The sequence below is a fragment of the Zootoca vivipara genome, chromosome 6 (assembly GCF_963506605.1).
Source record: "Zootoca vivipara chromosome 6, rZooViv1.1, whole genome shotgun sequence".
Classification (NCBI taxonomy): Eukaryota; Metazoa; Chordata; class Lepidosauria; order Squamata; family Lacertidae; genus Zootoca; species Zootoca vivipara.
The window spans coordinates 34,414,250-34,702,607 of record NC_083281.1 but is presented as its reverse complement, the minus strand read 5'-3'; the positions used below and the strand labels follow the sequence as shown (position 1 = coordinate 34,702,607).

Below are 288,358 nucleotides of genomic sequence, written 5' to 3'. Positions count from 1 at the left end.
CGTGTGTTATATTATGAAGCAAAGATTTGACAAGGTAGCACAAGATAAACAGCTTATAGCAGAGCAGTCGGGTGGGGGAAAGGTTTCACTATCTATTACTGTACATCCAAGCCACTGAGTAGATAGATAAAGCCTATCAATCATCTTGACATTATTTAAATATTGCTGATAAATTGAATGATGACTCTGATATAAAAGAGCACTTAGCTTAGCCCTCAAGAAAGGATGTAGAATTATTCAGTGTGGCATCTTTTGTTATAATCATTTTTATGTTTTCATCATTTTGCTTCTCGTTTATTGCATTTTTAATCTATTTTAAAAACTTTTTAAAGACTACCCAGATACAGTAATCATATATTGAAAGGTGGTATAAAATCATAGAAAGAACTGATGTACTAAACCTGCAACCTCTCTTTTATGCATAGTAAGGGACCCAGGTGGCGCTGTGGGTTAAACCACTGAGCCTAGGGCTTGCTGATCAGAAGGTCGGCGGTTCGAATCCCTGTGACGGGGTGAGCTCCCGTTGCTTGGTCCCAGCTCCTGCCAACCTAGCAGTTCGAAAGCATGTCAAAATGCAAGTAGATAAATAGGAACCGCTACAACGGGAAGGTAAACGACGTTTCCATGTGCTGCTCTGGTTTGCCAGAAGCGGCTTTGTCATGCTGGCCACATGACCTGGAAGCTATACGCCGGCTCCCTTGGCCAATAATGCGAGATGAGCGCGCAACCCCAGAGTGGGTCAGGGGTCCCTTTACCTTTACCTTACCTAAGGTTTAGATAGCGAGTTCAGGTTTCACAAAAAGCCCTTCTGCCAGGCAATTTTCACACAATTCAGATGCTCACTGCTTGGACGCAGTGTTAGAAACTGAGATATGAAACCTAGGAGCTAAAGGCACCTTAAACCTAGGTTATGGGCCCAACAACAGAATGCCTAGGTGCACTTTTTAATAACCAGAATACCAAGCTGAAAATGAATGAACTGCAACTAAAATATTATGTTCATTTTTCACATGGTCTAGCCCTCCCCCTGCCCACCCCCCTAATATTCTTAAGAGGGTCTCTTCTCCAGTCTTCAGAGATTAGTTGGAAGTAGGGAGGCAGAAAAGGTCCTCCTTTCCTTCCATTCTGCAGTTTTAATCTGAAATCTTAGGCACAGAACTGCACCCAGACCCCAGAAGTTGCTCATATTAATTAAATTCCCTGTCACAAAATGCACCTAGAACAATGGGAGTTTCAAACACTGTGTGTTCGTCACAATTCCAAGCAATGCAAAGGCAGACTATGGTAATGAGTGGAAAATGTAGTTCTCCAAAAACTTGGACTTTAAAAAAGTTTCTAGTCCTTATGGCTTATGCAATTGTATGGTTTAAAGTGTATAGACCAAATGCCAGCAAAATCTCACCAGTCGTACAGGTGGCAGAAAAACATTTCCAGTGGTTATTAGGGCTTGCTCCTGATTTTTGCAGGATACTTATGCAAAATAGATTATTTTGCAAATTTACAACATAAAATTTAACTTGTTGCATAGAATTTGATTTTTTAAAGCCACCAACTATAGGGAACCATTCCCATTATCTTATTCATCGTTATTATTTGTTCAATAGCAAACATATGAGATTATCTTGCTGCATTTTTGCATTTGGTTTTTGGATTTAGAGCCAATGTTATAAGGGCCTTCTGTCTACAATAAACAAGAGAGGGAAGAAATATCTTTCCCAGCTACAGTATTTGCAATGCAGAGGTCTGGCACCTTGCTAAGTATGTATCTTCTCACTGCTTGGTTCTGATGGGAATTGTCAGTTTTGATTTGGGCAAATTAAGCCTTGGGGATCAAAAGAATAAAAAGTGTTTACAAGGCTGGCTCCTGCAATTCATTCCTATTTACATTTATTTTTAAAAGAAGTTTCTTCCCTTGGCGCATTCAAGCCATTCATGTAGAAGTCAGATGAGGAAAACATACACAAAACTTTTTCCGTGGCAGTAAACTTTAACCAGCTGGTTGCCAATAAATCAGGTTCCAGAAAGTGAAAGATTTGAGGTATACATTCTCTTTGGTTTTATCTCTTTAGCCTTGCCCTGGGATCATTTTCTTTTCATAACTGTAGGGTAGCTATGAATGCCCCCCATCCCCCCTCACACACCCTCAAAAAGAGGGGGGGAGCTTCCCTTGCTTTAAAATTGTATATGTCAATTTGTAGATGCAAAATATAGAAACAATTGCTGTCATTTAAATGGAAATACAGTGGTGCCTCGCTTAACAAACGCCCCGTAAGACAAATTTTTCGCTTAAAGAAAGGATTTTTCTAGTGGAGGTTGCCTCGCTAGACAAATTCGTTTTACGAAAAATTCGTCTAGCGAATCACGGTTTCCCATAGGAATGCATTGAAATTCAATTAATGCGTTCCTATGGGCAAAAAAAAAAATTCAAAAAAATTCAATGCATTCCCATGGGATTCGCTAGACAAATTTTTCGTTATAAGAATAGACCCGTGGAACGAATTAAATTCGTCTAGCGAGGCACCACTGTATAATCCATCTCATCATAGTAGGAAAGACTATGATCAGGTGAATGATACCTAGGAACTGATCCCCTGCACTAACTGTTGATGGGTAGTTTCAAGGCCCTTCCTGCTCTTGCTTTCAAATCTCTAAATACATTGGAAAAGGTCAACAGAGGTTATCTACCAGTAAGTAATTTTCTAAACTTTCTCATATAATATTCCTAAAAATTAATCAGGAACCAGGGCAAACCAATCCATCTTGATCTCTCCAGTTTAAATTCTTCAAATACCTGTTGTTGTTTTTACTGAACAACATAATGTTCTCTGTTCTTTCCAATTCTTCATTCATTAGTGTCATGGTCTTGACACAGCCCATAAATTTAAGGTTTCCCATTGAGACATTCAATTTGCTTTCTTTTAATAACTGTTGATGCCTCTAAAATATATGGCAATGCTGGATTCTCGTATTATATTGCGATGGGGACACTCCTGAATCAAGTGAAGACATGAGTGTTTGTTATATAACTTGGTTACTGCCAATGAACACCTGAGGTTTCTGAAGCTATCAAGGATGCTTGTGCAATAGCTGGAAGAAGTTTTCTTGCTATTTTTGTTAAACTCAGAGCCATTTGAGGTGGGTGGGTTGAGGCAGAGACTCAAAGTAGGCGCAGTTTGATTTGTGGGGGATTATATTACTTTTAAAATTACAATTGTGGATGTAGCGTTCCTGACCTCCCAACCATGGTTAGAGTGGCAGCTTCGCCAGAGGGTTGCTTACACACTCCATTCCCTTTTCATAGCCAGACACGGTTATGGCTTTACATCTCTACAACTGATCACTTTAACCATGGTTAACTCTAGCCAGGGTCTGCATTGCCCACAGGGATACCTGCCTGTCTCTCATACTGATTTAGGGGGAATCTGGCTGATCGAGTATGTCTTTTTCATAGTTCAGTAAGGAGGGTGCATTCGTATTATTAAGCAGCTATTCCACAGCAGTATTTTGTGCATCTGTAAAAGCTCAATAATAATTCAACGTTTGCCTGCCCCCCAAAAAAGAGCAAGGTTTGCAAACCACCTTTTGACCCTCACTTTAACTGTTAAGATTCTGAGGCAAAGCTAACCATGGTTAGTGTAAACAGGGACAAAACAGCTTAATTAGTTGCTCTTGGTTTTCTGACTTGAATTTGGCTTCAAAAAAATTAATGCCTTTGAACAAGTGACATCACTGACATAAACCTCCAGTGTGGCAAAACTCTCTCTCACTCTGGCACTGTCTAACCTCAAGAAGAACATCTGAGCAAGCCGTTATACTAATTATTAAAGCATACCCAACTTAGAATCAGTCCGTGGTATTCATGAAGCACAGCATATTGAGAGCCTTCAAAATCTCATAAGGGTGTAATCATGTGCATTTAGGCTGCTTAAGTCTCATACGCAAAGTATTATTATTAAGCCACTCCATGAGATATTACCACACTTGAGATGGTAATTATGATCTAAAGATGGGTTCCAGCTCCTTCACTCAATATTTTATTAGGGTGAACTTCCAGAGAGAAACATGCCTACATTTTAAGACACTGAACTGCTATCAATACATGTGATTTCACACTAAGGAAGGAAGTTGTATTTATAAATATAAATTTCATTCAGTGCTCCAGCCCTACACGCCTCAAGCATAATTAACTTACGGAACTTGCTACCACAAGATGGTCCTTTACTCAGATGGCTTTAAGATTTATGTTTGACAGCCAGTCATGGCTATATATCCAGCAGGCAACTCTATAGCACTTGCCCTGGCTTGAAATACCACAGAACAGTTATCGCCTTCACACCAAGCTTGTGGGTTCCCCCAAGGGCATGTGACTGGCTTGTTGGAAAGCAGGTGCTGGAGCAGATTGAGCTTTTTGTCTGGTGGTACCCCAGAGAAAGCTGGACCACAGATTAACCAAGGATCCAGGAAGGCCTTGTTGCCCAAACAAGGCACAAGCCCCTTTATTCTCCATCCTGCAGAGAAGGAGCCAATGGCCAATCTGGGTAGCCGGAGTCAGCCCAGGGGCTGAAGGTACTTCACTGAGAAGGCTGCCACCTATATGGTCGCCATACAGGCTTGAGTAGTTCACCACATGGGAGAGGTGCACATGGATCCAGCAGTTTGCCAACCCAATCAGCACCGTCCAGAAAGAAGTGCGGTGATTTGGTGGAAAAGAGTGCCATGATCAGTCATTCCAGCAGTCCTACTATTCATACACACAATGCCAACACCCAGAGCAGTGTGGGAATCACTGCATGCCCCAAAGACTTTGATGCTATCGCTTATTTTGCATGCATATGCAAAGGAAAGAGTGCCTCTGGTTACTTTGATAGTACTGGGGCATCACCCAAGTAACATGTTCCATCAGCGCAAGGATTTATGCTTGCGCAAGGCATCTCCACATCTGCTCTGAACTCCAGAACAGTTTTAGGGAGGGCACAGGGGAAAGGGGGAAGAGTCCTCCTGTTGGACAAGCCTGAAGCCTTGCACTATCAGAACAAATGACTTAGTATGACACTGGATACAACCTATTATTTTGTCAGTGATAAACGTCCTTAACCGAAAGTTTTGCCTTCATCTCACATTCATATGGAATGCAGAAATGCTTGATCTGGGCATTCAGAGCCAAACTACATGTTATGGACAGGTAAATGTTGCTTTTTAAACAAATTTTTAAAAAAGAATCTTATGGAAAGTTCAGTGTTTTGTTTTTAAAGCAGAAAGCAGTTACTTGTGGGTGTAAAATCAGAAGCAGGGGGAGGGGAGTTGAAGGGGGGCACTTAACACCTGGTCATTTTTCCTCTCAAAATCACCTCCAAAAAGCTATTCCTTTCTTCAGCTCCTGAGAGTAGGGATATCATGGAGTCACCTTAAGGTCGGGGCAATTTTGAAAGGCACAATTAAAATTCCCTTCCCCAATCACCTTTCCAATGCAATCTCGAGTTGTTGCTTTTGGTTTTTTATTTCTTTAAGTCAGGGGGAACTTGCACAGAACTCCACTTAATACATAGTTTTGCCTAAGCAACTAACATATTTTGGGTCCAACTTATTTATCTACTTATATTAAATTTGTGTATCGTCCTTCATTCGAAGATCTCAGGGCAGTTCACAAAATTAAAAACAAACAAACAAACCTAATTTCAGAGATTTTAGAGAGTACCGGTATATAAGAAAATTTTAGTTTAAAAATTGCTGGGAAAGGAGTGTATCAGTTGTATGCTGCGGTTAACTCTTAAGAAATTTATCTCTCAATGCTTTGGACTTGCTACTCGGGGGGGGGGGATCACTTGCAACAAGGTGACCCAATGGACTTAGTCCCAATCCTCTATGCCTTTGCTATACAGTACAGTAAACCCATGAATTAAGCAGAGGTTATGTTCCAAGGATCACACCTAAAGCTAAAAAGATGTACGGTCAAAACTTATTGGGTTCAATGACAGCTGGAGCTTGCCCAAGTCATTTTCACAAGAACTCTGCCCCCTTTTTTATTTGAGCAAAGCTGAATGTGCACAAGTTAAATGCAAGTTGCAGGCTTACTCTCCTTTGTATAAAACTGAAGGATCTGAAGTTGTGCATGAGTGATTTTTATTTTCATCATCATAAAATAACAGTTAACAACATTAATTTGCAATACAGGACTGGATGCAAAGAATTACGATGGGAAGGGAAATAACCACTAGTGCTATTCTGCAAATGCTTAGGAGTTCAACACAGGGCTGTAAAAGGCAGGGGTGTTCTAGTCCAGCAGTTCTCCAGCTTTTAACTGTGCAAGAGGTTGTACAGGCAGGTTCTCATCTTTGAATTTACAGTACTTTCATTTTCTTGCACAATGCTCTGCTGTGAGGTGCAAAACAGCCATTCCATGTGCAGCACAGCACCCACTGGATCCAATCCACGGAGGACATTATCTGGTTACCTTCTGCATATTAGTTCCCACAAACAAAAGTGTTACTAGCGCACATGCATTTACACTATCCTGCCTCCCAACACACCCCTACACTAGCCATTTTTTATATACCAGCCGGGGTCTGAAAGTGGGAGGGAGGAAGCAATGAAAAGCTGAACTACTCTTCCGAATTATAGGAACTTCCCCTCCCTGGGTCACTTGAAAGGAAATTCTAGCTCACCAGAGGTGAGGGGTAATTTACATGCCTAGTGGAAATATCTGTTATACTGAGCTACAGTTGTTAAGAAAATTCAGGAGAAGCAGCAGCAAAGAACACTAAGAGGGCTGGAAACAAAAAATTAACGGTGTTCATTGGTTAAGAAACATAAGATGGCCAGGAATATTTGGGGAGCTAAAAGATGAAGGTTTACTTCCAGGGTGTACGTTACGCCAGGGTTCAATTGTGTTGAGCTTATATCTCAAGAGAGCAAACGTTGCAGTAGAAAAGCCAGGATGTCATTGCAGGAAGCCGCCCAACAGAGCAGATGACATTTCTGCAACGCAACCACCCCACGTTACAAAAATAGCACATTGTGTAAACGGACCCATGTGAGGCTTGTCGTGGATCAGGTACATCTAATAAGCTCCTTGATAGCACATGGCTCAACCCATAACACAGCGGTCAGGCAGTCTGTCCGAGTGCACAGAATCTGCAAGCAGATCACTTTTTCAATCATCATAATTAATACAAAAAGGTTTAAAGCTAAGATCGTTTGGCAGCCAACCTTGCTTGCCTAAATTATAGAGCTACGTTCTCCCCCGCCCTGTTCCCAAAGCACTGGTTGGAGTTAGGTGGCAATTAAGAGCCAGGTCAATGAAGCCGGTGGCTGCACACCAACCCAATCAGCCAGTCCTGACCTAGACGGATTACAAAACCCAAGGGTTGCAAACAGAAAACCGGGGGGGGGGCGCACCCTCTGCAATGACTCAGTCATTACAGCAGTCCCAGCTAAGAAGAGCTGCATCAGCTGCTGATATTACATCACACACAGCTTAGCGTAGGGAGGGAGGGAGGGAGGGAGGGAGGGAGGGAGGGAGGGAGGGAGGGAGGGAGGGAGGGAGAAAGTCTGGAGTGGAAGAAAGTGTACCCAGAGGCTGCATTATGTTAAAGACACCTCACAGTTTACAGTAGTAATATGTTAAGGGCATCGCCAGCCTTCGCCGGCCAGGGGCCTTCCAGAAGTTTTGTACTACAACTCCCATCAGCCCCAGTCAGCATGGGCATACCCCCAAGGTGCAGTCATGGCAGAGCAAGCCATGAAACTCAGGTAAATACCAAAAGCAGCCATTTAATAGATTGCACATTAACACAACACACACATGCACGGTGAAAAAGAAAACGCACTCGGACAAAGGCCTTTGAGACAAGCCAGGTCTTAAGTACCTAAAATTATAAAGTATCCTTACTTATTAGTAGACAGGGCCTTTCATTCCTTTTAAAAAGTCTATTGACTAGGAATTTGGGTTTGAAGGTCCTGGCAGCCCTAACCTGGCCAAGCCAAAGTCTAGCTTCGCTTCCAAGCACTGGGGATGGGAGTGTGAGGCCAATGACTCCACCTCCAGTATATATTTAAAGCATACCACTTTCCCCTTCATGGATCAATGCGTTGTCATGGCAAAGGGGCTTGAATAACTCAGAGAAGCTATGAGCTATGCCATGCAGGGCCACCCAAGATGGACAGGTCATAGTGGAGAGTTTTGACTAAACGTGATCCACCTGGAGAAGAAACTGGCAAGCCACTCCAGTATCCCTGCCAAGAAAACTCCATGGACAAAGACAACAAGCATATAAAAGTTATGACGCTGGAAGATGAGCCCCTCAGGTCGGAAGGCATCCAACTGAGAAGAGAAGACTCCCTGGAAAAGACCCTGATGTTGGGAAAGATTGAGGGCACTAGGAGGAGAAGAAGAAGAAGAAGAAGAAGAAGAAGAAGAAGAAGAAGAAGAAGAAGAAGAAGAAGAAGAAGAAGAAGAAGAAGAAGAAGAAGAAGAGTTTGGATTTGATATCCCGCTTTATCACTACCCTAAGGAGTCTCAAAGCGGCTAACAGTCTCCTTTCCCCTCCTCCCCCACAACAAACACCCTGTGAGGTGGGTGGGGCTGAGAGACTTCAGAGAAGTGTGACTAGCCCAAGGTCACCCAGCAGCTGCATGTGGAGGAGGGGAGACATAAACCCGGTTCCCCAGATTACGAGTCTACCGCTCTTAACCACTACACCACACTGGCTCTCCAGAAGGGGACGACAGAGGACGAGATGGTTGGACAGTGTTCTCGAAGCTACGAACATGAGTCTGACCAAACTGCGGGCGGCAGTGGAAGACAGGAGTGCCTGGCGTGCTCTGGTCCATGGGGTCACGAAGAGTCGGACACGACTAAACAACAACATACCACTTTAAACAGCCATGACTTCCCCTGCAAAGAATTATGGGAATTGTAGTCTGTTAAGGGTGCTGAGAGTTGTTAGGAGACAGCTGTTCGTTTCACAGATCTACAATTTCCAGAGTTCCCTGTGAAGTAGGATTGACTGCTGAACTGCTCTGAGAACTGTAGGTCTGTGAGGGGGGAAAGCACCATTAACAAACTACACTCTCCATACATTTACATTCATTGCTCTGCCCCCTTTGACTTATTACTGCACTCCCACCCCTGCATTAAAAGTCACGCTTCTCCAGCTTGCCATCGCCAATTAATTATTTCCACACTGGATTTTTCCCCTCAGGAATCCTTCTGCACTGCTAAAGATCTCTGGGGCACGATCCAGGGTTTACATAGGGAGCCGGCAAAGCACAACTAAAAGGAAACAAAATATTTTGACAAGGTGATGGTGGGGGTATCCCACTCAGCCAGAAGAATATGAAGACGCTTGACAGAAGGTCCAACACCAGTCATGAACATTCATCACCCAAGATCCTTTGCGCCTGATACTTGGACTCTTGACAAAATGTCAAGGAACAGATGGCTTGTGCCTTGCAACTGTCATCACAAATCCAGAACCCGGTGATAATTAAATCTGTCTCCAGAAGAAGGATGCTTGGCCTAGCTCACTAAAGGTCAACCACAATTTTAGCTAGAACCCACAACCAGGGGTGAAGAACTTGCAGTGTGCCAGATGTCCCAGGCTGAGCTAAGGGTGATGGGATTTGTAGTCCAAAACATATGGGAGAGCACCAAGCAGTGACTGCTGGTGCCTATTGAGGCTGGTGGGATGGAAGGCAGGGAGACTAACAGCAGGTGGGGTCAAAGCCAATGGCAGACAGAGTCAGAACCAATTATAATTTTGTTCTACAAGGGCAACACTGAGGCTAAGGAGGAGGAAGCTAATAGTCAGGGCTGGTTTTAAGTAAGATGGCAGGAAGGTGGGACTGTGCCCCAAGGAGCTTGGTGGAGCTGTGCCCCTTTGACCCTGTTGCACTATCATCCACGGACACCAAATTGGCATGTATTTCTATTGGGGTTTTCCATTCAATTTTTTAATCTTCTCCCTATTCAGATAATGCAGAATTTGCACAAACATTGCCAGAGAGCAGACTGAAAAGAAGAGGGGAGGAGTTTTTGTCTGGATCAGGATATAGCCAGGTTCCAGGATCACTAGGTAACTGATTTCAGAACATATAATGAATAGTTCTCTACATTAATGACAACACAGGTGTAATTTCAGTGTTAAAGAGAGGACAGTCAGCCAAATAAATTAATGAGGGGCCAAGTGATGGCTGGAAACAGGGACAGTGTGTTACTTTCCCCCAGTAAAGAGGTACAAACTTTTCCATGATTTAACAATACATCCATTTTTCACCTGGGGATAATACATAAATAGAGTGTTAAATAGGAACGAAGGGTAACCAAAAAAAGTCATCGTGCAGAACAGACTGTACCCCTTTATTTTAACATTTTGGGCAGGAGGCTGCAGTAAAAGCTGCACCCTGGAAGACCATTTAGGTCACTACAGAGCAAAGCAATTGGAATGAATGCATTTTGGAACAACACATCTAGTTTGGACACAGAGTGCTGTCATACTTCAGGGGCAGCCTACAACTCCCAACAGCCCCAAGCATTTTGTTTAGGCTGGCTGAGACTGATGGGGGTTGTAGTTTAATAACATCCAGGGGACTTTATAAAGCATGCCCACATACTGTCAGGTTTTCATTGTAAGCATCATTACACACCCTCAGGATTTGGGATAGCAGCATGCTTTTAAAAAGAAGAAAGCTTAGTGAGCATCATTCTTGCCTTACCAATGCCCCATCATGTAAGCAAACAAGTTTGTTTGGGACATTAACACACGAGCCCCCCACAAGAGCACAGGTGGGGCAGACAATCAGATAAAAGTGCAAGGCAAGCAGCACAAGACTGAACCACAGAGGCAGACAAGTATCCTGTTATTTCCATCTCATCTGCAATTGTCTGTCTCAGTACTACAATGAGATGTAAGAGTGGTGCCAATTAAACACCCAGATCATCAGACAAAGAGGTGGATGTGCTGGAAAATGTAGCTCAAGCCCCCTTTCTTCTCCCACATCATTAAAAGTGGAGGTGCATCAGTCCAGCAACCAGTTAAAGCAAGCCACACTTATCTGGGAGACATACCAATTTCAGAACTAAATTGTTAGGCTCAACATTGCAATCGAGAGTTATGGGCTAAGGCTGCAAAACACTCCTGGGTAATTATCCTCCCCATGTTGGTCTGACCTTACATTAGATGTCTGGAAACTGGCTGGAACAAAAGCGGCTGTTAGAGAGGTGTCTGCATTAGGGGAGGAGAAGAACTTGGTCCAGTCCATATTTTTAAATGAACCAACCACCCAAAGTCTAATACACTGATGGGAAAATTCAAACTTTGCACTTTTTCAACCAAAATTAGGAAAGCCGCAGATTCCCCATCCTTGCTCTAGGGCAGCTCAGGGACTCCCCCAAGGAAAGAGGCCTGGTGTCAGGTACTGATGTGCCCTCCTAAAGTATCTTAAGCTGCATCAGTATGAACAAAGGCAATGTAATATAAGATATTTCTGACCATAATCTGCTCCTGCCATGTAGAGCCACTATGGTACAGTGGAAAGCATGTCAGGCTAACTGGAGAGAACCAAGTTCAGACCCCTGGTCAGTCATGGAGCTCTCACTAAATGATGTTAAGTTTGGTTGAGGGAGACTGGCCTACCTCTCAGGATTGCTGTGGAGATGAAAGACCCATGTACATAGCCTTGATCTCCTTAGAGGAACAGCCTCATAAATGAAATGAATAAGTATGGCCTTTTAAGCACTTTTTTAAAAAATTAAGGCAGCTGTTTTATTCTTTTTCAGCACATACAGTATAAAACAGCCTTGCCCAACCTGGTGCCCTCTAGAAAATGTTAAGGAGTACAATTCTCATCAGCCCTGACTGCTGACCTAGCTGCCTGGGGCCGATGCGAGTTGAGAGAGTCCAACAGCACTTGGAGGGCACCAGCTTGGGGAAGGCTGATATGAAACATAGAGTAACAGAAGGGAACAGAGACTTGCCTGAAGGTTCACTGTCTGAAATAGGCATGTAAGGAAAAGGGGGTAAGGAAGGCAATGGATGAGATACCGTGAATCAAAACAACTCCGTGAATTAGAGAAGGTTGCATGAAGTCAGAGGTGATGCTTCCAAAGTCATGGAAAAGCCTCTGGATGAAAAGAAGAAAAAAACCACGTTCCAGGGACAATATACTATTGCAAAAGAAAGATGATGTCCTGTGGAGGCTGGGAGGAACTGGTCCACTCTTCCAGCCCCGCCCTACCTAGTGCTCTGCACATGTTCTGCACTACAACTGTTGGGTGGTCCTGGTCTCCTTTGGCAGGAAGGGCAGGATACCAATGTAATAAATAAATAAATTCCCATCGTCCCTGACCACTGGCCTGCTGAAGGCATACTTGGCTGTCTCCCTTAGTAAGGATCCTCATTTGTCATATTGATCTGTAATCCCTCTGTAGAAACATGTACAGAGGATGGGTTTCTGCAAAGCTTGCTGTTTAGTAGAGGAGGGCGCTTTTAGTTTTAAACAGCTTGAGAATAAAGATGAAAACTGTCAATTATTAGTAGTATTAACATTATCATTAATTAAATGTGTATGCTGCCCTTCATCCAAATGTCACAGGGCAGTTCACAACATAACAATACAAATTGAGAACACAAAATACAAAACAAAAACAAACCAATAGCTGCCCTCCCACAAACACATTTAAAAGGACATAGAATGTTAATCAGCTCCCAAGGTCTGGTGAAAACAAAAAGGTTTTGCCTGATGCCTAAAGGTTTGCAATGAAGGTGCCAGATGAGCTTCCCTGGGAACAGCTTTCCACAAACTGGGAGCCACCACAGAAAAGGCCCTTTCTCGTGTTGCCACCCTATGGACCTCTCGCAGAGGAGGTGCACAAAGAAGGGCCTCAGGTAACAATTGCAAGGTCCACATCAGTTCATAAAAAGAAGAGGTAGTCCTTGAGATATTGTGATCCTGAGCCATTTAAAGGCGCCTGTGGCCCTCCAGATGCTTCTGAACTACAACTCCCATCACCCCCAACCAACCATTGGCAACCCTGGCTAAAGCTGTTGGGAGTTGGAGTCCAAGAACATCTGGAGGGCCATGGGTTATACTGCCCTCTCTTGTGCCTTGAGATTTGTGCATTCATTACGATACTACAGGAATCTAAGCTGCATAACAACATATCATATCTCAGTGAGAAGGAAGTGTTTAATACTTCTAGGAAATGAGGCTGGGGTTTCCACCCAATGATGTAACTTCTGCTGACACATTTTTCACATTTGTGGCATTCCAATTTAATATGAATTTCCATGGAATACTTGCATTTAAGCACCAGGAAGAAACATCCCTCTTCTCCCAGACCTTTGACTAATTAAACAATCTATGGCCTTTTAAACTGTTTAGGGGGAAATTGTTTTGCTTGTTACTATGTTATGCATTTTTGTGTTTCTATATTCTAACCCGTCCTGTGATCCTTGGATGAAGAGTGGTATAGAAATTTAATAATAATAATAATAATAATTATTATTTTATGACTGAAGAGTGAAGACAGATTCTTAAATGGAACCGATTTCCATTAAAATAGTGTATGAAAGTGTTGCAAATAGTTCAAAAGTAACAAACTGTTCTTAAACAGCAAAGATGGGAAACCTGGTGGTTTCCAGATGTTGCTAGACAAAAACTCCCATCATCCTGGAGCACGGACCATGCTGTCTGGGCCTGATGGGAGTTGGAGTCCAGCAACATCTGGAGGTCAGCATGTTCCTCATCTAGCATATGTATCTTCATGCAAATTCAGACTTCCTGCCAGCTTTCTCCTTGCACTGTCTTTGCTTCCTGTAAGCATAAAGTCCAATCATTTTTTTAGAACTTGAGTATTACACCATCCACAAAACACAGGAAGTGGCCAGCCACATCCACATAGGCTTGCACATGGGTACTTGTTTGACCAGCATTCCCATATCATCGTTCCGTCCTCCACAAGCTTCTGCATATACATACACACCCCATCTCCTCTCCTTTTCCTTGTGCATTACCTGCCAAATCAGTGAGACACCTGACAATATGCATTAGTGAAACAACTGCAGGGGGAACGTTCCATAAGTCATGTGCAGGAAACAACATACCCAAAGGAAGCCACCTACTTGTTGGGGAGCACAAGTAGGGAGATGTCCTGGCCCGTCCAGAGGAGTAGGAGGAGGGAAGAAGAGGCCATGGATCAGAGCCCTCCTGCTCAAGCCCCCAACTTTGAGCCAGGTGCCTCCGTTCAGACTCTTCCTCCGAAAGCCACACAGGGCTCCTCTTGGCTCAAGATGAGAAGACAGGGCCATCCAATGCCGGAGAGGACACTTCTCCACCAGATGAGTGGGGAGAGAGCTGCACATCACAGATTGAGCTCTCAGGGGAGGAGGAAAGAGGAAGGGACAGGAGCAGACCCAGGTCCTTCCAAGAGATAGGAGTTTCCCACATCAGGCCAGGAGTTCTCAGTGGGGCAGGCATTGTGCACAAGTTAGCTGGACTTACCCTGCTTCTGTTTAAAACTGATGGGTAGGCAGGGCCAATTGTAGACAGCTTCCCTATGCGGTCTCCATTTGCAGGTCCTGATCCTGGAACTCAGATTCCTGGCCTTGTACCTGAGCTGCATTTAAGGCACCTTGCAGCCCTTGGTTTGATCCTTGCCACATCTCTGGGGCCGGGTGTCTGGACTAAGTCCTCCTCTTCCCTTATTGCAGAGTTTGCACTGTCTTGTCTGCTGGCGTAAAGCTTGGCTTCTTTACATAAAGGAAAGGGCACTTGTTATGATCAGCACTGCTTTGCGGGCTTCCCATATGTATCTAGCTGGTCAGGGTGAGAACAGGATGCTGGACCAGATGAGACTCTGGCCTGATCCAGCAGGGCTCTTCTCATGTGCGAGGTCAGGGGAAGCAACACAATCATCACTACTCGAATTTTCACCTGCAGGTACTTTCTGCACTGCATACCTCTCAGCCAAAAGCATCTGTCTCCTTTTCAGCACTCACCGTACATTTTATCATCAAACAGCCTAACCTAAATCAAGGCATTTGGATGCATGAGATCCCAGGCTATGTTAAGAGAGCCAATCCTGCCACTGGTACCCAATTTCCCAAGAGGCAAACATGCAACTCCATGACCCTAGTTCTTCATGCAAGTTTTTACATTAACAAGGAGGCAGATAATAGCTCACAAAGGAACAAATAATAAAAGCAAGCACACCTCTCTCCATCCCTTTTCCTATCACTTCCTCAGTGAAACAGAGGTAATCTCTGCTACAGTCTGGGATGGAGCATAGAAATCATCCCAGCTTGGAGGTGAGCTGGTTTGACCTCTATTCAGAAGGCAGCTTTAGAGCCTGTGATACAGTACTGTATAGGCCTCTTTCACATGCAGAGATAAGCCATAGTTAATGGCTTATTATTGGGATCAAGCAGCATGATCGCTCCTAGTTCACTCCTCCCAAGGTGTGAGCATGAGCAACAAGCCATGAAGTGTTAGCTTCTCATTAGGTCTGAACCTGGGAACAAACCACAATAATTTGTCCTTGGCTTGCTGATCAGTTCAGTCAGAAGACACAAACCGTGATCCTGGTTTGCATATAATGAGACGAGGCTTTGAGGCTTGCTGCTTATGCCAGGGAACGAGCTAAGCAGGAGCGATCAGGCAGCGTGCACTAGCAAACCTCTCAACCCTGAAAAGCTATTAACTGCAGCAAAGTGTTGCATGTAAATTGGGGCCACACATGCGGGATAGGGACGCTTGGGCCAGGGGGCAAAATGCAAAGATCCAGACCTCTCTATTTGGCCCTTGTGGTCACTGGCATGAGGCCCCCATAAAGTTGACCAGAAAAGAATGTAACCCTCAGGCAGAAAAAATATTCCCTACTGCTTCCCTAAATGGGGGCAGGGCTGTGCAATTGTGGAAAAATCCTTTGCTGCATCCATTTAGGATACTACTTGCTAACTTAGTCCCTGACTCTAGGAATGTCAGCCTTGGCTTCAGAAGAAAAAAGAAGGAAGACGTAACAGAAAGCTGTCTGTGTATGATCTCTTTCACCTGGAGTTTCCAAGAGCACTGTCGAGCATCAAGCAGAGGGGGTGGACCAGATGGCCTACAAACCCACATCCAATATTTGAGCAACTTCCCCTTTGTCAACAGATTGTCTTCAGGGACTTGGATCTACCATGAACACAATCATTGTTACTGTCATCAATGGAATACAGTGGTACCTCTACTTACAAATAACTCTACTTACGAATGTTTCTACTTACGAATGAAGCTCCGTCCGCCATCTTGGATGCGGTTTAGATAGGATTTTTTCTACTTACAAATTTTTAGATAGGGTTGCTTCGACTTACGGTACGATTTTTTCCTCCCAATGCATTCCTATGGGATTCTACTTACAATTTTTTTCGACTTACGAATGTGCATTCAGAACGCATTAAATTCGTAAGTAGAGGTACCACTGTATAGGAAGAAAAGAAAGCTACCTTATGCAAAATAAGATCACTGGAGATGCAAGGGATCTCTTAGAGCATCCACTTTGCATGCAGATGGTTCCAACACTGAGCTACAGACCTTCCACAGTAAAGTTAACAATTCAAACCCTTTGGAATGGCTTTTACCTGAAAACCGAGGACCAAGGAACCTGTTCATTTTTAATCAGCATTTGAAATTTGCCAGGTACCAGGTCAATTTTGCACTAGAGACTAAGTGAATACGCCCAGGCACCTGACATCTCCACCATCTGGAGGTGGATGACTGGGGGATCCTTGGATCTTGCCTGTTTTCACACATTAACAACACATCCTGTAGAATTCCGTGATATTTTATCTGCACAGTCAGAATGAATTTCTGGAACCAAAAAGTCAAATAGAAAAATATGACATTTGAGCTGTCTGGCCCCAAAATGGCAACAAGACATTCTGTTTTGGCGATTGTAACCTCGGTTTAAAGAGCCATTTGGCGCCCAGCTTATATACCGTATCTGAGTTTCTAACACTGCTTATATTGCATGTGACTACAATGGGCCAGATAATACACAACACATACCACAAGGGAGTTCTATCCAGAAGGAGAACATGGGAACTTCCCTTCTTTAGTATGCAGACGTGACCCTGAAGAGTATTAGACACTTTTCTCCTAAGCAAGCATCACATGTGATCATGTGTCATGTACATAAAGAGCATCACAAGAGGAGTACACCACTCCACAAACACCTAAGCATTCTGCATAGCCTCTGGTTAAGTCACATAAGTGTCTCAGGATGGCCTCAACAGTATGAAGGAAGTAGCAATTTCAGGGAAATGCAGCCCTGCAATGCTTCAGATCAGTGGTACCCATTAGGGCAAGCCTTGGGGGAAGAAGTCATGGGTCCCACTCACAATAATGAGCAGGAGGGTCCCCAAGCCCAGTGAGACTGACCTACCACCTTCTGCAGTAAATGAAGCAATACACATTACCACCTAGGAAGAAAAGTCCACACACCCACCCAGTAAGATCTTAAATTCAGAATCTAAAATTACCTGTCCAGGGGCAGATCTACTATGAAACAAACAAAGCTTTTCAGGGCTCCCGATTCCCACAGGGATCCCAGAAACGGCTTTAGGCCACATTGCTTTAAAAGCATGACTCGAATTGATTAATTTGTTGTTGTATATATTTCAACAATCCCAAAGTTTGAGAGTTAGCAGCACAGACTTTGTAAACAACCGCACTGAAGAAAGTAAACAGTGGTTGCCCAGACCCTGATGCTGGTTGCGAAGGGGGCCTCATAACAGTTGAAGCTTCAAGGCCCCCAAAATGTAGGTCCACCACTGCACCTGGCAGTACTGGTTCTGCAAAAAATACAAAATGCAGACCCATCATCATATACAAACACACACCAGCCAACCAGACACATTACATACCCAGTTTCATGAGGCAGGCGAGCAGGATCCATAGCGCAATCTCGAAGGGGATCCTTACATGCGTGTAGTCGATGCCCAGGACAGGAAACGCCTTCTGATGCGTGTGTTTCCCGGGAGCCGAAGTGTTCTTGGGGTGCTTGGACTCAGGATGGGTGTCTTGGGACACCGGTGGAGCAGTGGTGATGCTCTCGACCGCAGCTTTCAGCTCCGGGGAGTAAACTTGCTGAGTGACCCCAGGGCTCGCGCTGCCGGAGCTCTGGAGCACCGGCAGCAGCCCCAGGAGGGCCGCTGCGCAGAACAGGAAGGGCAAAGCCCGGCAAGAGCAAGGAGCCCCCAGGAACCTCGCCCCCATTGGGCCTCCTGATCTCTCCCACTCCAAGCGAAAAAGATAAAATGAAACACACCCAGGAGGATCTGCTGGCCTTAGCAGGCTGCCGCCGCTGCTTCTTTGAAGGAAGGGGGGAAATGTCAGAGGACACAGCTTCTAGGGATATGCTTCATTGGAGGAGGAGGAAGCGGGAGCCCAAGAAATAAAACAAGGCCACCGAAGGATCCCGTGTCCAGATGGAAAACCTAAACGGAGACTGGTGCGGTAAAGCTCTCATAATAAGGTCAGGGGGCGCTTTCTTTCACCTGCGTTCTTCTCCTGTTAGGGATGGACGAGGGTGGGGTGGGAGAAAGAGCCTGCGGCTTTTCGGGGGGGGGGAGTCCCAAAAATCTTGCGCCTGGGGTGCCCTCTAGAAAAGAGAGGCAAGGTCTGAGAGGGCGGCTCCGGGAAGCGAGGAAGGAGCAGGCGGCAGCCGACAGCAAGAGCCCCCCCGAGAGGGAAAACGGGACGAGATGCCCAGGCGAGAGACAGGAGGAGGAAGAGGGCGGCGGCGGCGGCAGCTGCAAGCAGGGACCCAGACAAGGAGGCAGCCGGGAGCGCGAGAGAGCGCAGCCGGAGCCGGCGGGCGAGGAGGAGCCTCTGGCGTGGGGAAGCCGGAGGGCGGGCAGGCAGACAGGCCGGGCGGTTGCGGCGGGGCAGAGTATCCGCCGGTGGGAGCTGGGAAGGAGGAGGAAGCGATGCGTGTTCCGGCTCCTCGTGTACTGCAGCGCGGCAGCTCCGCCCGGCCTGGCTCCTCCTTCCCCGGCGCGCGCTGAGCTCCCGCTGTGCTGCTCTCACGCCGTCTCTTCCAGCTCAGCCAGAGCCGAGACAAGGACACGGAGAAGGAGGAGGAAGAGGACGAGGAGGCGGGGCCTCGGCACCCACGGCAGCCTCCTCCGGACGGGAGCAGCACTACACGGCGGGGAGCCCACCCACCTCCTTGGTCGGGGCCAGCCAGGGGCGGAAGGAGAGGCGGGCGAGAGTAGGGCGCCTCAGCTCTGGAGAGGCTTCGCGCCGCCTCGGGCGAGCTCCTTTTCCTCTCCTGCCTCTGTTCTCGCCTTCCTAGAAGAAGAAGAGCTGGCCAGTCTATAGGAAGCTCCTCGTGGGCAGAGACCCGGCTCCCGGTCTCCTCATGCGCAAGGGCGGCGTACGACGTGGTGGCATTACGCTCCCGGCGTCTCTCCAGGAAAAGAGCCGACAAAAAGTGGCTTAGGGCATTTTTCCTAAGAGTGGCTACCTATCGCTACAGTTGCATCAAGAGCATAGCAAATAAAACCCGTTAGATGGCAAAAATGGTTCAGGGATAAGGCTATAGAGAGTATCCAAAAGAGGACCTTGCTACGATATCGTTAAAATAGCACAGGTGCACCGTGCACACTGCATTTTAAAAGCAGCAGCAGCAGCAAACGGACAGATGAAAAACTGCAAGGCAGCCAGAATAAAACCAATCATAAAAAGCCAGATAGTATATGCTGGTTTTTCAAAGCCAGCCTAAAAATGGCAGGGGAGAGGTTTGATATAGATATCTACAAGGAAAGAGTTCCACATTAGCCATGCGACACCAAGAAAGTCCTGTTCCGAGTACCCATTGGTTCTGATCTTAACTCATGAAAGGTCAGATAAAACGTTTTCTAAAGCTGATCTTAGGACTGATAGGTTTGTGAGGGCATGCCTCAGATTACCTGGCTCTAGGCTATTTAGAGCTTTAAGATCCCATCTGCACTATGCTTTTAAAGTCACATACGACAAGGACCAATGCCTTGTCGTGGCGAAGGGGCTTGAATAACTCAGAGAAGCTATGAGCTATGCCATGCAGGGCCACCCAAGATGGACAGGTCATAGTGGAGAGTTTTGACCAAACGTGATCCACCTGGAGAAGGAACTGGCAAGCCACTCCAGTATCCCTGCCAAGAAAACTCCATGGACAAAGACAACAGGCATATAAAAGTTATGACGCTGGAAGATGAGCCCCTCAGGTCGGAAGGCATCCAACATGCTACTGAGGAAGAGTGGAGGACAAGTACAAGTAGATTCAGAGCTGATGAAGCGGCTGGGCCAAAGCCGAAAGGTCGCTCAGTTGCGGATATGCCTGGAAGTGAAAGGAAAGTCCAATGCTGTGAAGAAAAATATTGCATAGGAACCTGGAATGTAAGAACCATGGATAATGGTAAGCTGGATGTGGTTAAAAAAAATGAGATGGCAAGAATAAATATTGACATCCTGGGCATCAGTGAACTAAAATGGAAGGGAATGGGCGAATTCAGTTCAGATGACTATCATATCTACCGTACTACTGTGGGCAAGAATCCCGTAGAAAAAATGGAGTGGCCCTCATAGTCAACAAAAGAGTGGCAAAAGCTGTAATGGGATGCAATCTCAAAAATGACAGAATGATCTCAATACGAATCCAAGGCAGACCTTTTAACATCACAGTAATCCAAGTTTATGCACCAACTACTGGTGCTGAAGAAAGTGAAACTGACCAATTCTATGAAGACTTACAACACCTTCTAGAAATGACACCAAAGAAGGATGTTCTTCTCATTACAGGGGATTGGAATGCTAAAGTAGGGAATTGAGATAAAAGGAACAAGTGGCAAGTTTGGCCTTGGAGTTCAAAATGAAGCAGGGCAAAGGCTAATAGAGTTCTGTCAAGAGAACAAGCTGGTCATCACAAACACTCTCTTCCAACAACACAAGAGACAACTCTACACATGAATATCACCAAATGGGCAACATCGAAATCAGATTGATTATATTCTCTGTAGCCAAAGATGGAGAAGCTCTATACCAGTGATGGGCAACCTTTTGAGCTTGGTGTGTCAAAATTCGCCAAAAAACTGAGCATAACTCGGGTGGTGTGTCACTTCGAGAAAAAACCCATAATTTTGCGATATTTATAGTTTAAATAACAAAAATGTATAATTGTAATATATAACTGTATTTAATAAACCAAAAACTAATTATTTAACCAAACCAAAGCAAAAAACCCTTATTTATCACAAAGTGCCCAGAGTTGTTGAGCTTTTTGGGGGGAGCTGCTGACCAAAGTTTTGGAGGTTTTTTGGGGGGTGCAAAAGTTGCTTTGCTTTTGGGGGGGGATGCCCCAAAGCTGCTGCGCTTTTTTGGGGGGAAAGAGAACAGAAATAAATGACGAATAATGGAACTAACACACAGCACCGACATAGTCTGCCAAAGCACAAAAAAAAAACAGCACAGAACGGGTTAAAAAAAGAACGCTGTTACACCCAATCATAGTCTGCCAAAGCACCAGAAAAAACAGCACAGAAAGGGTTTAAAAACCAATCTCTGGCTACCAGCAACAACAACAACAAGGGACCCGGGTTTTAACAGCGGAGACAAGCTGTAGCAGAGACAAGCTGTAGGAGGAGTGGGAGAACAAATGGGGGGGGGGGAAACAACAGCAACAGCGCGAATGGGCCGATGGGGCACGTGCCAGCAGTGAGGGCTCTGTGTGTCACATCTGACACGCGTGTCATAGGTTCGCCATCACTGCTCTATACAGTCAGCAAAAACAAGACCTGGAGCTGACTGTAACTCAGATCATCAGCTTCTTATAGCAAAATTCCAGCTTAAACTGAAGAAAGTAGGAAAAACCACTGGGCCAGTGAGATACAATCTAAATCAAATCCCTTATGAATACACAGTGGAAGTGAGGAACAGGTTTAAGGATTTAGATTTGGTGGACAGAGTGCCTGAAGAACTATGGATGGAGGCTCGTAACATTATACAGGAGGCAGCAACGAAAACCATCCCAAGGAAAAGGAAATGCAAGAAAGCAAAATGGCTGTCCAACGAGGCCTTACAAATAGCGGGGGAGAGGAGGCAAGCAAAATGAAAGGGAGATAGAGAAAGATACAGGAAACTGAAAGCAGATTTCCAAAAAATAACAAGGAGAGACAAGAGGGCCTTCTTAAATGAGCAATGCAAAGAAATAGAGGAAAACAATAGAATGGGGAAAACCAGAGATCTGTTCAAGAAAACTGGAGATATGAAAGGAACATTTCATACAAAGATTACCATAATAAAGGACAAAAGTGGTAAGGACCTAACAGAAGCAGAAGACATCAAGAAGAGGTGGCAAGAATAAACAGAGGAATTATACCAGAAAGATATGGAGGCCTCGTACACCCCAAGTAGTGTGGTTGCTGACCTTGAGCCAGACATCCTGGAGAGTGAAGTCAAATGGGCCTTAGAAAGCACTGCTAATAACAAGGCCAGTGGAAGTGATGATATTCCAGCTGAACTACGGTATTTAAAATTTTAAAAGATGATGCTGTTAAGGTGCTACACCCAATATGCCAGCAAGTTTGGAAAACTCAGCAATGGCCAGAGGATTGGAGAAGATCAGTCTACACCCCAATTCCAAAGAAGGGCAGTGCCAAAGAATGCTCCAACTACCGCACAATTGCGCTCATTTCACACGCTAGCAAGGTTATGCTTAAAATTCTACAAGGCAGGCTTAGGCAGTATGTGGACCGAGAACTCCCAGAAGTGCAAACTGGATTTCGAAGGGGCAGAGGAACCAGAGACCAAATAGCAAACATGTGCTGGATTATGGAGAAAGCTAGAGAGTTCCAGAAAAACGTCTACTTCTGCTTCATTGACTATGCAAAAGCCTTTGACTGTGTCGACCACAGCAAACTATGGCAAGTTCTTAAAGAAATGGGAGTGCCTGATCACCTCATCTGTCTCCTGAGAAATCTCTATGTGGGACAAGAAGCTACAGTTAGAACTGGATATGGAACAACTGATTGGTTCAAAATTGGGAAAGGAGTACGACAAGGTTGCATATTGTCTCCCTGCTTATTTAACTTATATGCAGAATTCATCATGCGAAAGGCTGGACTAGATGAATCCCAAGCCGGAATTAAGATTGCTGGAAGAAATATCAACAACCTCAGGTATGCAGATGACACAACCTTGATGGCAGAAAGTGAGGAGGAATTAAATAACCTTTTAAATGAGGGTGAAAGAGGAGAGCGCGAAATATGGTCTGAAGCTCAACATCAAAAAAACCAAGATCATGGCCACTGGTCCCATCACCTCCTGGCAAATAGAAGGGGAAGAAATTGAGGCAGTGAGAGATTTTACTTTCTTGGGCTCCTTGATCACTGCAAATGGTGACAGCAGTCATGAAATTAAAAGACGCCTGCTTCTTGGGAGAAAAGCAATGACAAACCTAGACAGCATCTTAAAAAGCAGAGACATCACCTTGCCTACAAAGGTCCGTATAGTTAAAGCTATGGTTTTCCCAGTAGTGATGTATGGAAGTGAGAGCTGGACCATAAAGAAGGCTGATCGCCGAAGAATTGATGCTTTTGAATTATGCTGCTGGAGGAGACTCTTGAGAGTCCCATGGACTGCAAGAAGATCAAACCTATCCATTCTTAAGGAAATCAGCCCTGAGTGCTCACTGGAAGGACAGATCGTGAAGCTGAGGCTCCAATACTTTGGCCACCTCATGAGAAGAGAAGACTCCCTGGAAAAGACCCTGATTTGGGGAAAGATTGAGGGCACAAGGAGAAGGGGACGACAGATGAGATGGTTGGACAGTGTTCTCGAAGCTACGAACATGAGTTTGACGAAACTGCGGGAGGCAGTGGAAGACAGGAGTGCCTGGCGTGCTATGGTCCATGGGGTCACGAAGAGTTGGACACGACTAAACGACTAAACAACAACAACCACATTAAACAATTAACAGAGTGGTTTAGCAGTTAATCTCTGCAGCCCCCATGAAGCATGACTGTTCAAAGTGGTAGGATATTGCTTTAAATGTTGCTTACAATGGGACCTTAGGTTGAGCCACGAAACAAATTGGCAATCAATGAAATTGATGTGGGATTGGTTCAATATGTGCTAACCATCTTGTTCCTCCAAGCATCTTGGCAGCTACATTTCATTTGTACAGTGGAACCTTGGTTTAAGAACAGTTTAGTTTATGAACAACTTGGATTAAGAACGTTGCAAACCCGGAAGTAGGTGTTTTGGTTTGTGAACTTTGCCTTGGAATAAGAACATGTTTCGCTTCCTGTTGAGTGTGTTCCATTTGCAAATTGAGCCCCCTGCTGCTATGGGAAAGCGTGCCTTTGTTTAAGAATGCTTTGGTTTAAGAACAGACCTCCAGAACGGATTAAGTTTGTAAACCAAGGTACCACTGTACTACCGGTACTCCCAGGACCATTGTTAGAGAGTGGACAAGGAACTCCAAGATCTGGGTCTGTTGTCCTGGGTCCCAGATCTTCTGTCCTTACCCCATTTTTTAATATCTTAAAAATAAAACCTTTGCTTTATTTTGTCTACATTCACAAAATCTCTATGCCACCTTTCCTCCTAAATAATCTCAGGCCAATATCATGCACAAGCCCATGCCCTGGGCACCCACCCGGTACAAATGCATATTACTGGAAATAACGTACAAAAATGCATTGTATTAGGGAAAATTGATTTGCAACAAATTGCATATTAGATAGAACTACTTTTACACATGTGTGTATTTGGAGAAATTCACACTAAAATGCCAATTAATTTTCATGAGGACTTTTTAAAAAAATGGTAAAAACAATGTGGAGAACTGAACTTAAGATTGGGAAAATTAAAAACTGAGAGAAATCAAAACTGACAGATTTCCCCATTCCTGTTTGAGAATTAGCTGTCCTTTAAAGCACATTCTTTCCTCATATAATTCTGGTGCTGTGATTTGTTAAGGGTTATGTGCACTGTGCTTCTGTGAGGGGTAAACTACAATGTCCAGAATTCTTTGAGGGAAATAATATGTTCAACATGTGCTTTAGCGGTGTAGCGTGAACACAGCCTTTACCCTGTTTCTCATATTTTAAGACATACCCATAAAATAAGCCATAGCAGGATTTTTAAGCATTCAAGGAATATAAGCCATACCCCGAAAATAAGACATAGTGATAGGCGCAGTAGCAATGTCGGCTGCGGCAGGAGGAGGAGGAAAAAATAAGACATCCCTTGAAAATAAGCCATAGTGTGTTTTTTTGAGGAAAAAATAAATATAAGACATGTCTTATAATATGAGAAACACGGTAATTGTCAAAACTGTTAATGCAGTTTAAGAGCTTTCTTTTAATGCCAGTGTGGTGTAGTGGTTAAGAGCGGTAGACTCATAATCTGGGGAACCGGGTTTGCGTCTCCACTCCTCCACATGCTGGGAGTCACACTTCTCTGAAGTCTCTCAGCCCCACCCACCTCACAGTTTGTTGTGGGGGAGGAAGGGAAAGGAGAATGTTAGCCGCTTTGAGACTCCTTCGGGTAGTGATAAAGCGGGATATCAAATCCAAACTCCTCTTCTTCTTCTTCTTCGTCTTCGTTTTCTCCTCAATCCTGGTAATGTAAGTCCACTAGAACTTAGTTCTGCCTTCTCAGACAGCAGAGGGCAAATTGTTGTTCCCTTCCTTTCAGTTAATACAATAGCAGAACCACCACCCCTTTCCTTATGTCTTTGATTCCCCACCTAACAACCTCATAGGAGTGCAGGAGGAGATGTGAAATGTAAATATTTGGGAGGCAATTTGTACATTGTAGGTACATCGCCAACCCTCTATGGACAAACACTGTCATCTGTAGCTTCAACTTAAAGGTAAAGGGACCCCTAACCATTAGATCCAGTTGTGACCGACTCTGAGGTTGCGGCACTCATCTCGCGTTATTGGCTGAGGGAGCCAGCGTACAGCTTCCAGGTCATGTGGCCAGCATGACAAAGCCGCTTCTGGTGAACCAGAGCAGCACACGGAAACACTGTTTACTTTCCCGCTGTAAGGTAAAAGGTAAAGGGACCCCTGACCATTAGGTCCAGTCGTGTCCGACTCTGGGGTTGCGCGCTCATCTCGCATTATTGGCCGAGGGAGCCGGCGTATAGCTTCCGGTCATGTGGCCAGCATGACAAAGCCACTTCTGGCAAACCAGAGCAGCACATGGAAACGCTGTTTACCTTCCCGCTGTAGCGGTTCCTATTTATCTACTTGCATTTTGACGTGCTTTCGAACTGCTAGGTTGGCAGGAGCTGGGACCGAGCAACGGGAGCTCACCCCGTCACAGGGATTCGAACCGCTGACCTTCTGATCAGCAAGCCCTAGGCTCAGTGGTTTAACCACAGCGCCACCTGGGTCCCTATACCCCGTTGCGGGGATTCAAACCGCCGACCTTCTGATCGGCAAGCCCTAGGCTTAGTGGTTTAACCCACAGCGCCATTACACCAGTGCAAAACAGTATATGAAACCACATTAAGTTAGTTTAGCTATGTGGATGCCAGTTTCCCTACCAGCACACTGACTTACTAAAGAAGATTACTGTAGGTTTGTAGACTCAATTCAGCCCAAGTAGCATCTTGGATTCAAATACTGTATCTTGATTTAAGTGGACTTTGATGGCATAACAGCTAGTTTGGTTCAAACTGAGGTCAGCAACTAGTAGCCCTGGGTCAGATTTGCCCATCCCAAATATGGAATTTGGCCCATCACTGAAGCTAGAGAGGAATGTGGATGAGCAGCATCTGCAAGCAATGAAACCTGGAAGCAGGCCATTTTGAGAGGTAATGAGGCCTTGCCCCCCACTTCTTTATCAAAGTTCCTCCATGGCAATGCTTTGCTGATGATCAACTAAACCAGCCTGACTGGTAGTGATGAATGCACACTTCTGTCTCTTGCTTGAGAGAACATGCAGCAAGTCATGGCACCATGTATTTTCCATGCAGAAGGAAGGTCCCAAGTTCAAGCCCCACTGTCTCCAGTAAAATATATCTAATAACAAGTGGTGAGAAAGACCTCTGCCTAAGATCCTGGAGAGCTGCTACCAGTCAAAGTAAACAGCACTGAGCTAGATGGACAAACAGCCGAACCACTAGGCATAAGGCGGCATTCAGCTCTGGTAAGGTCACAAGGATGGGCATTCACCCATGCTTAGCATTCCCACTCCATACTCTGTTCCAAGGAAATTGAACAGGGCCTAAAAAGATTCTCAGCTTGCACACCCCATGTCTTCTTAGTTAAGGGGCCCACTGAGGGCTTCCAAAACCCTACACCCAACCAGGAGAGACTGGCATATCAGGGTAAATTCTGTTGTTAAGCTGGGCTCATATAGCGCTGAATAATTTGTTGCTTATGCCTGCCTTTACTCTAAGCGTGTGTAGGATTACAACCATCTTGAATCATTCACCAAGCCAAACAAATTGTACAGTAGCATGCAACCTTTGGAGTTTTCAACAGCTTTGTCCCTATTTAAACGGGCATTAATAATAATAACACTTTATAGCACTGGGCAAAGTACTTTGCAATAACTCTCTGCTTCAGGCTCTCGATAAATCTACAGTGCATTCATTTGCACACATACAGATGTATACACACACACACATCTCAGCATGTGGTTGGTTGCCTGCGGTCAGTCAGAACTTTCCCCAGGGTGTTAGGCTAAGTCTCTATTAAATGCTGGCATTGTCATGGAACTTACCACAATAAATTACTGCTTTGATCTACTTTGCATGAAAAAGGAATTCTGTGTGGCATTTAGGGCATAGCATTTCCAGGTGAAAAAAGATTTTTAAACTGGGAATCCAATACAGTGGTGCTGTCAGGAGGAAGGACTTTAAGGGGGTTGGGCTGTAGCTCAGCGGCAGAGAACATGCTTTGCATGCAGAAGGTCCCAGGTTCCATCCCTAGCATCTCCAGATAGGGCTGGGAAATGAATTCCTCTCCAAAAAAACCTGGAGAGCTGCTTCCAGTGACAACAGTGCTGAGCTAGATGGACTAAGGGTTTGACTTTCTATGCAGGCAGATTATTATGTTCCTAAATCCAGGGCCACATTCAGCAGAATGAGCAGGAGGGGCTCCCAACATGGCAAGGCACTTGGAAGTAAGGGAAGTACTACACATTACAATCTAAAGCAGGGGCAGGCAACCTAAGGCCCATGGGCCGGATGTGGCCCAATCGCCTTCTCAATCCAGCCCGCGGATTTTACATGAGTAGAATGTGTCCTTTTATTTAAAATGCATCTCTGGGTTATTTGTGGGGCACAGGAATTTGTTCCCCCCACCAAAAAAAAAATAGTCCGGCCCACCACATGGTCTGAGGGATGTTGGACCAGCCCCCAGCTGAAAAGGTTGCTGACCCCTGATCTAAAGGGTGGGGGGGTGTCATAAAACCATTAAATCCAGAATAAAAAAATCTAGCTCGGCGCTTGAGGCTGGTTGTGCTTATGCCTTAGAGGACTGGCATTGACCAGGTATGTAATGGACATGTCTAACCTCATGTCTAGCTTTTTATTTTTATACAAACTACTTAAATTAATATCAGATTTGTGGGGGAGGTGATGGATTTTCACTGAGAATATAGCATATTAGGTTTTATAAACGCTATTTTCCATTGCTGTAGTCCGGATAAAAATTGCACATCCCCAGCCACCAGGAGCCCCCCACCCCGTCCCACTGGGGCCTGTGGGATGGGGTTATTGAGACCACAGGTGTGTGTGTGTGTTAAACTGCCCCGTACACTGCTAGAGTGGCTCCCCTGCCCCCCAAAGAAGGACACAACTTTGCATAACATCTGCATACTCTGATTTATATGGACAGATGCAAAATTATAAATTATTTCAATAGAAATGCATCTCATCGTAATGGAGAAAACAGGTCATCTGTGTGGCTGCTGAGTTTTGTTGTCCAGGAGCTGATGATGGGCAACCCCCAAGGCACTTGCTCGCCCTCCTTATCATAAAACTGTATTGGAAGTGACCACCAGGGTAATCTAGTCAAACCCTTTTAATACAGGAGTCTTTTGCCCAATGTGGGGCTCAGACCCATTGACCCTGAGATCAAGTCTCATGCTCTACTGAATGAGCTATCCCAGAGCCCTGCTTGTGTGTGTGTGTGTGTGTGTGTGTGTGTGTGTATCTGATGAACTAGACAGCCCTTTGCAGAGGTCTCCTGTAAAGTAGGTCACAGGGACACCCTGCACACTACAGTCCTCTCCCCTCTTACCTCTGGTTTTAATTTTTCAAAAGGCACTGTAGTGGTTTGCAGTGATGAATATGATGTCACATCTAGTATGCCCTGCAGAGGACCTTAAGGTCCATAAATAGTAACACCTTAGAGGTCCCGGGCCCAAAGGAAATCAGATTAGCCTCAACTAGAACCCAGGGCCTTCTCAACACTGGCTCCGACCTGTGGACCGCTCTGTCTCCTGAGACCAGGGCCTGCGGGACCTGATTTCTTTCTGCAGGGCCTGTAAGACAGAGTTGTTCTGCCTGGCATTTGGCCTGGAGCCAACCTGATCCCCTTCCCCGTTTTCCCTTTTCCTTCCGGATGAGGCTGCATTTTTAATTTTAATGTATTTAGTCTTGGACTTAAGTTGTATTTTAATCAGTTGTTTTATAGCTAGTGTTGGCCGCTCTGAGCCCGGCCTTGGCTGGGGAGGGCGGGGTGTAAAAAAAATAAAATATTATTATTAGTTTGACCCTAAACAGATCTTATTTATTTCATTTAACAAAATTTACACACTGCTTGATTGTAAGAAAACCTTCAGGCGGGTTACAAAAATATAAAATAAAACATTAACATTCTTGATTTAAAAAAACAAACAAATTAAAAGCAGTCAAAACAAAATAAAAAATTCCTTCCAGCAGCACCTTAGAGACCAACTAAGATTGTCATAGGTACAAGCTTTCGTGTGCATGCACACTTCTTCAGATACCACACGAAAGCTCATACCTATGACGAACTTAGTTGGTCTCTAAGGTGCTGCTGGAAGGAATTTTTAAATTTTGTTTCGACTACTTCAGACCAACACGGCTACCTACCTGTAACTGCAATTAAAAGCAGGTGTTTTAAAACATTCAAAAGATGGATAAAATTGTTGCTAACACACACACACACTCTCTCTCTCTCTCCTGTATGTCTGGATAGGCTTGCCTAAACAAATATGTCTTATGCAGGCACTGCAAATACAGTAATGTAAATAATGTGGTGAAGGTGCCTTACTGAATGTCAATATGCAGGGAGTTCCAAACTCTAACTGCTGCCACACTAAAAGATTGATTTGTTTCAATTGCAAGGCAAGTATTATGGTATGTGGCATTTGTAACAGTTGAGGGTGCATATACAAATAGTAACACCTTGAATTTGACCCAGTAGCAATTGAGCAACGTGTGCAAATCTCTGAGCAGAGGTGTTACAGCCTTAAGGGGTCTCCTGTGAGTAATCATGCACTAACTGAGGCCTGCAAATCAAGTGCAATGAAAGGCAAACATAGAGCGCATTGTGATGTCACAGCGGCTAGCCAAGAGATGCCCATGGTACTTGCAGAATGGGTTTTTGTTTTTGACAATATTGTGAAAAAAATTCAGTCCTGGTTTGCAAGGTAAGAACTAACAGAACTAGGAGGGTACGAAGGAACCATTTACAAATGCTGCCACCCTGTGGATAAAAAACAATTTGTGTTGTTCAATTTAGAAGTGTCACAGAATTGGATGTACAGGAAGAAAATGGGTTTTCACCAGTAATGTTAAGATTGCAATCCTAGAAGCACTTCCATGTGCATAGATGGCACTGAATTTGATTGGGCTACCTTCTGAAAAAGCATCCATACAGTAAGGTTACAAGCCTCTTGAACCCACTTGCACAGAAGTATATTCCACTAAATCTAGTGGGGTTGGATTTTAAATAAATTCATTCAGATCCAGGCTAGAAGAGTGTTTTGTGGCAGTGGGGTCTCACTGGAAAACATATGTTAATGCAGGATAAGTGGTGATAAAATACTATTATTAAACCAAACAGATTCTAGTTTTATGGACTTGAGTCCACCTCATTCTAGACCTGACTAGTGTCCATCTGGTCAGACTAAGGGCATATCCACACCATACATTTAAAGCATGTGGCTTTCCCCCCAAAGAATTATGTGAGCTGTAGTTTAACGGTGCTAGCAACTGGAGCTCTATAAGGATGGAATTGGTTCCCAGGATTCTTTGTAGAAGTCATATCCTTTAAATGTGCTTTGAATCAGGACCATAGCTAGGGGGTGATGAGGTGGGCCCCCACCATGGGCGCAGGTAAGGGGTGTGTGTGCAAAATCGGCTAAAAAATATGTCCATAAATATGTCTATAAATAAAAATATTATTGTCTCATAAGAAAAGGTTTTAAATAGAGGGTGAATTGAAGGGGGGGTTTGGAGGAGAGGCAGAAAGAAGAGCTAATTTGTCAGTGGCTAGGGGGCACAATCTGGACAGTTCTGCCAGGTGTGGAATATCACCTAGCTACGGCTCTGCTTTGAATGTACACTATGGTGTGGATCTGCCCTATATTTCTGACGTTCAAAACATCAGAGGGGTAATTGTGATGGCCTGTTGCAGCTTAAATAGGGATTCTCGAGGAAACTTAAATGCTAACAAATAAATGGCATAAGCAATCATGGACTAGAGAGTCCACTTATTTAGATGCATGTGATGCAGTGGATTGCCCACATAAACTTATGCTGCAATACATTTCTTAATCTTTAAGATGCTTTGATTCTATTTCTGACTCATTTGGTGTGCTGCAGTCTTACACATCAATCTTATGCATGTTTACTCAGAAGTAAGCTCTATTGAAGTCAAGGGGCTTTGCTGCTAGGACAATAAGGTAAGTCAAACCTTTGCTAAGTGCAAGCAAGATACAGTACTTCGAAAAGCACTGGGGAGGAGCCAAGTGGCTGCACTTCTTTCTGGGAGACAATAGTTTTATAAGGTCCTGGTAAGCCATAGTTTGGTTTACCATGTCATGAGAATGAGGCCTAAATCTACAGCAGAAAGCAGTAAGGGTTCAAAGGCTAAAAAAGTCTTGTGAGGCTAAAAATAAACATCTCAAGCTCTTTTGTTTGCTCTCTTCTAGTTCTTGAGCTGGAGGGAGAGGCAAATCTTCCATCTTCTCTGCTAGGTCAATTTAAAAGCCAGATACTGTCAGTGTCCAAGATTAATGTTACTGATTTTTATGAGGCAAATGTAGATAGATATATTGTCAAAAGAACTAGTTCTGGATATTATTTTGGCAGCTTGAATAGTAATTCAAGCCCCAAATGTTATATTGGATAATTAGTAACACTCATTCTACAATATAGCTACAGTGGAGAAATTTATGCATTATTTGAGATTTTAACAGGGATTAGAATCTCCAGATACGTTTTATGATTTGGCATTCCTTCATTACATATACAGTGGAAGGATCATTTTCAAGACAAGCCTTGCCACAAGCCTGGTAAATCTGGAACTATACTTGCCAATTAAATAACACTAATAATATTCTTTCATGCAAAAACAACTTTTATTCTCACTTTTTTCTTGCATGACATGGACTTTATGTAACTGTACTCATTCTATGTGACTATTTTATCATTTTGCTTTTAACCTTTTAAATTTTCATTTGTTGCTACTATTGCTCTCTCTGTCTCTTATAAAAGGAGATTTTTAAAAATAAAAATAAAAAAAGACAATTCCTACGCCTTTTTTTAAAGCATTTCCTGCGGACACCTACAATTTCCTAGTGAACACCACGGCTCTAAACTTTCACACTGCCGTCCGACGCATGTCTACTCAAAAGTAAACACAACAGAGTTCAACAGAACATATAGCACTACAAGAAAAAGAAAAAGAGAAAAGAAACATTAGTCGCGAAGCTCCCCCAGGCGGCTTTCACAGAGAAGGCGGGTTTCTGCCCTGAAGAATTCCTCCTCCTCCCGCTTGCCGCTGGCCTACCGTAGGAAGGAGAGCCCATTTCCCTCTTTCGCAAACTTCAACTCCCAGCATCCCCTCTGCCCCCTAGTACGCCGGCCCCTCCCCCTCCCCTTTACGTTACTCCAAGTGCGCAGATTGGCCTGAGCCTCCAACCAGTCAGCGGCCTCCCCTTTGGCCATTCCGGCCGTCACTCCCAGCACGGCCAATTGGACGTTTAACGTCAAGGGAGGACGTGCTATTCCCGAAGCGCTCTTACGCCGTTCGCGCCGTGGAGGGGCCGGCGCAGGGATAGGGGCTGGTGGCGCAGTTAGCGTCGCGCAGGCGCTCTGCGGTCCGAGTCGGAGGAGAAAGGGGAGGGGGGCGGTGGGAGAAGGAGGTGGCGTTAGCTGGAGCCCCAGACAGCTGGAGGGGATAAACAGAGGAGGGGGCCGCGGAGGGCTCGGGTCCCAGCCAGGCCGGGGCTGCGAAGCCTGGCGAGCGGCTCAGGCTGCCACCCAGCTACTCACCTCCCGGAGGGGCCCCTGCCCTGGCTCGGGGTTCGGGCCGTCCCCCTGCATGGAAGTTCAGGGGCTTCGTCCACTGGCTGCTGCGGCTGCTGAGCCTGCCTTGAGGAGGCCTGACAGGTAACTCCCGTGAACCCCCTCCTTCCTTCCCCTGAGAGATATGGGCTCCCCCTCCCCACTTCTTTTACTCGAAAGGTAGATGCTCCCCCTCCAAGTGACACATGATCTGCCCCCTTGCACTTCCTTGATTCCGTAATAACCTATTGCCCCATAGTCTGTTTAAACAAAAACAAAAAACCCCGCTTTCCCTCCCCCCTTCCCACGTGAATTTACAGGGGGCACAAAATGGACCGCAGCATTTTGGATTTCGAATAAGCATGTAGCTCCTCTAGCTGCTTTTGCAACCTCTCACTGTGTTCCAGGGAAGTTGGTGCACAGCTCACTCCAGGTTTCTTTCCCTCACCTCCTTGAGGTTTCTCTCTTACTCTCTCTTCCTAGCAAATTCCAGGGTTAGTCTTTCACACAGCAACGAACTCCCTCCTCCCCTTCATAAAGAGGTGGTGTGCTTTGTGGCCCCAGCGGATTCACTGTGGCGGAAGCTTTTAAGGAAGGTAGGAAGTTGCCTTCATGGAGAGTCCATCTAGCTCAGTATTATCTACGCTGACTGGCAGTGGCTCTCCAGGGTTTCGAATGGGTCTTTCCTGGCCCTCTGTGGAGATGCTGCATATTGTGAGCTGAGGACCTTCAAGGAACACCGGAAGCTGCATAACACCGAATCAGTCCCATCTGGCTCAGAAGTGTCCACCCCTTACCTGCAGCAGCTCGCCAGGATTTCAGTTAGGGCTTTCTTCCAGACCTACCTGGAGATGCTGAGGGTTCTGCAGGCAAAGGATGTGCTCTGCCAGGGAGTTTTCACCCAAATTTTAATAGAGTAAGGCCCACTTTGTTAGCAGAATTAAAAGTCTAACACTAGGAGTTATCGCAAGACTTTAATAGGTAATGTGTTGAGGCAAACATCTCAGATCAGTTCGCATAGAACAACTGTCCCTATTGTGATTGTGAGCAGGAAGGAGGTTTGGAAAAAGAACAATCTGTGTGCTCTGTGCGGACACAGACACACAAACGCCAGCCCTCCTCTCATTGCTAGTACTGTACTCTACTGTATTGCCTGTCTTTGTATCTTATGTTTACTGCCTTGCTACTGTTTCTTTCCTGTCTTGCCTCTTCTGTCAGGAAATTGTCCTTCCCAAATTTGATAAGTACTGTAATCTCTTAAATTCTACAGTAGTTTTAATATTATTCATAGTCGTAACCCCAACAGTTGTGAACCCTTGGTTGTTCCCATCCCACTTTTTTATGCATGGGGAAGTGAGGTAGAAGTGAATGTTGTGCTCAGGGCCTCCTTGCATTTTCTTAGCTGTGGAGGAGATGTGTGCTAACGTCTGACTTCCCAAATACCTTTCCTTGATGCTCATTTCCCTGCTGCCTGGCCAATGATATCTTGCACCCTGCATCCCCTTCCTAAAGTATGCTCCTTGAGTGCATAATTTTAAACTGGGTTGGTTTTGGTTGCCAATTGGTATCCAAAGTAGGTTTATTTCGCTCATGTAATTCTCGGCTCTTGAAAATCACTGTGCCCTGCTTTCTGCTGTGAGTGTGGGCATTTGTACAAAGCAGAGTGCAGTATTTCTTTTTATCGACATGCTTCCATGTAGACTGCATGGGGGGATTAAACCTGTGCTTTCTTTTTATTGTAATGGTAAACATTAAAAAATAGGAATGAAATCATGTCACACATGTGTCTCTGACAGCATCAGAAAAGAGGTGGAACAAGCTCAAACATTAACCTGTAAAACCAATCTAGATTCAATGTTTTTTGTGTTGAATGAGTATATCTAGCAAGTGTGAGGCTTAATGGCCAACCTGTGCTAAAGGAAGTTGGGAAACATCATTTGGCTTAATACTGACTGACAGCCTATATGGGAATGTGTTCAACTACTGGTGGATGAATCACATGACTGAATATGAAGATGGAAAGGTGCTTATAGGTATCATCTTGCTGTGAATTCAGATCTTTCTTCAGCATGCCTGTGATAAGTTGCATTAGAAGATCCATGGAGCTCACTACAGCACAAGTATAGTTGCCAATCATGGTTGGCTTGATGGTATGATTGACAGATTTATTTTACTACTGTATTTGGAGTATGTTTATTCCATCTTTTGGGGTCAAAAACTCTTCAAAAGTAGTTCATGTTTAGAAGCATAACAATGATTTAAAACATAAAAGGTAGCCATCTAACATGTTGCATAAATAAAATAGTGCCAGTTAAATTGTGAATTGGCAGCCTTGTTTAGTTAAAAATAGATATAAATTATCAAGGCCTAAAGAATAATTTAAAAATAGCCAGAGAAGGAGCCAATCATACATCCATTGGAAGGAATTCCCTAGTAACAGGGCCACTACTGAACAGTCTCTGTATCTTGTGACAACCAACCAAATAGATTTAAATAGTGGGCCTATAAGCAGTTTTCACCACACTGCAGACAATTGAGGAGGATGAGTGACAGTATAAGTGGAGGAACAGGACTGTACAGGTGAAACTCGGAAAATTAGAATATTGTCAAAAAGTGCATTTATTTCAGTAATGCAACTTAAAAGGTGAAACCAATATCAGATAGATGCATGACATGCAAAGCAAGATATGTCAAGCCTTTATTTGTTGTAATTGTAATTATTTGTCGTTAGGCAGGTCAATTATAAATGGAATGTAATTAATGAAATGTAATAGCGATGTTTAAGGGACCCAGGTGGCGCTGTGGGTTAAACCACAGAGTCTAGGGCTTGCTGATCAGAAGGTCGGCGGTTCGAATCCCTGCAACGGGGTGAGCTCCCGTTGCTCGGTCCCAGCTCCTGCCCACCTAGCAGTTCGAAAGCACGTCAAAAATGCAAGTAGATAAATAGGGACCGCTCCGGCGGGAAGGTAAACGGCGTTTCCGTGCGCTGCTCTGGTTCACCAGAAGCAGCTTTGTCATGCTGGCCACATGACCCGGAAGCTGTCTGCGGACAAACGCTGGCTCCCTCGGCCTATAGAGCGAGATGAGCGCCGCAACCCCAGAGTCGGACACGACTGGACCTGATGGTCAGGGGCCCCTTTACCTTTAATAGTGATGTTTATTTTTGTATTATTATAACTATTTGTTTTATTACTGTGGAATTTCCAAAAGAAAGCATTTGTAAAAATTAAAAGAAAAATAAAAAATAATAAGTTGCATTACTGAAAGAAATGCACTTTTCGATGATATTCAAATTTTCCGAGTTTCACCTGTAGACACAGTGATTGCATTCTGTCCTACTTGCAGCCTGATTCCATGCAGACTATTCAGAAGTAACTTCTGCTCTGCCAGGTAAGTGTGTGTAGGATTGTAGCCTTTTAAAGGGACAGGCAGCATTTTAATGTGGCAGTGTAGCAATCCTAGTCAGGCATCCAGTTTCCCATGCCACATGCTCAGTCTGTTTCGGGAAACACATCTGCATGGATTGAGAAGAAAGCCTCCAAAAGTGGGTGGGTGAGTTGACCCTTTACTTGGACCCTCCTCATGTAATTGGAGCAGTGTGTCTTGACCAACTATCTTTCTTTTCCCTTTCAAAAGTGAGAGCTCATTTGGGCTATTAGGCGTCTTTTGAGTGGTTAGCACAGTTTCTTGCTGCAGAGGCTGACAGCCAGACATAATTATATCAATATGGGACAGAATGGCTATCAAGTTCTGTCCAGGGTGGATAAAAATCAATGATTTTTTTAAAAAAATCAAAAAAATCGGATTTTTTTTATTTAAATCGGATTTTTTTGATTTAAATCGATTTTTTTGATTTAAATTGGATTTTTTTTAATAAAATGCTTTTTGAGGAAAACATATTACCATCCAAAGGTTATTCCATCATGAAATAAAGATTAGTTTTTTAATTTTGTAGTATAAGGTTGTATATGTTTAATTTTGGGGGTAAATAAATTCCATTAATCCATTCACAATGTCATGCTCTTCCAGAGGTTTTTGTAAGATTATTGGGCAGTTTCTCTGCCTACAAGATATTATCACAGGTGCTTGGTTTACTTTTGCAGTTCTCAAAACTGAATTTGACTCAACAGAGATCACATGCCTCTTCTTCACAGCAAAAATGTTATAACATGAACAGAGTTGAGAAAAAGACCTTAATCCTATTGTTCTACAAACCTATGAATACAGAAACAACCCCTTCAGTGCTAAGTTTCAAGAAGTTCAGTGAATAGAATAGAAACAATATTTTTCTGATTGTTTGGAGTGGACAGTATTTAAGTTTTTCATGTGTAGGCTTGGCTGACAGTCTAAGTTTCTTAAAATATATATATTTTGTTTTTGTTTAGCCAAATTAGTTAACAAACATGGATGTTTGTTTAAGCAAATAACATTTGCTGAAATGTTATTGTTTCAGTTGAATAAATCTATTTAAATTGTTATTATTAAGGTAATGATTATTTTTCTCCTTCCTAAGTACAACAGTAAAGTTGTCCAAATATGAATGATTAACCTATTAAACTGGGGATAAAAAAACTAATATGAAAAGTTGTTATTCTAGAAATCTTCATCTACTTGCATATTAAAGTTATACCAGCAAGAATTAGTCTTTATGATTTAAATCAACTATGATTTAAATCAAGCCTTACTGACTAGTGATTTAAATCGTGATTTAAATTGTGATTTAAATCAGTTTGATTTAAATCAAATCCACCCTGGTTCTGTCCCATGTCACCAAGCCTGCCATGCGTTTCTCTGAGGGTGGACTCCACTGAGCACAGATTGCAGTGCTTGCTGAATCCCATCCTGAAGAGGCATCCAAGTCTTCAGCTGTTCCTCTGTGGAAAGATGGTGTCCTAACTTCTTCATTCCTTGCTACCATTAAACAAGCCCCTTGGGGTTTCTGTGCATGATCAGTTATCTTAAGTGAGCACTGCAGCTTGTTTGTTTGCATGTGTGATGCATGGCTCAGCCCAAAGCTCAAGCGCACTTTTAAAAAAATGAGGAAAAACCTATCTTGATATATAGGCTGCTTTTCCTTGCTTCAGTGGTCTGTTGCATTGCTCACATTCCTTCCTACAGTTTTGCCTCCCGCTAACAGATTATAGGTAGTGGAGTGAGGATCACAATTCACAGCAAGTATGTAGCTAGCTGGTCAAGATAAGCGATGACTAATACACATATATAATGCTAGTGGGGTGGGGGAACAAAATTTATTGAATTAGAAATTTTATATTTATTAAATTTATATCCGGCTCTTTCCAAAGGAACCCAGTACAGCAAACACATCAGTGATAAAGCAATATGATTAAAAATGAACATTTAAACATGTAAAAAGATCTAAAATCAATCAAATATTTATAAACAGTTAAACATCTAGAAACAGTTTAAAACAATCCTTATCCTCTTGGCTAATAATTTCAAGGTTGCCAGGAACGGATTCTTTCAGCTATCAAATGCCTGGGTAAACAGGAATGCTTTTAAATTTCCTCCTGAAACTAAACAGTGAGCGAGGCAGACCTCACCAGACCTCCCATAAATAGGTTTATGCCACGCACGTAGCACACAGTAGTTGCACCACCAACAGGGCCTCCCCTGCCAATCATAGGGCCTGAGATGGTTAATCCAAAAATCTCCACGCCTTCCACACAAAATACTAATTATCAGTTATATACAGATAAATCCAGCAGGATTTAAAAACCATTTTACGCACCTGACTTATGTCTAGATAGGTTTTCTGTACTTAAAAAAAGAATGGTCGGTATATAGAACAGCATAATTAAGGTGCCTGTCTATTATTAATAGTCGGGGTGTTCCAAAGCGTAGGTGCTGTCATGCTGAAAGATCGACTCCTCATGGATGTGGAGCAAATGTTATATAGCACTTGTGAAATTTACACAGATAGAAGTGACACATATGGGGCAAGGCAATCCCTCAAGTCAACTGGCCTCAAGCTGCTATGGGCCTTATATACTAATAGTAAAACCTTGAACTGGGTGCAGTAGCAAAATGGTAGCCAGTGCAGATGGTAGCCAGTTGCCTGGACTACCTCAGCTGTCGCAGCTTTCGTAAACCTCAAGCTTCATAGGTGGCATGCCAGTGGGTGCAGGTTGCTGGGGAGCAAGAGCAGAAAGGGGATGTTGCCTTCCTGCCCTGCTTCACTAGCTTCCTGAAGCACCTGGTTGGTCACTGTGGGGGAACAGGTTGCTTGAACTAGATGGCCTTTGGTTGGATCCAGCAGGGCTCTTCTTATCTCCAAATGTGAGTGATGGATTCAGGCGGCTGATGGGAGAGAGGGGAGATCGTAGTGGTAGGGCTAAAGGGAGAGGTGGTGGGAACTAATGACCTTGCTTGAAAGGGGGAAGGTGGTGTAGGAGCTGAGCCACAAGGTGTTGTCATAGCCGTGTGTTTAGATGGCTTTAAAATAGGGTTAGGAAAGGCAGCGATATGGAGGTCATGTTATCATTGACTACTAGCCCTAACAGCCAAATGGAATTTCCAGGTTTAGGGTTGTCTTCCAAATGCCATTTGCTGAGGGTGGTGAGTGAAAGCAGGAGAGGACCGTAGCCCCCACATCTTGATTTTCTGTACAAATAATAAAAAATTATTTTTTTGACCACAGGTAATTTCAATGCCTTCTGTATGGACACGAACTCTACTGGAATGCTCGGATGCACAGCAACACCTCCACTAGCTTGCTTTCGTCAGCCCTATTGTGAGAAGATGGCAAAAGCAAACATTACTAGAGACCTCATCCACAGGCAGCTCAAGGTACCTCTTGTGCTAAAGGGAGGGAGGAAGATAATGAACTTGAAAGGCAGTTGGGGTAGTTTGGTGTGGTATCAGAAAACATACTTTTAATGTTTTAAGCTCAGATCAGATGTCATGGCCAAACCATGGTTTGGCTGTCAGTGGTGCTGGCTCTAGGTTCTTTTGAGGGAGGTGGAAGATGGGCAAAATTCCCTCTGAAGGCTTTCCTTGCTGAGTGGCTGTAGCACCTCTGCCCTGGCACTGCCCAGTCACTTGCCGTCACCCTCTGGAGACAGTTGGCACAACTGCCCAGAGAGAGAGTGTGTTTGTGCTCTGTCTTACCACTCTCGTTGCTCCTAGCCCACTTGGAGAAGGCTAGCAATTTATGTATTTTACTTCATAGCCCAACTGTCATCTGTACAGATAACTAGGTGGAATACAAAACATAAATAAAACAAGCAGATGCACAACAATAAAATACAAATTGAAACAGACAAATGCAACTAAAAACAACCATTCACTTAAAATGTCTCGGGGAAAATAACCTGACAGAATAATGACAGCTGTACTTGTGAGAAGAGGGCATTCTGCAATTATGGTATGACCCTAAGGTCCGCGAATAATAACAGCCTAAGGGTCCTGGGCCCTAAATAAGCCAGATTATCCTCCACCAGGGCCAGGGCCTTTTCAGTGATGGCTCCGACCTGGTGGAATGCTCTGTCCCATGAGACTAGGGCCCTGCAGGACTTGATCTCCTTCCCGCAGGGCCTGTAAGACAGAGCTATTCCGCCTGGCCTTCAATTTACCCTGATCCCCCATTCCTTTTTCCCTTCCCTTTTTTTTATGAAGAAACCTTTCTGGGTCGCCACATTTAAATACGGTACTTCTCTGGTCTCCTTGTTGGCCTTAGCAGGACTAACTTGGCTAGTTAGCCCTGGCGATGCTATATTTGTTGTACTTCATGTTTTTTTAAAGCTGTTTTTAAGTCGTTTTTAATCAAAGTTTTATATTTGTTGTTAGCTGCCCTGAGCCCGGTTTCTGGACCAGGAAGGGTGGGGTATAAATAAATTATTATTATTATTATTATTATTATTATTAGAGCACCACCACAGAAGGCTCATTTATCTAATTTATTTTGCATTATTGTATGTTGCTTTTTGTCAAATATGCACAAGGTGGGTTACATCAAAACAAATATTTATTCATTTATTAAAATTTATATACTGATTGGTTGCAAGACAAACAAACCCTCAAACCTCTTATATCTGTAGGACTTCCAAAAGCAGTCAAAGTGCAATTAAAATTGATAACAAGCAATATTAAATGCAAACAGACTAGAAGCTACCGGGTGGGGGAGACACTTGAAATTAAACTAAACATGGCCTCTGAAAGCTTGCAGGGAACAAATAAGTCTTCACTATGTGCCAGAATCCCATCAGTGTCATGGCCACCCATCCATCTCACCTTGCTAAATATGGAGCTTTCCCCAGTTTGTGAAACAAGGAGAAGAACCTCCTCAGAAGATCTCAAAGCAACAGCAAAGAGAAGAAGCAAGGGGCTTCCCATCATTCCACAGCTCGGCTGCCACATTTGAAAAACTCCTCTCCTTCACAGCTACCCTCCATACCCTGGATTGTGGGGGCACTTGGGAAAGGGCCTCTGTGGATTATCGTAATGCTTTGCCTTGCGTTGGAACGGTATAGAGTTAGATTTAAGAGCTCACATATTGATTCCTGATGTAGTAAGGCATGATATCCATTTGCTCTTTATAGGAGAAGGGTGCCCTCAGCTTTGAACGGCACTATCATGTCACTGACCCCTTCATCCAGCGCCTGGGCTTGGAGGCAGAGCTGCAGGTAAGATGCAACTGCTGGAGGAGCTGAAGTACAGCTCCTCCTCTTACAATGACAGCCGCTGAACGCCAACGAAAATCCAGTTTCCCTCAAGGATCGGTGTGCCTCTTCTGAAACGTTTTGCAATTATTTAATATATTGTGTTGGCGAAGAACCACATGGATTTGTGATGCCCTTCAAGTGCCACCATTTTTAATCTTTTCCAGGGATGGGGAATCTGTTGTCCTCCAGGTGTTGTTGGACTCCAGCTGCTGCCATCCCTGACCATTGCTCATGCTGGCTGGGATGATGGGAGCTGGAGCCCAAGAGTGCTTGGAGAGGTTGCCCATCCTTGGTCTACTTGGATTTCCCCCTTCCAAGAGCTAGGTCTTTGCCTAAAAGAATTGAGCACCTACTTATGTGTTTGTGATATGCAAATCTCAGCTAGATCTAAAGCATCAGTACCTTTGAGTGTCAGCCAAGCAGTCTAATCCTATGTGAGGTTACCAAGTTGTAAGGCTCAGTTCATTAGAAAGTGACATTATGAACCTACTTCCCTCAAATGTCCATGATTCGTGGCTATTTTTTTAAGGTAAAAAGACCTCATGGCCACCTTGTCTCTTATTCTCCTTATTTTACTGAACTAAGGCTTTTTAAACAGGAGCATGGGCCTTTACAGACAGCAAGTTCCTTGGCAGGAGGTGGCAATTCAGTAGCTGCCCCACACTGGTTGGCGCTAGATAACTTGTCCGAACTTGATGTATCTGCATCACAACCCAATTTCAGTCATGTTGAATCCCTAAAATATCAGAGGTGGACATGATTTTTAAAGGGCATTGAGACAAGTCAGAGGGTGTTGTTGAGCCTCCCCCTGCCCAGTACACTTCCCTGTCTGAAACCTCCTACCTAGCTGCCTTTCTTCTGGTGGGGCTCCGTTGGGAAGAAGGCCTTTCATAGGACAAGGAGAGTTTGGCACCCTTTCCTTTCTATTGGAAACCATAGAATTATAGAACTGTAGAGTTGGAAGGGACTCCAAGGGTCATCTAGTCCAACCGCCTGCAATGCAGGAATCTCAGCTAAAGCATCCATGACAGATGGCCAAATGTTCTTTACATTGCCCCTTCATTTTATAAGGATTCAGCTGTGGCTGTGCTGACACATGGGCTGTCTGTTGTCACCTCTAGCATTGAGTGTCAGTTGCTCTAGACTAGAGCAGTCTTCTCCAACCTCCAGTTATTGTTGGACTCCAACTCGCCACCAGCCCCAGCTAGCATGGCCAACGATAAGGGGTTAGGGAAATGGGACTTGAGGATTCCTTTCTCTCTCCTCTCTTGGGAGTTATAGTCCAACAAGAACTGGAGGGTGCCAGAGGTTAGAGAAAGATATTCTGGAGTTAGTGGGGGCTGCTTTGCATTTCCTGCAACTTACTCTTGTTAGTTGTGGTGTGGGAAGATTGTTTTCATGAAGTATGTGCAAGCAAGCACATTATGAGTAGTAAAGGGAGTGACATGGGACAACTCTCACTATACATCCAAAAGAGGGTCTGAGAACTTAAAACTACAAGGGGAAATGGACATGTCCAAATAGTGTGATATTTTATTTTATCCCTGTCTTGGAATCCTGTAAAATCTCAAATTTTTATAACTCTCTGCATCACCTTGTATAACTCTTTCAGGGTCATACTGGCTGTGTCAACTGCCTTGAATGGAATGAAAAGGGAAAGTAAGTATGTCTTAAAATTTAAAGGATAACTGTAGCATGTATCCAGTGGAGGGAACTCTGTAAAATGTGATGAGCAACTGAGTTTACAATGGGGCTGCTTTCCATTTTGCTCTTTTGCTTAGCCAAATGGAGCCTTTGTCTTCCCACTTCCAGCAGCAATTTTTCATTCGTTTTTAATGTGCAGATTAAGCACATTCATGCTGTGGCTAGCAGCTGTCAAATTGAGAAGCCATTGCCTTTATGCCCTGCTTGTGAGCTTCTGAAGACATCTGGTTGGCTGCTATTTGAAATTAAATGCTGGACTGGATGAGACGTTGGCTTAATCCAGCAAGGCAAATTTTACTTTTTTATTTCATGCAATACAATGTCGTGACATTCAGAAAGGATTAAATTGGGAGTGGAGAATCTGTAGATCTCCAGAACTGCTTTCAGAATTTTTTTTACACTCAAGCGGTGTATAAAATTTATGATTTAAAAAAAGAAGATGAAATAAGCAACATCCTGTACATTCCCAACTCCTATCAAGCCCAGCCAGCATGGCCAAAGATTGAGGAGGATGGGAATGGCAATCCAACAACACCTGTTCTTCATGCCTGGATTAAATGCTGGGAGATGGGAGTTATGTCTACCATAACATACTGTAAGCCATATAAAGGCAGGCTGCACAGTACAACTTGGAGACTTTCTGGAATAGAACTTATGGACATGAGAGGCCGGAAGTACTTTCTTACCTGTAAGCCAAGTCCTTGTATTGTGGGGAAAGTACAGTAGGGAAGAATGGACAACTCCATTAAATGTCTATGGAAAGCTTATCTGGCCAAGGGAACAGTTTAAATCAAAAGGCATTAGTTGGAGGTGTGGGGCACTTTCCACAAATTGTCAGCTGGTGATTTGCCATTATCTTGTCCTGTTTCTGTCAATTATCACGCTGATAGTGGAGTCAGTTGCTTCTCCTTCTAATTCCTTGCTGTGCTCCACAAACCTAAATAGATTCTAGAGTGTCCTAGGCTGCACTTGCACCTGAGGTCTTCCTGCAAATGAATGTGGAACAATATGGGAGATCAGAGTTGTTTTCATGGGCAGCAAAGCTCGTAACACTTTGTCTCCTTTGACTTCTCAGTTTGCTGGCCTCTGGCTCTGATGACCAGCACACGATAGTGTGGGACCCGCTGCACCATAAGAAGCTCCTCTCCATGCATACAGGGCATACAGCAAACATATTCTCAGTCAAGGTGAGTGGGTTTTGGACAAAGTGGTGAAAGGGTGAGCAGAGGGGAAATGGCCTCTTTAAGCAGTATGCATTTACGAATGGGTCATGCAACAACATGTCACAGTGAGGAGTGTTGCTGTTCAGGATTCCAACCATTCCATTCTATTGTCCCCTGCACTCAACATTTTTGCAATGTTTCTTGCCTACACTTATTCCACAGTAGGCCAATTTTAGGGTCGCCCCCCTCCCTTTAAGGATTTTATTGTTGTTGTTTTTAGTTTTTGCTCTTCTGCAAACCTTATGGTTCCTCTAAGCCAGGCATCCCCAAACTTTGGCCCTCCAGATGTTTTAGACTACAATTCCCATCTTCCCCAACCACTGGTCCTGTTAGCTAGGGATCATGGGAGTTGTAGGCCAAAACATCTGGAGGGCCGCAGTTTGGGGATGCCTGCTCTAAGCCTTCTGTGGGGAGACTTCAACCATCCAGATGTTACTAAACTGCAGTTCCCATCAGCCCCAGCAAGCAAGGCTCAAAACCTCTTGTACTTCTCTGGCTACACAAGCAATGGCACTCCCAATCTGAATATTTGAAACAGAGGAGAACTTTTAAATCTTCAGCATTGGGAAGCAGACTGGACACTGCTGTGGCAAATCCATTGTGCAGTGTCTCAGGCTCAGGGACAGCCCAAGGCATTTTGAGGCAAATAATTCAAATGATGCCTGACTGGTGTTGCTTTTCCACAACTGTTGCCCATTTCAATAGCACTTGTCCCAGAGAACCTCCCAGTTGGTTGTGCCCTGTGGGTCAAATAATCCATATTCCTCATGGTAGGGCTCTCTCTGCTTCAACTATTTTTACATGGCCCAGACTTGGACTGTTTTTGGATGGTCAGTGTTGTTACTTCCTCATTCCCCAGTCAACATACCAGTGGTGTGAAATAGCTGTCATCAGCACAAACTTCTGGCATGCCTATAATGTCCTGCATGGGTTTTCTCTCGTAGCTCATTGCATACACACTAGCTGCTGTGTTTATGGTGACAGACTCATGTGACTGGTTCATCCAGTCCACATTCAGCTGAGGCTAAAGAGGGAAAAGGGGGCTGCACAGATTGAAAAGCGAAGCTTGCAGTTGTGTGACTCTGTTGCTGACATCAGAATGAATGTACAAACACCAGCTCCACGCAGATAATGATAGTTGCAAGCACAAGCCCCAAGTTGTGATGTGTTCCTGTATATGCTGAATGATGTGTGGTAGCTACAAATCTCTGGGTGAATTGGGCAATGTATTGTGCATACTTATCACACTTCTCTGGGATGCTCCAGTTCAGCATAAAGCATGTGCTGTGCAAACATAGCTGTCTGAATAGGTGGATTTCCTTTGTCACCATTTTTATCTCTCAGTCTTCCATTTCTGTTCTTTTATATTTTAGCATAAGGCTACTTATAAAATTATTATAAAACTAGCTGGCCCTGCCACGTGTTGCTGTGGCTCAGTCTGTTAAATGGAGGCTCAGAGTCCTCCTTCAGACTCCCCTCACCTTCAGAATCCCCCTGTTTCATGCATGTTCTGTTTACACAGGCATATCCCTGTGATTCCCCCCACCATGTCCCGACCCATTACGTATCACCACCCCTCCTCCCCTGGCTCATCCCTGTGACTGGTCCCACCGTGTCCTGACCTATCCTGTCTCCTCCTCCCCCCAACCCCCACCCAGGCGACTCAGTACCTCCATTTGGACTAGTCTGTAAAGGCTTCGGCCTAGTATGTAAACAGGAGCCAAGGTGCTGTTGAGAGGGAAGGTTTTATAGGTGCAGTACTAGTGTAGCCGTGGCTAGAGGGCGCTGGTTTGCAACCTGGTTCTTTTCCCAGCATGCACTTTCATCTGATTTGTGAGTTCTGGAACACGTGGTTTTTGGGGTTTTATCTGGCCCAGGTGCGACATCTGTCTACGCAAACGGTATGGGCTTGCTCTCATATTGGCATGCGGCATTGTGTCAAAATTTGAACGCAATCGGTCAAGCGGTTTTGTTGAAAAGTGGATACTAATGGACATTCCCAGTTTACATATATATATATATATATATATATATATATATATATATATATATATATATATATATGTAGATTATCACTCAGTAGGGCAGACAAAATAACCCACAGTTTGACCAAAAGTAACAATCATTTATTTATTTCATAAAATTTATATACTGCTTGATGGTTTTTTTGAAAAAAACCCACCACCACAAGACCCCTCAAAACAATTTGCAAAAAGTAGAAAATATATGTGATTGTTCCAGTCCACATCAAGACACTCTTTATTGTATGCAACTAGTGTGTCCTGCATGGTGATGTAGTTACTCATACACATTTCTCAAATATATATAGTGGGTGCCAGATTAGCATTGTAGCAGCTCAACATATACAGATATGTGGTTCTTCCTGGCTAGATCAGGGTGTATCTCTAAGGCTGGACTGGGGAAGCTGTGGTCTTCTGGATGTTAAGAACATAAGAAAAGCTTGCTGGATCAGGCCAATGGCTCATCTGGTCCAGCATCTGATTCTCACAGCTTTCACCCAGATGCCTGCGGGACCTGAGCACAAGAGCAACCCCCCCAAAAAAAAATTTTTTCCAGCAGCTGCTATTCAGAAGCATTGCTGCCTCCCGACTATGGAGACAGAGTATAGCCTCCATCACTTCTAGCAACCATTGAAAGATTTATCCACCTTTGAGTTTGAGTTTGAGGCCTGGGGCCAAATGGCCCTCCTGCTTTCCCTGCCTCCCCAATTGGCCCTGAATTGTGAGGGGTTGAGATTTGAGATTATACCAGTCCTATCACCATGGAGTACCTGCCTTCCTGGCCATTTGCACATTGAACTTGACATGAGCATATGCACCAACACACACACACACACACAGAGAGAGAGAGAGAGAGAGAGAGCCTAATGTGCTTAATTCTCCTTGCACCCCCCGTCAACACACGAGTGTACATGTATGTACTTTATGTGCCCTGGAAACATTTGCATGCAGGGCTTGGGTTTCCTCCTCTTGTATTTGTCCTAAAAGCACACTTAGGAAATACTAGAAATTTCACTGGAGGTGGGCACTTACCAGTTATGGGATGTATCCAGTGTTCTTTGTCTACTAGGGTAAATGCTTTTGTGTTAGCAGCAGAAATTCATTGCTCAACAGATTGTTGTACAATAAACTGTACAAGGTTACCAGCAACCTGCTTGTGCATTACCTTGTGCAACAACATTCCCCTGGTGCAAAACACTTTGCCAGCGGAACAAGCAGACCACTAAGTGATTTTAATTTAGTGCTACATTGGATACAACCCAAAGCCAATCAAATGGGGCTGCTCAGTGGCACTATCCTAAGCAGACAATAGGATGCCTGTTTGTTGTGAGGGGAAAGTGTTGTGGTTGTGTTGGAAGACCCATGCTTTGAAAATCTTGCTTTATTTCTCCACAGTTCTTGCCACATGCAGAGGATCGGATACTTATAACTGGGGCTGCCGATTCCAAGGTGCATGTCCACGACTTGACTGTTAAAGAAACCATCCATATGTTTGGGGATCACAAAAACAGAGTCAAGCGTATTGCCACAGCTCCCATGTGGCCCAACACCTTCTGGAGTGCAGCTGAGGATGGGCTGATTAGGTACAAGTGCTTTCTTATCTGAAGAGCAACGGCTCTTCCTGCCAAAGGCAGTGAATTTTGTGAGGATGCTAAGAACTCTTTGTTGGATATTACTGCAGTTCCCAGGCTTGTGTTGTGTGCTGTGAGAGCCAGAACTGTTTGAAGCCAAATTCAGTATAAGGTGCAATGCTGCCTTATACTGTGCTGATCATTGGCCCATTAAGCCCAGTACTGTCTGCTCTGTCTGGCAGCAACTCTACATAGTCTTTGGCAGAGACTTCACATTGGCCTGCTACTCTAAACCTTTAACTGGAAATGCCAGAAATTGCACCTGTGACCTTTTTGCATGCAAAATGTGTTTCTGCCAATTAGCCTTCATCAAAGAGAACCCACACAAGCAAAAGCTAGGTAGGAAGAGGTAGAACAACAAAGCATTGGCGCCATAATTCCCTACTTTCCATGGTGGCTCAGTGTGTGATGCCTATCAGTGGCTTCTTCTGTTCTGTATGTACCTGTTAACACTCTTTCATTTGTTCATTTTTTTAGACAGTATGACCTGCGAGAGAACAGCAAACACTCAGAGGTCCTGATTGACCTGACGGAATACTGTGGGCAGCTTGTGGAGGCAAAGTGTCTCACTGTCAACCCCCAGGACAACAACTACCTGGCAGTGGGAGCCAGCGGGCCGTTTGTACGGATCTATGATATACGCATGATCCACAATCACAGGTAATGGTTGCTAATTCTTGGAGCTTGGTGGGGTTTAAGTCTTCAGGCAGAAGGGACAATAATGTAAAACCCAGAAGAAAGCCTTGTGCCAATTCACATGAACTGTAGAGGGGGCTGCAAACTATTAGTACGCTACAGGTTCCTTAGCGTTAGCTGTGCTAGTTTTGTAGCAGCAGACCATCAGTCATATTGCTGTGGACTACAGGCCAGCATTTATTTTAAGCTTAGGCATAGAGTGTACTCAGCCATGAGATGGAGTGCTTGACTGCCTCACCATAAAGGTGGACATAATGCACTTTGAACATGACAGTGCATCCAGGGTCACATGAGTCATTTCTGTTGCCCAAACCTTGGAAATTGTTCAGCTGTGAGTGGATATATGTGGCTGTTGTAGAGAAGTAGACTCTCAAAAAGTATTCAGGTTAGTTTATTGCAACAAAAGAGAGGGACCCGTATCAGCTTTTAAAAGGTGGCATGATGTAGCACACAGTTTCGTTTCAGAGAGCTGGATTCCTGTACAGTGTGATGTGGACAGTAAAGGTGATGAATATGTTAATGTATGTGCATGCATAGAAAACTATGTGTTGGGGAGGGTGGGGACCAGCTTTATAAAGTGAGATAAAGGGGTACATCTTGATCCTTACTTTTGCTGTAATTGAAAATTCTACGCTTGAATGCTAAAGCTATCAGTAGTATGACATCATACCAAAGACTTGCAGGAGAGCACTGGCTTGTATGTGCTGGAAGCTATTAGGTCTTGTTCCTGATTGAAAGTAAACCTATGGCATTTTATTTTGTGTTAACTACATTTGCTTGCCTTTTTTCTTCTTCTTCTTCCCTCCACTCTCTCTCTAATTGTCTCCACAGTTGAAATCTAAATTGTGAACTCTTTGGGACAGTGATTTTTCTTTGTTTTGCTGATGTTAACTTGGTAAAGTGCCATGTTTATAGCAGCAGGAGTCTGTAAATAAAACTTTTTTAAAAATGGTCAAACTTTAACATTGTCTGTTGCACTACACATGAAGGATTATTCCTTGTGGTAAGACGCAATCTGTATACCTAATTTACACCAAGTGATAATGCCTCCCGAATTCAGCAGCCTCCTGTTCCATCAGTCCTCTTCTCCCATCTCTTTAAGCACATAGAACTAAAAGACTGTCCCAGTATCCTCCCCAACTCTGTTCCCTGATAGTTTCTTTGTGTTTTGCCTTTTTATTTTAACAGCTTTGGTACTTTTCTTCCAAAGTAAAGCAGTGGTTTTAACATTGCCCTCAAAACCAGCATCATCAAAATTAAACTCTTCCTCTCTTTTGGCTAGAAAAACAATGAAACAGAATCCCACAGCTGGAGTCCATACATTTTGTGACCGGCAGAAACCCCTTCCAGATGGTGCAGCACAGTACTATGTAGCAGGTAAGACAGTTTTGTGTGTTGTGCCTAATCTGGGGTCTGCTTGTGTTCCAAAAGAGGATGGTTTTGCTGCCTCATTAAGGAGGTGCAGGTGCTTTTAAGTTACTTGGACTGGGAGTGGGTGGCTCCAACATGGATTTCCTTGACTGTTGATAGCTTAGTATGAGTTGAGAACTCCTTCATATCGCAGCTGACGGGTGCTACAAAGGCCAGCACAAATATGAGATTTTTTTTTACTGTAAAGAACCTTTTGAAAGTTTGTAATAGTGGGCTTAGGTCACCTCCATTCTGTGAAGTTGTAGAGGTGAGCTATGCTTGAGTTTCTTCTCGTTCTTCAGGGCATCTTCCAGTGAAATTGCCAGACTACAATAACCGGCTGAGAGTTTTGGTAGCTACATATGTCACGTTCAGTCCTGATGGTACAGAACTCTTGGTCAACATGGGAGGGGAACAGGTAAGAAGGATCACAGATGAATTACCCATTAGAAATTGATGGGTAGGAGTTTTGGTACTGGGTTGTTGGGGGTTTTTTGTTACCATTTTGTTACCATTAAATCTGGAATTAATTGTCTCTGAAAATCATAGGTGCCCTAGAAACGCTGGCAAGCACTATCTGATTTTGGAAGCAAAGGAACACTTTTTGGTACTAGGAAAGTGTCTCTGTCCATAGGTGCTTCCTTTTGGTAGTTTCACTGCAGGCTGTAGACTTAAGCTGGCTTTTCAGTGTGTATTATTATATTGAAAAAATTCATACTCATGGTTTTCAAAATAGGAATTTTGATGTTGTGTATGAAACAACATAAAATTCTCCATGATATCCTTCCCTACTCTAAATTAATAAACTCCTTCATGCTGTGTGTGTGGACACCCCAAGGCATGGGACACATTTTGGTAATTCTGATCATTCTGGGACCATTCCTAGGCTTCTCCATGTAGTCCTAGGAACATATTAAGAAATCCTTTTCCAAATGCAGGAAGTTTTTCTGTGGTTGCTTTTGTTCTCACCTGACAAATCAGTTTCCTAAGTCAAAGAGGTGGCTTGATTTAAAATTTCCATAAACTGGAATAGTTTTGTTGTTTTATGACGAAGAAGCTGTTCTGTATATAACTCTGAAATCCATGGTTCTTTCTTAAGGCATCATTAGGCATTCAGTTCCCAGTGACCATCTTTTGAGGGTGGGGAGGGGCCTTTGGGGTTCTGAAGTCATGCTTTACATCACCCAGTAGAGGACATAGTTGCTCTCTACTGGACATGTGCATGTTCATGTTAATCAGCAAAAAACAAATACTTTTATTTCTTCTTCATCACTTGGCTTGTATAGCGTGCAAACTTACTGTCCTCCACTTGATTTCTAGGTTTACTTATTTGATCTGACTTACAAGCAGCGGCCATACACTTTTCTCCTGCCAAAGAAATGCCACTCTTCAGGAGGTGAGCGAACTACACTTATCTTGAATTGAAGAAAGGGCCTGCATTGTATTCAACTCCTAAGGCATTTCTTTGTGGCCATTCCAGCTTTTCGCCAGTTTCTAGCCCTCTTGGAGGTTGATATAGATTTCAAAACTGGTGTTGTCCTTGGAATGGTGGTTGTGTGGAGGACTTGCAACCCAGTTCCAGCAAATTTTACAGCTTTTTATTCTCAATTAGTGTAATTTAAGTGTCTTTGAACAATTCCAGTTTTTAATCACTTAATGGGCTTTGCGGTATCCCATAGATAATGCAGTGCTCCTCCCCTTGCTATTCCGCCCAACTGTTTCTTGGTGAATAAGTATTAGATACCCATTTTGACTTTGGTCACATTCATGCCATTGGGATGTGGGTTTTGCTAATAACATGCTAGTAAAATATGCAAAACTCTGCTGGGGCTTTATTGCTGTCACATTGGACATGGTGCTCTTTACCAAACAAGTTGCCAGGGTAGGTAACTTATGACATGCTGTGGCTTTGTTTAAGAAATAAACACAATGGAATGTCAGAGCATGTTGCAAAGCAGAAAATGGGACGTTTTATATTGAAGTTGTAACTCCCCAGTGCAGCACCTCTTTGCAGAGAAATAAAACTGGGTGTTTGTAATGAATAGACATTTATTTGCTTAAAGGGAATAGGGCTGAGGGACGTGTATGAGGCAGGACGTAGTGCCTTTGAACAGTCAACAAAGCTAATGAAACAGCACCACGAGGCTTCCTCTTTCCCTGTACCTCTCCCATTGGAAGCAACATTGCTGACTTACCACTCATAGTGCGTTCTCTGTGTGTTCAGGGTGTCTCTCCCATTTGGAATGTAGATCCCTATTGTTGGTGCGCTCTCTGATTTTCGATTCCCAGAGTTGCTTGGGAAAAGCCATGATAGTTAAATATGAACAAAACTAGTTTGCCATTTAGTGTTTTGCTTTGTTTTTGTTAAGTTTAAGTAAATGTGCCTCTGGAGGGAGCTGTCTGCCCATATCTGGATTCCTGGTTGATGTTGACTTTTGAGACGTCTGGCACAGGCTAGTGACAAAGAGTTTTCAGAGATCCAGGAGGAGCTGCTTCTGTCCAGAAGTCCAGGCAGGGGCGAGGACCATAGCACTTCTCAAGTTGGCAACCCCACAATGGGAAGGGGTGCCTCCTTGATGTGTGTCATTAGGCCCCCTTTGCCTTGAGTTGACCCCAAATGGTATACCTCAGCAAGCAGGTCAAAATGGCTTCTCAATGCCTTGCCAAAACTTTCATATGTAGTCAATAAAAGTTGTGGCCTTATTTGACTCAAGGTACATGCCTTGTGTAATCGGTATGGGCGGTCCTTGGAGGTGGGGGGGGCGGGCTTACACAATGAGCTGTGAGCCAGGGAAGAGCAGATAGTAATCTTGCTCCTGTGACCAACTTGATGAATGGCTACAAGTTTTATGCAAGTTATGAGAGTTTATTTCTGGGATGCAGGAGGTGGTGGTGTGGTTTCAACATATGCTCTTTGTTTTACCCTTGGCCTCCTTGAGGATTGATGAGTCCATGAAACTTAATGGCCAAGTATGTGCAAGATGCCTGTACATTATCTGCAACTTACACCTTGCTTGTCTTTCCAACATTCAAGAGGTGCAGAATGGGAAAACATCAACCAATGGCGTGTCAAATGGCATCCATCTCCACAGCAATGGCTTCAGGCTGTCTGAGGGGCGAGCACACATAAGGTAAGGTGACATGCTTGTCTTAAATGGTTTTGTATTTTTGATCTAAACCGTGTCCAAAAAGTTCTGGGAATTTACATAATTGAAGAGACTGAGAGCGAGAGTCAACTTGACTGGAAACTGTGCCAAGTCTTCACCAGCCTAGTGTCCTCCAGATGTTTTAGACTACAACCTCATCCAACACAGCTGTACTGGTTGGGGCTGCTGGGAGTTGTTGCTGTTGTTGCCATTAATGCTATTATCTTCCACATATATCTCAAGGTGATGTACATAATAAAACCAACAAAAACCACTTAACAACTACACGAGAAACAACAGAATATTTTTAATAAATAAATAAATAAATACAGAATGGACTCCCGTAGCAAAAACGTGTTTATCCAGCTGGGAGAACTGATTGAAATAAAAGTGTATTTAGTTTTATAAAAGCAGAGTATTAATTTAATAAATCAAAGGGAGTTTGGGGGTAAGGAGGGGTTCCATGGCCTGGATCTATTTTGACATATTCCAGCTCTGCTCTCCTCCCCTCCCTTCTGAAGTCCACAGGTGGAGCTGCCTCCCTATTTGGAGAAAATCAAGCTGCAAGCCAACGAGGCTTTTGCTTGTCAGCAATGGACTCAAGCCATCCAGCTTTATAGCAAAGCTGTCCAGAAAGCCTCCAGCAATGCCATGCTGTACGGAAACAGAGCTGCTGCCTACATGAAGCGCAAGTGGTAAGCAAATGGGGCCACTTTCCTTAATAAATTGAGCATCTCTCGCCATCTTAGGATAGCACTGTGGGCGTTCCTCTGCCTTTTCCTTGATCTCAAGAGTATGTGGGTATTACTTCCTCCATAGGCGGCTGTCAGTCTGACTGCAAAAACCACTGGCCTGCAGACTCTCTCATGGGCTGTCTCTTTTTTTAGGCTAGCCTTCCTCAACCTGGTGATGCCCATACATTGTTGGACTCAAGCTCCCTTCAGTTACCAGCCAGTATGACCCAGGGAGCTGTAGTCCAACATCATTTTGAGGGCACAAGGTGAGGGGAGAATGCTCTCGCCAGAAGAGCCACATGAGCCCCCTCTCAGATAGTTTATGCCTTCCTCTGCTTCTTCTCTCCTAACAGAAAGAATCTATCTTGTCTTTCCCTCCTGGGAAAATTCTGCAAGTAATAGTGCCCAAATATCAGGACCAAGTATAGTCTGGCTTTTGCCACTGTGGAAGGAAAGCAGAGGTGCTTCTGTTTTGAGGGAAATGTGGGCTCATTCATATCTCCATGGTAGAGTGAATGGTTTGGATGTAAAAAGTTCCAGGTCCAATCCCAGGCATTCCAGGTAGGACTAGGAAAGACCAGGTCTGAAACCCTGACGAGACGCTATCAGACATTTCAGAGAAAACTGAACTAGGTGGGGGTAAATGAGTTCTGGAAGCACGAGGGGAAATACTTTCCCACTGAATAATTTGGATTTTTGTCACCTTTACAGGGATGGGGATCACTACGATGCATTGAGAGACTGCTTAAAGGCCATCTCTCTAAATCCATGCCACTTGAAGGCTCACTTCCGCCTGGCTCGCTGTCTCTTTGAGCTGAAGTATGTGGCAGAAGCACTGGAGTGTCTTGATGATTTCAAAGGAAAATTCCCTGAGCAAGCACATAGCAGTGCTTGTGATGCACTGGACCGGGACATCAATGCAGCCCTTTTCTCAAAAAGTGATAATGGTGAGAACCGTTGTGCCAGCGTATTGCCATCCTGCCCTGAGCATTAGTGAAGGCTTAGATTCCTTTTCTTAATTTATCAAACCTCTAAGATGTACATGATTCAAGACTATTCAGCTGCAACTTGCATTAGCGCTGCACTGTTCTTTTTATGCCTTCGTTTTTCCGAACAGGGCAGATATCAGTTGTATGGTGGTGGGTGTAATTTAGATGAGGAAAAGAGCATACAGGGAAGTGGTTAGATCCAGTTCCATGATCCTGTTCCAATTTGAGCTCCCTCTGGTTCCCTTGAAAAGAAATAAAATATATCCAACATGTCTTCTAGCTTGGCCCTAATTAGAGGATGCGGTTGGTCTGGATTTGGAAGTTCTGGGCTCAAATCTCTGTTCAGTCTTGAGCCCAGTGAATGACTGTGGTGAAGCTGCTGTATTACAACATTGTTCCCAATCTGAAAAGTGTGTGTGTGTAATAAGGACACTGACAAACTAGAGTGATTACAGAGGAGGGCGATCAGGATGCTGAGCAGTCTGGAAACAGAGCTCTATGAGGAATGGTTGAAAGAGCTGAGTAAATTTTAGATTAAGGGGAGACACAGTGCTCCTTCTGATATTTGAAGAGAGCTATCCTGCAGAAGATGGAGTAGACTTATTCCCTTGCTGCAGAGGGCAGGACTAGAAATCGGGAGCAAGTATTGCTAACATTAAAATAAACCAACGTTAGCATAAACTTCCTAAGGTTAAGGGAGATAGTGGTACCTCCGGTTATGAACGGGATCCGTTCCGGAGGCCCAGCCGTATCCCAAAGGTTTCGTAACTGGAGGACCGCTTCTGCGCGTGCTGCAAAGCGCTTCTGCGCATGTGCAAAGTGGCAAACCCACTTCCGGGTTTGCCACGTTTGCAACCTGAAGATTACATTACCCGAAGGTAACGTAACCCAGGGTCCACTGTACTTTGATAGGGAATGGACTGTCTCAAGATGTGGTGATTGCTGGAGGCATTTAAGCAGAAGCTGGATGGTGCTCTGCCAGGGATGCGGCACTTGCAAGATCCCTGTACTGAGCAGGAAGCTGGATTAAATTGGGTGGGGAACAGTTTTCAGCCTGGAGGCTGCATTCCCTTATGGGCAGCCTCCCAAGGGCCACATGCCAGTGGTGCGCAGGGCCAGAGGCAAAAGTGGGTGGAGCAACAAATGTATAGTTTACCTTTGTACAGTAGGCTACATTCTGTCCATGCTCTCAGACCTCTCTATCTTGCACCCAGTTAAGCAAAAATCATGATTGGAGTTCAAGGACACATTTCAGCCAGGCAAAAACACTCAAGGAGGGTCTGAAGTAGGGCTGGTGTTATCTGGAGAGGGGGCATTTCTGTGGTGGTTGTATGGCCCCGGGAGAGTCCTGAGGGCCAGACGGAGAAGCTAGGAGAACCGCATTCAGCCCTGGGCCTGAGGTTCCCCACCTCAGGATCCAATAATTTCTGAGGTCCCTTCCAGCTTTAAAATTCTTAGGTTGTTTAGTTGTTTAGTCATGTCCGACTCTTCCTAGGTAGAGGATGTTATTTATCGCTGTGAAGTAGGGTAGACTGAGAATCAGGCTTTCTTGTGCTCTCCCAAGCACTAGAAACAAGTAGCACGGTGTTTGACTTTCTTTAGCGGAAGACAAGAAAGGGAGCGGCCCTATCTGGCTACGAGCAACGGGCCGAAAAGATTCCATTTCGGATGATGAGATGGTGCTGAGGGAGCGCAGCTATGACTACAAGTTCAGATACTGCGGCCACTGCAACACCACCACAGACATCAAAGAGGCCAACTTTTTTGGCAGGTATGTCAACCTCTCTCAAGGTCAGGAGTGGGGTTTCTGCGGTTTATGTGTTGCCCTTCCACCTATACTGCCTGCTGAATTAGGGATCAAGGAAAATTTTGTTTGGTCCACATTTTACAATGATCAAATCTAACTCTTGCTTCAATTCTTCTACTTACTCTCTCCAATACTCCCTGCCCCCCCCCCTTTCCAGCAATGCACAGTACATTGTCAGTGGCTCAGACGATGGCTCCTTCTTCATCTGGGAAAAAGAAACAACAAACCTGGTGCGGGTGTTGCAAGGCGACGAGTCCATTGTCAACTGCCTCCAGCCCCACCCGAGTTACTGCTTCCTGGCCACCAGTGGAATCGATCCAGTTGTGCGGCTGTGGAATCCCAGACCAGAGGTATGATCAGACAAGGGATTAGACAAATGCATGGATCTGCCTTCTACAGTCAACCTCTAGCCCTGGTTGCTGAATGCTACTTGCATGTGCTGACCTTTAAAGCCCTAAAAGGCCTCGTTCCAGTATACCTGAAGGAGCATCTCCACCCCCATCATTCAGTCTGGGCACTGAGATCCAGCGCTGAGGGCCTTCTGGCGGTTCCCTCACTGCGAGAAGTGAGGTTACAGGGAACCAGGCAGAGGGCCTTCTTGGTAGTGGCACCTGCCCTGTGGAATGCCCTCCCATCAGATGTCAAAGAAATAAACAACTATTAGACTTTTAGAAGACACCTGAAGGCAGCCCTGTTTAGGGAAGTTTTTAATGTTTGATTTTTATCGTGTTTTTAATCTGTTGGGAGCTGCCCAGGGTGGCTGGGGAGACCCGGCCAGATCCAGATAAGTAATAAATAATAAGAATATTTTTAAAATAATAATAATAATTTATTATGTCAGAGCAATGTGCCTGCCATGGGTTAAGCTTGGAAAACCAAAAGCACCCCCACCCACTTTGGTTTGCCCAGCACGAGCAGCTAACGTTGCCTGTTGCCCTTCTTCTTGTTTTGCAGAGCGAGGCACTGAACGGGCGAGTGGTGGAAGACATGGAAGGTGCTTCCCAAGCCAACCAGAGGCGGATGAACGCTGACCCATTGGAGGTGATGCTGTTTAACATGGGCTACCGGATCACAGGACTGACTAGTGGTGGGACTGGAGGCTCAGATGATGAAGACAGCTCCGAGGGGCAAGTCCACTGCCGGACCAGCTAAAGCTGAACTGCCTCTCCTTCCCATGATTTTGGGGTTTTTTGTTTTTGTTTCTTTGTTTGTTTGAAGGGAAATCTAGTTTGCTCAGTTTGAACTCTGATGAACGACTGCACTGTTTCACACTATGCACAGAGTAGGACACGTCAGCAGGGGCAAGAGTGGCTTTGTTAAACTGCTGCTACTATTTCTTCCCCCCTTTTGCCCCGTTCCACTATTGAGGAACATGGTAACGCAGCTTGTTGAGTTTTGCCTCCCAGCAGAATCTAGTCTGTACAGGGGTTCCTTTTCCACGTTGTCTGTGAGCAGTGTAAAACTGGTAGCCATTCCTTCCTCCAGTGCTCCTGCATGGCCTGGATGGCGGGAGGCATTGCCTACATGAATGCATTTTACAGAGAGGATGTTTAAAAACTCAATAAAATGTAAAACTAGGGCAGGGATTATGGAATTAAGTTTAATGCGGTGATCTGTGTCTCTGAAGCTTGGCTTGCCTGCTCTGCTGCTAGCTATTGGCCCATAGTTGTGGCCTCTTTGGTGTCTCTTTCAGCCCACAGGATATCTGATGAGCATTTGCCCAGCCTCTGCATCTAAAGCCATGGTCGCAACCAAGTGGCTAGAGAGAACATGGGCAGCTTAATTCACATGACTGGAGGTGCAAAATAAATGACACCAGGCAGAGAAACTGACTTCCTGGTATTCAATACTTTATTTCTTCCATGTGCAGAGAGAGAAATGGCTGTAATAGAGAGAGGCCCTGACACGGGGCTCCGTGACTTACCCGGTATGTGACCTGAGCTAGTAAAAAGACCTGATGTTGCTGCTCTTTGAGAAACTCCTGATTCCCCACCCCCCACCCCCGGCAACTTCTCCCAAAATGTTTTCTTTCTTGTGTGTCTATGGTTAGGCATGTGGTGTATGTGGGACATGCCTCATCACTGCTTGAGACTGAACGCTGAAAGTGAACTGATTCGCTGGCCCTCCACAAGGTTGTCCTTCCCCATTTTCTTGACGTTTGTGTGACCTCCCACCTCTGCCATGCATAGAAGAATCTCCATGGGGTTTGTGAACTTCTTGGTGGAGCTGCCTATCCTTTCTCAACCCTTGTTTCTTTTGGGCAGGAGTCTTTAAAGTGGCACAGGATGTTGACTCCTCTTTTTTGTTAAATGACTCCATTTTACCTGTTTGTTTGCTTCCAGCCATCAAATGGATACCACACAGTTGATGTAACGTAGCTTTTTTTAAAAAAATTGATTGTGACATAAGCCCAAGAGTCCCTGGGCAATACACTTAACATTTGTTCTCTCATTTCATTGCTAGCATTGTTCCTTGAGGTAAGAATGGAGGGCGGAGAGAGAAAGGTATGCATGACCAGGACAAATGCTACTTTAAGGATGGCTTTTAGGAACACAGAATTCCTGTGTTTTGTGAAGGATCACATGTTTGGGAAAGCGATCTCTGGACATGGCACACACCTTTATGTCTTTTGTGTCACGTCTCTGGAGCAAATGGTGGCAGAAATAATGATGGCATAAAATCTGTCAATACAACTTCAAGGTGTGATGGTGTTGATACCGTGCCATTGTCTTGAACCACCTCAGACCTTCTCTTCCAGGTAACTCTTCTCTGGGGTTTACACTTGGCATTGGAAGCAAGGCAGGCAGCCATTTGTGGGTGGGTGTTGAGGAGAAATATGACTGTAACATTGCTGTCTCCATTAAACATCTTTGCTCTGCCTCCCCTTGAAAATGTGTGCCCTGAAATAAGACCTTCAATAGCATCCCATGGTCTTTCTGAGTAGAATGACATACTGTAGTCTTGCATCATGTAGTGCAGCATTCTCCAACTTGGTTCTCTCCAGATCAGTTGAGGCACCAGATGTTGTAGCACTACAGCTCCCAACCCCCCCCCCCGAACAACTGGTCATGCTAGCTAGGAATGATGGGAGTTGTAGTCCAACAACATCAGGGGACCCAAGGTTGAGAAAAGCTGCTCAAGGTGATGTTGAACTCAAATACATAGCTGCCCCAGCCAGAATGGCCAGTGGTCAGAAATGGCGGTTGTTTTAATCCAGCAACGTCTGGTGGGGCACCAGGTTTGAGAAATCCTGTTCCTTTCATGGTCCCCAATATGGGAACCAGAAAAAAACTGTTGTCTTTTGGCTCAACCCTTGATAAAGACAAGATGTATGTGTATTATACAGAAGCAAAGTCCTTGGTTTCACATAATTTCTTGCCACTAAGCAAATGGCTATTGTACACCCTTGCAGTCCACATACCTCTTAGGAAACTTGGGCCAGACAACAGCAACTGTAGATTGCTCCCCTCCCCATGTACTCAAACTGTATTCTGTTGTCTTGGTTGGACAGCCACTTCCAATCCATCACTTTTTTATATTCACTGCACGCCACACTCTCTTTAAAAATCAAGAGCATTGCTGTGTTTTCAAGGATATTAAAAACAGAATATCTTCTCTGAGTTGTAGGCAAGAGTTTTCCCTTGTCGTTTTCTTATTTTGGGAACGTTCCAGTTGTTTAAAAGTACCCCCACCCCACCCCCCCAAAAACCTGAGTTGATTGCCTAGTATTTAGGTCTCTGAGGGAACATATTTTTTCTCCTATGCCACCCAGTTGTTTTTGCTGGCTCACCCTGCCGCCTTTTTCATTTCATTGGCAATGCACTTTTTCCAGTCTGTAGGAAATAAGGTACAAGTTTGGGTCTGCCTCCACTCTGCTCTAGAAGAACATATATACATGTATATGTATATGTATATGTGTATAGAGAGAGAGAGACAGGCAGACAAGAGAGACAGAGCAGGGTGACCACTGCTTCAAAAACATTGCAGTCTAGGGATAGCCAACATAGTGTCTGTCCTCCAGATCCTGTAGACCAGTGGTCCTCAACCTTGGGAGAGGTGCACAAGCCTTTGGTGGAATAACCCCAATACAGTCTGTAACTTCTCACTCATGTTCAGTGTCTTCGTCCTTGCAACAGTCAAAAGGCATGCTATTTCAACTTCCTTTTCAAACCTTCACATCCAAAACTTGTGCAAAGAAAAAAGCCATGCTGAGATTAGAAACTCTGCAGGAAATAGGTTCGGAATTCCTCTCTGCAGAGCTTCCACTGTGGCAGCTTATTTTATTTTATTTTGCTGCTGAGCACTGTGTTTTCCTTTCCTGCCATGGCATGACAGCTGAAGTATCCCTTTCCTCTGCCATGGATAGATTTTTAGTTAATTGCTGCTTAACTTAAAATAAATTCATGTGTTAATATTGAGCTAATGGTTGCCCCATATTCTAGAGTATTTTATTCTGGGCTTGTAGACTATACTTGTGAATGAGGGGCATCTGTGTGGATGGAGAGAAGAAAACCGTGATGGAGGAAGAGGTGCTTTTAAATTCATCTTAACCCCCTGCCTTAGTTTGTGTGCAGGGAGAGGATGTACTCATATTGTTTTCCTTTCCTTTTCCTCTTTCTAATAGATGCCCAGAAAAATACTATTTTTGTAATCAAGCACAGGGATCTCTTCTGGTGTATAAATATGATGAATGCATAGAAAAAGCTTCATTTTGGCTGCTGAGAAAACAGTTGCCCATATAACTTTTCAGGAATCTGAAATGAGATTTCCCCCAAAGTATATGTCCTTGCAGAACACCAGCCTTAGTCTTTTTGGGAGGTGGGGAGGTAATGGGGTGTTTCTGTTTCTCTGATCCCTGGAAGACAAGGGGTTAAGCTATTAAAAGCATTTTTGTTCTAGTTTTCTTTTGGTGTCCTCCTTCTGTTCTTGAGACAGTTCTGACTGTGTGCCACTAGTTTGCTGCGGCATTTGCAAAGAGTTTCATGGTTGGTGGGTATGCTAAGGAACACCTGATCTTCCTCACTCAGAGGCAAGATTTTTACGCTCCCCAGTTGCATAACTTGTGAAGCAGCAGTTTTGCATAAAAATGCAGAATTCAGTGTTGGCTACATTTCTTATGCAGGGAGAGAGACTTTACCAACTTCCTAAATAAATAAATGATTAGGCGATCCTCCAAGAATCTCTGCATTTTTCCAGTGGGTCCATGAAGGGAAAAGTTTAGGAATTGCTGGTTTAGGAGAAACTCAAATGGTAGATGTTTGGCCCGGTACATGGTGGTCTGCTTTATGCCTCCTGTCAAAAGGGGTGGTAGCTGCCATATCTATACTTTGGGGAGACTATAGCAAATTCTTTGCAGGCACAAGGGCTTGAGTCCAATCTACTTAAAGCAGGGATGGGGAGTTTCAGGCGTTTGGGGGCCACATGAGGGCTTTATGAGATTCTCCAGAGGCCAAAGCCCCTAACTAACTTTACTCTCTGCCCTCCTTGGGTGCATTTGCCTGGCTGGAATGTGCCCTTGAACTCTGACCATTCCTCTTACTTGCCTAGAGTGGGAAGGGTGTAGAAGTATAAAAGTCAGAGTCTTACCTGCTGCCCTGCCCACTTTTTCCTCTGACTTCTCCCATGCAGTCTCTGGAAGGTTGTCCACAAGGAAATGTAGCCCTGTCCCTGATCCTAAAGGAAGAGGTACCAGGTAATTGAAAGCACACCAGTCAGAAATCTTGGGGTGCTGCTACCAGTTAGAGTAAATGCTATACTAGACAGACAAATAATCTGACCTGGTATAAGGTCACACCCTATATTCCCATAAATCTGTGTGTGCGCATGGATGCACGGATATTTTCTCAGGGAATGTTTGTCGCAGTCCTAGTGGAAAAACTCATGCCTTCTGTTTTCACTGTCCTAGAAAAATTACAAATCCTTATCTAGGCCCATCACAATTACATTTCTATAGTGTGAGTAACTGGGCAATCAATAGTATTGGCATGATCAGTCAGGGAATGATGCATCATCCTGTGTTTGACAGCGTATCCCTGCAGTGCTCCTGGTTTTCTTGTAGAAAGAGAAAGCTCAGAATAGCCCAAAGACTTTACAAAATAAAGACATCTGCTAAGAGGACAGTTTATACCTAAATACAGGTAGGTAGCTGTGTTGGTCTGACGTAGTCAACACAAAATTTAAAAAATTCCTTCCAGTAGCACCTTAAAGACCAACTAAGTTTGTCATAGGTATGAGCTTTTGTGTGCATGCACACTTCTTCACTTGTACCTAGGCCAGTTGGCTACACGAGTGCACCCAAGGATGAAGACAAAGCTGGCTGATATGCTGGCTTGCTTTCAGTAGAAAGATCCCTCTCTTAGGGATATCCGTAAGAAATCGTGCATACCGATCCTGAAACGGTTGCTTCACTAGGTACAAACTGTTCTCAAGAGAGCAATTTATTTTGGGAAGATCCTATTTATTTGGCGCACAGGTTTGTAGACCTCCCTTCCCTTGAGGCTGCACTTACTAATCAAAACAAGTAAGCTATTAAGATTTATGAAACATTTGCTACCTTTTGAAGCTCTGCTACATCAGTGGGGTAAAAATGAATGGAGCCCGGTGCAATCACATTACATATCTGTCTTCACTCCTGCATAATTGCATGGTTTTCATTATTAAATGTGAAACTGGTGAAATGGTCATGAATGCATAATGTCTAAATGCCTTCCTGTACAGCTTGCCTCTTTGAAAGTTTATATGGCAATTCAGTAGGGGCTTGTCTCAGTTAACTGTAAAGCAGGGACAGTCTTGGCTTGCTACAGGGGCCCTTTCAATTTGAACATGCCTAAATTCACATATGGGACGCGGGTGGCACTGTAGTCTAAACCACTGAGCCTAGGGCTTGCCGATCGGAAGGTTGGCGGTTCGAATCCCCGTGAGGTTTCCGTGCACTACTCTGGTTTGCCAGAAGCGGCTTAGCCATGCTGGCCACATGACCGGGAAGCTGTATGCCGGCTCCCTCGGTCAGTAAAGCGAGATGAGCACCACAACTCCAGAGTCGTCCACGACTGGACCTAATCGTCAGGGGTTCCTTTACCTTTAAATTCACATATACAGTTGGGGATGACCCTAAGAATATATCTGGGGTGCTATTATGGGTAGCAAATTCACAGTTTTGATGTATTGCCATCTGGGAGTTTTCTGCCACAGGCTTGGGCCACCCCTACAGAGATGTTTGTGGCTGAAATAGGAGATGAACCCATCTCCCTCCAGATTCTACCCAGGCTTTATGGCCATAGGTACACATGGATGGCTTACAGTTGCAATCGAAATTATTCAGCCACCATTGCAAATTAGGTTTATTGTCAAAATTTACAGATTTTCAGCTGTTTGCAATGAGCAAGTCAAACCAATGCTATTCACATAGCTCAACGCAATGAATGCTTCAAGTGGGTCCACCAAATTCAGCTGAAATTGCAACTTATACTGGCTTCTCCAAGAGGAAATGGTGGGGGGCAGTCCTCTGGGGTCTCCTAGGTTCTGCACCCACCTGGTGAACACCCCCACCCAAAAAATAATCTTTGATTTCCACTTCAGCCGTTGGGTAAGGTTGATTTGATTTCTCTTTTCCTCCCACCTCTTTTTTTTAAAATCATTTTTATTCATTTTCCAATAAAAACAGCCAATTAACATATAGTCATAATCCAATTAAAAACAACAAACTAAAATAAACAAAAAAACAAATTGTAATCCCAATTATTAATTATTATTATTTTCCGAGCTTCCCATAGTCTGGACCTCTTGAAGAATCTTCCATATCTCGTTCCTGCCCCCTTCTTGTTGTTCTCCTATTTTCCACATTCCGATTTTAACATTCAAAGTTCTCCGTCCCTGGCTACGCAATTCTCAGTCATGTCCAAAGTCATATATCCTTACGTCCATCCATTTGTAAATATGTATTTTTCCAACTATCTGTTTGCCAGTGCAGCTTTTCCTGACTCCATTCCAATCTTCCAATCCAGGCTATTTACGCAGCAACTCCCATGTTGTTAAGTTGTTATGTTGCTCCCATCCAGGCTGTTGTCCAAATCCGTCTTTTGACCTCTTGTTCCTGGTGAAGATCTTCATTCACCCCTTCTTCCTTGGCAGGAGGATGTGCCATTTTGTGGTTTGCCTCAAGTACCAAAATGTTTTAGGCCATCCCTGCTAAGGGCGCTGCATTTTAATGTGGCTTGAGCAGAGAACTCTACACAGGATCAGAACTACAGTATCTGCCTGCCAGTTTTAATGATACAGTACCAGAATTCACAATGGGGTGTGCTTGCCTTGGCTGACCTCATGGTGGAGCTGTTTGTTACTTCTTAATGCAGCTATACTGTAGCATAGCCTATAGCGTAGCATAGGGAAATCACTTACAGACTTAAACTTCTCAATGGAAACCAGAAAACTGTAGGGTTGGGTGTGGGTGTTTTTTTGGACGGGGAGAGGGCAGGGATCTTTAGCAGAAGCTCATTTTAATATCCCTACCTAGAAAGCAAGTGGGAATTGCAACCCACTCCACTGGAGAAGTGGGACCCAGGTGGCGCTGTGGTTAAACCACTGAGCCTAGGGCTTGCTGATCAGAAGGTCGGCGGTTCAAATCCCTGTGACGGGGTGAGCTACCGTTGCTTGGTCCCAGCTCCTGCCAACCTAGCAGTTCGAAAGCACGTCAAAATGCAAGTAGATAAATAGGAACCGCTACAGCGGGAAGGTAAATGGCGTTTCCATGTGCTGCTCTGGTTTGCCAGAAGCGGCTTTGTCATGCTGGCCACATGACCTGGAAGCTGTACGCCGGCTCCCTCGGCCAATAATGCGAGATGAGCGCGCAACCCCAGAGTCGGTCATGACTGGACCTAATGGTCAGGGGTCCCTTTACCTTTACCTTTACCACTGGAGAAAGTGAATTAGCCAACATTCCCTTTTTGCATCATATTGTTCAGAGTGACAACACACTGTTAGGCACAAAGAAAAATTCTACAGTGCAGCGACTTCAGTGTTGTAAGATGTCTGTGCATCATGTTGGAAGGGATTGCGAGGGCCATCACCCTCTCCAATGCAGGAATCTCTTGCCCAACATAGGATGAAGGCTAAACGCAACTCAACCAATGCTCTTATTAACAGTAAACTGTCTAAATAGAAACAAGGATAGCCACCCTTTAATGCTTAATACCATTGTTTGCTGCTACTATGCAGGGAATGGTTTGGACAAACATGACCCTGGTAAAGGCACCTATATGTGAGCAGAGAAGTGAGGTGCATGGCTAATGAACTATGCAGAACTGGCGAAACTGAAGGGAAGAATCTGGAACCAGCGAGTCCAAGCATTCCTAAAGGACTGGAATAAATTTATATTATATTTGAAAGACAACTGTAAGCAATTAACATCATTAGCAGGGCTATCTGAAGATTTGTAAGGTGAAATTGCTACCTATTCAGGTTGAGTAATATAATATTTTAGGCAATGATATAACAAGGATAGGAAAGGGAGCGAATTGTAAAGATTTAAAGCTTAATTTTGTAAACCATCAGACAGGAGGGAGGGAAGTCATTAGGCTCAGTTGACCCAAAGAGATAAAATAAGAGGGTACGATGTTACGTAATGTGATTATATGTAAAACCAATAAAAATCTTTTATAATAATAAAAGAAGAAGTGGGGTGCGTGCATGACTAAGGGGAATTTCAAGAGGGCATTTGTACACAGAGCCATAGCTAGGTGATCTTGCGCCCAGTCCAGATTACGCCCCCCTAGCCACAGACAAATAAGCTCTTATTTCTGCCTTTCCTCCAGCCCCCCCCCAATTCCTCACACACTTCACCTTGTAATGAATTCTTTCACAGAAAATCCAGTATTTATTATTTCTTAATAAAAGGTTTCAGCAAAGAAAGTTACATTTTTATGTGAGTTGACAGTTTTTTTAAAAATGTAATTCAGTTGTATAACAATACACACACACAAAAAGGTAAAGGACCCCTGACAGTTAGGCTAAGTCCAGTCGCGAATGACTCTGGGGTTGCGGCGCTCATCTCGCTTTACAAGCCGAGGGAGCCAACGTTTGTCTGCAGACAGTTTTTCTGGGTCATGTGGCCAGCATGACTAAGCCGCTTCTGTGGAAACCAGAGCAGCGCACGGAAACATCGTTTACCTTCCTGCTGGAGTGGTACCTATTTATCTACTTGCACTTTGACATGCTTTCAAACTGCATCTTCCAACCCACCTTTGTGCAATGGTATGCATGTGCCCCACTCCTTACTAAAGTGGAGAATTCATGTGCACACTGGTCCCCAGCCACTGGTCCCTGAAGAATGGGGTTCTGTCCCCAGGTTCATCACAACTACCATGAGGAGTTCAGTGAGTTCCAGAATGTTCCCTCAAAAAGTTTATTTCCATAGTTTCCCTTTCCCCCCCATCATAGGAAAAAGACCACACGGTTGGTAAAACTTTTTTAAAAAAGGTTTACTTACAAACTCTCCAAATGTCAAGATTCATGTGCTTCAGAAAAGGTTGCAAAGGCAGTAAAACTCAGCTTAGATGCAAAGTGTTTAATGTTCCTTAGTTATTGGTATAGGAACTCAAATGTGGCTTGTGAGAGCCATGCGGTTGAGATGGAGCAACCAGCTCAAACCAATTCACACAATGAAGACTAGGGGAGAACAAAGGGAATTACCTTGTTCCGACCAAGGTGAGGGGAAGTGGGCATGGACATAGCTAAACCTGGCAGGATAGCTTACTCTATGGTCTTATCTTTATTCATTCATTAGAATGCATGTTGGTTATACGAAGCTGGTTATCCCACACCAACCACATATGGAAGTTGCAGATTCCCTGCCCTGTGTCTCGTTAAATAACCCAAGTAAGATTTGCACCTATTTCTCTGGGGTTACACTGTTATCCTTATTGTCCTTAGGATCCTTCCATCTCTGCTCCTTGGATTTAACCAAAGAGGTGCCACTCTAACCTGCCTATGAAAACTAACTTTTCTGTTCTGTATCATGTTACCAATCATATTTTGTAATAAATGGCATATTCTTTCATTCTAAGCTTGGCTTGCTGATTTCATTGCTAATTTACTCTGTTCTTGAGCCAAGAGTCACAGCAATCTGTGTTGGTTGAGAACATATGTACAATTGCAGTTAACCAGATTCTTACTGGTCCCATCTGCACTATAAATTCAATGCAGTATTATACAACTTTAAACAGTCATGACTTCCTCCAAATAATACTGGGAATTGCACTTAGTTAAGGGTGCTAACTGTTGTTAGGAGATCCCTGTTCCCCTCACAGAGCTACAATTTCTAGAATTTCCTGGGAACAGGGATTGCCAAGCTCCTCTGAGAATTGTAGTTCTGTGAGGGAACAGGGGTCTTCCAACAACTCTTAGTGCCCTTAACAAACTACAGTTCCCAGAATTATTTGGGGATTGTTTAAAGTTGTATAATACTGTATCGATTTAAATTGTAGTCACCTAAATGGATTTACACATGCAGTGTGTAATAGAAATGTTTAAATAAATATAAACTTCAGTGGGTACTTCAGAAGCCATTTTGTGTCAAATGAATGGTTCCTTAACCCCTGCTGAAATGCCTTGGGAAACCCCACATAGATTTCTCCCCTTCTTGATGATGACACACAGGGGAAAAAAACATCTCTGCTACATGAAGGGGGAGAAAACTTTGAGCCTCCAGTTGTGGAAAGCACTACTAAATCCAGTGTGCCACCTTGAAGAATATGTGAAGTACATGCTGGTTTATGGTGCCAAGGTAAAGTTGGGGCAAACAAAAGTAGTACTGTAATTTTTGGGTTACAAAGGAAAAAAGAAACTGAACACTCTCACACTCCCCCATGTTTGCCATGAATTGGTTTGGCCCACTGCTTCACCATCTCCAGCCCTCTTCTTTGGGGACTCAGATTGAAAACGGCTTTGCAAGGGGAGGGTGGGGTGGGTTAGGCCTGGAGGTTTGCAAACTGGCTAGCCTGTACATGTTGCCATAGGCCAAGAGCTAGTGCCACTTCTTTTATTTCAGTCATATCAACCAGACTTCTCTTAACTTAGCCATTATGGCTTGGGGACAGGAGCTTAAGGTTGATTTCCTTTCATTTTCTTTTCACTGGAAGCCTGCGTTCTTCCCTTGGTCTGTCTGCACTCTTTAAAAGCAATTATATTTCAAAAGGGTTGCACCAGAGCAATTTCAGCCTAATTTATACCATCAAAGAAATATTTGTGTAGGAAATGCAGCATTCTTGCAACTTTTTTTCAATACTCCCCACCCCAAAAGTTGTAATTTGATTCATTATATTCATTAAAACAACAGGACTTTTCTTCAGAGAAGATAATAATTAGGATGGGAGTATTAATTTGAAATTGTTTTTCCTCGGCAATTGAGTGAGGCACATCGCTCATCCACACAGAAGTGCACTCTGTCCCTTCTGTGCAGTGATGAAAATAAATGCCTGTTGTTGCTGCTGCTGCTTAAAAGTTCAGATTCTCAACCCTGAGGAGGGGGGAGGCATGACAATACTTCCAAATGCGTGCAAACTTCACATTGGATGTTTTTGCATTTGTTTTTATTTGAACAGTTTATATGTTGCTTAAAATTAAATAAGACTCTGAAGTGAAACTAAACAAAACAAGTGAAAATAAAAAAAACTTTTAAAATGGTTAGGCTTCAGCAATCACTCCCGAGAGATTCCCTCCTTTTCTTCCATATATGGTAATTCCACTGCATCCTCCCACATAATAGAGGAACCAGGGGCTTCAGCTAGATCACCATTTTGTTTTGTTTAGGAATCATGCAGATTAAAGTTAACCTGTTTCTTTTATGTTCAACTCTTTCTCCAGGGAGCATTAGGCATCACAGATGGTTCTCTACCACCCAGTTTATCCTCACAGCAGCCCTGTGAGGTACATTGTGGAAAAGGGCTGTAGCTTCTTGGTAGGGCATCCACTTTGCATGCAGAAGGTCCCAAGTTCAATGCCTGGCATCTCCCAAGTGGGGCCTTCCCTTTCCAAAACACTGAAGACCCACTGCTTGTCAGTATTGAGCTAGATGGAACAGCAGGGGCGTAGCCAGGATCAAAACTAGGGGGGGGCAAGCCATGGTCGTTCAGGGGCGGGGCCAAGGCACAGAAGGGGAGGGGCCACAAAGTGGGCGGGGCTAAAGGGCCAACGGGCCTGATGACATCGTGGCGGTGGCAGCAGCGGCCACCTTGTGCTTCTGGGGCTGGTAGCGTTGGCGGCTACCCTGCTTGGCTGGAGAGGACGGGAGGGTCGGGCAGGCGAGAGGGGGTGGCAGGGCGGGCGAGGGCGAGGCAAGACACGGCCGCAGCCACGACGGCTCCGAGGCGTTGCTGCATATCAGCATAATATTTCAACCATGGTTCAAGCCCCACCTTAGGAAAAAAATCCTGCATTGCAGGGGGTTGGACTAGATGACCCTTGTGGTCCCTTCCGACTACAATTCTATGATTCTATTGATATATTACCATAGCATATGCATCATTCTGCTTTCTTGAATTGTCCTACTCCTAGGCATAGCATCCAACTCCTAGAGGCCTAGGTGCCCCCCCAATTACTGGTAAATACCGTATTTGAAAGAGTCATCCCCCCATGTTGATGGGCTTTCTATGTGGGGGCTTATCTGCCCCCCCGTATTTTATTAAGGATGGAAGAGGGAGGGAAGGAAGGAAGAAATAAAAAAGAGATAACTCATATTTGTGGGTGTCTCTGGATGACGCTGTGATGCTGGAACTCTGCAGCAAGAGGACAGGAGGGTCGGGCAGGCGAGAGGGGGTGGAAGGGCGGGCGAGGGCGGGGCAAGGCATGGCCGCAGCCACGACGGCTCTGAGGCGTTGCTGCATATCAGCATAATATTTCAACCATGGTTCAAGCCCCACCTTAGGAAAAAAATCCTGCATTGCAGCGGGTTGGACTAGATGACCCTTGTGGTCCCTTCCGACTACAATTCTACGATTCTATTGATATATTACCATACCATATGCATCGTTCTGCTTTCTTGAATTGTCCTACTCCTAGGCATAGCAGCCAACTACTAGAGGCCTAGGTGCCTCTCCCCCCCCCCAAATTACTGGTAAATACCGTATTTGAAAGAGTCATCCCCCCATGTTGATGGGCTTTCTATGTGGGGCTTATCTGCCCCCCCATATTTTATTAAGGATGGAAGAGGGAGGGAAGGAAGGAAGAAATAGAGAGAGGGATAACTCATATTTGTGGGTGCCTCTGGGTGACGCTGTGATGCTGGAACTCTGCATGTACAGGAGCCTTGTAAGCAGCTTTCTCTCTGCTTGATTTACAGCAGGCACGTCCAACAGGTAGATTGTGATCTACCAGTAGATCACTGGATGTCTGTGGTAGATCACTGGTAGGTCACTGGCACCCCTAAAAAAAAGCTCACCCAAAATTTTCCTCCTCCCTCAAAAAAGTTGAACTATGACCTGAAGCCCTAAACAAAAATGGGCCTCCCTCCCTCCTAAAAGAAGCTCAACAAGTTTGACCTAAACCCCCCAAAACAGGGCTTCCCTTCCTTTAAAAAAAACTCAACAGCTTTGACCTGAACCCCCCAAAAGGGGGTAGATCACCCCCAGTTTTAAACTCTGAGTAGATCAGAGTCTCTTGGGAGGTGGCCACCCCTGATTTACAGTATACAGATGCAGGAGGAGGGGCAGACTGGAACACCAATGCTTTTTATAAACATCACTGTGTCTGTCAAAGCTACAGCCCCCCCTTTCTTATTCACTTCTTTTTAGCCTTGCAGAGCCACCTTAGTCAAATTGAATCCTCTGAGTCTGCACCCTCATTAAATCGCCAATAGAACTCTTAATGCTCCTGAATGCTCATTAACAACTCCCACTTAAGAACAATAGGGTGAAATGGTCAGCTATCGAATCTTGCCTGGGGATATATGCTCCATTGTCTTAACTGCTTAACTACTGGTAGCCACTTTGCTTTATTTATTTGATGTGTTTTTGTTACTGCTGTGTTCCCCCCCCCCAGCAAGCGGAGACTTAGCTGCTCTTGCTAAAGCAAAGCCCTTTCCACTTTCAGTTTTTGGAGGGGAAAAGTGCTGGTTATGGTCTGTAAAATACATTAATTTTTTTTTGCTTCTGGGGGGGGCAGCTGCCCCCTCCTGCCCCCCCTGCCTACACCCATGTGGAACAGTGTTCTGACTCGGCTTCCTATATTTCCTAGGTTAGGCTGGGAGATGGCGACCGTCAAAAATAACCCTAAAGGCTGAGCAGATTTATTGTTAGCACAATTGGAGAAATAAATGAAAACCTTTTTTTAAAGGCCAAGCAGGGATTTTAATAGTCTCCAGCCGTAGCTCAACAATCTATCCACTAATGCACTAGTTCTCAGCTATACTACCGTGTTTCTCATATTATAAGACATGTCTTATATTTATTTTTTCCTCAAAAAACACACTATGGCTTATTTTCAAGGGATGTCTTATTTTTTCCCTCCTCCTCCTGCTGCGGCCGGCATTGCTGCTGCGCCTATCACTATGTCTTACTTTTGGGGTATGGCTTAAATTCCTTGAATGCTTAAAAATCCTGCTATGGTTTATTTTATGGGTATGTCTTAAAATATGAGAAACAGGGTATCTCCTGAGCAGAAGCTGTTAACAGATATCTTAATGAGCACCTATGGCAACAATGCTGTGTTAACTGGTAACCCCAAAGTAATGCTTCTCAACTCTTCTATCTCACCAAAAGTGAGGTCTTTTCGCTGGTCCTCTAACATAGTGCAGTAGAACACAAAAGCTGCACACACAATCTCTAATCCTCCCATGGCCATTCTGTGACTGTAATCATAAAGACCAGGCTTGAACATATGCAACCTAGGCATTGGAACAGTGATCTTACTGATAGACAGGGCTCCTCTGTATAATAATTAATAAAGAAAATGGGGGGCGACCAGAATCGCAATGAAAACTGGTGGGTAATAGCACAAACCACAGGCAATAATCTTTTAGGCAGTGAGCAATGAACCCACTGACACAGCCAATCATTGCTGGTCCCCCATCAATAGCAACACATGAGAATTTGTGAAGAGGCAGGCATGCTTCTTGTAGCTTAGTTCTCAACACTGAATGCAACACTCATGTCTGACAACATAGAATAAATTTATCTTTTATGGAATTGTGGTGCCCCAAATGTAGGGTGCGATAGAAATGTTTAATTTAATTAAATAAATAAATAAAAACCTCAGTGGATATTTCGGAAGCCATTTTGTGCCGAATGGTTCCAGCAGCAATGCTTAACCCCTGCTCAAATGCCTTGGGAAACCCCATGTAGGTTTCTCAATGATTCACCAGAGGCAGGCATGCTTCTTGTAGCGTAGTTCTTAACACTGTATGCAACACTCATGTCTCATAATAAATGAAACTGATCTGTAGAAAACAACTTGAAAAAAAGAGACCGCATATTTTTGCAAACTAAGAAATCTTTAATAAAATATATTTTTCTTAAAGAAAAAAGCCTGAAATATATCCTCATCTCTCATTCTACCTTTCAGTAGTAGTTTCAGCAGCCCTTCTTGGGAGATTTAAGGATGAGTTAATTCAGTCAAAAGCTGATTGCTAACAGCACTTCTTGCAATTTAGGGACTTCTTTTTATGGAGGCTTTAGTGCATCTGACAGTGGAGTGGTCAAAGACATATAGACGAGAGGGTCCGTGTCTTATCTGCTGAGACTGACATATGGCCTGTTACAACACTAAAGGAATATATTGGGTTCAGGGGTAGCATACAAATGAATCTGTTTTATTGTCATGATGGTCAGCCCCCGATCCTGACCAAGCTTCAGTTTTTGGTAGGGATCCCAGATTCCAGCTGATAGATTATGATTTTCTTCCCCTCTTTCCATTAGATCGAGTTTGGTATTAGGCATTTAAAACATGCCATAGTGCATGCTGAGTAGACCACACAGATGGAAACACTGAAGAGACGCAAAAATATCATTGCATGGTTTAATACAGTGATGGGCAACCTTTTGAGCTTGGTGTGTCAAAATTCACCAAAAACCAGCATAACTTGGGTGGTGTGTCACTTCGAGAAAAAAACCATAATTTCGCAATATTTATAGTTTAAATAACAAAAATGTATAATTGTAATATATAACTGTATTTAATAAACCAAAAACTAATTATTTAACCAAACCAAAAACCGCTTATTTATCACAAAGTGCCCAGAGTTGTTGAGCTTTTTGGGGGGAGCTGCTGATCAAAGTTTTGGAGGTTTTTTTGGGGTGTGTGTGCAAAAGTTGCTTTGCTTTTGGGGGGGGTGCCCCAAAGCTGCTGCGCTTTTAGGGGGGGGAGAGAACAGAAATAAATAACGAATAATACCTTCCCTGGAACTAACACGCAGCACCGACATAGTCTGCCAAAGCGCCAGAAAAAAAGCACAGAAAGGGTTAAAAAACCAATCTCTGGCTACCAGCAACAACAACAATAACAACAAAGGATCCGGGTTTTAACAGCGGAGACAAGCTCTAGCGGAGACAAGCTGTAGGAGGAGCGGGAGAACAAATGGGGGGAACAGCGTGAATGGGCCGATGGGGCACGTGCCAGCAGTGAGGGCTCTGCGTGTCACGTCTGACACGCGTGTCATAGGTTCGCCATCACTGGTTTAATAAGAAAACTCCTATAACATACATCTTATAGTGTCTATAATCACCCATCCATCCACCAGGGTAGAGCAAGGTACATACTGCACATTATATATCATTCACAATTGCTGACACAGCCAATTACAGTGAATTATCAGCACCTGCTACACAGCTGTAAAAACTAGGTCAGGATATGCACCCTAGCCTTTAAAGTGGTACACATCCTATGAAACAATAATGAACCCTGACATTTAAACAAACTATTCAACAGCTTCTCTGCTCCAGTGCAGTCAGCAGTTTTGTCACTTCTTTCTGGTTCTAATCTGGCAGCTTGGTTGTTCCTCTTATGATGACCAGCCCAAAGGAAAACCCCCATCAATATTGGAACTTTATGTGTTGACTTTGAGTGTTCTGGTGCTACTATAGATTACCCGTAATGAGGTGAAAGAATCATAGAATCATAGAGTTGGAAGAGACCACAAGGGTCATCCAGTCCAACCCCCTGCCAAGCAGGAAACACCATCAAAGCATTCTTGACATATGCCTGTCAAGGGGCTACTTCAGCTGAAAACAACATGAGCCCACTGGGTTTCTTTGTTCCCTTCAAAAATTACATGATGAGTAAGAACTGGGTATTGAAAACTACCATCTGGGAAACGAAGAGGGGGCCTTAGCCCTGCATCAAAGGCATCTGTTTGCACAACAAACTTTTTAGTAAAATCAGGCCCCTCCAGTGCTGGATTAACAGGGGTTCCTTAAGTGCTGAGTATAGAGATGTCAGAAAATACTGATGGAAATAAAAGAACGGAAAGTGCCCATTTTCACTTATTTGTCCCTTGCCCAGAACAAAAATCAATCCAGTGAATATTATTGGTATTTGCCACTATTACTGTTTGCAGACTGAAAGCAACATGTAAATAATTATGTTTGCATTGAGTTTCCTTTGTACTGGAATGTATGAGGTAGAATAACATGCCAATGTAGTTTACATAATTTGGTATTTAGTTATGTATGTTATGTAATTTTACCACAGTGGACTGTGGGGCAAATAATGTAGTTTTATGGGAAAGACAAAAGTGCAGAGCAATGAAAAGATGGCTGTGGACAAAGAATTCAAAGTGGAAAATGAAACTTATCCCTCCTTATAACCCTCATGCTGATCTGAAGCACCCAGCCCAAAGACTTCCATGGGTGGTTGCCCCCCCCAAATAAATGCTTAAGTTACAATAAAACCAAAGGAACGCAGAAACCAACATATATTCTACATAAACAAAGCAAGCATAAAACTAAACCAAGAAGTTTGTCCATAACGTGAATATCCACAGAAGGAATACAGGTGACAAAGGGGGAGGGCATAAGTCTTATAAAGATACACACACCAGTACACAACAGAAAAGAGGTTATATGTTAACACATTTTCACAGAACCTGTCAGGATTCATGCCCCAAAGACTCTGGGGGCATGCCTACTCAGTTAATGGCAGAGTAGCAGCTCCAAAAGGACTTGAGGCTCCAAAAGGACTCGGGATGCATTAAATTCATTAGTAAAAGTTTACTAAGGTAAAAATAAGCTCAACAGTTCAATACCAGATCCCTGGAATGGCAATCTCTTAATAATCCACTTGCAGCAAAAATATATAACAGTAGAATAAAGCCTACACTGAGCAAGTGAAAATCAGCCCAGGATGAGAGAGGAAAAGAATGAATCCCCATCAAACTGCAATTGTAGGCAGTCCTGCCAGGGGGCCATGGCTGCTTCTGGGGGTCACATTCAGCATCTCCGTGATGAAGCCACTTGCTCCATAATATGCCTGGATTACTCAAGGATTCGGTGACCATCACAAAGTGTGGGCACAACTTCTGCCGATCCTGCTTGATCCAGTGCTGGGGGGAATCGGAGGCAGAGGCTTCCTGCCCTCAGTGCAGAGAAAGAGCCCAGAGAATGATCAGAAAGGCCTGAGAAATCAGGAGCTCACTTTTTATCAGTTCCACAGAGCACCGGTTCCGAATATCACCCCATTTGTTTGCCATCATTGAGAAAATCCCCTCCGCATACCTGTCGAGGCTGGAATGGTGAGATGTAGGAAATTATTTTCAGCAAATTGGATATATCAGTTGCTGTAAATACAGCCACCCGCCTAACAAAGAACTTGACAGGCTTTGAGAATTTAGCATTTACCCGTTTGACAAAATTCTTAAATTGGGATTTACGTAGAGCGTTGCGTTCTCTCGCAACTCCAGTTCTCCTTTTCCAAATTTCAGCTTCCTAGTGCTTGCGTTTCTGTATACCCTTGGACGACAACAACCACTGGCTTCAAGCTTTTTTAAAAGAAAAAAATATACAAACCTTTATTGAACATATTTCACAAATTTATACAACAATACTATATTAGTTTGTATCCCATCTCATACTAGAAAAAAAGAAAATACAAAAAAATTAAACATAAAAGGACCTAAAATAGACTTCCAATTATTCTCAAAGAAACTAGATTTGGCTTTCAAGCTAACCCCCAGCCCAGAGACTGCCTTCTCTGGATGAAAATTTTCTCTACAGGCAGATTTTTCACATCTCTGAGTTTATGCTGTTAACCAAATCAAATTCCAGAACCCACTTGTGCCCATCCCCTTCTGGCTAGCTGTACTTACAGCCAATCACAGAGTGAAGCTCTAGCCTGGTGTTTCTCAACCTTTTCCAGACCAACTGTGGCCCCCTTCCGACCTTGTTTCCTTCCTGTAGCCCCCTGTCATACCAGTAGAAAGGTAGCCATTTGAATGTTCTGTTTGCAAATACAACATGTCTTTTTTATAATTTTTACTACAGTTTTTTTTTTTTACAAAATGCAATTACATAACACATACTTTTAAGTATTTATTTTAAGTGACCCTTGTGCTTGATGGCCAGAAACAAGCTTTATATCTGGTTCTATTGCTGTGAGGGATAACTGAAGATCACCTCTGTCCATTATGTTAAGGCGATTCCATGTTAGGCTGAGCATGGCTGAAAACTGATTCTACCAAATATGAAGTAAAAAATGCCAAGAAAAACAATTTTGCTTCATCTCATAAGCTGTGGAAGCTTTTTAGATATTTTACTCTTTATCCAAAAATGGTCTGCAGCAACGTACCACCTTTGCGCGAAGAAACAACACCCCATACACAAACACTGCTGCAGCCACGCACCTTGTCTGTGACAACTGAGATGTGGACAACTTGGTGCACACAGTAGTGGAATTTGGAAGCAGGTGGGACAAGGAAGTGGAAACGATGTTGCAGCACAGTGTGCATGATGATCTATGCGCTGGGAAGCATGTCACTTCTCTGTTCACTCCACTTCTCTGCTTTCTTCACTTCTGTTTTTCTTTTCTCAGTCACTTCGCTGTTTTTCTAAACTTGATCCCCCATTTATGTGATTTTCACCCATGACACCCTTGGAATATCCTGGGGGTCCCCAGGGGCTATATGGCCCCTGATTAAGAAACATTGCTCAGTCTAACCCAACATACTGAGAGCTATATCCCTCTGGTAGGGTAGCATCAAACTCAGCTTTACCTGGGCCTTCTGTCACAGTGACCTTCAGAATCTTTAGCAGCCTAGTTGGGTGCTAGGTGGAGGCTAAACTTGTCTGGATCCACTCCCCACATAACATGCTGGGCTAGCTGGTGATGATCCTATTTTGCTGCTTGCAACACAAGGAGAAAAGCAGAATTAGAAAGAAGTCAAGAAGAGCTAAGGGGTGGGCTTTTCTTCAGATGGTATCTTCCAGTGGCTGCTCTAGGGTGAAGAGTGGTCCAAACCTTTCTTGTTTGTGCAGTCCTGTCGTGTGTGTTTACTCAGAAGTATGTCCCATTGACTTCAATTGGGGTTGCTCCTGGATGCTCATTATCCTCCTCTGATCCTGTCACTTTTTCATTTGCTTTTGTCTACTTGACAGACAGACAGCCATTGGTTTGGACTGCAAATAGCCTTGAGTGCATTGGCAGAAAGGTGATAGGTTGTAAGTTTTGAATAATTGGTTTGCTGGTTGTTTTTCTCTATCTGTGTGTGTTTTAAGCGCTTACTGATTTATTTGCAATTCGCTTTTATTTATTTCTACACTGCTAAATGGACGGTATCTATATACATATAAATTGGTATAAATAAAATATGTAAAATGGCAAAGGTAAGAAGTACATAAGACTGGGACACATTTGCAGGGAAAGCTCATGCAAAGAAATGTTCGGTTTTTTGAGCTGACACCTGAAACCTAAACACATTAAGGAAAGTGAAGATGTAGAATTTCTCAGGATTCAGCCCAAATATGGGGTCATTTGTGGTTGCACAGACATCATTTAAAAATAATACTAGATGAGACTGTACCGCTCACCCCCTTGCCTGTGTATAATTTGTGCAGTTGTGTGCTGGGTGACCAAGTGTATAAAGCTGCAATAGCACAAATTTAATGTGTGCAAGTTGACTGGAAGTGTGCTCAACTCACTGAATTCATAAGTTTCCTTCTTGACAAAATGTTGCTGACTTCGCAAAAACTCAGTTTTGCCCTGCCTGCCTTCATTTGAGGTCTTGTTCTTTGTGGCGATTACTTCATTGCGCCAAGAGTTTCTATCAAATCTGATGTGGAAGATTCAACAAATAATTGACAGATCTCAGAGCAATATCTAGAATCCATTATTTTGTTATTGTCGTTTAGTTGTGTCTGACTCTTCGTGACCCCATGGACCATAACACGCCAGGCACTCCTGTCTTGCACTGCGTCCTGCAGTTTGGTCAAACTCATGTTGGTAGCTTCGAGAACACTGTCCAACCATCTCGTCCTCTGTCGTCATTATGGAGTGGCAAATGAGAAAAGCCTCTTTCTCTCCCTTTCTTAGTTCTCTCTTGAGTTCATTCTGCTACTTTGGGACAATTTTGCTAAAGAGAGGCAATCTATCAGTTCATGTGGCCTTATGCCTGGTAAGGAGAACAACAAGAGGCCATTGTGGCCTTCACCTGATCTTCTACAATGAGGTGAAACTTTGCTAAAGGTGATCAGTGCTGATGTAACTGCAAATTAAGTCTGCCCTGCAAGCCTTGGTTCATTAAATTCAGCAGTGAATGGACTCCTTAAGAGTCCCTATTTCAGGATTGAGATGAAGAGACTGCATCCCTCCTCAAGTCCCTGCAAGCTGAGAATGCTTCTCTGTGAGACAAGCTGTGGGATCAGGAAAGGAGATATTGTGGAAACAACTTGGACATTGTTGAGGTTTATGATAGGGCTGAACAAGGGAACCCCATGCTGTTTGTGGCAGCTTTATTATGATAATTTCTCTCCCTTCCAGAGGACTGCTCTGGACACTGAATGTGCTCATTAGAGCCCACTTCCCATGATGAGAAGTGGTGGCTCTGATCCAAAAGCAGCCAACCTACCTATAATTTATTGGCGCCAACAGAAGAAGATACAAGCCACTAAAAATTTCTGTTTTAGCTGGTCTCCAAGTATCCCCCCCCCCAACCTCAACAGATGGAAGGATGAATGTTGTCCTGGGAGAAGGGGGCAAGTGAGTAAAAGGCTTAAAACAGCCACCATCTTTCTTTTTCGTTTTTGTTTTACTGGAGCCATGCCTTTAACAGCAGTCTGAGCACAGAAATTAGGGGGGTTGGAAAATATGTTTCATACTAGAAAAATACATTCCGTCTCAGACTGCCGTGAAGGTGCAGGAATTACTGCCCCTGGAATGGCCCTGGATTGGAGGCAAAGGGAAAAAACAAACCTTTTGCATTTATTGCAGCCTTGTAGACAAAAATGCCAGAGGCAAACCCCAGTATTTGCTTATGGTGCCCAGCCAGGATAGCCATGGGTCAAAGTAGACAAGAAGCTAAACTCATCATTACATCAAGTTCATAAAGAAAGAGAAGAGGAAGGGTGACTCCTTGGTGAACAAGGACAAGAGGATTAAACCTCCCCCTCCCAGCAACAGTCCTGATTCAAATTCTTCCTCTCCATGCTAGGGATGGGGGAGAAATTTTATTCAGTTCACGTTTAATGGTGAATGTGCCTAATTTATGCTTTCTGAAACAATACGCAAGCATAAGCGCAGCCATCCTTTGAAATTGCACTTGCCTTGTCTGATTTCTGTAACTACCATAGTCAAAACATGTTGCCATCTTCCACTTTGAGGTAAGGGTCCTATATAGTCTATTTGCCAGATCTGTCCTGGACGATTTCCCCTGTACAATTTCCCCATTGGGGTTTTCACCAGAGGTAATTGTGTTACCCGAGAGCAAACTTGACAGTTGGCAGCCGCAGTGGCAGCCGCATCCACCAAACAAGAGATGCCCATTCTCGTGTAGCCCTGGCAACTAAGTGCCTAGACTTCTCATGAGCCCACCGAGCTAGAATAAGCAGCTCTTTGTCCTCTAGTTCTTGTTCGAGTCTTGTTCTTATTTTAGCTAAGCGATCTGTGGCTTGATTGTACAAGGCCTCAGGCATCCTGGATATATGGCTATCCACATGGCCAATATACACTTGTATTTGTGGAAGCAATTGATCTGTTTCCAAAGCTCTTGGCTCCATAAAGGCCTGTTATGGATGCATAAGCCATCCTTTTTCCATTTTGGTAGCCACATGGTTAAGCCTTTATACACGTCCCATGAATCAGTATACACATCCGTGGCATGCTGAACTACCATTAACACTGCCATCAATTCAGCATATTGGCTAGATTTACCTTTCCCTGAGCGGGTCAAGGTAATTTATCTTTTAGTATTAATGGCCGCAGCGCGCCACACCCTATCATTTCATTGGTATCTAGCTGACCCATCTGTGAACCAGGGTTCCTGGTGAACAACTTGCTTGTATTGGGGGTGCCTCCATCGCTGGGGATTTTCCCAGTTTGACCACAGAACTCTCCTGTACCTCCTCTCCCGTAGGCATCAGTGCTAGCACCTGCTCCTGTAGTGCACTGAGGCCCAGCCCTTGCTCTATTGGAAATGTACCACTTCCATTTGATGATAGAGGACTGCTGAGCTTGCCCTACTCTTGGGTTCACAGATTCATCCTGAACCCATGCCATGATTGGAATAGCGGGTCTTGCCCAGTTAAGCGCTCAGTGTCTACCAACACCCAGTAACAGGCAAGAAGCTGTTCTTCAAATGGAGTGTATGATACAGTGGGCAATTTTCTTGACCAGAAGCCTAGAGGAGCCCGCTTCCCTTTCTGGCCCCTTTGCCATAAACTCCAGACAGCATACTATTTGGTACCATTGGTCCATGCTTTCTCCTGACAGATCTTTCCAGTGTCTGGTTATGGTGTTTCTGCTTGCTGAGAGTAAGTGGGTTATGAGTTCTTTGTGGTGTAAGTGGGCATTGTTGTCTTGGAAGATGTTTAGTAAGGCAAAAATTCTGGGGTTATTTTTCTATTGATGTTTGGTTATTTTACATAATTCTTGTATGGTTATTGTCCAGAGTAATTGGATTTTGGGGCACTCCCACCACATATGGAAATATGTGCCTGTTGAGGTGCACCCTCTCCAGCATTTTGGTGAGGTTCCTGGGTGTATTAGCTCTAGTTTTCTTGGTGTTAGGTACTACCTGTAGGTGAGTTTCAGAGTGAGTTCTTTCCTTTTTGTTGATATGGATTTAAAGGGGGGGGTTGGACCACATTCAGGTCTATTGAGTGGGGTTAATCTCATCCCAGGGTGCTCAACCATGGCCACAATGCATTTCCTTCTATCAGACCTAAATTACCAGACAACAGCTAATGTTGCTTAGCTACATTGCTGGGGCAATCAGAATAAGGGCCACCAACTGATTGATAATCCAGGATTCTAATTTGTGCTTTTATCAAATATTTTTCTGTACACATTGTATCGTTTTATTGTTGCTATGGCCTTTGACTAGTGTGAATAAAGTTTATTATTATTAAAAATAAGCAGAAGCAGGAGTCAGTTGTAGGTCCTGTCAGGCTCCTTTTCAGCTGCCTGTTATAAAACAAAACCCACTTCTCGTGGAAAGGCTCTTTTTGTTGGGCCCTTTCTTTGTCTCATTTGTTGAATTAATTTTACCGTTGAGGCAACCATTCAGATCCCCAAATCCAGAAGTATTGGAGGATCTCACTGTCTTTTTTTGGGGGGGGGAGAGAGTAGAACAGATACTTGGTTTCGGAAGTGCAGATTTGGAAGGTTTGTATTAAACAACCTGATTAGATTGCCCCCTCCATCCTTCCCTCTGGGAGTCACTTACTAGATCGGATTCCAGAAGCAGAGCTATCCCTCGCAGGCTGAGCTGTCGATGCAATCCAGGCAAAAATACCAGTATAAAATGCACATAGCTGGAGGCAAGTAACTAAGGATAGCTATCTCACCACCAGAGATCCTTCTCTAGCCCGCAGTGGGGGTTTGGATATGGGATGTCCCAGGTAGACAATTGCAGACATATTGAGGAGATCTTTGCCATTCTCTTTACATCAGTAGCGTAGCAAGGTAAATTGGTACCCGGGTGCAAAAATGTTTTTGTCCTCCCCCATTGAAATTATTAAAAGAAGGAAAAATAAGATACTTAAAATTAAGTGATATTTACGTTGGTTTATTTACATTGTGAGCATAAACTCTTAAAACTTTTTTCCTAACTTTGAACCCTGCAAATCTTGAAATCACATCATCAAAATCAATCCCCTTTGCTACTTTATTTTCAATTGATAAGATGGCTAAGCCAGAAAGCAGAGTTTGACCCATATTTCACCTAAGATAACTCTCTATCAATTTTAGCTTTGAAAAACTCTCACATGATGCTACAGAAACACATAACGTTAACAACATTCTTAAGGCCAAAGTTAGATTTGGTACAATCTCTTAAGAGTTCATACAAGAGGTGATATGCATCATATGTGGTGGGGGTGCTGAAAATTAAAGAATTCTGGAATGCTGTTTATGAGGAGATGTTTAGAATAACTTTCATTAAAAAAACAGGCCTTCCTTGGAATTCTGAGCAATGATATTCCCTCAAACAAAAGAGAAATATTTTTGTATGCCTCAGCAGCCGGCCGTCTATTAATAGCAGCAAACTGGAAAGGGGACAAGGTCCCAACAGTAAAGGAGTGGCAGAACAAACCTTTGGGCTTCACAGAAATGGCTCAATTAACATACAATTTGAGGGGGAAATCAAAACAAAACATTTGTGAAAAAATGGGATATATTTAAGAGGTATCTACAAAAAAATAACAATAATGGTGTGATCTCCATGGCAGCACTAGAATGATTCATGTATAATGTTGTCGCGGTCACCCTGACCTGTGCAGCACCCCCGGACGTTTTACGGTCTATTGATGATGCGCCAATGACAAAATAAATATCTGCTGTCACTCAAAACACTTCAGACCAGGATAATGTGAAAGTAAAAAGAAGTTGCTTTATTGTGCGTACATAAGCGTAATGGTTTCAGTATAAGTCTTAGAATGTTCCAAATTACAGATGTTTCCTATACCGGCCTAATTAATACTATTACCGGCCTATTACCGCTAAAGACAACTAAATATATATTTGTAAATAAGCTCACAAACTCTCTATCCTGACTGATTATAATCCACCATCTATGCTTCACCTCAATGTTTAAAACCAGCTCTCGCTCTCTCTCTCTACTAATAACCAACCAACTACCTCACGAACTCTCACTAACCGACCAACTGACTACCAACTAACTCCCTCACAAACTGACTAACTAGGGGTGGGGTTTTTATACTCTGTCAGAGCCCTCCCCCTTGGGTTCTAACAGTTCTATTTGGATTAACCCTTAATAACCTGGCTTAATCGCCACATACCTTCTCCCATTTTCGGTTTGATCAGGAGGGGTACTTTTCCAAGTTACCTCCTGATCAAACAACACAATTTAAAATACAAACATTTGAATCTACATTAAATATTCCTTACCTGTTTTCTATAAACACATCAACTTATAAAACAGCAAACTTTATCATTTAAGATGCAAATGTGTATCTTTGTACATGCAATAGAATACAGTTCAATTGACATGCAATACCGATTTGAAGCGTCTTTAGTCAATATTAGTCTCTGGCTTTCGTGATAAAGTGTCAGCCACAATGTTCATGGATCCTTTTACCGGCTTGACGATGAAGTCGAAATCCTGTAGAAGTAACGCCCATCTCATCAATTTGCTGTTGGTCTTCATGGATCTTAACCACTGGAGTGGTGAGTGGTCTGTATGAAGCACGAATGATCGTCCCAATAAGTATGGTTTCAGACATTGTAGAGTCCATATGATTGCCAAACACTCCTTCTCTATGGTAGAAAGATGTCGTTCTCTAGGCAATAATTTCTTGCTCAGAAATGCAATAGGGTGGAGTTCGCCATCCGCTCCAGGTTGGCATAAAACTGCGCCAATTCCTGCGTTTGAAGCGTCAGTGTAAACTGTGAATTCCTTGCTGTAATCAGGCGTTGCTAACACAGGTTGTGATGTTAGTGCTGCTTTTAAAGTGTCAAAAGCTTTTTGGCAGCTGTCTGTCCAAACAATTGGATCCGGTAATTTCTTTCCAGTTAAACTGGATAAAGGTGCAGCTATATCGCTGAAATTAGGAATGAACTTTCGGTAGTAGCCCACCAGTCCTAGAAATGCTCTGACTTTTTTCTTCGTGGTTGGTGTAGGCTAATTAGTGATTGCTTCAATTTTTGCTGTTAAAGGTTTAATATGCCCACTACCAATCATGTGCCCTAGGTATTTGGTGGAGCTTCCCCCAATATTGCATTTGTTAGCCTTAATTGATAGTCCCGCCTTTTGAAGTCTTTGCAACACTAATTTCAAATGGGCTTTATGATCATTCCAGTTCATACTGTATATCGCAATATCATCCAAGTAGGCAATTGTTATATCATGTAAGCCATTTAATGTTTTATCCATCAGCCTTTGGAAAGTGGCTGGTGCATTTTTTAGTCCAAATGGCATTACATTAAACTCATAAAGGCCTATGGGGCTTTGGAAGGCTGTTTTCTCTCTATCTTTGGGGTCCATCCTAATTTGATAGTATCCTTTGGTAAGATCTAAGCTGGAAATATATTTACATCTGCCTATTGTCTCTATTAAATTGTCTAAACGTGGCATCGGGTAAGCATCAGACTTGATCACATGGTTTAGCATTCAAAAGTCCAAACAGAAGCGTAAACTCCCATCTGGTTTATTTAATAAAAGTACTGGCGCTGCCCATGCGCTTTCCGAGGGACGTATTATACCAGCTTTCAACATTTCTTTCACTTCTTTCGTCACATTCTCCACATAACTGCCTGTAATGCGGTATGGGTTTACGGCTATGGGCTTAGCATCTCCCGTATCAATTCTATGCAACACTCCATTGGCTACTCCTGGTTTATTACTGAATAAATGCTTAAATTCAAACAAAATCTTCTGTATTTCCGTTTGTTGTGACTGTGTTAGTTGTGCATCTAATTTCACTTCAGCTATTGTATTTGTGTGTGTGTCCCTTTCCCAACATGGTATTTTTTATGTCTTGGGGATCTTCCTTTATGGCATATAGTGTCCATCCCTCAGCCTTAAAATAAGGTTTTATCATAGTCACATGAACTACTCTCCTTCCATCACCATATTGTATGATATAATTGATGTCATTCATTTTGGCGATAATTTTATAGGGACCTTCCCAAGTTAATTGTAACTTGTTGCCTTATATGGGCCGAAGTAAAAGCACATCATTTCCTGGTTCAAACGTCCTCACGTGCGCCTTTTTATCGTACCACACCTTTTGTTTAGTCTGGGCTAGTTTGAAATTTTCCCCAGCTAATTGCATTGATCGTTGGAGGGTGTTCTGTAACTTAAATAAATAATTTACTACAGTCTCAGGGTCATCCTCCTGTTTTTCTTCCCAACTAAATCACAATAAATCCAGGGGAACTCAAAGGGGCTAAAGCCTGTGCTTTCTTGTGGAACAGCTCTGTATGCATATAATAGTGCTTGAATGTTATCGTCCCAATCGTAAGGATGCTCTGCTACATATGCTCTTATTATCTTCATCACAACTCCATTAATTTTTTTCGTCAAACCGTTACATTGTGGATGGTAAGCGGAGGAAGTTAAATGTTTTATTCCACATTTCTCCCACAGACGCTGCATCAGTCTGGATGTGAATGGGGTTCCCAGATCTGTAACAATTTCTGAGGCAAAACCCAATCGGCACATATAGTTTATTAAGGCAGAGGCTACTGTCTCTGTGTCTATATTTCTTAAAAGTATAGCTTCAGGGTATTTTGTCGCGTAATCCACAATAGTCAAAATAAATCGATTTCCTTTGCGTGTGGCTTTTGGAAGGGGTCCTACCAAATCCATCCCTAACCGCTGAAATGGGTTCGATATTATCGGCAAGGGACAAAGTTTAGCTCTTGTTTTATCTTGCCCACTTCCTTGCAGTTGACAAGTGTGGCAGGCCTTACAAAATTGTTTGATTTGACTCCCCATTCTGGGCCAATAAAATATTTGGGCTACCCTCTTTTTTGTGCGGGTTATGCCCATATGTCCCCCAAACACACTTCCATGAGCATGCTGCATTATTTCCCCCCTATAGTCTTGGGGTACCACTAGCTGTTGGTGTAGTTCTTCCCCTCCTCTCTGGTTTTAGAAACACTTCCCTGTATAACAGGGGTGCCAAACTCAAATTCATCGGGGGGCGCATCAGCAGTTTGGTCACCCTCAAAGGGCCGGTTGTATCTGTAGGACTATGTGTCCACTCTTTATTATCATAAATTATTGTCACTGCATTCAATTATTACTGTTTTTTGTAATAATGTAAGTAATAACTAGCTCTGAAAGCAGAAACATAGCCAGAATAATGCCAAGTAGATATTCAAATGTACAATTATTATACAATTTATTGAAAAATGATTTTTGGTAACAGACAGTAATTTTTTTTAAACATACAAATATTGCCAAACACTGTTTATTACACATATGGCAAACACAAGGCATTAACTTTTTAAAAACTTTTCTGACTAGATGGCTGACATCGTTTTCCTGAGGTCAGTCCATTGATGTCTGGCGTTAGGTCTTGTGCTGTAGCAAATCCGCAAAACAGCATGGAGGTTATCATCAGTGATGCGTGATCTGAGCTTGGTCTTGTTCAGATTCATGACTGAAAACATCTGTTCACATAGATAGGTGCTCCCAAACATGGACAGAACACGTGTAGCTTGAAGTCGGAGCTGTGGCATCAAAGCAGGGGGGAGGAGACGGTAAAAGTCATCGACTGTCGCATCCTGGAACTTTGCTGTTGCACTGAAGTTCTATTAATTCCATTTGAAGGTGATGTGGTGCACTGTCAACATCGATGTTGAAGGGATTGGCAAAGCTGGTAAAGCTTAAGTTTTGTTCTTTAAAGTCAGAAAAGCGTTGATTGAATTCATCAATCAGCCGATTCACTTTGGTACCCAATCGAGCACATGAAAAAGTACCTGGGAATGAGGTTGAGATGCTCTGGCAGATAGGAAAGTGGTCAAGACTGTCTTTTTCAAGCTGTGACTTCCATAGGCGCAGTTTCTCCTGGAAAGCTGTTATTGCCTCATACATTGAGGTTATGACTTGTTTGCTGCCCTGCAGCCTCAGATTCAGTTGGGCGAGATGCTCTGTTATGTCACACAATATGGCAAAATAGCACAGCCAGTTTGGATCTGACAGTTCTGACAAGGGCTTCCCTTTACTTTGCATAAAAAGAGTAATTTCTTCCAAAAGCTCAAAAAATCTCTTGAGAACGGTGCTTCTACTCAACCACCTTACTTCTGTATGGTATGGCACATCTGTATGTTCCATGCCCACCTCCTTCAAAAATTGTTGGAACTGACGATGATTCAGACCCCGTGCAAGCAGAAAATTCACTGTTTTTGTGACTGTGGACATTATGTTATCCAGTTGCTGTGGAAGTTTGTCTTCTGAAGTTGTGGGGTGTGCCAAATGGTACCCCCCATCACCCTGTCACTGGGAGCGCACCACTCCCCCCCTCCCCGTTGCTACACCCCTGGTTATCATGCCTGATTTCTGTTTTCGTTCATTCCTCCTCCCAGTCTGGTTCAGATTGATATGGTCCATGTAATAGACACCAGTCTGTTGATCACAAACAGTTTCTCATCCTAAAGGCAGTTCATCACCAACATAGTCAGGAAATGTCAGTGGCTTTGTTATCCTGTCCCGGGGGTCGATCCACGACATCTGCCGGGTGTTGTGGTCAATGTAGAAGACGCGCCTGTCATAGTTCCTCGCTTCCTCCCAGCCAGTGGGCAAAGGCAGCTCCAAGCTCACTCAGCCCACCAACGTCTGGTGGTGAGGAGGCTGTCCTTAGTTTCTTGCCTCCAGTTATGTGCATTTTTGACTGGTATTTTCGCCTGGATTAGGTGCATTGTATCAACAGCCAGTGTGAACTGGAGAGTGGCGTGTAGAAAACGTCAAGGGAATCGGCTCTGGAAACGTCTGGATTAGAATCTGGACTCTCTCTTTTTGGAGAGACCCTAATGACGGCGACTCTTTGGCATTGTGAAGAGCTCCATGAGCAATATCCAACCCTCCCAAGGGAAATTTTTATTGCTCAGGACTTAACGGCATTAGCTTCCATTATGAGTTCAGTGGTTGGAGCATTAATGTCATTTGCCTGGTCTTCAAGCCTGTCTTCAATGTCGTCAAGCCTGTAAAACAAGGATTTTGTCTTAATCTTTTTTCGTCTTGGAGCTTCCCTGAACTTACCTGCAGGGATACTTGTCCCATTTTCTGTTATGCAACATGCGTGCTGTCTTTAAAAATGGGGAAATCCACTTTCTAGTAACTTTGGAATTGCCTAAAATTCCCAGCGAGCAGCATATTGGACCTATTATATGGGTATATCGCTGTGGGTTTCCAGCTGCTGAGTGCATCATTTGTTGCTATGGAGACACTTTGCTTCAAGACCACAGAAACATGTCAAATAGAAACTAGTGGTTAATGTGGGAACGTTTATATAATTTAGCAGAATTTAAACGATTCCCTGTTTGCGTATATGCAGTGACAAGCGGGTTGCTAACTCATTTGAGTCCTATCAATAATTATACCTTTCCGGTTGATAATCCCTTTCTGCCCTCTTAAAGAAAACACACATGAATCTGAATCATATTAACATAAACTACTTTACTTTCAGATTCATTCAGGTTTACACAGTTGTTCCTGAAGCCAGACTTAGGTTACATAACAGACAAACTATTTACTATGAACTGTCGCTAAAGGCAAAACTACTGGTTCTTTTGAAATTCCCTTTAGGGTGACAGTTTTTCCTTTAAGAATATTGGTCTGGGGTACAAGATCAGAATGCATGATACTAATTTGAGACCCGGTGTCCTTCAAAGCGATATAAAATTTCTCATTTAGCCAGATTCCCTCTCCGGTTTTAGTCAATAATATATCATTCTGTTGAATTAAATAACACCTGACAATTCTTGATACTGGTAAGTTATCCTGTGTCCCACTCTGCCCTTCTGTTAACGTATGCTGTGGCATACTCTGCCCTTGGGCCATTCCATTGTCACGGGTGGGACACTTGGCCCATGTTTTTTGGTATTCACACATGTGTAAGAATGTAAATATACATAAAAATTAACAACCAAAATTTGAACTATGTTCTTAATAAGATACTGAACATTTTACTATTTTTTTTATTATTTTTATGGATATTTTTGACAATTTTATTAAATGTTAAAATATTGTCACGGGTGGGACAAAAAAAGGACATTGAGCTTGAGATAAGTTTGATTTATGGAAAAACTCTGTGAGTTGGGAGGTGAATCAATTATAAACTCAGCATATCTGTTTAAATCAATGTTTATTGGTTACAACTATGCAATCAGAAATTTAGGTTAAGAAATTTAATGATACAAAATTAAGGAAAAAATGCTGTCACGGGTGGGACAATGAAATGTCATGGGTGGATGCGTCTGGCATCCACTCGATTTAAAATACAATTAAGGTTGTTAAAAATGGAATAATTACAAAAAACCTTTTGCTATTACTATACTTACTATCTACCATAGCCTACAAAGTATAATGTTGTATTTACTAAAAATCTATTAAAAAAATATTTTCTTCTAGTCCATCTCTGGGCCAATCAACCACTTTCAAACGCATCTACATTTTCAGTAAATTCATTAAAAAATGTTCCTTCTGACTCGTTTAACATTAGGTTGGGGTAAGATACTAAGAATATGTTCAAACTGCACATATGATATGTCTTTTTCATCAACTTGAAACAGCTTTCCAGAATTGTTAACTGCTCGCATACACATCACCTTGACTTCTCCATCATCTTCAACATTACTTTGGCATATTGCAGCATATCTATATTTAGTAGGCCTGGTTCTTTGTCTTTTTGTGGTTGTTTCAAATTCAACTAAAACATATGTCCCAATAGTCACTCCATCAACGAACGGCTTCACTCCAACCACCGGCACATCTGTTTCATTTGTACAACTTGCTACACCATCTTGTTTTTCTGTGTCACCATCAGAATCTCTGTAAACATCAGAAACTTTTAACTTGAACAGTTTTGTGAAGACTACGTGGGTGGACTTTTGAAAAGAAGGTCCATAAACTAAACTTCTTTTGTCTTTAGCTTTAAAAGAATGGTTGGACTGCACGTTTGGAATCTTCCTCACCAAAGTCCAGCGCTCATCTAGCATCGCCATATTTGCACTGATATCAGTAGGTGTTAAAAGGACAAACTTCACTCTCTGTACTGCTTTTTCAGCACGTTTAACAAAATCTGAGGCTGAATTGATTACCACTCTCCTTTGTTTCACTGCATTCCAAACTGCTTGCTTGGTTAATCTACCAATCCCATCCACGGCATCCTTGCCATGGGATGTAGCAAAAAAAAAACCCAACCCATTCACCATCAACACCAAAGTCTTTAGGCATAAAACACAGATTGGACAGTGTGTACTTATTTTTGAACTGACCAGCACACCCGTCAGAAAAGATTTTGACCTTTGTCAGTCTGTTAAATTCTTTCTTAAGTTCTTCAATTATGGCTTTTAGGCATGCATATACTGAGTATTTGTCGTGGGTTAAGTCAGGGGTTCCCAACAAAATTTTCTCGAGGACCCCTCATCGAGCCGCTATTGTGACAAGGACCCCCATTATTTTACATAATTCTTGTATGGTTGTTGTCCAGAGTAATTGGATTTTGGGGCACTCCCACCACATATGGAAATATGTGCCTGTTGAGGTGCACCCTCTCCAGCATTTTGGTGAGGTTCCTGGGTGTATTAGCGCTAGTTTTCTTGGTGTTAGGTACTACCTGTAGGTGAGTTTCAGAGTGAGTTCTTTCCTTTTTGTTGATATGGATTTAAAGGGGGGGTTGGACCACATTCAGGTCTATTGAGTGGGGTTAATCTCGTAGCCCAGGGGTTCCCAACAAAATTTTCTCGAGGACCCCTCATCGAGCCGCTATTGCGACAAGGACCCCCATTAATTCCTAATCCTAAAATTAAAAAGTGAGAGCCAAATTAAGAGTCTTTTTATATTTTATATTTATACGTTTTTTACAGTTACAACAGAGTACTCCATCAGTATACAGTTAGTTTTAATTTTCAGTTCTTAATGAGATGAGTTAAATCTGTCCTTTGAGTCCATTATTTCTGAAATATTAGGTTCCAAACTTGAAACTTTCACTCTGAAATCCGACTGCATGTCGAGCCGATTCCTATATTTGTTTTTCATGAAACACATGGAAGAAAATGCTTGCTCACACCGATATGTGGTTGCAAATGGAAGGATCTTTTTCATTGCCTTCTCTCCAAGTTTCTTGTAGTCCTTGCGTGCTGATGCCCAGAAGTCTGTAATTTTATCACTGATGAAAATGTTTTTCATCGTACCACAGCTGGACAGATGCACAAGTTGATCTTGCTCTTCTTCAGTGAGGCCTTGGATTTTGTGTATTTCTTCACAGCTGAAGGGATTTCGAATCCATCTGTCGTCAGGGTCAGGTTCAGGGAAATACTCTCTAAAAGTGGTGGCTAAGCTGCGTAGATGCTTGGCTACATTGATCTTGATCTGGTCAGGCAAACTCTCCTCTGATGACTCCAAGAATTGTTTTAAAGTAGAAAAGTTAGTTAGTGACTTGTTTTCTATCCTTGACGCCCAGATCTGACACTTTTTGACCATAGCACTAATCTTATCCTCAACTTTGAACATGTCTACATTTTTTCCTTGTAAACTCAAGTTTAACACATTCAAGTGTTCAAACACATCAGCTAAGTACGCAACTGAGCAAAGCCAAGAGAAGTTAGTGAGAAAATCCGCGTACTTTGTGTCAAGAAGGAAGAGACGAACCTCGTCTCCTAAGATCAAAAAATCTTGACAAGATCCTACCTCAAGAAAGCCATCTTACTTCCGTATGAATAAAAAGTTGCTCATGCTCACTGCCGATCTGTTTACACAACAAAGAAAATAATCTGGATTGCAGAGGTCGAGTTTTAATGTAGTTGATGATTTGAACTACTTCTTTAAGTATCTTTGCAAAGGTTCAGGCAATCTTTTGGCTACTAAGGCTTCACGATGGATACAACAGTGAGTCCATTTCACCTCAGGAGCTACTGCTTTGACACGAGTTTGAAGTCCTGTTTTATTGCCAGCCATTGCCTTTGCTCCATCCGTAGACAAGCCTACACATTTTTTCCAGGTGACATCGTGTTCATTGAGATAATTATTTAATGCAGTAAAAATATCGTCTGCTTTTGTATGCAGTAGTTCGCATGAAAAAAGAAAATCTTCGAACACTTGGCCCTCCCATAAGAATCGTGCGAAAACCAACATTATAGCTTTGTTTGATATGTCTGTGCTTTCATCCAATTGTAGAGCGTACATGTCACTCATGCAAAGTCTAGCCAGCAATGTTTCTTCGATGTTAACTCCCATATCATATGCCTCTTGGACTGGCATATTCATATGCCGCTTTTGGATTTTGATTCTTTTTCCACTTGTTGGATCTTTAATAGATTTGACATCCTTAATTCCTGGTGCCTGCCTGCTAATATCTGAATTATAAAACTCATGGACCTTTGAGATATTATCTTGTGAAATAATAGAACTTTTGGTGTTCTGTTTAGGGCTTTTATCAAATAGTGTTTTTTGTGCTTGAGGTGAACTCTCATACACAAGCTTTCGTAACACGGCTATTCTTTTCCGTGGACTTAATGGCAACACTCTTTTAACTTTGGTAGCAGCCTTTCCAAGAGATTGTGGGCATTTAAATGACCCAGTCTCTGGAATAGTAGTGTCGCCAATTGGCCTAGATTCTTTTTCATTTATCTTTTGTCTGTACTTTCTTTTGCGCTCAGTTTCTTTCCATCTGTATTCCATAAGTGATTTTGCAGACAAATTCTTTCCCAACTTCATCTTTTCTCGCCTCTTCTTATGTTTAGTTAATGAAACTATAAGTAAAATAAGTATATTTTAAAAATATTTTTTTTCTTATTTTTCATGGAATGGCCCCTCACTGGCAACTGTTTCATTTTCCCCAGTCTCAGGTGATTGTTGGCCCTGCTTTGAGCGGGTAACCACAAAGGCACTCTTGACATGCTCTAGGAGATCCCAGCCGACATGTACTCCTGTTAGAACTTCCTCAGAAATGGCTACTTTATCCTGTTCCAACTTCCATTTTTCAAATTCTAAAGAGAGTCTAGGCTCTAACAGTTATTTCTAAATAAAATAAAAAAATTGGTCGCTGGGCAGTTGAGTGATCTCAGCAGAATGCAGGGGTCCCACACAAAAGATATGGTCTTTTCAGATATCTCAAACCTCAAAGTTTTGCTCTTACCACAGACCCCCCCTCACCATTCTCTAGAACTGACCACAGTTTGCTCATGGGCAGGAGCGGGATGAGACTTCAGCAGCCTCCTGACTGTGGGAAGATTTAGTTTAACAATCCCCTTTATATGCTTATGCAGCGATCAGCTTGTTGCTGACTCGTCTGGAGTTTTACTAACAAAGATGCCTTCCTGATCACTTATTTTTCGGACCATAACATGCACTTCCCCCCTCCTAAAACGGAAAGGAAAAAGTCATATGTTATGGATCGAAGGCAGCAGCTTTCACGCTTCCTGCTCCTTGACAAAGGCAGCGGGGAGGAGCTTTTGTGAGTGGAGCACGCTGGCGGCAGGGGGAGGAACGAGCAGCTCTTCCTCCTTGGAAGCCGCTGCTCGCAAAAGCGGAGCACACTGGCAGCGGCTTCCGAGGAGGAAGAGCTGCTCGTTCCTCTCCGCCGCTAGCGCGCTTCGCTTTTGCGAGCGGCGACGGCAGGGGGGCGGGAGAGGAACGAGCAGCTCATCCAAAGCCGCCTGCCACCGCTCGCAAAAGCGGAACATGCTGGCAGTGGCTTCTGAGGAGGAAGAGCTGCTTGTTCCTCTCCTGCACCACTGCCAGTGTGCTCCACTTCTGCGAGCGGCGGGCATCACCTACCAGTTAAGGAGCACTAACTCTCTTTGTAATGGCCCAGCCTTTCTGCATGGACAGCACTCAAAAATTCAGCTACGGCTGTAGTAATTTGATCATCCCTGTCCGATAGTAGGACCTGAACAGTTGGTAGCTTGGAAATCAGCTTATTGAGTTGCAAGGCCTCTAATAGTTGTCTTCTGGCATGATTCTGGGAGGCCCTATCAATTCAATTTTCTCCTACAAATCAATGATAGATTGTAAATTATATTATCACTTAAAAGATCATAGAGGAGAGAGTTGGGGAGTAGGGCTCTATAATGAAGGAAGATCCAATATTTCAAGGTCCTCAGCCATGCTCTTAATGATAAAGGCAATATTTCCAGCTTGCAGCATATTGATTCATATTTTACAGAGTTTGCAAGTCCTAGTAATGGCCTCAGAAGGGATGCATTGAAATTTATCCAGCATCTTAAGGTCACCTGAAATCCACAGTGGGGTGCCATATAAAAGTTGGGCACAAAATTTCATGTCAATGTCATGTTACTTTGTCCACTCGTATGCGATGTCGTAATGTTCCAAGGGTATCATCAACTCTTCCACCAAAAAGGATAACCATCCCCTTCTGACCGGCATCTTCTATATTGATATGTAACTGATCTTTCAAACAAAATGCCGATGCTAATTCACGAAGTTGATTATCTGCGATATGTTTGTCGAAACACTTGCCTTTTCCTATCCCAAAGTCAATTATTTTGAAGAATACATTCTCTCTGAAGTCTTTTTCAGCATCCTCTTGAGTTAGACATCCCCTATGAGTAATAAAGGTATCTGAAACACCTAGTTTGACTGATACATGTTGACATTCTTGAAGTATGTTATTCCATTTCTCTCTAAAATTCAAAATGTCTGTACGCAGTTGATCTATGTTGTCCCTTTCAACATCCAATGTGGCATTGCGTGATTCTAATACCAAGTTTATCTCGTATCATTGTGAGAAGTTTGATCCAAATACTTGACATTACAACACAGTCAAAAGTGTTCAAGTATTTTTTTATTCCCCGAACATCAGCTTTACATTCTGCAGTTAAATTTTTTAATTCACTGATCTCTGATACTGTGGTTCGAATACCATCAAAATGGTTTGCAATTGGTTTTACACTATCAATTCTTGCTGACCATCTTGTTTTCGAGATTGAATGAAGTGAAGCAGGAACATTTTTCTTCAGTACCTCCCAACGTGAAGGGCTTGCACTGAAGACATTGAACATTTTCTGAATGGTTCCAAAGAAGGTAATAGCTTCCTTACAGGCTTCAGCGCAATCTGTACCAACGAGATTCAGAGTATGATTGGCACAACTAGAGAAAATATAGTTCTCATTATTTCCATTTAGGACAGCCTGTACACTATCACCAAGCAGGGGCGTAGCCAGGATCAAAACTAGGGGGGGGGGCAAGCCATGGTCGTTCAGGGGCGGGGCCAAGCCATGGAAGGGGAGGGGCTTAATGCTCTGTTGTCGGCTTTCTAGAAGCATCTACCATGACCCACTATGGGTAACAGGATGCTGGACTAAAATAATAGTTGGGAAGGTACCCAAGCGTCATCTAGTCTGACCCCCTGCAATGTTGGAATCACAGCTAAAGACAGATGGCCACCCAACCTCTGTGTAAAAACCTCTTAAAGAAGGAGAATACACTGCCTTTCTTCTAACTTGAAGCCATTGGTTTTGGTTCTGGAACAGCAGAAAACAAGCTTGCTCTATCCTCCATGTGACAGCCCTTCAGATATTTGAAGATGGCTATCATATCACTGCACAGTCTACTCTTCTCCCAGCTAAACAGGCATATGATGCCCCCAACGTAAGGCTTGGTTTTCAGACCCAATGGGCTCTGTTCTGAGTAGGGTTCTGTTGTGTTCTTATGATATGAAATGCAACAGAACAATAAAACGAAATGACCTCTTAAATAAAGGAAGCAAAATAACTCTGGTAGGAAGCGATAATTTCAGACAATGAAAGGAAGACCAGAGAGAAAATGTTACTACAACAACAACAATAATATAATATTATTTAAAGGTTTTTAAATGAACCATTTTTGTCATACAAGAAGAAAAGGATGAAACTTAGCATGTTGGGGGAAATACAGAACTTGGGCAAATTTATCAGTATGGTGGAGAAAACAAACAAACAAATGGAACCAAAGCAGAGGAACTTAAGAAGTGAAGGGGGTGTTCTTCTCCAGCAAAGATTAAATGTCAGGACCCCAACTTTCAGTATTAGTTTCCGATTTAGGACTATGTGTGTGCCTGCCTTAGAAATGCCTTTTTAATGACATTGCAATTAATTTAAATGTTAAGCACCTTGAGACTGGTTGGACCAGATGAGCTTTGAGGGGTCCCTTCTAGCCCTCTATATCTCTATGGTTCCTTTGTTGTTTAGTAGTTTAGTCGCGTCCAACTCTTCGTGACCCCATGGACCACGCAGAGTATTAATACCTAGCAGCAGAGTACTAAAATGCACCTTTTTAAAAATACAGTTCTATTAAACAACTGCAAGAAGAGGGAAAAAAGTGGGGGAGAGTTGGTATTTTGTAACATGTACCTTAAAAAAAAACTTTATTTTTAAAAAAATAGTCAAGCGAAACAGAAACTATATCCTTTTTTCCAGATGCAGGAATAGTTACTAAGAAATGACCAAGTAGGAGATGTAAAATAGGGAAAACGTCCATGATTGGCCCAAGCATGGCCCATGCAAGCTTCCAACTTTCACATAAGTCTTCACCTGGTTGGGAACCCATTATCAGCAGTGAGCTTACTCCTGCACCTTGCATGTGGATACATTTTCACAGGGGCCTCACTTCCAGTGATTTCCAGCAACACAATTCTCTGTGAGCATCACATCCACAGCATGCACTTCAACTGTCCACACCTCCAAAGGCCACAAATACAAATCTCAATGCCTCAACAATGCACATGCGAAAGCATTTTCCTTGAGGAAGAGTGCTGTGAAACTCACAAGTCTACACCCACCTAGTTCAAAATATATAATCTTCTCACTTCCTTTTTCTGTTATTCCTCCTCCGGGGACAACAGCTCATCAGGATATAAATGATGAGTACCAGAATCCACTCTGCAGACACTCAGAGACAGGTATTTTTAAGGCACCAAATGTCCCAGGAACAGATAGTTAAAACCTAACCATGGTCAGAGCCCCTCAACTCCCCCCCTCCAAGAAATTTCCTAAGGAAGACCCTCTCCCAAGCCCCTTCCCATTTAAAAACAAAAAAACACGAACTGCCAATATTTGCAAAAGTCCCTCAAGATGAGGCTTCCTAATGCAAGAGGAGATGGGGGTGAGTCAAACAGGAGATAAGATTGCAATTTCAGCCCATCCCGACAGGGCGATCTTATCAGGACAGGACTTGCAGAAGAAAGGAATATTTTAAAGCCTTTACCTCGGCTCTCATCAGGGGATGGCTGCTAAAGGGTCCCGGAAGGGGAAAAGGATGTTAAACAGGGGGAGAGTGATTTTAGCTCAAGGAGATCACTGCTAAAGGGTCCCGGAAGGGGGAAAGGATGTTAAAAAAGGGGGGGGTGATTTTAGCTCAAGGAGATCGCTGCTAAAGGGTCCCGGAAGGGGGAAAGGATGTTAAAAAAGGGGGGGTGATTTTAGCTCAAGGAGATCGCTGCTAAAGGGTCCCGGAAGGGGGAAAGGATGTTAAAAAGGGGTGGTGATTTTAGCTCAAGGAGATCGCTGCTAAAGGGTCCCGGAAGGGGGAGAGTGATTTTAGCTCAAGGAGATCGCTGCTGAGGCTGCTACAAGGGTCCTGGAAGGGGAAAGGGATGGTTTAAAAGGGGAGAGTGATTTTTAGCTCAGGAGACTGCGCCACTCAGAGCCCCCCCCCCCGCTCAGAGCCCCCCCCCTGCTCCAGTTACAAACTCCAGGTATAAAGCCTGCTCAGCGCGGCACACCCGCCGCGCTGAGCAAGCTTCTTACCTGGAGCTTGTAGCTGGAGATGCAGAGGCGCGGGGCGGGGCTGCAGCCCCGACTGACACCCTCTCCAGGGCGGTGCCCAGGGCTTACCGCCGCCCCATGCTTGCTCCGCCCCTGAATAAAACACGCTAGCGGCTGAGGGAAAGGGACCCCACTCGCAGGGTCCGCGCCATCTTCACTTTATTTATTTCTGCTTCTGGGGGGGCAATTCTGTGTCCAGGGCAGCTGTCTATCAGCTCCATCTGGTACGCAGGCTGAGACCCTACCTGCCTGCAGGCTGTTTAGCCAGAGTGGTGCATGCTCTAGTTATCTCCCGCTTGGACTACTGCAATGCGCTCTACGTGGGGCTACCTTTGAAGGTGACTCGGAAAGAAACTACAACTAATCCAGAATGCGGCAGCTAGACTGGTGACTGGGAGTGGCCGCCAAAACCACATAACACCGGTCTTGAAAGATCTACATTGGCTCCCAGTACGTTTCCGAGCACAATTCAAAGTGTTGGTGCTGACCTTTAAAGCCCTAAATGGCCTCGGTCCAGTATACCTGAAGAAGCGTCTCCACCTCCATCATTCTGCCCAGACAGTCAGGTCCAGCACCGAGGGCCTCTGTTGGAAGCCGCCCAGAGTGGCTGGGCAACCCCAGCCAGATGGGCGGGGTATAAAAAGTAAATTATTGTTATTATTATTATTGTCCTTATCACTCAGAACATTCATTGGTACCTCAAAGTCCTGAACTTTTAAAAGTCAGTATCATTTCTATTCCTCTTATTAATTAATCCAATATCGATTTGTGGCTGTGGGGCAGGGATTATTTCAACTAAAGATTCTGTATTGTTGAGAAGGTGCTTGCAGTTCCACGGCAAGCTCTGCTGATTGATCGCCAATTTCTTCGATAGTATTAACTTCTATAACGGAAATTCCTGATTCAGCAAGATGATTAACAGGGTTGACTTGTTGACTTCTGACTACAAACGTAGTAATACATTTGGATTGTTTTACAGCTTAATGTTGTTGTTTAGTGTGTTTTCTCTTTGATGCACCACTTTCAGATTTCCACCACAGGAGGGAACTGATCTGTAAAAATCCTCTTCCATGCGCCACTTGAAGAGCTCTAGGAAGGAGCTGTCATTGGCGAACACATTCACTCCGCCCGGTCCGATCACCTCGGAGCCTGGGCCCCTGCCTTGCGCCGCTGCCATCTTGTGCTGCCCTCCCTGCCTTGAGCATACACACCCTGGAGCACAGTGGGGAGCGATGGCGACGCCAGCACAACAAAGCATGGCAGGAGAAGCAACGTTGCTAGGCTGCCCATGCACGTCAAAAAAAAAAAAAAAGTATCGCTGGCTGTCAGAGATGGTTGCGGCTACTCTTGAGTAAGGACACTCCACTCTGTCTTGTCTTTCAGAGTTTTGTTGTGCATAATATTTACAGTGCAAGAACATCAGCAAATATGACTGCTCAGTCCGTGTCAGAACCCCGCAATGGCTTCCTGCGGGTTTTTGCCTAGCATAAAAGCCTGGGCACAACAAAGCGCCGCCCCCTGGCCCTACAGGTGGGCACACGCCTCAATTCAGGCGTCGGAGAGAAGGGCCGCCTTCCCGGCGGCCCTGTGTCCGAAAGCCCTCCGTGCTCCTCCTCCCCTATCCCTCTCTCCGAGCGATGCTGGGGCTCTGGTACATCAGTGGGAGCTCCTTCAGAAAAGGGTTCAGGATCCAATCAAGAAAGGAAGCTGCCATCCAATAGGTTGAGATAAGACAAGTGTGGGCAAGACCATATCAGCCGGCTAGGAAGGGGTGTTACTTTTTTCATTTCACTGATTGTGAATATGCTGACCAAGGCCCCCTTTGGAATCGGAGGCCCGGGCCAAGTGGCCCATATGCCCTCCCCTCTGGGTATGAATGCTACTCTGCCTCAAGCTGGAAACCTGACAACTCTAGCTTTGCGCGTTTACTCTGTTCTTCCCGGCTAACATCTGAGCCCTGCCTTTGCACTATGAGCAGGTCCAGATTCAGCAAACTGCTCTTCTCAGACATCCCTAACACAACTTGCTGCAATACCCCAGCACACCTCTGACATAGCATCACTCTGGGCCTTTGTGGGAAAGAAATACGTTAAAGCTGCCTTTTACATTTCCCACAGTGCCACAGAGCAATGCTACATCAGGGTGCTCAAGGGCACTGTAGCTGACCATCATTTAGTGAGTGCTGCTGCATACTACACCCCTTAATATCACCCGCTCATGGGGTACCCCACCCACATAGAACAGAGTGCACTAGAATACTCAATGCTGAGGGTCCCCTCAAGAGTGGAGCTAGCCCTGACTACTTGTGTTGCCATCAACACTGGCACGGGGGGGGGGGAATGAAATTACAGTTTTTAAAGCGGGGAAATGAACTGTGGGGAATACTAGTCCTAAACAGGAGTTCTGCTTGCGCGTAAAACCTACACATGAGCAGAGACGAGTGCTAACCTCTGCCCCCTTGCCTTTCAGTTCGTAGAGGGTGAAGATATGAAGCAGGGTGCTTCCTTTCTGTCCTCATGGCTGTGGCTTTAGATCTTGCGTGGTATATTGCATGGGGAGCAGCCAGAAATAGAAGAGGCTGCCCACTTCAGACCTTCACCCACCTTCAACTTGTGGGAGGGCAAAGTTTAGCACATTTGCCCCCGCTTGAGTGTAGGTTTTACATGTGAGTAAAATGCCTGAGTAAGGCTAGTGAGTGACACTTTCCAATGTGGACATCTAGAAACTTTCCAATGTGGACTTTCCAATGTGGACATCTAGAAACAATACAGAGTGCTATCTGTGCCCTTTTGACTATATGCAGTGCCTTACAACAGAGGACTGCTCCTCCTTGTGGCTGTACTGGGCTAAACTGAACGAACAAATAATGCTAGAGAACAAATAATGCATCTTAATATATACTCCTACAAATATGACAGTCTCCAATGGTAAAAATGTATCTTACAGATGCTGTTATGAAATCCTGCTGAAGCTCAGCTAAGTGGGCTATTGCTTGTTCAGATGGTACATGTCATTTTTTGTTATCTCATATTTTGGGGGGGGGAATTAAAAAGACAAGAAGACCTGCAAAATCAGATCAATACTTGAAAATCAAATCTAAATGTTCTTTTTGTTTGTACAGTTTAGTTACTGAGATTTTGTTATTTATTGATACAAAACTGGTCAAGTAAATGGGACTACAGTAGAGAAAGTGTTCATCCCTAGGGTTTCCTGGGCATAATCCAGGGAACGTTAAGAATGTTTAAGTTCCTCTTATTTCAGCTGAATCCAGATGGAACTTACACATATTTAACTTTGGCTGGACTTTGTCCATTTTTTATTAATATCTCAAAGACATATAATATAAGTGAATAAATTCCAAATAACTTAAAAATAGACTTGTTTTGTTTTGCTAGCTATTCTGACACATTGCATTTTTACATCAAACTACCTGAGCTACCTTTAATTTATCTCCTCCCTGTACACATTAAAGCATGCACTTTGTATTTACCAGGGCTTGTCTCAACCCGCCCTTCCCAGTTTAGAAAATGAAACCCGTTTCAAAGCCATGCCTATTTATTAATAAAAGACCATGAATAGAACATACTGTCGTTGCTAACGATCTTCACCTGATCCGATTAGGACAATACATGCACCAGAAACAAGCTTCCACACGTCTTGTGTTGTGATGTGAAACAATGTGCTTGGTTTGAATTTCCAGGCTTCATCTACCTTTGGGGAGGGAGGGGGTAGATTGGGAACTGAGCACAGCCCTGATAGACAATGGCAGCACCAATCACTTGAGTGGTAGGGAAGATGAATTTAGCCCTCTCCCTTTAAAAAAAAGGTGATAAATGTGTCCACAGTCAACAGTATCAAGCATCTTAATTAGTGGGGTAGATTGTTCAGCTCAGTGTGTGCATAGCTGGATCAGGAGCTATGGGTCTGTGTGGTGTTGTTTAATTATCCAGGATCAAAACCCACATACCCAGGAACAGAAATGGTCACTGCTTGTATATGCTTAATTTGCCTTAAAAGATTTGTGCTTTCTCCACTCATGAGTCTTTTTCATTTTGTTTCTCCTGTACCAAATATGTAATCATATAAAACTCTTAAAAACATGCCATAACAATGAAATGTGACTGTCAACAGCAGACTAGCGAATGGAATAGAGTGGACCAATAATTTCTCAGCTCCTGTTGTAAACTGTTGCAATTATACACTGATTGTGTTAACTAATTGTTACTCAATACTTAACCATTATCAGAAACGAGCTCTGGGAGATCACCTTTGTGTTTATGGAAAGTGTAGATATTTCCCTTGGTACAAGCACAGTGACTCGAGGTGAATGATATTCATGACAGTTCTTGTGCTATGGATTGTAAACATTGTACAAACGTATTTGGTATTCTGTTTGAAATGGAATATTCAAAAAATAGTTAAATGAAATGAAATCCTTCTTGTAAATACTGTAACTATATTCAGATTCCATGTATACGAACATTCCTTTAGAGTCCCGATCATGAAGAGTGTCTTTATCAGCTAGAGACTACTGTCTTGTGTGACAGTGGTTACATGTGTAAAGAACAGTGTGTGAAGTATTTGGTGTACTACAGTACCATAGTTCTTTTGGTCTGTTAAGTAAGTTGCAATTTGTGATTAAATGAAGTTGAAAGTAGTGCTTCATACTAACAAATTTCTTTGGATACAACCTGATTTTTCTTGTAAAACTTCAAAGGAAAACTTGAAAATTTTATACATTTGGATTTTGCAGATTTTTTTATTGCAACACGAAGTACCAAATCATTAAATAAAGTACACTGTGGTCATTTTACGGATGCTGTGGAGTCTTTTAATGGGCTGTCCTCTGCTTGTAAATGCATTCTGTTTCAAAAGATAGAGCAACTGTGCAATGGTAAGTCCTCAGGGATCTAGATTTGTCATGGATGTCAACACAGAGAGTCCATATATATGAGACACAATCATTAGCTGCTTCCACAACCCAACCACGGTTTCTGCTGGAAAGAATTTCCTCCCAAAACTGCAGCAATTTCTTTTTATATATAATAGATTTTGCTAGACCTTATAAGGAGAAATACAAAGCTTAATATAAAATATCATATATATTTTTATTATATACAGTAGTGGACAAGGAAGTTCTTTAGTTTCTTTAGTTCTCTCTCTCTAATATCTTTTCTATTTCTTTTTCTTAAGCTTTATTTCATTCTCTCTCTCCCCCCCTCTATGTTTTTATCTTCCTGCAAAATCGGTATGCATTTAACACAACTGAACACTTGATAGGCTAGTTGTCTGCAAGGTGCCTGGTTATATTATTGGTGTTTCTATCTACTCTGGTAGTGATATACATCTGTGGTTGTTTACCTGAAACTGGCTGAAAGTTCATTTTATTCAGTTATTTATGGTTTATAAATCACTTAAAAGCAGTTATTCAAGAAAACTATAAGCATTACGAAAAACACACAGGATTTTTGTTCTAGTTGCCATTTCAACTTTATTCTGCAATTAAAAAAAAACTTCACAAAATACCATACAAATATACAGAAAACAGAACGTGGAAAAACTGTAACTTAACTTAGATATGTTAATTGACCGTAATAATTATACTGCATTTTGTTTTGATACTCAATTCAATACTTTTTAAAAATGGGAATGTACCAGTACCATTTTTCAGGTTTGTAACACAAACAACTTGCCGTGCTGTTATATTTGCCACAAACACCCAATCGTTCTCTCTTCTCTCTCACACACACATCAGAATTTAATAGGACCAGTTTCATGCAAAACAGATTGAGAATTAGTGACCTCTAAACCAAGCCAGCAATGTGTTTGGGGAGTGGAAACCCCAATGCTCATCAGAAATTTCCTTGCCTGAAGAGCTTTCTCAGTTCAGTGGATGGAGACAATCTACAAATGCATTCCTTTGCTCATGTGTATCAGCTTACTTTACTGAACTGAAGAGCACCATCTACCCATGCGTGCATTTGAGCACACATATCTTCATACAGTTATACATTCTAAGTATATGACATTCCATTTGCCAGTGTGCTCATTTGATTTGAGATACATACAGGCCCTTTCCATCACTTTCGGCTACAACCTGCACTGTTGTCAAGAAGCTGCTGCATGCGACAGTTTTTCTATACACATCAGAGCTCCAGCAAGGAGTTGCGGGCAAGGGCAAATAACTAAAATGTTTGCACTGCACTAGTATAACAACTGATCAAGTCAACAGAAACCACCTGAGCTGTTTTCTATATAGTATTAAAAATTATTACCCACCCTTCACCCTAAAGTCCCAGGACTGGCTACAACAATTAAAACACAATGGCAAGATCAGTTTAAAACAAATTACAATCGCAGAAAGGAAGAGGTTTCTAAAAATGTCATTTGTCTTATCATTCACTTCTAAACGGTATTAGAGCTGCTGCCATTTTCTAATGCAAGAGAAAGTAAACTGGATTCTGATGTAATTGCATCATTATTCAGATATTAGTATTTTGCAGTTGTTTATTTTGAAATGTTCAAATTTCTTTTACATGTCCAAACAACTGATTTAATATGTTTATAGGCCACTTTTCCCATTTATTTAGCCCCAGGGGTCCCAAACTAAGGCCCGGGGGCAGGATGCGGCCCAATCGCCTTCTAAATCTGGCCCACGGACGGTCCGGGAATCAGCATGTTTTACATGAGTAGAATGTGTCCTTTTATTTAAAATGCATCTCTTGGTTATTTCCCCTCCCAAAAAAATATAGTTCAGCCCCCCACAAGATCTGAGGGACAGTGGACCGGCCCCCTGCTGAAAAAGTTTGCTGACCCCTGATTTGAGAAAGAAATCAGTGCCCACAAATGTATTTTAACAAACCAATTTAATTTTCTGGCAGCTCAGTTCTAACCTGAATCTAGCAATCTTCTGATAGGCACAGATAAGTGCTCAAATGTTCACTGAATAGGAAGGCCTACCCTGACCAGAAGAAGTGCACATGATCTCCTGAAGAGTTTTGAATGAAGCCCTATTTACACATATTAAAACCTGAAAAGTAATGTAAAGCTCAATTTCACGTATTCCAAATCAATTCAGATGAGTATTCAAATATACTGAAAAAGTCTATTTTACAGCATCTTCAGCTGGAGTTTTCTCCCGACAATTTTTAAAAGTAGTTTTAAAGGTAAAGGGACCCCTGACCATTAGGTCGAGTTGCAGACGACTCTGGTGTTGCGGCACTCATCTGGCTTTACTGGCCGAGGGAGCCGGCGTTTGTCCACAGACAGCTTCCGGGTCATGTGGCAGCATGACTGAGCCTCATCTGGCGAACCAGAGCAGTGCACGGAAACGCCGTTTACTTTCCTGCCAGAGTGGTACCTATTTATCTACTTGCACTTTGACATGCTTTCGAACTGCTAGGTTGGTAGGAGCTGAGACCGAGCAACGGGAGCTCACCCCGTCACGGGGATTCGAACCGCCAACCTTCTGATCAGCAAGCCCTAGGCTCTGTGGTTTAGACCACAGCACACCTGCGTCCCATTAAAGTAGTTTTACTTAAGCTAAAACTACAAAATAAAAACAAACTCTGTAGAATAACAAATAAGCTAAATATATAAATATTGATTTGAAGAAGTGCATGGCAAGTTATTCTGGAATGTTTAAAAGTAGCATATAAATTTAGGAAATAAGCTACCACTCAAGTATTTACAGCTAAATATCAGAATTACTGATATTACCCTGAAGGTGGGTATTGAAACTGAAGTCACATCACTGAAAGTTCAGTATATCTCATCAATTTATGGAGCAAAAACCAGCTCTCTTCATGTTAAATAAGCCACCAAATTTTAAAAGTACTTTAAAAAAAACCTAATTAAAGCATTAAATATCACTAGTTTTACTGCAGACCAGCTTGGAATACAATTCCAAGGATAAACATGCTGACCTATCATTTTGCATCCAGGGGCTCTTTATCCATTTTGGCAGAAAAATGCTTGTGTGGTCATGGTTTCATGCAAGATATTAATCAGACATTCACAATAGTTTCATATATTTCTGCCAGCAGTTGGTGCCAATATGCAGACTCACTACATAAGAGCGCTAGGTGGTTTTTCAAATCTGTTTCTGGTCTATTGTTATTTTACCTTTTTGGAAGTTTTACATTATACAAATGTTAATAAATATAATCCAGGACTTTATCATGATTGGAGAATCTGTTACCCCACATGAGACATGAAAGGCACACAGCTATAATGTTCAAATACATCCTAATGCAGGAACCCAAACCGCGGCCCTCCATATGTTTTGGCCTACAACTCCCATGATCCCTAACAGGACGAGTGGTCAGGGATGCTGGGAATTGTAGTCCAAAACATCTGGAGGGCCGAAGTTTGGGGGTGCCTGTCCTAATGTTACCTTCCATTTAAATAAAATTTGTATGGAAATTCCATATATTTTCAAGAAACCAAAAAAGCCATTTTATAGCTTATTCCAAGGTACAACTATGCTTTTAAAAATATCAAATTCAGTGGTACCTCGTAAGACGAATGCCTCACGGAATGAAAAACTCGCTAGACAAAGCTTTCTATGGCCGTGTCTCGCAAGACGTGTTTTTTTTTCCTGCCGTTTGTTTCCGCAAGACAAACTTTTTCGTAAGACGGCACAACCCACAGAACTAATTATTTTCGTCTTGCAAGGTACCACTGTTGTTGTGTTGGTACCTAAAGAATAAGATTCCCAAGTCTCAGATTTAACAAGGATCTTTTGGGGAAATAACTTGTTTTTCTGTAAAACTGTACAATTGTAAAGAAAGTAAAATACAATAGCATTCTTCTCAAATATTACATCACGTCATAAACATTATTTTAAAATACTTTACAACTATTTGTGAACCAAAAAAGACACTAGTCTTCTTTTCTCTGTGTTTCAAATCGTTCCATCAATGCTCTAAATACATTTCCTGGTATTTTCTGATGTTTGTCTATTAAACATTGTACCGCATTTTTTGCCTATAAGGGCAGAAAGAAAATAGCTCATTATTGTAACAGCTTTCAGTCAGTCACGGATTAAAATTAAAACCAGGATTTAGCCCTTTTAGTAGCAATAATACCCAAGGTATCAGCAGTTTAATTTCAAAATTACAAAACAAGTGTGAGATGCAAATGCACAAAATGGAGTACGAAGTGTTAGCAACTGTCAGGTGGGTTCAAGTTAGAATTCTGATGCTTTTTATCCAATGATTTATAGCATATAGTTAACAAAGCTAAATAGTTAACATGGTGTCCAGACTCAAAATATGCAATGAAACTCAAATATGTAAGTAGCTCTATAAACCCACAGGAAGTCTAATGTTTGTTCTCTAATAATATCCCCTATGTGTGGCAAGATAAACTTGGTCCTCTTCCTTAACACAGCCTATTGCTAGGCTGAATCATCCAGAAAAACCTGAAGCTGAGAAGTCACAATACACTTTAGCATCATGGCCAAGATTGGAATAAGAGAAATTTCTGGCTGTGAAGTCCAGCACAGCAGGAGTCAAGCTGGATATGTTTCAACAAATGTATTTTAAAGCTTGTAAGGTCTATCTTCAAAAGGAGATATGTGCCACTCTTCTCCCATCTCTCATTATTCCTTATTCTACTGTCCTTGCACTCTCTTGTTTCTTTAGTTGTTTGCATCTTTATCTCAGCCAGGTCATATTCACCTTTTCCCATCCCCCTTCTCAAATCGCAACCTCCATAAATGTTCTCCACTGATTTAGCGTACCGCTGGGCAATCTTGGCAGTCCACCCAAAATTCAATGAAATTAACCAGCTTCATCTCATGGCTATTTGGGATGTTTCCATAACTGTATTCAGGACATAGGAATATTACACTACAATTATTTAAGATTAGGACAGTAACTTTGCTACTTCAGCATTATGAAAACAAAAACTTACTTTTTCTGCCAGTTCTGCAGCAGTTACATTTGGGTCATATGGAATAGGATCTCCAACATATGTGCGTAGTTTGACAGGGAAGTTTCCATACAATGGGACTAGTGGCAAGCGAGTGTTCTCATACACCCATCTAAGTAGTTCTGGTTCATTAAAAAGAAGGGGGGAGATATATTTAAGAGAATAGCAGGTAAAATAAAGTTCTATTGCCCAAATCATGCAACTCTTTAAAGGTACAGTATCTTGGAGGCAATGGCTTTCAAGTCACGTTTGTGCAGCTGAGCTCGTTGCACAGATTATGCATTCTAAGCAAGAAGTCATTAGAGAGAAGTAGTAATTGCTGAAATACGGTACCTCCAAGCTGTAGGTTGTGTTTGCATGTAATGTTACCCCCACCACCAATCACAAGCTTTTGCTTCCATTTTCCATCAACCAGCAATATCCGAATCTGGACAAACTGTTGGTATTAATTTTGGTTTAGGGAATCCTACTGCATTTCCTTAACTATAGTTAACACTAACCACAGTTCTTGGTTCAACATACTGAATAACTACAGTTACTTGAAAACAGAGGCAAAAACTTATGATCTCTTCTGCATGGCTGTGAAGAGAAAGAGAGAAGTGCAGGAGTCCAAGACTACAGCTTAGTGTTAAGTATGAATGAAGCCTTAAAATTGCAAGGTGGGAAGCTATTTTGAAAGATTAGGTCCTATATAGCATCTCTTCCCTAGTGTAGCATAGTAAAAGAAAGAGATTCCAAAAGTTGCTTTGGAGGAAGGAGTCATTGTTCTAGAAATGTAGTGCTGGTTTCTTAAAGACCTGCATTATGAGACAGGGAGCTTGTCCTGTGATAAATAGATTCTCTGCCTGGCCTTTCTTTAGGTCTTCATAGGACCATAGCCAATGTGCTATTGTTGTAAGAGGGACAGAACTTATATCTAAACAAGTGTGAGAACTGCAGCAAATTCTCCCCCCCCCTTTTTTTAGGAAGACCCTTAAATGAGATTTAGTCTGCCTTCTTTATCTTCGCTTATACGTACATGCAATTAGCTAATATTTTAAGATTTACATAGCAACTACAATAGTGACCTCTATTTATTTTCATAAAGAGCCTGGTTTGGGGGGTGGGGTGGGGGAAAACCTCTTGTGTAGTGCCTAGGACAGTGATGGCGAACCTATGACACGTGTGTCAGACGTGACACGCAGAGCCCTCACTGCTGGCACGCGCCCCATCGGCCCATTCGCACTGTTGTTGTTTTCCCCCATTTGTTCTCCCGCTCCTCCTCAGCTACAGCTTGTCTCCGCTGTTAAAACCCAGATCCTTTTTGTTGTTGTTGTTGCTGGTAGCCAGAGATTGGTTTTTAACCCTTTCTGTGCTGTTTTTTTCTGGCACTTTGGCAGACTATGATTGGGTGTTAACAGCGTTAGTTTTTTAACCCATTCTATACTGGGTTTTTTGGCTCTTTGGCAGACTCTGTCGGTGCTGCGTGTTAGTTCCAGCGAAGGTATTATTCATCATTTATTTCTGTTCTCTTCCCCTCCCCCCCAAAGCAAAGCAACATTTGCCCCCCCCAAAAAGCTCCAAAACTTTGGTCAGCAGCTTCCCCCAAAAAGCTCAACAACTCTGGGCACTTTGTGATAAATAAGGGTTTTTTGGTTTGGTTTGGTTAAATAATTAGTTTTTGGTTTATTAAATACAGTTATATATTACAATTATACATTTTTGTTATTTAAACTATAAATATTGTGAAATTATGGTTTTTCTCTCGAAGTGACACACCACTCGAGTTATGCTCGGTTTTTTGGCGAATTTCAACACACCAAGCTCAAAAGGTTGCCCATCACTGGCCTAGGATAAAGAAGGCAGGAAGCAGACATAGGGATGGTGAAGACTAGAAAGCAGAGCAGAAAGATGACTTATGAAGTATGGAAACTAAAGTATGGGATAAACAGAAGCAGGGTGGCTGCCTAAGGGTGGTTGAAGGCTAGGCTGAGAAGCAGACATATGAGAGGACTGAGCATGAATAGAGTGGAGGCAGAGAACAATAGAAAGGAAAGTAACAAAAAGGATCTGAGGATAGAAACGCAACAGAGCCTTCTGTTATATTTTGTAAGGTTGTGCATTACACTTTTTCTCTGTCTCTCTTTTTTACAAAATGGAATTTCAAAGGCATTGGGGGGGATGTAATAGGAGATTTAAGAAAAAATGGAACCAGTCTGGAACACTTTGCTACACAGAACAATATATATCTATGTATTAAAGCTTTGCTAATACTGTAATTCCAAAAGGACAACTGACACTTGTGGATTTGTAGAGCATGAGTTAGCATAAAGCAGCCTCATCCATCCAGATGTTTTGGATTACAAAAACATATTCACTTCACAGTACTTAATGATTAAAGTGTCAACCACATTGTTCAAGAAAGAAAATCTTACCCCTATATGCGCCAAAGATAGCAAGCCAAAGGTTCAACCAGGAAAGCAATAAATGTAACAACTGAAAGCATAATATAAAAACCCAAAAAACTGAAGTTGCTTACTTAATCCACCAAGTGTTCGAACGCTTTCCCGAATATTTTGTGTAAAAAAGGGAATGATGGGCTGTAAAGAGGAAGGACATGCGTTAGCAGGTTCTTTCTCACACTCAAGGCGTTGCATCCTAAATAACAGAGTGCATTCCTCAGTGATTACTCACTAACAATTACTTTGTATCATTATAGGATTAGTTAAATGAATAGCAAGCTGAGAGAACCATGCTAAACCATTCATTAATTACATTTGTATCTTATACTTGCTCCAAGGAGCTTAGTGCAATTTTTCTCACTTACTCTCTTCACAGCTATCCAGTGAAACAGATTACCCAATGAGATTCATATGGGAATGGAAACCTAGGTCTCTATCACAAAATTGAGTTTTTAGCCACAGCATAATATGAATCCCCTATTATTACACCTATAAACTTGGAATACTTTGGCCACCTCATGAGAAGAGACCTTACCTTCCAAGTCCCGGACTGCAGAATCCGGGACCGGCAGCCGTGTGACACCAGAAGTTGTGTCGACGTAACTTCCGGTGTCGCTTTGCCCTTCTATGGGCACCAAAAATGGCCGCCGCCGGCTTCGAAAGTCGCTTGTACGCATGTCAGGAAGTGTGTTGACACAACTTCCGGTGTCGCTCTGCCCATCTATGGGCACCAAAAATGGCCGCCGCCGACATCGGAAGTCACGTCTATGCACTTCCGGACATGCGTAGATGCGAATTTTGAAGCCGGCGGTGGCCATTTTTGGTGCCCATAGAAGGGCAAATCAGAAAGAAAAAAATGGCCGCCGGCAGGAGAAAATAACGGAGAAAAACGGGAGACGAAGTGATACGGGGGACCACCGGGAAAAGGTAAGTAAAAATGGGGGTTTCCCGGGGGAAACAGGGTACTTGGCAGCTATGGAAGAGACCCTGATGTTGGGAAAGATTGAGGGCACAAGGAGAAAGGAACGACAGAGAATGAGATGGTTGGATAGTGTTCTCGAAGCTATCAACATGAGTCTGACCAAGCTGCGGGAGGCAGTGGAAGACAGGAGTGCCTGGCGTGCTCTGGTCCATGGGGTCACGAAGAGTGACACGACTAAACGACTACACAACAACAAACTTAGAATATGATTCTGGAGAGAAATAAAGAATTTGCTTTGGAGTAAGAAAAACCCTCAAGGTAAATCTGTACTTTCAAAGGAAAACCAAACCACTCTGCTCACAACCAGAACAAGAATCTATTTCAGCCAAATGCTTGTGTTTCATAGCCGCACATTCTAACAGAAACAATTGGAATGCTAATAATTTAGATATATAGGATCACAATCAATATATTATCACTTCTGGTAATTCTCAGCATTCCATGTAAGCTGTTCCTATGAAAGAACATTATTTTGTCCATACGATCCTTAATTTCATCCTCAATGCAGTTTGAAAAAGCAGACTTTGCCTTCTATTTACTTAAAACAACTAAGGGCAAATGAAATTAATTCTCCGAATGAAAAGACTAATACAATTAAAGCTTTTTTTTGTACCAGGACAGCCCCCCTCCAAAAAAAGATGGATCAAGCCCTCAAACTATGATAGTCAATCAGATGAAACATCAGAAAGCAACATAACGTATTAAGAAATCTCCAGTAATAGCCTTGCATATAAAACATTCATTTATTCACATTAGTCTAGATGGCCATTCAAAAGATAAGACAGGAGGAACAATTCAGGACTTTACTTCTACTGTATTTGATGTTCTGTAATTTCCAAGAAATTGATGGTTTTGTTGGCATTTACTACGGTGTTACACAGAAGAACCAGAGCACTAACACAATACTATACCATTTATACAACTACTGTACTTTGGAATATGTAAGATCTGATCAACTTGGATAAATGGAAACATCATAGATTCTCAATGTATGTGATGGGCTTCTGAAATATACTCGGAGTCGAGAGTGAATTTCATGCTCTTTATTCAGCTCATAGTCATCAAGGAGGAGAAGAGAAGACGAATCGCTCTTTTCCCAAAACCATCTGCTTATATACATTATTTACACAATGGGCCTTGCGTGATTGGCTACTTCAGGGCTACACCTGTGGGCCAATTATATTGTGGATTGACTCCTGCCTGCAGCCTGATTGGCTGCTCCTACAGGCCAATCAGGTAGCAGATTCACTTCTGCCAGCCGCCTGATTGGCTGCTCCAGCAGGCCAATCAGGTTGCGGATTCACTTCCACCTGGAGTTGGATTGGGTAGCTCCCGCTGATTCTGAATCCTATTGTTCTAGGATTCAGCTCAGTACATAACACCCCTCCCCTCTAAGTTCCAGTCCTGCCCGGGAAGTTGCATTCGTAGTCCCCAAGGTCTGCTGGCCGCCTCCGTGTGCGTTGTGGCCTGGGGTGTTCCTTGGTCAGGGGTTCTGGTTCTGGCTCATGTTCCGAGGCTGCTGGCTGTGCCGGGGCTGTCTGGTCTGGCGCCACTGAACCACTAGGTTATAGCTCTGGTTCCGGTGTCCTTCCAGCCTCGGGGCGCCCCTCTGTGCCTACTGCTTCTGCTTCCCCTGCCCACCCCTCTCGCTCTACAGGCCTCACTGCCCTGCTGTCCCCTTGGGACCCCTCTGTCCCGCTCTCCTCCCGGGTTCCTCCTGGGAATCGTCGCCGTAGCTGGTCGCAGTGGCGGCGCCAACATTGCCCCCCTTCCGTTAGTACCTCGTACGACACGGGACCGGTCACCTTGGTGACTGTGGCGGGTACCCATGCTGGGCCTGCCCCAAAATTCTTTGCATACACTGGGTCCTGGGCCACAAATGTCCGGGGGTTCCTGCCTTTCCCCACCACTACCTCATCCTGAGCTCTGTCGGGGTGAAGTCGGTCCAGTCTAGTTGCAAGGCGCCGGCCCATTAGTAATTCAGCTGGGCTCCGGCCCGTCGTTGTGCTTGGGGTGCTGTGCTGTGCTAGAAGAAATGCGGCAAGGCGGTATTCCCAGTCCCCTTGTGTCATGCGGCGGAGGCTGTCCTTGGTGGTCCGCACCATGCGCTCCGCTTGGCCATTGGTGGCAGGGTGGAATGGTGCTGAGCGGATGTGGCGGATGGCGTTCTGCGCTGTGAAGGTCTGGAACTCCTCTGACGTGAATGCGGTTCCATTGTCCGAGACGAGGGTGTCAGGGAGCCCGTGGGTCGCAAACAGCTTACGTAGTACCCGGATGGCTGCCGCCGTAGAAGTGGATGGTACCAGTGCGACCTCCAGCCATTTGGTGTAGGAATCCACCACTATGAAGAATGTTTTTCCCTGGAAGGGGCCAGCGAAGTCCACGTGCAAGCGTGACCATGGATGTCGGGCGGACTCCCAGGGCTGGACTGGGGCCCTTGGGGGATCCGGGCGGGATTCTTGGCAGGTCTGGCAGTGTTGGACCCAGGCCTCTATCTCTCTGTCAATCCCCGGCCACCACACATAACTCCTGGCAAGGGCCTTCATCCTCACTACCCCTGGGTGTGTCTCGTGTAGGGCTGTGAGGACCCTTTTGCGGAGGGGCTGGGGAACAACAACCCTGCTTCCCCATAACAGGCACCCCTTGTGGGCCGACAGTTCATGTTTGCGGTTTGTGTAGCCAGCGAATTCTGGCCCGGGGCTGCTGCTGGGCCATCCTCGCCACACCCAGTTCAGGACCCGGGAGATGACCCTATCTTTTGTGGAATGGTGCGCAACTTCTTGTGCCTGAATGGGTCGGTCGGGAAGCAGCTCCAGGGTCATAACCTCTTGCGCAGGCGCTGGGTCGGGGCCTGTTTCTGGTAGTGGTAGCCTGCTGAGGGCGTCTGCGTGGCCCATCGCCTTCCCAGGGCGGTGGATTAGTGCATACTGGTAGCCGGCAAGGAAAATTGACCACCTGAGGACACGTGGAGACAACACTTGGGGGGTCTGCTTCTCAGGGGCAAACAGGCCAAGCAACGGCTTGTGGTCAGTCACTATGGTAAAGGGCCGCCCGTACAAGAAATCATGGAATTTTTTTACGCCCTTCACGATTGCCAGACCCTCCTTGTCAATCTGTGAGTAGTTTCGTTCGGCTGCAGCAAGCGTCTGGGAGAAGTATGCCACCGGCACCTCTCTTCCATCCGGGAGTTGGTGTCCCAGGACAGCGCCGATGCCATAGGGAGAGGCGTCGCATGCCAGCACCACTGGCAGCCTCTCGTCGAAGTGTGCTAAGACCGAGTTCGAGACGAGCAAGTCCTTGACTGCCTGGAATGCGGCCCTTTGTCGCTGGCCCCACACCCAAGGGGCCCTTTTATCTAGGAGTCTGTGTAGGGGCTCCGCTACTGCTGCCTTATGGGGAAGGAAGGCATGGTAAAAGTTCAATAGTCCCAAGAATGACTGAAGTTCGGGCTTGCTCTTGGGCGCTGGGGCCTCACAAATGGCCCGTACCTTGTCACCGGTTGGATGGACCCCTTCTGCGTCCACCTTAAATCCCAGAAAGTCCACCTGCGGCACTCCCAGTAAACACTTTTCCCGCTTCACCTTGAGGCCCGCCGTCTGGAAACGGTGCAGGACGGAGCGGAGGCGGTCCTCAAATTCCTCTGGTGTGGGCCCGGCGATCAGTACATCATCGAAGAAGGGGGTGACGCCAGGAATCCCTTTAAGTAGAGAGTCCATTAGATTCTGGAATATGCCTGGTGCCACGCTAACGCCAAATTGCAGCCGCTTTACTCTGAATGCCCCTCTGTGCGTCACAATCGTCTGAGCCTCTGCTGTGGCTTCGTCCACAGGCAACTGTTGATACGCTTGGGCCAAGTCCAGTTTGCCAAAGATTTTTGACCCAGCCAGGGTGGCGAGGACATGGCTGACCACTGGCACTGGGTATGCATGGGCCGTGAGAGCCTTGTTTATGGTGCATTTGTAGTCTGCACAGATGCGGACCGAACCGTTAGGCTTGACGGGTGTGACAATTGGAGTTTCCCAGGGGGCGTTGGGCACCGGCTCCAGCACTCCTTGCTCCACGAGCCGGTCCAATTCCTCGTCTATGCGGGGTTTCAGGGCAAACGGGACCCGGCGGGCCTTGTGCCTGATGGGTCGTACAGCGGGGTCTAGCTGTAGGGCAATGGGGGGTCCTGTATATCGTCCCAATGCCCCATCGAAAACCCCTGGAAACTCTTTGCATATGGCGTCCACGTCCACTTGTAAGCTAGTGCGGTTCACCCCGGTAACGGCTAGCCCCAGAGGTCCAAACCATGCCAGTCCCAGTAAGCTAACGTAGGGGCCCTTAACTACCAGCAAGTCCAATTGTTGCTTTCGCCCTCGATATTGCACCCTGAAGGTCCCCACCCCCATAGTAGGGACCTTACGTTTCTGGAAGTCCCGGAGGGTGAATGGGGCCGGCCTTAGTTTGGGACCCCCATTAGGGCACAGTTCCCTTAATGTTCGGGCCGAGATTATGGATAGAGTTGAACCCGTGTCCAGCTCCATGCGGCATGGGGCTCCCTCTATCTGTACCTCTATATAAATTTTCTCTGTGCTGGGATGGGGCAACTGGAATACCTGGTAGTCCGTGATCTCCGTCGAGTTGCCTTGGTGCATGGTGCCGTGTGACCTGGGGCTCCTGGGTCGGTCATCTGATGCTTGTCGACGGGTGAGTCGAGCCCGACACACCCGGGCGATGTGTCCCAATTTTCTGCACTGCCTGCACTCTGTGTTGCGGAAACGACAGGTCCTCCTCTCGTGGTTCTCCCCGCAGCTTGCACAGTTCCCTCCTTCTCGTTGAGGCTGCTGTGGTGTGTGTGCTGCTTGAGTGCGCCGCTGTACTCTGTGTACTTCCTCCCTGTCAGATTCGGATTCGTCGGTGAGGTCTTCGTGGTAGACCCTCGGTTGGGATGGCGGGGCCGGTCGTGCCTCTTGCGTTGACCTCTCGGTGGCTTCGGTTGCCAGGGCTTCCTCCAGAGCAATCTGGAACGTGAGGTCTTTTTTGGCGTAGAGGCGTCGTTGCAACATCTCGTCCCTCAGGCCACCGACGAGGCGGTCACGAAGCATGTTCTCCAATTCTGAGAAGATGCATAGCCGGGCGGCTTGGCGGAGGGAGGTCACAAACCCAGTTATGGTTTCCCCCGGGGCTTGCCGCTTTGCGTAGAAGGCATTTCGGCAAGCTACCACCGAGGGCTGTGGTGAGAAGTGCTCCTTCAGCCGTTCCATTATTGTTTTGTAAGAGACGGTAGCGACATCTCTAGGTGCAAGGAGAGCCCGGGCGATTTCAAACGTCTCCTCTCCACAGACGCTGAAGAATGTCGCCCTCTTCATGGCATCGTTGGTGACTTCTTTCGCTTGCAGGAGGAAGTTGAAACGGGCGGCGTACCCTTCCCAGTCTCCTGATGCTGGTTTGAATGGCGAGAAGCTGCTGTCGGTTGCCATTCTGGGTTCCTTGGGTCCTGGAGCTGAAGCCTGGATGCACGGTGCGATGCAGCGGTGCAGCAGGTGGCGGTGCTGCGGTGCAGTGCGTGGTGGCGGTCAGCTCAGCAGGATCCCATCCTCGTCGCCAGTGAAATATACTCGGAGTCGAGAGTGAATTTCATGCTCTTTATTCAGCTCATAGTCATCAAGGAGGAGAAGAGAAGACGAATCGCTCTTTTCCCAAAACCATCTGCTTATATACATTATTTACACAATGGGCCTTGCGTGATTGGCTACTTCAGGGCTACACCTGTGGGCCAATTATATTGTGGATTGACTCCTGCCTGCAGCCTGATTGGCTGCTCCTACAGGCCAATCAGGTAGCAGATTCACTTCTGCCAGCCGCCTGATTGGCTGCTCCAGCAGGCCAATCAGGTTGCGGATTCACTTCCACCTGGAGTTGGATTGGGTAGCTCCCGCTGATTCTGAATCCTATTGTTCTAGGATTCAGCTCAGTACATAACAGCTTCCATACAGACATTTTTTGAAGAGCCATTAAGTGCATCCATTTTGTTTCAATTTCTGCTTGCTTGTCTTCGCTTCTTGTAGTTCTCTCTGGATGAAGAACATGAGCAAGCAAATCATCTGTCCTTACTTTGTTGATTTTACATATAGAAAGATTCCAACACTTACAGTGCTGGTTTTGTTAAGATGCCTGCAGTGTTATATTGCATTTATGCTCATAAAACACTCACCACTTTTGCATCAATAGCCACTTGAGCAAATCCTTTACGATTTCCCCATAGCATGGTGTAGCATTCATTACTAAACAGGGCTTCCCGAACTCCTCCTGGTGAAATGGCCAGTGTCTGTCCGTTCTTTAATGCTTTTATACATTCCTCCTGTGATCCAGGCAAAGCGCTAAACACATCAACTAAGATTTTGAAACCTGCAAAGAGTTAAGAAACAGGGAGTTCATGTGAGAAATCTGGAATAAACAGTAGGCAAAAAAGAAAAATGGAAATATTGAACAAAACCATGAAAGAATTTGGATTTTATACACCTAAATCCAGTCCAGCACCCACCTCTTGTTCACATCCTCCTGCATCAATATTGGGCTTAATCAAAACATTTACTTTCAAAACAAAAACTAGTGATAATTTCAAACAACTATCGACTCATCATTTTTCTCTAGGACAAAGTTTGTTACCAAATTTCCACATATCGGGTGCATTTGTGCCAATTCAAGTTTAGTGCTGCTTACATGGTACTAATACAGCAACAACACACCATTACTATTATCACTCTAGAAAAGTTAGTATTTTGAAGATTAGACACATTCTATTTCATAAAACTTGTGAATTGTTTTATAGACTCTAAATTTAAAGGCTTCATAGAGTTTGGTGTGATCAGACAGAATTCTCGGTACAATTAATAATTTGGCAAGTGACCTTAACATTTGGTCACATTAAATTTTATTTAGTTTAACAGTGTCTTCCTACACCACTCTCACTTAAGGGTAATGGTTTAGCACAGCAAGATATATTTCATGGCACATTTGAAATTTTAGCAAAGGGTAAAGGAAACCGGCTATGGCAAATGCTAACCATTGTTAAGTGTTACACCTGTATGGGGCTGCAACCATAAATAAGAAACACCTTATTTTCTAACCATTCCTCAGGAATGGTTATTTATTTTTAAATATAGGATATATTTTTAAAAGTCATGAAATATACTGTCCCCATCTTTAAGGGGCTACAATTAGAAAAGGTACAGTCAATCCCTTTTAAGATCATTGTTACCAATTTTCACCACTGAAGGCAGAACACAGTCCGGTAAGCAAATCATAATAAAGTAAGTCAAATGTCAAATCTGCAATGCAGAAGCCACAATCTAAGAACGTTCTCAATGAGTGTGTTCATGTGTCATGGTAAGCTATGGATCCCAGGTCTGCGATCTGAAGTCACATGGGGCTACCACATTGCTACAGGTAAGCAGGGCCAAGGCCTGGTCAGAATCTCAAAGCACAACTGCCTGGGAATCGTATGTATACCACCTTGGGCTCCATGGTGGAAGAAAGGTAGGATATAAATGTAAGGAATTTTTTTTAAAAAAAGACATACAAACACAGCCAGTGTTCATTTCTGCATTTTGAGTTGTTGTTCTACAACTCTACAAACTGCACATCACGGAATTTATGTATGAATGCACCTGTGTGCACAAACAAATAAACCCTGTCTATAACACATGTCTTCAGATGTCCAGTTAGTACAAGCATCATAATCACATTTCACAGTTTTTACCTGGTAATGAAAAGACAAAGTGATCAGCAACTACATGGATGAATTTTTTCTTCTTAGCAAGAACAGCAGACACAAAGTAGAAAAAGTCTAAAGGTGTTGCTCCGTGATAAAAAACAAATAGGGCTGGTCCATCAGGTATTTTTTCTAGGCCATGCAACTCATAGCCTGTAAGAAGAGAAGGGAAGGTTAACATTTGATATCAACTTTGCATTGCAAAAGCTTAAAAGAAGCACCAGAATTGTAGTGCAAACTACAGATGCAAATGACAGGTAAGCAAAGGCCACATCACAACTGGCCATTCAATATGAAGGATTGAGCACTTTACTGGAAAGAAAGCCTCTTTTGAACTAATTTTTTATGCCCTCATTAATGACTGGATTGTCTGCCAATTAGGTAGTGCTGACTTCTCTTGTTACTTTAGACAGAAGTTGCATTGCTCTTAAAATGATACATTGTATTGGACTAGCTTCTGTCAATGAAAAATACCGTAGTAAAAACTTCTAATCTGGTTCCTTCAGTAGCACCTTAAAGACCAACTAAGTTTATATTTTGGTATGAGCTTTCGTCTAATCTGGGTTATGGTTACTTTGGGACACAAAGATTAAGCGACATAGAATCTGTGTTCATCTTAGTTTCTCCACCAGCATATGCTAAATCTCATAATCTTTACTTCTCAACATACTTGTGCACTCTTTGATAAATGCAGTCAGTATCAATAAAGTCCATCTCCAAAGAAAACTTTGCTGTTCTGTAGAGGAATTATAGTGTCCTGCCAAAATTGCAATGGCTTTTGTCCTTTTCAGATCATAGCTGCTGTTCCATTATCAAATATTATCAAATATTAAGAATCTCATTCCATCTCTGCCTCACTCCTGAGAAACATTTTCTGCAAGTAGAGTGGGCAATTGAAAACATATCTGATCATTCCAATACAATTGGTTCCACCCCATGAAAGCACATATATGAAAATATGTGGAGACAATCCACTTACAACATTACTCTACCTTCAAAAGGAATTCTTCTGTTGATAAGGAATCTGTCCCATCTGACTCAAAAGATTTCACTGACTACTTCATGGGCACACCCTCTTCTTGAAATCACCTGCAAAGCCGGGGGGGGGGGATAACCACCTTTGTTGTTGCTGTTGCAAAGAGGACCTAGAGTTGTAGACACTAATCTTTAAGAACCACCTGCTCACAATTAGAGTTTCCAAGTCCAGGAATTGGAGAGACTGTTCTGAACTTTCCTGCCCTAATTGCATACTTTCCTTCATTTAACTATTTTCCTCCATATGACAGGTTAGGTTAGGCTAGGGCATTAGTGGACATTGTGCAGCAAAATCTACTAGCAGATTTCTGGGGAATTTAAGTAGATTGGCAAGGATTCCCAAATCCCCAATTGTTTAGCAATGACTCGTACACCCACATTACTGTATAGTGCTGAAATGAAGCAGAAAGTGATGCATTAATGTGTGGAGGGACTGAAGAGTTCAGTTTTGTTCTGATGCTCAAAATCACTGGGTTCAGAATTTATTAATTCTAAGTACTTGTGTCTGTTTGCACCTGGCTCTGGTTAATAGATCTTTTGGTTTTAATAGAAAAAAATGTAGATCCCACAAGCCTAAAGTCTTATCCTCCCCTGAGCTATGGGATATTTGAAGGATTAATTAGGCTGCTTAGGTTTTGAACAGAAATGAGTGTGGAGCTATTCATTACCATTTGCAAGGGAAGGAGCAGAAATACTGACTGAGGTTGGAATCCCATTTGTCTAGGAGTAAAGCCCCACTGAACTGAATGGAACTTACTTCTGAGTAGACGGTTTTCCTGGTCATTATGTAGTTTTTCAAGCAAAGAGACTTCTGACTATACTTAGCCACCAGTTCCATTAGTCAGACTCAGAGGCAATCTCATGCTATTAATTTTCTTCTAAAATATACTTGCTACAATTAGTATACATTATTCAAGCAAAAAAGAAGGGAAGAAGTCTAGCAACCATGCCTAAAAATCCTTTAATTGTTTCATTATTGACTTTCATGGTATCTTTTAAAACCTTTTGTAAAAAAAATCCAATTTACTTACTTTAAAAAATTAGCCTCGTGTCATTGGGCATATAAATTCAGAATATTTAAATATTCACTCAGACTAAATCTGTCTTTCAAGGACAAACTACGTCACCTGAATACAGTTGCTAAATATTAGTGTCTGTACAGCACAGGAAAGTAGCAGACAATAAGTATGACATACCAGACTAGGAAACGATAGTTAAGGTAGTCTGAAGCAGAAGAAAAGTAGAGAGAGTTGATTACGTGAAGTTCCTGTTTTCTTTGAAAGTTCACAGGAACACCTTGATTTCTGGCAGCTGGGAAGAAGAAAACCACTGATGCATCCCCATTATTGTCCATTCTACAAGACTTCTCCCTAACAAGAAGCTTGTCTAAAAAGCCTTCTAGTCCAAGATTTACAGTGGGACCTTGACTTACGAATTTAATCCGTTCCGAATGCACACTCGTAGGTCGAGTACTTCGTAAGTCGAGTTTCCCATAAGAAAAGCGGTTTCCCATAGGAATGCATTGGAAATGGAAAAATTCGTAAGTCGAGGAAACTGCATCTAAAAACTTGTGAGTCGAGGAAACCGCATATAGCCGCGAACGGGTTTTCCGTTCAGATGTCGGAAAAATCATAAGTGCACGGCCACTTTTTCCGCTCGTAAGTCGAAAACGTCAGATGTCGAGGTCCCACTTTATAGTGAACAAGCTAAAGAGTTTATTGTTACCGGTATATTGTCTTGAGAATCTCATGTACCCTCTTAGATTGGTGCAGTTCTTGCTTAAAAGGAATGAATCACAACAGAATTCCACTTTTCCTGCATTCCTATGCACACACTATGCATTCCTCACCACAGAGGTGTGCACACAAACACATCTGGGTAATAGATGGTGCAAAATCAAAATGATTTTGTTTTTTGCTTCTTCTTTTTACAATCTCCAGAAAGTCCACCTTGCACTCCAGTGAGTTTGGGAAATATATGGTGAAACTAGTTAGCAACGAACAACTCAGAAAGAGTTCCTTTAACATAAACCTTATTGTCATTTGCCTCCCTCAAACATACGTGAATGTAAGATATAAAGCTACATTCTACAGTGGAAGAATTCCTCTTTAATCAAACAGATTTTTTTACAATGCATACACATTCTGAATATAGGAATGTGATTGATTAGGAAGTGGAATAAAAAATACTGAACCTCTGAAACTGTGTAATAACAAAGGAGTTTATGCAGTGCTACTGAAAAAAATGCTTGGGAAAGTTCTTCTGAAAACAAGTACAGTGGTACCTCGGTTTAAGTACACAATTGGTTCTGGAAGTCTGTACTTAACCTGAAGCGTACTTAACCTGAAGCGAACTTTCCCATTGAAAGTAATGGAAAGTGGATTAATCCGTTCCAGATGGTCCGCGGAGTACTCAACCTGAAGCGTACTTAACCCGAAATATGATTGTAATTGGTTCTGGAAGTCTGTACTTAACCTGAAGCGTACTTAACCTGAAGCGAACTTTCCCATTGAAAGTAATGGAAAGTGGATTAATCCGTTCCAGACAGTCCGCGGAGTACTCAACCTGAAGCGTACTTAACCCGAAATATGATTGTAATTGGTTCTGGAAGTCCGTACTTAACCTGAAGCGTACTTAACCTGAAGCGAACTTTCCCATTGAAAGTAATGGAAAGTGGATTAATCCGTTCCAGACGGTCCACGGAGTACTCAACCTGAAGCGCACTTAACCCGAAATATGATTGTAATTGGTTCTGGAAGTCCGTACTTAACCTGAAGTGTACTTAACCTGAAGCGAACTTTCCCATTGAAAGTAATGGAAAGTGGATTAATCCGTTCCAGATGGTCCACGGAGTACTCAACCTGAAGCGTACTTAACCCGAAATATGATTGTAATTGGTTCTGGAAGTCTGTACTTAACCTGAAGCGTACTTAACCTGAAGCGAACTTTCCCATTGAAAGTAATGGAAAGTGGATTAATCCGTTCCAGACGGTCCGCGGAGTACTCAACCTGAAGCGTACTTAACCCGAAATATGATTGTAATTGGTTCTGGAAGTCCGTACTTAACCTGAAGCGTACTTAACCTGAAGCGAACTTTCCCATTGAAAGTAATGGAAAGTGGATTAATCCGTTCCAGACGGTCCACGGAGTACTCAACCTGAAGCGTACTTAACCCGAAATATGATTGTAATTGGTTCTGGAAGTCCGTACTTAACCTGAAGTGTACTTAACCTGAAGCGAACTTTCCCATTGAAAGTAATGGAAAGTGGATTAATCCGTCCCAGACGGGTCCGCGGAGTACTTAAACTAAAAGTACTCAAACCGAAGCGTACTTAAACCGAGGTATGACTGCATGGGATTTTGTATCATACTTGAAGACTATTTAGCTTATATCATCTACATAAGAAAAAAGTACTTACCATTCCATATTCTTGCGTGAACATACCACATAGTTGTCACTGTTAGTCTTGCACCATCCCAAAAATCATTTGCATAAACCTCTTTTAAGTGTGTCCGTAACTTGTAAATATGAAGAATAAAAATGCTGACATATACAAGAATGAGGATGATTGCAGGAAGTAAAAATGCTACAAGCAATGGTGCAAAGAGCCATGTGAGGTAGGCCAGGTAACTCAGATATTCGTCCAAGTGTTCTATTCCAGTCCATCCTTCCAGTATGTAAAGCAGGCAAGTCAAGTAAGACATGGGCATCTGCTCTGCACCACAGGATTCATTTCGGCCTAGCATATTCTGTTTAAAAACAAAACAAGTTTTTTAAAGGATATAAACATCTGCATAGCATACTGTATTATAAATAAGTGTTTGGAACTGTCACTTTGAATTTCCAGACAATTTTCATTAAAGACCAGAATACTCTTAAGTTGAATACAGACTGCTGTCATTGCCAAGTGAAACACAACAATCAAGTTTGGGAGTGAAGCAACTAGGGAACTTGTAATACTTGTCTACCCTGTGCTTCTTAAAGTCTATGAAGTGCAATGTATGGCAACAGATTCTTATCTCCCATGTAGCACTTTTACAATACAGTGGTACCTTGGTTTAAGTACACAATTGGTTCCGGAAGTCTGTACTTAACCTGAAGCGTACTTAACCTGAAATGAACTTTCCCATTGAAAGTAATGGAAAGTGGATTAATCCGTTCCAGACGGTCCGCGGAGTACTTAAACTGAAGCGTACTTAACCTGAAGCAAACTTTCCCATTGAAAGTAATGGAAAGTGGATTAATCCGTTCCAGATGGGTGCGCAGAGTACTTAAACTGAAAGTACTCAAACCAAAGCGTACTTAAACCGAGGTATGACTGTAGAAGAAAACAGGCTCTCAATGTTGTAAAATGCAAAGCCCATCTAAGATAGCTTTCTTTGTACAAGAGGTACTTTGTTCCAGACTTTATCTTGTGAACCTCCTTGAGATCTTTTGATGAAGGGAAGTATATAAATCTAATAAACAACAACAACAATTTATGCATGGCTTTCTTCGGTTCTCTTGCTGTGTCCCAGCATCATCCTTTTTGTATAGTGCAGTGACAAAGACAAGAGCAGCAAACTGAGTTCTATGATGGAAACCTGATCCCTTTTAAAAACGCTTCAGTGATCATCTTCATTCTTTTAACTCATGTGGGTTTACCGGGATACATTGACTAGATCTGTGTACCTGACAGAGATGGGGTCACAAATGTCTTTTTGATGAAATAACAACCTGCTTTTCAAAAAAAGCTATTGGTCCTTTGGGGGCACTCATCATGTTTCAAAGTCTTTCTTTCAGCAATAAAGAGCAAGCAGACAAGTGAATATCCCACAAAAAAGACACTCCCACAAAACACTTTTTAAAAAACGCACAAATGCTCATGTGCACACACAACAGCAACTCAGTGCACAGGGAGACACTTCTGCAAATTGATGACCGATAGCTCAATTAATAAACAGTTGAATTGATAAACAGTTACAAATCAAGAAAAACCAGCTCAAATCTAGTCTCTCCTATAAATTCTCTGGATGGCTTCCAGCAAACGCGGAGCCGCGCTTTCCCAGCTGCACACCTGCAATATCTCCCTGGCATGGTGGTGTAAGAATTGCCGCGTAAGGAAGCCCTTACAACATTCATAAAGCACAGGAGATATTAAGGACGTCCGCGCCACAATGCAAGGACTCGAGTCAAAATCACTGAGAGAGCGCCAAAAACGGAGATGGGAAGTTCTGAGAGAAAACCGAGAAAGGACCCAGGAATGGCTGTCTTCCCTCTATCAACTCCTCTCCCCCCCCCCAAAAAAAGAGACAACTTTGCATCCTAGTGAGGAGGAAGGGAAGACGGGCCTCACCTGCCTCGGGGAGGGAGGATGAGGTGGCGGTGGCAGCAGCAGCAGCAGCTGCAGCTGCAGAGACGCTTCACTTGACGGCAGAGCTTTGCCTTTTCTTCCTCTCCTGCCGCCCCCAAAGGGGCGGTATGGAAAGCGGCCACTCCTGGCAGATAGCACTGGTAACCACTATCACATTGTCCCGAACGAGGCTGCACCAAAAGAGGAAAGCGTTCCCTTTGCTAACCTTAGGGCTGTTGCTCCACCCGGACCCATTGAGTAGGCGGACAGGTGCTGAAACAAGTCAGAGAAGGCAGCTTCCGGGAAATGCGCCATAGAGAAAAGAAAGAGTAGAGGGATGCGTAACGGCGACTGCATAGAGGGTTTCCGGCTGCGCATCGGAAGCCTGGAAAAAAAAAACAATCTCCCGTCTCGCCTAGAGGGAAGGGAGGACGTTGTTTGGCCACCTCCAAACAAGAAAGGCAGCTGCAGAGGCTGTCGTAGCTCACATCTTATTTACTACTAATCTAAAAAGAAAAAAGAAAAGAAAAATCTAAAACAACCCTGCCAAGGTAAATGCATAAATCCCATTATTATTATTATTATTATTATTATTATTATTATTATTATTATTATTATTATTATTATTATTATTAACAATGTAATTTGTTGTCCGCCGTTTACCCAGAAGTCGCAGGGCACTTTAAAAGTGCAAAGCAGTTAAAACAATTTAAAACCACAATTCCAAAAACAGGATGGTTCCTAAAAATATTTGTTCAGCATTCTTAAAAAGTAAGGAACCTGAACATCTGAAGGAAGTCTTGAATAGGGAAGTTTTTAATGTTTAATATTTTACTATGTTTTATATGCTGTAAACCATCCAGAGTGGCTGGGTAAACCCAGCCAGATGGGTGGGATGTAGTAGTAGTAGTAGTAGTAGTAGTAGTAATAATAATAATAATAATAATAATAATAATAATAATAATAATAATAAACCTGAAGCAACGGTTGTACCATCTTACCAGTGAGGTGGGGGAGAAAAAAGTGGCAGACTCTTGAGGATTCCCTCCCCTCTTTTTGAGCTGCTGTGGGATTGTTGTTTTTAATTGCCCTTCTGCAAACCTTGGGGTTTCCCCAAAGCTACTAATACTGCCCTCTTTTGATGGTGCCGTTTTGGCTACATAAGCACCTGGAATAAAGAATTCTCAGCTCCCCCAAGGCAATGCAGGATCTCTGGCTGTCAGTCCATTTTTCCACCACTATACAAGACTGTTAGGCAAAAAGGCAATGCTTTTATACATGCCTGATAGCATGCTACTGAAGCTTCTTCCCCTTAGCTCGCCTTCAGTTACTTACTGAATAGGATTTAGATTCTGGGGCCCAAGTCGCAGCTGGCTGCATGCACAAAGTGTGGAGTCCTGTAAACCACACTTCCACAATTTGCCAAAGATGATCTGGCAGCCTAAGTTGTTGGATAAGCACTTGAGGCTTTGTCTTTTGGCAAATTGTGGAACCCCAGTTCAAATAGGTTATGGCATGGGTGTAACCAAGGAGGACGGTGGGGGGTAGCTCCCCCCATCAAGTAAAACAATAGAAATGCTCAATTAACTTAATTAACTGACCAATCAGACACGAAAAAGCATGCACACGAAAGCTCATACCAAAATAAAAAACTTAGTTGGTCTTTAAGGTGCTGCTGGAAGGAATTTTTTTATTTTATTTAAAACTTGTTACAGGTAGGTAGCCGTGTTGGTACGTCAGACCAACACGGCTACCTACCTGTAACAAGTTTTAAATACGTTTAGAACGGTTTCTCAAATGCGCACCCTTAACTAGATGTGGCACTATCTCACACTGTCACACTCTTCTCTCTCAGTTCTATCCCTGTCTCCCACTCTAACTGTCCCAACCGCTATATTTGTCTTTTACTCACTCACTCCCCTATCTCCCAACGGTAAAAACCCTGGGCTGAGCTTCAAAACCAGGTAGGCTCTGCCTCTGAGCTTTCTCATTGGTCAATCTACATTAACCATTCCCATCCCCCTGTACAGACATAATCACAAGGAATGAGCAAACGCCACAGTCCCACTCAGCAGAATGAACAGGAAGGGCTCCCATTGCATGAGGGCTGGCCTTTAGAAATCCATCAAACTGCCACGGTTTCTTCCAAGGAACCTCGGGAATTGTACAGGTGAAACTTGGAAAATTAGAATATTGTCGAAAAGTGCATTTATTTCAGTAATGCAACTTATTATTTTTTATTTTTACAAATGCTTTCTTTTGGAAATTCCACAGTAATAAAACAAATAGTTACAATAATACAAAACAAAAATAAAGATCGCTATTACATTTCATTAATTACATTACATTTATAATTGACCCGCCTAAAGACAAATAATTACAATTACAACAAAAAAAGGCTTGACATATCTTGCTTTGTATGTCATGCATCTATCTCATATATTGGTTTCACCTTTTAAGTTGCATTACTGAAATAAATGCATTTTTCGACGATATTCTAATTTTCCGAGTTTCACCTGTAGTTTGATGGAGGTATTGAGAATATAAAGCCATCCAATAACATTGTTTTCTGGGTGATTTAAAGAACTACCATTCCCAGGGTTCCCCATTTAAAGGGGTTCTCCATTTTCCTGGCACCCATCCCAGTATAGATTGTAACCCCCATGGGATTAAAGGATTAAAGCCTTTCCTCACCAGGTCCCAATCTGAATGTGGACTTTGCACCTCCTGGTGTCACGGCTACTTTTATCCTAACCGTTGTCTCCAGTGTTGGGCATCTTCAGAGTAGACCCATTGGAATTTTCCACTCCCATTTCTGACAGAATCCACCAGCCAAGGGGCCTAGTTTTGCTAGAAAGCTGGTTGTTCAAACAGATACCTTGGGAAGAGTCGTCCTGTTAACCAAATTCCCATCGCTCATGCATGTTTCAGAAACAAATTTCATCTTCATCTAAAATGGTAACACAAAGTGATGATAAAAGTGGCAGGTGAATACTCTTGGCCCTGCCCTGGTCTCCTGCGCTCCAGAATGATCCCCGTGTGCTCTAGAACAGGCACTTTGTGTAGTTACTGCCTATTTGCTGTCGGAGGAAAGAGTGGGGAAAAGCACCAATTTTACCCCATGCTGCCTTGCGGAGAGGAGAAATGGCTGTCTCGGCCTTCTTGCCTTATGCTCTGTGAGATCTGAACTGGGCCATAGAGGGGGTGAACTTTCTATAGCAAGTAGCAGGGAAGCCATGCTCCACCTCCTATCATTTCCGTCAACACATTATAAAAAGCTTTCTTTTAACCTTTCCAAGTTTTCCACACAAAATCAAGGCCTCTAAATTCTATCCTTTCATTTATTTCCATTTTTTTGTACTAAAGAACAATGTAAGGATTTTACAATGTAGGTTTTAATTTAATACTTTGTTATACATTGCCTTTTTCTTGAAAAACAGAAATAATTTATAAATGCTCCTAAAGGGGCAAATTCAAATTCATGGTTGGATGGGAACATTATTCACTGTTTGCCTAGAGGAAAAAAATGTACAGGTGAGCACATGACTCTTTCACCACATGAACAACTTCTGAAGCTGCCTTGTGCATTCTGATAGTTGGTCCACCTAATCATAAACCTAGGGGGCTTCTGCATTCAAGGCACGTACTCTACCTCTCAGCAATGCCCCCTCCTCTCAGCAGTGCCCCCTCCCCATTTCTGTGCATCCCCTCAACACATCTCACTACTGAAAAAGGAGGGGGTGGCAGCAACAATGATGAAGGCTACCCATGTTGGGAGCTGTTTCCTCCAAAACAACAGAATGAAATGCAAGGCCCTGATACCTCTGATGGTCGCACACAAGACATAGCATTGTCTAAACCCCACTGGGCACAGAATCCAACTTAGCATTTTAAGTAGAGAACAAACGTTGTGTCCTGTGAGGAGCAAGTCTCCTAGGTCTAAGTGGGCTTTGGAGGGCAACTAGGCCTTTAAAATTGATCCTCCCATGAGAAGGGAAATGAGTGAGGGGAAGGGGCAGCTGCTTTTTCCGTAAAGCTGTTTCCTTCTGGAGCTTTTTCACTTGTCTCAAGGTGTGGGACTGAAGTCCAGTGCTTTATTTCAAAAGCAAAGTGGCCTTGTTTGCATTTTGACAAAAAAAACAACCCCCAAAACACCAACCCACAATTTAAGATTCAGCACAGCAATGACTTTGCATTGGTAGCAGGAGCTGAGATCCCCTCTTGGGTGATCTAGAAGTGTGGTGTGGGGGGGGGAGAGAGAGAAGCTGATCCTCAATTTACTTATTATGTTGGATTTGAAAACCTTTTTCCTGCTCTATTTCACCCTACTTGTTTTTCTTCTGAGGAGGTTCCTTACTATTGCTATGGTCAGGTTTCTGCAGGGTTTGGGACAATATCCTTATGAACTTACTCAACTGACATTGTGCGCTGAAGTTTCATCATAAGCTATGTACACTATGTACACTACTTATGTCTTTTTCACTACATTCACTTCTTGGTCGCTTTGGAAGTCTGTTTTTGTGAGTTCTGGGGATAAGATGGCAGCATGCAGTAGCATAGAACAGCAAGGGCAGTGGGCGGCATTGGGGACTATAGTACAGCAGGGCAGCACGGGGGGGGGGCAGCACACCTTCATCAAACATGGGAGGGAAATCCACCAACATCTGCCAGATGGGGATGATTGTTCATATGGCCCAGACTAGCTGTTTCATGCTATGCAACTGCAGAGATTGTCAATGGTATCCTGGCTCAGGCAGGAGCTGGAAAGGCGTTTCTACCTTCCATCCTTAGGATTGCAACCGAACACTTGATGGTAATCATCGTTGAGCTTGGGAAAGTAATATCTTACGTATGATGGGTTTGGATTGGCATGGGTGATCTCAGAATTTATTGCCAGCAATATAGCTTTTTAAATACCGGTACTTGCTACTCATTTTCATGAACCGACCACACTCGCTGACCGGATTTCCACCACGAATAACTTGCATGCCGCAGCGCTAACCACAGAGGACACTGAGAATGCTGTATTGTGTGAAAAAGGGGACTTGTGAGACCAGAGTTTTGGAGTCCGTGTGGCAGAGCTAGCTACTTTCCTCAAGCGTGTGAGAATGCCAAGGCAAAGGCCTTGGAGTTGGAGGAGTTCCAAAACATGGGCAATACACAGGAGGAGGATGAAGAGGCACCAGCCAAGAAATGCTACAGAGAAAAGCAGGAAGGTGAAAAAATAAACCAGGATCCCCTTTCTAACGTGAAAGCAATGCCACTGGTGGACATGTCTAAAGAGGACATCAGAACCAAACTGAAGCGGCTGAAAGACGGGAAGTTTTGGCAAAAAAAAAAAAAAGCTTTGTGAACAAAATCCTTCCCTGAACAAAAGTGGTGAAATGCAGACCCTACATTCCCACCACCACCCCTGTTAACATGAGGCAGAACACATGATGTGATACTGCTGTGTTGTGGATTTCTCCACCTGCGTTAGCAGCACCCAGCAAAGTGGTTTAAGAAGATGGGTGTAACGTCACTGCACTGCCAAACGTATTGCCGTACAAAAATGTTAAGTGGGTGGAGTTATTGCAGGGGCTGCAGGTTTTGGTGCTGTTCGTTCTTCTTGCTCCGTAATCGCTTGCTTTGATCACTGAAACAACTCCTGTCTCGGTTTTTTGTTTTTTTGTTTTGTTAAATATTTGTTGCATTAGTTGAAATGTTTTATGCTTTGCGATTGTCAATATTATTTTGTCTCCCCTCCTGGTATCAAAAGAAGAGTAATAAAAAAGAAGAGTAATAAAATTGCAACATCGTTGGGCTTATCCAACAATGGCAGGCACTGTGTTAAATACTGAAAACCAGAAGTGTGCATGCACACAAAAGCTCATACCAATGACAAACTTAGTTGGTCTCTAAGGTGCTACTGGAAGGATTTTTTGAAGAGAAAAAAAATCAACTCTGGCAGACCTATACCTATAGACCAACACCTATAACTAATATTTCCCTGTAAGGACTACCTTGCATTTTACTTCTTGAGTTGTGTCCTCCTACAATGGTTTGTGGACATGTTGAAAATATCCTAGTGTGTTCTAATTTTGAAATTATTGCCCTTAAATGCAATACATCATTGTGGGGTGGGGGGGTGGGAACCAAACAGCTATATGCTTAAGACCAGCAGGAGAAAATATAGTTATTCCTCCTTAGAACTCCTGGGAAAAGGAGCAGATCAGTGTTGCATAACTTTGGCTGCAACCCTCTCCATGTTTACTTGGGAGTAAACTCTGTTAAATTCAGTGACATTTCTGTTACTTAAGCTCAAACTTGCAAGTGCTTTTCAAGAGTTTCCCGCTGCCCTTCAAAGTAGTTCTATGATAGGGAGGAGGAAGCTGCAGCTCTCAAGATGTTGTACTTCACCTCCCATCATCTCTGGCCATTGGCCGTGCAGGCTGGAGCTGATGGGAGTTGGGAAAAGGTTGCTACACGTTACAAGTTCCCCATCCCTATCTACAAGGGCCACTGCAGGAAATAAAACATCCGGCATATATACACTTTTCTCAGTAGTTCTTACAACGACCCTGTAAGGTAGGTGGACCATTATCATTGCCATGGTTATTGTTCACATCACCACATTGCTGACCAAGCTAAGAGAGGACTGTGTCTCTGAGGCCACACAGCTGATTTTTTTGGCTGAGCTGGGTTTGAAAACAAAATGAATGCCAGCTCGAAGCAAGTGCTCTCAACCATGATCAAAGTCAGCTCTTTGCACCAGGCATTGTTTTTGTTTAGAAGACCCAAGGGTGGGACAAAGAATGTACTCTTTAATTTAGCAACATTGTTGTGGAGTTTGCCAACACTATTCCAAATACTAGTGAAGAGCCCCTTCTTAATTTCTGATGAGAACACTACTGATACTAGCAAGGAGAAGAACAGACCCATCATTTTCTAGTTAAGAAGGAGGAGACAAATAAGATGTGTCTGTTGTTCAGTGGAATAATGCTGTGGAGTTTGCCACAGGCTGATCTCTATGCTCAGAAAAATAATGTATAGCAGCTCTCCTATGCAGTAACTGTACCATTGGAGAATGAAGGTGGAGGGTAAGACAATGGCAAGATTTAATGCTGTCACAAGTTCTTTGCACATGGAAAAACAGTATGGCAGAGAGGTGAGAAACAGTGGGCAGAGAAGGCAGGGAAGCAAATGTCAGCTTGACATCAGGAGAAAATACCCAACAGAGCTTTTTCATAGTGGAACAGACTCTGTAGTCACTGAGAGATGTCCTTTACGAAGACCAAAGTTATTTGGCCATGTCTGACATAAGCAACACACCATCCCATGGACCTGTTGCTCAATGAGCAAGACAGATAACTGATCCTGTTCAAACAGGACAAAAATAGACTCCCAAGAATATTTAAGACTCAACAGGATAAGATTCCAGACTCCTGGTCCTCCAGGAGGCTAAACGTTTTGGTGACGACACATCCCATCAGAATGGTGACATTTTCTTTCAGTTCTCTGCAGAGCTGGCTCCTAGAACTGTGATATGCTCTTCATTTTGAGTTTCAAATTAGCCAAACCACCTGCAGAATGTTAAGGATGAATGTAAAAGGAGGGTCTTTGAGATCACACCCTTTTGATCCACAGGTCCCTCTGTCTTAATTGACTTGGGTTTTCAGTGACAGAGAAGGCATTTCTAAATGGCCCACTTTCAAAAACTATGGGTGCCATCAGTTCAGGGTCCCTGATAGACACAGCAAAGGAACATTGGAAAGCCCCCCAAAGTTATCAACAGCATTATACATCCAGTGCCGAAACCTGGGTGATGTGGCGATCAGAGTCTATTTCGTAGCGATACTGATACTCCTCCATCAGGTTCTGGCAGGTATCCCTCATGCTGTTCATCCATGTCTTGATACCCTTACGGTTCAAGTAAAGCACAAAGAGGAAGATGATGCCAATGATTCCTAGGACTGCACCTAAAGCGGCGTAGGGCGTCTGAAGAACATTTCCAGCATGCTGGCTGGTGTGACACTCCAGATCTGCCCCAGCCAATTCCACCAGGGAGGCATTTTTCAGTTCCTGTGGGAAGGCACAAGCTAACTTCTCCACATCCGCCACCAGCCGGCTCTGGTTCAGCCAGTTCACCAGGTCTTCTATGTCACAGTTGCATACAAACGGGTTGTCCTTCAGGAAGAGGCGGAGGTGCGATTGCCTCCTGAGGGCAGACAACGCTTCACTCCTCAGGGTCTTGAAGGAATTCGAGGTCAAATCAAGGTACTTAAGATCAAGGCCAACAAAGGTGGAGTTCTTGATGTCCACCAAGGAATTATTCCTCAAGTCTAAATGCTCAAGCTTGGAGAGGGTGGAGAACATGCCGCCTGGCAAGTAGACAATTTCATTGCTGGGAAGTTCTAGCCTGGAGAGATTCTGAAAGCCCCCCTGGGCCAGGGCATTTGCCACAAAGCGGATGGCAGAGGAGTTGCATAGCGAGTGGCTGAGGTTCAGCTCTCGGATGGAGTTGTTCCTAGCATTGAAAGCATTGGGGTGGATGGCAGCCAAAAGATTATGACTCAGGTCCAAGTAACGCAGGCTCTGGAGAGTAGAGAAGGCCTGTGACTCTATGGTGTTAATCCTGGAGAGAGGAAAGACCAAACCTAAATCATTCAGTAATAACGTCTCAATGATAACACTAAGGACCGGTGTAAAATGAGCTGCTAAGCCAGGCATCCCCAAACTTTGGCCCTCCAGATGTTTTGGACTACAATTCCCATATTTCCCGACCACTGGTCCTGTTAGCTAGGGATCATGGGAGTTGCAGGCCAAAACATCTGGAGGGCCATAGTTTGGGGATGCCTGTATCTAAGCTCTCTACCTTGCTGGGGGGGGGGCAAGCAAGGTAGCCCTGTATAGGGAAGTTTTTAATGTTTTACTGTGGTCAATGTGTTTAATTTATTGGAAGTTGTCTAGAGTGGCTGAGGCAACCCAGTCATATGGGTGGCATATAACTAATGCATCATCATCATCATCATCATCATTATTATTATTATTTAGTGCACCAGTTCTGGGATGCTCTCACAAGATCTCACAGAACCATCTGACTTCTGATGAGCTGGATGTGATTCAGCTGCCAAAGATATTTCAAACAATTCACTTTGGAAAAGTTTTGGTTGAGATATCTCTCTGTGCCTCATTTAAAAGCGAAGTGAGAATTTTGGGCTGCATCACCTTATACAGCAAAGTGAAGATGGTATCATATATTAGTGATCTCTCACATTAAAAACTCATTGCATGTAGAAAAGTGGATCACCTCTTTTTAGAGGTGAAATTAGATGGAGAGTAAAATAATATTTAATTTCAGAAGGATATATCCGATTGTGGGGAGCACCTTCCCCAATATCAGTCATCGCAGATCCTACAATCAGGAGTTAAGGCCTTATTGGTGGTGGTGCTGCCACTAAGAGCTGCCTGGATGGCAATGATGCATGACAGGGCCTTTTCAGTGGTGGCTCCCCAATACAGAATGCCCTCCCTGGTTCAGTGCATCTGTCTCCTCCATTAATTGCCTTTCAGGAGGTTAAAAACTGGAAGGTCCAGTTTCTGGCAACCTTGAAATCACTGGTCGAGAGAATGCTTTTAAACTGTTTTTAGGGTGCTTTTGAAAATGTTTTTATTAGTAATGTGTTTGCTGCCTGGGCTTCTTTGGGAGGAAGAGTAGGATATAAATTGAAAAATAATAATAATGTTCCTGAGTGATGTTGGTTCCCAGTTCCACAGGAGAGTCCTATGGAAGAGTCAGTTATCCTTTAAAAAAGGCTCATTTCCATGGCCCCTTTGCACTCAGACCTAAGCTTTTTGCAGGCAATACAGCTATCCCAGCCAGCCTCCTGGGTGGTTGCAGAGGCCTCGTGCCTCTGATACAAAGACCTCAGAAGTCAGTGAGTTCGGTTGCCCCATATACTCCCTGCCACCAATGAAAAGGAGGCAGGGCACCAGAGCATCAGTCTAGAGCTTTAATTGCAGTCTCCGACAAGCGTGTTGCCATGGTAATGCCTGTTATCTCCAAAGCAAAGGTGGCAGGACATGTAAGCATAGACCAGGGAACACTGACTCCGGGTGAATGCTACAGAAGACTGCAACAGATACTCAATTTTTCCTGTCCTAAATCTCCCAGCATTCAGCTTCACTGGATGACCCTGGGTTCTAGTATTTTGAAAGAAGGAGAGAAACTTCTCACGATACTTGTCTATTCAAAATCAGCAGTGCAATCTTACATAAGTCTACTCAGAAGTAAGCCCCAGTGACTTCAATGGGGCACACCCCTGGTCAGGGGATATATGGGCATAACATTTGAATAAGAACGGAAGCAATAGTTGTCAATCAAAAGCTATACTTCTTTTTTTAGGTGGTGTGGGTGGGTGGGTGGGTGTACACAAGGTGCTGTGCTGTAGTGGAAGAAGCTGTTGTGAGAGAAGGGAGAATACCTTTTCTGAGAGAACATCTACATATTTGTATATTTGTACTGGCTGGCCAGGCCATGTGTTGCTGTGGCTCATCCCTGTGATTCCCCCCCCCACACACACACACCCTGTCCCGATCCATGACCTATCCCGTCCCCTCCTCCCCCCAACCCACACCCAGGCTAGTCGCCACCTCCATTGGGCCTAGTCTGTAAAGGCGAGCCTCCATTTGGCCTAGTAACTGCAGTACCAGTGTAGCCGCCGCTAGAGGGCGCTGTGTTGCAACCTCTTCTGCCTTCTATTTCCCAGCTTCCCAAGCTACCCCAGCTTCTCTGAGTTCAGGGTTCCAAACCAGTGGGTTTTACCTGGTTTTCGTGGCACAGGTGTGACATGTGGCCAATCTATGTGCATGGAAACACTCGCCTATACCCATGTGACGTTGTGGCCAAATTTGACCACGATCGGGCAAGCGGTTTGGGAGAATGCCGCATTTTAACAAACTCGGACCCTCTACATTTTTATATACTGAATATAGATTAAAAGCTCTCTCACTCAGTGGCCCCACTTGCTCTCTCTCTCTCTCTCTATCTATCTATCTATCTATCTATCTTTCTATATGGGCATAACATTTGAAGGTCCATGTTTGTTAGGCCACAACCTTCTCCGAAACAGCTTGCCCGATCGCGTTCAAATTTGGCCACACTCCTCCCTAGGCCTATTTCATGCCCTCTGTTGAGTTCCTTGATTTCAAACACAGTATGAACTCCATTGCCTTCTAAAAAAAAAGTGGGAAGGGGAAATTCAGCAGTTGAGCATCTGCTTTGCATGCAGAAGGTCCTAGTTCTCTATCCCCGGTATCTCCTGATAGAGCTGGGAGAGAACCTTCTCTGAAACCCTGGAGAACTGCCAGTCAGTGCAGACATTATGGGCCTATGGTCTGATTTGGTATATGGTAGCTTCTTACGTTCCTGTATGTGTGTGTCCCCCTTCCTCTGGTTCCACTTTCTTTCGAGCACTGCTCCCCAACTTCTAGTGAGCTTTACCTATTGCTGGCCAGAGAGAGCGTGACCAAATTTGCCAGCCCCTTGAGATCCTGGCTGCCAATGTGGGCGATCTGGTTGCCGGTTATGAAGAGGTTGCGGGTATATCCAGGAATGCCAGCTGGGATGGAAGTCAGCTCTTTCTGGACACACTTCACAGTGCGGGCCGGTTCTGAGCACTCGCAAGGGACTGGGCACAGCTGGCCGGAGAGAGGGGCAACAAGGAGGAAGAGGAGCTCCCAAGCGCCCAGAATGGCACTGGGAGGGTCCCGAGGGGTCATTTCCAACACAACTCCAATTGTGAATGATCCTGGCTGGTGATGAAGGAAAGAGGAAATTATTAGAACACGGCACAGTTTGCTTAGAGAGAAATAAAATCTGCCTAGTAACTTTCCTCCACAAGAGCAAAATGGGCAGAAACAGATGAGTGTACCAGTGTAGTATAGTGGCCAGAGAGCAGGATTTAAACCAGGCAAACCAGAATTCAGATCCTCACTCTTGCATAGCTCACCTTCCCATTTAAAGGGCTGTATGTAGTTCAGTGGTAGAATGTTATGTTTTCTATGCAGAAGGTCCCCGGTTCAACCCCTGGGATCGTCAGGTAGGGCTGGGAACATTCTCTCTGAAACCCCGAAGAGCAGCTGCCACCCAGCAGAGACAATACTGAACTCCATAGACCAATGGCCTGAGCTGGCATTAAGGCAGCCTCCTATGTTCCTCCCTCACAGGGTTGCCATAAGGAAAGAGAAAAGGAAGGTCAATGTATGCCACCGTGAGCTCTTTGGAGAGAGGACAATATAGATTTAGAATGCAAGGATTACAAATCAATTACCAGCCCTAGGACAGTGTTCACGATCTCTTAACATGGATTACTATATAGTTATAAAAGCATTATGCAGCACTTCATGTAAGCCTGCTCTGGGTTCTTTTTTAGGATTTGTGTTGTTAAAACACTAAAGTTGCCCAAACAGTTCAAACCAGTTGCTCAGCATGTCAGTTCGGAGAACCACAGGTGCATCAGTAATGGCTACAGAGATGCGAAATGATCCAACAATGAACTTCTGGGTGTACAAACTGGACACATTAACCCTGGGGAGCCTCAGCCTGGAGGACAGTACCGGCTTCAGCGAATGAAGACCACCTGAGCCATTCCATCCTCAAAACTCTCTTTAAGTGCCACCTTGGAAAGAGCACCATTTCATCAGAGCAGCTGCTTAAGGCAGAAACCCAAACACTGACTCTGCTTTGTTAATTACAGCCTTCCTTCCTTCCTTCCTTCCTTCCTTCCTTCCTTCCTTCCTTCCTTCCTTCCTTCCTTCCACCCACAGAGCGCAAGGTGGCAGAGATGAAGTTCCCAACTGACGTCCTAACCCAACTAGGAACTACTTGGCACTAGAAAGTTTGCCATATCAAACTATCTCCTGGGGCTCAGCACTGCATGTTCAAGAGCCTTCTTATTCATGACCACAGTCATCCTTACAATAACCCTGTAAGGTAGGTCAGCATTGTTATTTCCATGTATGTAAATAGTTTTAACTTAGTTTAATACTGTATTCTTCAGTTGCTGCAACTCACTCTGCAACCTCATGGTGAAAGGCGGCCAAGAAATCAATAATAATATTGACAAATGTGGGAATTGAGGCTAAGAGATCTAATAGGGACCACTTATCAGTAGAACAGTATATGTTTTACATGGAGAAGGTTCATGTTAAAAGGATCACAGGTGGCGGGAAAGACCCCTGCCCAGGACCCTGGAGAAATGCTGCCAGATAGAGCAGGCAGTTCTGGGCCAGTTGGACAAACATTCTGGCTTGGCATAAGGCATATTCCTATGACCTTTTCTTAGGCCATTTATGAGCATTGGTGAGATGGGGAGGATAGAAACACAAGAAGCTGCCTCATAGAGAGTCAGACCTTTAATCCATTTAGCTCAGTACTGTCTGCAACTCTACACTGACATGCAGCAGCTCTCCAGGGTTTCAGCAAGTCTCTCCTAATCCTGTCTGAAGATGTCAGGGATTGAATCTGCAACCTTCTGCACTGAGCTATGTATGACCCACCCCCTCGCTGACACTCTGTTCTGCTCCTTTAAAGAGTCGCAGGATGAAGGAAGGTACTCTTCCTCATCTTCTGCCTAGCCTAGGGGACATGGAGCCAGCCAATATCCATGGCACACTGCTTCTGTTTGAACTAGATCAGCAAGGTCGTCTGGGCAGCCCAGGACCTCCACACCCACACTGCCCAGGCTTGCGAAATAGGGAGGTCACTTTAATGCTGCAAACACAGTGGTTTGACTTCACCTCCTGAAAGCATTCTATTGCCTCTTTAGACAGGTGGATGCCAACAACCGTTAGAGGATATAGGCGAACGTACATAGGAACAGAGAAAGCTGCCTTATACTGACTAGGTCAGATCACTGGTCCATCTAGCTCAGTACTACCAACACTGACAGGCAGCAGCTCTCCGGGGTTTCAGATGGGGAGATTCTACAAGCCCTACCTGGAGATGCCAGGGATTAGACCTGGACATTCTGCATGTAAAGCCAGATACTCTACCACTTACTGTGTTCACAGTAGAGGTGCAGTTTGAACTGGAGGCTTTCTGATTCACAGTGCAATGTTATCCCTGCTGTGGGCACCATCCGGAGACTCTTGGTCTACCCAGAAGCAAACTCAATAGGTTAAAAAAGCGAGGTTACATTTTTATCATTCTGCAATACTGTAATCTGTAAGACTGTCAATGTGGCAGGCTGGTGAAAGAAGCTTATGAGGACCACATTAAACATTTTTGAAGGCTCAAAACTCCAGGTCACAGCTACACATCAAAGCACCGCTCATGGAGTCCTAGTTTCTAAGGCCTTCCTTTGTGCACAAACACGCACATGCATGCCCATCACCCAAATACCACATCCCCACCTTCTTTAGCCAATATCCAACCTGGTCTAAACATGCCACGGAGCAAAAGGAGAACAAGATGCTCAGGTTCTAAGGTGGCAGAATGGTGTGTACCACTTTGGACAAGATGTGGGGGCAACCACTCTGGAATGCTCTGCAGGGCGGGCTTTGAAAACAAACAAACCAATAAAATTTCCCTGCCAGTAAAAAATTAGCTCAACAGGGAGAAGGGGGAGTTAAAAATATTTCTTCCTGCCGTGTTAACTTTTAATGAACCATTTTAATGGTTCAGTCCCTACTCTGATGAAGCTAAGCAAGTGGGGGGGGGGGGTCTAGTCAGTGCCTGGATGAGAGACCAATTGGAAAGCAGATGCTCTGCATGGAAGAAACGTAGCAACCAAGTGTAAGTAAGTAAATAAATAAGAAGATGATAGATAGATAGATAGATTAGATAGATAGATAGATAGATAGATAGAAGAATCATTCCACAGTTCATGCTACACCCTCAGGATTCTAACATGCCAATTCTACTGCAAGACAGGATCTTGACCCCCTTAGGGCCAGTCCACACATCACAACATAATGACCTTTTGTTTTTATTCATTCATTCAATTACCGGTAGATGTATATACCATTTAATCATCAAAACTTCCAATCAGTTGACATATAACAATACTGTAAGAGCATATATTTAAAATACTAAAATCAAATGCTAAAAAACCCAACCCTCTCTCATACAGACACACCTCTGCCCTGTTGCATTTGCACCCCACCCACCCACCCCCCAGAATCCTGGCCAAATGGCAATGGGGGGTGGGATGCCTACTATACACAGACACTGCCAGCCTCTACCCCACCCCACCCCACCCCAGAGTCCTCAACTCAACAAATGCTAAAAATTAACCACCATCTCCTCCAAAGTAGACACACCTTCTCTCCCTCCGACCTGGCTCTGGTGCTTTTATTCTTCTTGCAAAGAAAAGATGCTGCAAACTTGTTGGAGAGCAGGATCCGTGTTGTTCCCCTTTACCTACCCAAAGCAAAAGATCTCTCTGCTTCCCAGGCTGGGATCTCCAGGCTACACAATGGGATGAAATAAATTCAAAGGCAAAATCGGAGGCGTGGCTTGCTGGGGGAGGGGGGCCGGCCTCCCTTTCTCAGCTCCCATCCTCTGCCTTAAAGGTATAGGAGCCCCCAGAAGGCAGCAAGCTCACCCAATCTCTTCCAGTGCCTCCTTCGCCCCAGGGTCAGCGGGGAATAATTATTGGCACAATCATAGTGCATTTGTGGTGGATTTATACTGGAGCATCCACACAGAACTCTTGCTTTATTAGGTGTCCTACAATGCTGGGTCTGTTGCAGCTTCATTGACTTCTGAAAAGGCACCCTTGGGCGTGGGACCACACCCACACACCCCTCTCAAATGGAAAGGTTGTGATATACAAAGTTACTGATTCCAGCAGGCACCTTTAAGGAGTTGCACCAGTTGGAAATAAAGCAGAACTTTGCAGGTGCTGTGAATTGTAGCTTCGTAGGCAATAAAACTACAATCCCAAAGATTATTTGGGTGGGTGTCTTAAATGAATGGTGCGCACCTGACCTGAATTCATCCTGGTTTAGGATGGGCCCATAACAAAATCCCGCATCACTCTTGCATCGGTCTGCCATCTCAGTTGCAGCTGCCACTCCCCTTAGTGATGGATAGGTTTATGAGAACCCTCAAAGAGCTGTGTCCACCCAAGCTGTCACTGGATGGCTCCAAGTACCCTTTGATCTCTCCTTATGAACAGAGGCGCCTCCGGCCACGCACAGTAGGGCTGGAGGCTGGACTGCTCATCTTGGCTTTGTGACCTGCTGCCCCTGCAGAAGCTGACAGGGTAGGGGTGGGAGGCAGCAAGATGGATAGCACTTTCCCAATTGCAAAGCATTTATTTGGTTTTTAAACAGCAATATGGAAGGGGGGGGGAACCAGCACTTCCTAATCAGATTATTCAGTCACCGCACAAAGGGGGAATCTCTGCTGGAATCAAGGCAGCTGGTGGCCAGGATTCTTGAGGGGAGGTGGGGAAAGAAACAAGCAGCTTGGGGAGTTTAGGGGTAAACGTTTTTCTCCCCAGTGTACGGCGTGAGCTTCAGGGTTTGTGACAGCACAGGGCAGATTTTGCTCGATAAACAACAGCAGAAGGAGAGAGAAGGGCTAATGAAGCAGGCAAGGCAAGCTGTAGAACTTGGCAGAGATGCAACGACAGACAGATTCATCCTTGAGAAGTTCTCTTTCCAGAGAGTCAGTGTCAGTCTACCATGCCCCAAAAGACAATCTTGCCAACTACACAACAGGTTTTCTACCAGTAAGGGCTGGTCTCTCTCCCATCTACCCACTGTAGTGTGTGCATTGAATGGCCGTTGCAATGTAAACATAAAATACATATGTATAAAACACAGAACACAGGAGGGTCATCAATCCAACAAGACAGGAGTAAAGCTTGTGAATACATATAAACAGGATTTAAAACATTCATCTGATTTAAAACTTCCCCACAGTGAAATGATGCTGGCTGGAGAGCTTTAGGATGTGGGACAAGTCACCTGAGTTGGGTGTTGTTTATTTGTTTTGTTTCATTTGCCCATTTGTAAATTGCTGCATATCTAGAGGATACCAGAGCAGACACCTTGGTCTACCAACCAGTAGGGCCAAACTTGAGTCCAACCTTCTGCTAAGTGCAAGAACCTTGTTGCTACAGGGGGGCAGTAACCAAAGTGGTTCCCTCCAGATGTTGGGACTACAACTCCCATCAACCCCAACTGGTTGATGGGGCTGTAGCCTGGAAGCATTTGCAGGACATTGCCAAGAGTCGGCCGTCGGAAACAGTGTATGGGTGGGAATCGCTTAAATGTCTGGGGAAATCCAGATGTATGGCAACCCTTGTCAGAAGTGTGGATTTTGGCAACTTTCCTTTAAAATAGTTGAAACCCCCCCCCCAAAAGCACAACTTTGCCAAGAAAAGCTCAATGGCTTTTGTGTCTGGATTTTCACTTTTTGAAATATGGGAACCCTCCTATGTTGGCTTCCTTAGAGTGACTACACAAGCCTGGCATTTGACCCAATGGCCTTGCCCTTGTGGCTTGTGTGAAGAGGGGCAGGCATCACCTCCTTTTTTTCCTTAAGCAAAGGCAGAGTCCTTGTTCCCTTCCCTTGAGCCAAGCCACACAGCCCCGAGATCAAAAGGTATGTATGCATCAAAGGCATGGAAAGAGGCGAAAGCAATAATGGCAAAATCAATTCTGTCACCTCGTGTGAAACCCCCAGGATCATTATACAAATGAGGAGGAGGGATGGAAGGCTTTGATGAAATCTGTGCTTTCAACAAGCAGAAAGGCATTTTTCATTACCATCATCATCCAGGGCAGATTTGCCCTGCTTTTTTTGGGGGGGGGGAGTCACACTGAGGCACGGATGGAGAGCTTGTATGATAATGGAAAGCCAAGGGACCATGGGAGATTCCATTGCTGGCCAAATAGGAGGTGCTCCTATATTGGGCTGAAGAACATGCAGCCCTCCAGATATCACTGGGCTACAGCTCCCAGCTCTCCTTACCATTGGCCATGCAGGCAGGGGCTCATGGGAGTCTGGAGGGCCGCAAATTTCCCACCCCTCTCCTACACCTTTAAGGACAGAGATGTTGGCCTGCTGCAGTTAAAGCAGCAAGGAGTTTCCTGGAACTTTTAGTACTTTCATGTAATAATCTTCAATTAATTGGTATTTATAGACTCCCTTTCATGGTGCCAAATCTTCTCAGGTCACTTGAGACTTGAAGACTATGTACAGTAACCATTTCCTTGTATTTGCACGTTGTTGGCCCACCAGGAGGAAGTGGCCATGTCTTCACTCGATGCACATTACCTATTTGGTTTCCCTGCACCTGGCAGCATCTGAATTCCTATTCAACGAAGCAAATGTACACACTTCAGCTAAACTGTGATGTGAACGCAGTTTAGGATTTAAAATCGGGTGGAAGCTTGTTTTGAATGGAAATGCGTCAAACAGCAGAATTTCTCAAGGAACTACAGGATAGCTACAGATTGTGTGTGTAGCCAAAGTGTTATCCTTCGCTGGGGTGGTGCTGGTGGAGGCCTTGTAAACAATGAGGTTGGAAGAAAACTACAGCCAGTGATGATTACACATTACACACCATTCATTCATTCACTGCTGACACAAATATCCTCCCGTTGGTTAGCCAATTAACACAGCCCATGTGATCGATGCCTATGCTGATTCAGCCCACAATAAAATACATTAAGCCTAGCATAACACCACAGAGCTACATTTCCCAGAATGGGTTAAAAAAACAATCCCTCTTCCTACAGAACTCTTGGAATGGTAGCTCAGGAAAATAGGTGTCACCTAACAACTCTCGGCAAACTACAGTTCCCAGGATCCTTTGGGGAGGCTATGATGCTGCTTTAAATGTATACTGCAGATGGGGCCTTAAGCTTTTAAGGTGCCACCAGGTTCTTTTTTGTCTTAGGAGCAGACACACACCCTCAGGAATTCAGCAGGATATTTCCCCAAAACTCAAGTCGGGGAGCAGCTTGGAGTTACAAGATCATCATAATGTGAGGCCTTGTTGGTGTTGCCACCCAGTTTGCCTGATCTGTGACAAGGCCTTTTCAGTGGTGGTTCACCTAGTGAGGTGCGCCTGTCTCTATCGTTAACTTTCAGGAGGAATTTGGAAACATTCTTATTTACCCAGGCGTCTGGTGACTGAAGGATACTTCCTGGCAACCTCGAGATGGCTACAGGAATGTTTCTAACTGTAAGTATCTGTTTTTAGATGTTTTTAATTGTAATTTTTAAAGGTTTTGGTCTGTTTTAAAATGGTTTGCTGTTGTTTTTGCTTTGCTTCTGTTTTTAAATTGTATATCTGTTTGCTTCCCTGGGTTCCTTAAGGGAGGAAGTGCAGGATAGATAGAAGTCAATTAATTAGCTAGCTTTTGAGTTCTCCAGAATTTTCATCAGTTTAAGCAAAGCCATGGGTGGGGGCGGCAGATAGAAAAATGCTGGCTTGATCAAAGTCTGCATTTAGTCACAGTCTTAAAAGGCGTATAGGAGGAGATTACAGACTTAATTGGATTAGACTCAACTAGGAGTTATGGAAGTTTCAGATTACACCTTGAGTTGCTGGGAAAAAGAAACCCATGATGGTTATTTTAGAAAAAAGATAGAATCGTTTTTTGCGGTAGGGGGAATCCTTCTTAAAAATATATATAATCCATCACTTACCTAGACCTGCCACCACACATAGCAAAACACACACCATCAATCATCATTATCATCATTTATTATTTATACCCTGCCCATCTGGCCGGGTCCCCCCCGCCACTCTGGGCGGCTTCCAACACACATTAAAATACATTAAAATATCACAGATTAAAAATTTCCCTAAATAGGGCTGCCTTTAGGTATTTTCTAAATGTCAGGTAGTTGTTTATTTCTCTGACCTCTGATGGGAGGGCGTTCCACAGGGCGGGTGCCACTACCGAGAAGGCCCTCTGCCTGGTTCCCTGTAGCTTTGCTTCTCGCAGTGAGGGAACCGCCAGAAGGCCCTCGGCGCTGGATCTCAGTGTCCTGGCAAAACGATGGGGGTGGAGACGCTCCTTCAGGTATACAAGACCGAGGCCGTTTAGGGCTTTAAAGGTCAGCACCAACACTTTGAATTGTGCTCCGAAACGTACTGGGAGCCAATGTAGATCTCTCAGAACCGGTGTTATGTGGTCCCGGCGGCCGCTCCCAGTCACCAGTCTGGCTGCCGCATTCTGGATTAATTGCAGTTTCCGGGTCACCTTCAAAGGTAGCCCCACGTAGAGCGCATTGCAGTAGTCCAAGCGGGAGATAACCAGAGCATGCACCACTCTGGCGAGACAGTCTGTGGACAGGTAGGGTCTCAGCCTGCGTACCAGATGGAGTTGGTAGACAGCCACCCTCGACACAGAATTAACCTGCGTCTCCATGCGCATTCACTGTTGTAAAATTGTTTTAAAATATGTTTCGGATAGAATTGTTACATTTATTGCTGCAGTTTGTTCATTCAATATGCTGGAAGCCACTTTCGGGAGCAATCTTGAAAAAACTAAAATGAAAGAGCTGATTAATGAGGCGAAGCCTTCCACGCCACTGAACTTCATGCCAGTAATACATCCACCCTGCTAAATTTGCGTGTGCCAGGATCTGTTAAAGGCTTTGGAAAGGGACTTTTTTTAAAACAAAAAAAGTTGGAAAACCGACTCTGAATATTCTTGCTAGTCCACATCCCTCTTCAGCCTGAGGGCCACATTTCTTTCTGGGCAAGCTTCACATCTTCCATCCAAGCAAGTAAGAGCAACACAGTTCAAGGTCATATCCCAGCCCCGTAAAATGACTAGAGGTGGGTGCAGAGTGGGAACTGTGAGGGGTGTGGCCTGAAGGACAGGCAGAGAGAAATGGAGGGCCACATTCAGTCCCCAGTCCTGACGTTCCCCGTACCTTCTAACTAGGGTAAAGTGGAGAATATAGGAAGCTGCCTTGGACCATGGACCTATCTACTCTATAGAAAGAGATCTGATGCACTGATCAAGATGCTGGACTAGCAGAACTGGGTGGGCAGAAGGGAGACCAGAAGTCCGATGGTGGATCTTTGGATGATTTCCACATAGATTGGCAAGAATTTCACACTCCCTGTTGTTGAACAATGGCAAAACAAAAAAACAAAAAAACTCCTCCCCCCCCCAAGCACTGCTCAAATGAAGACAGCAGGAGCCAGTGAGGGAGAAAAAGGATACCTAGTTATTTTTTCAGTGTGTGTGTGGACTGTGATCTCAGTTCTGGCCATCATGCTGCCCTCCGTGTGCCATCCATTTAAAACACACACAGCTAAGAACCCTTGGGAACTGTAGTTTATTAAGGGTGCTGTGATCTGTAGCTCTGTGCAGCGCGAGCTACAGTTCCAAGAATTCTTGGTGGCAACAGGTAAGGTGCTTTAAATGTATTTTAAATGGATGGTGTGCATACGGCATCAGAAACAAAATCCTGGGATCAAAATTCCCCCCGTTCTACGTACTGGTGGGCCTCAGGCTTCTAGCAGAGAGAGAAACAGTAGAATTCTCAAGCCTGAAGCCGGTCTGTCTCTAGACTAGATGGTCACTGAGTTTCCCCAAAAGCATTTTCAGTGTCTGTGAGCTAAGATGCCAGGATCCGGGTTGCTGTGCAGTGTCAGTGCATCAGGCTTCTGGCTGGGCTAGGAGGGGAGCAAGAGCAGCCCCTGCTGCTGTCATTTCAGAAGTTCCGAATGCGCACAAGCTTAAGTGCAATTTGATATCATTTCACCAGGAAAGTCTTTGATGCTGCAGGGTGTTAACAGGATGAGAAAGGCAACTCCATCTTTCCATCCAGCTGTGACATCGCCCTCCCCTCCAACCCCACTTCAAAGGATGCCTAGCAGCTGACCCCTGCTGCTGCGGCATGCCTGCCTTCCTCCACAACCATCCCTCACTTTCACAGGCTTTCCTGCTGGGCGGGTTGTTTCCTTTCCTTTCTCCCCCAAGAGCCAAAGAATTCTGCTTAAGACGAGGAATGTTAATGCTGTGTTGGTAATAACGACAGGGTTTCTTTCCTTTCCTTCTCTCCCCAGCCCTATTCTGGCAGAATCAAAGGAATCTGATCTGATGCAGGAGGAGGAAGCTCCGGTCCCTGTTTCTTTATGCAGAAGTTAAAGCCCTTTGTGTCCACTGCCCAACCAACGGGCCTTATGCCCAAGCAAGCATGCAAGGGGTAGCAGGCAGGCAGCCCAACCTGATGCATATTTACTCGGATGTAAGGCCCACTGACTGGGACGTGGGTGGTGCTGTGGTCTAAACCACAGAGCCTAGGGCTTGCTGATCAGAAGGTCGGCGGTTCGAATCCCCGAGACGGGGTGAGCTTCCATTGCTCGGTCCCAGCTCCTGCCAAGCGAGCAGTTCAAAAGCACGTCAAAGTGCAAGATGAGCGCCGCAACCGAGTCATCTGCGACTGGACCTAACGGTCAGGGGTCCCTTTACCTAAGGCCCACTGAGCCCAACAGGGCTTAATCCCAGGTAAGTGTGCACAGGATTCCAGCCAAGCCGACCAAGCCTAGGTATACCTACTCCGAAGTAAGGTCCATTGGAACTGGTTAAGGTGGAAGGCAGGGAGGCCAACAGTAGGTGGTGCCAGAGGCAATTCTAATTTTGTCCTCACCTTCCTCCTGCAGGGTCCTATGAGAGTGAGATGGAGCCTAAGCAAGAGGAAGCTGGCAGTGTGGGCTGCCCCCCCCACTGGATGCAAGTAGAAAGGCTGCCAGGTGGAGCCTGCCTAAGGGCATCTGGGACTGGTGGGCCCCATTTGTGTTAATGGACTGGCTTACACTGATTTATGGCAAGTGACATGTTTTATGCCCTTTGCTTAAAGGCAAGCAGTGAAAGCTTGGTTATTTTAGAGGGCCTTTTGGGGAACATACCAGCTGATTGCCTTTACTCATGCTGCAACTGCAGTTGTGTTTTGAATGCTTTATGACTTTAAAATTGTTTATATGGCATGCTCTATTGTAGTTTTATATGGGTTTTCTTATTGCTCTTACTAGTGGGAGCCTTGGGGGGGGGGGGAAATCAACATACAGGTCAAGGCAAAGTGCAGATGAGCCCTAAGAGTTTCCCCAAGCTACAGCCACCTGCTCCACACCTGACATCAGGTGTCGAGCAGGTGGTGACAAACTCAGTCATGCAGCCGATCCCCATGCCCTGAGCACACTGGGGTTGCAAAGCACTTTGTGCAGCTCTTCCCAAATGCATGGCAGCCAGGACAACCCACCCATTATCTGATGTCATTATGATACCAGGTGATTGACAGGTAGGCTGTCCCACCCATCTGTCAAGTTGCCCCATGGATATGGGGGCAGATAAGGCTCTAGTCTTCCAGACCAAAAAGGTTCTCCCATCTCTGACATAAGAGATAGAACATTGTAGCTAAATCATCTCTAACGCAGGGTTTCCCAAACTGGGGTCTCCCACTGTTGTCTGAGTACAATTCCCATCATTCCTGACCACTGATCTTGCTATCTAGGGATAATGGGAGCTGTGGTCCAAAAACAGCTAGAGACCCAAGTTTGGGAAACACTGAACTAACCTGAGGAATCAATCAGCAATACATTTCTTTCTTTGGTTCTTCAAAAACACACTACAACTATGGGCTAAACTGATGGCCTGTGCATCACAGATATATAGACTTGGATCTTAAATCAAATAAACTTAAGATAAATGCACTTTTTAATGTTCTTGTGTCTTCCTTCCCGCTGCCCCATAAGACCCCCAAAGAGCCTCTCTGCAGGATTTGGGGTTAGGAGGGCTGCTTATGCATTGCCCCCCAAAAAGAAGGGACTTGTTTGCATTAAGTTTCTGTGTGCTAATTTCTATGCATACATGCAATTTTAGAAATCCTTTAGTATAATTTAAATTGCAATTCCCTTATCATGGTGGGAAGGACTGTGATCAGGTGACCTGTATGACATGCTGTCTAGGTGATGCAAACTGGATGGGCAACTTCAAGGCTCCTCTCCTTTCTTAGCATTCTTAACCGGCATTGGACCTGACAGCCTTCCCAACAGAGGCTGGTTCTGCAAAAAGTAGGACACCAGGGAGGCACCCTGAATGTAGAATGGGGTTTGGGTCAGGGAAAATTCTTGGGGGAGGAAAAGAAGGAGAACTCTCCTCCCAGCAACTTATTTTACTTGTTTACTCCTGATCTCTCCAGGTCTTGTGCTGGCATCAGCTGAAATCTGAGTGCCAAAAAGCTTTTGGCAAGAAACAAAGCTTGAGAACATGAAGGCACGATTCCAGAGCATATGTCACCTTGGTGAGATGAAAACGAGAGGGGAAGTACAGAAACAGATAATCAAGTCCATGGCTGTGTACCCCCTCCCCCCCCCACCAAGAAAGAAAATATCAAAAAATTCTGGGAACTGTATTTTCTTAGGTTTGCTGGGAATTGTAGCTCTGTGAAAGGTAACTACAGTTCCCAGAATACTTGGCGTGATGGTGCTTCTTTAAATGTATGCAGGTAAAAGTAAAGGCAGGGACGCAGGTAGCGCTGTGGGTTAAATCACAGAGCCTAGGGCTTGCTGATCAGAAGGTCGGCTGTTCGAATCCCTGCGACGGGGTGAGCTCCTGTTGCTCGGTCCCAGCTTCTGCCAACCTAGCAGTTCGAAAGCACATCAAAGTGCAAGTAGATAAATAGGTACAGATAAATAGGTACTGCTACAGCGGGAAGGTAAAGACCCCTGAATCCAATAGAGATGGATAGATGGGAAAGACTCTGGAAAGTAACGTGGAAGTTTATGGCGTCAGAAGGAATTTTTGTTGTTGTTTAGTCGTTTAGTCGTGTCCGACTCTTCGTGACCCCATGGACCATAGCACGCCAGGCACTCCTGTCTTGCACTGCCTCCCGCAATTTGGTCAAACTCATGTTCGTAGCTTCGAGAACACTGTCCAACCATCTTGTCCTCTGTCGTCCCCTTCTCCTAGTGCCCTCAATCTTTCCCAACATCAGGGTCTTTTCCAAGGATTCTTCTCTTCTCATGAGGTGGCCAAAGTATTGGAGCCTGAGCTTCACGATCTGTCCTTCCAGGGAGCACTCAGGGCTGATTTCCTTAAGAATGGATAGGTTTGATCTTCTTGCAGTCCATGGGACTCTCAAGAGTCTCCTCCAGCACCATAATTCAAAAGCATCAATTCTTCGGCGATCAGCCTTCTTTATGGTCCAGCTCTCACTTCCATACATCACTACTGGGAAAACCATAGCTTTAACTATACGGACCTTTGTCGGCAAGGTGATGTCTCTGCTTTTTAAGATGCTGTCTAGGTTTGTCATTGCTTTTCTCCCAAGAAGCAGGCGTCTTTTAATTTCGTGACTGCTGTCACCATCTGCAGTGATCAAGGAGCCCAAGAAAGTAAAATCTCTCACTGCCTCCATTTCTTCCCCTTCTATTTGCCAGGAGGTGATGGGACCAGTGGCCATGATCTTGGTTTTTTTTATGTTGAGCTTCAGACCATATTTTGCGCTCTCCTCTTTCACCCTCATTAAAAGGTTCTTTAATTCCTCCTCGCTTTCTGCCATCAAGGTTGTGTCATCTGCATATCTGAGGTTGTTGATATTTCTTCCGGCAATCTTAATTCCGGCTTGGGATTCATCTAGTCCAGCCTTTCGCATGATGAATTCTGCATATAAGTTAAATAAGCAGGGAGACAATATACAACCTTGTCGTACTCCTTTCCCAATTTTGAACCAATCAGTTGTTCCATATCCAGTTCTAACTGTAGCTTCTTGTCCCACATAGAGATTTCTCAGGAGACAGATGAGGTGATCAGGCACTCCCATTTCTTTAAGAACTTGCCATAGTTTGCTGTGGTCGACACAGTCAAAGGCTTTTGCATAGTCAATGAAGCAGAAGTAGACGTTTTTCTGGAACTCTCTAGCTTTCTCCATAATCCAGCGCATGTTTGCTATTTGGTCTCTGGTTCCTCTGCCCTTTCGAAATCCAGCTTGCACTTCTGGGAGTTCTCGGTCCACATACTGCCTAAGCCTGCCTTGTAGAATTTTAAGCATAACCTTGCTAGCGTGTGAAATGAGCGCAATTGTGCGGTAGTTGGAGCATTCTTTGGCACTGCCCTTCTTTGGAATTGGGATGTAGACTGATCTTCTCCAATCCTCTGGCCATTGCTGAGTTTTCCAAACTTGCTGGCATATTGGGTGTAGCACCTTAACAGCATCATCTTTTAAAATTTTAAATAGTTCAGCTGGAATATCATCACTTCCACTGGCCTTGTTATTAGCAGTGCTTTCTAAGGCCCATTTGACTTCACTCTCCAAGATGTCTGGCTCAAGGTCAGCAACCACACTACCTGGGGTGTACGAGACCTCTATATCTTTCTGGTATAATTCCTCTGTGTATTCTTGCCACCTCTTCTTGATGTCTTCTGCTTCTGTTAGGTCCTTACCACTTTTGTCCTTGATTATGGTAATCTTTGTACGAAATGTTCCTTTCATATCTCCAATTTTCTTGAACAGATCTCTGGTTTTCCCCATTCTATTGTTTTCCTCTATTTCTTTGCATTGCTCATTTAAGAAGACCCTCTTGTCTCTCCTTGCTGTTTTTTTGGAAATCTGCATTCAGTTTCCTGTATCTTTCCCTATCTCCCTTGCATTTTGCTTGCCTCCTCTCCTCCGCTATTTGTAAGGCCTCGTTGGACAGCCATTTTGCTTTCTTGCATTTCCTTTTCCTTGGGATGGTTTTCGTTGCTGCCTCCTGTATAATGTTACGAGCCTCCATCCATAGTTCTTCAGGCACTCTGTCCATCAAATCTAAATCATTAAACCTGTTCCTCACTTCCACTGTGTATTCATAAGGGATTTGATTCAGATTGTATCTTACTGGCCCAGTGGTTTTTCCTACTTTCTTCAGTTTAAGCTGGAATTTTGCTATAAGAAGCTGATGATCTGAGTTACAGTCAGCTCCAGGTCTTGTTTTTGCTGACTGTATAGAGCTTCTCCATCTTTGGCTGCAGAGAATATAATCAATCTGATTTCGATGCTGCCCATTTGGTGATATCCATGTGTAGAGTCGTCTCTTGTGTTGTTGGAAGAGAGTGTTTGTGATGACCAGCTTGTTCTCTTGACAGAACTCTATTAGCCTTTGCCCTGCTTCATTTTGAACTCCCAGGCCAAACTTGCCAGTTGTTCCTTTTATCTCTTGATTCCCTACTTTAGCATTCCAATCCCCTGTAATGAGAAGAACATCCTTCTTTGGTGTCATTTCTAGAAGGTGTTGTAGGTCTTCATAGAATTGGTCAATTTCACTTTCTTCAGCACCGGTACTTGGTGCATAAACTTGGATTACTGTGATGTTAAAAGGTCTGCCTTGGATTCGTATCGAGATCATTCTGTCATTTTTGAGATTGCATCCCATTACAGCTTTTGCCACTCTTTTGTTGACTATGAGGGCCACTCCATTTCTACTACGGGATTCTTGCCCACAGTAGTAGATATGATAGTCATCCGAACTGAATTCGCCCATTCCCTTCCATTTTAGTTCACTGATGCCCAGGATGTCGATATTTATTCTTGTCATCTCATTTTTGACCACATCCAGCTTACCTCCATTCATGGTTCTTACATTCCAGGTTCCTATGCAATATTTTTCTTTACAGCATCGGACTTTCCTTTCGCTTCCAGGCATATCCGCAACTGAGCGTCCTTTCGGCTTTGGCCCAGCCGCTTCATCAGCTCTGAATCTACTTGTACTTGTCCTCCACTCTTCCTCAGTAGCATGTTGGACGCCTTCCGACCTGAGGGGCTCATCTTCCAGCGTCATAACTTTTATATGCCTGTTGTCTTTGTCCATGGAGTTTTCTTGGCAGGGTTACTGGAGTGGCTTGCCAGTTCCTTCTCCAGGTGGATCACGTTTAGTCAAAACTCTCCACTATGACCTGTCCATCTTAGGTGGCCCTGCATGACATAGCTCATAGCTTCTCTGAGTTATTCAAGCCCCTTCGCCACGACAAGGCATTGATCCATGAAGGGGCATTGATCCAGAAGGAATTAGAGAGAATTTAATTAAAATGTTTTATAAATGGTATCTGACGCCAGTAAAAATTCATAAAATGTACAAAACTAAAGATAATTGTTGTTGGATGTGTCAAAAGGAAATCGGAACATTCCTGCATATATGGTGAAATTGTGAAATGATAAAGCCATTTTGGATTGGAATTTTAGAAGAATTAAAGAAAATATTCAAGTATAACATAAAAAACCCTCCAGAGTCTTTCCTATTAGGAATGATTGATGAAGAGCTAGATGAAAAAGATGAAAATGTATTTCTGTATTCGGTGGCGGCAGCAAGAATTCTAATTGCTAAATTGTGGAAAAAACAGGAAGTTCCTACCATCAGAGACTGGCAAGAGAAGGTAATCAGCTATATTGATCTGGCCAAATTGACAAATTCGATCAGGGGTGGTTCAAATAAGAAATTTGATAAAAACTGGGAAAAATTTGGAATATATTTGAAAGGACTTGGGCTTAAAACAAATATTCTGTAGAATTCCCATGATGAAATTGAAGTGAAGCAGTATGAAAGTAAAAAAATGTAGCCCGGGATAGAGATAAGGGGAAGTCGATGTGTAATGGAAGATGCAAAGTATTGGATTATTGAAAATGAAGATGTATAAGTAAAGCAGATAGAAGTAAGGTACAAAGCAAGGTAGGTTGTATTCGAATTTGTATTGGTGTTTGCGTGTGTATACATTTTGTTATGGACCACTGCTCCAACTTGGTATAAGGCAATGTCTTACGTTCCTATTACCATGTCCCAGTTTTTTAACCTTTATTTATAAAATCACTGATAATGCACTCACTAGCCCTTAAACGTCACCAAAGCCCCTCACAAGAAAACAATTAAAATATAATAAAAGCAAATCAAACACAGTAAGTTAAACCAAGTGCAGAATAAGAGAGTCAAAAATGTAGGCAACAGTGAAGAGGAAAACTTCAAAACAAAAGCTAAAGAAGATTTAAGAAAAATTTAACAACATACAGTATTCTAAATATTAAGCAACGAGGGAGCTGAATAGACCTCTAGGGGTGGGGATGGAGTTCTACACAACCGTGCTCCAAAGAAATTAGAACAAATGGGTGTCCTGCAACTAAATTTTGCTCAAAGTAGACCTATTAAAAGCTAAAATTCCAAGTTTCTTGGGAGGGGGGGACTGATGGTTAAAGCACTCTGGGAATCGTGGCCCTCTGAGGGGAATGCAGTTGTGCCTTGGTTCTCGAACGCCTTGGTACTCGTACGTTTTGGCTCCCGAACGCCGCAAACCCGGAAGCATGTGTTCTGGTTTGCGAACATTTTTCAGAAGCCAAACATCCAACATGGCTTCCACTTGAGTGCAGGAAGGTTCTGCAGCCAATCGGAAGCCACGCCTTGCTTTTTGAACGGTTTCAGGAGTTGAACAGACTCCCGGAATGGATTAAGTTCGAGAACCAAGGTACCACTGTATGGGTCTTCTAACAACTCTCAGCATGCTTAACAAGATGCAGCTCCCAGGATTCTTTGTGGGAAGCCAGGATTACTTAAAGTGGCATGATATTACTTTAAAAATTTATAGTGCAGATGAGGCCTGCTTTTAAAAACATTGCTTTTCTCTATACTTTAATACATTTTCATGATGTCTATTTGCCTTTTACCTTGATTTCCACAGCATTTTATTCTGGATATTTTACATTGTTTTATGCAAACTGCTTAAGCAGTGATCTCATTGTGGGAGTTTACTATAGATCCCCAAGCCAAACTGAGGACACAGATGATGCCTTCCTGGAACAGATGGCCAAGCATTCCAAAGGAAGTGAGATAGTAGTAATGGGGGATTTCAACTATCCTGATATTTGTTGGATGTCAAACTCAGCCAAGAGCATAAGGTCGAACAGATTCCTCACTGGCCTTGCAGACAACTTCATTGTCCAGAAAGTGGGAGAAGCAACAAGAGGATCAGCCATTTTAGATCTGGTCCTAACCAATAGTGATGACTTGGTTAGTGGGGTAGAAGTGGCAGGATCATTAGGTGGGAGTGACCATGCTCTTCTGGAGTTTATTATCCAGCGGAAAGGAGCAACCAAGCATACTAAGGTCCAAATTCTAGACTTTAAGAAAGCCAACTTCAGAAAACTTAGGGAAACGCTGGGTGAAATCCCATGGACAGTAATACTAAAAGGGAAGGGAGTTCATGATGGTTGGGAGTTTGTTAAAAGGGAGATATTAAAAGCACAACTTCAGGCAATACCAATGAGACGGAAACATGGAAGGTGCCTAAAGAAGCCAGGCTGGCTATCTAAAGAACTTTTGACTGAGTTAAGATTTAAAAGGGATATGTACAAAAAATGGAAAAGGGGGGAAATCTCCAGAGAGGAATTCAAACATATAGCCAGCACGTGTAGAGACAAAGTCAGAAAAGCTAAAGCACAGAATGAACTCAGGCTCGCTAGAGAGGTTAAAAGCAACAAAAAGGGCTTTTATGGGTATGTCCGTAGCAAAAGGAAAAACAAGGAAACAGTGGGGTCACTCAGAGGAGAAGATGGTGAAATGCAAACAGGGGACAGAGAAAGGGCAGAACTCCTCAATGCCTTCTTTGCCTCAGTCTTCTCCAAGAAAGAAAACAACGCCCGACCTGAAGAATATGGAGCAGATGATTCAGCAGGGGAAACACAGCCCAGAATAAGTAAGGAGGTAGTACAAGAATACTTGGCTAGTTTAGATGTATTCAAGTCTCCAGGGCCAGATGAACTACATCCAAGAGTATTAAAAGAACTGGCAGAGGTGATTTCAGAACCACTGGCAATAATCTTTGAAAATTCCTGGAGAACAGGCGAAGTTCCAGCAGACTGGAGGAGGGCAAATGTTGTCCCTATTTTCAAAAAGGGGAAAAGAGAGGACCCAAACAATTACCGCCCAGTCAGCCTGACATCAATACCAGGAAAGATTCTAGAGCAGATCATTAAGCAAACAGTCTGTGAGCACCTAGAAAGAAACTCTGTGATCACTAAAAGTCAGCATGGGTTCCTGAAAAATAAGTCATGTCAGACTAATCTGATCTCATTTTTTGACAGAATTACAAGCCTGGTAGATGAAGGGAACGCTGTGGATGTAGCCTATCTTGATTTCAGCAAGGCCTTTGACAAGGTGCCCCATGATATTCTTGTAAAGAAGCTGGTAAAATGTGGGCTAGACAATGCTACCATTCAGTGGATTTGTAACTGGCTTACTGACCGAACCCAAAGGGTGCTCATCAATGGCTCCTCCTCATCCTGGAGAGTAGTGACTAGTGGGGTGCCACAGGGTTCTGTCTTGGGCCCAGTCTTGTTCAACATCTTTATCAATGACTTGGATGATGGGCTTGAGGGCATCCTGAGCAAGTTTGCAGATGACACCAAATTGGGAGGGGTGGCTAACACCCCAGAGGACAGGATCACACTTCAGAATGACCTTAACAGATTAGACAACTGGGCCAAAGCAAACAAGATGAATTTTAACAAGGAGAAATGTAAAGTACTACACTTGGGCAAAAAAAATGAAAGGCACAAATACAGGATGGGAGACACCTGGCTTGAGAGCAGTACATGTGAAAAGGATCTAGGAGTCTTGGTAGACCACAAACTTGACATGAGTCAGCAGTGTGATGCAGCAGCTAAAAAAGCCAATGCAATTCTGGGCTGCATCAATAGGAGTATAGCATCTAGATCAAGGGAAGTAATAGTACCACTGTATTCTGCTCTGGTCAGACCTCACCTGGAGTACTGTGTCCAGTCCTGGGCACCACAGTTCAAGAAGGATACTGATAAGCTGGAACGTGTCCAGAAGAGGGCAACCAAAATGGTCAAAGGCCTAGAAACGATGCCTTATGAGGAACGGCTTAGGGAGCTGGGTATGTTTAGCCTGGAGAAGAGAAGGTTAAGGGGTGATATGATAACCATGTTCAAATATATAAAAGGATGTCATATAGAGGAGGGAGAAAGGTTGTTTTCTGCTGCTCCAGAGAAGCGGACACGGAGCAACGGATTCAAACTACAAGAAAGAAAATTCCACCTAAACATTAGGAAGAACTTCCTGACAGTAAGAGCTGTTCGGCAGTGGAATTTGCTGCCAAGGAGTGTGGTGGAGTCTCCTTCTTTGGAGGTCTTTAAGCAGAGGCTTGACAGCCATCTGTCAGGAATGCTTTGATGGTGTTTCCTGCTTGGCAGGGGGTTGGACTGGATGGCCCTTGTGGTCTCTTCCAACTCTATGATTCTATGATTCTAAGCACTTGGTTTTGCTTTTTGATCGAGTGGCTATTAAATCTTGTTTTAAAAATTCAATAAATGAAAAGAATTAACACATGAGGAGGCTGAGCTTGTGTCATGATCTGAACTCAAGCCTCCTCGCTCCCATGACTTGTCCAATTTGCATCAAAAGGATGCAGTTGTGATCTAATAACCCACATGTCAGCCGGGACACAGACTTTGTAATCAATCAAGGCTACGACAGTGGAGGTGGAAACAGCAGTGTGTGTGAACCGCTAGTCCAAGGAGGCAGCGGTTTAGAGGGACTTTAATAAAGGGAAGCTGCAGGGTTTCAGGGATGAAGCCAGCCAACTAAAAGCAACCTGCTTTTAATTAGGAGCAACGTCAGTGCTTAGCTTAGCCATCCTGCCAGTGTGAGGTCTCCATGGATGGGGGGCCCTTGACATCTAAACCAATAGATGCAAGGAGAGAGGGAGAGCAACTGAAGATCAAGGCAGCTTTGCAGGTTACCCAGAAAAGGTGTTAGCAAGGATGGACAGTTCTTGTCAATTTCAGGCTCTCATTTTTCCCAGTGTTAAGTTCTCCCCGTCTGCATCCTTTTGCCGATTAATACTTTTTTCTTGTCTTTATCGAAAACGCATCAGCATTTTAGCACACGTTTTTCCACAGCAAACATTTTTCAATGCAATTCCACCTGTATTTTGTATATATATTTTTTGCAAGAAACTCTCCCCTGATACAATGTTTAGAAGCTACCAGTATTTTAACTTGTGTGTGCTTTTTAGATTGGAACTTTCCCCCAATATATGTATATTTTTGGTGGGTTGAAGAACTGCATTGCCAAATTCAGATAGGTGCAAATGTGGAGAGGTAAATTTTGTTTCAGAAGGTGCAATGCACATACTAAAATGAGAAGTGAACAGAATTTCTGCCACCACCCAGCCTACCAGGCGCATATGAAGGACCCCTCATCTTTGCTTTGCACGCACATGTCTTCTGCAGAGTAGGAAGCAATGGTAAGATGGGAAATTCCTGTGGGCACTTCTAGACTGTTCCTAATTTGCAGGTGGAATTCAAGCATGTGCTGGCAAGTTCTGGCTGTGCAATTGAAGTGACTGGCATTCTTGTACAATTAATCTGTTCCCCCACTCCTGACTTAGAAAAGTTATAGGAAAATGCACTGGAATGTGTGGGGTAACAATTACGTAAAGGGACCCCTGACCGTTGGGTCCAGTCGCGGATGACTCTGGGGTTGTGGTGCTCATCTCGCTTTACTGGCCGAGGGAGCCGGCGTACAGCTTCCAGGTCATGTGGCCAGCATGACTAAGCTGCTTCTGGTGAACCAGAGCAGCGCACGGAAACGCCGTTTACCATCCTGCTGGAGCGATACCTATTTATCTACTTGCACTTTTAGGTGCTTTCGAACTGCTAGGGCAGGAGCAGGGACCGAGCAACCGGAGCTTACCCCGTTACGGGGATTCAAACCACCGACCTTCTGATCAGCAAGCTCTAGGCGTCCCTTTTGCTTGGGCTGGCTTAAACCTTGGCGAAATCTTCCAATGTTGCATGTTCCACTTGATTCATGCATACAAAACAAGTCCCTGACAGGGACAAGGGGTACCTGCCCATATTTCCTGAAAACACATTCCAATGGAAATGGCAAGCCCATTGAAAATGGGGTCAACTCCTCCCCCAACCCCACCAATGGGCTTCTGTTCACACTCCCCACAGTGAGGTAATCCCACTCCACCCCATGTGCTGCATTTCATGTCTTAAGTTGCTGTACCTGAGTTGCTTCCCCACACCTGCAAGCTCCCCTCCCAAACTCCTATTCAATGAAGCTGTCATCTGACCATGTGCAATGGCTGGCTCGGGTCTAAAATGTTTCAGCTTAACAGCAGGTTCTGTTTTTGAATCTGATGGAAGCTGGTTTGAGCACCAAACGGGGACATTTCTCAAGAAACTACAGGGTACATATCGTTTGTGGCTAATGTCACAGCAGTGCACCAGCACCAGAGTAAGTAGTAGTAATGCATGCACGATCCTTACTTAAGACACATCTGTTCACCCAGGCTTTTGAGATGTGAGGTGTATATTTTTAGGACCCACCTTGGTTTTGTAATTTTAAGTTGTTTTCAACTAAGACCTTGGGATGAAGGGTTGGTAATGAATAGTAATGTGTGATAATAGTAATAATGTAGAATACACCTGCAAAAGAACACCATTTTTGGAGGCACTGTTAAGTGGATGTGAACCTAACCAGTGCTTGGTTTGAAATGCCCTTTTAAACTATTCTGCTTTCAAAAACAGAAGAGACAAAAATAGGATGGTAACCTTACCTTCCCCTCAGAAATGTTATAGAAATAGAGAATTTAAATATGCTCATCATGAGAATCCGCTTTATTTTTGCAAAAAGAAAAAAGTAAACATGTTAATTTCTCTACAGTGAATTTGATCACAGCCATGCAGCCGCTGAGCTCTCATCAATTCTGAACACAAGCCCTTCTCTCCTCCCCGACAGCTGGAGGGAGGGAAAGAGGCAGCCTGAACAATGAAGCCACCACTGCTTGGAGACATACACAGAAATGCATTTATTTTTCACCATCATCGGGATTATGAAATCACAGCAGCAGAGTTCAGTATATACAAAGGAATCCAGCACCCCCTGGAGAAACAACTCACAGGACAGAGGCCCATCTGGCTAATCATTAGCAAAGGAGGGGAAAGAGGGGGAACCCCCAAGTGGTACATCAATGAAGCTTCCAGAGAAGAAAGGAAAATGAAGAGGCTGGAATGTAACCCCCTCCCCTCAAAAAAAAAAGCAACAACCCTAGAAAGCCTCGACGGGGTAGGTACCAAATAAACAATGGCACCTTTGAGAAGAACCTTGGCACCTAACCAAATCTCTGCAGACATCTAGCCGATGGGAATGCAGAATACATGCAGAGACAGTGGCATACAATGACCTCTAAACCACAGGTTTCTCACTGTCCCTACAACCAGCAAATTTCTGGAAAGAAACGGGAGGCAACAGCTGTATGCAAGCGCATACACGCACACCAAGAAGCCCTCTGTGCTGCACCCTATGAGTGAGTGACACACAGGTGTCGAAAATCCCTGCACGGAAGTGCTTCCCCTTAGAGGAAGGTTGTAACTCACACCCTTGCCCTACAGAGGTGGCGTTAAGTGGGCAGCACAGCATTAAAAAATGAGCGGCAACTAAACAGGTGCCGAAAGAGGAGGGCCAATTCATTCTGCGGGGTTGTGGCTTGCGTGATATATGGGCTTGTGGTGAGGCTGTCGCAATTTTATTTCTTCCACTAAACCCACATTCCCACCCACTGCCATGGCCATGCCAACAGTTTCAATCCCCCCCCCAGCAGTATGGTAAACAAAGGCAGGGCTGAAATTTGGGTGCACAGTGGCTTTGTCATAAGGGGCAGAGTCAGATGATCAGCAACCACTTAAAAACTCACCACAGAAGACCTGCAGTGTGTGTTGGGGGCAGGGATGGGAGAGGGCAGTTGCTTCCAATCAGTTATCGATGCCATTCCCATCCCTTAGCTGCAACAAGGAAATCCTTTGGAGTGGGATTCAAAACCCAGATTCGTAACTTCTCTGTGCCTTTAGTAGTTTAGCACATTTGACTTCCGGGGTGTGTCAGAGAAGTTCCACTGTCTTCTCAATTGGTCACCTCTCTTCACCGCTAAGCAGTCTGTTCAAGAGGGAGAGGAGAGGAGAGATGGGAGTTTCTGGCATCTTTGCTCCTCCTGCATCTATTGCCAACTTTAACATGTGGCAAAGCTTGTATAGTTGCATTATGTCAGCAAAGCACTTTTTAATTGACTCAAAAGACCAGTTGAGGCTACTGCTACTATGGAAAGGAAGTTGGCTGTGAGCACCAGGTCTGTGAGTTGCTTGGGTTTCCTGGAGCTCTTTTTTGGCAAATCACTGCCAACACACAAGAGAGCAGGGAGGGAGGGATAGTGTCTCTCTATTCAGTGGACCTGGTCTATTATTTTCCTCAGAACTAGAATCCCTGCTGGGCGTGGGAGTGTAAGCGAAGCGGCAGAGGGGCAGCGGGATGGGCCACCACACGCATTCACTTTGATCTAAGACCTTTGATCTCCAATCAGCCTAGAGCTTATTGATTGCCTTTCTACAGCTGCCGTTGTTAATGGTTGGAATGGCAAGAGTTCGACACCCAAGAGGACCTGCTCGGACGCAGGTGTTTAAGGGGAAGACAATGCGCTGCTCCTTTGCACAGTGCAAAGTACTTGGCGCTCCAGGGAGTGTGTGAAAGACTGGAAAGGGTGGAGATCAGCATGGGGAGGGGAAGGGTGGAAGGGGGTGGCATGCAGCAGAGAGTGGTGTAGCACTTTCCACCCCCCTTGGTTAAAAAAGGAAGGAAGAAGAAAGACTGCGCTTTTCATTGCTACATGGGCCATAGGCCAAAATTAAGTCCATTTAGAAGTGGGTGGCACACAATTTCCTAGTGCAGCCTTTGCCAACCTGGTGCCCTCCAGATATTTTGACTACAACTCCCATCAGCCCCGGGCACAAAACCTAACTAGGTCACCAGGTTGCTGAAGACTGCCCTGTTTCCAGGTTACGAGAGAACTTGACTCTTGGATGAATGGTTCTCTTCCCTTCAGAACAGACTTCATACTGGTAGGACTTCCAGCTTCACTGGGTTAGATCAGGCATCTCCCTGGGGCAAGTTTTGCTTCTAGAGTCTTTCAAGGCACAGTGTTGTGCAGAACTACGTTATAAACCAAAGAGTTTAACCATCAGGTGGGTAGAACACTGTTTCTATCACACACACACACATGCGCAGAAAATCTTTGGGAACTGGTTTTATGAAGCGGACCAAGATGTCTTAATAGAACTCTCAACAAGAACAGCTCAAGGTCACCCTTGGAAACGACTGCACCAAATATCATTTAAGTTGGTGGGAGCTTGGGGTGGTGGTGGTGGTAGAGAAATCAGCTGCTTTCAGAACAATGGCATTTCCAAGGAGCACCAAATTAAAAGCAAACAAAAAATGCACTTCTTGTGCAAAGGAGAAGAGGACACAACCTCCACGCTATGGTAAGAAGTCCTATCTGCAGAAGACTGAAGGCAACCCCAACTGAAGGCTGTCATTTCAGGTTGCCAATCGCCACAGGACCCAGCCATAGGAACGCTGTTACGACCAAGAATGCCACAAACCCCATTTACCAGCGCAAGCAGATTTAAAAACCAAACCCCTCCAACTCCAACCCACATCGTCCACTGCTATCTTTCCTCATAAAGTGCCACCGAGAAGCTTTCTGCGAGAGATTGGGGAAGCTTACAACCAGTCCCAGCACCTACTGCGACATGCCCAAAGTCCTCGCCACACCACCTGCAAATCCAAGTCCAGGTCGTGCATCCCTACGCAGGAACTTTGAACCAGAAGAGACCTTTGGCGAGAAGCAAGATGTGGCGGTTCCCCCTTTCCCTTGATGTTTGAAGGGAAGAATTATGAGGAAGAAAAGGGGGGTGGGGAGGGAAGAAAAGAAAGTCCACCAGGATAAAGGAAGAGTTGTTATTACACAGCACTTCTTTTCTGCGGGTTTCTGGGCCACGCAGCTTACTTCCACAGCCTTCCTGGGCTCGGAGAGCCAGAGTTTTCAAGACTTGACTTCAAAAGAGGGGGGAACGCTGGCGTCGTCCATCATCGTATGTGAAGAGTCAGGCTGACTATTAGGATAATCCCCAAAAAGAGGATAAAAGGAAGCCAGGTCTTCACAAAGCCCCCTATGCTGCAAGGGAAAGAAAGAGAGATTTAGAGAACAAGAGAGGGGAGCAAGGCGAGGAAGTGGCAGGTGGGACCATGAAGGAGATGGGGCAGAAACTGGAGAGGGTTGTTGGGAAACTGGAAGCACAGGAGGGAAAACAAGCTGTGCCAGTCATCTCGGCTTTACTTAAGCCTATTAAGGAAGGTTGTGCCATACATTTGAAGCACACAGCTTTCCCCAAAGAATCTGGGGAGCCTGTCCAGGGTTTGGCTCTGTGAAAGGTAATCTACAGTTCCCAGGATTGGGGTGGGATGGTGGGCTATTTCCAACCTGTGTACAAGGTGGTGAAAGTGTTTGTGTGCAATTTAAGCTCAGCCCTACTTAAATCTGCATAAAAACCAGGTAACTCAGGTTTTTTTCCCCCCAGCACAGGAAAGCTCAGTTTCCAAGCTGTACTTTAGAAAAGAATAGCTGGAGAAATACATTAACTGGCTGTGCTTTCCCAGGTTTTGTCCACAGCTGCCAACTTCCTGTTCATAAAGTTGGCCACTCATCGCAAGGGCTTGCTGTTGACCCCGGGACCAAACCTGCCGTTCAGAAGGGCTTGATGTTGCAAGCACCATCAGATTCCAAGAGCCGAACAGTTTTCAATTCCCAATAAACAGAACCGGTCACCAGACTGCTATATACTGGAGAAGCTTGGAGGAGATCAAGGCCCTTGATCAAAGTCTGCACCTCTGCACGCCACAGTATTCACAGCAACAGTCAAGCTTTCTACTCACCTTACATACTTTCCATATAGAAGGGAGAGGAAGCAAAGTTTGACCATATTCCAGGAAGTGCTGTTGTCATATCGCATGAGGTTTAAGGCCAGGGCTACGTGAGAGTGGCAGTTGTCACAGCAGAGGTTGTGCTGAAATGGTAAAAAGCACACTGCTGACAATACTTTTATTATTATTAAATACGTATTCATTACCCACCCTTCAGCCTAAGGTCCCAGGGCAGGCTACAGCCTTAAGAACAAAGGTAAAGGTAAAGGGACCCCTGACCATTAGGTCCAGTCGTGACCGACTCTGGGATTGCGCGCTCATCTCGCATTATTGGCCGAGGGAGCCAGCGTATAGCTTCCAGGTCATGTGGCCAGCATGACAAAGCCGCTTCTGGCAAACCAGAGCAGCACATGGAAACGCCGTTTACCTTCCCGCCTATTTATCTACTTGCATTTTGACGTGCTTTTGAACTGCTAGGTTGGCAGGAGCTGGGACCAAGCAACGGGAGCTCACCCCGTCACAGGGATTCGAACCGCCGACCTTCTGATCAGCAAGCCCTAGGCTCAGTGGTTTAACCCACAGCGCCACCTGGTCCCTAAGAACAAAGTTAGAAACAATCTAAAACAACTAGCTGGGGCTTATGGGAGTTGGACTGTGACAACATCTGAGAAGACCACAGGTTGCCGGTCCATGATGCAGGGTTTTCACAGTTAGAAGGGCTCATCTAAAACAACTCCTTGTTTATCTTCAGTAGCTAGCAAGCAAGCTTGTGTTTCCAAAAGGTTTCTTGATCAGCAGCAAGAGCCTTACGCTGCCCTCAGCCCCTAACCAATTTTGGGTGCATGGGACCTCTCCAATTTGAGTACTGAAGTCACCTCACCATACGGTGCTTGTACTCCTCAGAGGCATCGTGCACCGCAGTATCCCAAGCATTAGCGCCACTGGAATACACTTTGCTGGGATCCAGCTTCCAGTATCTGGGGAAAGGGCAGGGGGAGGGGGAGAGAAGAAAAGAGAACTAAAGATGCCAGTTCACATGTTTGTTTTCAACAACCTGCTCCCTCCCCACACACAACATCCTCCTTTCTAATAAATTCTGTTGCTAGTAGGATTTTCAAATGACATCTCTGCAAATTTGGATCCAGAGACTCTGAAAGCAAAGATGTGTGTATGTGTGCTTGTGCTGTGTGTGCATTCATCAGCCATTACTTGTGCTTAGGTAATGGAAGTGCAGAAATTATAACTGGGTGCAGCATTTAACATCCTGAGAAACCCTCTCCCTACTTAAAGTTGTTTCCAGCCCTTGCTGCTGCACACATAATATAAAAAGTGCGTGGGTGGAATTTAAGAAGCCGGAAATAAGATGGTTTCCAAAGAGGATTCCCAGTGTATTGGGGATCTGCATCTTCCAGCCCTTCCTGCTCCTTATGCTTGGATCTGGGCAAAAAGGGATGTGTGTAGCTTTGAAGAGGTCTGATAGCTGTCTTCCCCATAAGGAATACAGATTTGGAATCTCCCAAAAGAATTCTGTTCATTCAGAAGTTTCAGCAGCTTTTTGTCTTAGTCTGTGGGCACCAATAAATTACATTCTGTGCATTCTCAAAGCAGCAGAAATATTATTATTACACTGGAACCTGAGATGGCTGCAGGTTTGCTGCTTAAGGAGAGATTTCATGTTATGTTCCTCATTGAGAAGCACAGGTCCCAGTTCTCTGCTGCAATCTGAATTTTTAGTCTGCCTTAATAGCTAAAATATGGCATGCATTGCTCAGCTTTTCTGTGGATACAGTTTATTTGCAAGTAAATGCATCAGGAGAGGGTGGAGAGAAAACAGCACTTACTTTACAGGCTTCCCAAAAGCCATGTTGTCTTCCTAGAGAGAGTAGGAGGGAAAATAATAAGCACACTTCATTTCCTGAGCAGCATAGAATAAAGAAATTCATATCACTAAATACATAATCCTGGGTACTGAGGAATTACAACAGAAATCTTCCCTACAAGGGCCCCTCCCCTTGTTGAACATTGACTTGAAAAACACACACCATTCTGTTCCAGTCAATTGAGTAGATGTTTGGATGTGTTTGGTGCCAAAAGAGTTACTCTAGTTTGAAAGATTGCTGACACATATGTCAAAAGAATGAGCTACTCTGCCTCTCTCTCTCCCACCACCAGCCCCCCTTCATATTTTTCCCCCTAAATTTGCTGGGACACTCGGAACAGGATTGTCTTCTTCAATGTTTATTCTCTAGAGCAGCGTTTCTCAACCACTGTTCCGCGGCACACTAGTGTGCCGCGAGACGCTGGCTGGTGTGCCGCGACGTGCGGTGACGAGAAGGGCGATTTGCATTGTCACGTGACTGGCGGCCGCCAATAGGCAGCGCTGACCCGCCGGAAAGCAATATTTCTCCTCCTCTTTCCCAAAGCTCAGTGCAAACGAGCCTGGCGGCCGCCAATACACACCACTGACCCACCGGAAAGCAATATTTGGCAAGTGTTTCTTACAGTCATAATTATAATATAGGGCGGCACAGAGTTAAATTTTTTAACTTTTTTAATGGTGGTGTGCCTCGTGATTTTTTTCACGGAACAAGTGTGCTGTGGCCCAAAAAAGGTTGAGAAACACTGCTCTAGAGAGAGAGAGAGCACGAGAGAGAGCGCATCTGTCTGCTTCAGAACATTCTGAAACTAGTAACGAAACATGAAGTTTCAGAGCTCTTTGGAGCTACTGGAAGGAAAAGGAAGCTAACCTTGCAAATCTATACACACGTATCTGAGAGTAAGTCCCACTGAACTCAGCAGAACTTGCTTCTGAGTATATATACTTCTCTAAGTATATGATTGCACTGTTATAGCCTCCAGGTTTTGTGTACAAGAGGAAGGAGCAACCGATGGTGGAGAGCCCAGTCTTATTCTTTACATGACCACCTGGATGAATCTCAACTCAGTCTTGTTATTTAACCACTTGCCAGGTTATCATAGGCTACTAGGAATTCCCCTTCCCACGTGCCCTCAGAATCAGCTCTGGAGGGTCCTCCAACCCCCTGGAGCAGATTTTGAGGGTGTGCAGGGGTGTGGCTGCTGAGAAGAGGGAGGGGGAAGTACTGCTGTGATAGTGGAACAGCAGCACTAGCCACGACTCAATGGTTGCCAACAAAGCCATAGGAACAAGCTTCTACTTACCGATACATAGTACGGCCCTGCAAAGTCCCGGATGACTCCAGTTGAGGTACAAATGCCCATGTGACCAATAATGGGGAACAGCCATCTACCAAAAGAAGAAAAGAAGGTATCAGGGGGCCTAGTTTTTTTGTCCTTGAAGTTGCTAAAAAGATCCTGCAGTGGCTGCCCAAGGCCATGGCCTGACAGGGCTGAATAGGGTGAGAGACAATGGCAATTCTGACAGTCCATCAAAGCCAGCAGGACCTAACCTGTAAGAGTCAAGGAAGATTTTCTTCTGTTGTCCTTCAGGCTTTCAAAATAATTTCTGAGTTATGTAAATACCTACAATACTGAACAAATATAATTTCTGTACTGTACACCTAAACCATGTTTGCGTTTTTAAACCCCAGGGTGCATTAGGTCTAGGCACCAAAGCCTGCCACATTAAGGCCCAAAGAAACACAACATGGGAGATCAAGAGCTGGGATAAAACTCAAAGGTTATTGAGACCAACTTCCATCTTAATGCAAGAAATAAACTATTAGTTACCTGTGATAAGATCCCAAAGCTTTTCTTTAAACACTATTCAAAGCGGCAGTGTGAAGCACTGATTTTAATCAGTGCACTGGCTCCAAGGGCAGGTGTTTAATTCTCTCCCCATAGCCACTTCCACAATCTAAACCGACATCAACACCCTGCTCCTATTTGCTCCACAGAAGGGGTAAAACAGATTATACTATATTTCCCCATACAAGAGTAGCAGCAATTTGATGGGTGTGAGCATCTGACATTTAGGTCAAGAAAATGAGATCAGCAGAGAGAAAATGTTGAATATCTCTTTCTCCAGCACTACAAGTTCCATTCAAAGATCTGACTACAGAACTCCTACATAAGGGGTAGAGAATCTTTCTCAGTCCAAGGTCCACACCCTCTGGCAGGCAGCTTATACACTAAGGAGGCTGGGGCCAGAGGCAACAAAATGTGTGGAGCAACAAATGTGACTCTTACCTTTATACAGCAAACTACATTCAAGCTACGCAAAAGTCAGAGGTGTCTTTGCTGTGATTAACAAGAAGGGTTTTAAAAATTTATGTTGCAAAATGTTTCAGCTTCATCAGCTATTCTGATAAAGATGAAATGTTGCTGTTTTTAAGGTGGCAGTTATAGAGCTTTGAGGATGGAATGCTCAGATGGGTTAAGGAATATTTATTATTTTAGTGATTAGCGGAATCCTAAAAATCCAGAGCTATCTATCCATCTCTGTACAGTACACACATATTTCTTTTATGTCTTTCGGTTGTTCCGAACTTACTGTTGATCCGAAGTGCACCAAGGTGAACCCCCCATGTACTATTTTTTGTAAGCAGGAAAGGAAAAAAAGATTCTGTCCACAATGGAGAAACAAAATTACTAGAACAAACCTGGGGGTGGGGAATGGGCCCAAGCAACAGTACCAGCTGTGTAGACAAATGATAATAATAAAAAGCACACCACATTCTAAACTTTTGTTTTAAATTACTTCACAAGGGGGAGCATTTCAAAAATGAACAAATTCCAATATTCTACTTAACTACTTGATACAGCACCATTTTCTGATAAGCACAGTCTTATATATGATCCATATATGATCCAACAATCCAACTTCTGAAGAAAAGTGTTTAGGAAAATGCAGAGAGGGAAATCTTTTGTCTCTGCTGCACCTGTTTCCCCCCTCTTCTCCCCTACCATCTCGTCCTGTTAGAATTGGAGCTACCGTATTGCTTCAATAATTCCTGGTCCTATCTTCGTGTCTTTTACACATTTAATCTTAAATCATTATTTCGACCTTCCGTTTTATTTTGTGAGCGGCCCAGAGAACTTTTTTCGTTAATGGGAAATCCGTAAAACAACAATACTTCGAGCCCCGCTTCCTTCCAAAAGAACAGCCCGTATCTTACCGTCACAACAGCCCTGTGAGGTAGGCGAGACCCAGAGCAAGTGTTGCAGGACTGCCCGTGTCGTCCCCCAGCCCCCCCAAAAAAACCATTTCGCCTTCCTAACAGCCTTGCGGAACAGGCTAGGCTGAGCGTGGGCAAGGAGGGAGGTCTCCGACGCGGCGTCCTGAGAAGGGGGCGGATACTCACGTGAGCACGGGAATGGGCGTCCACACCACGCAATAAGGGAAGCGGCAGCGCTCCGGATCCAGCCCTGCTCCCCCGGCACCGCCGCCGACCCCCACGCTGACGCCGCCGTGAAACTGCTTCATCTTCCCCACCGCAACCTCCTCTTCCTCCATCACCAGGAGGGGGAGGTTCCGGGCCGGGCGCCGGGTGACGTCACTTCCTGGATGCGGGAGAGCCGCTTCCGGGACGGCGAGGCGAAGTCCGGCCAGCCTATCACGTCGCCGCATCGGCGTTGTACCTGGAACTGCCTTCTGTCGAGGGTTCTAATGAGCTCGCCTGGTGACGCCACTGAGGTCTGCCCCGTCACTCAGCCGCACGTTCCCTCCGCCTCACTTTCCTGGCAGGGATGAGGGGGGGGAGGGCTGGGCTCCTACATCTTTTATTAAACACTGATGATTTTACTAAGTTTCAGTTTATCTTGAGAAGTCCGTTCACCTCAACAGTTTTCCGGCGCAGGGGGGAGGTACGTTGTCTGCCCCCCACCCCTCGTCACAGCCTGCCCGTCATCTGTGTTGTTTAGTCGTGTCCGACTCTTCGTGACCCCATGGACCAGAGCATGCCAGGCACTCCTGTTTTCCACTGCCTCCCGCAGTTTGGTCAGACTCATGTTGGTAGCTTCGAGAACACTGTCCAACCATCTTGTCCTCTGTCGTCCCCTTCTCCTAGTGCCCTCAATCTTTCCCAACATCAGGGTCTTTTCCAAGGATTCTTCTCTTCTCATGAGGTGGCCAAAGTATTGGAGCCTCAGCTTCACGATCTGTCCTTCGAGTGAGCTCTCAGGGCTGATTTCCTTCAGAATGGATAGGTTTGGTCTTCTTGCAGTCCATGGGACTCTCAAGAGTCTCCTCCAGCACCATAATTCAAAAGCATCAATTCTTCGGCGATCAGCCTTCTTTATGGTCCAGCTCTCACTTCCATCATCACTACTAGGAAAACCATAGCTTTTAACTAAACGGAGTACGGACCTTTGTCGGCAAGGTGATGCATCTGCTTTTTAAGATGCTGTCTAGGTACTGGGGATAGCCCCGGCCAATCTGTGGCCAGGGTGGGTGTGACCTAGGCTCGGGCCATTTAATTTTGGCGTCGCCCTCTCACTCTTCCTTGCCTTTTCGAATCAGTACCGAGCTTTGCCTGTGCCTGCGGTTTTCTTTCGGTCGTTTTCCTTCCCTGCTCTATAAGCCTTTTGTTCTTAACTTCGTTGCCTTCCCCAGCTGAGCTTAGCAGCAGGGCTGCCTGCCTGCAGTCAGCTGTGAGGCGAGCGACTCACAGCTGGGGAGCAGCGCGTTTTTTCCTTGGGCTACTGAAGCAGCGTCCACCGCCCTTCTCCTCTGCCTTTGGTTTCCCGCTCGCTAATGCAGCATCCCAGTTCAGAGCCAAGGAGCAAAAAACAAAGTGAGTTGCACCTCTGTCTCTTCCAGGAATGTCTGGCTAGCCTCATGAACGTCATCCTCCGGACAGAGGAATATCCACCCATCACATGGTGTTCATGTGCACAGCTCCTCATTGCGTTCCTGGGGCTGATATCCACTTCCATGAAGGAGAAGACCTTCCTCACATGAGTAGTGAGTCCCAAATGGGTGTTTCTCGGCCGGCTTGGTTTTCTGCTCCAGCTTTCTTCAAGGGAGGCCCTCCTTCAGAGGACTACCAGGGAGCAAGGATGGGGAAGGAATGCGATTCTGTTTGCATTGAAAAGCTAATCACACTTTCTGAAACTATCTGTTAACCAAGAAACAGCCATCCTTTGACATCTGCACTACTCTGAATTTTTCAGTTCAGCCTTCTAGTCAAGGAAAGTGTAAATATAAGTGTGTGGGAATAAGAGTTGTGGGCCTTCCATTTCTGAAATGCCCTCCCCAGAGAGGCTCACTTGTGCCAACATGATGATCTTGTTCTCCCAACCTTTAATTTTACTTGTACAGGTGAAACTCATAAAATTAGAATATCATCAAAAAGTGCATTTATTTCAGTAATGCAACTTATTATTATTATTATTATTATTATTATTATTATTATTATTATTACAAATGCTTTCTTTTGGAAATTCCACAGTAATAAAACGAATAGTTACAATAATACAAAAATAAACATTGCTATTACATTTCATTAATTACATTTCATTTATAATTGACCCGCCTAATGACGAATAATTACAATTACAACAAATAAAGGCTTGACATATCTTGCTTTGCATGTCATGCATCTATCTAATATATATTGGTTTCACCTTTTAAGTTGCATTACTGAAATAAATGCACTTTTCGATGATATTCTAATTTTCTGAGTTTCACCTGTAGCATGGGCACATCCATCCACTGCTTCAGATTATTGCAAAGGGGAAACCCTCTGCTGATTTAATCCCAGCTGAAATCAATTGAAATAATTTTATGTTCTCTTTTATGTGTTTTCTATCCCTGGCTTGTTGTACTGCATATTTTAAATAAGGATGGTTAAATGCATTGATGGACCTGTTTTACTGTGGATTTTAATCATTTGTGGATTTGATAAATATTTTTATAGTTCTGAACAGTTTAGAAGCCATTTTGGCATGTGAGCAATATACAAATTAATAAATGATAACAAGAACCCTGAATTAACAACGGTAGGGTGATCCTCTGCTGCTCAGTGACTCTGTTGTTGTTTGCTGTTTTACGAAAAAGGGGTCCTGGTCCCCACCGTCTGTGCCATTGACCCTCCTGCTAACTCTGCCCTTGCCTTGGTTACAGAGGGGCCCAACACCTTTGATCAAGGATTGTGTGCCCTGGTGAGGTAAGAGGAAGAGCACAGTGATCTTCAAACATTATGGCAAACATGCAGAACTGCTAAAGAGACCCAGAGAGAAAGCCGTCTTTTGGGACACCTGGCTCACAACAAGGCCAACTTTATCTTGGTAGTAGATTTGCTGTCCTACTGTTCCTGTAAGTAAGGTGAAAATGCTTCTGCTGAGAAGGGTGTTAAGTGAAGAGAGATTAATATTTGAAGTCATCTGAAAGGGGCTTCACTGGCCTCAAACATTCCCCTTAGTTTGGGGTGGGTGGGGTTTAGCAAATGTTGTACAGTTGAAGTGAAAAGGGACAAGAATGGTCTCTCCTCCAAAATGGAAACCACCACTACTTGTGGGCACTGCACTTGCGATGTTATTATTACAATGTTATTTATGATTTAATGCTCTTTGCTTTAAAAAACTGAATTGAATTAAAACTCACCCAGTGTTTCACTGCAGAAGGAATGGCACATATGGGAAAAAGCAAACCCAGACAACAAATGGTCAAATAGTATTTCTTTGACCGGCTAGCTGGCAAGGAAACAGTTCAGGGCTAGGAGGTGCCTGGAGGAGCTGGTCCTGGAGCAGAGCTGATGGAATGAGCCCTGCTTCCTATCTCTCCCATTCAGGCAGCTTGATGGAATTACCAGGGAACAAGTTCCATTGAACTCAGTGCAATAAGTTTTGGGCAGACATGCAGAATACTGCACAGTTAAGTAGCTATTCAGTGTTAAAAATTCAGCTTGTGGCCTTCCCTTTGCATACTACCCAGCTCCCCAAACTCAACACTTTGAAAATTTAGCACAATTCCACTTTGTTTGACGCTCCAGGCACCCTCAGCTGCCCAGGATGCGCTCCAGGGATCCAGGATGCGCTTCTAGAGGAGGTCTAACACTGTACCATCTTTCGTATTGATCTAATTTTGGAAGATGCAGATCTCCTGTTCCTTTGAACTTTCTAAATTACCGTATCTAACTTTTTATAGTGACAGTCTCTTGAAACAGTTCAAGGCTGCCCTCTAGTGAGTAAAATTTTTATAGAGTGGACATGTTTTGGCCTGATTTTTTGAAAGAACCCTGCACACCAGGGATGGGGAACCCTTTTCCGCCCGAGGGCAGCCTTCCAGGAGCCATGTGACAATGGCAGGTGGAGTGGGCAGGATGCAGTTATTTTGTATGGCACATGACATTCATAACACAAAACCAGGGGTTTCTGTACATATAAACTCACCCAGTGCTTTTTTCTGGGGGGGGGACACAGGGGTACGCATACCCCTAAACATTTTGTGAATCTAAATTTGGCCTCATTGATGGGCAGTATTTCAATAGGAGTAGGAAAATGAGAGTACCCCTAAACATTTTTTAAGGAAAAAAGCACTGAACTCACCTATATCTCCCTTTAAAAATAATAATTCTAAGACTGTTCAGGACAAGCAATTGCAGAGGAAATGAATGCATTGCACTGAGTAGATTTGATACAATAATCTCCACCTGTAAGACATGGGGGGCAGTATGTAGCTGCACTTTTTAGAATATAGTTTTTACCTCTCCAGGGGGGGGGGTAGAGATAGCAAACCTCTCATTTGTTGGAAATTTAAAAACCTCTCCGTGGAGGTTTTTAAGCAGAGGTTGGGTGGCCATCTGTCATGGATGCTTTAGCTGAGATTCCTGCATTGCAGGGGGTTGGTCTAGATGACCCTTGGGGTGCCTTCCAACTCTACAATTCTATGATACTGTGACACTCTCTGTATCTGGGAAGTGACTGCACAAGAGCTGCGAGGTAACCAGTCGGCAATGCAACTGAGAGGGAGAAGAGAAGAGCAAGCTTTTTCTTTTCTAAAAAAAATTTATTCCATAAAATCTTATTGAAAGGAAGACAGCTATACAATGCAATCATCTGCTCTACAGAAATATATTTTACACACTTTGAAAAAGCAGTTCTGGCATAGAGCGCTTCAGCACTCCCCTGATGTCTACAATAGCTTCTCTCCTTGCACTCTTCCTGAAGAAATGCTATTCAAGTAGCAGTAGGAATCCTGTGGGCTCTCCCAGGTGCTGGTCTCCAACTCCCATAATCCCTGGCGTTTGGTCATGCTGACTGGGACCAACAAGAGTCCAACAAATCTGGAAGACCACAGATTGCCCATCCTCTGCCTTAAAGGCAACAAAGCCAAACTCCACCCCCCTCACCCCATGCAAAATATTCTCACCAAGTCAGTGCTCAAGAAAACAAAAGGATTTGGTGTGTGGTTTTTTTTGGGGGGGGGGGGAAGAGAGAACAAAAAGGGTCAGCTAAGGGGTAGAATGAAACCCTTGAGGTACAAAAACAGAGTTTGAGATCTTTGTATCCCTGGTCTGCCCAGAAAGATGACTAGGACATATTGGAATGGGATTCTTGATGCTTCAACACAGGGGTGGAGAACTCCCACCAGCATGGCCAATGGCCATATATCATGGCAGTTGTAGCCCAAGATTACCTGGAGGCACCCACATACCCGTCTACTGCTGCCTTTAACAGTTGTATAGCAAAGAGTGTTCCAGGCTTTTGCCCTTTGCTCATGAAAAGGTATTCTGTTGGATTCAGACAAAGTGAGTGGTGCAGCCCCCACTGAAATCAATGGTATTTTAAGTCCTGACAATCTTATTCCTATGGATTTCAGTGGGTTCTAAATTCATTTAATCTGGATCCAACCCAGTGCCTCCTGACACTCCTTGTCTTATGTGATTGTTGCAAGATATAGCAGCCCTTCTTCTTCTATTGCATCTTACCCACCAGAAGGTTTGGCAACTGGGTAGGCTTCAGCAGTTATGTAACAGCCTCTTCTCAAGGCGAGGAAGCATAGAATGGCACAGGACACAGCCTTGAGCCGCCTGTGTGCTGCCTACCCACTGGTAGGGCATCAGGTTCTGCAAAGGTAGCTTGTGCAACCAAAGCAGTTGTCAAACACGGAACCATCTACATCTGTCTTCCCCAGACGGAGGCTTGTCAAATGATGTTGAACTACAACTCCCAGCAGCCTCAGCTGGCGTGGTCAGTGGTTGTGGGCCAAAAACATCTGGAAGGCCTGAAGCTGGGGGAAGCTGACCTACATTAACACACACCCAAATGCTTCCCAGCCTCTCACACGAAAGGGTGGCCAACCCTGCAACCCAGCAGTGGCTTGCAAAATCATTCAGAAACATTCCGCGAGAGATCAAGGGATCCCGTATTTGCTAACGTTTATAAATACGAAAGGTCGAATTCAAGCCCTTCTCAAGCATGTGACATTTGGAACTTCCAATACATTTTGCTACTTGACTAAGAAAAGGCAAGTTCCACTCTAATTTCAGAAAGTTTTTAAAAAGAAAAGTAGTCATGATTTTTTTAAAAAAAAATATATATACAATATATTTCATGCCACCTGCTTCCTGAAGGCAACTTGTTTTAGGCTTTGCAGTTCCTGTTATATAGGACTAAATATGCACCAGAAAAAAAGAGGTCTCAACGTTACAAGTTTTTTGTTGTCCATCTTAAAAAAATTGTCTAAAAACTGTCCCTCTCTCTCAAAATGCAGCACATGCCAATTAAGAACTATAATTTTTTTCTGCAGGATGATTTAAAATTGGTCAGTAGTGATTCTGCATATTAAGCACATCCAAAAGACATAAGCAACAAAACAAAAATCTCCCATAATGTGTCAGTTTCCTGCTAGGTCAGTATTTTAAAGTTTCCTTTGTACAGAGCACATGCACGCACAAGCACTCTCTCTCTCAATCTCTCCCACACGCACAGGCACACACTCTTGCTTCCTGTTCACTACCTACAAAGGCTGCTCCAATATTATCTCTTCCTTTGAAAAAGCCTATAAAACAGATCAGAACATATTATTTACAGCAGAACAGGAAGAAGGGGGGCATTATCCATTCAAATGCTGGAGCTGTCCACGTCTAACGTGAGTCAGGGCACCCAGCTACAAGCAGGGGGTATTGCTGATTCATCTGAGGTATAGTGTTTCTCCCCCCGCCGTTGTGATTTGATGGCACTTGACAGAAACTCCTTCCAATGAAATGCGACTTTTGGACAAGGCTCTCCCCACCCCTCTCGTTTCCCTGAAGGAGGTCATTTCCTGGATACGATCTGAAGGCAAATCTTGACAAGCTTCAAAGGTTCCTCTTCAGCTCAGGAGAAGGCAACCAGCAAATGCCACTAGTCATCAGCAACCTTCTCTGGCACATCTATCAGTGTTGGGGGGTGAGTTTTCTAAAAGTTTCATGGCCGATGAAACCTGCAAGAGAGATCAGGAGAATCACATTGTGCTTGTGAGAATGGCAATGGGCTTGGACGCCTTTCCTGCCCGCCCCCTTTGGGTCTTGTATGCCGCATCCAGGTCATGCCCTCAGCACATGAGAACCACACCTGTCAAGCTCTCACTGCTAGATGGTGCTGGCCAACCATCAAATACTATCAGCAAATGTCTGCCTGTGTTAATGCTTCCCACCCAGAGCATACCCCCTGCCTTCTTGGCTTCAGCCTGCCGCACAACGTGCACCAAACATGGGTTTAGCAGGGCCATGTCCAAAGCTCACTAAAGATGGGGAATCCATGGGGGCAAGTTTCTGCCCTCTCCCCACCTCCAGACATCACACACTAGAGAGGCGATGAGATGCTGGTGCAAACCTGACCATGGCAAGGAAGACTAGTGGAAATGCCTGGAGCCGCTACAGTCCTACAAAAGAAGCATGGGAAGGAAAGTGGGCGCCTCCCTCTTACATACCGTGTGAACTGCTTGCTCTCTTCGTGGACTTCCATTTCAGAGCTCTTGAACTCGTTCAGCTCCTTCCGGATGGCAGCCTAAATGGGGAAAAGTGGGGAGAAGTAGCCCTGTCAGTTCAGATCTGAGCACTTCCAGCCCAGACAGGTCCTACCCAATCATCAGGGTGTCCCAGCTTTGTATGTCTGCCTTATGTCTATTTCATCCTATCAGAAGCAACCCACCTTAGCCATTGTGCTGCACTTCCTCTTTGGATGTTCTGACCAGTAGCCAGGATCAAAGCACGAAAGGAAATAATCTCTCAGGAGACCAGAAGGGAGAGGGGAGGTGGGCTGGGGAGGTGGGGAAACAGCTGGCAGGAAACACTGGGTTTCTGGCAGCTTCATTACTTATGGGGGTTTCTGTATGGTTTATTTACTTACTCATTATTTTGGTTATGTAAGAATGCTTCCCCTGCTTTTCTAATGCATAAGCATCACTTAAGGCGGCTTCCAACAAACAGAACATTTCATATCACACTCCAATATCAAGACAAAACACCCTGCGATTATAGTGTATAACACAGACAAGGAAGTACAGATAGAATAATCACTTCCAACAGAACATTGTTTCCCAGTTTTCATGCAGCCCCCGAGAAGGCACTCACTCTTGCCCAGCAAACAAGCCCCCCCTATCAAAGAGCCTCTTCAACAGATGCAGACACATGGACCTATAAAATAGGTGGTGCTTCTTTGTGTAGGTGTATCAGACTGTTATATATTTATATCTATCAGACTATTATCAGTACTTTTGTGGTCATCATGGCATTTGGTTCCCCCTTTGCAATATAGCACAGGAAACCTCATTATGCAGGGGGCGGGTGAACGGATGGTGCTGCAAGAGGCATGAAACACAGCCAGAAATGGAGGCAGCAAGGAGGATGTTCCTCACTGCCCAGAGGATGAGGAACAGAACAAACCCCTTGAAAGTTTGCACATAGGCAAGGCTCAACTTATATGATGATGAAGAACATGGTGGTGAAATATAGCACTCTCCCCATGTGTATGGCAGAGCACAAGAGAGCAGGAGGTTCCTTGAGAAGTTAAAAAGCTAGTATCTTACATAGGTGAGCAAACAGAGAACTGCAAACAGACACAGGCAGGGGTGGGACATGTATTTACTTCAGATGCACATACCTGAACCAAAGAAGAGCCTGCTGACCTGGCCAAAGGCTCATCTAATTCAACATCCTGCTTTCATAGTGGCCGACCAGATGCCTATGGGAAGCCAGTAAGCAGGATCTGAACTCAACTGTACTCTCCCCTCTTGCGGTTTCCCGCATCTGGCATTCAGAAGCCTACTGCCGCTGACTGTGGAGCTTTGATGGGAAGTAGGAATGAGGGACCTGTGTCTCTCCAGATGTTCTTGGACTATAATTTCCATCACCCCTGATCACTAGCCACATTGTCTTGGTCTGAAGGGGGCTGGAGTGCAACAACATCTGGAGGTCCAAAGGTTCAGCAGAACAGGAAGGCAGAGCAGAAGGCACACAGCCACAAAACACACACTGTGGTTTCATTACTGCAGGGACGACAGACATTGCAGAAAAGGTGGGTCTTGAAGGAAATGGCAGGTGATGTCATACAAGTATTCTGAAAGGCAGCCCCAGTCTGTAAGGTGCAGATGAATCCGTTTGAGAAGACAGGAGGCCTTGGACATCTGAGGGTGGCAGAGATGCATTGGGACAGGGGTGTGGAGAGACAGGCTGGGCAGAGAGAGCATTTGCCTTTCTCACCTTGTCAGCAGGGGTTAATTTGGTCCATGGCTTGTCTGCTCGCCTGTCGTAGTCCTGGGCATCTGTTACCTCCACATATTCATTAAACCTCAGGATCTTCCTTGCCTGCAGTTCAGCCACAGTAGGCCTTTGACTAAGCTAAAAGGCAGAGAGAGAGAGAGAGAGAGAGAGAGAGAGAGAGAGAGAGAGAGAGAGAGAGAGAGAGAGAGAAATTGTGACTTGCAAGTGAAATCAGGTGGTCTGCTTCACAAGGCTAAAGTGGATCCTGGCACAAGCGTTGCACTAATCCAGTATCACAAGTCTTAGCGTGGCAGCACTGCATATCCAGGTAGTTGCTCCAGTCCAGTGACTTGTGGGTTGCCTTGGTGCATCTGTCCTGTGCAAAGCCTCCCAATAATCAGATATGGAAAGAGGAAGTGGGGTGTATGGACAGGGTGGGTGAGTGGTTTTGTGAAAACTCATTTAAGTCAACAAAACCAAAGATGCCTCTTGCTTTGCAAAATAAGGATTAACCCAAAACAAAACCATGAGGAGCAAATGTCACCTCCCAGGCATAATCCTGGTGTGCTGACTGGCTTCCACTAGTGCAGCTGGTACAGAAGGAAATGTGAACAAAGTCATTTGTTAGGGCAACTCAGTATGGTTGGGGTTTTTCCCCTATCTTTTTTTTAAAATAGAAATTGGAGACCTGGATTAATTACATCTGGGACATGGCTCTCTCCGATCACCTTATACAGAGAAGGAGAGCTATTGGGGTGTCTCAAAAAGGGGTAGGTTTGAGGTGGTCTGCTTTCTGCTCTTCTCCTTCAGAAATATGGGGCAGCCTACTCTGTAGACTCTCAGGCTCCACTGTGCAGAGGCCATGTGGGAGTTCGTGGAAAATGGGGTAATGCATGAGGTGCAGGATCCTTGCCACAAGATGACTCTTCACATGCAGGAGAGCAGTGTTTACAATATTACATTGGTGGATACTTTCCCCTACTTCTGCGCTGTGCTTTGACTAAGTTTGTAAATGAAATAACTTTGAGCGGTTTTCTTTGTTGTTTGTAATGTTTAATGAAACTTTTTTAAAAAATTAAAAAGTATATTAATAAAGCAGTACAAAATTCCCAGCAGCCCGTAATGCTCCAATACCTTTCTGGTGAGCCTGCGCTTTATTTCCCTTTTTTCAGCTTGCCGGTCAGCCTCATTTTTTTCTGTGAAAGAGAAAAATAATTGATGATGTCTGGAACTTCTCTTTCCTCCCAACATAATTTAGCATTAACAAATAAAATGTTGCAGTTATTGATCTATGAATGGTACACACCTGTTGATCAAGTGCTTCTACAGATTTGGTCTCCTGCATGAAGGAGGTGTTAGGAACTTGGTGTGTATGCGTGTATTTGACATTATATAAAGGTAATATGGGTGACCATCCACACCCAGCAAAATTCCTTACAGACCCTCCATGCAAAAAGCTGTTCCCTTGAAAACAATGTGATCCACTGATTTTACTTTAGACCACTCATTCCCAGCACAAAACAGTTTATTAAATGACTCTGGATAAATCCAAGCAGAGGAAACCAACTATGACCTGACAATCCCTCACTAGAATTGCGGAAGAAGAATAGCATTTATTGCCTTAGTCCACAGAACGTAGCAGCATGACATTACAGTGGAACCTTGTGTTACAGACAGGATCTGTTCTGGAGGTCCGTTCGTAACACGGAACTGACGCACGCTGAAGCACTGCATCTGTGCACGTGCACAGCACAATTTAGCGCTTCTGTGCATGCGAGAGCAGCAAAACCTGGAAGTAACCCGTTCCGGTACTTCCGCGTTGCCGTGGGACGCAACACGAAAACACGTAACCTGAAGCAGATGCTACATGAGGTATGACTGTACTGAAATGCTTCTTCTACACAGGACCTATCCCTGAAGAGTTTAGAAACTTCAACTGGTGTAGAACACGGCGGTTTGATTTCCTGCTTGGCCCCACCCCACCCTCCAGGAATCATGTTATTCCCACATCGCTGAAAATCTAAATTGGCTGTCAATGTGTTCCTGGATCCAGTTTACGGAGTTTGGAGTTTGTTTTACATTTAAAGTCCTATGGACTGGGCTCCTATGGCCTTCTCCACGTGTCCTCCTCCTTAGGTTATCTGGGGAAGACTCACTCGTGTGCTGTATCCCTCTTGGCTCAGGTTGGAAGCCTTAGCGGGTATGGCTTTTTCTATGGGGCTAGAGCCATGGCTGTGGATCTCTCAGCTCAGAAAAGTGCTGCTGGAAGGAATTTTTTTATTTTGTTTTGACTACGTCAGACCAACACGGCTACCTACTTGTAGCTCAGAACATGAATTTAAAAACAGATACAGCTAAAAACAACCACCACCCACCAGTTATAAATATTTTTTTAAAAGCAGGCCGCCATATTAAAACAGCATTGCATATTAAAACAGCACTCTTCCTCGTTTTCCTACAACAAAAGGCGGTTCTACCACCTGCAGTTGCCAAGGGGGAAGAGCTTGCCCTGTGCGCTATTCATTAGTTGCAATCCAGATCACCTATTGCAGCCTATGGTCTGCTGGAAATTCAAATGAAACTTTCCATGCAAATCACAGGTACGGTAGCAAGAATGCTGCACGGCAGGAATAGCAAGCAACACTGCAGCAGGACAGTGTTTGGGACAGCAGCCAAGGGAGAATGCCTCGGAGCCAGAGTGCTGTAGAAATGATCTGAATACTCCTTAGAAAATAAGCACATGGAGAAGCTTCTACTTACGTTGAAGTATATTCCTTTGCTCCAATTCCTCTGCTGTTGGTCTCTGACTTAATCGCCTAATTTAAGAGTAAGCAGGGGCAGAAAGGCAAATCACAAGTGCATCCTTTTAGGACAAAAGCACAAAACTCTGACACCGACTACAAGAAAACTTGTGGCTTTCCCCATCTTTCTTTGCACTAAGGTAGTTTGCACGTAACCATGGTTTAGCACAATGTGGAGGAGCCCCAATGAGCCCGAGTAAAGTGTTAGGCTCACACACACTGCTCTTTTCCTGTATGGCTCTAGAACAGCAAAGATGGTTATATTTTATTCCTGTTTTACTGTATTTTGTATTTCGTTGCCTTGTATTTACATTACTGCGGATAGTGACTTTTGAGTACCATTCAGTGGAAAAGCAGGATATAAAACGCAAGAAATAAATGCATACTTAAACAGCAGCATGTCTGAATGGCTTTGATTTCAGGAAGCAGAGAAAGTGCCCTGCTGCTTCCAGTGCTGGCAGGCCAGATGTGCAAGATCTGCCTAGGACCGCAGCTGGATGGGTGGCTGTGTTTAGTACAAATTCAGAGAGGAAAATGGCACCTACCTGGGACATTTCCCACGCAATCCCTAACTGGGCCCTTTTGCACACTTCCTTCTGCCTTCCTACCTGATCAGTGTTGTCCCAATCTGCTGGCGGATTTCCTGCCACTCTTCCTTGCTCTTCCGAGGAAACGTGGTGTTCTCTTCTGGTAGCTCCTGCCTGGGAGCCATGTTGCCCAGTTTCATGGCTAGGGTATCTTTTCTCCTGACTTTGTTGGCTAGTGCAGCTTTGGAAAGAGAGAAAGGAAAGGAGATCTTGTCACAAAGCAAGCAGAGTGGCTGACCACCAGCCAGCTGTACCCTCAACTTTCAGATTGCATTACCATTTTGCTTACAGTTGCAGCATGGATAAGTCACAAAGCAGGAGAAATGTGCCACTGCACTGCAGCAAAGGAGCACCTGTCTCCTAATGCAAAGCATTTTTGATCTAGCACCTCAGGGCCAAAGTATATGTGACATAACTTTTATGTATGTTGCTTAAACACACACACACACACACACACACACACACACACACACACACACACACTGCATTAGCTGCAGGAAAGGGCCCTGATCATTAATGGGGTCACAGCAAGTGTGGGGAAGGAGAGGTGCACTGTTTATTCTGGGTCTTGAAGAGGCTTCCAAAGAAATATATACAGGACTTAAAATATGAATTAAACCTCAAAAGTGCTTAAACCCCCTGGATCTTTAAACTAATAACACCAGATTTTTTTTAAATAGCAGAGCAGCATTTGTAAATAAAAAGAGGTGTCTGAAACTCAGCAAGGGCAGTGGCCTGTCTGACTTCTAGTGGGAGGGAGTTCCACAGAGTTGGGCCCACAGCACTGAAGGGAGTGCCTTTAACCTTTTCCTCTCCTGCTGTGGATGTGAGGTAAACACCCCCCTTGAAGTTAGTGTTGTCACTGGAGAAGAGGAAAAACACACGATGACATCAAAGAGGGGTTCCCTGCCCCCAAGGCAAACAGCACCTGTCCCAAAGAAGGGAAAGGGTTAAATTCTCCCCTGCATTTTAGTGGCCCTCTCTGGAGTTAGTTCTGTCCAAAAGTGAGAGCCTTACTGTTATGGCTGTCATCTTCTTCATCCTCTTCCTCCTCCTCCTCCTTATAAAGAATAGGTCCCTCGGAGTCTGAGTCGCTTGGACCCTCCTCTTCATCCTGTACTGTCTGGAGGATGAGCCTGGGAATGACCGTAACAGTGGGAGACTCTCCAATGTAAACATGGGAATTGGAATGATGCACATCCTCTTGGACACCTTCCTCCTCTTCATCATCGTCTGGACTAACAGAAAGGCACACAATTGTGATTTTTAAAACAAAACACTCCAGGTCAGCCTTCTACAAGTGTGCAATTGCATGCATCAAGGTTTTTGTTCCCTTCCCTTGGCCTTGATTCAGTAGAATATTATGGTTACACTTCATGATTCCTTTCTGACCTCGATACCTGAAGAGCAATTAACCGCCAGTGGGTTCTCCAACCTGGTGCCCTCCAGATGTTTGGGACTGCAATTGTCATGTGCACCAGCAGGAAGGAGGGACAGCAAGCTGCCCACAACTCTGGCAACCATTTCCCCCTGCAATGACTAGTCAATGTGTATTACACAGAACATGCAAACTATGTTTACAGATTTCATACTGCCTGCCAAGCTCTATTTTCAGGGCTCAGAGTGCTGGATATTAAAATCACGCCCCCACTTGTGAACACCTTAAAAAGCTGTTATAATTATAATTAATTAATTAATTACTTAATTAACTTTGTATAGTGCTCTTCATCCATAGATCCCAGGGCGGTTTACAACATAAAATTACAATATAAAACCACAAAATGCGTAATAAAAATGAGAACAGCAACCAATAATCCCCGTTCCACAACACATTTAAAAGGGCACTGGATGTCAATCAGCCCAAGGCCTGGTTGAAGAGGCAGAAGTTATCCTTCATGCCACGTAAAACAAACATCCAGAAGCTGCTTAGGACTGAACAGCCCAAGAAAGACTATACCTAGGCAAGTTAATACAATCGTACCTTGGTTGTCGAATGCCTTGGTACTCATACATTTTGGCTCCCAAACGCCGCAAACCTGGAAGCAAGTGTTCTGGTTTGCAAACGTTTTTCAGAAACCAAATGTCCGACGCAGCTTCCGCTTGAGTGCAGGAAGCTCCTGCAGCCAGTCGGAAGTTGCGCCTTGGTTTCTGAATGGTTTCGGGAGTCGAAAGGACTCCTGGAACGAATTAAGTTCGAGAACCAAGGTACGACTGTAGTAGTAATAATAATAATAATACCAAGTTGAGAATTAAGGATTTTTGTGCTCTTGCATCACAAACTTCTTTGTGTGCCTCCCCATTTGTGGTATGTACTCCCCATGAAAGTTCTGCTGGCACCTTCATTATTATACACCTTTTGGCACTAGGAAAAACCTTCCTTTTCAACCAAGCCTTTGGCTGATTAATATTATACAGCCTTTAAAACGTGCTTGTGAGAGGGGAGTGGGGTTATTGTTTTATTATTTCTGTTTTAACTATCTATTTGTGCTTTTAACTTGCTTTTAACTTTAACTTTGTGCTTTTAACTTTAACTAGGATCTTTGGAACTGCCCTAAGATCTTTCAATGAAGGGCGGTATATAAATCTAATAAATAAAAATAACTAAATCAGAGTTCAGAAATAGCCTATTTCAATAAAGTGTTGGGCACGCAGCGGTTGAGAGACTTGGAGTGGGAAATAAAAGGACAAAGCCCAAACGGACTGCACAGAGCTCCACACCAGCAATTTCAAGTGGGACTCACACTTTCAGCATCTCAATAGTAACCGGCAGCGACTTCGTTCTGCCCAGGGTCCCGTTGTCGTCATAGGAGCCTTCAGTCTCAAAGAGCAGCGAGTGTGCCCTGTGTGAGCCTTCGGCTGGCGGCGTTGATGGCAGGGGGCTCGCCAGTGCCTGCTGGATGCGGATGTGGAGTGGGAGTGGGGGCAGCCGCGAAGGCATCCGAGGCTCTCCAAAGCCCTGCTCGGCCATCCTCTTGCATGCATCCAGCACAGAGAGCCCTTCCTGTGGGGTTTCCACCCGCAGTTCGGAGGGAAGGGGAGGCTCTGCCCCAGGGGTGGAGGAAGGCGAAGGGACATGGGCAGGTTCTGGAGGAATGTGCGAAGGCAGAGGTGGTGAAGGAGAAGGGGGCGGGTGAGGTGGCAGCATGTGCGCAGGTATCGAGGAAGGGTAGGACGACCTGTCATTAGGCGACTTGGGAGCAGCAGCCGATTCAAGGGATGAAGGCAAGTTTAATGGGATGCCTCTCTTGGGAGGCAAAGGCGGAGAAGGCTTAGACAAAGCTGTGCCGCTACTGATCGCTTGAGTCAATTCAGCTAGAAGAGAAGAGAGGAACACTTGTTAGGTATGGTTACAGCAAGCATCCCAGATCACACAAAGGGTACCCAGACCAGGCAAATTCCGGAGAGAGGCAGGACCTTTCCATGCCTTCAGCCCTTACCCCAATGGAAAACAATTTGCCAGGTACCTACAGGTCATTGGCAGACAAATGGGGCAGAGAGTCAGCAAGGTCGAAGGGATAATGAATGGAAAGTTTTATTTCTCCTACTCATCCTTTTATTGATGGCTTTTTCTTCTTTTCTTGCCTCATATATTTAGGTCTGCTGTTTACACACTGTTAATTTACAGGGTTTGGCTGTTAATGTTTTGCTAGCTTAGTTAACCAAGTCATTATTTATTCAACTAGGGTTTCTTAAACTATGGTTTGTTTGATCGATCAACTGAATGCTGCTCGGTGGCTTAATTATGTTTACTGCAAACAAACCACAATCTAAAATCATGTTCCATTGTTGACTTGCAAACCTTAGTTTACTTTAATGACAGTTTGGCACTAGATGCAAAACCACCACCCTTCAGTAACCATGGTTTGTTTGCCTCCCAAAACTAGGCAGCGTGTGGGAAACCTCTGGCCCTCTGGATGCTGCTGAACTATAACGCCCATCATGCCTAGTTACTGGCCATGCTCGCTAGAGCTGATGGGAGCTGTAGTTTTGAAACATCCAGAGGGCCAAAGGTTTCCCACATCTGACCTAGATGCTCACTCAACTATAAAGCCACAAGGGGCAGGTGAAGCTGGAAAACAAAAGAAACTTTGGAGATACAGGCTATGGTTTCTTTTATCGTCTGTGGGGAAACTCCTGATAAACTTGTGGTCTGCTAAGGAAACCATGGCTTAAAGAAGCCTTCCCCAAGTTGGTGCTCTCCAGCTGTTTTGGACCACAGCCCCAGCCAAAACAGCTAAGCTGCCAGGTGACAGTTTTACACTAAAAAAGTGGGGTGTAAAGGCATTTAATAAATAAATAAAAATCATTAGATTTGGATCTGTGATCAAAGCCCTATTATAATTTTGGGATGTCACTCTCTCAGCCTCAGTTCCTCAACTCACCCCCATCTCAAAAGATTAAGAGAAATCAACAACCTGTATAGAAAAATGACAGCTTTAGATCCCACTCATACACGGAATACTGTACTGGATTTTTGCCTATTATTTTATAGCAAAGTAATTTCCAGTCCACAGGCCAATTTTGGCCCACAATGCTGTTTTCCCCAAACCACATCCACCCGCCCATCAACTGAAGTGGCTTGTTACATCAGCTGCTGATGGGCACGATGACAGGATATACCTACACTGGATGTGTGATCCTGTTCAGAGCAGGGAACAAGATAATGCAGCCAAGGCTGCAGGATTTAATCCCTGCTCATCTTTCATTCATAAATATTATCTTAGCCCTTTGTTTTCTGCCTCTCGTGGGGCTTTCTTGATCACATCAAGCTCTATAGCAAAAGCTCAAATTGTGACATGTTCCTCCCTGTGGCAGCCCAAACAGGTTCTAGGGGAAGGACAGGCTACACCCTACTACTCTCGTACCCTTTTTTCTCCCTTTTACATATGTATTGACTTAACCAGAAGATTTCATACACATCTGATTCACCACATCAATATTCTAACATGGATGCCTGCATACTTCATATTAACATGGGAGGCTGGGTCACCTCCTCGCTTACTGTGTTGTCTGATGGCTCCAGGGGTCAACAGAGCAGCTCCCTGGTTTCTGCTTTTAGTAAAAAGTGTTTTTGTTCCCTAGAGTTTCATCCACAAGTGTGCCATGTTTATTTCCATGGGATTAGGCGAGTCCTCTTTGTATTATCTGAGTCAGTCGTCCCAAACTTGGTGCCTTCTAGATGTCGCTAGACTCCCACTCTTTTCAGTCCTGTTCAGCATGACCAGTGGGCCGGGGTGTTAGGAGCTGGAGTCTAACAACATCTGGAGAGTCACATGCTTCAGGAAGCCTGATCAAAACTATACCTACAGACCAATCCATTTCTGTCTCTGGAGTTCTACTTCCATGCATTCCCCAACACACACACACACACACACACAGCCCAAGTCCCTTCTCATTGCTTTATATTTATGCTCTCCGCTTCATATGAGATTGTAAGGTAGGGCTCTACAAGTGATACAGTATAGAATTTCTTGCTATCATTACCTTGTTTGTCAAAAACAAAAGGCACACTACACCTTACAATCTGAGTACGGTACATGTGCATTCAGAGTAGGATTGCGAAATCTACCACACACTCCCACTGCGAATTCTCAGCAGGTGAGCAGGAACAGGTGCAGTCTTGGAAGATCTGTTTACGTTTCACCCCTCCTTCTCCCCACACCCTCAAACCGCAGGTATTGCATAGCCCTTCCCTATATACTGCCAGGCTGTGAGTGCTACAGACATTCTTTCCTAAAAGCTTATGGCAACCTGCTCTTCTTGGTTATATTCCCTTGCCTTCCTTCCTTCATGGCATTCCATTTCTAACAGCCCAGGTGAGTGGCTTCGTTGGTATACCTTTGAACTATGTTAAGAGACACACTGCAAAATACAGCACTGGCTTGGGCCGCATATTCCCCACCTATCCTTTACAATATATGAAGCAACCACAAAAAAGTTTTGCTTCAGAGAAGTAAGAGTTCTAAAACCTGACCAGCATCTAGAGGGGAGGAACAGCTAGAAATCCATGAACAGCTGTAGACTTGTGGGATGAGCAATACACAAGTACACACGCCTACATGCATGCAGTACTGTCTTACTACATGTTCATGCTTGGCCTGTGATGAGCTGTGCTGTGTACACTGCACATTTCCACAAGCTTATGCCACAGATCCTTGCTGTTTCGAATGGGAGTTACCAGGAGCATCGCAGAAAAGGTAGGACAATTAACTAATTAACTGAAATGTCGAAGAAGCACTGAAGAGTCTAAATCACAGAACAGTCCTGCTCATGGTGGCCATTCCAAAAGAACATCAAACTTCACAGCCAATTAAAGACATATATTATTCCTGATGTTACCCAGGAGGGTAACCTATTGAAGAACAAAGGCTCGAGAGTTTAGGACTGTCTTTCTGTCTCTTTCTCTCACACATGCAAACTTCTTTATGATGGTCTTATATGCTCCAAGTTCTAGTGCTGTGTCTTTGGAAAAGTCTCCTAAGGTACTTGCAACAGAGGTATAAGAAGAAAGGAAAGTGGCATAAGGAGGCCTAGCAAAGGAAGAGAAAGGAATAAGAGACTGTGTAGAGTGTGAATGCAAACCAGGTCCATTCAGAAAAATAAAAGATCCAGAGCGTGTGTGCCATGATCCACTCCCAATTGGTAACAAAGAGACAAGAGTGAAACAATTATTTCCTGTATCTCAGCATAACACTTCATGCATTTGATGAAGTAGCCCTTGTAGACTTATACCACAATAAATGTGCTAATCTAAGGACAAGTACAGACATTAAAAAGCAAAATAAAAATGTGGAAAACTGAGTGATTATTACGTATATTATTATTATTATTATTTTGGTGCTTTGTCTTCAGACTTTGCCCCATCCACACTGAGCTCGCATCAATTACGACTGCAGTAAGAATCAAGGAGGGGCCTGGAGATGGAACAAGGCACATTGCATACACAAAGAAGAGCAACTTACCTATTAAGGGGTTGCTATTCCGATTCATTGGCTTGGGAGGTGGAACAGGGGGTTGCTTGGCTGGTGCTGCTGTGGTAACATTTGTAGCAGCAGTAGTGCGAGCATTTGTGAAAGCAGAGGGCACAGTCCGAGGGGCTGGGGAGGGAGCAGTGGAAAAATTAACCCCTTTCGCTGTGCTGGTGACAGCCGCAACTGTGGAGGGAGGCATAGTCCTTGCGGTGCTGCTGGGAGGGCCAAGATCCCTCGCCTGCATGTTGCTCGTTTCCTGAGAGGAGGATGACAAAGGTCGTTTTGGGGGGAGCAGAGGCTGTTTAGGAGCATGAGAATCATGATGGTGGTGGTGCTCCACTTCTGAATTGGGATGGCCGTCCAAGGTTCCTGCAATGAAACGTATTTTGCTTTGGTTTTCAGCGACATTATGACAATACCTAGAAAAGAACATCTCTTCTCAGGGTAGCTCTCTGTTTGATCATTTTATGGAGCATCATTAAAGGGAGCCAAACCTTTTAAAAGTACTGTTATCTGCCCACTTGACATAAACCCCTGAGCTTCCTTACATACGTGAAAGAGAGGGTTGTGGCATCTTAGAGACTAATTCATCTTTCTGCTGAGTATGAAGGTTTGGACCAGAACTTACTTCCTATATAACACAGACCTTCTGCCTCTAATGTAGCTTTCTCGCCTGGTATCCTCCAGATATTTTGGATTCCAACTCTCACCAGCTCCAGCAAGCACAGCCAAAGCATCTATCAGCTGGGGGGGAAGATTAGTGCTCACAAAAGCATTGGCCACTGTAAACCAGCTGGCCTTAAGGTGTCTCACACCACTCTCTTTGGGTGGCTACAAGCCAAGAGCATATCCAGACAGTATGTTTTGCACTCATGATTGGGCACAGCAGCTGAAGGTTCCTACCCATGACACCTCCAGCACAGGGAGCCTAAAAAGCCACCACAGGCTACATAGACACCACAGTCCATACTGGTTTCTGCCAGCCATGCCAACCAGTAATCGTCAGCATAATGTTTATGACCTTGCACGTCTCTATGTGTGATACAGATCAAAACCAGCAACAGTTTCCCAATTCCTGTATTTAGAGCGAGGAAACTGTGCCCCTCCATACACTGTTGGACTCCATGATCCCTGACCATTGGCTATGTTGCCTGGGGATGATGGGAGAGGGAATCCATCAACATCTGGAGGGCCTGAAGCTTCTCCATCCCTGACTTAGAACCTTAAAAGGGATATCCTGAAATTTAAGCATTTATGAAAACCAGTGATTAGTATTATATAATATGCTAACCCTAGCTATGCTTTGCTCCACTTCATAACATCCCAGGAGTCCCTTCAGGCACTCCTTACATGCATATATAAACTCACACCCTGCCATCACCAACATTTTGCTACTGTAAATATGAACAAGAGAAGAGGTTGATTAAACTAAGAGAAAACATGGTGAAGTTAATGTAAGAACAGCCTGTTGGACCAGACAATCAAGTCTAGCATCCTGGTCTCATAGTGGCCCATTAATTGACTCTGAGAAGTTCACCAGCTGGATTTAAAGACAATAGCCGTCTTACACTGTTGCCTCCCAGCAGCCAATCTTCAAAGTTCATGCACTGGTTTACTTCAAAAATGGATTACTGCAATGCTCTCTATGTAAAGCTTCTCTTGCACTTGATCTGGAACCTGCCGTTAGTGTAGAATGCTGCAGCACAATTGCTGGCAGGAGTGAGACCCGGTCAGCAAATAACACATTGGTTCATAGACTTGCACTGGTTGCTGATCTGCTCCCAGGCCAAGTTCAAGGAGTTACTGTTAGTATACCCAGCCTGTAACAGGTTGGGAACAGCTTACCTGCAAGATCCCCTTACCCTACATATACCCATTCAACAGCCTCAATCTGCAGAACTGGCATTGTTACAGACACTTTTAGAAAAAGCAAACCATTTTTATGAACTCTGATGGAAACATTTGTAACCTTCCCTTCCCACTTTTTGCTTTTTAGCCACACTGCAACAAAGGGAGCCAGGAGGTGGCAGTAATACAATCTCCAAGATAGGGGATCATGGGCTGGACAAGCAGTTTTGCCTGAAGTTACAGGCAAGACAGAAGCTGCAGGGCAAAAATGTAAGGAAAGAATTGAGGGAGAAGCAGCAGTGTGTTATGGCAAGGGGGGGAAATGCCAGTGTGGCAACAGGACAAGAAGAGGGAACCTGCAGCCCTCCATATGTTGCTGGACTACAAGTCCCCTCATGCAAGATCATTTGTAATGCTGGTCAGAGCTGATGGGAGTTGAAGTCCCTGACATCTGAAGAGCTAAAGGTTTTCCCCAGCAATAGGAGATGTGAGTGAGTGTTGTAAAAAGGAGGAGGCTCGGGCACAAAAACAACAGACCCTGCATCTCCTGTGGTCACAGTCATACAAAACAAGGCGTTGGTTTGTTGTTTGGCAGCTCTGGGATCAGCACAGCAAGCAAAGTTTGCAAAGTGTCAACCTCACAAGTGATATCTTCTTACAGCTACTAGGAGAAAAGAACCCCTTTCTTTTGCATGGATACAATCACACTGTGAAATTGTGTCTGTTTCTACGACATCAAGATTCTAGTCTTCATGGTTGCTTCACATTTGCCTGGATTAACGGTTGCTGTTTTGTGGCCTGTTTCTACATGGCACATTTTTTGGAATGTTTTTCGGTTTCGTGTTCAAAATTAAAAATTGTTTGTAAGCTGCCATCATATGAGATGGAAAGGGCTTAAAACTAGTAAGTCCCTCCACTTACAAGAAAACAGGAAGCAACTTTAAGCTGATTCAGATCTTTGGTTCCTCCAGTTCAGTATTGTCTACACTGGCTGGAAGTGGCTCTCTAGGGTTTCAGACAGGGGGTTTCTCCCACCTCTGCCTGGAGAGGCCAGGGATTGAACTGGGGACCTTCTGCCCCAGGGTCACCACTGACCCTTCCCCAATGAAACAGCAGTGGAATTAGGTGATTTTAAACTCTGGATTTTGTGGTTTTATTGGGGGAGCCCTCTTTAAAAGGCAATGCAGATTGCTTCAGAATGTATTTAGCCAGACCTGCTGCATTTGGGGACCCTCCTGCTCATTCTGCTAAGTGAATGCTAAGCACTGGACTTTTACCTCCGGCCCCAGTCCTGCCTTTATGGCACCACAGACTTGAAGAGCATTCTAAAAGTGCTGAGTTTTAGCAAAGAGGGCCTCTTCCTAGTAGTCAGGAAAAGGATCCTATGCACTGTTCTCAGTTTCCACCCAACAGTTCCAAAGAACTCTGATTATGCATTAAACCATTGTCCCTGGAAAGGGGTGGGGACGGGGAAGCTGCATTGGAAAGTCTTTGCAGTTATTTATGGGCTGTTTGTTAGAGGAAACATAAAAGGTTTCTTCAAATTTCCAAACTAGAGTTCAAGGTGAAGGCTGGCACCCACCAGCAAAGCGTGGGCAGGAGGAGACAGAACGTCTGATAATAAGAGAGATAAATTGGGTGGGGCTAACCCTCTGGAAGTGAAGGTGTGAGTCGCTTTGTTAGAAACTTGTGTGAGAATGAGGAAATCTTCAAGGGTGGGTGTGCTCCACAGGAGAGACCCCAAACTGGTATTTTCACAATGAAAGCCTGTTAATGAAAAACACTTCTCAGAGAGCCACCACTCCTGCATCCCGGTTTCTCACCTTGTGATTTCTTCAGCTCCTCTAATGGAACAGGCTTCTTAAGGCTTGTTCTTTTTCCAGTCTCTTCCTCCAGGTGTGCAAGGCTGACAATCCCAGAACCATCAATGGGGATAGTGTGTCCATTTTTCAAGGCATCGTGGCTGAGTTTGTCTGGCTCCTCCTCATCTGTTTTGGTTGTGGGGTGGGGTGGGGGGAGATTAAATAAATAAATGTTAAGGAAAGCACAGGCCTGAAGATCAAGGCAGAAAATTGGCCAGGAAGGAAAAGGTGCACATACCATGTAGCAACAAGCCTGCCAGAAAAACACAGAGTCTGCAGGTGGTGGCTGAGGATTAAATATGGGTGGCTAGGATTTAAAGAAAGAAGGCCCCTTTGAATATGCCTTAGCTGAGATTCCTGCATTGCAAGGGGTTGGACTAGATTACCCTTGAGCTCCCTTCCAACTCTACAATTCTATGATTCTTTGATAATATCTTCAAGTAAAAAGGATTGATGAGTGGCGTTGTTAAGGTAAAACAACATCTGGTCCATTTGTCATGACACAGATGGGGGAATCCCAAGTATAGCAGCTGGGCAGCCCTTCTTGTTTTCTAGCACATTTTTCTTCAACACTGTCAAAAGGCTGAGGGACCTATTTATTTAGACCTGACATGGCAAGCTTACAGAGGAATGCAGTCACTCTGCAACTGATGGAGCTATACAGCCTAGGAGCTTTCATCTATTCTAATTAAACACCAGAGAAACTCAGAGACAGCAGCCAGCAACACCAAAGAATTCATAAGGTGCCTTTAGCCTTGACAAAGGTGGGAAGCTCTGGTTTCAACAACTGGAGTCCAAAGCTTGAGTTTTCCCTGTTAGTGTTATTTTCATTAGAAAAGAGCAAAGAGTCCACTGGATAGCTACAATAAAGATCTCCGATTCGAAGAGAATTAGACACAAAAGGTGGCATCCATTGTTAGCCATACTCAGAGTAGACCCATAGAAATTAATGAACATGGCTAACTTGGATTCATTAACATAGTTAGATACAACTCAAAGCTAGCAGGATGCGGCTTATTGGTTAAAGTATCAAAGTGGTCTAAGATACAGACATAAAGCATTATTTATTTTTAATTGATCTGTTTGTGTCAAGGTTCAAGCATTTGTGCACAAATCCACAAGAGTCTTGCAGGGATCTAATCTTTTCATTATTAATGGGGTCTAAATAGCAAGTTGTAGATTGATCAAAAGGCAAGCACCTGCCACCTCTTACTGGTTGGTTTGACAAAACATGGAAACTTTTAAGTTACAGGCAATATTTCAATCCAAATTAACATGCTCTGTTTCTAGAAAAATGTTTTCTATTTATTACATACGTAGACTTGGCAAAAAAAAATGCATAGAAGACCTTTGCATCCAAGTTCAATATTTATTTTGCACTGTGAGAGGAGATGAGGGAGCAAAGGGAAACGCTAAAAGAAACTGCTCAAGAAATGTAAACTTTGCAGCTCTTGAACTTCAAATGTACAAGCAGCAATGCTTATCTATTTTGTAGCCACTCTTAAAAAACACCTCTTAAAAATAAGTCAAATGGGGGAGGGGGGGACAGGAAAAGAAGTGCAAGACCTTGAATGCACAGTCACATAACACCGACTAGAAAAATACTTAATTTTATTCTGGTTTGGAGGGAACAAGTTTGCTCAATTGTTTTGCCAAATCATCAAGTCACATTTTTTTTACATCCAATGACATAGAACTGCACCCCAAGAGCACCTGTTCCCACACTGCTGCGTACACATCTGCCAGGGCCCTGTGTTGGAGATCCTTTTAACACGGTATTCTTAACGAAAACACCCTGAGGGTTGTGCTAGGAAGTAATATAGAGAGACTTGAATGAATAACGCTCCATATCTTCTCATGTATTGTGCTTAATTCTTCCTGCACTGTCACCATTTGGTGTAGTAGCCCAGGGCAAGGCCAGATTCAGAGGGTGGCAACACCAGGCCTTTGCTAGAGCAGCAGAAGGCCCGCCACTCGTATCAGTGCTACCTTTTCCACTTTGGAGAGTATCCCAGAAAATCACATGCAGCCCCAACAGCCTAACTACACGTTGGCATTAACATTTTGTATTTTTAAAAAGGAGCCCAATTGTCATCAAGATTGCACCGCATGGGGGAGGGAGGTTTAAGCCTGCCCTCCCTGGCCATAATATATGCGAAAGTCACCACATTCATTCTCTGCCAATATAAGGAGTTCTTTTCCCCCTGTTGCACCTGGTAAGATCTCCTTCCTGCACTTAAAAATAATAACAGCTGAAACTAACGCAGGAATTTTGCACATACCCCAAGCCAGAAAAATACATTTAAAAGAAGCAGTAAAGAGGGAGAGGAATAACAAAGTGTCAGTCATTCCGTCTAATGACAAGCAATATATTACTTTTTGGAGCACTGTTCTATTCGCCTCTCTTTCTTGGATCTTCTACTGTCTAATTATGCCAGCGACCGAGCAATGGCAGAAACAAGCCCCCAGTTCTCAAGGGGCTCCTCTTCTTACTCTACCTCCGATTTACCTCCTGACTCAATTTGTTCCAAGTTTGGTTTACTTTGGGCAATTGAGAGTGAGTTGTTGGAGTTTGCTTTTTAAAAAATCTGCCCCATTTAACATCACTTGTGCCTGGAACATTTTAAATGTTTTAAAAATTGTCTGCCGTAGTTCATCTTTATCTCTCAATGTACTTGTTACATTACACTACAATGTACCCTTGAAGCTCGCAAACATCAGTTGCTCAATCAACAGGTATACATACCGTGTTTCTCCAAAAATAAGACACCGTCTTATATTTATTTTTCCTCAAAAAAAACACACGGTGGCTTATTTTCAGGGGATGTCTTTTTTAAAAAAAATTAAGTATGGTACAGTTTAAACTGCCTATCACAATGGCTTATTTTCGGGGTATGTCTTATTTTCGGGGTATGGCTTATTTTAGGAGAAACAAGGTACCATAGCAACAATTTTTGTCATATACTGTTTCGAGTTTTCAGTTTTCTGTGGGGGTTGATTTGGGCTTTTCTGCCACGCCACCCACCACCCCGGTATTTTTTTCTGCTTCCAATTTCTCAGCATGCTTCAGTTTAAGGAGGAAATTAAGGCAGAAGTTCAGACAATTATCCTGGCAATATATAAAGGCAATGGCTTTTGATGCAATGCCCTACAAATGCAAAACAAAAAGCCTCTGACATATGATGGCTTCTAAAACTGAATGCTGATGTGAGAGAGTGAAGAAACGAGTAGTTCTTGTGAGGGATGGTGGATGCAATGAAATATGTTCTTTGAAGACTAAAACCTATATGAATGGGATAAAGGCATAGCTGCCAAGTTATCCCATTTTTTAAAGGGAAATTCCCTTATGCTGAATAGGCTTCCTCGTGAGAAAAGGGAAAACTTGGCAGCTATGGATAAAGGAGCACAGCAGTAGCTAGGAAAAGGATCTAGATAAGCTCAAGGTAGGAAGGAGCACTAACACCCTCCCACCTCTGAATTTGTGTAAATGTCCACAGAACCCACATCTGGAATTAAAGTTCTCCAAGGGACAGACAGGAAGCACAAGCTCCTTCACGCTCACTCATTAAGGCCCAGCCTTCTGCAACCTGGTGTCCTCTAGTTGTTGGCAGACTCTGACTTGCATTCACCCCAATCAGGATGCCCATGGGTCAGGGACGTGTAGTGAGTCATTTAAAAAACTGTTCTGCATTGCTTTTTAAACTTTTTTAATGTTACTGTATACCACCCTGATGTTTTGTGAGAGGGTTATATATAAAGGTGATGGACTCTCCTTCTTTGGTGGTTTTTAAGCAGAGGTTGGATGGCCATCTGTCGTGGATGCTTTAGCTGAGATTCCTGCATTGCTGGGGGTTGGACTAGATGACCCTTGGGGTACCTTCCAATTCTATGATTCTAAATACTTCAATAACTAAATGGAAGTTGTAGGCCAACAACATCTGGAGGACACAAAGTTGGAGAAAGCTGCCTAGGTTTTATTTTTGCGAGCTGGGAGGACTTCAAAAGCATGTTGCTGTCTCTCTTTCTTTTTTAAAAAAACACACACACAGAGAGAAAGTTTATTCCTTCCGTAGAAAAAATAGTCCCTAAAACAAGGGGATTGAAACAAATCTGCCAAGCAGCTATACTGTTCTTAACTCTAAATTGTAGAGGTTCAAAGTTATTTTCAACCACCCATCAAGATATAAGAAGACTCATTCTAAAAATTTAGAAATTCCACTAAAATGGTTGTTCCCCTTCTCCAGCTATCATCCTCCTCAAACTGGATAACCAGAGGACACTCTGTGGTGCAGGAGGATAAGAGATTATGTGGATATGAAGTATAAAGGAAACTGGTCTTCTGTGGCTCCCACTTACAATTAGCCAGCTGTTGCCTAGGCACTCAAGTGTCTCTACAGCAGGGCTGAGAGCAAAACAACCAGAATCAGCAGCCTCTGTTCCAACAGCAAGGCTGATGTTATCTTTCTTCCCCTCCACCCGTCTCTTTTAGAGTCAGAAGGGAGGGCTAGGAAGGGAAGGGGGACTAAGCTCTCGTTCTATTGAGAACCTAAGAGGAAAGGGTATTTCCTTTGCTATCTTTTCCTGTGGGCAAGGCTGGATTAACTATTATGCTAAGGCCTCTACAGAGTACAGTTTAGTTTAATAGTTTGACTGCATGCAAAAAATGTGTCCAGCTTGCACCTTGCAAAATTCCCTACAGATCGGAACAGGGTGTCTTTCCCCCCTAGCACAAGGCAGAGGAGTACACTTCCTAGCTGGAAGAAAACAACACACTGAGCTTAGCCATCCTGAACTTTTTCCTGCAGAAGACTGCAAGGGTGAGGTGCAGTGGCGTTAGGGAAGCTGCGTTCATGGTGATGTATTGGTCTGCACAAGTTTTTTTTAGTGTAAAAATTATGGCAGATGAGAAACAAAGATCTGCAAGTGTGAGGAAAAGACTCCCAGAACATGACTTTGCTTAGCCCCCCTCCTGGCACTCTCCTTCAGCCTAGCCTAGAGGGAAAGAAGTCCAAGTTATTTGTACTCCAATTTGCTTCAGAACTTCCTGCTAGTAAAACGACAATTATTGCCATGCCGTAGCCAAGTAGCCACACTTAAGTAGGGACTTGTCTGAGCATCTGCTTTAGAATATAAAAAGCTGCCTGCTATTCCTGCTTGGTAATCCATCTAGCTTAGTATTTCCTACACAGACTGGCAGGAGCTATTCCAGAGTTTCAAACTCCCCACCCCACCCACACTTCTGTTGAGCATTGATAAGCAATACATGCTCCTTTTGCCCTGACTTACCTGCAGATTTTCGGGACTGAACCTGGGACCTTCTTTATACAAAGCCACCAGGCTATGCTTCCTCCTCTTCGCCATATACACATGAAATCCAAGAGAAAACCTTTACTACGGAGCTCACTAGGTGAACTTTGGCAAGACACAGCCTCCCAAGCTAAACTACCTCATAGGAATGTGGTTGGGGCTAAAATGTCACATTGAGTGCCTTTGGGGAAGGGAACAAAATAAAACAGCTGTTCACCTCCAAGAATGAGCAATGTCCAGAGTGAGAAAAGCTTAAAAGGCAGAACAAGGATAAGGAATCACATGTAACTGATGGGGGTGGGGTGGGGGCAGAAACAGCAGGGTGGGGGGCTGCACACAGGCATGGAATCCCAGAGGTGAGGTTTACTGGGGAGTCAGAATGGGCAGTGTAGGGTGGACAGAGGAAGACGGGTAAACTCACCCTGTTCAAGGTCTTCCAACAGAACCCCTCTTTTAATGAGCTCCTCTCTTGGCTTTCGCATTGAAATCTTTCGTTCTAAAACTGACATTACATTGGAGAAAAAAACCAGCACTCAGAATACAGGGCAAGTCAAAGATTTTGAAAAAAAAATCCTTTAAGACACCATATGTGGCCTAAGTGACTGTTTTTTTTAGGGCTGAATGTTAAACTACTAGACAGTCCAGACTGTTTGTGCTTATCTAAAACACTAGGAGGGAAACAAACTATTTTCCCTAAACCATATCTCTGCAAGAAAAGGGGCTACCAGCATCTTATTGCTAAAAGCACATAGCCTTTACTTTTAAGAAAAGTAGTTCCCATACATCTTTTCAAGGGAACCTCAGTCTGTGATTGTGCCTTGTTCAAGGCTTCAGTCCCTAATGTTTGACCAGTTTTGAGGGTTTTCCTAAATTTGTGAAAAGGAACATTTTCCGTCCCACATCACTGTGTATGACATATTTTACAGCTCCATTCCACCACCATCACCACCAGCCTTCTCCAAACACTTAGGGGCCTCATGACCATTATGTGATGAAGTACAACTTGAGAGAGGACAGTTGCAGAAACAGCTGCTCCCTTGCATGAGTGTAGATAACTTCTTAAATTTAAGTTTAAGATTTGATACGGGCCAGTTCTGGGATTTTGTGAAAGCAGCTGAGAAAGGTGGGACCCAAGAAGGACAAATCCATTCCATCGCAAAGAACCCTCATAGGCTTGGGAAGAAGGGGGTGCAAAAGTTTAGTGTCTTACCTTCTGAAGTCTCCTTAAACTTGCCACTGCTTTTCTTTTTCCTCCACTTCCAAGGTTTAAAGATCTTGCCAAAACCTGCAAACTTGCTTTTTCTCTTGGAAGGAGGTGTCGTGTCACCAGATTCCAGAACGTCAGCCCCCATTCCAGCATCTTGTGATGGCTGATCCACCTCCTCAGCTACACAGAAAGGAAATACAGAAATATTTAATTATCTGTACAGTGGAGATAGAGATAAAGAAAAACTTTCTCTCTTGTTCTGTGTTAGGAAGATGCCTTATACCAGGTTAGACTATTTGTCCATCCAGACCACTATGATCTGGTAGCAGCTCTCCAGGATCTGAGACAGAAAGAGGTATTTTGCATCACTGGCTATTTGAGCTTTTTAAGTAGAGATGTCAGAGACCTACTGCATACAAAGAATGACTTGCATACGAACCCATCTTTATAGGCAAATCCACTTAGCTCAGCTGCTTTCTCTTAAAGGTTTTATAGTGCTGCAGATCTAAAACTATTTTGCATTGGTTAATTCATAATGGTCGGCTCTTGTCTTCAAAAGGCTTTTAAAATGAAATATTTACTTCATTTTATTTATTTATTTATTTTATAAGGATATTTATAAACTGCCAAGGAAAGGAAAGAATCATGGCGGTGTACCGTAAAATCATAAAAACATCATAATGGTGTAAAATCATTACATACAGAACAAAACGAGCAACACTTGGTGAAAAGCAAAAACGTTTTCAGCAGGTAAGAAAATATTATATTTGTATGTGCCTGTTTGATTTCACTAGGGAAAGTGTTCCCAGTTATGGCACTGTATTTTATGTACCGCTAAGCTGCCTTGCCCTAAAAGAAATGTTCTAAATAAATAAAACATTTGCAGATTCCATCTTTCCATCCTCTAACTACCGGTAATCCTCCAACTGACTTGACTAGCAGAAATACAGGCTACATAGACGCCATACATTTCAAATCACAGAGAAGTCCACCCCAAAGAATCCTGGGATCTGTAGTTCCGTGAGGGGCAAGCTACAGTCTCCAAGATTCTTCTGTGAGGATGTACTTTGAACATGCTTCAAATGTATGGTGTGTACACAGCCATAATGTAAGTGGGAGGGAGAAACAGAGATACAAAGCCAGACAAAATGACGCTGAAACCTTCACATAGCCAGGCATTGTCAAACAAGAGCAGCAAGGAAAACAGTAGATATGCAAAGTCCAATATGTATGTGCAAGAGAAGGTAGAAATGTGTTCAGAAATCCATTATGTGACCTATGATTCACAAACAAAAATACTTTCCGTTGTACTGCTTTGCAGGACAATCTTTGCATCGAACTAGCCAAAATGATCTATCTTATCAGTAAAGTTACAATATTTAGTTTTTTCCTTCCTATTAAAAGAAAAGAAAAGAAGGTGCTGATATCCTGGGCCAAGAGTAACAATCTCAGGAAAGCAACACAATAATCACCTCCTATTCCACCTACTGTTCTGGCATTTTCCAAACATTTTCAAAAAGGAAAAGAGCTCAGGAGGGGAAAGTTGACTTGTGGGAAAACAGTTCTGCAATTTGAAGCACCCAAATGAGTACAGCAAAACAAACAAGACTTGGATATGAATCCTGAGCCCAGATAGATTCATGCTTGCAGAATTTTTATGTTTTCTGCAATCTTGGTTTCTGCCCAACTGCGGAATGAGGCAGATGGGTGGGAGGGGAAAGCTCCTGAAAACATGGATCAACTGTTGGAAAGGCTAGCTGCATAAATGCCTCCACTGGCAAGCAGGTGCCCGTTTCATAGACCTCCGGTTCACCAATAGCTGCTCCTGCCTCTGTGTCCCTTTTATTTTTTATTTCATTTCAAACATTTCAAGCACACTTTGATCCTACTTTTTCCAGTTGGAAAAACTTCCAAAACAGCTACCAATAGTTAAAATATAATAAGTTAAAAGGTTAACAGGGGCAGCTAACCTTTTGTGGCCATAAGGCCGCACTTACTCTTGGGCCAATCCTGTAGGGGGCCTCTTGCCAGTGGTGGATGTGTTTACCAACCCCCCCAGAGGTATACAGCCCCACCCATGCAAACCAGCTGAGGTGGGGGTTGTTCTTGCCTCCTCTCCACTTATCAGATGATCAATCAATTGAACGAAGAGGGGCACTTTGCATACCCATCAAGGCACTGGGCAGGCTAACCGGTTTAAACCTCTCCACCCACCCTAGCACCATGTATACTCTATGTCAGGGGTAGTCAACCTTTTTATACCTACCGCCCACTAATGCATCTCTCTTGATGGTAAAATTTCCTTACCGCCCATCAGTGCTCGATGGAAGGAGGATTCAGCTTGTGCCATAGAACCCCCTACTGTCCACCTAGAATCCCGAAATGCCTACTAGTGTGCAGTAGGGAACAGGTTGACAACCCCTGCTTTATATTATATGTTATTTTTGCAGCCACCAATTTTGGTGAGGTCTTTGGTGTGGGGTATAAATACTGGCTTCATGTCCAGATGAGTCCCCCACCCCCAGAACGAGCTTGCCACTCCTAACACAGAATGAAAACCAAAAAGAAACAATTAAAAGAGGGGGGAAGGAAGGGGCCAACCAAACAATAATCAGCAGACATAATCAAAGAGCAAGTCTAGCCTTTGAAATACTATCCACCAAAAACAGGAGGAGGGGAACTCTTTCCTATTGTATTATTTCAGCCACTATGATTTTTGGGTGATTTAGCTTTAATGTTGTGAAGTTTCATTTTACTTAAAAGTGAAAAAGGTAGCCGTTCCCTATAAATAAATCAGGATATTATAGGAATCCAAATGTCACAAGTCCCCTAGTTTAGGAGCTCAGAGCAAACATTATACCCTATGGGTGCAAAACCCTAGAAAGATAATAGCAGCAATATTTCATCATATTGTCACACTTTGCATACTATAAAATATTCAGACAATCAACAGGTGTTGGACACCATAAAGTGTTGTTACACAAATCCTTCCAGCTTGTTCAAGTGACTATACAGTGGTTTGTGATGCAGTGAAAGTAGAATGCAGTGGATAGGGTTTGAACATTATAAAATCAAGCTTCCAATCCCCATGTAAATCTCACTTAATTTCCTTGACTAAATCCTCCTCTCTCAGTATTACTAACAAAGCATTTTTACAAGAACAGCAGCATGGTAAAGCACTCGGCACACTGAAAACCATAAAAACCATACTGAAAACCACTTTAGAAATAAATGCATTTGCTCCTCTCTCTCTCTCTCTCTCTCTCTCACACACCCACACACACCGTACAGTGGTACCTCGGGTTGCAGACCCAATCTGTTCCAGGGTGCCATTCGCACCCCAAAAAGTCCGCAACCCGAGCAGTGCTTTCACGCATGCACGAAAGCACGATAGTGTGCTTCTACGCATGTAGCGGAACCCAGAAGTAAACACTTCCGGGTCCACCGCGTTCCCAACCCAGAAAAACGCAATCCACAGCAGACACAACCTGAGGTATGACTGTATAGGACAGCCATCCCCAAACTGTGGCCCTCCAGATGTTTTGGCCTACAACTCCCATGAACCCTAGCTAAGAGGACCAGTGGTCAGGGATGATGGGAATTGTAGTCCAAAACATCTGGAGGGCCGAAGTTTGGGGATGCCTGGTATAGGATGTCTAACATCTTTGTGGCAAATACTAGGGAAGCTCAAACCATCAGGATACTAGATAAAGGACAAGAAGACATTCCAGAAAAAGAAGACTGAGCAAGGAAAGCATGATTTCCACATCACATTTTACTCAGAGAACAGCAATTCATCAGATTCCTTAGTCTAACTAAAAGAATGCCATTAACTTCATTAAAATGTGCAGGAATGGAAAGGAGGTGATCAGAGAAACAGAAGCACTTCCAAGATGCACTGTCTCACCCCCTCCTTCCGCGATGACCTATAACATTAATCTGTAATGAAGATGCTGAAAGCCTGGATCCAAACATGGATCAACTAAGTGCTCTGTGCAAAGCCTGCTTCCTTCCACACACAAGGGAAGAAGGAAGGGTACGACCAGAAGAAAGGAAGGAAAGAAAAAATCATTCTGCATCAGGGAGATGCCTGCCAGCAGTCAGAAACATTAAATTGCCAAGAAGTGTATTCACAATGCTCATTGGAGCATTCTGATCTTTTGTCTGGCAAGAAATGGTGAGCAAACATTTCCAAGCCTATTCATGGCCAGTAATGGTGCCATGCAAAACAGCAAACACCATGATGTGACAAGACCAGCAAAGTTGACCTCAAAATATATTTGGGATGTACTTTTTGAAACCCAAAATTTGATACAACGTTCCAGAGCAAAACTAGATATGTTCCCTCCTTAAAATACCGAAAGTTTTCTGATAATTAATGGGTGGCACCCAAAGTTGTCCTGCCTGCCACTTCTTCACTTTCATGTAAAAGTTAGGAAGGTTTCTTTTTTCCCCTTTCTGCAAAACCCTCTGGATGTCAAGAAAGAGCACTGAACAAAATGATCAATTAGGCAGTTTACGTGTCACAATTAAGCCTGCTTTTGTGTTTATCACAGCTGCAATTCAATACAATGCCTGCATTGCCTAGAACGCACAATCAGTTAATTCTGCTTTTTACTCTTGGGCTTGTAATATTCAGAGACATTGACAGATAACCTGTAAGCAGTGAAAAACAACAACAGCATGGCTACAATTTAGAATAAAAAGATAAATGCATGGCCAAGCCACCACAACCTAATGTACAGTATACAATAGTTTGCCCTTTATTCTGGCTAGTTTATAATTAAGAACAGTTTTCCATCATCCTAAACAAGATTGACACAGAATTATGTTAAAATGCCCAATGAAGGCCAATAAAAACTTCCAGATGCTATTCTTATAGCTCAGAATGAAAACAGATGTGCCTTGGGAGATCTGGGGTTTTGATTTCCCCGCCCCCTCCAAGTTATTACCCAGCTGGAGAAAAATAACACAGATATGATACAGGTAACCGTCTTTTCCATCAGTAGGATTAATAACAGCAGGATTGGGGGAGGGGGAGAATGTAGGTAAAAGATTACTGCCTGTTCTAATCCATCACCACCATCGCAGCACACAGCTGCTTAAGTTAAAAAAATAAGTCAAAACAGTTCATGGACCTCCCACCCACACCATGTCTGTTTTGGCCTTTAAGAGTTTATTAACATTCACTTCCACTTATTCATTTATTTAGAGCAGGCATCCCCAAACTGCGGCCCTCCAGATGTTTTGGCCTACAATTCCCATGATCCCTAGCTAACAGGACCAGTGGTCGGGGAAGATGGGAATTGTAGCCCCAAACATCTGGAGGGCCGAAGTTTGGGGATGCCTGATTTAGAGCATGTCTACAGGCACAAATGCTCCTAGAGTGGCTTACATACAACCATTTGTAGCAAGACAGTCCCTTCCCACAGGCATACAACAGCATGACACAAGAGGAAAGGGGGACAAGGAGGGAAGAAGAAGAAAAGGAAATTGAAGACACAGATGCTTAAAAGTTAAATAGGAGGGTTTTTTTTATAATGACCAGCTGGAATGGAAACAGTTCAGGGGCATGAGGTGCTTTCAGAATAGCTGATGGGGTGAGTGGGATACCATTGACACAAAGAGAAGAGCCACTAAAATATCCACCTTATGAAGCAACAGTGTCTTCTGTTTGTTCTGTATGATTAATTAGTGGGTGAATCAGCTGCTCCCAGTATGCTTTAGGAGTGAGGCATTTCAGGTAACTGCATTACTCAGAGATGGCTTACACACTGAGGTGATGGGGCGTGTGTTCCCTTGGAATCCCCTGGAACAAATCTGGGTCTCGGCAAGAGTAGAGATGAAGCACATGGCAACCCAAGGAAACAACTGCACACTGGCATTTCATGTCCAGATTTGGAGTTCTTAAAAAAATAAAACAATAGAAGGGCTTGCATAAAAGCCCCTCTCGGTACTGATCAATCTTTGTTGCATAAGAAAGAGCTTCAGAGAGCACACACCAACTTCACGTCTGAGTCATGAAGTTGGGGAAAAGTCTGGACAGGACTTCCGGAAGACACAACAGGTGGAACTGAGAAATGGGAAGGGCTGCAGCTCAGCTTTCCCTACCAATGCCCCCAGGTTCAATTCTTTGCACTTCCATCTCTAAAGGATCTCAGGTAGCAAGTGGTGGGAAAGACCTTTGTCTGAGATCCAAGAGAGTTGCTGCTAGCCAGTGTAGACATCATCAAACTAGGTAGGCCAGCTGTCTCACTCAGTAGAAGGCGGCCTCTCAATGTATGAATTTATTCTCGCGTTGAGTAAAATAAAAACTACAAATGCAAACACTAATCAAAGTGGTTCACAAATCAAAACATATTCCAGGAAAACAGTATAAAACATATAAACTCTTGGAAGACACATATTTACAACATTACAACTATAACACATGTACAGTGGTACCTCGGTTTATGAACCCAATTGGTTCTGGAAGTCTGTTCATAAACTGAAGCGTTCATAAACTGAAGCAAACTTTCTCATTGAAAGTAATGGAAGGTGGATTAATCCATTCCAGACGGGTCCACGGAGGACTCAACCTGAAGCGTACTTAACCCGAAGCATGGGTGTAATTGGTTCCGGAAGTCTGTTCATAAACTGAAGCGTTCATAAACTGAAGCAAACTTTCCCATTGAAAGTAATGGAAAGTGAATTAATCCGTTCCAGATGGGTTCGCAGCGTTCGTAAACTGAAAATTCATAAACCGAGGTGTTCATAAACCAAGGTTCCACTGTACTACAACAGATGAGCATTATAATACCAGATCAATCACCTGAGGAAAATTTCCGCCTTTTATTAAATTCTTACATTTACATACCGCCTTTCCTTCAAGGAGCTCAAGGCAATATACATTGCCCTCCTCCATTTGATCCTCACAACCACACCTAGTGAGGTAGGGCTGAGAGTGGTATGTGATTAGCCCAAGATACAGTGAGATTCAATGTTGGATGGGGATTTAAAGTTTACCTTAACTCTAGTGTCCAAAGTGTATGAAAATATCCAATTCAATTGCCCTAGCAATTAATTCTGATGCCAATTCAGCTATTTGACTTTTGTGCCACAAAAATTCTTTGTGCAAGGTAGGAAGGAAACCCAAATAAAACAGATGTTTAAAAGTCAAGCAGAATAAATGTTATGCATAATCTTGCTATAAATTTGGTCCCAAAGAATAAAGATACAGAGCAAGTAAGATAATTTCTTATATCAGACCAATGTCTCCTTGCATTGGAATATTCAAGCTTTTGCACTGCACAGATTCTGAGAAAGGTGAGTAGAATATCACAATCTGGATCATATCATGCTTTTTTTTTACAGTTCTACTGTGCCTGTAATTCACAATCTGTGTGAACTTTTAAGTACATTTGGCAACAAGGTTACCAGAGCAGACAATCTAAGTAAGTGTACGTTTATAAATTCATGACCATCTTTTAATCCCAAACAATTTCATACAGCAAATCAAACATTTTACTATGTTGGTACATATTTTGCATACAGATTTATTTATTTGTTGAAGTATTTATAATCCACTTTCATAAAAGTATAACACGGTGGTATACAACATACAAGATTATAATCAAACCAGTAAAAGCACCAGTAAAAACATCAATAAAAACACCAATAAAACATCAGTAAGTATTGGTTGGTTTAGGAAGGAGGAAGCATATTGCAACGACCTGCCTAAACAATGAGCGTGGCTCATTGGATAGCAACTGCTGGATTTAGGAGACGAAGCTTCACCTACAGCGAAAGACATTTGACACAACACTGTTTCAGCATTATATGTGTAAAGAACCACCAAGCAGGACCTGTAACAAAATGATGCAGTATATCCTCATTTTCCACATAGGTGTACTCCAGTGCAAGGTGCCAGGTAGCCTTAGTGTCACCCAGACAGCATTCCTGTCATAAGCATTCCTGTTCTCTTTTCCAACTGACCCTCAGCACTCCATGGCTGAGTATGCTCAGTGCCCAAGAAGATGTTTTGGCGGAAGGGTTGCCCACTTGGCTTTGATTTTTAAAAGACGTTGTGGGTTTTTTTTGGGTACTTCCACAGACCTTACTTAATGTTCCCTCAGTGATCCTGTTTTTGGCTCTACTCCTGACACCACCCACTACCTGAATTTGCAACACGTTTGATAGCTGTCAGGAAGATAAATTTAGAGTACTGTACTGCAAATACTGACACACCAAAATATTTTTTTATTGAAGGATGGTATATCACCATTTGTAGAAGCCATATCAGTTGATCAAGATGAATTATTTTTTAGAGTTCTATAAGGCACTACCATACAGGGACCCAGGTGGCACTGTGGTTAAACCACTGAGCCTAGGGCTTGCTGATCAGAAGGTCGGCGGTTCGAATCCCTGTGACAGGGTGAGCTCCCGTTGCTTGGTCCCAGCTCCTGCCAACCTAGCAGTTCGAAAGCACGTCAAAATGCAAGTAGATAAATAGCCGGGAAGGTAAACGGCGTTTCCATGTGCTGCTCTGGTTTGCCAGAAGTGGCTTTGTCATGCTGGCCACATGACCTGGAAGCTATACGCTGGCTCCCTCGGCCAATAATGCGAGATGAGCGCGCAACCCCAGAGTCGGTCACGACTGGACCTAATGGTCAGGGGTCCCTTTACCTTTACCTTTTAAGGCACTACCATGGTATATTCAGTCCTAATACAAGAGAGAGATTTATTTTAATTGTTTCTAAGCTGCACAGTCAGATAACACATGGTGCTCCCATTTTGCTGAAGCGAAACAAGTCTGAGTCTGATCAGTGCTCAAATGGCAAGCTGCCTGAGAACCTATGTACAACCCCTTGACCTCAATGATGGAAGATATAACAAACATAACATAACAATGTGTCTTAAACACCTTCATATATTTTATTAAACAAGAAGCTGAAACTTATGTGAATTTGGTTCACAAATGTAGTTCTGTACACTCAAGTAATAGCAACCTATCTATGCATTACACATACCCCCCAACTCTCCTCTTTAGGTGAAGAAGAAGAGACAACACACAAGAAAGGTAACATGGGAACATGCCAATGACAGCTCTCATCCCAAGTGGTGTATTGACAGTTCTGCCTTTCATTCATTTTGAGAAAGGTGTACACCTGGAACACCCACTGCTTTCACACCAAGGCACATTTTTCTATTGACAAGTTGCTTAAAATTAAAATATTCAATTATGGGAAGGCACACGTGTGTAGTGACAGCATCCACCCACAAGCAGAGGGGAATGAACAACAACAGTTAAATGTAGTAACCCTAATGAATTAAAGCAGCACATTTGGTCCAAGAAACTGTCTCACCCTTATTTTTAAGGATGTTATGAATGGCTGGATGACAGCGACTGATGCAGTTGAGATGCTCGTATCCCTTCACCGTTCAAAGACTTCGTGAGCATGGACTATCACTATTTTACCTTCTTCCTTTTTTAGCTTTCTTGTGTTATGCAATTCAGACGGATAGCAAGGTTAGTTACAACAAACACAGGAAGGAGTCCCGTGGCACCTTAGAAACTACCAGTTTTGATGAGTCACGAGCTTTTGTGGGCAAGTGTTCACTTCATCTAATACATTAACATCAGCAAGTAAATTAAACATACAAATAGAGATATGCAAACAGACGTGTGTATGCACTCATAATTCAGGTGAAGGCAGCACTTTTTGCATCTGATGAAGTAAGCTCTAACCCTTGAAAATGTATGCCACAATAAATCATATAGTCTTTATCAAGCCACAGGGCTCTACTTTATATGACAAGCCGTATGTCCCCAAGTGATGAAAAAGGAAAAAGATTACAAATGCAGAGCCAAATAACTTGGTAAAGTATGAAGCACACTTGCTCCATAGCAAGTGGATATCTTTCAGGCCCAATACCAAGACCACATAATTAGGTTTAAAATTAGCATATTGCATTGCACCAGCAGCAGGTGCCAACTTTGGACATCACACCAACACAGTCATCATGCGGCTGATGTCACCAAGCCAAGAAAACCCCATGATGACAGACACATCAGTGAAAACCTGTTATGCAGCACAGTAAGCCAGTAGGCCTTGGAATAGGTACAAATACAACTTGACAAAACTTCAGCTTTGCATTTGCTCTCACCTGAAGCCAGCAACAATTCTTCTGAGGTCAGTACAAAATAACTCACACTTTGCACCCTAAAATGCAGCAAAGAGGTCTTATTCATACCAACCAACAGTGCAATAAAATCTAGGAACATTGGAAGCTGCCTTATACTGAGTCAGAACACTGGTCCATGTAGGTCAGCATTCTCCGCACTGGCAGGCAGTAGCTTTCCAGAGTTTCAGGCAGGGGGTATTCCCAGCCCTACCTAGAGATACTAGGAACTGAATTTGGGACCTTCTGCATGCAAAGCAGACGCTCCACCATTGAGCTATGGCCTTCCCCATGCAAGCCTTTTGTACAGTATTGATGTAGTAAGATAAAGGCTGTGGTATTTCCATTTTTGCTCTTTCATTAAGGAAGCCTTTTCACATGCCCTCGACATGGCATACCTTCTGCCAAAAGTCATATTTCTCATTCAGAAACTGCAACTCCCATATGATTAAGACTAGCAGTCAGTTTTGAGACACCTACTTCATTCAGACATCTGAATGATTCACAGGGAACACTGCTCCCATTTTCGACATGTCTTGCCATCTACATGTACCATCTGAATACTTCCCTGTTTCTTGACAGCAAAATAATATTTTAAAGAATTTGTCGTAATTATTTGCCTATACCAGAGGTTGGGAACCTGCGGACATTGCTGGGCTATGGTTTCTGTCATCCCTAACTAGTGAGGTGGGTCTTCTGGAAAAAATCGAATTGGAAACTTATGCAAATTACTGGGTAATTTCCGTAGGTTTGGGAATATGTCTAATGCCCTAAAGAGTGGTCTAATTTAGCATGTTTATTTTACTTGTACTTAGCAAACAAGTTAAAACAGTTTGAAACTGCCAAGATTGCCTAATAATGAATCTGCAATTGGCATTCATTCATTGTTACTAAAGAACTTATGAAAGAAAAAAATCCCCACAGAAAAACAAAGCACTGGAAAAAATTCCACTGCCCATTACTATCCCTGACGGTTGCCATCCCAGATGGAGTTGTCCAGCAACTTAGCAGGGCAACAGCTTTTCCATCCCTGGGCAATACCCAACTATTCCAACACTACTCACACCATTTCACAAATGATCACCTTTAAGTCAGATAAGATGTGATTATACAGTACAGTGGTACCTCTACTTACGAATTTAATGTGTTCCGAACACACATTTGTAAGTCGAAAAAAATTGTAAGTCGAAGCCCATAGGAATGCATTGGGAGAAAAAATTCGTAAGTAGAAGCAACCCTATCTAAAAATTCGTAAGTAGAAAAAATCCTATCTAAACCGCATCCAAGATGGTGGACGGAGCTCCATTCGTAAGTAGAAACATTCGTAAGTAGAGTTATTCGTAAGTATAGGTACCACTGTATATCCTTTAAATGGCTATACAGAAGTTATACCAAAATTCTGGCAGCCCAGGGGAGTTAACATTCTTATTTCATAACTAGTGGTTTTCAGCCCGTTTAATAACGGGCGCTAGAATCCTGGGGTTCGGAGAAGCGCTTGCGCAGCGCTTCTCCGAACCCTGGGACCTGTCCTTGCTGTCGGTGGCAGGGGGACAGGAACAGAGGAGGAGAAAGCGCTGCTTTCTCCTCCTCCGTTCCTCTCCCGCAGCCGCCGACAGGAAGCAGACATCCCAGGGTTCGGAGAAGCGCTTGCGCAGCGCTTATCCGAACCCTGGGACCTGTCCTTGCTGTCGGCGGCAGGGGGACAGGAACGGAGGAGGAGAAAGCGCTGCTTTCTCTTCCTCCGTTCCTCTCCCGCAGCCGCCGACAGGAAGCAGACATCCCAGAGTTCGGAGAAGCGCTTGTACAGCGCTTCTCTGAACCCTGGGACCTGTCCTTGCTGTCGGCGGCAGGGGGACAGGAACGAAGGAGGAGAAAGCGCTGCTTTCTCCTCCTCCGTTCCTCTCCCGCAGCCGCCGACAGGAAGCAGACATCCCAGGGTTCGGAGAAGCGCTTGCGCAGCGCTTCTCCGAACCCTGGGACCTGTCCTTGCTGTCAGCGGCAGGGGGACAGGAACGAAGGAGGAGAAAGCGCTGCTTTCTCCTCCTCCGTTCCTCTCCCGCAGCCGCCGACAGGAAGCAGACATCCCAGGGTTCGGAGAAGCGCTTGTGCAGCGCTTCTCCGAACCCTGGGACCCGTCCTTGCTGTCGGCGGCAGGGGGACAGGAACGGAGGAGCGCTTTCTCCTTCCTTCCTCTCCCCCAGCCGCCGACAGGAAGGACGCGCGCACTCTCCCCCCCGCCTCCTCCAACCGCCGCTCCTCACGGGCCAGGGAGGGTTGTGAGGAGGCCTTCGCCGGCCTCCACCCTCGCTTCCCTGACGTGCCCTGCAGTGAGGCGGTGTCCGGCGGGAGCGGCGGTTGGAGGAGGCAGAGGGGGGGGGAGAGTGCGCGCGGGCAGTCTCTGCTGTCCAATCCCTGTGTCTCTGGGGTACATGCGCAGTACCTCAGGGACACACGGGACAACTGGACGCAGGGACATCTTGGACATTATTATATAGGATGCTTTGTGAGCACTGCAGCCTAGTAGGAAAAGGAAATCACTTGTTTCCACAGCTGCTTAATTATATTCTGAAGTTCAAGCTCAAACATGAGAATCAGTTTGGGTGGCACTTCTTTTCATAGGGAACCGAAGAACAAGTCAAGGATGAGTCTCTTACCTGAAAACTGGACTGCCTCACATTATGTTTGCTCAAATGTTTATACAACTATCATGATGAGTGTGGGGAAGTTCACCCCCAGTCCCATCAAAGGAAAAGGGCCTATTATGTTGTTTCCATCATTATAGACATAGTCAATACTATCCACAAAGGCCACATCCACAGGCTGCATTAGGGACAAAAATGTGTTCTAATCACTTGTGAAAGCACAAGCAAATATAACTATTTGTGTGCCACAGTAGACATGTTAGAATTCCTCCAGGTGACATATTTATCAAGTATTTGTTCTGATTTATTTTTACAGTATTTTTATGCACAAACATTATGTGGGGGTTAGATTACATTTGGCCTTTATGGAGCATTCATTCTGATTTGTTTGTGGGGTGGTGATATGACAACCAATATTCATCCCAATTTGCTTGCAGGGGTGACTTCCCATTATTTGTTTACCAAATCTTTTCAATGCATTTCCCTGCTACCTTCTAGATTGCAAAAAGCCCAATTCTTTTTTTAAAGTGGTGTGCTAGAGCAATGCGGTCATAGAATGGTAGAGCTGGAAGGGACCCTGAGGATCAGCTAGTTCCACCCCCTGCAATGCAGGAATATGCAGCTATCTCATACGAGGATCAAACCTGAAACTTTGGCATTATCAGCACCACGCTCTAACCAACTGAGCTATCGACACATTTAAGTCCTTTAATCCACTAACCATGCAAACCTAAAGTTCTGGTATATGCTTGAATACCTCCCACAATACATTGGTAGCAGTCTGGAGGTACCCTTATTTAGCTATAGCAAAAGCATGTGTGCGCACACACAAATATTGTGGCACTAACAGTTTTATTGCACCTTAAGCTTTCAGGAACTAGAGTCCACTTTATCAGCTGCCTCTGAGGAAGTGGGCTTCAGTCCACGAAAGGCAAAATACACCTACTAGCCTTTTAAAAGCCAAAAGACTCCTCTTTGTTTTAACTACTAATGTACCCCCCAACCAGCCAATGAAAATACTAATAAAGTGCTTACTGGCTACTACCTTTACAAATAAATAGGTTAATAATAAATATAGCATGCTAGGGGCTATGACACAGATAGCCAATATGGTGCTTCCCAGATGTTGCTATAACTCTCATCACCCCTAACAACTGGTCAGAGTCCAATAACATCAGGAACACCCCATGGTGGCTCCTCCTGATGCAGTACATCCTTTTCCCTGCCCCCACAAAAAAGCATCTTAAAAATCAGATGAATCACACAGAAAGATAGCCTACAACAGAAGGCACGTAACTCATACAAGTCAATCTAGAAAATATATTTAAAGTCCACAAACCATCTGAATTGGTCATCACCTCAACTAAAACCATCTGTAGAATATTTGCAGGGTCATTTTAAGGAAAAACTAGTAATTTGGCTTGGGTTTGTGGTAGATATACAGAAAGCCTCAACTGCCAAGCCCCCTTATCCAGCCCTTTTAGCAGGGAATGCCAGGCGACAGGGTGAGGCCCACCACACCATCTGGGGAGCTTTACAGATGGCATCTGAAGTTGGTATCTACACCCTCAATCTAAGTAGGAGTGGGAAAAGAAGACAACTGATGCCATCCCACTGGAAGAATAGTGATAAGCCACATGGGAGCTCTTGGGGGGAAAACAAAAAAATCCCCAAATCAAAAACTCACTCTGCTTCCACTGGACATTACTGGCTGGAAGTTCTTCATTCAAATGCAGTTTCCTCCTCAGCCCCTTTGGCAAAGTTAGGTAATCTTAGACTCTGGACTTTAAATGGTCCTACCAGCAGGGGGAGGGTGGGCTTCTCTAAATGGTAATGTGTTTTACTTCACCGCTGCCCTCCCCCAAATAAACTCTTGTACTTCCAGAACATCAGATCACAGATGCAATTTAGAGCCAACACAGATTAAAATATCCAACTAAAGATCAGTCATATCAGAGAGGTAAAAAGACAACTCAACATCTGATTCTTAGTATGAAAGGCTTAATTCCAGCCAAACACACAACATGTTGCTATGCTTGCTGCTGAACTCTTTAAAGCCAGCTTTTCCCATCATCTGACCATTTTGGCAGCAAAAAGCAAGATCAAAAGGACTAGTTCTTAACAGTGCGGCACAGAAACTACAACCCCCACCACCACCGCCCACACTGCAGCAAGTTAAACAGTAAAGTGTATTCCAACCCAAAGGCCTTTAATAAATATTATTATTTTTCTAGATTAAGAAAACAATCCCTTTTTGTCACTTGTTGAGAACTGGAAGCCCCTCTGAGCTGAGTGCAGGTTACACAATCCTTGCATTCTTTTTTGAGCACGCTTCACCTGCAACTCTCACCCTGCCTACAGCCCCAGCTAGACCCTCCATTACTCACCTGAGGGAGCTGGATTTACCGGTCTTGAGTAGCGTGTCTGCCCCATTATGAGAGTCTTTGAGGTAGCTCAGGGAAGGAAGAGAAATAAAAGAGAGTCTATTCTGGAAGCAGACATTAGCCTTTGGGAAGATGACAAGCCAACTCCACAGGGTGAGAGCGACGGAATTGTCTGGAGTCCGGGGAGCAGAACAACAACAGCCAGAACTCAGGAAACGGCCAGGGGTGTAGGTTGAAGCACAAACCCCTCCTGTATTTCCTGTACCCCTGGGCCGGACACTTCGCAATTCTCATAAATAAGCTCCCATGCCAGCTCCTTTCAAGGAGGAATGCCTGTCATTCCACAGTGCGAACTCTGTTTAGGGCTGGATCTCAGGAAGGGGGGCGGAGTCTTCCAACCCCAGAAGCCAAATGAATCAACACCCCTTGCTCTTTAAAAAGCAGGAGTTTAAATGCTGTAAGGGAGTGGAGGAAGGATCAAGAGAGCTCTAAAGAGACTTCAAAGACAGAACAGCTTTTTACAAAAACAGCACCACTACCTAATTGCCACTGTTTTGCTATTCGGAGAAGAAACCTGAGCTTCCCCAGCCCCGTTGAGGACAGATTAGAAGACCAGTAGACACAGATCCAAAATAAGGCTCTTATAAGGTGCTCTGTGTTGGTTTAAGTCTGCAGAGCAATAAATAAAGACTTATTTAAACAAGAAAGCTGGGGTTTTATTGGGTGTGGGTGTGCTTAATTTCTTCTGTACCAGCATGGACGTGGGCAGTGTGCTCCGCATGAAAAGGAAATGTGAGCTGAGGGTGACAGTGACTTTGCTAATACAGTATATCAATTGTGTGTGCCTCCTATGGGACTCATAAAGCTTGCAAAATCTGCAAACAATTAATTGGGCTAACCAAAGGGATAGTTTTGTTCTTATTCAGTATGTGTTGTCTTATTTAACGCAACACATGTCTTGTGTAAGACACATAGTATGTGAGAAACAGAATTCCCTCTAGTATCTGACTTAAAGCACTGTATGTGTCCATGACCTGCCAATAATTTATTTCCCACCGTTATGAAACACTGATATAAGCCCTGTGCATGCATATGCCAGTGTACAAACTTTCAATTAAAGTGGTCCTTCCTAAGGAGATGGCATTTGTTTTCATGGATTACGGGAAGGTAGGCATAAGACAAAGAAAGTTAGTGTGGAAGAGAACCATGGGGAGGGGGGGGGAAGCAGGGGGAAATCCCACTCCTCTGACTTCAACGCTTACTGCAGTTGTTGAGCTTGCTTTTCCAGTTGAGATTTCCAACCTAACAGATGGATAAAACCTCAACGATTCCAGATTCCAAGACACATTCAGCTGCATTGCACTTCACAAGACTTGGAATCTATATTATGGTCAATTAAAGCACCCAGCTTCATCAAGACACTTCATTTAAAGCTCAAGCTGTTTTTTTTTTTGAAGCATACAAGAAATCACCTAGACACTAAGTACAAAGGTGGCAACGTTGAGTCAGCAGAGAAAGAAGAGTTTGGGAGAATGGATTTCCTCAGCCAAAAGGGATGATAGATGAAATAGATTGATGATTGATCAGTAGACTGATGACAGTTGTCTGGTGGCCCATTCTCACGAGAACACTGAGGTTTATTTAAAGCACTAGGTTCTCACTGTTAAGATACAGGTTAAATCCAACAGATGAATTCCAAAATGACCAATTCCATTAGTCATTTAATTTTTCAAACAAACAAATTCAAATATTTGTTTTCATTTTTTGTGATAGTGAGCTTCTTCTATAAACAACGTTTAATACTGAATCATCCTAGACTCAGTTGGAAGTATACTGCACCAAACAAGTGGGATGAACTTCCAAGTGAATGTGCCTAGGATCGGTGTGTGTGTGTGTGTGTGTGTATGACAATTTGTATCTAGAAATATTTGGCTTGCCATAGGTCCTGTAAAATGGCTCACAACTTCCTGTGTTGCCCTGGCAAAAGGCTGATTTGCACACAAAAGCAATGATGAATCCCACATTTCTACAGTAGCTAACTTGACTATATTTTGGTTAATGTCTGAAGGGCATTCATGTGTCTCAAAACACTTAGTAAACATGCCCTAGGAGCCTGTGCTAATTGCTGCTCTTTGGGACACATTTACCACACCTTTTCAGTATTGTTAATGTCTTTTGAGCATTCAGAATGGAAATGAAGACTCTGCATTTTGCAGATATCTGAAGCAACCTTGATTGAAGTCAGATACTGTATTACACTTCTCCTGGCCCAATGTTTCAACAGGCAAAGAGAAGCTGACCCTGTCAGGTGTCAAAGCCTCATTAGGGAATGTATGGGGTGTTAGGGGACACATAATGCTCCTTCTGGGGTAGTTGCCCACCTTTGGTCCCCACCCTGCAGTCAGCTCTCACCTGTCGCTCCTAGAAGCTGTCAAGATGTGACAACAGCCACAGTCTAGAAACAGCTTTGACTGGCCAGCTAAACAAGGTTAGGGTAGTCAATGGGTCTCAAACCCTCAGTGAGTTAGTATGTGAAATTAGCATGAGAAAACATGCTCTGGCAGGTTAAGCAGATGATCTTGTCTGCTTAATCTGCCAGAGCATGTTTTCTCATGCTAATTTCACATACTAACTAATAGTGGGTCCTACGGTCAAGAGGGCAGCTTCTGCATGTGCTGTAGAGCAGTGGTCCTCAACCTTGGGCCTCCAGATGTTTTTGGCCTACAACTCCCATGATCCCTAGCTAGCAGGACTATTGGTCAGGGATGATGGGAATTGTAGTCTCAAAACATCTGGAGGCCCAAGGTTGAGGACCACTGCTGTAGAGGGAGGAGAGGCAGCTGATGCTTGTCAACCTGGGAAAGTAGCCCATCTAGAAGGAAAACTCTGATCCTAACCCTCCACTACCTTGCAGGGTATCTATGGGGAAGAAAGTGCTAAGAAGTAAACCCTACACAAATCTGGAGTGGAGTCCCTAAGATGGTTGGATGGCAGCTTGCATGCCTCTTTCCAGCAACTCCTGCTGTCAAGCTGATGCCAAACATATTGCTCTGCTTTCCTTTGGACCACATCAGCGAGGCTGAGATGGGGGTCTTGTCACTCGGGCTTCCACCTTGGGGAGGATTTTGGTGCTGCTAACACAGCAGTTGGATTTCACCCCCAGAGTCGCACTCCATTGTCTCTTGAGACAGACAGTGGCCAACAATTAGTAAAGACAAATCTCATACTTTAGGAATCACTGAAATATTGAGTGGTCTCCCACAACTGCAGAACTGAAGGATAGAATTTCCATTACCACCTAAAAAACTGTATCTTAAAATAATGAGGTTGAACTTCAGACTTCAAAGATAATAGGAGCAGCAAGGTTAAATGTGGTCAATACAAATAAATAGAGCAACAGCAGCTTTCTCTGCAGTGACAGTCAATCTTCAAAGCCCTTCAGCAAATTTTATTAAAACCAGTTTCATCGGGAAGATCTGCGTTCAAAACCGTGCTGTGGCATAGATTTACTGAGGGGCCTCCCATAATCTCTGCACAGTTTTCTAATAAATGAGGAACTAAGATCTCCCTTTTAAAAAAGGTGTTATGAGGATAAGAAAAATGTTGCTACTTGTCAAAAGCTGGAGGGAAAGGATGGGTTTCACCTTTAAGTCATCATCAAGATAAATTACTTCATAAAAAAAGAACCTTCTTTTCTTGAGCATACAATATTGGGAATACTTCATTATTGTGTCACTAGGCTGCCCTTGAACACTATCCAGAGGCTATACTGAACACAGTTGTGCTTCCATCTCTTAGGAGACAAACTCCTTCCCTATATCCGATTAATTCATTTACCGTAATCTACATTTCTGCCCAATAGTATAGTTCTCTAGATGGCTCACAAAGATATAAAAATATAACAAACAATATTAAAAATAATAAAATAATTGCTGCAGAAACATTTGCAGCACAGGGGCATCTAAATCCAAATTCACAATCAGTGGGATAGCAATCAGATTTTTAAAATAACCCTTGTGGGGCGAAGTCTTCAATAAGGTACAGAAATTACCGTACCTTAAAAAAGGTGTCAGAAGAGTCTCTCTTGAGGCTGGTGCGCTCTTGCTCTCTCTTACACCCCCCCCCCAATGGTGTAGGTGCAGTTTATGGATCCGTATTCCAGCAACCCTTTGTGGATCCTCACTTCTGCCTCTAGGCCTAAAATCCCACTTGGAAGTGGGTTAAAAATACCTCCTTTACTCAGTAACAGTGTTCTTGATCATTGCCTTCAGCAGAAGTATAAATATTTCAGGAAATGTTAAGTCATTCATACAGTCAGTACCAAAGAAATGCCACAATAGCTGATCCGCAACTATTCTGAACCTCCCATCAATAAGACAAGCTATTTATAGTCATTGGTCTCACTAGGCGGGAATCTGTATACAAAGCAACTTTCCTAGAAGCCAGCATCTTAAGGTTTAAGGAAGTTTGTATTAAGCATTAATTACTTCCAAGGGTCTCCGGGTCTAACTGAGATACCCATCTTTACAGCACACATTCAATGGTCAAAGTCCAGTGGCAGCACTAACTCAGGGACTTCCATATATCAAGGTGACTAGCTCTCATACCCCCACTTCACAATGTGAACCAGATTTCAAAAGCAATCAAGATATACCTATAGAGTAAACAAGACCAGATTACTCACACATACCAAGCCATGCACGATAAGCAAAGGCAAACACCACCAAGCTGCCACCACTTATGGAAATGAGAGCCTAGAAGAACACAAAAAACACATGCCTTCCAACATTTCACAGGAAAAACAGGGAGACTTTAAAAACGGTTTTTACTGCCTGAACCCACCATTGCTGAAGGCTCTTATTTCCCTCTTGTATCTCAAAACTCTTATGTGACTAGCCAGTGTTAGAAACTCAGATATATAAGCCAGGCTCCAAATGGCTCCTTAAGCCAAGGTTGCAGTCGCCAAAACAGAATGTTTAGTTGCCATTTTTGGGCAAGATGGCTCTAAATCTTATGTTTCAAATGATGGACTGAATGTGATTGATTTTCAGTTAAACATCTGGCTAGTTCAGATGACAACCTTGGACTAGGTTAAGAACTTTGAGAACTGCAGAAGGAAAGTCACCTGATCCAGGGATAGTCCACATATATATATTGGCCTATTCCAACTTCTTTTTCTTAATGGTGCCTGCTCTTGCTCAGGCTGTACAGAAAAAGTGATTTGGTTCCAGAAATTCATTCTGATTGTGCAGATAATATATAACTGATAGATATACCCTACAGATGGGGTATTAGTTTGTGAAAGCAGTCCAGATCCAATGATCCTGAGATGTTAATGTCAGGTGCCATTCTGGCGCCCCCCCAGGCATCTTCACTTCTTGTTGTTATATCCCACCTTTTCCCCTGACAAGGACTCAAGGCAGCTTACAGCTTGTTGTTGTTTAGTTGTGTCTGACTCTTCGTGACCCCATGGACTATAGCACGCCAGGCACTCCTGTCTTCCACTGCCTCCCGCAGTTTGGTCAAACTCATGTTCGTAGCTTCAAGAACACTGTCCAGCCATCTCGTCCTCTGTTGTCCCTTTCTCCTAGTGCCCTCCATCTTTCCTAACCAAGTTAGGTGTCCCTTTACCTTTACTTTACCTACAGAAAGTTGCAATAATTTCTCTGATTTGTAATTTTGTAAATTAAAAAATAGTTTTTTATTGGTTGGGGTGGGGGTCTTCTGGGTTTTTTTGTGGTAGGCTTGCTTGGATGTTTTATTTCAAAAAAGCACAAGGAAAAAAGTTCTGCTATTCCACCCACCACAACTGAATAATCTGAATAATAAACATCTGAATAAACAAGAACACCTACAACTAGATAATCTTAGACCTGCAGATTCACAGAGATGAGCAAAGCATGATCATTTCCCATTTGAATTCATCCATCCCCAAGGGTGGCTGGAAAGACCCTGCTAAAAGTATCCCTGATGTGGGATTTTGGAAAGCCTTTCCAGCAGCCTTTAGAGAAGGATACTTGTATGGAAAATAATTGTGCTTTGTGCTTCACCACCCACCTGTGTGTTCAGGAATCCAGCACTGGGGTTCTTCTAGGTATTTTGGCTAATACCTGGGATCCACGGGATCAAGCTCCTACACATATCCATATCCTGCTGAGGTTGTGCATCTTCCCCTCACATCCTCAGGGGGTCCTTGGTCATGGCCCCAGTGGCTGCTCACACTCAGCACCCAACACTTGCTGCTCTAGCAGGCTACCTAGTTGTGCTTAAAGGCAGGCTCGCTCGGCCCTGTCTGGCAAAGTTTAACGCATTTGAAAAAAGAGAAAATGTGAACCAGTACCAATCCCTCCATTCTCTGTAAAATCCTCCCATTAATGTCACAAAAAGGAATTCAACACTAATTGCACCTGAAGCTTGAAGTTTGGAAGTTGCTTTGAGGCCCCTGGAGCCACCTGGAGGCCCACAGGATCCTACAATAAGGAATGACTAACATTCTTCGCCTTCACTATTGCAACACAAACATTTTCAGTGACAAACAATCAAATACATCAGATGTTAATATGGGAGGATCCTTTTGCCAGTCCTGAGCTGTCAGTTCAGGATCAACAACAATGGAGCAATTGCTTTACAACTATCTTGGCAACAGGGACCCAGCAGATTAAATAGAAGATCCAAATTGAAGAAAAATATTTTTTTTTAAAGATTCTTATTGTCTGATGAATGCATCACTACTGGATTTATAAACATTCCTGGAGGGAGCTCAAGGCGGGGAGAGGTGGAAACAAATAGCATTCTGAACATTCTTAAATAGTTTTGCTCTGTTTCATCAGGTTCTCCCCTCCCACCCTCCCCCTTTCGAAGTGCCCACTTTGAAGGGCTTTTAACCTGCTTGTTGGATTTTCCTCTGGCTTTCATATTTTGCTAGGCCAAGCATGTGACACCTGTGGACCTTCGGATGTTGCAGAACTGCAGCTTCCATTATCCCTGACTATTGGTCATGCTGGTTGGGGTAGATGACAGTTGGAGTCTAAGAACATTTGGATGACCACAGGTTCTCCATCCCTGACAACAGAAGGCCTGCTTTCTCATGTTTAAGATTTGGATGCCCACACTTTAAATCTCAAAAGAAGGGCCAGCCTATGTGGCGTCTCCAAATACTCATCAGCCCCTGCCTGCCAGCATGGCCAATGGGTGAGGGATGATGGATGCTGTAGTCCAACAGCATCTAGCCACCCCAACTTCTTAAACAGTATGTGAAATGGAAAAGGAGAATATAGCACTTGCACTCATTTCCCCACATAATATACTACATCTGAAAAATTTCCACTTAATGGTATTTTCATTCCCCTAACCCTTGAGGAAATAAGGCTGCCTCCATATATATGTATATATGTTTGTTTGTATGTGTGTGCACACACTTTTTATGCAATTGGTAACAATTAATACAACCACGTTGCAAAAGCTCAAGAAGAACATTTTTCATTTTGTTTTTTGACAAATCCCAAAGGAAAAGAAAATGACAACTTCTTAATATAGCAAAAAGGAGCTTTTAGGTATTTCCCCTCCCCCCAAGGTACTGTTGGAAGGTACTGTTGAAAAAGTACCAAAATTCGTTTGGCAGCTGTGGCCCATAACTAAACAGGAAATAGAAAGACTTCCCCAAATCTGCTGGAGGGGTAATATATGTCAAACAAAATCATACGCATAAGACTTTAATAAAGGTAGAGAATACAGTGGTACCTCGGGTTACAGACGCTTCAAGGTTACAGAAATAGTACCTCGGGTTAAGAACTTTGCTTCAGGATGAGAACAGAAATCGTGTGGCGGCAGTGGGAGGCCCCATTAGCTAAAGTGGTACCTCAGGTTAAGAACAGTTTCAGGTTAAGAACGGACCTCCAGAACGAATTAAGTTCTTAACCTGAGGTACCACTGTACGAAGTTTTTGTTTTAGCTTCAGCTTCTGGAAACACATCTGGGAGACAGAATACACAGCACAGACCAACTTTCCCTAACTTGGTTTGCTCCAGATGTTTTACACTACAATTCCCATCAGCCCAAGATGGGAGTCGTAGATCAATGTCAGAGGGTGGGCATCAAGTTGGGGAAGGGCTTGTATAGGCAGATGTAGCTAACTTCACTAGGCCAAAGAATAAAATGGTGGATGGCAAGCAATGTGCAAAAAAAAAAAATTTAAACAAGATTAAGGCCTTGGAAGCCAAAGTCTTCAAAACAGGGAACTAATCCAACCCCAAACAAGTAAGTTCAGGCATATGTGGAACTTTCTGAAGATCTGCAAATTGAGCCAAAAACCACAGAAACATAGTAGACGGGAAAGGGCACTGATGCAGAAGCCAGATGACAGCACTATCTAGGAGCATAAAAAGACAAAAGGCAACCAGACAAAACAGTATGTGTTTGGAGGGAAGCATATTAACTGTAGTTTGCATCATTCTACACACAACGGAAATAATTCCTAACGTAAGGAATGCAATGAAAACATTCCTTGGAGGAAAAGATGAGAAAGGAGTGGTCATGCATTCACAAGACTGTCCCTCTTTGCAAACCATCGTTTCCTAGGAGTCTCCAATATACCTGACACCAGGTTTTTCTCTATTACTTATGCAGGCAGTGAGCATTTTGCACACGTCCGATTGATGTACGAACACCGGTAGGGGCAGGGCAGGCTGACGCAGGACCGCTGACGTGCGAATGACCCAGAACACAACCCCCACACAAATGGGGAGTTTCCTGTACCAATATGACTCCAATTCAATGTTTTCATGATTGGGTCCAAGAGGTTTTCGTGTATGAGAATAAGAAACAAAGCGCATAGCTTAGAGGAAGGGCATCCGTTGTGCATGCATAAGGTCCCAGTTTCAATCCCCAGCTAGGGCTGGGAATGTCGGAAACCCTGGAGGGCTGCTTCCAGTCAGTATAAACAATACTGAGCTGAGATGGACCAAGGGTCTGATTCAGTCTGAGGCAGCTTTCCATATTCCTACTATTAGCAGTGTTTGCTCTTTTGGCTAAGCTATAGAACGCCAAATAAAAGCTCTTTGATTTAGCTTTTGGGAATCAACCAGTGTTTACAGGGACCTGCCCTATTTTACTTTCTAACTGGACTAGAAGCTTATTAAAATGCAAAGCAATTTCAGCATATGCAAGCTTGGCAGCTGATCACTTCGGGACGACTTTGGCCACCATTGGTAAGTAATTGAAAGGAACTTTCAAACAAGAAACTGGTTAAACTCTTTCATTTTGGAGAGATAAATTCAGGAGCAAAAAAGCTCTTCACATTTCGTTCTGTAATCACTAAAACTTTCTTGACTTCCAAGTTCACTTATTTGTCACAGATACACACAAGCTGCTTTTTGCTAGGCTTTCCTAATTGCATGAATCTAACCATAATTACAGGTTTGGCCTTCTTGTACATTGCACCAATAACCCTTTTGAAATGATTTATGAATAAATATTTCCCCAAAGACAGGATCAGCGCAGAAGAAACCCTTCCAGTTTAACAGCCTTGTGATTCAGGTTACTACAAGCCCAACAGCACATCTGCCCAAGAAATATGAACATCACTAAGTTGTGCCATCTCAGAGATGATCTCGTTGCTTGCTTAGCATCCCAAGCTACTTCCCCATGCCAGTTGCCAAGCTCCACTAGAACCTTATTCTCCATGAATTTGTCTAATCCCCTTTTAAAGCACTCCAAACCGGCAGCCATATCTACATCTTGTGGTAGCAAATTCCAGTTTAACTGCACACTGTGTGAAGCACATAGTTCTGTTTGTTTTGAATTTTCCTACTATTCTGCTTCAATGGATGTATGAAAGAGAAGCATTTCCCTTTCCACTTTCTCCAGACCATGCATAATTTTATCCACCTGTATCATGTGTCTTCCCCCCCCCTCGCCACACCCTTTCCCTAAGCTAAAAAGACCTGAACTTTGTAGCTGCTTTTCATAAGACAGAATGAAAATAAACAGGGCAGCAAAACTACACACACACACACACACACACACACACACACACACACAGAGAGAGAGAGAGAGAGAGAGAGAGAGAGAGAGAGAGAGAGAGAGAGAGCACCAGGTGACAGATCAGTCCAATCCAAAGGCCAGATGAAATAAAATGGGACAGGGGCACAATCTCAGCCCCAATGTCAACGTGGTGTGTCCTGTGCAGTCACATTTCCAAATTCTTCCTCTGTACTTTAAAAACCAAACAAAAATTCTATGCAACTTGAAAGAGATCTCCTGGTCACCCGGGTAAAACAAAAGTGTTTTGCTTACTTAAATTAACCCCCAAGCCAAATACAGAAATCTGATGCCTAACCCAATTTAATGAGGATCAGTCAAGCATGCTGGTAATGCGGGGGAGGACAACAAAGATCCTGCATAATGTGGGTCCAGCCCTACTGACACAATGAAATAACAGCTGCTTACAATGGAAAGGCCATTCTGCAGGGCGGGATTTTTTTTGGGGGGGGGGAGGTGGAAACTGGCAAGTGGTGATAACAGGGACTGAAAAAGAGGTAGGTGCAGCACTCCAGCATTATGAAAGAAACAGCTGCAAAAACCTTCTCCTTCTCCAGATATGATCTTTTATGCTTCCTGAGATACTTGGCTTTTCTCTAGACTCACCCCGCCCCCCAATCTCACACTTTCAGTTCTACAAGAACAAGATGCACACATTTGGTTTCAAGAGGTTAGCAAACAGGGAGGGGGGGGTTGTCCCTCTTTGTGTGGGCTTCCTACCTAGACTTTGCTCCAGCTTGCAGGTATAGGCAGCCTGCGGTTGAAGTGAATAAGCAGTTAACTTCTGAATCCTGTAGTGATCAGACTACGGTATTATTTACACACACAAACACACATTGAATGTATGAAGCTGGTATTTGGGAGGGGTTTTCATTTTTATCTTCACAAGCTCTCCTACCAAAATTTTAAACATAAGAACTAGAAATCATAGGCAAACACATAGCAGGTATGGAGTCCCACAAAAGGTTGCTAGAAAGAGAGAAACAATGAGTTTTGAAGCAAGAGCAATTGGGGGCATTTCAAGCTGTCAGGCATCAGTATGGACTGGCAACCCAGAGTGCCTGGCCTGGCTGAGCAGACAAGGAGAAAAATAATCATTTCCTTAATAATAATTTAAACAATTTATTTAACTAAAACAATAACATTATAGCATATGTATCCATGTTTGTTAACTGATGTGGTTAAACGGGTTGTTTCTATAAAAAAAACTTAGTCTGCGTTTTAGCACACATGAAAAACTTAAAACAAATCTTTATTTCCTGATGAATGGCCTTTGGACTATAATGTAACTTAAATAGAAAGCTATCTTCAGAAAGATTTTTCCTTCAAAAGCATTTTATTTTAAAAATCTGATTTAAATAAAAAAAATCCAATTTAAATTTTTAAAAAATCTGATTATTATTATTTTCAATTTCAATTTCAATATACTTTATTTGACCGATAGTCAGAAACAAAAAACATTTCTCAATACAAAGATTATTATTATTTAAATCATTGATTTTTATCCACCCTGGTATTACCTGGGGTAACTTGCACAAGCATGTTGCCCTGTGGAGCCGCCTCACTGCAGCTGCTTTTTCAAAAGGTCCCTGAGCTACCGGGTTGACTGCATGAATCAAGTCTTAGACTGCAACATTTGTGGGACCAGCTACAGTCAGTCACCATATCCAGGTTTACAAATACAGTATAATCAAATTAATATTGATTCAATCACCAAGTCTATCCATACATCAAATACAGCAAGTAAGAAGAGAGTCTAAGCACATATACTGTATATAGTAACAGTACAAGCTTGGTGGATAAAGTTCTGAACTTCCATGCTAATTGATGGAAAGAACAGCAAAGAGACAGAGGAAGAAATGTTTAAATGTCAGTGAAAATTAGCTCATCATCCATCCATACAAAGCTACGAGTTAATGCAGGGAGAGCCTTTTTGGTTCAGAGAATACACAAGCACACTGCTGTTTTGCACTAATACCGTATAGCTTGCTTCCAATTTCAGCTAGTGCTGGGTGAGCAAATTTCCAGATAGAGAAATAGTCCCAAACTTATTTCAAAACAGAAAAACACCCCAAAGAGAAGGAGTCTCTTTGTAGTTTATGAGAAGTACACTAAATATAATGCTAATATTTTTGTTGTCCTTTGGGGTGGAAAAAAGAAAAGAAAAAGAAAAAAAGCCCTGTACTCAACTCAATAACCATTTTGAACAAATTTCTTCACCTTGAAAGCTTTAGTCTGAATTTCAGCAACAGGTTTTTGCTGTGGTAGGAGGAAAGGTCCAAACAAGCTATCAGCAGTGAGAAACTATAGGGAAAGGAACATGACTAGAGTGCCATGTCAGGGTGCATGGATACAGGTGTGTTTGCAGAGCACAGGGACTCTGCACCATGGACAAAGGCTGCCTGCAACTTTGGAGGCCCAATGCCCCAAACTGAATTAAGAATCTGCAGATAACATTGAGCACCAAATGTCATGTATCTGTAGAACTGAATGAGACAGCTGGCCTTAAGTATGATCATCCTTATTTTTTATTTTATGTAGATGTTCTGAAGTGGCATCTGATAGCACTGGAGCAAATTCCTAGGCTTCAGTGAATGGGGCAACAAGTGTCAGAGGGGAAGGCTTCACTTACATCAAAGGTGCAGGCCATTTTTTAAAAAAAAATTTTTTAAAGAACCTCCCAAAAATTACTCTCCCAAGATAGAGGTTAACACTCTATTCCAAGATTCACAGAATTGTAGAGTTGGGACACCCTGACAATCATCTAGCCTAGGCATCCCCAAACTCGGCCCTCCAGATGTTTTGGGATTCAATTCCCACCATCCCTGACCACTGGTCCTGTTAGCTAGGGATGATGGGAGTTGTAGTCCCAAAACAGCTGGAGGGCCAAGTTTGGGGATGCCTGATCTAGCCCAACACTCTTGCAATGCAGGAATATGCAGTTATCCCATACAGGGATTAAACCTGCATGGCAAAAAGAGTAGGAAGCGGGGAGCGAATGGCTGCCCTCCGTTGCTACCTCCACTGAAGTCATATAGCCAGGACGGAAGAAGCCTCTCCGACACCCAGGGTGGCACACATATGGGCGCCACAGGGAGGCAGTGGGCAACCTTGTCACACACACACGGGGTGATACCCAGGGTGCACCGCCCTCCCGCCCCCCTTCATATGCCCTGCATACAGCACCTATTGCAAACAGCAGATGGAGAGATGTGGTCATCTCAGATTTATAACTTAGAGGATTCTTCTATGTATTCTTATTTTGAACTGCATTGTTAAATTGTTTTATACAAGTTTAGGTTTTGCTTGTCACCTAGAACATATAAATTTAAAATAAATGAATACTGACAGGTTACCAAGATGCAGACATGTGCTCAGCCCACAAGAAGTGCCTTTCTGTGAACATGGTAAGCTACAAGACGCTTGCCAAGAAGAAGTACACAAGCCCCTTACTGTGCCTCTGCTGCAACAACAGTCCCAGAAGACAAATAACTGAAGAATGAGACCAAAGGAAGGGCCACTGTGAGTTTAGTCCTTATATGAGAACCACCACCACCCACATAAAGTAGTGTGTTGATATTGCTACACACACGAGAACAGTAAATGAACATGAAATAAATTTGGAGCTAACGGAAATAGCTTCCCACACAGCACCATTCGAAACTGCTGAAATGCACAGTTGACTCCCACTGGCCTGATGCCCTTTTGAGACAGATGTTGCACCCCACTTACAGTGTTTCAGCAATTTGCTAAGAGTCAGCGCTTTTTATGCCAATTACAAGGATAGATTTTGCATTAAGAAAGAAAAATTACTTAGGTCCCCCCACCCAGCTCACTAAAACATTAAATTTGAAGCCACATCCCTGCCCCATGCAGAGCTACACTTAAGACAACACCAAACCACCTTGTCAAGTGTCAAATTTCTATTGTTTCATAAAGAATGAAACACAGAGCAATTTCACATGTAATTTCAGTAAAAAGCCCATAGGAGCCCTTTACACCAGGGATAGGGAACCAGTAGCCTTTCAGGTGTTGTTAGACTGTAGTTCCCATCACCCTGGACCACTGGCTATGCTGGCTGGGGCTCATGAGAGTTTGGCGTCCAACAACACTGGGAGGGCCATATAGGTTCCTCAGCCCTGCTTTGCCTCATGGGTGGAGAAGCTGCAGCCCTTTAGATCAGGTATCCCCAAACTGCGGCCCTCCAGGTGTTTTGGCCTACAACTCCCATGATCCCTAGCTAACAGGACCAGTGGTCAGGGATGATGGGAATTGTAGTCCAAAACATCTGGAGGGCCGAAGTTTGGGGATGCCTGCTTTAGATGTTGTTAGGCTATGACTCCTATGTATTTATTATTTTACTCACTAAATTTATATTCCACCCATCAACCCAACTTTTATAACAAGATTTCTCCCATATCAGCTTGCCCCATAGACTGAAGATCCTTCTGAGAGGCCCTGCACTTTGTGACCCCACCACCACCCATATGGTGGATTACCATGCTGGTCAGAGTCTTTTCAACATTAGTCTACAGCTATTGCATGGAGCGGTTTCCCTGCCTTTTGGAGTTAATTGCTGAACGATTGATGTTGCTATAATTCAATTGTCTATTTTGTTGTTGCTGTTGCTGAGATGTGCCTTGTATTTTAGCCATGATGCTTTAAAACAATGTACTAAAAGAATCAATATTTTCATAGTTCCCTCATGGAACCACAAATTGAAAGGATGTGGGGGGAAAAACATTTTAACAAGAAACTGTAAATAAAAAAGGTTCTCATAAATGAATGCTGATGTTATACCTTTGCACAGAGAGAGCCGATAGAGTGCCTTCTAGATGATGTCTGACTCCCATTCCCATCAACCCGTCAGCATGGCCAATGGTAAAAAATGAAGGGAGTTGGAGTCCGGCACTACAATGACCATTCCTATCTTAACACCTGGAAGCTGTACATAAGGTAAAATATTCCATTAAAATTCTAAAAACAACTCATTACAAACAAGAAGCAGGTACAGTATTTTTTGCCACACAGGCAGAAAGCTCAAAGTGAAGCCTGCCATCTAGTGTCTCGAGAGCAGAAGAGCCTGACTACACAACACATAACATGAGGCACTTATATAATTGGAGCAACCAGAAAAATTGGGCATGAATGCCAAGTTGAGGCTTGTCAGACAGGCAAGTGCAACAGGAACAACAACATTCTGACCAACATGCCTGCAAATCTTGAACTGAAATAATAAGGGTGAATTATAGCCAGCAATAAATTTTGTTTACAATTGCCACAGATAAGGCTTTTGCCAAATATGAAGACTCTGTGCAAAGGCAGCAAATCTATTTTATTCCATTTTATTCCATTTTTAAAATGTGTATGCCATATCCTTGCCATCATCATTACTATTCAGATAGGCTTAACAAGATCTCATTAAACTCTGCCCTGCCTTTTATATTTATGGGACCGGTTTTAAGAATAAGAAGTGAATATTGGGAGACATTCCTTTCACTTTCACCTCACCTCCCTATTGCCCTCCCCACTCCCACCATCCCAATGTTATTTTTCTCACAGGTGAGCTTGCTACTAGGATAAGAGCACAGTTGGGAGGAAGAGTGAGATTGGTGCTGCATAGAAACAGACAAGCTGGGCTCAACCCACCTTGAGGATGTGTTTCAGGAAAATGAGAGAAGCAGGGCAAACACTGAAACAAACACTGACACAAGCATAGTCCATGTCCCCAAAAAGCCTGCCATCTAAAATCCTGGAGGCTTTATCAAGAAAATAGAAATTAGTGTTGCCACCACATCAGTGCAATATAATTACAATGCTGCATAGTAACATTAAATGCATTTCAAAGGCCTGGTTCATATGTAACGTCAAGTCAAAGTGTGGCTTAGCAAGCCTGTAATATCCATGGGGGAAATCACAGTCTCTTCACCTCTTCCCTGGTCCTGCTGCACCACCCAGAGGTAAGCAATGGTTAGGTTTAGAATTACATGTGAAACCAGGTCCATAGTTTGCTTAAAGAGAACCAAATCATGAGCCTGATTTTGGACAACACAAGTCAAGGCTTGCTGCTTCTGGCACAACTAAAAATAGAGGAGGAATGAAATAGGGATTGCGCACCAAAACTCTGCTCATTTGCATTAAGTCATAGCTAACCATTAACTAAGACTTAATGTGACATTTGAATGCACCTGCAAAAGATTTACAAATATACCATTTTCTCTAGTGCTGTGTCCTCCAAATCAAATCCATTCTGTAAAATTTGCACCGAGTTTTCAGTTATGCAAGGAAGGGAAAATAAAAACATACCACTTCAGAATGCTGCTGTAAGAGTAAAACATTTTCTAGGAAAGCAAGAATCATACAGCAAGCTTTTAATAGAGACCTGCACCCAAAAGACATTGCTATGCTGATTCACATTAATCCTCACTGAATCATAAAACCCAAACACTATTATGTATCCTCCTCAGGAGGGTTTAATATCCACAAGCTTTTAAAAAATATCTTATCATGAGAACACAAAGCAAAACAAAAGGTCGATCTAATAGATTTTATCTTATTATTAGCCATATTACTCTAGATTAGCTGCAGCAACCAAGTGGAAACTGCTTTTTCCTCACAGTTTCTTCAAAAAGCAGCCAGGGGGGAAACTTTCCTTGGGATCTCCTGGTGGCCAACAAGCTGCACAACAATGCTACTCAGAAAACTCACAAGGTCTTCTAATCTAAAGAGCTAAGCACATATTGTGCAATCAGTAAACAAACAAATGGCAAAGGACAGAAATCAGTCCAGCCACCTGGTTGGGAAATACATGTAAGTAAATAAAAGATGGGGAGAAAGTGCTGAAGTCAACAGAGCTGGTCTCAAAACGCCTGCTTTACTGCCGCTCTGGCCTCTGCCCAGAGCCCTATTTGCAGTAGATAACTGATACTAGGTGGGGAGGGAAGTAGGATCACAGAAAGCCCCAACATCCCCCAAGCTACATGCATTCAATTTAATGTACACATGAAGTCTACATAGATGCAACTATCTGTATGCAAACTTTTCTTCCAGGATTCCTAATTACACAGGGAGAACCCTAGGCTGGAACAGCTGCAAGTACACAGGCTCCATGCAGGCACACAAGACTCCTCATGTTCACTCTATGTTGTGAGTACAAGGCTATAGAGACCTTAAATAGTTACTTGGGAAGATAAAACAGCAACATGCAAAGAGCTGCATCAATTGCTCCTAGCAACTGAAATCTAGCATTGCCAAGCTGGGCTGTTTGTGGGGAGAGGGGCAGTGTTAAACCCTCTGATTCAAAAGTCGCAGGAATTTTGGCTTTAGCTGCATTAACTCAGCCATGAAAAGATTGCAGATTTGATCACTGCACCATGAAGGCATAGATTACTATGGGGGGAGTGCCTTTTTTCTGAAAGAAATGTTTAGGGGTTCTCTCATTTTCCTACTCATCTTGAAATACTGCCCCTCAATGAGGCAAAAATGTTTAAGGGTATGCGTACCCTTGCGTCCCCCCAGAAAAAAGCACTGCATCTGAGAACCTGTACAACAAATATCACCAAAGATCATTCTGCAGTACAGCATGGCTTGCAATAAAATCTCAAGGGAAAAGAAATGGGGCAGTAACACTAGTGAAACATCCAATTAAAGGAACAATTACAGCACATAATAGTGGCTCTGCTGTCATCAGGAGCACCAACATGAAGACATTTTAGTCACGGACTCCAGCATAGACAGGAAGCTGCAGTCATGCCAACCAAGTCATTAGGGCCTTGGAGACCGATTTCTGCTGTGTCCCAAGCTGGCCTTTCCATAACTAATCCCTGTCATTACGGACAGTGGGACAATGCATGACAGAACAGTGCCTCCTGGTTCCCAAGTCTTGGACTACAAAAATAATACTAATAAAAAATAAAAATAAAAATCAATGGCCACTGTCCAGATTTGGGGTCACAAACTTTTTTAAAAGGCTGCAACAATAAAACTAAGTCAGAAAATCTCTTTGCCATATCACTTAGGGGGGAGTCTTTTTAAAAGGACAGAATGTATGGTCTATATACCATCCTCAAAACAAATAGTTTCTTACTATTATCTCAAATAGATCAGTCAACACCAGAAATGCCGAAAGGCAGGTAGGTCACTTGCAAAAGTAATTGCCTTTGCTGCACATTATGTATTGTTAAGAATTTTGGCCAAAAAAGAAAGAAAAAAGAATCAGATGGAAAAGAGTTTACAGCATCTTACTGGCATGCACAAAGAAATTAGAGAAGTGCTTCTGAACCCAAATAAATCATTTTCCTTCTCCATTGGTACACCACAACTATTGGTCCATTTAGCTCAGTACTACCGTATCTACTCAGAATGAAAGTAGCTCCCCAGGTTTTCAAACAGCAGCTTTTCCTAGCATTACATGGAGATGTTGGGGACGCAACTTGGGACCTTCTGCCTGGAAAGCATTTTTGAATTCTACCACTGACCTATAACCTCTCAACCGCAGAATTGTCACTGTGACCCAGAAGCTTTTTTGAGAATAGCTTCTGGCATCATAACTGCTTTTCACATAAGTTTTTGAAAAAGCTGAGGGTACATAAGATGTACATACTTGCAAATTTTTCAGACCAAGGGAGAAAATGTCTTTGAGATCTAAAACTCATTCACTTCAAATTCTTAAACAGAATAAATATTCTTCCCTATATAACTAACAGCAAACTCAGAGCTCTTTATGTACTTCTATGTAGAGTCAGGCATTTGCCTGGTGAAGGACTGATCAAATTCTGTCAAATAATCGGATATACTTCGGGAATTAACTTTATAAATTTAACTTTAGAATTCTAAGCACAGTGACTGCAATCTTATGCGTAAACCAGCTCAATATTTGACTGTGGTAAATAATATACAGTCAGTGCATAATATCAGAATAGTCAATTGACCACTGTGCCAATGCCATTTGTACCAGTTTGCCAATGCCACAATTAAGACTAAAAGTGAACTTTAAAAAATGAAAATTTAGAATGATTGGGGAGAGAATGGATTGCAAAAACCGGTTTTGGATAACCAGAAGAACACTTACCAATGCTGTCTTCTGTTTCTTGTGACATGCTTGGTGTTTTTTTTAGCAAATCTTGCAAAAGAAAAGAGAAATTAGAAATTATATTAAATCATGGATCTGTTGAACACCAGAAGCTTTGACATCCGAGCAAAAGAAAAACATCTCCAGTCAAAAACACAAATTCATATATAATATGGTCAAAGAGTGTTCCTAGGAACTTTAGGATTTCCTTCTTACATGCAAAGTTCCAGCTTAACTAGAAGGTTGGTGGTTCAAGCATGCCCAGGAACAGCTGTGGGAAGGATTCCTGCATTGCAGAGGTTTGGACTACATGACCAATCCACTACAAAACTCCATTGAACATAATGGAACTTACTTCCAAGTAACAATTGTGTTGAAGGACAAGATCAGGGTTCTGGTGACAACACATTATGTTGCTACCAATGCCAAACAAAATGTGTGAACCCCAAATTACATTTAAACTTTAAAATCACCTTGTTTTCACTCTGTAGGACAAATCTTTAACCCAGATCAGAACAGAACTTCTGCACATCAGTAATAACCCTAAAAACACATCAGTCCACTTCTCTCTGGGGTCATTCCACGTCAGTTCAACGCGGTCATGCCACCCACCGTCTCAGACTTTGATGAAACTTGGTGTACACCCTTCCCTTATGGTTGGAAGAAACCCCCTTTCTTGGAGGGAAAAAATAAAATGTACACAAGGCCAAGGATCTCAAGAGGGACAGAAACACAGATTTCATGAAACTTTGAAGTGCTATAAAATCAAAACCGTTTGTGATAGAGGGGAAAAAAATTAAGGGGGTTTCTTTCAACCATAAGGGAAGGGTGTGCACCAGGTTTCACCAAATTCCGAGACAGTGGGTGGCGAAACCCTTGTTTTTTGTGTTGATTTGATGTGGAATGACCCTCTGTTCAGTCCACTTCTCCCTGTGACAGTTTTGCCACAATACCAATTCCAGCTCTTATATGATTAAAAAAACAAACCCTGAAAAATAAGTGGAGTGGAGTTATTGCGCTCTGCCTTCCTCAACTTAGCACCCCCAACCAGGATGAGGAAAGCTGGCAGAGGCTTGCCTCTGCTTGGTATATAGCTCTTTGTGACACTCTACACTGATTGTCCACAATACCTGCAGCAAGAATATTTGCAAAACATCTCTGACACTATATTACTGGAAATGAAATATTTTGCACCAGGCAGGATTCTACCACTACAGCATTAAAGGCTTATTACAGAGATACATTACTGAACATCACAATTAGGGCAGGAAGCAATTGCCAACCCCTGCTTAAGAACTATTCACAAATGAAGTTGCATATTAAGCTATTTTTAACCTGGTCTTGTCTGCAGCCAAGTGGGCGGAAATTTTAAGTAGAAATGTATCCTTTGGGCAAAACAAGAGAGGCTACCCATCTAGCTCTTCCTTCACCTGAAGGAAAGGCAGAACAAAGGAAAGGAGGTTTGTAGAAATCACACTGGGCTATAGGTTTATTGCTAGTCTCAAGGTGGGTGGGTGAGATGACAAAGAATTAGCAGTCCTCTGAAAACCAAAGGTTTAGTCTCCAGCAGCATTAACACACAAACTGTACTGTAATACAATTATAGTAGACAGTGAAAAGTTTTCATCTCCTAAGAAATAGCTCTCATGTTGGGAAGTAATACTAGGTAGGGCATTCTCTCTTATTTATATCCAGTCCTTCCACCAAGGAGTTCAGGAAAGGATGCCTAGTTTGTTTCCCACATTTAATCCTCACAACAACCTTGTGGGGTAGATTAGCCAGAGAGTGACTGGCTTCACAGATGAGAAGGAATTTGGCATGCAAACATAAATTTGAATGCATGGGGGCAGGGAGAGAAGCTCATCCAGTCTATTCAAGATTGAGGACTACCCAATTTTAAGAAATTAAGATGATCTGGAAATGACCTTTTGTAGGAAACTACTGCCAAATCCCCTACAGGTTGCCACTTGTTCAGAATAAATGTGCCATGAATCAGCCACATTCTTTCAAGTTTATGCTTCAAAAAATTGATAGATAGTAGACCTAATTTATATGGACACCACGTTGGATTTTAGTTTCTTTCACAATAAGCTTCACCAGAAAGGTCAATTTGCACACAAACAAGCGGTTACCAACTCCCCTAACACAGTCACAAGACAGGCAGATATGCATGCTTCTAAATTAAACAAGGAAAAACCACCAACTGCATGAAAGAAAATACTGTAGTATGAAAGCTTGCAACTTCCAAAAGGGAGGCTTTCCTCACAATAGGGAACATCTGAGCCGCTACTAGTGCTAAATTTCAAAGGTAGTCAGCGTTACAGCTAAAGTAACAAAGTATTTGCAACATCATCAAAACCAAACAAATGTACCACAACATTCTCATGGCACTTTTTCTCAAGGCTGTGCACACCTGTGTATACCACAGGAAAGCAGCATGTAAGCAACAGTTTATCAGCTATTAGACAACTCAAGAAAGCATGAATCCTCTGGACAATATGCATATTACTATTACATTAGCCATATTACTATTACATAGTTTTAACATACTCGTGTTTAAGCAGTATGTTTGGAATCAGGTCTTATTTGAGAAGGCCCCCAGATTTTCATGGATATGCCAATCAAATTCCAAATGTAGTTCATGTCACAGCTACTCCCTAAAGAAGTTCCCCCTGCATTCCCTGATAACTATGATTGTGAAGGCTATGACTACCCATAGTCGGCTCCATCTATTCATGTTAACTCTTAAACAAGATGGAGCCATTTGTTCTTGAACAGTTGAGCCAGCTAGGTAGCATCAAAGGTAAGGTTAAGCATTCACACCAAATATATTTGTTTTGTAATGTAAATTAGCGGTAGTGGAGACCCATCACTGCGGCCCAAATACAGTCCTCCAAGTCTCACCATCCAGCCCATAGGAATGTTCTCAAGCCACATTTCCTCTCCCTATGTCACAACCCCCACTGCCCCTCCTTAAATATTTTTGACTGGCTGGAATGTGTCCTTGCTAATAGCTCTTGGTTGCCTAGATGGCAACATGGATGTATTCATCAATCCAGGATTCAGAGGAACTCTTCAATGAACTCAGTAAAGTGAATGTATAACAAGGAACCAAGCTGGCCAACAGCTTATTGTTCACCAGGAACAATAAGTGGCTCCCTAGCAAGTGGGACTCAACATGGGTCATTTGCATACATGGAAACTGCTTTTGTGAGATAATGCTTAACACTCTCTCCACAAGTTACTGAACATAAGTGACTAAAATAGTTATCGATATACCCAAAGAATGCCAACAAACCTCTTGCTACAAAATGGGACCAAATTTATAAAACAAGAAGTGCTTCAATTTGTTGCTGGCTAGTTCTTAAACCATCATGACTTAAAAAGGAATGATGCTCGTGCATCTGGAATAATTTACTTGGGTGTACACTCACCTGTGAGCCAATTCAGAAGAGTCATCAAGCTAGAGGGAATAAAAGAATCATAAACGTGTAGTTGGAAGGGACCCCAAGGGTCATCTAGCCCAACACCCTGCAAAGTAGGAATCTCAGCTAAAGCATCCATGACAGATGGTCATCCAACCTCTGCTTAAAAACCTCCATGGAAGGAGAGTCCACAACCTCCCAAGGGAGACTGTCAAACAGCTCTTACTGTCAGATAGTTTTTCCAAACCTCAATATCCAAAAAGGCCAAATCTGAGAAACGGGTCAAGATCCCAATAGTAAAACTTAAGATTCAGAATTTATTTCAATCATAGATTGGGACGAGTGTTTAATGCACAAGTGTAGGTACGTACACTTCTGCATATCAGGAAAGAGAGATCATTCAATTTCAAACATAAATGTTTCAGATTAACATTTTAGCTTTATTGGTGCTATAGCTTAGTAGGGCAACAATATATTTTGTTTTAATAGATTATAAAGAACCAAGCTTTAAAAAGAATCCCCTCGACTCCTAGCATTTTGCAGCCTGCTTTACCCTGCACTTGTCTGATCCACAGCAGGACCCACTGCAGTGAATGCACTGCCTCCTCTGTCCTTTCTTCTGCCTTTGCAGCTGGGCACCTGTATGCCTAAAAACACTCAATCATTTTGTAAAGAGCAAACAAAAGCAAAGAAGCCTTGAATCTGACTAGGTCACCCTCCCCAAACACATTGGGTTAATTCAGAGTAGCAGCTGTGGCAGAAGCACTCTACTTGTAGCTGCCTGGTAATCCCTTCAGTTCTGCTCTCAATTCCACTCCCCACTCCATCCATCCAAATGAGGTCAGGTCAGAATCACTGTAAATGGCAAAATTAGGCAACCACCCCAAACTCCAGCTAAGAACAGGAGCTGGAGAAGTACAGGTAAGACACCAGATGATTCTGTTCTAAATAACCACTTACAGTGTTCAAAATCATAGCTTCTGGACATCCTACACATTTCAAAGGAATCTCCATTTTTTCCCCAGGACATGCAACATGCATGTATGTAGGTGGAAGGAAGCCCAGAGCATCTTTGGCATGGAAAAGGCAACAGACTCCCTTTATTCTATAACACCATAACACAGCTCTTTAATAGATGCTTTAGAGCAGGCATAGGCAAACTAAGGCCCGGGGGCCGTATCTGGCCCAATCACCTTCTAAATCAGTGTGTTTTTACATGAGTAGAATGTGTCCTTTTATTTAAAATGCATCTCTGGGTTTTTGTGGGGCCTGCCTGGTGTTTTTACATGAGTAGAATGTGTGTTTTTATTTAAAATGCATCTCTGGGTTATTTGTGGGGCATAGGAATTCGTTCATCTTTCCCCCCAAAATATAGTCTGGCTCTCCACAAGGTCAGAGGGACAGTGGACCAGCCCCCTGCTGAAAAAGTTTGTTGACACCTGCTACTACTAGAGTGTTATGTCCCTTGGCTTATGACATTTTCATCCAATAACATTGCCACAGGTGGCTGCAACCACACTCAAATTTCACAGCTGTGACATCCAAGCACAACAAAGCAATAGGACTTCACTACACAGTTTGTTGAGCATGCAGCATCAATAATTACTTCCTATTTCCCTTTAAACACTGCACACAACTTCTCTCAGGTTCTCTGATGGCCTAATATTTGAGGCATTAGCAAAACAGACAAGAACATTGGGATACGACATCAGGGTATTAACAAGACTGGTGATGCAATAGTGAGACCCACCAGATATGAATGTTCAAAGTCTGACCAACTGGGCAAATAGTTTTTGTTTTGTTTTGGCTTTTGGCAAAGGTGCAGTATTTTCATTTACATTGTCAAGTCATAATGCACAGCACTGCCCAGGAGCTGCCTGCACTGCAGTCAAACCCTTTCTGAACAAGTAAACCAAAGAGGCAAGCTACCAGTGTGAACGAGCCATGATGGTAATTAGCAATGGCTGAATTCATCTCTTTAGACAATAGACTTTTGGACAGCATGTTAATTTTAGCATTATTCCACCATGCAAACCTCTCTCCTTCAATTCCCACCCAAACATTGACCAATCACAACAGGCACACTTTGAACTAAGCACTGAGTAGTCCTCCCAAAAACACATCATCTAATAAATGATCCTGAACACATGAACACACATTTAAAAGGTGTTGTCTATGAACAACTGTTACAGGAATTTAAAGCACAGGTTGTCAAAGTTTAGCCCAGTTAGTTTTCCTAGTTCCAAATAAATAAAATAACAGGTAACTAGATCTGACAGGTCAGCTTTAGCTGCAAGCAATACAAGCAGTGGCCTGCATCCTAACAGCTGAGCCCCAGTCGGATGTTTGATCATGGGGAAACCCCTCTGCATAGGGCTTTGTAAGAGGGAAGAGCCCTGGACCGTTTAGGTTCGGCTGTAAGCCTGCTTGTGGATGAGAGTGCCAGGTCTGGAAGCTGCAAGTATCAGGAATGATGTCCCCAGGAGACAATGATAACAGGAGTGAGGGCATTAGCATCAATCAACACAGGGTATCAACCAGTTGCCAAGAAATCAAAAAAGGCATATTTTAAAATTCTAGTTATCCTGAGCCTAGAACCCCTTTGGCAAAGTCCTGATTTCCCTGCATGTTGGTTTTGACTTTTTTAAAAAAATGTTTATCTATTTAATCAATTTTTCGATACAAACATCAACTGCAAAAGACACATACAACAAAAACCATAACAACAGTAATAACACAATTTGACAATTCAGATTTGGATACACTGATATACCTATGACTACACCTTTTTCCCACCCCTCTCTCCTCCCTCTACTTCCTGCCACTATCCGCCTTATCACTTAAATATTGTTCCAAATTTCTTCATATTTATCCATTCTTATTTTGTGTCGACATGCAATTCGTTCGTATGTAGCTAATCTGTCCATATTATCAATCCATGTGCTCAATGGAATCTTTTTGCGGCTTCTAATATAGCACGGTACATCCATATATTTTTTTGACCCCTTGAAATCTCCTACGTTTCTGGAATATAATTTAGGATTATGGTAAATTCAGTTCCCCTAAATATCAATTTCTTTTTATTACTCTTGCTATAAATATCCTCACCTCGCACCAAAATGATCTTATCATCGGGCAGTTAATCAACATATGTATTAAGTTTGCATTTTTACTCCCACATCTCCAGCAATTGTCTGCACTTAGGTATTTTCTTCTGGTATAGTTTTGCTGGAGCCCAGTGGACTTTGAATATTATTTTCTGTTGAATAAGTAATAGTCTTAGATCTATAGAGGCTATTTCTGTTGATTTTATACTTGACTCTCATATATCATTTGTTATCTGTACCCCTAACTCGTCACTCCATTTTTGTCTATCATATTCTAAATTGTATTTCTTCCTGTTGAGTAGGGTTTTATATAGTGCAAGTGTAGAGTTTTTTGTTTTTGCTGCAGAGATTAAATCTTGTAGCAGCATGGGTGTTTCCGATGCTGCTATTAGCATCAGGGCCAAACTGCCTTTCCAACATATGTTTCTCTTTTTTTTTTTAATAAAAAAACCTTTATTGATTTATACGAATAAAAACAATAACAAATAACAAATGTTGCCTTTGTGTAATCCAAGCATATTACCATAACACAAAACGATAAAAATGACAAAAAGAAGAAAAAAGGAAGGGAAAAAAGAGAAGAAAAAAGAAAAAAGAAAAAGAAAGAAGGAGAAGAGAAAAGGAAAGGAAAAGAAAGCTAATGTCCGATAAGGTAGGTTACAACTTCCACCGCTTCTTCATACAGTTACGTCCGTGATATATAGCCTGTCTTTTTATAGATAACATAATTATATCACATTAACAATTCGCAAACCATCTAGTTCCGATTCTCGTATCCGGCAAGATCATTCAAGGCACAACCAAATTTTGGTCCCCTTGCCAAATTTCCCCAGGTACTCGTTTAAGCATTCCCATTGTTTTCTAACTTTATTTTTAGGTTTTTGATGAATTATATCCGTTAATTTAGCCAGCTCTAAATACTCACACACTTTATCGACCCATTGTCCTTTAGATGGAATATTGGTGCTCTTCCAATTGCTGGCTATTAACAGTCTTGCAGCCGTTGAAGCATACAAGAAAATACTTTTTTTTTCACTCGGTATATTGTTATTCAAAATACCTAATAAATACATTTCTGCTTTTTTTGCAAATGAAATTTTTAGTAACTTTATAATCTCCTCATGGATTACTTCCCAGAAATTTTTTACCATCGGGCATGTCCACCATATGTGAAAAAGGCTACCAGGAGCTGCATTGCATCTCCAGCATTTGTTACTTAGAGATTTGTTTATCCTGGCCAGTTTTTCCGGAACCATATACCACCTATAGTGCATCTTTATATAATTCTCTCTTAACGTATAACAAGCAGTAAAGTTTATCTCTTTTGACCAAAATTTTTTCCAATTTTCGTATGGAATTTCGTAGCCTAGATCTTGTTCCCATTTTACTAACCATTTCCCTTTTTTTCCTTCTTCCTGCTCTTTTTCACCTAGCAGCTTATATACTTTGGCTATAATCTTATCGTTGTTTAGCAATATTTCCTTTTCAAATTTGGTTATTTGGGTATTAATTCCTCGTGTTCTAACATCTTTGTCATATGTAGCTTTCAATTGGAAGAATTCTAGCCAGCTTATCCCTAAAGATTTTAGCACCTCATATTTTTTTAGGTTGTTAGTCCCTTCCTTGTTTTCGGTCAGTTCTCTGTAAGTCGGCCACAATTTTTTCTTGTTACATCTCAGCGTGGCATTTGCCTCTACTGGGGATACCCATCCGGGTAATTTGTTCATGATTTTATCTTTAGTTCTATCCCATACCTCGAGCAGGGCTTTCCTCAAGATGTGGTTTTTAAATCCTTTGTGTATCTGTGCCTTCCCATACCATAGGTAGCCATGCCACCCAAAAACCTTATCCCATCCCTCAATGTTCAAGGTTTCTGTGTTCTGTAGAAGCATCCATTCTTTAAGCCAGCTCCAACAAGCTGCTTCATAGTATCTTTTCAAATCTGGGAGCGCAAATCCTCCATTATCCTTTGATTTTATTAAATTTTCCATTTTTATTCTGGCCTTCTTCCCCTACCAGATGAAATCAGCAAGGTCCTTCTGCCAGTCTTTAAAGTGTCTAAGTCCCAAGATTATTGGGATATTTTGAAAGAGGAACATTATTTTTGGTAGGACCACCATTTTTATCATTGACACTCGTCCCCAGATTGACAATCTTAATTTACTCCATTTAGCCATACTATCCTTAATTTCTTTCCATTTTTTAAGATAATTGTCTTTTAGTAAATTGGTGTTTTTGTTCGAGATCCAAATTCCAAAATAATTAACTTTTTTCTCTATTTTGATTCCCGTTTTCATTGCTAATTCTTCATTGTCTTTCTCCCTCATATTTTTAGTTAATATTTTAGATTTTTCTTTATTTAATTTGAACCCCGAAACCCTACTAAATTCTTTCATCTTGGTAAGCGCTTTCATAATGCTTTCTTGGGGCGCTTCTGTGACTATTATTAAATCGTCTGCAAAAGCTTTTGTCTTGAAACATGTTGAGCCCAAGCTGATGCCTTTTATCTCTTTATCTTTTCTTAACGCTATTAAGAGTGTCTCAATTACCATAATAAACAATAGGGGAGACAGGGGACACCCTTGTCTCGTCCCTCTTTCTATATTAAAACCTCCCGTAATTTCGTTGTTAATAATTATTTTTGCCTTTTGTTCTTTATATATTGCTCTTATTCCATTTAATATTTTATTTCCCATTTTCAGGTTTTCACAGACATTAATCATGAAGGGCCAGGATACACTATCGAATGCCTTTTCCGCATCGACGAGTAGCATCGCGATTTCAAGGCCTGGTTTCATATCGACATATTCCAAGATATCTATAATTATTCTGATATTGTCTTTTATTTGCCTTTGGGGGAGAAAGCCTGCCTGGTCTCTGTCTATTATTCTGCTCAAGAAATTTTTTAATCTGTTCGATAATATGCTTGTAAAGATTTTGTAATCTATATTTAATAAAGAAATTGGCCTGTAGTTTTTTATAAGCTTCGGATCCGCATCTTTTTTAGGAATTAAGGTAATAAAGGCTTCCCGCCAGGATTCTGGTAATTCTCCCTTGTCTAATATTTCATTCATTATAATTTGAAGTTTGGGTGTTATCACGTCTTCTAGTTTTTTGTAATACTTCACCGGGATCCCGTCTGGGCCCGGTGATTTCCCTTCTTTTAAGTTCCTAATGGCTCTTTGGATTTCTTCTTTTTCGATGTTAGCATTTAGAATTGCATATTCTGTTTCGTTAATTTCAGGTAAGTTGTTATCAAGTATGTAATTTATGGCTTCATTTTTATCGATATCCACCTCTTTGTATAAATTCTTGTAATAGTTCACAAATTTATCTTTAATTTGGTCAATGTCCGTAATTTCCTTTCCTTCATCTATTATATTATTTATTATTTTATTAGCCTGTCTTTCTTTTATCGCCCAGGCTAACATTCTTCCGGGTTTGTTTGCCTGTTCAAAGTATTTTTGTTTTGTCCAAATAATTTTTTTCTCCACCTCTTTGTTGACCAAATCCATCAAATGTGCTTGCAATAATTTAATTTGTTGTTTTATTTCGTCATTTTTTGGAAATTTGACCAATTCTTTTTCTTTGCCTCTTATTTGTTCGTTAATTTCTAAAATATTTTTCTGCTTTTCCCTCCTTATCCTGCCCATCTGTTGTATCCCAAACCCCCTCATGTAAGCCTTACTTGCTTCCCATATAATTTTCCTATCTGATCCTTGGCTTTCATTTATTTCAAAGAATTCCTTGAGCGTCTCCTTGGCCTTAATAACCCTTTGTTCTTCCCTCCATATCTCATCATTAAGCCTCCATCTCCCCTGTGTTTTGCTTTTAGATTTTAATTGAATTGTTACAGGGTTATGATCAGAGACTGACTTATTTAATATTTCGGCCTTTTCTAGATGTAGTGTTAGTTTCCTTGAAATCCAGATTGCATCAATTCTTCCTCCCGATTTCTGTGCATCCGAATAGTGGGTAATGTCTCTAACATTGGGATTTTTAATTCTCCAAGCGTCATGCAGGTCGTAGTTTTCCACAAATTGAAAAAATGATTGAGGGAGTTTACCTGATTTAATTTCTTTGTCCCTGTGCATTCTATCCATCTCTATTGAGACCACCCCGTTTAGGTCTCCCATCACTATCATATTATCTCCCATGTGGTCCCATAAAGCCTCTTCTACCTTTTTAAAGAATTCATCTTTCTTGTCGTTGGGTGCATAAATGCCCACTATTATTATTTTTCCTTCTCTTGTATGCGTTTCTACTCCCAATATCCTACCCTCCTCGTCCTTAAATAATAGTTTGGGTTTTAACACTCCATTTATGTACATAACTATCCCTCTTTTTTTTCTGTACCTGAAGATATAAATTCGAGGCCCAGCCTGCTGTTTTTTAGCACTCTTATATGGTTTTGTACAATATGCGTTTCCTGCATACAGATTACGTCCCATTTCTTTTTTTTTAATAAACATTCTGTCTTATTCCTCTTATATTTACTATTCAATCCGTTTATATTCCAAGAGATGCACTTCAACATGGTTGCCCTTTATTATATATATAATGAATTCTTATTACTACCCTATATCCACCTGTCAAGTGGTAACCAGGTAGATACAGAGGGATAAAAAGGAGGATAAGCCTAAAAAATATCGGTAAACAATGAAACAGTGTCAGGCAAATCACTCTCTAGATGAAAATTTAAAAAAAAGAAGAAAGAAAAAACAGAAACAACAAAAAAAGCAAAACGTAAACCGTTAACAGAAAAATGTAAGCAAATATAAACAAATGAGATTCCTTTGTAAGGGAAAGAAGAAAAACAAAAAAATGAGCTTTACTTTACAAATGCTAAAAAGACTTTCATTCCCCACAGAATTACTTGCTGTCTCCCTTTGCCTCTGGTAGTTTCTCCCCACCTAGCTCGTCCCAGTATTTTCTCCAAAATATTTTAGTCTCCTCTACTGATCTATAAGTTCGTTTTCTGTCTTTATATGTAAATGTTATCCCTTCCGGGAATTCCCATTTAAACCTAATGTTATTTTTCCATAATGCCGATGTTATGAATCTATAGTTCTCCCTCTTTTTCAAAATTCTGGTAGGCATCTCTTTCTTTATCTCGACTTGTGTTCCATCGATGTGTAGTGGGTCTGTTCTGCCTTTTGATAGTAATTTGTCTCTTAGTAATGTCGAGTTGAGGAATAGTAGGCAGTCCCCTGGGCCCTTTCTTCCTTTACCATGTTTCAATTAGATGTATTGCCATTGTGTTTCACTGGATAATCCATACTTTACTTGCAAATTCTTATAATCTACAAATTTGTAATTTTCCTCAATTAATTGATTCAATGTCAAAATACCCTTTTTGATCCAATTTTGCCAAATTATTACTTGATTTCCAATTTTTAATTTTGGGTTGGCCCATATTGTTAATTTCTCATGATGATAGGGGTCATCCTTATTATTTTTATTCATCCAAATTTTTATAGGTGCTTTAATAGTCTCCAGGATAATAGGATATTTCATAAAATTGGAGCCGAGTTTAGTCCACCCTACAAGAGGTTCAAAGAAACTATATTCGAGAGTAGCTCAGTTGGGATTCCTGCTAGCTCTCCAATAATTAGTCTTACTCAGAAGGGAAGCCTGGTGATACAATTCCAGATTTGGAAGCCCAAAACTGCCTTCCTTAGTTGGAAGTTGCATTTTATGTAGTGATATTTTTGGTGGCTTTGTACCCCACAGGCATGATCTAAATAGTTGATTTATTTTTGGGAAGTATAATTTGGGAATATACATTGGTAATCCAACAGCGTTTCCATGTGCTGCTCTGGTTCGCCAGAAGGGTTTTGTCATGCTGGCCACATGACCTGGAAGCTATATGCTGGCTCCCTCGGCCAATAATGCGAGATGAGCGCGCAACCCCAGAGGCGGTCACGACTGGACCGAATGGTCAGGGGTCCCTTTACCTTTACCTTTAATCCTCTAAGAATGTATAAAAGCTTTGGGACAACATTCATTTTGAGAACCTTTCCCTAAAGGGAGAGGTTTACATGTCCCCAGCTTTCAATATCAAAAGAAATCTCATTTATAATTTGATTCAAATTTAATTTTACAATTTGGTCTATATCTGATAAAATCATTATACCCAAGTATTTAATAAAGTCTTTGCACATCCTAAATTGATTGTTTCTACCCTGTTTCTCATATTTTAAGACATACCCATAAAATAAGCCATAGCAGGATTTTTAAGCATTCAAGGAATATAAGCCATACCCCGAAAATAAGACATAGTGATAGGCACAGCAGCAATGCCGGCCGCGGCAGGAGGAGGAGGAAAAAAATAAGACATCCCTTGAAAATCAGCCATAGTGTGTGTGTTTTTGAGGAAAAAATAAATATAAGACGTGTCTTATAATATGAGAAACATGGTATACAATGTAGCCCTTGGCCCTATTGGTAAAATCTCTGATTTTGTCCAATTTATGAAATATCCCGATATCTGCCAAAGGTTTTTATTTTCTCCATAATTTTTGGAATTGTATCTTCTGGTTTTGTAATACCGTGTTTCTCATATTATAAGACATGTCTTATATTTATTTTTTCCTCGAAAAAACACACTATGGCTTATTTTCAAGGGATGTCTTATTTTTTTCCTCCTCCTGCTGCTGCGGTCGGCATTGCTGCTGCGCCTATCACTATGTCTTATTTTCGGGGTATGGCTTATATTCCTTGAATGCTTAAAAATCCTGCTATGGCTTATTTTATGGGTATGTCTTAAAATATGAGAAACAGGGTAAAAGGCTATCGTCCGCAAATAATACAATTTTGTAATTATCTTTGTTGTGCTTTACACTCATGTTGTTTTTGACTTTTAAAACTATTAATGACTTGGGACCAGGTACATGAAGGATCCTCAGTCTCCATATTTACATACCTGGACCTTACATTTTTCTTCTGTGGCTCTTCTTTGGATGTTTCCACTGCTCGAGGTGCAATGAGTGGCTATTAGGTAAAGGAACTTATGAGTGGTGGTACCTCTACTACAGAATGTCCTCCCCAAGAAAAGCAGGTCTATTGCCTACATTAATGACAGCATATCAGCACCAGGCAAAGGCATTTTTACTTTCCCAGGCCTTTTTAATCTGCTCCAGGTCTACGTCAGTTTTGTCTTTGCCATTTTTTATGCAGCTTTCATATGCTTTATTGCTGACTTATTTTACAGTATGCATTTTAACTTGATTTTAATCTTCTTGTAAGTGTCCCTGAGGACATTTATAATATCTAAAATTAAGAAAGAAAAAAGGTTGTGCATGTTTATACCAGTTTCTGCAGATCCTACTGGTAGCAAATTTGCTGTGCAAGCAAACTAAAATGGTATTTACTTCCCCTTTCTGCACATAAGAATGCAACTCATACCCTGTGTCCCTAGCAGTTGTGCCAGTGCAAGATCGATTCCCAGCACTGCCACAAAGGCACTAGTTGTGTTTTCAAGCTGGCCTTGTAATCCCAATTATTGATGTACTTGAAGCAAAGGCATGGTGTGTTTTCATGTACTTTAGGAAATAATAATATACTCAGCAAGAAATTATGTTATTGACTATGAAGTCTAGAAAGGCAGAATATGGTCCAGAAAACAACTTCCTGTTTGCAGCCCAGGTTCATTGTGCGAAATCTATTAATCTGTTAAGAACAGTTTCAGGTTAAGAATGGACCTCCAGAACTAATTAAGTTCTTAACCCGAGGTACCACTGTAGTCTGTTTCATTGTTGAATAGCTATTACCATCAGAAAAATTCTTCCTAATATTTAGTCATAAGTTCTTTTTTGTTATTTGTTCTTTTTTGTTATTTGAATCTATTTGGTCAGGTCCTATGGTGTGGAGCAGCAGAAAACAACCTTGCTCCATCATCCATGTGACACCTCTTCAGATATCTGAAGATGGTTATCCTATCACCTCTCAGTCTTCTCTACTCCCAATTCCCTCATAAGGCTAGCTTTCCAGACCCTTTATCATCTTGGGCATCATCCCCTGCACGCATTCCATCTTGTTGATATCCTTCTTAAGCTGTGGTACCCAGAATTAGACAGAGTATTCCGGGTGGGGAAAAGAGTGGTAATATTACTTGCCTTGATGTTGCATGATGTTGATGCTGCCTAGAATTGAATTAGGGTTTTTTGCTGCTGAATTACACTGCTTGCCTGTTGGTTCCAACTACTGGCTTTATCTCATACCTCCTGCTGCTCCAGGACCGACCCAGTCCCAACACTCATCATCTAAGGTGCGGTAGGGTCACCTCAGTTATAACACCCTATCCTTGGAATACATTCCCCAGGGAGGCTGACCAGATGCAGACTTTTTGGCACCGTCCAGGTTTTAACACATTTTAGTGAGAAGAATGGCTTTACTCAGCCTTTGCTTTCCCTCCATTGCAATATAGGATGGTTTTCCAAAAAATAAAAAAAAATAAAAAATTAAGTTTTTAGGTTTGTAAAGATTTTTTAACCTAAAAGGCAATGTATACCAACCTCAAAATAGCTGTTTGAATCCAGGTGCCTCTAATACAAAATTACATCCTGTGCCCTCTCGCACAAGTGAAATGGACCAAAATAAATTGAGCAAGTTTATACTTCCTTGGCAAAGTTCTTTGAGAACCAATGAAAGTGTTTCATCATTCTACTTTTACTGATTATTCGTACTATAAAAGCAGAACTTGCTTCGCTATGAAACATTATACACACTTGCACTTCCCAAGGAAACTCCCAGAGCCATTAGCTTGAAAGAATTGCTAGCAGCCAGGAAAAAGGAAACGAAAACATCTGAAAGTCACCAATATGGTTAAAATATCCACATCGTGTTGCAGTAGTGATGGTGAGTTCAAGTATGTCTTTAGCAGAAAATTCCTTACCAGAATTAAGTATGAAACCATATGTACACTCTTCAAACCAGGTTGCAATGAACTATGGACCCCACCCTCTTGGTAAATTTTCAGCTGCTATGGAAACAACAGGCGGTTGTGTAGCACATGAAATGAGTCAGCTACCTGGAACTGAGGTGCACCTGATTGGGCAGCAGCTAAAGAGCAGCCAGTGCCAAGGAAACACCCCTCACCGTTGGCACTGAAAAAGCAGTAACTTTCAATACTGCTCAGTTTCTTCCTGCTTTCCCTATTAAATAAACAAATGCATCTGATGCTCAGAGGCAACGTCATTCGCCTCTATTTCCAATGTCTAGGTTAGGTGTGCCATTGCTTATATTTAACAAACACACAAAAGACATAACCGGCTGTGCTCTTACATAAATAAAATATATTATTCACTATATCATATCAAATAACTTATAGAGTTCAACGGAAATAACTCATAAAGTTCAACAGAGTAAGCAGAAGACCCAGTAGATCAGTTCATTCACAGATCAGTTCATTCACGAGGTCCATACGTGTACTATTGCAGGCATCCCCAAACTGCGGCCCTCCAGATGTTTTAGCCTACAACTCCCATGATCCCTAGCTAACAGGACCAGTGGTCGGGGAAGGAGTTTGGATTTGATATCCCGCTTTATCACTACCCTAAGGAGTCTCAAAGCGGCTAACAATCTCCTTTCCCCTCTTTCCCCACAACAAACACCCTGTGAGGTGGGTGGGGCTGAGAGACTTCAGAGAAGTGTGACTAGCCCAAGGTCACCCAGCAGCTGCATGTGGAGGAGCGGAGACTCGAACCCGGTTTCCCAGATTACGAGTCTACCGCTCTTAACCACTACACCACACTGGGAATTGTAGTCCAAAATATCTGGAGGGCCAGAGTTTTGGGATGAGACTAGTTTCTATTCCACCTGTGTCTTTGTATGTCCATAAAGTCCAAACAATCCACATGGGAGCTTGTACAATTCCACAGAATCCTTTCACAGAGTCCAGACAAGGATTTCCGGAATATTGGCCTTGTTTTTGCCATCCTGGGCTTCCATCAGTTGTACAAGTTCATATGTGATGTAATAAGATTGTGGATCTTATGGCATAGTAGTAATTGCCAACTACAACTGATGAAGCCCAGGACGGCAAAACAAGGCCAATATTGTTATCTTACACTGAAGTAATCCTCAAAGGTATAGTGCTTTACGTTCAACCTTAAAGAGGGAGGGAGGGAGGGATATACTGATATTGCAGACATAGCATGGAAGTTGAAAACCAGGAGTTTCCTTTTGTCTTCCTCATTTCTATTCCTCTGGTGTTACTGCCGTCATATTTTCAATGCACACACTGCATTTAAATGAATAGAATTATTTTTAGGTTTTGTTAAGGCTCCAATAAATGGTTATAGACCACCCTTGAAAGCTTCTTTCCCACATAATGCTTCTAAACATGTGTTTGTCTGTCCAGTTGTCAGCTCCCTCCTCCAAACAACCAGTTTGTGCCTAAGAGTGAAACCACCTTTAGCACAGTCATCACACAGAATGCTTCCAGTCAGGCAGACAGGGAAATCTCACCACAGGTTTGCAGCCTGGAGGCTCAAATGCAGCAAAGTGGATTTCAAAAATGGTTTTTATTCCTCGTCACTAATGCTGCCAAATCAGAATAAATTCTTCACAGAGAGGAGATAATCTATAACTTATGTGCTAACTGGAAATGTAAACATCTCCAAAGCTTTCAAGCCATCCTACCTGCCTACTTAAGGGAATTAGTATTATTTGTTTATTTATTTTTACAAAGAAAGGGCGAAAATGTTTTTTTAAAAGACAAAATTAAGTTTAATTTTTCAAAGCATGATGCTAAAACATAAAAGGCAAATCCTAGCCCTTCTGCATCCTAATAGAACCACATTTATTAAAAAGGCTTTGTGGTATTTATATCATTCAGATCAAGGTAGGGGAACCTGTGTCCCTTTCAGATGTTGCTGGACTGCAACATGCAACAGCCCCAGGCAGCATGACCAATGGTCAGGGAGGCTTAGCTGCAGCCTGTTTCCATGGCAAATTTCCAATGCAGACTAAGGCAAGCATTAGATATACTGGGCACTAGTTATTCCCCATGGGAAATTTAATGTGATTTATCCAATGCTCCGCTGAGCTCACAAGGCATCAGCTTCATTTGGCATTTCTTTAAAATGCACTTCTACAATTAATTGGCCTCAGGCACAATAGCCAGATCATAATTGATGAGAACAGGACGGAGCAGAGAGGAAATTGCATCTAAACACTATAATTTGGTCTACATCTCAATAAAAATGAGATGCAAGGAACTCAAAAGGCACACAGTATTTCACACACACTGGAATTTTTATTGTATTAAGTAGTCAATACGGCTGTAGCAGATGCTTCTCCATGCTTTGTTTCCATTTTTATATCTCCAAACACCACAATGAACAGCTGCCTCTCTCTACTTAAAAAGAACATAAATGCACAGGCAGGTACAAGTTGCTCAGCTAAAGCCAGCTGATTAACTTAGAGCCATCATCATCCGGTTAAGAAGACCCACAAACATACATACAGACATCACATCTAAAATGCAAAGCAGGTCACACATTGACACTCCTACGCTTGAGCAGTAGATGCTTTCTGACTTCCTCCTGGCTCTGATTACAATTTTAGTCAGCTAGGGGATTTTAGCACACGATTGAAGCGAAAGGGAATGCATCTTAAGGGTCACATTGTGGGTTAATTTTCCTGACATCTGGAATATCATGTTTTACATGGCAGATATATGGATCAGAAGCCACAGCCTGGACCCACAGCATAATGCATTTGTTACAAAATACACTTTGTCCCTACTAGTTGCAGGTGTTAATTTCCAAGCCAGAGGAAAAAAAGGAAAAGAATGGTTCACTCTTTGAATGTATTTTCTTTCCTGAAGAAATACACTCTCTGTTGTTACTGATTTCAAATATTTTTGTAAGGTACTTCTGCATGAATTTTATTGTTGTAACACTTTGAGACATCTTGGTAGAAAACAACATATAAACTCAAATAATCTATAAAATCAGCTGGAATAGTATCTAAAGCAAGTGTCAGGCTCATCCTCTGAATGTGTTTTCTTTCCCGGGTCCAAATGTACCCTTAAACTATTTAGGATGGGAACTGCCTTTCATAAACGCATATGGCTTCCTCTAAGAAGATTCTTGTTGCAGAACTTGTTGCTGCTTCCCTTGAATCACATGTAGTCTCAAGGCCCTGCAATCTGCAGCTATGCCGTACCTGCATGAGCCTCACCCAGGATGTGATTAAGGTTGAAAGCTAGCACAAGGACTGACATAGTCCAGAATGGGCTGAGTTTAGCAAAAAGAAGAGGGGGGCTGCAGCCAGTTCAGTGGATTCTTTCCACTGACTAGTGAATGACAGTTATCCTTCTCTCCACAGCTTTCTTTCAGTTTTGCTGGTAAAACTCCAAATCAGCCCTGCTCTACTATAAAGAGACAGACACTATTCCAGTTTTTTCGCATATAGCTTTGTAATTTGATTTGATCTAGCCTACACAAACCCCTCTGCCTATAATGGTTTATGGTTGGAAACTAATCACCCAGAGTACTAGGCTCTCTATAGCTGACCTCCACCCCTGGATGCCCTGCATTGCTTCCTGACTTCCAGGAAGACATGCTCAATTAACTAATAATGGCTGGGGAAACCCAACCGGATGGGCGGGGTAGAAATAATAATAATAATAATAATAATAATAATAATAATAATAATAATAATAATGGGCTAGACAGCATGCCCATTGCAACTGCAAATTGCATTTCATAATCCACATACCACTGGCACAAAAACAACAAAATAACATCATTTGCAGAAGTGCTTTATCAGATCTTTCCTGCCTTCCCCACATAAAATATCAGAAGCAGGGCAACAGCCTCCCATCTGCCTAAAACCAATGAGAGTCTGTAAAGGCTTGTTACTTTACCAAGTACTGCACTAGTGCAAGTTAGGAACAACTCAAAGTTTGAAGGATCCATAGGCATGGTACAGCCATGAGAATCAGGCAACTTTGAGCCACTATTTTAATTGACCACAGTGACCCAAAGTGATATGTCAGAGGCATTACCGGAAATTATAATGCTGCTCCTAGCCACCAAAAGTAGGAGGCTCAGGGCAGGTTTTGGCACTACAGCTCCAGGAACTACCCAAGGATGCATCATGCCAACACCAAGCCTGGTGCAAGCTACTCTGCATTCACTTTTCTTTTTGCAGCATCAGGTGTTTACAAGTGAGGGCAAGGGTTGTGGATTGAGTAAAAGTGTCTCCTCTAAGAGTTTTCTGGGAAAAGAAGAGAAGGAAGAAAGATGCAACATGATACAGACATCATAAGAGGGAGTTAAAATATATAAAGGGTATCACTGAAAATGAGCAGAGTCAATGGAGTTAATATAGTGTCCTATGCCTTTGGTGAGAATTGATATTAAAACTGTACCCTCAAGAAAAGAGTCATCCCTGGAATAAATTTCATTTCTAGCACATGACTTTTCTCCCCTTCTGACCCCTCTTTTTTTCTTTGCCTTAAGAGATCAGGAGATGGCCAAGCTTTTAGAGAAGTGAAAGTCACAGACAGGGATAATAAGAGCAGGAAAAGGGTTTGAGTGTTATTGCTCTGGTGGGCAGGGTTGCACCTAATACTACCCTCTCCTCCATCACCGGTATGTCCCATTCTGCCTTGCTAGACAACTGGTATCATACAATGCCTCCTATACAAGGCTACTTCATATGTTCACAGATGCAGTCTGGCTCATGCCACCAGGAGAATATCTTGGGAGAACATGGTTTCCTCCCGCCCGCCCCGCCCCTCAAAAAAGCATTGTATGACAGAGCTTTGGTGACAGTTATTAGGAAATGAAGACAATTCAAACAAAGATTAGTATGTCAATAAGGATTTAGCAAGGTCTCTGGGCAGAGATCAGTTAGATAAGCATGCCAGGCTAAAGTAAAGTCCATAGCCACGAGTTTTCTTTCATTTTCGAAGCACAACACTTGATTTCAAACCAGACATTTCTAAAAAAAATGGGGGGGGATTCTTCACGACCTTGAGAGGGGTAGGGGAAGTTGTCTTCTCTTTAACAGCTCTAATCTGCATTTAATGAAGGGAAACTATAAATCAGCTGATCAACATACATACACACACTTGAGATCAGAGTATTTTTTACAATAATCACTTTGATTAAACATTGTGACCCTCAAATATTTAGCCTATGGTAACAAATCTCAAGGGTGTATAAATGCTCTACGGTTACTACAGGAGACAACCTAGACTGTGAAACATTGTTTTACTAGGGCAAGGCTAGTTAGCAAGCAGTAAGCAAATGAGATATGATCCAGAGACAGAATTTATAGGTACTCTGCTGGAAGCATCCACAAAGTTTATAGCATCAAGAGCTGTTATTCAGGAAGAAACCTTTAATGGAATTTAACTGTCAGAGCTTCCTCACTAAATTAGGAGTGCTGGGCCATTTTTCATTAAAAAATAACAACCCCAGAAACTGCATTAGAAACAAGCAGTTAACTACCCATATGTAGCTTAACTATTCAGTGACTACCCACCCACCACACTTATTTAAAAGATGGATTTTGCATCACTATTCCTAATGCTTGGAAGAAACTGATTACATAGATCCATTCCTGTCTGCCTTCAGGCTCAGCATAGCACTGAAACCGTCTTGGCCACCTGTTTGGTGACATTTGTTAAGAGCGAAATAAGAGGAGTGCAGCTCTGCTTTTTCTCCTTCATCTCTTGGTGGCTTCTGATATTGCCAACCACACCATCCTTCTTGTGGGAAGTGCGGACTGGGAGGGATGTACTTCAGTGGTCCTACTCTGACCTCTAAGGTTGTGTCCAGAAAGTAGTTATGGAAGGCTACTGCTCAACATCATGGAAGTTCTGTGATATCCTGCGGGGGTCCCCCGTGCTATTTAATATCCATATGAAACTGCTGGGGATCTGTCATTAGGAGATTTGGAGTGAGGCAACACCAATATGCAGATGATGCCCATTGATATCTCTCTGTGTATTCTGAGTCAGAACAAGCATCCAGGTGCTAGCAGCTAGACCAGTGCCTGGAGATGGTGATGGACTGAGATGGGGCAATACATTGAAGCAGAGAATTGAAGAAAGAAGTGTTAAGTGCCCTAAATTGAGGTGAGGAAGTGGCCTGTCCTGGATCGGGTTGCAGACCCCTGGAAAGGGCAGGTCCATAGTTTGTGGGTGCTCTTGGATTCAACACGGTCACTGAAGTTCTCAGGTAGCATTGGTTACTAACAGAAACTTAACTGGTCTGATCCACACCTTCTGGACAAACGTGTGGATCAGATCATAATAAACGTTCTAACTGCAATCGTTATCATATATGATCGGATCAACACATGTGTCCAGGAGGTGTGGATCAGGCCAATTAAGTTTCTGTTCAAATTCACAGAACTGAATTCCACAAGCATCCCTATTGACCGTACCAAAGCCTTTAGCAACCTTGTAAATAAGCCCACAAAAGTCACTAGCCTCCAAAACTTTTTACTAGCCTGCTGTGTGTTAGCAGAGGAGTAATGTGCGGCTCCTGTCCCTCTTGTAGAAACCTGCTGCATCTCTGTACTGGAAGTCAAAGCAGGGGCTTTCTTCCTCTGGCAGCTTGATTAGTTTCTATGCTGAACACAGAGGAGGGACAAAGTTTTCAGTCCCTCATATGCCCACACATAGCTCACTTACCTGCATCCAAGTCCATTTTCAATTATGGCTCCCAGGCTAGTGCTCAAATGCAAGGCTGCCAGTGCCTACAGAGACTCTTCTAGAGAGAGAGAAATACTAAGATGTTTTGAAAGCACTTTACGGGGTGGGGCGGTGGGCAATGATGATACCAAGAACTGGAAAACAGAGAAAAGGTTGAAGGAAGCAAAACACAACTCTTAAGTTGCTTCCCTGCATCCCATAATGATTGCTACCAGTAGCCAAGGCTAGCTTCCTAGCAATTCCTTCCACATGCAAAAGCCTGCCATTGTGCAAGCTACTCTCTGGTTTTTGACCCACCCCACTTTCTCCAGACACTTTATAAAAGTCAAAGCCTTTGTCTTTTCAAATGCAGCGTTCGGAGTTATTATCTGAGCAAACATCTGGTCAGGAATGAAGAAGTTCTTTAAGTGGCTTTTTAAAATATCGCAATAAGGCTTTGGGGATAGAGGAAGCCAAACACTTGAAATTAAATAAATAAATGAGGCTCACCACTTAAGCCATTCATAACAGCACCACCGCTGCTGTCATACAGCAACACCCCAAAACAACCCTTATCTCAAAGGACTCAGTGAGCACTGCTAATTAACAGCTAAAAATAAACATTAGGAAAAGCAAGTTCTTTACTCAAAGGCATGCTTTGATTGTCTCAGAACATTTTACCTCTCATGTGCTTTAAAATAAATGCAACAAAAGAGTGATATACATTTAACAAAGGGGGTATTGATCTGTGAGACATATTCAATAATGGAGCTATAAAACTTTGATGACACAACCCAGTCACAGTTGAATACTTTGAAGTCCGAAGGTGCCAGGAGTGCCTATTCCCCTGAAAATTAAGAATGTGCTGAGATATCTCCCCCTGAAGTTAAAAGGATTTCAAACTTTAGTTGGGACATCTCTTTTGCATGGAGCTTAGGGTGACACATATTCGCTTTTCTATCCTCCATCCCAATTTCATTCTCACAACCTCACTATGAGGTAAGTTAGGCTGAAAGAGTGTGACTAGCCTAAGGTCTTATGATTGAGATGCACAGCTGGGATAGGGGGATTTGAACCCATGCTACCCAAGCATAGCCCAATGCTCTAACCATGACATTAACTTCTTTTCTAAGCATTCTTTACTTCCTGCAGACTTAAAAGGGAAACTCTGTGACTTACAGACTAGAGCCCTTACTTTTGCACTTCCTAGTTCATAAATTTTGAGCTCCTTGCAAAGTATATCCCTTCTGTTTGGCATGCATTTCACTGTCAATAGCAAACTAGCTTTAGGTAACTCCGCTGTGGTTAAACCACTGAGCCTAGGGCTTGTTGATCAGAAGGTCGGCGGTTCGAATCCCTGTGACGGGGTGAGCTCCCGTTGCTTGGTCCCAGCTCCTGCCAACCTAGCAGTTCGAAAGCACGTAAAAGTGCAAGTAGATAAATAGGAACCGCTACAGCGGGAAGGTAAACGGCGTTTCCATGTGCTGCTCTGGTTCCAGAAGCGGCTTAGTCATGCTGGCCACATGACCTGGAAGCTATACGCCGGCTCCCTCGGCCAATAATGCGAGAGGAGCACGCAACCCCAGAGTCGGTCATGACTGGACCTAATGGTCAGGGGTCCCTTTACCTTTACATGTTTCCTTTATTAAGGTTGGATTTTCTCGAGTTTATGCCACAATAAATCTCTTTTTAAAAACATATTGCTTTTGAGGCTGCAGACATAACACATATCCCTGTAGAATTTATATATCAATTTAACAGCTATTGTCACCTAATACCATTTTATTAATATCTCAACATCACCAATCTCAGTGACTACCATCAAGAACAGCCGCACATGACCAAGATATAGACCTATTTTGCTCGGTAGAAGTGATTTGCTTCCCAAGATTATCAAATTAAACTAGAGATCAATTTAACTGGTGGCTGAATGAAGTAGAAAGTCTGCATAATCACATACGGTACTTCTAATCCGAAAGCACAGAAACAAAGATGCAATCACAGTCTAGATCAGCTCCTCAGCAGCAATTTATATTCCCACTCAGATTTTCTATGGAAGCTCTATCTTCTTACTATCTGTTGTTGTTTAGTCTTTTAGTCATGTCCGACTCTTCGTGACCCCATGGACCAGAGCAAGCCAGGCACTCCTGTCTTCCACTGCCTCCTGCAGTTTGGTCAGACTCATGTTGGTAGCTTCGAGAACACTGTCCAACCATCTTGTCCTTTGTCGTCCCCTTCTCCTTCCGCCCTCAATCTTTCCCAGCATCAGGGTCGGAGTCTTCTCTTCTCATGAGGTAACCAAAGTATTGGAGCCTCAGCTTCAGGATCCGTCCTTCCAGTGAGCACTCAGGGCTGATTTCCTTAAGAATGGATAGGTTTGATCTTCTTGCAGTCCATGCATAGCTGTCAAGCTTTCCCTTTTCTCACGAGGAAGCCTATTCAGCATAAGGGAATTTCCCTTAAAAAAGGGGAGAACTTGACAGCTATTGTCCATGGGACTCTCAAGAATCTCCTCCAGCACCATAATTTAAAAGCATCAATTCTTCACCGCTCAGCCTTCTTTATGGTCCAGCTCTCACTTCCATACATCACTACTGGGAAAACCATAGCTTTAACTTTACGGACCTTTGTAGGCAAGGTGATGTCTCTGCTTTTTAAGATGCTGTCTAGGTTTGCCATTGCTTTACTCCCAAGAAGCAGGCGTCTTTTAATTTTGTGACTGCTGTCACCATCTGCAGTGATCTTACTATCTATGACTAGCTAAAACTAAAAAATCTCAGCTTACAGCTGAAGAATCACAACCATTATTTTTCAGTCTTCATTTTCAGAAAACAGTAACTGGCTCTGTTGATTTGACCTATTTAACATGCATTCCTTCCATTTAGTGGGAAAGCATTACTTCCTGCTCCAGAAGACTGTAAGAGTTAACACATTAAGCATTTGCACACCTCTGTCTCACTTCCCATATTTGGGGTTAGGGAAGAACATTCTTGAACGTGATAACTGGGATACAGAAAAAGGGACCTGAAACAATAATTTCATTCTTACTGACAACCCAAACTTTTGCACACTGCACAAGTATGACATACCCCAGTCAAGCCCAACCTGGGGTTGGCACAACACAATCCAAGGTACTCAAAAGGGTTTAATAATCCCATTGGAAGAAAACAGTAAATAGATAGCATATTTAGTCCACAGCAACAATATGTTTATATGAGTCATGTGAACAAAAAGACCTGATTAAAGACACACATGTAAAAGACAAAAGATAACCCAGGAAATCAATACTGAAGTACCTAAATAAGTGACCCCCTTTTTGAAAAATGTAGACTTCTCCCAATTCAGTATTCTGAGAACAAGGACACTTCCCTAAGTAGGTAAAAATATGTTAAGAATCTAATCTTAGATACAGATGCCTAGAAGCACAGATTCTCCACTGCAACTTAAAGGATAGCAATTTCCATATCATGAACCAGCATCCATTTAATTAGGTCCAAACGGGATGGTGGGCAGCACAGTACATCTAAAGGTTGGGAAACTCTGGATGAGGGAAGAATTGACTAAAACATTCACTTTCTACCGGGGGGAGGGGGGCAGATTAAGACATCGTTTAAATACTCCCACTTTTGCAAATGTAAATATTTAGTTTCTAAAAATTAATATGCTGCCTCTCCTGAGACTTCATGCAGCTAGAAACGTTAAACAATTAGGGTGGCTTCCTTTTCTTAGTGTCAAACAGAGGAAGATACCAGCATCCCAAAAGTTTACTATCTGTCTCACACAGACTCCTCTGCTTATGTTCAAGCAAGCCACTTCTATTCGTCCCAATAAATCTCATAATTTGTTTACAAGTTAACAAACATGCTCAGAGCAGTTCATGAGGGTAAAAAGAGAATACGAAGACAAATCTTACTTTCTGAACTACAAAGCAACCACAAATCAACCAGCCACCCCTCAAATCAGTCTTTTTGAGGCATTCAACATATATAGGAACATATTCTCATCTTGTACTGGCAGATACATATTGAGACACAGGCAGGCAGACAGACAGACAGACACACACACACACACACACACACTCTTCCAAAAGTAAATTGAGGACATCACTCTTGATTGATTTAGTTTTTTGTAACACACTGAAAACTCAAAGAGGAAAGTTCCCTTTTGGCATGAGTGGGGAGAAAGAACCAATATACTTGATAAAACACAACAGCCAAAGCCAGGGAGGGGGGCAGGGAAAACGAGCAATGAATGAGGGGTCATGCAAGTCACTCAGAATGCATTTGGGGGGCAAAGGGGCACAAAAGGGAGGTCACCTAATGACAGGAAGGCACTGACATATCAACTCCCCCTAATATTAGAAGAGGTGGGTTAATACTAGAGACAGAGAGAGAGAGAGAGAGAAATAATGAGAAACTCCCCCTTTTTTAAATGATGGGTGCAAGATACTACGAGGACTGAGAAAGGGCAGAGGGAGCTGAGAGAATTCAGAAGGAGGGCAGAGAATTTGGATGGGCAGATGTATTCATTTGTTTAAGAGTTACAGCCCGCCTTTCAGAAGCCTCTTTACAAAACCAGCCACAACACATATCATGTCAACTGAGTGAAAATGAGTGGTTAACAACACGGGGAAAGCAGATCTGTTGATGTGAATGGATTAAAAAAGAAAGAAAGAAAGCAGCAGCAGCAGCTCGGAAGGATTAAGAAGGAGCAGGAAGCAAAGCCCCTTGCAGCGTCTGAAAGGGAGGTTGGCAAATTAGAAAAGCGGGATGTGGTGGGGAGTTGGCTGTAGGGATAAAAGAAAGCAAATGCCCCACCCACCCCGTACAGAAAACTAAAGTAGCAAAAACAAAACAAAAGAGTATTGGGGGGCTGCGAGAGAGACCCCCTCGCGTCTCACTCAGAGCGGGGGTGAGAATTAACTGTCGGCTAAACTTGTTCACTTTCCTCACTCACCTGGAGTCAGATGAGGGGAACCAGCAGCACCTCTCACCTGGCGAACTCCTGCCTGGACGGACGCCCCCTACCCTCACTTCAGTCCAACTCACCTCACCTCGCGCCACCAACGCCGCCGCCTCCTCCTCCTCTTTCTGAGAGTCCCTCAGGGGCTGAAGGTCCCCGTCGCCACCGCCGGAAGCCCCGCTCCTGGGAAGGGGGGGGTGAGGCGCGCGGCATGACGGGACTTGTAGTTTACGGCAAGGCCCCGCCCTCGCCCGCGGGGGATCAAGGACGCCGGACAGGTGAGGTCAGGAAGGAGGACGGGCCAGGAGGCGGGGTGCTTCGTCGTCTGGTTTCGTGCGGAATGGAGACTTAGTGTGTTGGGTCGGGGGCGGGGATGCTGCCTTGTCACGAGACGGACCGGGCTTCTCGAGAGGGAAATAAGTTCAAGCTATATATATATAGTTTAATAAATTCAATCTACATATATACGGTAGTGCAGAATACATATTGCAGAATACATAAAGCCGAGGGCTTCTTTACTAGACCTAGTAAAGTAGTTCACGCAAGTTTATGCCACTGTACGCCAATGCAGCACGAGACGCCTTGCAGTTTTTGCTCAAACATTGTATTGGGGGGCACAAAAGGACCAAGATCCCTAGGAGTTTGCTCCTATGTAAATAGGTACAGCAGGTGACCCTAAATTTTTTGCTGTACTTCATCCCCAGCCAGCAAGGTCATTGGCTAGGGATGATGGCACTTGTAGTCCAGCAAAATCTGGAGAACCACAGGTTCCCTCTCCTTGAGTTGCAGCATAATGTCACCCATGCTTGCCCAGAAGTAAAACCCACTGTGTTCAGTGGGCTGGTACCAAAGGCTAGTATTGCAGTCTTCAGTGCAATCCTGTACGTGCCTGCTCAGAAATATGCTCCATTCATTCAGGGAGTTTACTCCCAAGTAGATAGGATTTGCAGCTTTAGTTGATTAACAAAATAAAGTTAAACTGGTATCTTAAGGGTTCTGTTTGTTTTTCATGGAAAAAATGTTAATAGAGGTGAAATACTGACACAACTGCCTTCCCATTTATCTTTAAAAATACTTCCCACAATATCATTATCTGACTAACCATAAAGGATACCTTAGCTTGTGCTGCTAATAACAGGAACTTAGTTATTTAAAAAATTGCATACCTGTAAATGAAAACATACAAATGACACCTCCCTTACTTTGAAGCTATTGCAGACAGAGTTTATAACACAGGTTTCAGTGCAGCCAGCCTTAAAGTACCGTATATACACTCCAGAACTAGCTGCAGGCCATCCAAGTTCCACCCACATCTGCCTCACCTAACAGAGTGGGTGGAAATCTGCAAATGAACTTTCTCCTTCAAATGCTTAGGCATCCTTTCAGGCAAAAGTATGACTCAGGTACCAGGAATGCCCACAGGATTCCTCTTTCTTTCTTTCTTTCTTTCTTTCTTTCTTTCTTTCTTTCTTCTTTCTCTCTCTTTCTCTCTTTCTTTCTTTCATTCCTTCATTCATTCTTAAATTGATGCCTCTTTTAAGGAAGAGCATATGATGATTTCTTTTTCTCTGTAAAAAAAGAAGTTAGCTAGGATAGCTAGGCAGTACACTTATGACTAGTGCTTTAATGATGCTTGACTCATGGAGCTTGCACATCCAAGTGGCTAAAACCATAAACCCAGTGCTTTTTTCTAGAAAAATAGGTGCTGGTACTCACCATGAAGTTGTTACAGTCACTGCCACACTTTTTAACCCTAAAAAGGGGGTGCCGGTACTGCGTACCCTCTGAAAAAGAGGACTGCATAAACCTATGAATGTTTGCTCAAAAGCAAGTTCCATGGAGCTTAATCCGAGGAAAGTATGCATAAGTTTTTGGGCTTATGGGCCTCTCCAACCTGGTGGGGTGGTGGGTATATTTTTGCAATAATGGTGTTTTAGTGGTGGATTTGTGCTGGACTGTCCACACATTGTTTTGCTTTATTTGTAGTTCTGTGATGCTTCTGCAATGTTGCTTCATTATTGCTGTCTGGAGGGGCACTCTTGTGCCACAGTGCTACAACAGCAGGACAACACAACCACCTTGGAATGGTCAAAAACTTACAGAATACCAGCAGGAATTTTTCAGGACATTCACCAGTTGGAAACTAAATTGAATGAATGGGTTATCTCCAGTGTAGGGCTAAGTTAAAGTCATTTAGCAAAATGTCTTCTACCAAAAAAAAAATGTGCAAGAGAATGTAGAAGCAAGTTGCTGGCAACTTCATTGTACCATAGAGTGAGCAGTCTATTGCACAACACATTTCCACTAGTGCAACGGTTGCATTAGATTCCTCTGTTGTGCAACATTAAACCTTGCCCATCTGCTACCACAAGAGCCCTTGAACTAGAAAACAGAGAACATTAGATACAGCCCTATGTCCACCCCAACACTTTTGCAAGTAGGCACAAACAGTATTGAAAGTGGAATCACGTATGACCACCCAGATACCATCATATGCAGAGATAACCAATGTATAATAAAATAACTTTTGGAGGGACCCTAATAAACTCAACAATCTGGAAGTTCCCTTTTGCAATTCTACTTCTGCCATGAATCCACTATGGACAGCAATCCTGTAAAACTTACAAAGGGAGTAAGTCCCATAGAACACTTGTTGTTTAGTTGTGTCCGACTCTTCGTGACCCCATGGACCAGAGCACGCCAGGCACTCCTGTCTTCCACTGCCTCCCGCAATTTGGTCAGACTCAGGTCTGTAGCTTCAAGAACACTGTCCAACCGTCTCGTCCTCTGTCATCCCCTTCTCCTTGTCCCCTCAATCTTTCCCAACATCAGGGTGTCTTGAACACGTACTTTGGAGTAAACATGCATAAATTTAGGCTGCATTTGATCTTAAGCAAGCCATAAGAGCATAAGAAGAGTGCTGCTGGAGTATTTATTCAAGTTGGCACCCCTGCACTTACTCACCATAAGGGAGCTGGTCCAGCCCCATTTATCAATCACCTGACTGGAAAGACAGACAGAGCTGGACATCACCAGCAGATTAATGACACCCAGCTCCATACAGCTTTATATTAATGTTGAACAATATGGAGAACAAAATGGATCTTTGAGGGACCCCATAATGAAAATGTCATGATGCAGAAGTGATATCTTTATGGAATCCACCCTCCAGGTAGGAGCGGAGCCACTTAAAAGAAGGTGCCTTCATTCCCCAACCTCAGTGTAGAACCAACAGAGTTGAATTTCCCCCTTTTATCTCCTGGTGTATGACACCCATCAGGGTGGTCAAGCCAGTTTCGGTTACAAATCTGGGCCAGGATCTAGATTAAAAAATGGATCCATCTAATTAGTTTGTGAGCATGATCAATCCATCAGTCAAATAAGATTTCTTAAAACTGGGTGACAGAAGTAAATACTAGCAAACAGCAATATCTTCTCTCATGTCGTAAATATCCTGTCATCTTTCCTATACATAAACGTGAGTCCGAGCCACTGGGATACCAAAGGTGAACTACATGAACAGAGAAGATTCAGGAACTTTCGCTTCAGGACAAAGTCAATCAGTAACTTGCTGCCATTAGCAAAATTAGGAGTCGGGCAAACCATTTGACCTTGATCATGCAGAAGAGAATTCTGTTTACGCGGACAAGAGCAGGCTGTGCAGAGAGACATAAAAAACCACACAATTACTTTTGCCAGCAATGCCTGTGCAGAAAATTATTATTATTATTATTATTAAAATAGCTTTATTAAATGTATTACACAATATTACAAACTTACATTGTTATTATTAAAAAGAAGATACAACTATAAAAGAAGATACAGCCATAACATTGTTGTTACAGTTATCTCATTTTACAGGTCTTCTCATTTACCTCCCTCCCCCCCTCCCCTTCCCCTCCCAATATGACTTCTCAGCCGGTACTGAGTTTCTCCCTTTTTGATCTATACAAATTCCCTACGTGCTTTTCCCCTTCATATTTCTAAATATAATTTGTTATTTACCACATTAATTTTTCATATTACTTTTCCAATTTATAATTATTCTCTTTACATAATATTCATTTCTTAACTTTTCATAGAACCTTTATATATCTAATATGAGTTTAGGTTTTTCCACTGTCTCTTTTATATATTGTGTGAATTGTTTCCAGGTTTTTTCTGACTCCTCAAATTTTACTCCCTTAATTATTATTAGTTACATTTATATACTGCCCTTTGTCAAAAGAACACAAATGTCAATACATAACATAATATGTATACAATATGAAAATCAAGACGGTTATATAAATACAATTACAAAAAGAAGTAATGCATAATTGGATACAGATTATCATAAAATGCAAATTATTGTAGCAGCAACAGTATAAAAAACAAGGAGGAGAAAACCAGCAGGAGTGTATCTAAAATATAAAAACAGTGAACCAATACAGAACCTTCTTTCTGTCCAAAGGCAGCTCTCAATTCTGGCTCCCACAGAAAATGAAAAGACCCTCTCAGCTCTCATCCGAGTAATTTCCATTCCTTTCCCAGTCTCTTACCCTGAGAGATCTTCAGCTTCCCAACTCTCACTCCAAGTCCTTTTACCACCTAGCTGCCACTTTTATGTGGGTGCGGTACTTAGCCCCCGATGGCACCTCAGAACCTTCGAGGTGACTTCCACTGGCATTGGCCCACCACCACTGGGCTTATCCCTCTAAATGCCAACAACAGAAAAAAGGCAAAGCATGCTACGATGCCTTAGAGGTCATGGATTTTTTTGTGGGCTGACTTGAGTTTTCTCATGCCACAGGTAAATGAAGCACACAGAGGAAATGGGTGGTGCACAGGGTACATAAGCGAAAAAACAAGGAAACTAAATGGGACAAGTAAGACCGGCAACAATGCAACAAAAGGTTGGCCGTGTGGAGTGCTCCTGTTCAAGGCTCCAGCCATTAAAAAGGCCAGCCATTCCCTTTCCCAGGATATACCATTCCACCCCTCAACCTCGGTGGTTTAGCATCCCACTCCCCTCATCAGCAAAGTCCCAGGTCCTAGGGCTGGGAGAGAGATCCTGCCTGGAACTCTGGAAAGCTGCTGCCCTGCCCATCAGTGTAGACAACACTAGCTGCCCTCATGGTCTGACTATACGTTGTTTTCCTACCTGCCAATGCCTTCTTCAGAGTCCATGTGTCATGGGGACCTCTTTGGCTGTGGTACCCAGGTGTAGAACGCAATCCCCAAATAGCCAGGTACAAAACTAAAACCTTTTGCTTCATCACTCTATTCTGATGGAAGGGTGGCATATGAACAAGTCAGGTCATTGGTCCTTCTAGCTCAGTATTGTCTACACTGACTGGCAGCAGCCCTCCAGGGTTTCAGGGGGTGGGGGTCTCTCTCAGCCCTACTTGAAGATGTCAGGAATTGAACCTGGGATCTTCTGCATGCAAAGTTGATTCTCTTGCACTGAGCTATAGCATTTCCCCAATAAAAGAATGAAAACCCAGGTTCCACTCGCCCATTAAACTCACTTCTCTCTCAACCTGTCCTACCTCACAGGGTTGTGTGAATAAAATGTGGTGGCATGGGGGAAACCATCTATGCCTTGCTAAGCTCGCAGGGAAAGCAAGATAAAAATGTTAAGTTTTTCGGATCACAAACCTGAGTGTGGAACAAGAAACAAGGAGAAAGAAATTTCTGGTTCCAGAAATTTGAAACAGAATTCCTTCCCTTTGTCAATCCAGCAGAAGATCCAGAGTGGAATGAGAGGTGCATTTTTCTGTTTGATCCTTTCCCTGCAGCTTCAGGGTGCAGGGGGGGAAAATTGACAAAATTTGCCTTCCTTTCTCTCTGCCCCCACCCTTCTCTGGCATGAGAGCTTTATGTTTATGGGATTTCTGGATCCAATACCATAATTATAGTGAGAGAACCACCCCAAAATCCTTAAAATACACTATGAATTGCAGTTTTGCTCCTGCTGTTGTAACCGGCACCCAAAGGTGGGAAGCCTAGAAATTCCTCATTTGGCACATTGACTTCCTCCAGGTTCCAGAGCTTCTGCAAAATACAAGTAAAAATAAACACAACTGGGAAAAGAGGAACAAAGGAAATTCTGGCAGATCATCAAATCTTTCAGTAGTAGAGAACTGCTATATATTTATATCCCTAATGACCTTTTAATAAAGTGTAACAAACACAGAGGCATTATTCTGACTTGAGTTGGCAGTGAAACTGGCTGACTCTGGAATATAGATGACAAATACTCTTTCAGTTTATTATCTGTCTGTTCTAGCAATTTTGAACTACCATGATAAAAACTGTAACAATGCAAAGCCCTCTATTTTGAGATATATATATTGTATTTGAGAGGAGCAGCCTCTTAATCTCTGACCAGTTGAGGTTCCATCTATTTTTTTAATGCAGTTTGGGAGCAGGGATATGTTGCCATTTTCTTCCAATTGTGAAAAGGTTGCTCTGCCTGTAAGAGTTGTGTCACAAGCAGATATTCAACAGGCATTGTTCTCTACATTTCCACAATGTGAAAACATGATCTGTTGAATATCTGCCTGTCCTGTAAGATGTTAAATGGGAAGGAGTGGGACAGAAAGACTGACAGCCCTGTTAGGAAGTGATGAGGCCATCACTTTTTAAAGATTCCAAAACCCATTGTATAACTAAACTGTCACAAAATAGGGAGCAGCAAACTTCAGAGTACTGTACACCAGAAGTCTTCATCAGCTTGGATGTTGAGCAAAGGAGGGGAGGTGGAGAAGGAAAAAGATCTAAGGGCTCCAAAAGATTGCCTGCTTACTCAGCATTAATCCAGATTTGCTTGCACAAATCTTACACGGCGGTTAGGCTGTGTCTAGTCTTCATTGAGCATTTGTTCTGAATTGCTTATAGAGTAATTACCGTATATAACCTGATTTGCTTGTGGGGAGTGCATACATCTTCCCATTCACCATTCATTCATCCCACACTTCATTCAGTACAGTTCCCTGTTACTTTCCAAACCCCAAGTCTATTGTCCTTTTAAAGTGGAATTGTGGTGACAGATTACATTAATCCACTGTAATTGCATAAACCTAAACTTCCTATATATATATATTTGAACACACACAAACCCTGAAAAGTACTGAAAGGCACTCTAACTTGATGAGAATTAACCTTGTCATCTAAGGCTTGGTAGGATTTCACCTTAATCTATATTGGTCTCAGCCTTAGTGTAGGAAGACGTAGGACACTACTACTATGCAGTTTCACGAGACAAATAGAGAAGCTGGGAAGAGGAAACACGCAGCTGTCCCCCCTTTTTAAAATAATAAAATCCTGCCATTTTCTGCCCGTCTCTAGCCTTAATCAAAATGCAAGAGGTTATCGTAGATAACAGAAGTAGGAGAAACGTGGCAATTTTTACATTAGCAATACAGGAGTTTCATTTTAAGTAGTGTACTAGGTAAACAAAATCAATGGAAACGAAACAGATCCCACCCTCTCCCCTGTGGGTCAACTTTGACAGGTGGGCAGGATTGATAGGCGGGTGACTTGCAGGGTGCTGGTGGTGAGATAAAGATCTAATCAGCAGTGCCAAAAAGCTTCCCCACTCCTGACCTAGTGGCTGTGGAGAATGTAATTTCAAAGAAAAAAAGGCCATGGGATTCAAAACAACTACTTTGGAAAACCAGGGATGGATATATAATAAAGAGAGTCTCCTAATCATACTGAAGTGGTTAAGCACAGTGATTTAATCATGAGGTTGAGAAACATGCAGCAATAAAGTGCCAGCAGTGTCCAGAAGGTGGCTCTGTTGAATAATAAAAAACCTTAGTATTGGATTACTCAATGTTCCCCACAGAGAAAGCGCAATTTTATTGAAAGATACTTTACCAGCAGGACATTACAAATGCTGACAAGGGCAAGGTGTCAAGGAATGCAGTAGATTAGATTTACACAGAGGGTAGGAGCTGCAGACTGGACTAGTCAGATGAAGACAGCATGTTTGGGTCAATATTACTCCACTGGCAATCCTTCAGCCATCCAATCTTTATCCACTCTGTATAAGTGCAGGCATTTCGTCCCGTGCCCTCTCTAGCAATCAAACACAGCTTATCGTGCTTTTAAAGAAATAGAAAGTGAGCAACTTGTGAAAGGACTCTTCTCGTATTTAATAAGTACTGTACTGCTATATGAGCCCAACACTGAATACTAAATGACATATTTTTGCACGCAAACAGTCACAGGGGACAGGAAACTGCTTTTTATTGAATCAGGCCGCTGGTTCATCTTCTTCAGTCCTGCCTGTGTGCATGAGCAGCAGTGTACTGGCAGGAGTCTCGCCTATCCCAATTTGGGGAAGCTTATAAACGGTGTTTCCGTGCACTGCTCTGGTTCGCCAGAAGCGGCTTAGTCATGCTGGCCACATGACCCAGAAGCTGTACACCGGCTCCCTCGGCCAGTAAAGCAAGATGAGCACGGCAACCCCAGAGTTGTCCGTGACTGGACCTAACGGTCAGGGGTCCCTTTACCTTTTATAGATGAGGACTGAATCCAGGACTTTCTGCATGTAAAGCAGGGGTGGGGAACCTCCGTCCTGTGGGCCAAATTTAGCACACCAGGCCTCCCCAATGGCCCGCTTGCCCATTTCAGGCAAGCCATGCCCACCAGCCTGATGTCATATATGATGTCAGGAGTGGGGCAGGTAAGGACAGGGTTTGGCCAAAAGGGGCTCTGTACAGAGGTTCCTAAATGCCTGACAGTCATATACTGGGTACTGGGGAAGCACTGGGCAAAGTCCTTTGCAAATCCAGCGCTCGGCACTTCCCAAGTGCCAAGCATGGGGGTTGCAAAGCTCACTCACCCTGCTATGCAGTGCTTCCCAAATGCATGACAATGAAGCTGGCTGAGCAAGCCCCATCTTCCCACCCCCACCAACCAACCAACCAACCAACCAACCATGACAAGTGTCAATCGCCTGGCATCATTATAAAATTGGATGATTGACAGGTATGTAGACCCACCCAAGCTGGCCTTTGTGGGTGGGCAGGAGATAATGCTCCATCCCATTGGGCGAAAAAGGTTCTCCACCTCTAATGTATGCTGTACATATCTATAACTCAGGTATGGTCCTTCCTCTGAGGCCGATTTTGTGGGGAATGACCTGGTCTGCTGAGGGACAATCCAGGCTACGTCCATTAAGACTGAGATTTCATTTAAAACAACAAAAACACACATCTAAAGCACATTGAACTCGCATTTAAAGCATATGGCTTCCCCCTACAAATACTGATAAATTTAGTTTGTTCAGGGTCCTGGAAATTGTAGCTCTGTGAGGTGGAAACTACAGTTCCCCTGATTCTTTGGGGGAAGTCATGTGTGTTAAATGTGCTTCAAACCATGTAATAAACCATATAATAAATATTTTATTGTATTGCATTGTGGCTATTAGCTTGTTCCTAAATTCGTCCCCAGACATCTTTAACTTAAAAGGATCTCAACCGGTGGGGTTCAGAAAGACCCCCACCCAAGGCTGGTTGGGCCAGTGGGCTAACTCATTATTAGGCACAGAAAGAGAGAGAGGGACTGGTTAAGATAGTGTTTACCAGCACCCAGCACCCTCCTTCCTGGATATTTATATTGTGTGGGCAGTCTTACCAGCTTCCCCTGTTTCTGGCTCCAGTGTGGAACAACAACAGCCAGTGTCAGTAGATTTGGCAAGAGTCTATTCTAATTTTGGCAAATGAATATACCGGTAGGCAACTCATCCTATTAAATATCAGCTTAACCAGATTCCAAGGAAGCAGCCAAGCCATTTAAAGAGCAACAAGGTAGATTTTGTGCCAGGCAATTTACTGAGACAGTGGGAACGAGACACGGGAAACGCCAGGTACAAGGAGTGTTTCAGCTCAAGGCACTTTGATGGGAGGAATGTACCACAAAAGAGCAACGTCTGTTGACCTGAGTTTCATCAAGTTACTTTAAGAGAGGATTGGACAAATTCATGGAGGGAGGTAACAGCTCTGGAGCATGATGCCTATGCTCTGCCTCCATGGGTGGAGGCAGCAATGCTTCTGATGACCAGTTCCCATAGGCACTTGGGTGGCCTCTGTGAGGACAAGATGGCCAGAGTGCTGATCTAGCAGGCTTTTCTTGTGTTCTTACCCTCAACCAAGTATATAAGGCAATTTTGGGGGGGGGGGGTTCCAAGATACAACGGACCAATACATCTACTGCTCTGTAACACAATTCCTTCCCGACTTTAGGATGTTATATACACATACACACAGTTAACCTCCGCTGCCTTGCAGCTATAGTCATTTCTGAGAAAGGCTTTGGGAAAATTTGTACCCACTGCCTTGTGCAATATCTTCAGGAGAAGAAAATGCTAAGGCAGGCTTCCTCGGCCCTCCATATGTTTTGAGACTACAATCCCCACCATCCTTGACCACAGGTCCTGCTAGCTAGGGATCATGGGAGTTGTAGGCCAAAAACCTCTGTAGGGCCGAGGTTGAGGAAGCCTGTGCTAAGGAGTAAACCCTACACATATCCAGAATGGAGTCCCTAAAACGGTTGGATGGCACCTTGCACACCTCCTTCCAGCAACTCCTGCAGCCAAGCTTGTGCCAAACATATTGCTGTTTTCCTTTGGACCACATCAGCGAGGCTGAGAGGGGGGTCTTGTCATCTGGGCAGTCCAAGACATCAAGACAACAATCCCCATACACACTGCCCACCTTGCATTCTGGGAAGGTCACTTTGGCGCTGCTAACACATCTTACCAATTCATTCTCAGGAAGCTGGAGCAGGAACACACTTTTTTCCTCAAGCCGTACAACATGGAAAGAGAGTTTGTTTCTGGTTTAATAAAAGACAAACAGAACTATTGGGTTTTTTAAAAAATAAAATACAGTATCTTCCAATTGTTCTGAAACTTCAGAGGGAGAGGGAACACATACCGTTAAGCCATGAAAAATAAGAAGGAAACCCAACAGGAAGGAAGAAACTTTGAAGGAATGTGTGTGTGTGTGTGTGTGTGTGTGTGCGCGCGCGCGCGTGTGCGTTTGATTGACTGGTGTGTGTTGATCACGTATGGGTGTGCTTGAGCTGAATGGAATGCTTTTTAAAGTGAAGTCAGATTAACTTGTGTTTCCTGGGCAGAATCCAATGTCCTCATTCTGTTAGCACAAGGATTTGCACTTGCACAAGGAAATCCCCGCCCCCCGCCCCCTCCTCAAATCTGCTCCGGAGGATTGGGGTATACCCTAGGATAGATTTAAGTGGTAGAAGATGGCGAAGTTCTGTTGCAAATGCAGAAATCTTTGTGCTGACCAACAAGTCACTTTGTGCCAATTCAGATATAACTCTTAGTTGCTGGGAATTCAATGGGATTAGATTAAGTGTATGATTGATTGGGCATACGGTGGTTGGGAAGAGCAAACTGATCTCTCTTTTGCATAGCTGTCAGTCATGCTATTTATAGATGTGAAATGCATGGTTTTAATTTGTAGTCTTTTATTTCCTGGTGTTTAGAATATGCTTTGTTTGGTTGTTTATGTTTTGCAATGTGGAACTGCCCTTGTATTTTGTAACCCGTTTTCATATGTATATTTTGATGCTAAACAGGATGCTCTTAGCAGCTAATCATGTTTTATAGACATTGGAGCTTCCCCCATCTTTTATTTAATATGCTTTAACTTGCGCTGTAAACTGCTTTGAGATTTGTTTAAATGTTAGCATATAAATTGTCAAAAGAAGAATGGGGCAACTTCAGGAGGCTGCTGGAGGTGCATAAAATGAGCTTGAATGCACATGTTGGTCACCTGTGCGCTCAGTTGCCTGGTGTATTGGTTTATCCACCTGCAATGTCATCAGGATTAATTAAGCTGCTCTTAGCTTGTGAGGTGCCAGCTGTGAGTCTGTTTTGACGTTGGATTGACTTGTGACAATGGTTACCAATTATGAAGGTAGCAGAAAGGCATGTATGACACACCAACAATGTGTAACTTATCTATCACAAGAATGAAGAAATGGTGCTCGACAGAAAATGCACACAAGTGACACATTCACAACACATTATGGAGAGGACCCCCAATATATTTTTTTCTGTTTATGCATCATTTTTGGTGTAGATTTAAGAAATCTATCCCCTCCCCCCAACAAAAAAAACCCTGGCTGGCTCTTGAGAATCACAATAACTTTTCTATAACCCATCTCTACACATGCCTACCCATACTGTGAGAACTTCATTCGAGACCCTCCTCTAGGTTCCCTGCCATCCAGTATGGCAAATGGTTTCATCAAGGGTATTTTCAGTGGCGATACCTTGGTTTTGGAACATTATCCCCAAAGAGGACTGCCTGCTGCTCACTTTAATATTTTTCTTCACTAGGCACAAAACTTTTTATATCTCCAGACTTTTAAACTTTTGATGATTTTGTGCTTGCATGCACAGATCTTGCATATTTTACTGGTTTTCTTAAATCGCTGTTTTTTGGCTTTCTAAGTTTTGGTTATTGGTTGGAGGGGAAGGCGACTCTGTCATGCACATTTTACTGCTGCTTTTATAAATTTGGTATTTTAAGAATATTTTTATAGATCTTCTATTTTACTGTAAGCCTCACTAATTGTTTAATTGAAGGGCAGAGTGTAAATCATGAATATAATAGAACCTCAAGAACATGTCTTTGCAAGACAATGCCATACAGCTTTACTGGGAAGCAAGTCCCATTAAGCTCCAGTTTGAAGTATCTGGAAACAGTTAGGAGGAGGATTTTATTTTATTTGGACATGACAAGTTCATTAAACATTTACTACTCACTTAGCTATAATTTTACTAATTATGATTAGTGTTAGCATAATGGAAGCTCTTCAGTGGAGTAATTATGGCCGGTTCTGAAATGATCCAGCTCAGAGAGGATGAGTCTTATGCCAATTACATAACAAAAGAGCAGCGTAATTGTTCTGTAAGGGACAAAGGATGCTGTAGGCATATTTTAGGTCCTGAGGCAAAGTTACATTCTGTTCCTGTGAAATAATTAAGTGCACCTAGCCAAGCTGCAGTGCAGGTCTCACCTTGGATAAGCACAGCTGGCATCACTGGTCATTAAAGTGCCTCTGTGCAACACTTGTGTCTCAATGGCAGCAGCACCTTAGATGTGACATTCTGCTCATTCTTTAACAATGTACAAGGAGAAAGTGAGAGAAATTCCTGGGGAGAGAAGCCGCTCCCTTCCTCACCTGAATTCCTGTTCCTTTGCTGGCCAGGTGGCATGATAATCCAGTCTCTCCAAAGTTAATGCAACAGGGGTAACTCATTCTATTATTCTAGTTACAGGTAGGTAGCCGTGTTGGTCTGAGTCGAAGCAAAATAAAAAAATTCCTTCAGTAGCACCTTAAAGACCAACTAAGTTTATATTTTGGTATGAGCTTTCGTGTGCATGCACACTTCTTCAGATACCATTCATTCTATTATTATCACCATAAAAGCATTAATGCGCAATGGCAGTGAGTCAAGGATACATCCTGCCCCCTCTACTCCAATTAGTCTACAAAGTTCTTATTGTAATACTGTATTCATTGTACAACAGCCAGCAGCTCAACCCAATATGTTTATACTAAGAGGATGTCCATTCTTCCAACTTTACCTTTTCCCCATATCTTATTCTATGCTCTTAGTTTCAAGCGGCAGGGAGAGAAGAGGAGAAAAACATGTTAGAATTGAATAAACTAAAATCCAAAGGACATTGGTTCAGAGGGAATATCCAGGTCTAAAATTTCCCTTTCCCAAATACTCCCAAAACAAGAAATACTTGAATGGGTTTCTCATTCCCAGTCCTACTTCTAACATTTCCTCTTTACCCCAAATCCATATGTGACAAAAAACAACAACCATGCCTACAGAGTACTAAGCAGTACAGTAAGCCCAAAACATATGCACATTTAACTTGTGTGCATTCAGCTTTACATGCAAAAAAATTGTAAGATTTTTCAAAAGGGGGTGAAAAGGAGGTGGGCATCTGCGAAAAAAGATTTTGGCAATCCCACCCACATTGAATCCAATGTGTTTTGACTACATACAATTCTGGCTTCAGGCGTTACTCCTGGAATATACCGTAATCCCTGAGTAACTTGCAAGCTTCCTATACTAAGATTCTGGGAGAACTAGTGTGATGTAGCAAATAAAGAGAAACCTAGGACATGGAAAACTTGGGTTCAAATTCCTGCCGAGAGAGATTTGGGATCATTCCCTCCTAGTCCAACTTATCTCACAGGGCTGTTGTGGGGATAAAATGCTGGTAGCAGGAAATCCATATGCATTCCGACTTAACTGAAACACGGCCAGGACAAAATTGTATGCATGAATTATGAAGAAAAATCACTTGGCGAAGTGGGATGGCACCAGATAAGTAATACTAGGTACATTACATCCTTTGTCTTATGATGTGGGGTGTGAACTGAGGAAAGGAAACAGCATGTGTATGAAGTTGCCCGTTCTTTTTGTATAAACCAGGTGTGGAGAACCTTGGGCCCTCCAGATGTTGCTGGACTACAACTCCCATCAGTTCTAGCAAGATATAGTACCCTGTTTCTCCGAAAATAAGACGTAGCCATAAAATAAGCCATAGCAGGATTTTTAGGCATTCAAGGAATATAAGCCATACCCCGAAAATAAGGCATAGTGATAGGCGCAGCAGCAATGCCGGCCGCGGCAGGAGGGGGGGGGGAAATAAGACATGGCCTGAAAATAAGCCATAGTGTGTGTTTTTTTGAGGAAAAATAAATATAAGACGGTGTCTTATTTTTGGAGAAACATGGTAGCTGGCTCTGCCCCCATCCTGCCAGAGGAAGATTTGATTTTAAATTACAAAAACTAGATGCCTCAACTCCAAAATGCAGTAAGAGAAAACCGTTTGCAATACTAGACTAACTTTATTTGGAATCACCAAATAATAAAATCCATTATTACTTAGTAAGAAACCAACCCAACCTTCTGAATTTTGTTTTGCTTTCAAAGGTCTGAGCAAGATAATTATATCAGTATTGGTTAAAGCAAGAGTGGGGGACCTGTAGCCCTCCTGATGTGGCTGAACAAAAACTTGCATCATCCCCAGCAAGTATGGTCAATGGCCAATGGCCAGGGATGAATAGTTCAGCAACACCTGAAGGGCCAAAGGCTCTCCACACCTGAGTTAAAGCTTTCTGCAATTCCTCAGTCTCTGTAACAGGAAATACTCAAGCCTTAGCTGCTGGCCATCTTGCTCACATCAGTCTTTTAGGATCAATTTTCTCTAGGTGAACTAAAGGCTTTAGCTGCTCAGCAAAACTCCTCATGTCATCAGAAACTACGTCTTGTCCTGCTGGTGCTACAATGCTGAGCTCCACAAGATAAGAGAGGGACAAGGGCTCAATGTTATCAGTGTTTCCTGGAATCAGGATGCGGAAGATCTTGTACACCACAATCTTCATAATGCCCTTGCGGAACACGTGCCCCTTGGCAACAAACTCATGGTCCATGCGGAAGCCCATCTCCACCAGGAAGTCCGTCAAGTTCTCAGATGTGGCAATATCAACACAGTTGCGTACCAAGGCATGGCGGTTTTTGTCACCCATTTCTGGCTGCCCGAGGTACCGCAAGTGCCAGGGAGTGCCTGCTTTGTCCATTGAACGCCGAGTGCGGAGAACAAATGGGCTGGCCTGCTGCCCCTTGAGCAGGAACACCATCTCATGATCCAGAAAGGTCTCAGGTTCCATGTTATCACATAGGCCACGGAGTCGATGAAGGAGGCTCTCTAGGCTTTGATCCAAAACACTCCCTAGAAGGAAAAAGGAGGGATTAAGACAGCATCATCCTCATTAACAAATGGAAAGCATCCTACTGCCCTGACAGTCCAGTGGCATCATGCCAACATTAAAAAAAAAACACCTATGGCAAGCTGCAAATAGTACAATAGCCTTGCTGAAGGAACATGGATCAGAGAACCACAAAGCTCTTCACAAAAGATACAGCTAGAGTTTCCCCTTTGCAACAGGGGCCCTTTCACACATTTTTAAGTGAATCGGCCAATGAATAAGGCTCAAATGTGAAACAAGTGTTTGCTAATGCAGCTATCATGAAGGTACACTCAAGGTCAGCTCACTATCGAGTATATACTCTGTGACCAACTTAGGTTTGTGGTTTTATTTGTGGAAAGACCCTAGAGTTGTCCACTCACAATCTCAACAGTTGTTCTGTTTTTTTTAACTGTCCTGCAGCTATAAAAGGAAAACACCTACATTGCTAAAGAAACATATGTTCTTCCAGCAGAAGGTCATATGGAATGAATCAGATATTACTGTTAAGCCAAGTCTTGCCCGCGACTTACCTTGAAGTAAATATTCCATCATGTTAATAGTGCCTCCAGTGACAGGCATCATGGTGACGGGAGGGGCCTCCATGGTATTTTCTTCTCTACAAGCAGCAGGATCAATAAAGAAAACAAGCTGATCATTCAGGCTGAACCGTGATATAAATGTAAAAACCTAAGAAAGGCCTAGCAGGATCAGGCCAAAGGCCCATGTATTGCAACATCCTGTTCTCACAGTGGCCAACCACAGCACAGTTATTTCAGCAAAGCAGAACCAAAACGTATCCCCAGTTCAAACACCACAGGTGCCCCTTCTTTACCTTTGTTACTGTGTGATATAATACGGTCCAAATATCAATTGGAAGACAATGAATCCAGAGCAGGGGTTCTCAGATTCATGAGCTTCATTCAGGGGGTCCACGGAGTGCCTGTAAAAATACAATTAAAAACCATAAAGCATCAAAGACAGTGCATTATAGCAGCTACAGAAGGCAGAAAAATCATTAAGTGGTCTGCCAAGACCTTCAGCAGAAAAGGGGGGAGAGAATTAGGTTTAGAAGAAGCACTCCCTCACAGGGTCATGTTCTTACCTCCCCTGTGTGGAAGATGCATGAATCAAGGCCTAATTCCTCTTGCCCACCCCTACACCAGCTTTCCCCCCTAGCAGCAGGACAGGGAAGCAACCAACCTTTTCCCAGCTCAAGGATAAAAACACATGGCCTTGCAGATGTTGCTAGATTTCCATCTCCCATTAGCCCCAACCAGCATGGCCAATAGGAGCTGTCAACAACACCTGGAGAGCCAACAGCATCCCCATCCCAATCCTAAAATAAGGCAACCTGTTTGACAGACAAACTCCAGAATAACATCCCATAAGCTCAGACAATTCAGAGGCTCTCCTGGGGTTACTGACTTATATGACCATGCATCTGAAGTGAACTTTCCACAAGTTACTGTACTCATTGGCCTGACCAAGAACAATCACAAGTCATACAGCTCCATTAGGGTCTACAATACACTCCTAAGCAGGCATACTTGGTGGCAACTGTCTTTGATCCAGTGAAATTCCCTTTCATTAAGTAAGCATGCTTAGAATTGCAGCCAGCTTCTCCCACCCCCACTATAAAGTGCATATGTAAATATTTAATATTAACAGCTTTATCTTAATAAAAAAATTCCTTCAGTAGCACCTTAAAGACCAACTAAGTTTTTATTTTGGTATGAGCTTTCGTGTGCATGCACACTTCTTCAGATACACCGAAACAGAAGAGCCAGACCCTTATGTATATTCAGAGGGTGGCTCTTCTGTTTCAGTGTATCTGAAGAAGTGTGCATGCACACGAAAGCTCATACCAAAATAAAAACTTAGTTGGTCTTTAAGGTGCTACTGAAGGAATTTTTTTTATTTTGCTTCGACTCAGACCAACACGGCTACCTACCTGTAACTAGCTTTATCTTAGTTACAGGTAGGTAGCGGTGCTGGTCTGCTGTAGTCGAAACAAAATAAAAAAATTCCTTCCAGTAGCACCTTAGAGACCAACTAAGTTTGTTATTGGTATGAGCTTTCGTGTGCATGCACATGAAAGCTCATACCAATAACAAACTTAAAAGGTAAAGGTAAAGGGACCCCTGACCATTAGGTCCAGTCATGACCTACTCTGGGGTTGCGGCGCTCATCTCGCGTTATTAGCTGAGGGAGCCGGCATACAGCTTCCAGGTCACGTGGCCAGCATGACAAAGCCACTTCTGGTAAACCAGAACAGCACACGGAAACACCGTTTACCTTCCCACTGTAGCAGTAGCCATTTATCTAATTGCACTTTGACGTGCTTTCGAACTGCTAGGTTGGCAGGAGCTGGGACCGAGCAACGGGAGCTCACCCCGTCGTGGGGATTCGACCACCGACCTTATGATCAGCAAGCCCTAGGCTCTATGGTTTAACCCGCAGTGCCACCCGCTTAGTTGGTCTCTAAGGTGTTACTGGAAGGAATAGCTTTATCTTACATACATCCCTGTAGATTTTTGTAGAATGTATTGACAAGTAAACATCCATAGGGATTTTAAATACACTCAGCAAGGTAGCCAGTGTAAACAGAGAGCTCCTCCACACTTAACAGTAATGCAGAGGAGGGGAAGGACCATAGCTCAGTTGCATAGCATCCACTTTGCATGCAGAAAATCCCAGACTCAATCCACAGCTTCTCCAGGAAGGGTTGGGAATGACCCCTGGAGAGCCACTGCAAGGAAGAGTAGACAATATTGAGCTAGATGGACCAGTAGTCTGGCTCGATATAAAGCATTTTCCTATGTTCCTTCCTAGGGCTACTGCTGAAACACCTGCTGAAATTCTCTCTATTAAAGATGTAGAAACCCTATTCCCATTTGCATCTGACCACAGCGTACATACTCCAGGACCTTCCTTAATTTTTCACTTTATGTTTTTAAGTCGCTCTCTTAACTGATTTATTTATTGTGTTGTTGTTGTTGTTGTTGTTTATACCCCGCCCATCTGGCTGGGCTTCCCCAGCCACTTTGAGGGGCATATAGCGTATATAAAAAACATAATAAAAAAATCATGCATTAAAAACCTCCTGATACGGGGCTACCTTCAGATGTCTTCTAAAAGTTACGTAATTCTTTATCTCCTTAACATCTGAAGGGAGGCCGTTCCACAGGAAGAGCTCCACTACTGAGAAGGCCCTCTGCCTGGAATGTGGAATACAACAAAAAGAAGGCTGTAAACGTTCCTTATTTCACACCAGTTCCCCGTAAAAGGATTCCCTTTGTTCCAGAGATACGATCTTCATGTGGATTTTTTTTTGGGGGGGGGGGTGAGAGAGGAGACACCTCCAGTATCTCCTGAGAAGTCCTACTTATCCCAGCTAAATACTGTCCGAACTAACCCTCCGTCTGTAGGCCTCAAAGCCCCGGTCTCAATTAGTATCAGCGGCGCAAAACCCTTATCTCCGGCTCGGCTGAACTAGTAACTTCAGGCGGGGGATGTGCGCACGGCCTAGGAACAAAACTTCAGGTGTTGTACAGGGGGAAGTCTCCACCAAGGTGGAGAGGCACATTACCTGCAACGCTCTTCGCCCCACCGTTTGGAAGCACTTTTCCTTTTCTACCCCGCAAGTCAAGCAGCGCATGCGCGTTCCTCCTCCCCCTCCCGTGCTGTTCATGGGCATCGCCATCTTTTTCCTGACGTCATCGTACGGCACGTTCTCATTCATTCTGTATTCGCTGAAAGAAAACAACATCGCGCTTTGCGGTAAGAAAACTCCGCCGCGGGGAAAAAGTGACGTTGCCGCATTACGTTAAATATCTGCGCCGCCGAAAAGCAAAATACAAACCACACCGGATCCCTTCCCTCTTGAATTGCAGCTATGCGGTGTCCCTCCTGGGGTTAGGGTGCGTCTCAGGCTATGAACGATCTAGGACCAGTCTTTGGAAATCCTTCAGGCAACTCAGTTGTGGCGGGAAGACGGGGACGACTTACTTTTGAGCAAAATAAAAAAATTCTTTCCAGTGGCACCTTAGAGACCAACTAAGTTTTTCATTGGTATGAGCTTTCGTGTGCATGCACACTTCTTCAGATACACTCTGGAAAGAATTTTTTTATTTTGTTTCGACACGGCTACCTACCCTGTTTCTTTTGAGTTGTTGTTTAGTCGTCTTAGTCGTGTTCGGCCCTCCATGACCCCATGAACCAGAGCATGCCTTGGGAACTCTCACTTCCTTCTCCTTTTTTTATGTCCATGGAGTTTTCATGGCAAAATACTGGAGTGGGTTGCCAGTTCCTTCTCCATTCTTTTGAGTTGTTGTTGTTTAGTCGTTTAGTCGTGTCCGACTCTTCGTGACCCCATGGACCATAGCACGCCAGGCACTCCTGTCTTGCACTGCCTCCCGTAGTTTGGTCAAACTCATGTTCGTAGCTTCGAGAACACTGTCCAACCACCTTGTCCTCTGTCGTCCCCTTCTCCTAGTGCCCTCAATCTTTCCCAACATCAGGGTCTTTTCCAAGGATTCTTCTCTTCTCATGAGGTGGCCAAAGTATTGGAGCCTCAGCTTCACGATCTGTCCTTCCAGGGAGCACTCAGGGCTGATTTCCTTAAGAATGGATAGGTTTGATCTTCTAGCAGTCCATGGGACTCTCAAGAGTCTCCTCCAGCACCATAATTCAAAAGCATCAATTCTTCGGCGATCAGCCTTCTTTATGGTCCAGCTCTCACTTCCATACATCACTACTGGGAAAACCATAGCTTTAACTATACGGACCTTTGTAGGCAAGGTGATGTCTCTGCTTTTTAAGATGCTGTCTAGGTTTGTCATTGCTTTTCTCCCAAGAAGCAGGCGTCTTTTAATTTCGTGACTGCTGTCACCATCTGCAGTGATCAAGGAGCCCAAGAAAGTAAAATCTCTCACTGCCTCCATTTCTTCCCCTTCTATTTGCCAGGAGGTGATGGGACCAGTGGCCATGATCTTGGCATCATCATAGGGAGTTACTATTGAAACAGCCTAAGGAGAAATTCAGTTTTGGTTTTTAAAGACCGCAGGTGAAATGCTGAGTTTGGGCGTTGAGAAAGACACAGCTTGCAATGAACTTAAAAACAGGAATATGGGGAACGGGAATTGTTGGGGTGCAGAGCAGTACTGGGAAGGCAATGGACTTGTTGGGCCAAACCCACAAAAAACTATTCTGCGTCATGACATCCTTTCCAGGTTTGTCAGGCAACTGTATCTATTGCTTAGTTTCTGTCACTGTGCTGACCAAAAACAATTACTATGCCCTGACTATAGTGAATCACCATATTTTCAGAAGATTGCAAAGCAATTTTTTTTACAAATAGCCGTGACTCAGAACAGGTGTTTATTTACTTATTACATAATTTGCACCTTTCTCAGAAGTGTCCAGACTGGTTTGCATATAGCTTCCATTTAGGCTCTTTAAAAGACTAGTCCAGTTCAGCACCAGCCATATAGCAACATTGTATATCTCTAAGCAACTGGCAAAATTCTGTATTTTTGCATTCAGAGGAAGGACTGCAACTCTGGCAGAGCACATGCTTTGAATGCAGAAGGCTCTAGGTTCAGTCCCCAGCATCTCCATGTAGGACTGGGAACATCCCCTGTCTGAATACCCAGAGACCCTGCCAGTCATGTAGAATACTGAGCTAGAAGGACGATTGGTCTGTCTGATTCAGTATAAGCAGTGCTATTTTTCTAGAAAAAGAGGTACTGGAACTCATTATGAATGTCTCCCTTGTTCTCTTACAATGGCAATAGCGCCCACCTGAGAGATGCCAAAACTGAGTTTTGGTGAGTTCCAGCTGAAAAAAAGCCCTGAGTATAAGGCAGCTTTCCACACTCTCATGGTATGAAAGTACCAAACTGCAGTAAACTGCTCTTTACTGTTGTTTACTTGCCTCTCTGTTGGCTGGCTTGTACTTCAGGTTTTGCTTAAGTAATCCTGTGGGTAGCAACTTCTCCCATCCCTTTGTGACCTTTGGTTATTACAAAGCAAAAACATGGAGCAATTGATGAGTGAATAATGCTTCTCTGATTCCAGTAATGCCAGTGGAAATCTGGAAATCACAACCTTTCCAATCTCCAGATTTACCTAACCCTCCCCTCCCCAATAGTGTTAAGACACATCTAAACATATTTTGGAAATTTTAACTTTCTGATCATTCCCCCAACTCTTATGCCTAAAGTTGCATGATGCCACCTCTCTTATTTCCTTCGGATTTCTCAACACCCACCTTTGACACAATTTTTTAGTCCACATACCCTGCTGTGGCAAAACAGGGGGGGATGGATGACATCTGTCTGTCTCAAGAGACAATGGAAGATAAATACCATTTCTCTTCTCCTTCCTCCTGTCTCTTGTGATAAAGATGTAGATTGTGAGCTCCTCAGGGCAGGGACCTTTCATACTTAGTAAAAGCACCCTTCACATTGCTGGTGTATTTTTATTATTAATGGTGTTGCTATTATTAACACTCCAATTTCTAATAAAAGCTATAGACAAGTATCCCAGGAGATTATATTCCTTAACGCTGGTATCAAGTTTCTGTGCTGAATATCCAAGTAATGGTTTCATTCACAATTTCACATCCTTCTCTGGTTGTTGTTGTTGTTTATTTACTTAATTAATTAATTACCCACCCGTACCCACCCTAAGGTCAAACATGAGTTTGGTCAAACATGAGTTTGGTCAAACATGAGTTTGACCAAACTGCGGCAGGCAGTGGAAGACAGGAGTGCCTGGCGTGCTATGGTCCATGGGGTCACGAAGAGTCGGACACAACTAAACAACAACAACCCCAAGGTCACAGGATGGGTTACAGCCATCTAAAATAAAACAAACAGCCCAGAAAACCAGGCTCAGAGCAAACCATTAACTATAGTATGCCATGACATATGAACTGGGCCTCTATGTCCTTAATAATGGAGTCCTGGATTTCATTTTGCATAAAAGGCCAAATGTTACCATTGTGTTGTATCTACTGTATTAGGAACATAGGAAGCTGCTTTATTTGAAGTCAAACCATTGCTCCCTCTAGTTCGGTACTGTGTACACTGACTGGCAGTAGCTGTCCCGGATTTCAGTCAGTAGATTCCCAGCCTTTCCTGGAGTAGCCAGGGATGGAACCTTGAACCTTTTGCATGTGAAGTGGGTGCTGTACCACGGAGCCCTTCTGCATGGATTCCATGGACTTCCACTTTACAGCCCAGCATGTTAAATTTCTGAACACCTTAAATGACATGCCTTTTTGCCTCCCTTTTATTACTCTAAGGAGCAGGTGTCTGTAGAGCAACCATCTGAGTATATCTGTTGTTATCACCCCCGTGTCTCACTCCTACTAAGTGCAGTTGCAAGAACAAAGTGATTTATAGCTACCTTTGAGGGCACAGAAAGGGCAGCTTGCTGCCACACAAGCTGCAATCAGCTCTGTTACGTTCGGTTGGAAAAAAACTAGTTGGTATAGTATAGAAGATGCTTCTGAGAGCTGGAGGACTGTGTCAGATAACACAAGTCTACCTTCCTCCCTGCCAAGGCCTGGCCTGCTGTGCCTGTCACCGTTTTGCCATCTGCTGATGAGATCTTAAATGCATGCAAAAGTCAGAATTAATCTCCTTTTGCTTTCATAGGCAATTGCATAACAGTGGTACAAATACCACCATTGCATAGCCGTGGCAAAAGGTACATTGTGGTCCGCAGTGCAGAGGTGTGAAAGGGAACGGCTGTAAGCTCAATGGGAGAGCACAGGCTTGTCAGGTTTAATCCCTGGCATCCTCAGGTCAGGATGAAAGCTCAGACTAGGGGTAGCCGAAGTGCTGTTCTCCTGATGTTGCTGGACTACAATACCCATCACCCCTGATCATTGGCCATGCTGGAGTGGATAATGAGAGCTGCAGTCCATCAACATCTGGGGGGCAACACAGTGGCTTCTGCTGGTCTACACCGCCATCAGCTTTGATAAGACTGAGCTATGTGAACCAGTGGTTTCACTCGGTATAAGGCAGTTTCTTATCATGGGAAGGCAGGTGACGAATGGAGATGTGTTGTTATAGGAACTAGCATGTATCCAGGGAATCATGAGAGTGTGTGGCATACTTCATTGAAGGGGGCCTGCGCCAGCCTGACAAATTGGTAAGGAAGGTTTCCTCAGCTCATCCTACATACTAGCAATAAATAGAGCTCATTTTCTGAGGCTCTACCACCTGCATTATCCATTTAAAGCAGTATCATATCACTTTAAACTGTTGTTGTTGCTGCTGCTGCAATTTATTACCTGCCCTTCATCTAAGGTCCCAGGGTAGGTTAAAAGAATTAAAACACAATATTATGCAATATTAAAAGCAGCAATATAAAATTGCAGAAATAAGGTGGGTCCTAAAAATATGCCTCTCAAGTGTCATCTCAAGGGAGCTTTTTGAGGGCGGTGGAACCAAGTGGGCTCCCTCCACCGATCTTAGCACCTGAGAGGGTCTGTAGGGAAGGAAGTGGTCTTTCCCATATTTGGGGCCTGAGTTGTTTAGGGCTTTCAAACACTAACATGAGCACCTTCAAATTGAGCCTGGAAACAAACTGGCAATCATGGCTCCCCCCCCCTCAAAAAAAGAATCCTGGGAACTGTAGTTTATTAACAGTGCTGAGAGTTGTTAGAAGACCTTTGTCCCCCTTACAGATGACAATGTGTTCATTTGATGTATGCTACTGCAAAATCGATAAAAATATTTTAGGGGGGAAAGCATATCTGGTACTATCTGACGAAGAAAGAAAGCTTGTGAAACGGTGTATAGTCTCACGTGCTGTTTCTTTCTCTGACAGCATCTGTTTCAAAATCATTTTCAAATGTTTTTCAAACTGTCTCTTCTGCTTGATGACCTCAGTATAAGACATATGTCACCCACAAGCCATCTGTCACTGGCTTGTGCTCTGTGGTTAAGATAGAAACCTGCTGTTTTGTTTTACAGCTGGCGATCTTTGCCCGTCTGTAACTTATAGATGGGACCTAGTTGCAGGTGGACTTAGAACAGCTCACCTCATATATTTGCATGGCCCTAAAAGGAAATACTTTTTTGATGACTGTAAAGAAAAGACTGCAACTTTACCTGGGTGGCAGGGAAGGTGTCCATGATTCAACACACACACACACACACACACACACACACACACACACACACACACACACCACACTACCTATCAAACAAGAATATTGTCAACCTGGTGAAGCTGCAAAATAGATCAACCAAAATGATTGAGGGGCTGGAGCCAGTCCCACACAAGGAAAACTTACACATGGGGTTCTTTTGGAACAGGTGACTAAGCAGGGTGGGGGGAAACACACATAACAACGTAAGAAGCCTTGGAATGAAGGTCAATGGAGATTGTGGCATCTTTAGGATACGTGGTTTTATTTACACACGCACAACCTTGAGCACAGGGTGGGAGGACTCACAAGCCAATAGAGTTTGCCACCCCATTCAGTTTCCAGGGAAGCCCTAACCCACAGTTTTGAGTCCAGCTCAGAGCAGTACCAGCTGCTGTGTCTCCAGGCTGCAGGATCAAACAAAATTTGCACACCACAAAAAGTGATGAACGGCCAACAGTTCAGAGACGCAGGAGACAACTCAATAGAGCTGGCCTTTTAAGCATGGCTGATGGAATGAACTCTTTTTTCCCCATCTCTGCAGGCTCATACACTGTTTATTTATCTATCTCACACTATTGTTATTATTTTCTGTGAATACTGAGACCCCAAGCTACGATTATCTTGTAAGATGTTTCAAACTGTTCTGAATATAGTGTTTACCTTAGGGTAAAGGGGGTAAGATAAAAAAATGTAAGTGTCGCCCTCTCTGCTCTGAATGCCATCAGCTGTAGCTATTGTAGGACTGATTCCCACCTCCAGTTAACACAAGGAACCCACTTAAGCCATTGGAATGGCCTTTGTCAGGCAAATGTTGGAATCACCATGCTCCATATTTTGTCC

The 288,358-nt window shown here is 43.4% G+C and overlaps 7 protein-coding genes and 1 long non-coding RNA gene across 17 annotated transcripts in view; 2 read left to right on the top strand and 6 right to left on the bottom strand.

Annotated features, from left to right (window-relative positions):
• SLC9A1 (solute carrier family 9 member A1) overlaps nt 1-19,048 on the bottom strand; it is a 71,604-nt gene extending 52,556 nt beyond the window's left edge. The window contains 1 exon segment of the mRNA XM_060276454.1: nt 17,901-19,048. Within this exon segment, the coding sequence (XP_060132437.1) occupies nt 17,901-18,252 (352 nt within the window). The 5' untranslated portion in view covers nt 18,253-19,048.
• Nucleotides 19,049-33,346: 14,298 nt separating this feature from the next.
• Nucleotides 33,347-65,986, top strand: WDTC1 (WD and tetratricopeptide repeats 1). Its single transcript, XM_035118104.2, has 16 exons — nt 33,347-33,628; nt 40,182-40,330; nt 42,082-42,165; nt 43,817-43,863; nt 44,984-45,095; nt 48,548-48,735; nt 49,261-49,443; nt 50,762-50,856; nt 51,192-51,307; nt 52,210-52,285; nt 53,924-54,020; nt 54,557-54,730; nt 55,481-55,716; nt 57,361-57,529; nt 57,723-57,915; nt 58,520-65,986. Exons 2-16 carry the CDS (start codon nt 40,202-40,204, stop codon nt 58,715-58,717), a joined length of 2,097 nt encoding a protein of 698 aa, XP_034973995.1. The 5' UTR covers nt 33,347-33,628; nt 40,182-40,201; the 3' UTR covers nt 58,718-65,986.
• Nucleotides 65,987-105,097: 39,111 nt separating this feature from the next.
• Nucleotides 105,098-127,421, bottom strand: LOC118087747 (monoacylglycerol/Diacylglycerol O-acyltransferase-like). Of its 2 annotated transcripts, none has more exons than XM_060275776.1 (7): nt 127,356-127,421; nt 125,216-125,546; nt 120,750-120,914; nt 119,202-119,395; nt 112,101-112,161; nt 109,565-109,704; nt 105,098-108,634 (listed from the first exon to the last, which is right to left on the bottom strand). In XM_060275776.1, exons 2-7 carry the CDS (start codon nt 125,541-125,543, stop codon nt 108,530-108,532), a joined length of 993 nt encoding a protein of 330 aa, XP_060131759.1. In that variant the 5' UTR covers nt 125,544-125,546; nt 127,356-127,421; the 3' UTR covers nt 105,098-108,529. The 2 variants fall into 2 exon arrangements, with proteins under 2 accessions (XP_060131759.1, XP_060131758.1); XM_060275775.1 differs by having other exon boundaries at nt 127,133-127,399.
• A 6,727-nt stretch (nt 127,422-134,148) lies between these two features.
• LOC118087842 (trophoblast glycoprotein-like) lies at nt 134,149-138,889 on the bottom strand. The gene is made up of 2 exons (XM_035120871.2): nt 138,612-138,889; nt 134,149-135,743 (listed from the first exon to the last, which is right to left on the bottom strand). Exons 1-2 carry the CDS (start codon nt 138,887-138,889, stop codon nt 134,906-134,908), a joined length of 1,116 nt encoding a protein of 371 aa, XP_034976762.2. The 3' UTR covers nt 134,149-134,905.
• A 346-nt stretch (nt 138,890-139,235) lies between these two features.
• Nucleotides 139,236-149,957, top strand: LOC118087843 (uncharacterized). Its single transcript, XR_004692868.2, has 3 exons — nt 139,236-140,102; nt 146,029-146,316; nt 149,764-149,957. It is a non-coding gene; the product is annotated as an uncharacterized LOC118087843 (long non-coding RNA).
• Nucleotides 149,958-161,745: 11,788 nt separating this feature from the next.
• Nucleotides 161,746-171,484, bottom strand: TMEM222 (transmembrane protein 222). Its single transcript, XM_035120239.2, has 6 exons — nt 171,183-171,484; nt 169,081-169,165; nt 167,742-167,773; nt 166,781-166,877; nt 165,913-166,043; nt 161,746-165,154 (listed from the first exon to the last, which is right to left on the bottom strand). The coding sequence occupies exons 1-6, from the start codon at nt 171,446-171,448 to the stop codon at nt 165,067-165,069; spliced, it is 699 nt and encodes a 232-aa protein (XP_034976130.2). The 5' UTR covers nt 171,449-171,484; the 3' UTR covers nt 161,746-165,066.
• A 5,867-nt stretch (nt 171,485-177,351) lies between these two features.
• On the bottom strand, nt 177,352-262,719 carry PHACTR4 (phosphatase and actin regulator 4). Of its 7 annotated transcripts, none has more exons than XM_035116955.2 (14): nt 262,626-262,719; nt 235,385-235,435; nt 201,093-201,269; nt 200,304-200,384; nt 194,537-194,701; nt 190,857-191,234; nt 186,636-187,206; nt 184,912-185,132; nt 183,916-184,075; nt 183,267-183,322; nt 181,641-181,702; nt 180,507-180,644; nt 178,736-178,812; nt 177,352-178,246 (listed from the first exon to the last, which is right to left on the bottom strand). In XM_035116955.2, exons 2-14 carry the CDS (start codon nt 235,410-235,412, stop codon nt 178,231-178,233), a joined length of 2,130 nt encoding a protein of 709 aa, XP_034972846.2. In that variant the 5' UTR covers nt 235,413-235,435; nt 262,626-262,719; the 3' UTR covers nt 177,352-178,230. The 7 variants fall into 7 exon arrangements, with proteins under 7 accessions (XP_034972846.2, XP_060131756.1, XP_034972847.2 ...); XM_060275773.1 differs by having other exon boundaries at nt 262,631-262,674; XM_035116956.2 differs by having other exon boundaries at nt 262,534-262,667.
• Nucleotides 262,720-274,651: 11,932 nt separating this feature from the next.
• On the bottom strand, nt 274,652-282,114 carry MED18 (mediator complex subunit 18). 3 transcript variants are annotated; one of them, XM_060275770.1, is made up of 5 exons: nt 281,936-282,114; nt 281,465-281,564; nt 279,179-279,286; nt 278,877-278,962; nt 274,652-278,327 (listed from the first exon to the last, which is right to left on the bottom strand). In XM_060275770.1, the coding sequence occupies exons 4-5, from the start codon at nt 278,947-278,949 to the stop codon at nt 277,774-277,776; spliced, it is 627 nt and encodes a 208-aa protein (XP_060131753.1). In that variant the 5' UTR covers nt 278,950-278,962; nt 279,179-279,286; nt 281,465-281,564; nt 281,936-282,114; the 3' UTR covers nt 274,652-277,773. The 3 variants fall into 3 exon arrangements, with proteins under 3 accessions (XP_060131753.1, XP_034973430.1, XP_034973432.1); XM_035117539.2 differs by lacking the exon at nt 281,465-281,564; XM_035117541.2 differs by lacking the exons at nt 281,465-281,564; nt 281,936-282,114 and adding an exon at nt 281,762-281,927.
• Nucleotides 282,115-288,358: the final 6,244 nt, after the last annotated feature.

What these genes read in the sequence shown, in the direction of transcription:
- WDTC1 (XM_035118104.2), top strand. Translation starts at nt 40,202, where the DNA reads ATGGACACGAACTCTACTGGAATGCTCGGATGCACAGCAACACCTCCA. An exon ending in TCAACATGGGAGGGGAACAG is followed by an intron (nt 51,308 to 52,209) that starts GTAAGAAGGATC and finishes CTTGATTTCTAG; the next exon opens with GTTTACTTATTTGATCTGAC. An exon ending in GAAATGCCACTCTTCAGGAG is followed by an intron (nt 52,286 to 53,923) that starts GTGAGCGAACTA and finishes CCAACATTCAAG; the next exon opens with AGGTGCAGAATGGGAAAACA.
- TMEM222 (XM_035120239.2), bottom strand. Translation starts at nt 171,448, where the DNA reads ATGCGGCGACGTGATAGGCTGGCCGGACTTCGCCTCGCCGTCCCGGAA. An exon ending in ACGCCCATTCCCGTGCTCAC is followed by an intron (nt 169,166 to 171,182) that starts GTGAGTATCCGC and finishes TTCTTTTGGTAG; the next exon opens with ATGGCTGTTCCCCATTATTG. An exon ending in CAGGGCCGTACTATGTATCG is followed by an intron (nt 167,774 to 169,080) that starts GTAAGTAGAAGC and finishes TACTCTCTCTAG; the next exon opens with GAAGACAACATGGCTTTTGG.
- PHACTR4 (XM_035116954.2), bottom strand. Translation starts at nt 216,325, where the DNA reads ATGGGGCAGACACGCTACTCAAGACCGGTAAATCCAGCTCCCTCAG. An exon ending in GTTTAAGGAGACTTCAGAAG is followed by an intron (nt 200,385 to 201,092) that starts GTAAGACACTAA and finishes ATGTAATGTCAG; the next exon opens with TTTTAGAACGAAAGATTTCA. An exon ending in AGCGCAGGCTCACCAGAAAG is followed by an intron (nt 180,645 to 181,640) that starts GTATTGGAGCAT and finishes TCTGCCTTTTAG; the next exon opens with CTTAGTCAAAGGCCTACTGT.
- MED18 (XM_060275770.1), bottom strand. Translation starts at nt 278,949, where the DNA reads ATGGAGGCCCCTCCCGTCACCATGATGCCTGTCACTGGAGGCACTATT. An exon ending in GATGGAATATTTACTTCAAG is followed by an intron (nt 278,328 to 278,876) that starts GTAAGTCGCGGG and finishes TTTTCCTTCTAG; the next exon opens with GGAGTGTTTTGGATCAAAGC.
- LOC118087747 (XM_060275776.1), bottom strand. Translation starts at nt 125,543, where the DNA reads ATGCTAGGCCGAAATGAATCCTGTGGTGCAGAGCAGATGCCCATGTCT. An exon ending in TGGCTATTGATGCAAAAGTG is followed by an intron (nt 112,162 to 119,201) that starts GTGAGTGTTTTA and finishes TCCTCTTTACAG; the next exon opens with CCCATCATTCCCTTTTTTAC. An exon ending in TCGAACACTTGGTGGATTAA is followed by an intron (nt 109,705 to 112,100) that starts GTAAGCAACTTC and finishes TTAATGAACCAG; the next exon opens with AACTACTTAGATGGGTGTAT.
- LOC118087842 (XM_035120871.2), bottom strand. Translation starts at nt 138,889, where the DNA reads ATGACCCCTCGGGACCCTCCCAGTGCCATTCTGGGCGCTTGGGAGCTC. An exon ending in CTCTCTCTGGCCAGCAATAG is followed by an intron (nt 135,744 to 138,611) that starts GTAAAGCTCACT and finishes TCCTCTCTCCAG; the next exon opens with GATTAACACCATAGAGTCAC.